Source organism: Elgaria multicarinata, chromosome 5, assembly GCF_023053635.1.
Source record: "Elgaria multicarinata webbii isolate HBS135686 ecotype San Diego chromosome 5, rElgMul1.1.pri, whole genome shotgun sequence".
Classification (NCBI taxonomy): domain Eukaryota; kingdom Metazoa; phylum Chordata; class Lepidosauria; order Squamata; family Anguidae; genus Elgaria; species Elgaria multicarinata.
The window spans coordinates 138,371,320-138,645,719 of NC_086175.1; the positions used below are offsets into that span (position 1 = coordinate 138,371,320).

General features: G+C 49.0%; 2 protein-coding genes across 3 annotated transcripts; one reads left to right on the forward strand and one right to left on the reverse strand.

Moving 5' to 3' along the window:
- Positions 1–15,964: 15,964 nt before the first annotated feature.
- CLPB (ClpB family mitochondrial disaggregase) lies at positions 15,965–131,042 on the reverse strand. The gene is made up of 16 exons (XM_063127364.1): positions 130,332–131,042; positions 125,013–125,064; positions 113,238–113,324; positions 101,772–101,875; positions 92,523–92,651; positions 72,724–72,821; positions 56,959–57,073; positions 39,877–39,954; positions 34,697–34,752; positions 32,657–32,701; positions 29,858–30,019; positions 25,135–25,291; positions 22,196–22,269; positions 20,845–20,964; positions 18,656–18,760; positions 15,965–16,720 (listed from the first exon to the last, which is right to left on the reverse strand). The coding sequence occupies exons 1-16, from the start codon at positions 130,990–130,992 to the stop codon at positions 16,472–16,474; spliced, it is 2,292 nt and encodes a 763-aa protein (XP_062983434.1). The 5' UTR covers positions 130,993–131,042; the 3' UTR covers positions 15,965–16,471.
- Positions 131,043–158,128: 27,086 nt separating this feature from the next.
- On the forward strand, positions 158,129–214,255 carry STARD10 (StAR related lipid transfer domain containing 10). 2 transcript variants are annotated; one of them, XM_063127371.1, is made up of 7 exons: positions 158,141–158,221; positions 158,383–158,673; positions 200,539–200,686; positions 202,356–202,459; positions 205,747–205,864; positions 208,974–209,026; positions 213,906–214,255. In XM_063127371.1, the coding sequence occupies exons 2-7, from the start codon at positions 158,512–158,514 to the stop codon at positions 214,131–214,133; spliced, it is 813 nt and encodes a 270-aa protein (XP_062983441.1). In that variant the 5' UTR covers positions 158,141–158,221; positions 158,383–158,511; the 3' UTR covers positions 214,134–214,255. The 2 variants fall into 2 exon arrangements, with proteins under 2 accessions (XP_062983442.1, XP_062983441.1); XM_063127372.1 differs by having other exon boundaries at positions 158,129–158,673; positions 200,544–200,686.
- The last annotated feature ends 60,145 nt before the right edge of the window (positions 214,256–274,400 follow it).

Genomic DNA, 274,400 nt, shown 5'->3' on the forward strand with positions numbered 1-274,400 from the left:
ACTGCCCTTTAAGGGTCACAAATTAGCTGTTTTAAGAAAAAATATAGTAAAAGGAAAATGTAATAGTTCAGAAACTCTTCTTGAACAGCTGAATTGAAGTTGGCAAGTGTGTGTGTGTGTGTGTGTGTGTGTGTGTGTGTGTGTGAGCGCAAGTAGCTCGCCTTGCCTAGGGCGCAAAACAGTCTGGCACCGGCCCTGCTCATCCCCCTCCCCCCCCCCCCCCAGCAACCCTCACTATGGTGGATGCTAACTATGGTACAGGGCTTTCGTGAGGATGATTGGGATCAGGGGTCTGGAAACAAAGCCCTACGAGGAGAGACTGAAAGAACTGGGCATGTTTAGCCTGCAGAAGAGAAGATTGAGGGGAGACATGAGAGCACTCTTCAAATACTTAAAAGGTTGTCACACAGAGGAGGGCCAGGATCTCTTCTTGATCTTCCCAGAGTGCAGGACACGGAATAATGGGCTCGTTAAAGGGGGCCAGATTCCAGCTGGACATCAGGAAAAACTTCCTGACTGTTAGAGCAGTACGACAATGGAATCAGTTAGCCAGGGAGGTTGTGGGCTCTCCCACACTAGAGGCCTTCAAGAGGCAGCTGGACAACCATCTGTCAGGGAGGCTTTAGGGTGGATTCCTGCATTGAGCAGGGGGTTGGACTCGATGGCCTCGTAGGCCCCTTCCAACTCTGCTGTTCTGTGATTCTATGTGAAGTTCCTTGAATACTTGAAATGCTCGTCCGTTGCAATTAACAGGGCTCCTGCGCAGCCTGGCGCTGATGGAGTCCAGCTTGCTGGGCACAGATCCTCCCTGTTCAGAGGCAGGTGCAGAGGAGGAGCTGCGTCTCCCCTGTGCTTCACTGAAGCATGGGGCTCTGGGCGGCCGCTTGGGCAACTCTGCCCTACTCACAGGGAGCCTTGGTCTGCCCCGAGGTGGCCAAGCTGGCGGTCCTGGCTCCGTGGCCCCTGGACACGCTTTCCCCGGCTCTGCGGAGCTTCCGCAGGGGACCTTGCCAGCGGCTGGGGATCAAGGCCCTTTGTCTCCTGTCCGGAGAGCACCCTTTCCTTCGCAAAGGGACCTGTGACAAAGATGTGTGCCGCCTCCCTATCAGAAGCCCCCCCGCCCCCCTTCCCCACAGCTGCTGCTGCTGTTGCGGCTGGCCGGGCCGAGCGAGCTGGGGAGCTGGACAGGTTGCTAAACAAGCTAATTCGATCAAGGAGCTGGTGAAAGAGAGCCCCAACTGTCAGGCTGCGGGAGTTGTGAAAAAGTTAATTCAATTAAGTTTCCCCTCTAAACTAATTAGGCAGCAGGCTGCCACGCGAAAGGAGGGGCGCTGCTGCTTGCCCAAAGCCAGGGGCAGAATTGGGCGCATGCAGCAGGGCGGCGGTGGGGGGTGGGGAGGACTTGACAAAGGGAAAGAGTGAGAGGAAGGAAGGCTGGAGGGGGGGTGGGGGTGGAGGAAGATGGAAGGGGGGATGGCAGGGCTTGCCAGCGAGGGAGGGGGGCAGAGCTCTCTGGTAAGAGCATCTGTTTTGCATTCAGAAGGTCCCAGGTTGGATCGTTCCCATCTCTGCTGTAAAGGGTCTTAGCAAGTAGCAGGTGATGGAGGAAGGGCCCCGATCCCACCTCCGGCCCTTTCTCTCTCTCTCTCTGTTGGAGAAGCCACTGGGTAGCTGGAGCAGACAGTTCTGCCTTAGATGGAACAACAGTTTGATATCCAGTATCAAACAGATGTGGGTGTGTGGGTGTTGAGAGAGGGGGGGGGAATTTGCAGAAGCATTTCTATCCCCCTCCACAGTTTACATGATGAACCCAAACAGCACCAAACACACAAAAATCAAAACTACACACTTAAAATCAAAAGGAACCTTCAATCACATGTTAAAAACCATCAAGAACATACCACAAGATGTGGTGAAGGCCACCCACCTGGATGGCTTTAAAAGGAGGTTGGATGGATTCCTGGAGGAGGAGAAGGCGATCCGTGGCTACTAGCCCTGATGGCTGTGTGCTATCTCCAGTATTGGAGGCAGTAAGCCTGTGTGCACCAGTTGCTGGGGAACATGGGTGGGAGGGTGCTGTTGCACCGTGTCCTGCTTCTTCATCCCTGGCCGATGGCTGGTTGGCCACTGTGGGAACAGAGTGCTGGACTAGATGCACCCTTGGTCTGATCCAGCCTCAGGGCTTTTTTAATGTTCTTATGCGACCATGTACAGTCCAAGGCACTGGGGGCCATGTACATCACGGATGCCAAATCTCAGACCTGGGGGCCAAAACCAGTTCGCTTGGAGTGGGGGGAATCCAGCTTTTCAAGCTTCCGCAGGTGGAGACCTTTTTCCTGCTGAGGTCCATGTTACCTCAGTCAAAACCTGTCCAGGAATTCCCTCACCACCACATTCGAGCAGTGGGTGGGGCCAGAGCCAAATGTGGGTGGAGCTACAGAAGTGTCTCTTAATTTTGTCCAGTGTGCATCCAGGCATTCTCCTTCCCCAGTGTGTGGGAGCCGCCCTTTGTAGTTGGAAGGAATTGATCATGGAGTAAATAATACGTGGCTTCAGAAGAGCCTGGAGGTCCATCCGTGGCCCACGGAGCAGCCGTGCCCCAGCTCTAAATCTGCTGTAGGCTATGGGATGCCTGCCGGGGTGGTTGAGCCTCTTTCATCCCAAGGGCCAAATTCCATTCCGGAGAAGTTCTCGATGGTCACATTACAATGGGGGGCGGAGCCAGAGGAAAAGAGGGAGGTGCCTAAAAGACCAAACACACCAGCCTATTGTAGCTTAAAGCTCTTCACTCTTCCGTAAACTGCCCAGAGAGCTTTGGCTATGGGGCGGTATAGAAATGTAAATAATAATAATAATAATAATAATAATAATAATAATAATAATAATTCCTAAATCTGAAAAAGACAGCATGACTTGGCAAAGCCCGTCATGTCCATCTAGAAATTATTATTATTATTATTATTTATTTATATAGCACCATCAATGTACAATGTGTACAATGTACAATGTACAAAAACCAGCATGAGAGAGAAATAGATATAATAATAATAATAATAATAATAATAATAATAATAATTTATTTATTTATTTATTATTATTTATTACATTTCTATACTGCCCAATAGCCGGAGCTCTCTGAGCAGTTCACAAAAATTAAAAACATTCAAAGTATAAAACAACAGTATAAAACCATAATATAAAATACAATATAAAAACTCAACCAGATAAAAACAGCAGCAATGCAAAATTACAAATTTAAAACACCAAGTTAAAATGTATTTATAGACTGTTAAAATGCTGGGAGAATAAAAAGGTCTTCACCTGGTGTCTAAAAGCATATAATGTAGGTGCCAAGCGAACCTCAGGGAGCTCATTCCACAGCCGGGGTGCCACAGCAGAGAAGGCCCTGCTCCTGGTAGCCACCTGCCTCACTTCCTTTGGCAGGGGCTTGTGAAGAAGGACCCCTGAGGATGACCTTAGGGTCCGGGCAGGTACATATGGAAGGAGGTGTTCCTTCAGATAGCCTGGCCCCAAGCCGTTTAGGGCTTTAAATGTTAATACCAGCACTTTGAATCAGGCCCGGACCTGGACTGGCAGCCAATGAAGCTGGAAAAGGACTGGCGTGATGTGGTCTCGTCGGCCAGTCCCTGTTAGTAACCGTGCTGCCCAGTTTTGTACCAGCTGAAGCTTCTGGACTGTTTTCAAAGGCAGCCCCACGTATAACGCATTGCAGTAATCCAAACGAGAGGTTATGAGAGCATGGATCACTGTAGCTAGGCTATCTCCATCCAGATAAGGGCACAGCTGGTATATCAGCCTGAGCTGATAAAAGGTGCTCTTTGCCACTGAGTACACCTGTGCCTCAAGTGACAGTTCTGGATCCAAGAGCACCCCCCATAATAATATGGATGGACAAATCTGTCAGTTTTCCTTTGTCCCACATTCATTTTTAAAAAAAACAACTCAAGTTAATTCTCTCCCATTTATGTAGAGATTAGCAAATTTTTGTAACTTATAAACCCCCCCGAACCAAATGAAATTCTCATGCATCACTTCATACCATGTTAGAAATAATCACAAACGCAGTAAGACTGTATATCAGAAAAGAGCCGCCAGGCTTAGAGGCAGAGTATCTCTGAAGAGCAGGTGCCGCGGGTGCCCGACGCAGTGAGAGTCCTGCTCCCTGCATGGCTCCCTCAGACTCTGGGTAAGAGCTAAAACCATCCTGAGAGCCTTTGCTACTCCACCTCCTTGCCTTTAAAGGTGCCCAGCCCAGATGCCCCCAGATAACTGGTTGGGGGATGCCTGGGGATCCCAGCCCAGGACCCATGGAATACCACATTTGCCCATTTCCTGTCCCAGGGAAGTATCAGGAAAGCTAACGGGCAGCCCACGCCCCACGCCCCACGCCCCAGGGGCATGCGCTGCTAGCCCAGGCCAGCGATTGTGTGGCCCCTTGCCATGCTGGGCAGGCAGAAAGACACTTGCACAATGGCTGGGGCTGGACCAACGCAAGCAGCAGAGGAAGAGGCTGGAGCAACGGAGGATGGGAAGAGGGTGGGTTGGAGAGTCCTGCTGGGGCTGGGCTTTGATGTGCAGCGAGGAAAAAGATGCTGAGGTGCTTGTGAGGGCCTGAGTAGCTGAAGCACTGCTAGGTTCCTTGGCCTGTGATTCGTAACAAAATGCGGCCACCAGACTGAGAACAGGGACCAGAAGGTCCGAAATAGAACACCCGATTCTGGCCCACGTGCCCCGGCTGCCTGTCCATTTCTGAGCCCAATTCAAGGTACTGATTCTGACCTCTAAAGCCTTACATGGCTCAGGACTGCACGACCTGATGGAGCGCCTCTCCTGGCATGGACCGAACCCTGCACTACGATCGACCATCATCTGGGGCCCTTCTCTGAGTTCCTCCTCTGAGGGAGGTTTGAAGGATGGCAACAAGGAAGAGGGCCTTCTCAGTGGCAAACCCCCCCCCCCCCCATTATGGAACAATCTCCCCAGTGAGGCCACCTGGCACCAAAACTGCCACCTTTTCAGTGCAGATTAAGACTTTTCCCTGGCATTTGGCAGCATATGATAGGTTTTTTTTTAAATGGGTCCTGGGATTTCTTATTGTTGATTGTTAAAACAGTTTGGCTATTGTGTGGTACAGAGATGTAATAAATGGAATGAAATGGGATTCCCTCCACAATGCCATGTATGTGTTCCATTTGCCCTTCCTCTAAAGACCTTGGAGCAACAGACATGGGTCTACCATTTTTTTCTTCAACAACCCTGGGATATAGGCTAGTTTGAAAGAGAGTGCTTGGCCCAAGGTCACCCGGTAAGCATTGTGGCAATAATAATAATAATAATAATAATAATAATAATAATAATAATAATAATAATAATAATTTTATTTGTTAAATATACACAATTAAAAACACCATAAAGAACATAAAAATAATTCAAACATTTAAAACCAGTGCATCATTAAAAGCCATGCAGGGAATCGAACTCAGGACTCCCCAGTCTGACAGGTGATCTACGCCAGGGATGGGGAACGTGTTGGACCCTTACGAGTGGCTATGCCGGACATCTGGAGGGCCTCACGTTCCACACCACGGATCTACACCAGAAGTGGAAAAAGATGGATCTCCAGATGTTTTGGAATTCGGAAGCCCCGGGCAGGAATGCTTGGAGTTTGAAAGCCCAAACCGTCTGGAGGCAACTTCCTTCCCACGCCTGATCTAGGCAATACGGAAGCCCAAGATTCATGAATACGCTTTGCTCCTTTTTAAAATGTGATTGCTGATTCTGCCCAGCCCGGCAAATTGTGCTCTAGACCACAGTTGCCCAGGGCAGCCATAGCTCAGCAATACTACAAACGAGAAGGATCTTGGAATTGTTGTAGATCACAAGCTGAATAGGAGCCAACAGTGCGATACGGCTGCAAGAAAGGCAAATGCTATTTTGGGCTGCATTAATAGAAGTATTGCTTCCAAATCACGTGAGGTCCTGGTTCCTCTCTATTCGGCCCTGGTTAGGCCTCATCTAGAGTATCACGTCCAGTTCTGGGCTCCACAATTCAAGAAGGACGCAGACAAGCTGGAGCGTGTTCAGAGGAGGGCAACCAGGAAGATCAGGGGTCTGGAAACAAAGCCCTATGAAGAGAGACTGAAAGAATTGGGCCTGTTTAGCCTGGAGAATAGGAGATTGAGGGGAGACATGAGAGCACTCTTCAAATACTGAAAAGGTGGTCAACCAAGGAGGGCCAGGATCTCTTCTCGATCCTCCCACAGTGCAGGACACGGAATAATGGGCTCAAGTGACAGGAAGCCAGATTCCAGCTGGACATCAGGAAAAACTTCCTGACTGTTCGAGCAGTACGACAATGGGACCAGTGACCTAGGGAGGTTGTGGGCTCTCCCACACTAGAGGCCTTCAAGACGCAGCTGGACAAGCATCTGTCAGGGATGCTTTAGGGTGGATTCCTGCATCGATCAGGGGTTGGACTTGATGGCCTTGTAGGCCCCTTCCAACTCTGCTAAGCCAGGCCGGCTTTCGTGTTTCAGGATAATCTTGCCCCGTGGCTACTTGTCACCTTTTTCGCTCTCTTGGCCTGTTTTGTATTTTCTTCCCTCCCTCCCTCCCTCCCTCCCTCCTGCCCCCACCCCCTGGGCCCTACCTGCCGCTTTCCCTTTTTTCTCATTTCTTCTCTTGATTTGCTCTTCCTCCCTTTTCCTCCTCCTCCAATTCCCTCATTGGCTCTTGCTGGTTGTTTATGTTTTCCAATTTATATTCTTCTCCACCTTTCCCTTTTCCTTCTCCCATTTCCTGGCATTTTCCCACGTTCTATTTTTTATTCCCCACTTTGTCTTCTGCCTTTTCTTTTCTCCAATAACCCATCCGTGAGCGTGACTCATGATTTCAAACATTGCACCTGCTATAATACTGCTTTTGAAAATTGCATCAGTGCAGTGCACTCACAGACACAGACACACACGCACACGCAAAGCAGCACACACAGAATTCTAGCATGATTTTTAGGCAGATGCACGCCTGGTTTCTAATTAAGCTTTCTTCAGCTCTGGCTCCAGCTGCCGGCCCTTTTTCTGCTCGCTTCCAAAAGCGCTCCAGCGCGTGCTGCTTCCTCCCCAGGTCGGCATTTATGCAGCTTAATCAAGTTACCTCTTTGCTCTCTCTGATAAACTAAATACAAGTTCCTTAATCTCAAGCGCTGAGCCTTCCTTTCCGGGCCCCAGACAGGGAGACTGTCCAGCTCGCTGGGTTCCACTGCAGGTCCCTCACTTTATTATTATTATTATTATTATTTATTTATATAGCACCATCAATGTACATGGTACTTTGAGGATGTCAGCAGCACCCGGCTGCATCCGACCCACGGCCCCATATCCTGTTTCCAGCAGTGGTCAGCCAGTCTCTGACTGGTCAGCAGATGCATAAGAAAATGTGCTTATTCGCAAAAATAATGCACCAACAGTTCATTAAATGGAGGAAATGTGTGCATTTGTAAAAATGTGGATTTGAAAAGGGGTGCATGGAAGTGTGTGGACATTTTTGCAATCCGGTGCAGAAACGTAAGAACCTGAGTGAAATCGAGCTTGATAGATTCGCCCCCTCCTCCCTGAGACAGGCTTTTTGCAAGATTTGGGCCACCTGAATCATCATCCTACAAGTCCAAATGTGGACAGCGGCTGCTGCCGTTCTGGGCACTGTTACACCAACTTTAAAATCACTCGACTGGCTGCCAATTAGTTTCTGGGTGAAGTATAAAGTATAAAGTGTTGGTTATTACATTTAAAGTAGGGATGTGCTCCGCTTCTAATCGGACCGGCGAATTAGAAGTGGAGCGAGGTGCTTCGCCTCCCCTTAAAGCGGAGGCGAAGAGGATTGGGGGGCCGGCGGAGCATTGCAAAGAGGATCGAGGTGAAGGCGGATCCTTCGCCTCGATCCGGAGTTCCGCCAGAAAGGTAAGTGGGGTTTACCGGGCCCTGCCGCTGTTGCTGTTGCCCATGCAGCGACAGCGGCAGGGCCCGGTAAACCCCCCTCTCTCCTCTCCCTTACCTGCGTCCGTCCACGGTCCCTCGGCTTCTTCAATTGAGCCCGCGGCTCAACCAGGAAGTCTAGGCCGCCCACGGGCTCAATTGAAGAAGCCGAGGGACCGCGGACAGACGCAGGTAAGGCCCCCCTCCCCCTTGGTCCCTTACCGGGCTCTGCAGGTAAGGGAGAGGAGGGAGGGGGCCTTACCTGGCGCCACTCCCCTCCACTGTAGAGCTCCGATTCGGAGCCGGAGCTCCGCAGCGAAGAGGAGCGGACTATGGGCAGAGTGGCGCGGAGCAGAGCAGGCCTGATCTGAAATTTTCAGATCGGCTTGCGGGGCGGATTGGGGGGTCCGTGCACACCCCTAATTTAAAGCCCTACATGGTTTGGGTCCAGGTTACCTGTGGGATCACCTTCTCCCGTACAATCCGCCCCGCACACTCAGGTCCTCTGGGGAGAACTTACTTCAGCTAGCCACAACTAGGCTTACAACTGTTACCCAGAGGACCTTCTCTTCTGCTGCCCCCAGACTGTGGAACGGCCTGCTGGAGGAGATTCGTCAGCTTAATGCTCTCTCTGAGTTTAAGACAGCCGTAAAGACTAGTCTCTTCTGGCAGGCCTACCCAGATGAATTTTAAACCTAAGAATTTTAAGATGCTGTGATTGTTATTTTAATATTATATTGGTATTACATGCTCTTTTAACTAATTTCATGTATTATATTGTGTTTGGAGTTGTTCCCCACCTGGAGAGGCGGGTCATCGTCGTCATCATCTTCATCATCATCATCATCATCCACCAGGGCCACAAGTGATGGGAAGAGGAAGGACAGCCGCAGGAACACTTCCTGGCACAAGAAATTCCCACCATCCCTCACACCTATACCTATATATTTTTAAAAAAAGTAAAAGCACTTAGTTACTCTCTAAGCAGCATACAAACATCTAAAGGCCAACAGCAATAGAATCAACTAAATACAGACTAAAATCAAATACCGCACCATAAACAAAGTGCAGCAACTCAACGTGCAGCAACTCAGCTCAACAAACGCTTTGACAAAGCAGAAAAGGCGTCGTCACCTGACGGCAAAAACTGTGCTGGGAGGAGGCAGGCTATTTTCCTGGGTGGGGGAGCTGGGTGAGGAGGGAAGGGCTGGGTGGCAACACAGAGGAAGTTCTGCTCTGAGTCTTCTTCTCAGGCCTAACCATGGGGGAGGAGAGGGATGCAGCTTCTCCAAATAACCTAAACCATCCTGCTTTGACAAGACGACTCGAGCTGATGCAACACGATCCATCCCCAAGTGATGGGAAATCTGTGTCTGGATTGTACAGATCAGCCGCCCCAACCTGTTGCGCTCCAGGTATGGTACTACAACCCCTATTATCCCCACATGTCCTGCTTGTGACCTTCGCAGAGGTGTCTGGTTGGCCACTGTGGGACGGAGAACGTTGGACGAGGTGGCCGGGCCCAGCAAGGTCACGCTGATGGCCTTGTAGTTTTCTCTTCCAGTTCTGTCCCAGGCCGTAACCATCCCCACCGGGCACAACCCAGGGCTGTGCCGATCCCTTTCTCAGCCCCCCCCCCCCCGCTCCCACTGTTCTGTGGCATTGTTTGTTTTACACGCAGATGAAGCCGCCCGACGTGGGACCAGCCCACCCCTCTTCTCAGCAGCCCCTTCTGCTAGTGGGAGCCTGCTTGGTCCTAATTGAATTACCGTCCCGGCACGGGGCTGAAGGCTGCCGGTAATTGAATTTCTGCCGTCACAGGCTGCTGTTCCTCTCCTCCAGCCTCTGCCTGGTTTTTATTGTTTCTTGGTTCGACTACGAAGGCACATTTATTTGATCTGTCACAGGGAGCCCTTTCACCCTCGCCGGTTTGCTTAAAGGCACGCCGTTGCCTGCTTTTCTACCCCCCCTAAACACAATTAAAAACAAATCAAACAAATCGGGGTGTGCGTTTGGCGCCTCGGCCATCGTCCCTTGTGGAAACACACACGCATGGCGCCTTCTTCGCCAAGGCCGCTTATAAATCAGGGACTTCCCAGATCGTGGTTCCCCAAAACAGAGGCAACGTTCGTAAAACAGTCAGCCTCTTCCCAACTCTGGGGCTTGGGGTAGGGCAGGGTTGCTTTCTGCAGCAGAGGTAGCTCCCCCACAGGGCAAGGGAGGCAGGGGGTTCTCCAGGGGTAGATTTGGGGCACTCTGAGGCGGGTCACCTAGATCACAGAGTCATAGAATAGTAGAGTTGGAAGGGGCCTAAAAGGCCATCGAGTCCAACCCCCTGCTCAATCCAGGAACCCACCCTGCATTGAGCAGGGGGTTGGATTCGACGGGCAGAGGGATCTCTGGCCAGGGTATGCCCCACATTAATTTGCATGCCATGGGGAGTGTGCAAAGTGAACCGACATGCCAGATGTTCAAGCATTAGGATTTCCAAAAGATGGAAACATGGTGTGGCCCTTTCATCCTGTCCTCTAGGAGAGGCCCTTGTGCTGAGGTCTGGGTGCTCTCTCTCTCTCTCTCTCTGTCACACACAGAGATCTCTAAATAAATTCTGAGAATGTGATGCATTAAACATCTCCAATTATATGATGGACTTCACCTCACTTCACCTCAAGCCCTCCAGATGTGCTGGATTGCACGTGAGCTGGGAATTATGGGAGTTTTGCAATTGAACACATCTGGAGAGCAGTGGGTTGCGGAAGGCTGCAATGCGTTGGTCTATCAAAGCATTGCGCCTTGGATCCTAAAGCGAATTAACTTGAGGACGCTCGCGGAAGGAAAATTTCTTGCCTCCTCTTCCTCCCATGTGCCCCCCAAAGCCTCTCCATAGGGCTGGGGTCTCTCATGAGCAACGTGGGATAGGTCCAGCGAGACTGCTTGGAAAGGGAGAAGTCGCCCCCAAATCAAGCCTGGATCCCAACGGTATGAACTTAAGGCAGGTTCACAGCAGGAGAGTTTCCCATCTCCTCCTCTCTGCAGGAGCCTCCTCACCCCACGTTGTGGAGAGGGCCCTCCAAGCTTAAAGAGGCCTTTTTTTTAGGGGTGCAGCTGGCTGCAGGAAGGAGAGGGAAATGGGAAAACATGTTTCTCTGAACTTCACGATGTTAACTTATTTAGCCAAGCTATTACATTAAAAAAAAAACTCAGTAAAAATTAACTGCAATTAACCAAAGCTGCAGAAACACAGAGAAAATGGTCATCTGGGCAGCCCAGCTGCCCTTTGGAATTTGCCTGCCTTGGCCTGGTGTCGAAAAGCCAGCAAGGAAGGAGCAAGGGTAGAGTGGCCCTTTTTATGAGGAACCTTCCTCACTAGGACAAGGCAGTATGGCAAAAATGCCACAAGACCCCAGTGGTTACGAATGTTGGACCAGGACAACAGGTCCGTATCCCTGGTTCAAACCCCGACTCAGCCATGAAGCCCAATTGGATGACCTGAGACTACTCAAGGGCTGCGTTCAGACAACACCATAGTCAAGGGTGGTTTAAGTAGTCAACCATTGGTTAAATAGTCAATGGTTGGTTATTGTGTTGTCTGTTGGGCAAAAACCACCCCACGGTTGACTCTTTCCCCAAAATAACCAACTGCGGTAACCAAGGCTCTGCAGAGTTGACTACCTGCACAACCGTCGGTTAGCGTGTTGTCTGTTGGGCTCAGTGGACTAGTTTGCAGGGTTGAGTTGACTATCTCGGCTGGCTACAGTTCCCAGGCAAGAGTGGCCCAAACTGCACCGGCTGCTCTGCTACAGCTGGCGCAACTTGCAAAGGCTGCTGGGATAGCACCGGGAGGATTGAAGGTGGGCGGGGAAAGGGGCGGGGGTTATGTCAATCAAATGCCGGGTTGACTATTAGTCCACTCACGCCAGCCCCAACCACTCCACAATTGTGTAGGAACATGTTGTGTGGGGAGTATCCCCTCTAGAATCAACCCTGGAGTTGACTATTAACCCACCATTGACTATTGTGTTGTCCGAACGCAGCCATGTTCTCACAGACAAATCTACTTTACAGGCTTGTTATGAGATAAAATGGGAGAGAACCACGTATGCCATTCCAAGCTCCTTGTAACACGAACACCCACGCCCACACAACACAAACCCAGCCGCTTTGCTTTACAGCATGAGTCAAAGCAACAGAGGACCAGTAGTCCTCACCTGGATGTAAGCCTACCTCTTCTACGTGTTCAGAGGAGGGCAACCAGGATGATCAGGGGTCTGGAAAGAAAGCCCTATGAAGAGAGACTGAAAGAACTGGGCCTGTTTAGCCTGGAGAAGAGGAGATGGAGGGGAGACATGAGAGCACTCTTCAAATACTTAAAAGGTTGTCACACAGAGGAGGGCCAGGATCTCTTCTCGATCCTCCCAGAGTGCAGGACACGGAATAACGGGCTCAAGTTAAAGGAAGCCAGATTCCGGCTGGACATCAGGAAAAACTTCCTGACTGTTAGAGCAGTACGACAATGGAACCAGTTACCTAGGGAGGTTGTGGGCTCTCCCACACTAGGAGAGCCCACAAGCATTGAGCAGGGGGTTGGACTCGATGGCCTTGTAGGCCCCTTCCAACTCTGCTATTCTATGATTCTATAAGAGGCAGCTGGACAACCATCTGTCAGGGATGCTTTAGGGTGGATTCCTGCATTGAGCAGGGGGTTGGACTCGATGGCCTTGTAGGCCCCTTCCAACTCTACTATTCTTTGATTTGCAAATTCTACATGAAGGAATGGCCAATTCTGCATGTTTTGGACATATTTAGCAAATTTGCTTCTCTGTTAACTACAAGGGAGAGACAAGTGGGTCTGTGGAGGACCTACTGTCCACCCACACATCTCAGGCCCCAGTGGTTGCCACAAGCAGGCAAGAGGTGTGCCATGAACATGACTTCCAGAGCAAAGGACTGGGGAGGACCCACCCCTGCTTGTTGCTGGGGGAGGCAATCGACTTCCCTCCGCCAACCTAACCTGTGGGGAAATTCCTTCCCAGTCATAGAATCATAGAATAGCAGAGTTGGAAGGGGCCTACAAGGCCATCGAGTCCAACCCCTGCTCAATGCAGGAATCCACCCTACAGCATCCCTGACAGATGGTTGTCCAGCTGCCTCTTGAAGGCCTCTAGCGTGGGAGAGCCCACCACCACCCTAGGAAACTGGTTCCATTTTCGTACTGCTCTAACAGTCACAAATATGAGAAGCAAATGTCCATTGCCTTATCACACAGATAAATCAACCTGATGTTGTCCACCATGTTATCACACAGAAAACCTCACAGGGCACATCTACATGAAACCCAACGTCCCGTTCCTTGACAGTGCCAGTTTCTGATTCCTCAACAGGAGTGGTGGTGAAACATCACAGGGAAGAGGGAGGGATTCTTCCCATTCCCTATGGCCGTTCTAAGGCACCTTTCTCAAGTGTCTGTGCAAAAGAAGTTGCTTTCAGAACCCGTGCTGGGAGCGCCAACTGTGATGTGGAATCTTGCCAGGAACTCTAGGTGCAGGAAGGCAAATGACAACCTCAAGTCGTTGCCTCCCCCAACCTGGTGCCCCCCATAGGCGTTGGACTGCAACTCCCAGAATTCCCAGGCTGAGAATTCTGGGAGTTGCAGTCCAATGCCTCTGGAGGGCACCAGGTTGGGGGAGGCTTGCCTATTGTCTCCCCACTTGCTTTTGCTGCAAATGAAATCATTGACAACGGCTGACAAATCTGTTCTCCTTCCGCTGAGCGTAATGAGGTTGATTCTCAGCCCTGCGAGCTACTGTTGCTCCCTGAAATAAATAAGAAATGCAGAGCACTTTGGGATGCCAAAAAAGTGCTAAAACTGATAAATAATCATAATAATAAAGGTATTCCTATTCCGCTTCTTCCTTGTTCTCAATCCTCCGGCTCTAATTCGATTAGCGGCCAAAACCTCGAGGCAAACTCAATCAATGGGCTGAGGCTGTGCATGCTTATCAGAGTTATATATATGCTCACTGGCGATCAATCGATCAATCCACACTCAAAAGCCTGTTTGCACCCGTAGTTTCTTGTGCGAAAGCTGGCAGCCTTCCCCAGGCTGTTCCCAGCAAGGCCTTCCAGTTCTGAGTATCTTTGCCTGTAGGATAGGAAGAAGTAGCCATCACACCATCGTGCCGCCCCCAGGTTGTTTGAGCCAAGTTACTGCAAAGTCACTTTCCTGGCTACTGTCTCCTGCCTCCTCTCCATCTTTACACAACATTCAGGGCTATTTTTGCAACATTAAAATCTGCTTAAGTGCAGCCCACAAACCTACATGACGAAGGACGTCTTTGGGAAATGCAGGAAATTACCTCTGCAGGGCTGGCCTGAGGCTAGGGATGCGCAAATGAGCACGGTTTTGAGCGTCATCGCATGGGGGGAAATCACGTTTGCTTACCGTCGCTTCTCCGCCCATGCTTTTGTCTCTCATTGCTTCCTCTTTTGGAAGAGGAAGTAAACAACGTGCGCATGGCCCATTCAATGGGCCGTTTTGATCTCGCTGCTTCTCCTGCACATAGCCAGAGATAGCAGCAACTTCCATCTTTAAAAATAAGTCGGACTTACTGGGGGAAGGGGGTTTGTTTGTGGCTCAGAGAAGGCTAGAAGGGGGCGGGAGGCAGACGACGTCATGAGAGGGACCCGCGAAAATCTGTGAGTGCCCAGTAAAAAGCCTGCAATAAAACACTCGTCTGTCAGGGATGCTTTCGGGTGGATCCTTGCATTGAGCTGGGGGTTGGACTCGATGGCCTTGGAGGCCCCTTCCAACTCTGCGATACTATGATTCTGTGATGGAGCTCTCTGAAGTTCTCCGGATTCCATCAAGTCCGTATCACAGAATAGCAGAGTTGGAAGGGACCCACAAGGCCATCCAGTCCAACCCCCTGCTCAATGCAGGAATCCACCCTAAAGCATCCCCGACAGAGGGTTGTCCAGCTGCCTCTTGAAGGCCTCTAGTGTGGGAGAGCCCACAACCTCACCAGGCAACTGATTCCATTGTCGTACTGCTCTAACAGTCAGGAAGTTTTTCCTGATGTCCAGCTGGAATCAGATCGGAAGTTCCCTGTCCATGGCTAATTTTGTGCCCATTTCCCCGAATGTACACATCCGTCGTGTGCATCTTTGAAATGTACGCAGTCTCCTCCCATTGATTAAAGAGCATTTGTGTATATTTTACAAGAGCGTGCCTTTTTTCATGGGCATCGTTCAAACGTAGGCGTGGTGTCGGACGCGTTTTGTGTGGTTACACTGCAAGCTCAGAAATATATGGACTTCGACGTCAGGCGGCCTCTGAGTTCGTGTTTGGCCCGGGAAGGTGCAAACTGGGTAAATCCTGATCAAAACCAAACCGAAACGAATTTCTCCGACACCCCTACTGTAGGCAAGGGGGCAAAATGGTGCCCGCCTTCTCTGCAATCCCACACGCAGAAGCCAACTGGCCTTGGAGCTGAACCTTAATTCAGTGCTGGTGATGAGACTGCGACCCCCACCAGAGAAGGGCAGGAGAGCTGGTGCAGGTGTGCTGGCCCGGCCGAACGGCACCCACAGCTCTTGCCTTCCAGCCCATACATTCCCCTGGCACCCACTGCCTCAGGCAGCCTCTTCTCTCTGCCTAATGGTATGCTGAGGCTTAGGGCAGGCCCTCTCAAAGGACAATGAAGGAGAAACCACCGCTGTAACGAACAGCATGGCTGCAGCCATGCTCCAACAGAGAGGCTAAGGGGCACGGCCGAATGGGTAGGCCGTTCTCCCGCGCAAGCCCCAACGAAACGAATTGTGCTCTTGCACATCTCCCGTTCCTTTCAATGGGGCTTGTGCAGAGATCACTTGTTGGACTGACTCGCGAATGTCCAAAATGCACAGAAAGGGAGGGAGAGAGAGAGAGAGAGAGAGAGAGAGAGAGAGAGAGAGAGAGAGAGAGAGAGAGATCGTTTGATGTACACTTTACATTTATTGCAATAAATTAAGAGATCTGGGTGGTGCCAATGTGGCTGGGACGAAACCCTATACCTTTTATCAACCAATTCATAACCAAAAGGGCTGCTTGAGCCACGGACCCACGTCCAACACGTTCTGCAGTGTCGTGTTTGCGACTGGGGGGCAGGAGGACAAAGGCAGGCACAGCAGTTCGGAAGAAACGAGCAAGCTCATCCTTTCCTTCCCCTGAGGGAACAACAAAAGCTCCCCAGTCCTCCTCCCTAGCGGCAGGCTCAACCCTCCTGCTGGTTTCCTGCAGGGCCATCCCGGCCCAACGATGCTTCACCTGTGCTGTGAGCCACAGGGAACTCTGGGCCTCCTCGGGAGAGGCCCGGGCCTCCCGCATCACTAGCGACACGCGACTTGTCCAAGTCTCATGATTGTTTTTATTACTGACCACATTCTGCAACTCTGCAGTGGGCGCCCCACGGGTGGCGGGCAGCCCACGGCAACTATGATGCCTACAAGGGAAAGGACATCTGATCGGGCGTCAGGGGGGCCTGAATGTCCAGCTTGCGGCTTTTGCTGTCCTCCACGATCTCCAGCCTCAGCGTCGGACCTTTCTTCTGGCCCTCCTGGGCCACGGAGCTGCCTTTGGCTTTCAGGAGCTGCTTGTCGGAGTCGTCCACCGTGATCCGCAAGGTGCACCCGCGTGGCAGGAGGTCTTGCTCGTAGGCAGCAGCCAGCTGGTTGACAACCCGGCGCTCAACCTGCGGGTCGGGCAGAAGAAAAACCCCACAGAAATCACGCCTTTATCTATTTATTGCATTGCTATACCACCCAACGGCTGAAGTTCTCTGGGCAGGTCACAAAAATGAAAACCTTCTCATCCCTGCTGCGTGAGTTGTGGAAGGCTGAGACACAGAAAGGCGTAACTTCTGCACATTCAAGAGAGACAATCGTTCCAGCTGTAAACAGAGAACTCATCAGATAGTGAGTTAAATGTTAATAGCTGCAGGCCTTCCTTTGGTACAATCAGAAAAGAAGGTTTAGGGCAGGACCCAAAAGCGGCCTTCCACACATGGCCACCCCCAGCACATGTAGGGCCGGCTGTGCGTGCATGGGAACTGGCTGCGCGTGGAAGGGCCCTGTTGGATCTCGGCCTTGGGAGCGTTGTGATGATGGGGGGGGAAACAGCAAATTATAAATTGTAACGGGAAGGAAGAATGAACTCCATCCAGACTTTCCAAACAAACTGAACACCATTTGTTCATTACTGGACTAGAATCATAGACTAGTAGAGTTGGAAGGGGCTTCTAAGGCCATCTAGTCCAACCCCCTGCTCAATGCAGGAATCCACCCTAAAGCATCCCTGACAGGTGGTTGTCCAGCTGCCTCTTGAAGGCCTCGAGTGTGGGAGAGCCCACAACCTCCCTAGGTAACTGATTCCATTGTCGTACTGCTCTAACAGTCAGGAAGTTTTTCCTGATGTCCAACTGGAATTTGGCTTCCTTTAACTTGAGCCCGTTATTCCGTGTCCTGCACTCTGGGAGGATCGAGAAGAGATCCTGGCCCTCCTCTGTGTGACAACCTTTTAAGTATTTGAAGACTGCTATTATGTCTCCCCTCCATCTTCTCTTCTCCAGGCTAAACATGCCCAGTTCTTTCAATCTCTCTTCATAGGGCTTTGTTTCCAGACCCCTGATCTTCCTGGTTGCCCTCCTCTGAACCCGCTCCAGCTTGTCTGCATCCTTCTTGAAGTGTGTAAGATTAACCCTTTCACAGAATCCTAGAATAGCAGAGTTGGAAGGGGACTCTAAGGCCATCGAGTCCAACCCCCTGCTCAATGCAGGAATCCACCTTAAAGCATCTCTGACAGATGGTTGTCCAGCTGCCTCTTGAATGCCTCTAGTGTGGGAGAGCCCACAACCTCCCTAGGTAACTGGTTCCATTGTCGTACTGCTCTAACAGTCAGGAAGTTTTTCCTGATGTCCAGCTGGAATCTGGCTTCCTTTAACTTGAGCCCGTTATTCCGTGTCCTGCACTCTAGGAGGATCGAGAAGAGATCCTGGCCCTCCTCTGTGTGACAACGTTTTAAGTATTTGAAGAGTGCTATTATGTCTCTCCTCCATCTTCTCTTCTCCAGGCTAAACATGCCCAGTTCTTTCAGTCTCTCTTCATGGGGTTTCGTAGGTTCTGGCTGGGTGATTTAGTAACTATAGAAGCTGGGAGGCTCGTGCAGCAGTTTAAGTGGACTTTAACGGGAGATCTTATTTTTTGCTTCTTCGTTTAATGCCACCGACCCTGTGTCCTTGGGATAGGGTTGGGCTATGAACTGAAGGGTGGCAGGGATTACCTTCCTTTGCAGTTTTTTAAAAAACTGTGTATATTTAGTGCAGAAGATGCCTCTCTCTGTCTCCCTCTCTCTCCATGGCACACACACACACACACACGTGAAGGGATGTTACCTGTGCGTAATCCATTTTCTCTTTCGCTGTTGCCTGTGTACAGAACCTCCACGCCACCTGGCCACCGTGCAGTGTGGACTCGTGAAGGCTGGTCTGTGTGTTTTGGATGGGTGGATGAGGTCTTGCGGCAGAAGGCCAGACTGCCACATCACTACTAACTCAATCCACGCATGGAGGGAAGCCAGAGCCAGCACACTGTGCCTCCCCCTGGCACACCGCCCTCTCCTTGCCCCTTACCTCGTGCTTAATGGACCGGGCACCATAGTGCAGGTTGTAGCCGTCTGCCAGCACGTCCATCACCTCCCTGTCCCACAATAGAGTGATGTTGTGCCTCACCTTGGCCTGCAGGGGGAGAAAGAAACAGCGAGTTCTTGAATCCACCAACCTTCTGCTCTCTGAAGCAGCAAGTTTTCACTTGTGTGTGTGTGTGTGTGTGTGTGTGTGTGAGACTGTGTGTAGGGGGGAGGCAAGGGACTTTCGGAGCTGGACACACTCACATACACACACACACCCTCTGCAGAAAGCTCCTCTGACGTCCTCTTCCCTCCATCACGATCCTGGTGGAATGAGGGCCCCCTCTTAACAGTACTACCCCACTCCAAAAGCACATGGCAAGAGACATGGGTTTTTTGTTTTATTTTGTTTTGGAGGAGAAGGTACAGTCCTGTAACTTCCTTCCCCAGGTAAACAGCCTCTTCATTACACCAGTCTTAAAATCTCTTCACTGGCTGCCAATTAGTTTCCAGGCGAAGTATAAAGTGTTGGTTATCACCTTGAAAGCCCTACATGGTTTGGGTCCAGGCTACCTGCGGGATCGCCTCCTCCCATACAATCCGCCCCACACACTCAGGTCCTCTGGAAAGAATCTACTCCAGCCAACAACAAAAAAGAGGCTGACAACTGTTACCCAGAGGACCTTTTCTTCTGCCGCTCCCAGACTGTGGAATGGCTTGCCGGGAGAGATTCCTCAACTTAACAGTCTTCCAGAATTTAAGAAAGCCATAAAGTCTGATCTCTTCCGGCAGGCCTACCCAGCTGAATTTTAAGATGCCCTTTTTAATTGTGTGCTGCTTTTAATGATGTATTAGTTTTAAACGTTTGAATTAGTTGTATGTATTTTATGGTGTTTTTGTGTTGTATCCTGCCTCGATCCAGAGGGAGAGGTGGGTAACAAATATATTATTATTATTATTATTATTATTATTATTATTATTATTATTATTATTATTATTATTATTCAAAGCTGCCCAAACTCTGTATGTTAAAAGAGGGGAGACGGTTCACGAGAAGCTGCTTCATACAAATATCTGAAGCTGCCTTACGTCGGTCCCCTGGTCCCCTAGCTCAGCACTGTGGATCACCGGCCTCCCCTGTCCAGGGGTGTTGGACTGCAACTCCCATCACCTGGGGCTGATGAGCATTGTAGTTCAACACATCTGGAGGGCACCAGCTTGGGGAAGGCTAGCTTGCGTGGACTGCCAGTGGCTCTCCAGGTTCCCGGAAAGTCGCTTCCCTCAGTCCTACCTGGTGATGCTGGTGGGTATCGAACCTGGGACCGTCTGCATGCCAAGCGGGGGCTCTGCCCACTGGGCGACAGCACCGCCCGTTCTGAGGGATGCATGGAGAAGCGATGGGCAAGAGCGAGGAAAAACACACCAAGAGGCCCTGGGAGAGGGGAGGGCAGCTGGGCAGGGCACAGAACGCGCCCCCCCCCTCCTCCGGGTGCTGGCATCGCCTGCCGAAAGCTGACGGAATATTTTCAAACGTGCCCTTGTGACCATGAGGTCTAGAAGGCTGTTTTGGCTTTTATCCTAAATTGAAAGCTAAGAGTCTCAGGACGACACCAAATTCAGGGCAAAGATGCGTGAAAGACTAATCAGCCGTGACCTTCATTAACACGGTAGAGTTGCATTCTATCTCTATACTTTTCTCTAATATTCTAATTTCCCTGATTCATAGAATCATAGATCATAGAATCATAGAATAGCAGAGTTGGAAGGGGCCTACAAGGCCATCGAGTCCAACCCCCTGCTCAAGGCAGGAATCCACCCTAAAGCATCCCCGACAGATGGCTGTCCAGCTGCCTCTTGAAGGCCTCTAGTGTGGGAGAGCCCACCACCTCCCTAGGTCACTGATTCCTCTAACAGTCAGGAAGTTTTTCCTGATGTCCACCTGGAATTGGGCTTCCTTTAACTTGAGCCCATTATTCCGTGTCCTGCACTGTGGGAGGATCGAGAAGAGATCCTGGCCCTCCTCTGTGTGACAACCTTTTAAGTATTTGAAGAGTGCTCTCAGGTCTCCCCTCAACTTTGTTAATTTTCAAGAGTAGATTTTTAAATGTATTTTAACAATAAGGAGTATTTTAAAATAATATTGAGGAAGCAAAGAATTACATGGGGGGAGGGGGTTGGGGGCTTGGCTCTTACCCTCTTGGCCCAGAAGCTCAGCTCCTTGTTGACAAGCTGGATGAGCTCCGAGTGACAGAAGGGGAGGAAATAGACGATTTCGTTGATCCTTCCTAGGAACTCGTCTCTTCGAAAGTGAGCCTGCGGAAGAGAAAGGGCAGAGGAGCGGAGTTGGCAGGGACTACACAAAACCAACCGTTTAAAAAAATATATCACAGTTGACGGAGGGTAAAATTGGCCTGGGGCCCGTGCAAGTGGACAGAGACGAGCAGAAAGAACAGGAGGAGTTTTATCGTCTGGTTGTTCTTTAGATTCATGGGTAGTTCTCCCTTCCTGTAGCTCAGAGTGACTTTTTTGTGGGGGGGCCCTGTGTCATCCAAGTCATAGAATCATAGAAGAGTAGAGCTGGAAGGGGCCTACAAGGCCATCGAGTCCAACCCCCTGCTCAATGCAGGAATCCACCCTAAAGCATCCCTGACAGATGCTTGTCCAGCTGCCTCTTGAAGGCCTCTAGTGTGGGAGAGGCCACAACCTCCCTAGGTAACTGATTCCATTGTCGTACTGCTCTAACAGTCAGGAAGTTAGAGCCAGCCAGAATCTGGCTTCCTGTACCCCTTATCCCGTGTCCTGCACTCTGGGAGGATCGAGAAGAGAGCCTGGCCCTCCTCTGTGTGACCAGCTTTCAAGTATCTGAAGAGTGCTCTCAAGTCTCCCCTCAATCTCCTCTTCTCCAGGCTAAACCTGCCCAGTTCTTTGAGTCTCTCCTCATAGGGCTTTGATCAGGGACCCACCTGCTTAGCTTCGACAGCTTTTCCCAGCTGGCCCAGTCTGAGTGCTCCACAGGCATCTCTGACCCGAGAGGAGAGCCAGCGATGCCAGCAGTGGGGCCCTTGTCGTTTTGGGGACGCTGCGGAGGTGTCCTGTAGGCTCGCTTGGGACAAAGGCCCTTGCTATACTGGGTTCCCCCCCCCCGGGTTCCCTTGTGTCATCCCTGTTCCCTTGTGTCAGCTACACTGGATTCAGAGGATACTTTTTTTAAAAAAAATGGCGGGGTGCGATGGGAACGACATCCCTCTTCCCTTCCGGGATGTCGCGCTTCTGTATACACACCCAGGGATGATCCCGGAAGCAGGTAAGTCCGGGATTGTCCCCCCTTCCTCCCTCCCCGAAGGCCCTTAGGTGTAGAAAGGGCCGAAGTCTGAGAAGCCCTGGTAGCCAGTTCAGGCTGGAGCCCCACTCCTGATCCGTCCATGCCAGCGCCCTGCACCACGCAGGGTGACTAAAACAAACGCCGACGCTTTAGGGAGCTCCCATTTCAGGAAGCCAAGGAAGTCAAAAGGAGGGGGTCAACGATAAACAGAGCCATCTGCACCTTCAAGATGGGGCGGATAACGTTCTCCTTGAACTGCTTGGAGATGGTGATCTTGTCTGTCATCTGGACGTCATCTGGAAGACAAGGCAGAGGCCGGTTCAGTGCGCAGCGGGTCACGGGAAGCAAAGCCCAAACAAGACCCTTTGCAGGGACAACAGGCTCTGGCGCTGCCCTGGAGCAAAGTAAGAGGGAAGGCCCCCTCCCCCCCCCCCGGTCCAGGCTCCCTCTCTCTCTTCCTCGCTGCTGCTTCTTTCCTCCTGCCCCACTTTTTCTTTTTTCAGTCACGGGGCAGAGCGCCGCTCCTTCTCGCACCGCTACATAAAACAATTTCAGGTTAACAGGGCTGGGATGGGGCCTTCTTCGTCCAAGAGCCCAGACAGCAGCTGCCAGTCAAGACGGGACCAGATGGACCCACATTCCGACTTGGCAGAAGGCAGGTTCATATTTCCATACAACCACAGTGGAGTCAGTTGGGCTTTGTTTCCAGACCCCTGATCATCCTGGTTGCCCTCCTCTGAACATGCTCCAGCTTGTCTGCGTCCTTTTTGAATTGTGGAGCCCAGAACTTGACGCAATACTCTAGATGAGGCCTAACCAGGGCCGAATAGAGGGGAACCAGGACCTCACGTGATTTGGAAGCTATACTTCTATTAATGCATCTCACAATAGCATTTGATATTTTTGCAGCCACATCACACTGTTGGCTCATAAAATCATAGAATAGCAGAGTTGGAAGGGGCCTACAAGGCCATCGAGTCCAACCCCCTGCTCAATGCAGGAATCCACCCTAAAGCATCTCTGACAGATGGTTGTCCAGCTGCTGCTTGAAGGCCTCTAGGGTGGGAGAGCCCACAACCTCCCTAGGGAACTGGTTCCATTGTCGTACTGCTCTAACAGTCAGGAGGTTTTTCCTGATGTCCAGCTGGAATCTGGCTTCCTTCAACTTGAGCCCATTATTCCGCGTCCTGCACTCTGCGAGGATAGAGAAGAGATCCTGGCCCTCCTCTGGGTGACAACCTTTTAAGTATTTGAAGAGTGCTCTCATATTCAGCTTGTGATGCCTCCGAGAAGCCAGCAAGCAGGGCAGGAAGACATGAGCCCCCTCCCCTGCTTGGATGCCCCTGGGACTCGAAAGACAGGCTGTCTCCGAAGGAAGGGGGGGGGAATCCTCAGTCCCTGGGCAGCAGCTTTCCCCAGGTCTCAAAGACTCTTGCAATGAGGAGGCAGTTCTTGTCCTTAAAGGAATGAGTAGCGCGCTGGGTCCTTCTCACCGCCCTTGATAAGAGAAGGCTGTCAGTGGCTACTAGCTCTAATGGCTCTCTATTGTCTCAAGTTGCACAATCTACACCAGCCTTCCCCAAGCTGGTGTTGGACGACAACTCTGGGCATGCCCCAGCCATCACGCTGGGAGCTGTAGTCCAACACCACTGGAGAGCACCAGATGGGCAGAAGGCTTACCTAGGCCATCACCAATATCCAGGATTTCTAATGGTTCCCCCCCCCCCCCCCATGGGGGAAGGTCTCAGCCCATGCAGGAAAACACCTGGGTGGAGAATGGAGGCAGGGGAGCAGCCACACAGGGCTCTGTGATCTCTCTCCACAGACCACTGAGAGGTCCTGCCTCGGGCCTTGAGTTGCCCACACCTTCCACTCCCCTGGGTTGTGGACTACATGGCTTGGGACCGCGATACCTGACGGAACGCCGCTCCTGACATGAACTCTCCTGACCCGTACACTGCGCTCAACATCTAAGGTCCTCCTCCGAGTGCCTACTCCGAGGGAAGCTCGGAGGATGGCAACAAGGGAGGGGGCCTTTTCAGTGGTGCCCCCCCCCGACTGTGGAATGATCTCCCCGATGAGGCTTGCCTGGAGCCAACACTGTTATCTTTCAGGCGCCAGGTCAAGACTTTTCTCTTCTCCCAGGCATTTAACAGCATTTAACAACGCTAAGTTTGTTTTTTAACGGACCCCAGAACTTTTGTTTTTTAAATGGATACTGGTGTTCTTATACTGTTGTTTTTATGTTTTTAAATTTTGTATACTTTTAGTGTTTACTGTTTTAAACTTTTGTAAACCGCCCAGAGAGCTTCAGCTATGGGGCGGTATATAAATGTAACAAATAAATAAATAAATACATTTCTACACAGCTTGCGGGCTAAGGCTGCTTCGGCTTTTTCTCTAGCCACATGCTGATCCTGCCTCTCGTGAAGCAGGTTCTGAATCGTCCCCCCATCCCCCAGCTCACGGGAAGACACCCCGAGGCCTGCCGAGATGAGGCGCGCCTCCCATTTGCCCAGAAAGTGGGGGGGTGGCAGCACGGGACAGCCTAACGCTTGCTCCCAGCTGCGGAGGGTAGACGGGAGAGAAAGGCCATCGCCTCCCAGCCCTGCGTTGAAGCTTTTATAGCTGGCAACGCTGGAAAGAGAAAACTGGACTAGAGGGATCATAGAATCATAGAATAGCAGAGTTGGAAGGGGCCTACAAGGCCATCAAGTCCAACCCCCTGCTCAATGCAGGAATCCACCCTAAAGCATCCCTGACAGAGGGTTGTCCAGCTGCCTCTTGAATGCCTCTAAGGTGAGAGAGCCCACCACCTCCCTAGGTCACTGGTTCCATTGTCATACTGCTCTAACAGTCAGGAAGTTTTTCCTGATGTCCAGCCGGAATCTGGCTTCCTTTAACTTGAGCCCGTTATTCCGTGTCCAGATATTGGGTCTGTTCTGGAAAGCATCTTCTGAAGTGCCCCATGAAGCCGGGATTTGGAAGGCACAGAAGAACACGCCGGGGGGGCGGGGGGGGGGGAGTGGGGACAGCGGATGCCTGGAGCAGCCCTGCCGAGCCTGGCACCTCCCAGAGGGCTGGGGATGATGGGAGTTGAAGTCCAACACATCTGGAAGGCGCCACGGTGGGGGATGGCAGGAGCAGAGGGAAAGCAGTACCCAGTTTCTCGGCAATCCTCTTCCGGCTGAGCTCCGTGGTCTCCTGCCTCAGCTGCAAGGCGTGCTGGGCGATCTCGTCGCTGGCCACGTTGGACGTCATGATGAAGATGGCATCCTTGCAGTCGATGGTCTTCCCCTTCCCGTCCGTCAGCCGGCCCTTCAAAAGACAACACCAGTTTTAAAATCTCTTCACTGGCTGCCAATTAGTTCATTATTTATTTATTAATTACGTTTCTTTATTAATTACATTTCTATACCGCTGAATAGCTGGAGCTCTCTGGGTGGTTCACTTCTGGGCGAAGTATAAAGTGTTGGTGATCACCTTGGAAGCCCTACATGGCTTGGGACCAGGATGCCTGCGGGATCGCCTTCTCCCGAACAATCCGCCCCGCACACTCGGCTCCTCTGGGGAGAATTTACTCCAGCCAACAAAAACAAGGCAAACAGGTATTACCCAGAGGTCCTTCTCTTCTGCTGCTGCCAGACTGTGGAATAGCCTGTCAGAGGAGATTCGCCAACTTAACAGTCTATTAGCATTTAAGAAAGCTATCAAGACTGATTTCTTCCGGCAGGCCTATCCAGTGTAATTTTAGGATGTTTTAACAACGTATATTATGTTTTTAATCAGTGTTTTATGTATTTTATACTTACTGCTGTTCCCTGCCTCGATCAAAATGGTGAGGCGGTTAAGAAATACTTTTTTAAAATTATTATTATTATTATTATTATTATTATTATTATTATTATTATTATTATTATTATTATACAGCAACCAGGTGTCGTGTAGGATGAGGCCTGCCAAAACCAGAGCCAAGCCTGTGAGAACCACCTGTGCAACCCTCTCCCTCTGGAAGGAAGATCACGGGGGGCTGGTCACGGCCTAGCGCTCTCCTTGCCCCATGGCTTCTATGGGCAGGTGGTCCAGTGGCCGGACTCCACTTAAGGCATATTTATAGGTTCCTGAGGACGAGAGATGTCATCTTTAAATAAAAGCTGAGTTTATTGAGATTCTGTATATGGCAGAGGATTTGTGCCCGGACAGATTCTGCATCGCCAGGTGAAACCACAAGGACAAAGGCCCACGCTGGGCTGTACTGCTCCACCAGCCTTGGGGAGAGCCAGAGAAGGATAGTAAGAAAACTGGGGAGGATTCACGGGAGACCCAGAGGGTTGAGAAGGGGGAGAGGGCTAAGCTAGAAGGCAAGTCTTATGAACGATGCAGAAAAGGGCTGCAATACTACAAAGGAGAAGGATCTTGGAATTGTTGTAGATTGCAAGCTGAATATGAGCCAACAGTGCGATATGGCTGCAAGAAAGGCAAATGCTATTTTGGGCTGCATTAATAGAAGTATGGCTTCCACATCACGTGAAGTACTGGTTCCTCTCTATTCGGCCCTGGTTAGGCCTCATCTAGAGTATTGCGTCCAGTTCTGGGCTCCACAATTCAAGGAGGACGCAGACAAGCTGGAGTGTGTTCAGAGGAGGGCAACCAGGATGATCAGGGGTCTGGAAGCAAAGCCCTATGAAGAGAGACTGAAAGAACTGGGCAGGTTTAGCCTAGGGAAGAGAAGACTGAGGGGAGACATGAGAGCACTCTTCAAATACTTAAAAGGTTGTCACACAGAGGAGGGCCAGGATCTCTTCTCAATCCTCCCAGAGTGCAGGACACGGAATAACGGGCTCAAGTTAAAGGAAGCCAGATTCCGGCTGGACACCAGGAAAAACTTCCTGACTGTTAGAGCAGTATGACAATGGAACCAGTGACCTAGGGAGGTGGTGGGCTCTCATCCACACAGGGAAAAGAAAAGCCACTTTAGTAGACAGGCAGTGAAACTGCCCTGAGCTATAAAGAGCCATCATTGGTACAGGGGGATTGTTCTAGCTGCTCACTCAGACCCGAGATCATAACAGCTTCTCATTCAGCACATTGAACGGTGGCGGGGGGGGGGGGCACTCAGGAGCTGCACAGGAGAGCCATCGTCCCCACTCTGAACACTCGACACCTCCATCTTCCCCCACCCCCAGAACACTAAAATAAGAACCCTTCACAGATACTGATTTTGGGGTGGGGGCGTGGAAGAGACAAAACAAAAGGAAAAGCCCCCCCCTCCCCCAACCGATTGCCAGGAGCGGCCGTGCCCAGCAGAACGACACACATCCATGTCGGCTGCTTGGGATTAACATTTCGGTTATTGCTCTGTCAGGCAGGCAGTTCAGGAATTGATTTCGCATTTAGTGGCTGCCACCGTGATCTATGCAAGAAAAATGCCAGTGTTATTAATCCTTGGGAGGAAAAAGCCCTGAGACGTCCTCCCCTCCCAGGAGCAACCCAGCCAGAGAGAAGGAAGGAACACCTCCTACAGGAGTGGCTGAAGCAGACGGGGACGGCGGGCTCCCTCCGTGGGCCTGGAACGGAGGAGGAACGCAAGAGGGCCGTGAGATCCACGCAGGCTCAGCCTGCCCCAGGAGAAGGGCCACTGCTCCCTTGCCTGCTCCAGCCAGACGGTTTCTCCTTCTGCTTCCCTGAATAGCTCAGGGGGATGCAGGCATCAGACACCCAAAGGCAGAGCCCGGCACGTCGTGTCCTCCACATCAAGGAGCAAAGATCATAGAATCATAGAATAGCAGAGCTGGAAGGGGCCTAAAGGCCATCCAGTCCAACCCCCTGCTCAATGCAGGAACCCACCCTAAAGCATCCCTGACAGATGGTTGTCCAGATGCCTCTTGAAGGCCTCTAGGGTGGGAGAGCCCACAACCTCCCTAGGTAACTGATTCCATTGTCGTACTGCTCTAACAGTCAGGAAGTTTTTCCTGATGTCCAGCCGGAATCTGGCTTCCTTTAACTTGAGCCCGTTATTCCGTGTCCTGCACTCTGGGAGGATCGAGAAGAGATCCTGGCCCTCCTCTGTGTGACAACCTTTTAAGTATTTGAAGAGTGCCCTAATGTCTCCCCTCCATCTTCTCTTCTCCAGGCTAAACATGCCCAGTTCTTTCAGTCTCTCCTCATAGGGCTTTGTTTCCAGACCCCTGATCATCCTTTGTTTCCAGACCCCTGATCCTACACACAAAGGGTCTCCGTGTGATCGAGAACCCTGGAATTCCCCATCACATGGAGAGCCTCTAGATCCACAGCTGCATGAATGGAGGCAGGCTCCCCTTTCAAATGTCGCAATGCAGGCCCAGATGTTGGGGACCATGCCCAGGCTGCATGATGCAGGCCCAGCCCTGGAAGTCTGATCCCACAACCTCTCTGCCACCTGTTATATGTATACATGGAACGGGTCAATTGAATAGCCCTACCTTGAATCAGCAATCTGAGAGAGGGAGAGCGCGAGGATGTTTGTCTGAGTCATACTGGAATTGTCTGCTGAATTATTATTTATTTATACTGCCCAAGAGCCAAGGCTCACTGGGCAGTTTACAATTAAAACCATGATATGCAAACATCAAGATTTTAAAATTTAAAATATCATATATAACCAGCTAAGTTAAAATCCAGGGAAATCCTGTGTGAAAAGGTTTGTTTTCAGGAGGCGCTTAAAAGATGTTACATTTTCCGCCTCCTGAACCACAGGAGGGAGGGTATTCCAGAGGGTAGGGGCCACCAAAGAGAAGGCCCTGCCACTGGGATTCTTCATGGCGGCATTCCGTTCGTCTCGGAATGGCCAGAGGGGCCTCCTCTGAGGATCATACTTGTCATCCGGGTGCATATAAGGGAAGGCAGTCTGCTAGGTATGCTGGTCCCAAGTTGTTTAGGGCTTTGTAGGATAACAGCATAACCTTGTATGTGGCTGGCAGCTAACAGGCAGCCAGTGCAGTGCTTTTAATACAGGTTTTACGTGGACAGAGCTAGGCGTCCCTGTGAGCACCTGGAGCTGCTGCGTTCTGCACAAGCTGCAGCTTCCGAACCACACACAAGGGTAGCCCCATGCATTACAGTAGTCTAATCGTGAGGTTACCATTGCATGAATGACAGTGGCTAGAATCATAGAATCATAGAATAGCAGAGTTGGAAGGGGCCTACAAGCCCATCGAGTCCAACCCCCTGCTCAGTGCAGGAATCCACCCTAAAGCATCCTTGACAGACGGTTGTCCAGCTGCCTCTTGAAGGCCTCTAGGGTGGGAGAGCCCACAACCTCCCTAGGTCACTGGTTCCATTGTCGTACTGCTCTAACAGTCAGGAAGTTTTTCCTGATGTCCAGCTGGAATCTGGCTTCCTTTAACTTGAGCCCATTATTCCGTATCCTGCACTCTGGGAGGATGGAGAAGAGATCCTGGCCCTCCTCTGTGTGACAGCCTTTTAAGTATTTGAAGAGTGCTCTCATGTCTCCCCTCCATCTTCTCTAGGCTAGGCTATCCCTGTCCAGGAATGGGTGTAACTGGCGTACCAACTGAAGTTGTTAATGGGCGCTCTGGGCCACCGAGGCCACCTGGGTCTCCAGTGACAAAGATGGGTCCAGGAGCACCCACAAACTACGATTCAGGATTGACAATGCAGAGTGGATGTAAGAGCGAATCTCTGAAATCTCCAGCTGCATTCGAGAGGCAGCTGGACAGGCATCTGTCAGGGATGCTTGAAGGTGGATTCCTGCATGGAGCAGGGGGTTGGACTGGATGGCCTTAGAGGCACCTTCCGACTCTGCTGTTCTATGATTCTATGAAACAACCACAGGGAGCCGGGCGGTTATTGTGGTGGTGGTGTTGTTTTTAAAAAAGATCTTACTTCATCAAACAGCTGCAACATGATGGTGAGGACATCCGGGTGGGCCTTGTCCACCTCGTCGAAGAGGACCACTGCGTTGGGACACTGTTTGAGCCTCTTTGTGAGCTGCCCGCCTTCCTCGTGGCCGACGTAGCCTGGAGGGGAGCCGATAAACTTGGCAACCTGGAAAAGAAGAAGAAATGAGTTTAGATTGGGCCCTAGGGCTTTTAATGGCTTGAGGGTGAGGGTTTTATTGGAATTGTCTTAATGTGGGTTGAGGGTTTTAATGGAATTGTTTTATACGTTATTGTAAAGCGCCTCGACGCCAGAAATGGTGAGGCGGCGCTATAAAAATGCTTTAAATAAAAATAGAAATAAAAATAAAATAAAGACAGCAAAGGTCACATCAAGATGAGCACCTCCTGGCTTGGGGGAAGGTGACTGTGGCTTAAAGCAAGACTCTGCCTGCACACGGAACTGGATTCTGCATCAGATTTGCTATATAAATAAATAATAATAATAATAATAACTCACTGCTGTCGAAGAAATGTGTGAATGGGCTGTTTTATCTGTGTCCACCCTGTTTTGATGTAAGCCCTTTCTATTAGAAATTAAGTTCTATAGCAATTTGACCCAAACTGTAGCTGAAAATGTATTGAGCAACACTTGCTCAACCAACAAGAAGTGTTGACACATTAGTCAGAGTGTGAGCCTCCCAGCGAGGACAGGAAGAGTAGTAACCACAAAGGGACAGATGTCCCAGGATTGCAATACCCATCTACGTATTGTTTTCCTAGTCTTAGAATTATCTGCACTCTGCACATGCATAAATGCCTTGTCTATCATTGGTTACTGCATTGCAAAACTGTATTATGATTGGTTCATTATATGAGGAAGTTCTGTTGTTGCTTCTGGGGATGTTATCCTATAAGTATCTTAGCGTTGCCTACAACTAGTGGGCAGTCCTTCAGATCCTCTAGGGCAGCCTTCCTCAACCTAGGGCGCTCCAGATGTGTTGGACTGCATCTCCCAGAATGCCCCCAGGTTGAGGAAGGCTGCTCTAGGGTTTGCCACCTTGCAGCACTGCAGACTGCTCGTAATAAAACTTTTCCAAGATGAGAGAAATGGTGTCTTGAGAGTCTTTGACCGCCACTCAGCGAACCAAGGGAACCTGCTCTTTCGGGTTTCTCCACACTGGACATCCAGTAGCAAGGATAACATTAAATGCCCAGAACTGTTCTGCATTTTGAACTGAGGAAATCTAATTACTGAGCTCCCAATAAATTATGCAAATAGGCACATTTGCACATGGATGTTTATGCTGCAGAATATGATCTCCTCAATCTACATTTTGAAAACCACATGGAGTTATTGTGTTTGTTTGTTTCTGGAAAGTCTGGAGGAATGGAAGGGGGCGGCGTACGAATACTAGGGACAGGTGAGTTATAGGATCATAGAATAGTAGAGCAGGAAGGGGCTATAAGGCCATCGAGTGCATCCCCCCACAGCCCCAAAAGGTTGCCCCACCCTGGATGAGACACTTCTTGCTCTTCCTTTCTTTAAAAAGCCACATAGGCACCTACTTTCTGACAACAATGCTATTTTGGGCTGTATTAATAGAAGTATAGCTTCCAAATCACGTGAGATACTGGTTCTTTTCTATTTGGCCCTGGTTAGGCCTCATCTAGAGTATTGCATCCAGTTTGTTTGTTTGTTTGTTTGTTTGTTTATTTATTTATTAATTACACTTATACACTTATGTTATTTTTAACACTTAATTTTAACTCAAATTTAAATTATACTGTTTTAACTCTGTATTTTAACCTTATATCAATTGTGCTGCTGGTTTTATCCTGATTGTGCTTTTTATATTGTATTTTGTATTTGTATTTTTAACTTGTTGGTTGTTTTATGATGGTTTTAATTTTTGTGAACTGCCCAGAGAGCTTCGGCTATTGGGCGGTATAAAAATGTAATAAGTAATAAATAAATAAATAAATACCGCCCCCATAGCCAGTGCTCTCTGGGCGGTTTACAGAAATTCTAAAAAATTAAGATAAAAACGAGTATACAAAATTTAAAATCCAGTTCTGGGCTCCACAATTCAAGAAGGACGCAGACAAGCTGGAGCGTGTTCAGAGGAGGGCAACCAGGATGATCAGGGGTCTAGAAACAAAGCCCTATGAAGAGAGACTGAAAGAACTGGGCCTGTTTAGCCTGGGGAAGAGAAGATTGAGGGGAGACATGAGAACACTCTTCAAATACTTAAAAGGTCGTCACACAGAGGAGGGCCAGGATCTCTTCTCGATCCTTCCAGAGTGCAGGACACAGAATAACGGGCTCAAGTTACAGGAAGCTAGATTCCAGCTGGACATCAGGAAAAACTTCCTGACTGTTAGAGCAGTGCCACAATGGAATCAGTGACTAGGGAGGTTGTGGGCTCTCCCACACTAGAGGCCTTCAAGAGGCAGCTGGACCACCCTCTGTCAGGGATGCTTTAGGGTGGATCCCTGCATTGAGCAGGGGGTTGGACTGGACGGCCTTGTAGGCCCCTTCCAACTCTGCTATTCTATGATTCTATGATGGGGCAGAGGCACTGTTTCAGGCGGCATGTTGTACACATGTTCATTATTATTTTCACAGGTGAGGGAAGAGGAACACAGCCAAATAACTGGAGAGTGCCTGACAGCGAGGAGCCTGCCACAGCAAAGGGGAGACTGCCTGCCGACACAAGGGGCCGTTCTGCGATCTGCAGGTGGGGGAGGTGGTGGCAGCAGGGGGAGGGGGCGCTGGGTTGTAGAATGCACCTCTCTTACTAACCTCATGCCTTTCCTGAAACTCTGACATGTCCAGCCTGATGAAACCCTGTAGAAACCAAAGAAACCAAAAAGAATCATTTCATGGTTTTGGAAAAGTTCAGAACTGGCAGAGAAACAAGATCTTTGTGACAATGACTTCCTTAATCCGCTAATTGCTGCTACAGCTGCACCTCCCCCTGCCTCAGCACCACGGTCTTTTTTGCCAATAATTTTCTTCACATTCTTTGACAACGTCGGTGCATTAATTGATTAAATAACCACCAAACTGATTAGGCACTAATAAACCGCTTGTTTTGCGCAGGCCAATGAATTAGTGCAGCCTGTTTGTCCTTGGCGGTTGGGATCCTTGATGTGGAGCCCGTCACCACAGTGGGGAGGACAAAAGTAAAAAATTAAATGGGACCGGGGGTGGGGTGGGGGTTGCTTAAAGAAGAGTCTTGTAGGGCACCGAAACCTGCGACGTTTTAAAACCAGTTGATCCCAGAGAAGCCAACATTGGCAGGGCTTCTGGAATGACACAGGCACAGGAAGTGGCCACCACGGTGTGGATTTTGCAAGGCTGAATCCTCCAAGCAAGAGCCAGCAGGCACCTCCGTCCTGTTCACAGGCCTCTCCAGAAAAACCAACGTGCGTAATCAGTTTTAACCTCGGTTTTCAAGGTGCTGCTTCTCCATCAGAGACTTTGGACCTTGAAACCTGCACCACCACCACCCGCCCCATTTGCCACAACTGAGGTAGTTGCCCTAATACCGTCAGGAAAGCCACTTTCAAGGGGAACAGCAGCTTCAGGCCAGAAGAACATCAGAAGAGGATCAGACCCAGGGTCCATCAAGTCCAGCACTCTGTTCCCACAGCAGCCAACCAGCTGTCGATCAGGGACAACAAAGCAGGACACAGTGCAGCAGCACCCTCCCACCCATGTTCCCCAGCAACTAGTGCCTTGGATGCTGGAGGTTACACAGTGCAGCAGCACCCTCCCACCCATGTTCCCCAGCAACTAGTGCCTTGGATGCTGGAGGTTACACAGTGCAGCAGCACCCTCCCACCCATGTTCCCCAGCAACTAGTGCCTTGGATGCTGGAGGTTACACAGTGCAGCAGCACCCTCCCACCCATGTTCCCCAGCAACTAGTGCCTTGGATGCTGGAGGTTACACAGTGCAGCAGCACCCTCCCACCCATGTTCCCCAGCAACTAGTGCCTTGGATGCTGGAGGTTACACAGTGCAGCAGCACCCTCCCACCCATGTTCCCCAGCAACTAGTGCCTTGGATGCTGGAGGTTGCACTCAGCCATCAGGGCTAGTAGCCACGGATAGTCTTCTCCTCCAGGAATTTATCCAACCCCATTAAAGCCATCCGAATGGGTGGCCCCGAATTCATCTCACAGGGAACGCCGGGGCAGCAATAAAGGAGCACACAACCAGTTTCCCCAGACAGAACCAAGCTGGCATCACGAGAACCTCACTGGTCACAAATCAGCTTTGCTACCTGCCGCCCCCTGGGTTTCCCCAACCATGCTTGTCCCCATCCCCTGCCCCACCCAAGTTGCCCTGTGTGCTTGGCTCCTTCCAATTTCCCTCTGCTTCCCCCACCTCCCACCACCACCGCCCCAGCCAGCCTTGGCTTCTCCATCCATCAGTTTGGTCCCCAGCTTTCTAGGATTCACACACTGCCTGGGTGTCACACCACGAACCTATCAGCTCCTTCCAAAACATCCGAGTTTGCGGGAAAGGGAGATATTCCAAAAATTCCAAAAGCCAACAGCATCAAACACCCCAGCAGACTTCTTAAATATGGTGTCCTCCAGATACGTTGGGCTCTCAACAGCTCCAGTCATAATGGCCAATGGCCACAGATGACGGGAGTTGTAGCCCCAAACGTCTGGAGGGCAACCGGTTGGGACAGGCTGAATCTAGGGGAATTCCGGAGATCAATATTTTAAACGGGGACCAGCTCTCTGCCTCTTGGGAGCCTTGCTCTTCACATGTGGGAACCTGGGAAAACAAGAAAGCCCCAAAGGGAACAAAGGGAAGTGGACGTACCTTCTTGACATCTTTGTGCAGGTACTTGGCGGTCTGCTTGGCCAGCTCAGTTTTACCTGTTCAAATAGGAAGTAGAGAGCCAGGGAGGTGTGTCAGGGAGGAAGGACTTTGATAGAGCACAACTGCCTGAAGAGGTCACAGGCAGCGGCCATTGCAATGCTGTTGCTTCTCCTGCTGCCCACCAGGTAATGAGAGAAGAAGGCCTGGGCCATGTGGGAGGTGGACACACTGGGGCTTCCCTCCAACACCCGCATTAACCCAGTTTCTAGCAGCGTGGAGGATCTGAGAGCAATTGCTGCACAACTTCCTAACGTGTCTTTGATGGTTCAAATTTGAGCTCCAGAGATATTTCCCCACTAGAGGCAGCTGCCTTTTGTTTCGTTAGCAGAGCATCCGATCAGGTTGCTGTGAGGGAAGGAGGCAGTGTGTGTGAACGCGCGCGAGGGAGTGAGGCAGCGTCAGTCCACAAAACGTGTTTCTTTAAAAACAGCAACTGTAAAGGAAGGTGATTCCTGTCGCCCTCTCTCCAAAGGAAAGATTTATACAACTTTTGAAAGATTTACTCCGCGGAGGTGCTTTGCAGGATCAGACCAGTGGGAACTTGCTTCGGCCTTCAGTCAAGCCAGGTTTTCCCCCACAGTAATGTCCTTGACAAGGAGTAGATTTGCTGGGAAGCATGATAGTCTTTGTTTATTGTATTTATATATGCAACATCTATCATAAAAGTCTAGGCATGAAGGCAATCAATAATTCAAAACACATATTACGGAATAAATCTACATCAACATGATATCAACAAGCCAGGCAGCCACACAATAGCTGGAGAATTCCTGTCCAATAGCACCCTTCCTCAACCTGGTGCCCTCCTGATGCGCTGGATTACAACCCCTTTCATCCCCAGCGAACATGGCCAACAACCAGTTTGGGAAAGGCTATCCTAAAGGTGCCTTGAAGGTGAACAGGCACTCCAGTTCCTGCCAGGCCTGCAGGGGACATCAGAGGTACCCCTCCTCCCCGGTTCACCTGTTTCTTAAGTTGATAGAATCATAGAATAGCAGAGTTCGAAGGGGCCTATAAGGCCATCAAGTCCAACCCCATGCTCAATGCACGAATCCACCCTAAAGCATCCCTGACAGGTGGTTGTCCAGCTGCCTCTTGAAGGCCTCTAGGGTGGGAGAGCCCACAACCTCCCTAGGTAACTGATTCCATTGTCGTACTGCTCTAACAGTCAGGAAGTTTTTCCTGATGTCCACCTGGAATTGGGCTTCCTGTAACTTGAGCCCGTTATTCCGAGTCCAGCACTCTGGGAGGACCGAGAAGAGATCCTGGCCCTCTTCTGTGTGGCAACCTTTCAAGTCCTTGAAGAGGGCTATCATGTCTCCCCTCAATCTCTTCTCAAGATTAAACATGCCCAGTTCTTTCAGTCTCTCTTCAAAAGGCTTTGTTTCCAGACCCCTGATCATCTTGGTTGCCCTCCTCTGAACACGCTCCAGCTTGTCTGCGTCCTTCTTGAAGTGTGGTGCCCAGAACTGGATGCAATACTCTAGATGAGGCCTAACCTGGGCCGAGTAGAGAGGAACCAGTACCTCACATGATTTGGAAGCTATACTTCTATTAATGCAGCCCCAAATAGCATTGGCCTTTCTTGCAGCCCTATCGCACTGTTGGCTCATATTCAGCTTGTGATCTACAACAATTCCAAGATCCTTCTCGTTTGTAGTATTGCTGAGCCAAGTATCCCCCATCTTGTAAGTGTGCCTTTTGTTTCTTTCTCCTAGGTGTAGAACTTGGCATTTATCCCTATTAAGTTCCATTCTGTTGTTTTCAGCCCAGCGCTCCAGCCTATCAAGATCACTTTGAAGTTTGCTTCTGTCTTCCAGGGTATGAGCTATCCCACCCAATTCTGTGTTGTCTGCAAGTTCTCCTTCCAGGTTCCGACACCGTCGCTTCATCCTTTTCAGTCCCTCCACTTCCTTTCTGATGCCTAAAACACCTGTCCACACCAGTCATCTCTCACCTAAATTTCTGTGACTTCTCCTTGCGGTCCTCTGATGTAGCTCAATTCCCAATCTCAGGATGATGCAATTTGGACACCATATGTGCCAGTGCTAATCACAGCTTAGAACCTGAAGCACAGTTTGAGCTTCCAAATATACGGTAGGAGAACCCATATTTTCAAGCTCATTCTCTGCTTGTGTTTTCTCTTCTCTGAGCTGTGTAAGTCCACTCCTGACTTTGTGATGCAGCAGCCTCTGGTGGCAGAGAGATGGCTGGAACTACAGTTCATCCATTCAAACCATCGTTGGCAGAAGTCATGGTATGCAAACCCACTTCAAACCATGGTTTCTGATCCTCGTTTGCTGGCTGTTTGCAAACTATGGTTTATTAGGTCAGACATCCCATCAAGTCATAGTTAACCTTCCTTAACTATAGTTTGGTGCATTGTCTGAATTAAGCATTTAACGCTGAACTATAATTTAGTGCTACATGCACAAGCAGAAAGGAGCCCTTGTGAAGTAGCTACACACACTCCTCCCTTGCAACTGGAAACCAGAATTCGGTTTGGCTTTAGCAGACGCGTGGTTTTTTTGTTATGTGAAAACCAGGAATTGTGGTTTAAAATAAAATCTAGAAACAAGAAAGCAAAACAAATCACAGTTCGTTGTTGGCTTGCTTACCAACTGACCAGTGTCTCTTTTAATCCACAATTCCTGGTTTGCATGTAATGACAAGCCAGGGATCTGCTAAAGTGAAACTGAATTCTGGTGTATTCCTCCCCTGGGTCACATGGGAGAAAGAGGGGGTAGGGCCAAGCCTGGGGCTTTCTTCAGGCTCCTTTCCGCTCAGGCCTGTAGTGCTAAACCGTGGTTCAGCATTATGGGCACAGGCAACCATTCCCTTAAGTCTAAATCGGGCCTGACAGCTGGTGTTGTTGATGATGACGATTTGTTGCATTTGTATACTGCCCCATAGCCAAAGCTCTCTGGGCAGTTTACGTAAGTTTACAACTCTTAAAAACAATATACAAAAATTAGAAACCCTAAAAACACAGAATACACACGTACATTTAATAAGAATAAGAATGCTGCTGCATAAAACAAAATTCTCCTAGACATTTTGAAGTGTGTACCTAAATGTACAGTATAGTGACATTTTGGGTATGGAGGTCAGAGTACACAGCCTGTCACTCTTTCTTCTTGGACAAGGAAGAAAAGGGGGAGTAGAATAACAGAACAGCAGAGTTGGAAGGGGCCTACAAGGCCATGGAGTCCAACCCCCTGCTCAGTGCAGGAATCCACCCTAAAGCATCCCTGACAGGTGGTTGTCCAGCTGCCTCTTGAAGGCCTCTAGTGTGTGAGAGCCCACAACTTCTCTAGGTAACTGGCTCCATTGTCGTACTGCTCTAACAGTCAGGACGTTTTCCCTGATGTCCAGCTGGAGTATGATTCTAATAAAATAATAAATAAATAAATAAATAAATAAGAACATAAGAAGAGTCCTGATGCTGGATCAGACCAAGAGTCCATCTAGCCCAGCACTCTGTTCACACAGTGGCCAACCAGCGGTCAACCAGGAGCCCATAAAGCTGGACCTGGTGCAACAGCACCCTCCCGCCCATGTTCCCCAGCAACTGCTGTATTTAGGCTTACTGCCTCTGATACTAGAGATAGCACATAGCCATCAGGACTAGTGGCCACTGATAGCCTTCTCCTCCTGGAATTAATCCAACCCCCCTTTCAAAGCTATCCAAATTGGTGGCCAAAACTACATCTTGTGGTAGTGAATTCCATAGTTTAACTCTGCGCTGTGTGTAGAAGTGCTTCCTTTTATCTGTCCTGAATCTCCCAACAATCAGCTTCATGGGATGGCTCCGTTGGGTTCTAGTGTTATGGGGGAGGAAGAAAAATGTCTCCCTAGCCACAGTCTCCACACCAATGCATTGTTTCATACACCTCTATCATGTCTCCCCTTAGCCTCCTCAGCTTTCCTGATCTGACCCTTTGCTGCCTTTACATACGCCTGCCTTGCACATAAGTGCAAGTGGAAGAACATCTTGTAAAGGACAGAGATAATAAAGGAGCCTTGGAATGTGTGCTGTCTCTAGTACTCGTGGCAACAAGCCTGTGTGAACCAGTTGCTGGGGAACATGGGCGGGAGGGTGCTGTTGCACCATGTCCTGCTTAATAATAATAATAACAATAATAATAATTTATTTCTTACCCGCCTCTCTGATTGGATCGAGGCAGGGAAAAACAGCTTGTTCATCCCTGGCCAATGGCTGGTTGGCCACTGGGTGAACAGAGTGCTGGACTAGATGGGCCCTTGGTCTGATCCAGCATCAGGGCTCTTCTGATGTTCTTAATACGATGGGGCCTAGGCTTTCCATGTTCTTGCTATCCAATTTTCCCTTGACCAAAAAAGCTCTTCCTGAACTCATGCAAGTTTTTCAACTGCTCGTCCCTTTTCCAGCTTTCCTCCTCAACAAGGTCTACAAACTTGCTTCTGTTTTTGTAAAGAAATGCAAACAGGTTTCAGGATGTGAATTTGGCAGCTGGTGCTAGATCCTGCACTTGCACAGTGTATTCAGGGATACCGTGACAACACGCAGGCCTCACTGCAGCATCCTCTGCTGGACCTGCCAGCGAAAGAGAACAGCAGGCAAAAGACAACACGATCCCTACTGCAATTCTGAAAACTTCAGAGATGATTTGACAAACGCTTTTAAGAGCTTTTCTAAAAAAATATATTTGGTGGGTAGGAATGACAATTTGTATGTTTTATGCATATTCTGTAGCTGTGACGATGTTCTAACTTTGTATTCTTCCGGAATAGTGAACTTGGAATGGTCCGGGTCTACAGCAACTATTAAGGAACTGCATCTTATTCACTAATGAAACTAGCAGATCATGACCAAAACTGGGGACCGTTAGTGCCTGGGTAACAGCAGTTAGGGGACTGAAAAACATCTCTCTGACTTGGGATACGGAGCTCCTGAAGTCCAGCCTTGAGGTCTCCGGCCCATAAGTAGTGCAATGTTATTCTCTTCCGACCACAAGAGAATAACATATTCTACGAGAATATCGATATTCTACGATATTCTACGAGAATAACATATTCTACGAGAATATCGTAGGCAGGATCTCCACTATCCTCACTACAAAGAAAGACGCCAACTTTACCTATCCCTGATGATCCCAAGAAGAGGAAAACCAGAGGATGCTCTTCGTCATACCAGCCATTTTCCTTTCTCCGGATGGCTGCAATCGAAACGCAACAAAAACAAAGGAAGGGGTTATATATCTGGGCACATAAAAAAGGGAAAGGCATATAAATCAATGACACAACAGCAAGTATAATTATCACTAAGTATACACTATGTTTTACTGCTCTCTGCCCACTCAAAGTCCTCGCTACCATTAGAGCTACCTAATTTGATTAGCCAGCAAGGCCCCCAGAGATATCTAATCAGGTTAGCATGGATTTGGAAAGCTGCCCAGAGCAGATTTCGGATAAAGTTTTCCAGGATGTGCACTCAGGGTTGCCAGGGAAACCAAAGGGAGGATGGACACTGAATGAACCAGAAAGAGACCCGTTGGGTGGACTGCGAGGGGAGGTAAGGCAGCAGCAGCGGCGGTGGTGGTGGTGGTAGGGGGCAGGGGAGGGAGACTGAAGAGGCTGAGCAGCTCTTGAGCTTGTAAGCACCCACCTCTGTGTACAAAGAACGGGCAAGCGGAAGTTTGCTACCTCTTTTACGCTAACGGGAAGGAAGGTTTGAATTCAAGGTCACAGACACACGAGCCGTCAGAAATACTGGTGGTAGGATGAGGGAAGGAGGCAAAGGAGACGCTGGGGAAACTTGGGGTGGGTTTCAGAAGATCCAATATAAAAAAAACATCTACTCTATATAGTGGCAGCATGTAAACCCTGGGGCACTCTCATCTCCCACCTCCCCGACCAGCCAAACAAGGGCAATCCCTTTTCCTGGGGTTAGCTGGTATCCCAATCCTGGAAAGGCAGCCTAAATTTAATGCACATTCACCCTATCCTCCTCTTCCTCTGCCCCATCAAAGCTCTCTACTTCCCCGGAACTTGGAATTTCCAAGAGACCAACAAGCCCCCCAATCACCCTCCTTTCATGCTCTTTCATTCTCCTGGATCAAAAATGAATACTCTCAGCCAAATTCCATGTCTGCGCCATTTTGGGAATGCCTCGTGCAGCACCTCCACCCCACCCCCACACCCTTTTATGGGGTGTACTTACCACAAGGTGGCTTTTCCGGGCCATTCTGGCATGGTGGAGCAACCTCCTGAAGAGGCTGACCCACATCCTGACTTCCTCATATCCTGGAAAATGTTCAAGAAGCAGTTTTCAGTCAGGACCGGGGGGGGGGCGATCTGTCTCCTTGGTTTGTGTTGAAGCATTCAGGGGGCCTCTTCGACATGCCAAAATCACCCAGAAAAGTCAGCACACTGTATAAAAAATGGTGCCACCTTTGGGGAACTTCTGATATTTCCTCGCTTGGCACAGGGTATCGCTGTTGATCCGTTCGGACCACACTGAGTGGAGAAACCCCCCACGCAAACGTGGCGCTGAGTCGCCCCAAGCAATGCCAACTCTCCATGTGGCCATGCCGTGCTGCTCTCTACCCACTATTATTTCATAGATTTATATACCGCTTTCCAGCGGGCTATCAAAGCGTTTTACAGAAATGATAAACACATAAACTGTAACAATACAAGCACAGTAAAATAATCGCTCGTCAACTACATCCATATTGCTTGGGGACAAAAAGTGGCCTAGATGGAACAACTATTAGGTGGATTCACAGTTGGACACAGAATCGGACTCAAAGAGTACTTATCAATGGAACCTTCTCAAACTGGGGAGAGGCAATGAGTGGGTACCGCAGGGCTCAGTCCTGGGCCCAGTGCTCTTCAACATTTTTATGAATGATTTGGACGAGGAGGTGCAGGGAACGCTGATCAAATTTGCAGATGACACCAAATTGGGTGGGATAGCTAATACCCTGGAAGACAGAAACAAACTTCAAAGTGATCTTGATAGGCTGGAGTGCTGGGCTGAAAACAACAGGATGAAATTTAATAGGGATAAATGCCAAGTTCTACATTTAGGAAATAGAAACCAAATGCACAGTTACAAGATGGGGGACACTTGGCTCAGCAATACTACAAGCAAGAAGGATCTTGGAATTGTTGTAGATCACATGCTGAATAGGAGCCAACAGTGCGATATGGCTGCAAGAAAGGAAAATGCTATTTTGGGCTGCATTAATAGAAGTATAGCTTCCAAATCACGTGAGGTCCTGGTTCCTCTCTATTCAGCCCTGGTTAGGCCTCATCTAGAGTATTGCATTCAGTTCTGAGCTCCACAATTCAAGAAGGACGCAGACAAGCTGGAGCGTGTTCAGAGGAGGGCAACCAGGATGATCAGGGATCTGGAAACAAAGCCCTACGAAGAGAGCCTCCCCAACAGATACTCTCAAAATCTCAACGCCAATTCCATCTCACACCCGGAATTAAAGATGCAGCTGGACAGCTACCTATCAGGGATGCTTTAGGGTGGATTCCTGCATTGAGCTGGGGGTTGGACTCGATGGCCTTAGAGGCCCCTTCCAGCTCAACAATTCCATGATTCTATTAATTATTACAATGTTTGCTACCCGACCATTGATCGCTCTGGGAGACTTTGGAGGTCCATCGTACATTTTGCCAAAAGTTAGCATGTTATTAGAGTAACTTGTTTTACATGATCATGGCTGGGAGGGTAAAATTCCTATAACTACCTCTTTGCTGAGAAAGTGGCATCCTTCTATGAGATTCTGGGATAGGATTAAACCACAAGAAAGACAAGAAATTCTGTTAATGGTATGAAATGTTTTAGGGAGGAAAAATGGGTATAATTTCCCCTTTACACTGAAATGAGAAGCACTGCAATATATTTAAGCAGACATTTTGGGAGATATAGTATGAGCACAATGACATATTCCTGTTGTTGATTATTTGTATATTTATGGCAAATCCTTCATTATGCTTATTTCATTGGAAAATTATAATTATTAATGGGGGGGAAGTTAACATGTTATTAAACACAACTCCTCAACTACAGTCAAATCGAGTTTTAAGGGTGCTTAATTTGAGGCAGGGCTCAGCACCAGAAGATCCAGAATCCAGGACAATATGTCTAAGTACACTAGTTGCTGGGGAACATGGGTGGGAGGGTGCTGTTGGACTGTGTCCTGCTTGTTGACAGTTGGCTGGCCACTGTGTGAACAGACTGCTGGATTAGATGGACCCTTGGTCTGATCCAGCATCAGGGGTCTTCTGATGTTCTTACATTCTTATATGCAGAACTCAGGACAGAAATAGAAGACTGTAGCTCTGAGTATACGCACGGTGCTATTCCTTCACCATAGAATCATAGAATAGTAGAGTTGGAAGGAGCCTACAAGAGAAGAGGATTGAGAAGAGATCCTGGCCCTCCTCTGTGTGACAACCTTTCAAGTATTTGAAGAGTGCTATCACATCTCCCCTCAATCTTCTCTTCTCCAGGCTAAACATAGAATCATAGAATCATAGAATAGCAGCGTTGGAAGGGGCCTACAAGGCCATCGAGTCCAACCCCCTGCTCAATGCAGGAATCTACCCTAAAGCATCCCTGACAGATGGTTGTCCAGCTGCCTCTTGAAGGCCTCTAGTGTGGGAGAGCCCACAACCTCACCAGGCAACTGATTCCATTGTTGTACTGCTCTAACAGTCAGGAAGTTTTTCCTGATGTCCAGCTGGAACATGGAGGAATGCAGGCCACTGATCACATCAGGAATGTAGGATGTGTACTGGAGAGATGTTCAATAAGGGGCAGGTATAGAAGCAGAGCTCCTGCTTTGCACACAGACGTTCCCATGTTCAATCCGCAGCATCTCTGGAGAATGGACAACAGGTATCCAGACTGGAGGGAAAACCAGGTCTCAGACTCTGAAGAACTGGCCAAGATGGGCCAATGGACCCTCTCTCAAAATACTAGAACCTAATGGGGTCATCCCATGAAGCTGATTGGTGGAAGATTCAGGACAAATAAAAGGAAGGACTTCTTCATTCTTCTTCTTCTTCTTATTATTATTATTTATTTATATAGCACCATCAATGCACATGGTGCTGTACAGAGTAAAACAGTAAATAGCAAGGCCCTGCCGCATAGGCTTACATTCTAATAAAATCATAGTAAAGCAATAAGGAGGGGAAGAGAATGGAAACAGGCACAGGGTAGGGTAAAACTAACAGTATAACAGTATAACTAACAGTCTAAAGTCTGAGCAACATCAAGTTTTAAAAGCTTTAGGAAAATGAAAAGTTTTTAGCTGAGCTTTAAAAGCTGTGATTGAAGTTGTAGATCTCAAATGTTCTGGGAGAGCATTCCAGGCGTAAGGGGCAGCAGAAGAAAATGGACGAAGCCGAGCAAGGGAAGTAGAGACCCTTGGGCAGGCGAGAAACATGGCATCAGAGGAGCGAAGAGCACGAGCGGGGCAATAGTGTGAGATTGCCCCGCTTCACACAGCGTGTAGTTAAATTATGGAACTCACTACCACAAGATGTGGTGAAGGCCACCAGTTTGGATGGCTTTAAAAGGGGGTTGGATCAATTCCTAGAGGAGGAGGCTATGAATGGCTACTAGCCCTGATGGTTGGGTGCTGTCTCTGTTATCTGAGGCAGTAAGCCTGGGTGCAGCAGTTGCTGGACTGGCCAATTAAAATATTAAAAGTGTTTTGAAATCAAGGATGGAGACAAACTTTAACTTTGCTGTTTTAAATCTGTATTTGAAATCTGTATAAATCTCTGCATTGCTGCTCAGTTTTACCCTGGTTATGCTTTTTATACTGTTGTTTGTTTTATACTTTGATTCGTATTTGATGGGTTTAACTTTTGTGAACCGCCTAGAGAGCTTCGGCCATGGGGCGGTAGAGAAATGCAATCAATCAATCAATCAATCAATCAATCAATGCCTCATGTAACAAAGGCCTTCCTGGTGGTCAAGGCCTCTTCCTTCCACTGCACTTCTCAAAGTGGCATCCTAGCGGTATTGATCGCAAGAGTGTTTTGTGATATTTTGTGCAAAAAGAGGGGGGGGGGGACGTCACAAAGAACCAAGAACAGCATTGTGTTGTAAATGACGGCCCCCCGCTACTTGCAGCTCACCTGTGCAGCCTGCTTTTTAAAATTCCACACAGACCCGTCTCGGCAGTTGCCAGAGGTCCACAAAACCGGGAACGCAACATATTATGTCTGACAGAAGCGCTGCTCAGAGTAGGCGAAATGCCAAGCTTTGAAGGAATGACGAACAAAGACATTTATTGTGATAGCAGAGAAGGGTAATGGATGTGGCGGCGAAGGCAGGCAGAACAGGAGACGGGGAACAAAAGAGAAGCGCCAGGCTCCTGAAATGGTGCCGCTGCAGCCCTGGCAGAGAAGGGCAAGGTGGGCAGAAGGTTCAGGAGCTCCGGAGAAGAGCCTGGGAGCTTTGCAGAGGGGGGTCTCCTCACCCTTCCGTCGACAGAAGGATGAACATCTCTAACCATTTTCTGGCTCTACATCCCATTCTTTGAACTAGTCCAACGCGTTTCGGCCTTGTACCATATATTTACGCCTTCTTCAGGGGTGAATATTTCGGGGGGTGGGGGTGGAAATGCCTGCAGAGATCTCTGGGAAGTTTGTTTCCAAGATGACTCCCATGACCAGCAGGCCAGTCCGGTGGTTCAGCTGAGAGGCCGGCCAGTATTGGCGCCCCTCTTTGAAGTGTTTCCGTTCCAGCTGGTTGTGTAACCAGAGGGCAGCGGCTGTATTGATCTGGGAAGAGTGGGGCTTAAACACTCAAAATAAATAAATAAATAAAAGCAGCGGCTTGATGTACGCCCCACAATAACACCACAAAATTGCAGTATTTGGAATATGAAGAACCTTCATTTTCATAATGGCATGCAAATATTTGCCTTTTACGGCTGTAAAGAGGTGAGTGAAAATGTCTGGGGAGCACGTGGCAAAATCTTAGCCCGTGGAGGTGGTTGCTGGGCAGGGCTTTCAGCAGGTGGGGGAAGGCTGGGAGCTCCATGCCACCATGTCTGCTTTTCTCTCTCAGCTTCCGTCGTGCCAATAAGCAGCCCGGGCACTTCCCTTTGCGTCTATAATTCGTTCAGGACACAAAATGTGGCAAAATCAGGTCCCCTTGACGTGGGTTTTGGGTCCCCCCCTCTTGGTACAGAGCACATACACTCTTGTTTTTCGCACAGCTGACCCAGCAGTTAATTTCTCCGACTGTCCTACTCAAAAGTCCCAGGGAGGTAAACATGCAAGAACCCGGGTCTCCCACAAGGCCTAAAAGGTCAACCACTGTGGGCAGCTTTACAAGAAGAAGAATGTCCCAAGCACTGGTGGGATTCGCATCTGTGTGGCTAAGATGAAGAGCGTAATCAACTCTCCCTTCGGGGCACATGCCGGCCACCTGCATACCAGGAGGAACACCTGTCTGCTCTGCTCTGGTCTCTCCTCTCGACTGGAGCAGGCCGTTCAAAGGGGCAAACCAACCACTGGGTTCCAAGGGGTTTTTGCTTTGGTTATTGCTGGTGGTAAGTGGGGCAGCTGCCCAGGTTACCACCTGGACTCCCTTTCCCCGTGTGCCGTTCTCCCTTGCTACGGAAAGCCACAGGGAAGTCCATATGGAGAAGCAACTTATCCTGGAGCTTCAGAGGATTTCATGGAATGACAAAGTTGGAAAGGGCTAAAAGGCCACTGAATCCAAGACCCCGCAGTGACTTTCTCCTGGGATGAAGAGTGATCCCGTAGAGGGAGGGAGAGACAGACAGACAGACCCACACAAACACACACAGAGGGATTCTGTCTTTGAGCAAAGGACACAAAGAGGCTCACAATTAGTCAAGTTTCGGCTGGAAAAGTGAGATCTGGGCCACCCTTTGTTACGGCGGTCTCAGCCTCAGTTCCCCGTCTGTAAAATTATCAAAATACCTTACAGGATTGCTGCAAGCCAACCTAGTAAAAACTGTTGAGATCCATTTTGCAAGTGAGAAGTGCTTGAAAGGTATGCTGTTTGGCTCCAACACCCGCAAAATGAGGAGCCGTGGGTTAAAGAATGCAGAGGAGGGCAGACAGGATGATCAGGGGTCTGGAAACAAAGCCCTGTGAAGGGAGACTGAAAGAACTGGGCATGTTTAGCCTGGAGAAGAGAAGATGGAGGGGAGACATGAGAGCACTTTTCAAATACTTAAAAGGTTGTCACACAGAGGAGGGCCAGGATCTCTTCTCAATCCTGTTGGTTGTTTTATTATGGTTTTAACTTTTGTGAACCGCCCAGAGAGCCTCGGCTATTGGGCGGTATAGAAATGTAATAAATAAATAAATAAATAAATAATAAATCCTCCCAGAGCGCAGGACACGGAATAACAGACTCAAGTTAAAGGAAGCCAGATTCCAGCTGGACATCAGGAAAAACTTCCGGACTGTTAGAGTAGTACGACAATGGAACCAGTTACCTTGGGAGGTGGTGGGCTCTCCCACACTAGAGGCCTTCAAGAGGCAGCTGGACAACCACCTGTCAGGGATGCTTTCGGGTGGATTCCTGTATTGAGCAGGGGGTTGGACTCCATGGCCTTGTAGGCCCCTTCCAACTCTGCTATTCTATGATTCTATGATTCTATGAAATGCCTTCTTTGACCAGATTTGGACGACACGCCGTGGCTCATGGTGGGTTATTTAACCCACCATGAGCTGCAGTGCCCATGGGCCCAACATTAAGTTTGTTTTTAATGGACCCCAGAATTGTTTTCTTAAATGGATACAGTTGTTTTTATACTGTTGTTTTTGTTTTTGATGGTTTTTAAATTTTGTATACTTTTTAATGTTTACCATTTTTAACTGTTGTAAACCGCCCAGAGAGCTTCGGCTGTGGGGCGGTATATAAATGTAATAAATAAATAAAATAAAATAAAACAAAATAAATAAATGGGCATGGATTACATAGCCACCCTCCACTCAGGAGTTGTTGTGTTGTGTGAACCCAGCAAGCATCGGTTATGCAAAGGTTGGATATGCAACCTGGCAGCTGCATACCCTGTGCACAGCCTCATCATGGTTTAAATAGCTCACGGTGGGCTGTTCACTGGTAGGTGAAACTGTTGGTTAGTGCCCCAGCAAACCCCAGCAGCCGTGGCAGTGAAGATCTCAGTGGTTTAACATCCATTTGTATTGCCAAATCATTGATTTTTCATCTCTGGTCATGGAAGGAATCCAATCCTCGTTTTAGATAGATTATATCCTTCTGCACGGCTGCTCTCTTCTCTGCTCTCTTCTCGCTCTAGCAGAAAGATTGTGGGGGATTCAGGCCCAGCAGCAATGGCTAAAATCCTGCGGAAACTCAAAACGGGTTTCTGGGACCAAGCCAGACAGACGCTGCCACGCTGGGCCTGTGCTTCAGAGCTGTTTCTAGCCTTGGCTTTATTTTGCTATCTGTAACAGCAGAGCCTCTGTGCTTGGGTCTCCAGGAGGCCTTTCAGCTTGCTATTGAACTGATAAATTCACTGTATTACTTTACACAAATCAATACCCCAGCAGTTATCAGGGGTTGACGTGACCAAAATTGGTTTCAGCCAATTTGTGAGTGTAATAAATGTCCATTTATCAAATCAATTCATTCCGTGGGGCTCCTTGGCCGGGCCGGGCTCATGATACCAAACGGGTGATGCCCTTCGGGCGTGAACCAAAGGCTGACTTTGTCCTTGTGAGCGAGCCATCGCACTGGCATCCCAGAGGCCTGCCGGGTTTCTCCCACTGCTGTGGTGGCCCAGGTCACCACAGGCAGGCATGGCGCAGACGCTTAATGGGTCAAGCCAGAGACCCGGTGAGCACTCTGCTGCCCAACCCCCACCTCCTACACCCCAGAAACCTGTGTTCCGAACATTAAACCAAGCGCCATTATGCACACTGTTTGTCACTAGCAAAACGCCCACCAAAGAATGGGAAAGCAGGAAGGCAGAGCTATGGCCAAGGTCTCTGTGCGTCCGTATCCAGTCCTGACACTGTGGTTGGAGGCTTGCTCAGCGTGCAAATAGGGGGATACTTGGCTCAGCAATACTACAAACGAGAAGGATCTTGGAACGGTTGTAGATCGCAAGCTGGATATGAGCCAACAGTGTGATATTGCTGCAAGAGAGGCAAATGCTATTTTGGGCTGCATTAATAGAAGTATAGCTTCCAAATCGCATGAGGTACTGGTTCCCCTCTATTCGGCCCTGGTTAGCCCTCTTCTAGAGCATTGCGTCCAGTTCTGGGCTCCACAATTCACGAAGGACGCAGACAAGCTGGAGCACGTTCAGAGGAGGGCAACCAGGATGATCATAGGGCTTTGTCTGGAAACAAAGCCCTATGAAGAGAGGCTGAAAGAACTGGGCATGTTTAGCCTGGAGAAGAGAAGATTGAGGGGAGACATGAGAGCACTCTTCAAATACTTAAAAGGTTGTCACACAGAGGAGGGCCAGGATCTCTTCTCGATCCTCCCAGAGTGCAGGACACAGAATAACGGGCTCAAGTAAAAGGAAGCCGGATTCCAGCTGGACATCAGGAAAAACTTCCTGACTGTTAGAGCAGTACGACAATGGAACCAGTGACCTAGGGAGGTGGTGGGCTCTCCCACACTAGAGGCCTTCAAGAGGCAGCTGGACAACCCTCTGTCAGGGATGCTTTAGGGTAGATTCCTGCATTGGGCAGGGGCTTGGACTCGATGGCCTTGTAGGCCCCTTCCAACTCTGCTATTCTATGATTCTATGATTCTATGATCTGCTGTGGGGATTAACGCAGTGGCTACCGATGCCAAAAAGGGACTGATGGATCCCTAGAGCAGGGGAAGGCCACAATCATCATCTCCGACACAGATCCGGGATGACCCCACTCTCGAGTGAAAGACTGCAGGTTCCCCAAACACAATCACTTAACTTCCTGTTCCTCTCGTAATGGGAACTGTGGTCCAATCCATCTGCAATCCATCCAGCTTGGGGGAGGCTGCTCTGGCTATTCAGGTCCAGGCTTGGACATTGATGGGACTGGTTCAAATTAAGTGGCCATTTAAGTGAAAGAAGCTAGCACTGGTGGGGCTAGCCAGCTGTTTGGAAGACTTTCCAGAAAGGAAGCTGGACATTGCCGTAAGCACAGACTAGGCAGAAGGAGGCTTGTGTGTCCCAAGCTCCTGAGACTTCCTCTGAGTCTACCTGGGAAATAACACGACCAGCGTGACTGGCGGCAGCTTCACTCTGCTCTTGCCCTTTCCAAGTTGACTCTATTACGGCTGCCCCAAACTACCACACTGAGAAAGAGAAGTAGACTTTTCCACTCCAGATTAGACAGTGAGTAAAGAAGTATTTACCACCACCACCCCATTCCATGTGCACAAACGACCACCTTGGATTACTTCGAATCGTGGATCAGGGGATGCTGGGAGTTGTAGCGCAACACATCTGGAGGGCACTAGCTGGCAACCCAACTAAGGGTGGCTCGTTGGATTCCCCACCCCAATTTTGCCACTGGCATAGGATGGGGGCATACTGTGCGCACCACTTAGGCCTGGAACACAGGGGCACCGCGCCAGTCAGGAAGCATGCCATGTGTGCGCTCTGCTTGGCAGCCTGGCTGGAAAAACAGAAACCCATAGACTATCCAGGATGGGCTGAGGCAGACCCTCTGTTGGGGATGCTTGAAGGTGGATTCCTGCATTGAGCAAGGGGTGGGACTCCATGGCCTTGTAGGCCCCTTCCAACTCTGCTATTCTATGATTCTACTCAGCTGGACCACCATCTGTCGGGGATGCTTGAAGGTGGATTCCTGCATTGAGCAGGGGGTGGGACTCCATGGCCTTGTAGGCCCCTTCCAACTCTGCTATTCTATGATTCTACTCAGCTGGACAACCATCTGCCAGGGATGCTTTAGGGTGGATTCCTGCATTGAGCAGGGGGTGGGACTCGATGGCCTTGTAGGCCCCTTCCAGCTCTGCTCTTCTATGATTCTATGATTCTAACCGTAACGGGAGGTGTCACGAACACTGCTCCCCCCCCACAGTGTAACAAGATGGGAACAGAACAGCAGGGAGCAGCAAAAGCCCTGGCAGTGAGTCCCTTGCTTCCAGCATGATATCCCAAGGCAACAGCCGGGGAAGGAGCGCCTGGTCCCAGATAATTCAATAAAGGGAGCGTCCACGGAGGCAGCTGCTCCGACGGGCCCAACCACCACCACCACCACCTGTGTCAGAGAGAGGCCTGGCCATTAATCACAGCCCCCAAATTATCCCCCGCTGCTGCCCTCAGGCACAGCCTCCTCCCAACCAGGGCGTGTGCGTGAGGCGTTTGCAGCGGGGAGGCTCGTCCTCCCTGCCCAAGGCCCACGCTTGGGAGCTTCTCTCGGTGATCCTGGTTCACAGCAGAGCTAGGTTCCCCCTTTTCCCTAGCTTTCGCTTTTGCAGCATGCTTCCAGTCCTCTTGCTTGGAAGACGCTTAAAAGGACAAACGCAGTGCCAGAGCGAGGCCTGGAATTTGCTTCTTGTGCTCCCTATTCGCTGGTTTCATTTGTAGCTTTCCTGGCCAACAGCGGCCTGCCAGCGCCATTCTGCTTTGCCCTCTTCTATCTGCAGCCTGGGCAGAGTCCCTCAGCGCATGTGAGAGTCACAACTAGCCTTGATTACCAGAGATCATAGAATCATAGAATAGCAGAGTTGGAAGGGGCCTACAAGGCCATCGAGTCCAACCCCCTGCTCAATGCAGGAATCCACCCTAAAGCATCCCTGACAGATGGTTGTCCAGCTGCCTCTTGAAGGTCTCTAGGGTGGGAGAGCCCACCACCTCCCTAGGTCACTGGTTCCATTGTCGTGCTGCTCTAACAGTCAGGACATTTTTCCTGATGTCCAGCTGGAATCTGGCTTCCTTTAACTTGAGCCCGCTATTCCGTGTCCTGCACTCTGGGAGGATCGAGAAGAGATCCTGGCCCTCCTCTGGGTGACAACCTTTCAAGTATTTGAAGAGTGCTCTCATGTCTCCCCTCCATCTTCACTTCTCCAGGCTAAACAGGCCCAGTTCTTTCAGTCTCTCTTCATAGGGCTTTGTTTCCGGACCCCTGATCATCCTGGCTGCCCTCCTCTGAACACACGTTTGCACTCTGCCATCTCCTGCCGCCGCATGCTAATTTGACACCCAGAAATGACAGCATGATCTGTATCGTTTCTCCCTCCGGGCAGGTGGCCTTTGATTGGATCTCCGTACAGCGCCTAGGACGGCTCAGGCCCTGAACGCGTGAGAAATAGGATTATTATGAATTATGCAAATTTGTCAGATTTGCACATCAATGCTCATTTTTCCTAATTCTGTGCTCCTTCTAACCGTGGGGAAGTGCACATGTCTGCGAAGGATAGAGAAATCCCAGCCCCTGACCAAGCAAAGTCCCACTCAGTCCCTTTTGAGATTTCTGGCAGGTCATAAGCACGGCCCATTTGTTTCCAAGCTTTATTTTAGGAGAGGGAGAAACCTGCTCTAAATGAAAGCCAAGGTGGGGCCGAGATATAGAATCATAGAATAGCAGAGCTGGAAGGGGCCTCCAAGGCCATCGAGTCCAACCCCCTGCTCAGTGCAGGAATCCACCCTAAAGCATCCCTGACAGATGCTGGACAGGAGCCAGTATTTCTTCCAACGCCAGCAAAACATGATCCAAGCCCTTGCCACACGAGCGGCGGAGAGCCAGCAGGCCTCTTACACCTCAGCCCACTCTGTGGCGCACTTTGGTGCTCACAGAAGATGCTTCAATCTGGTCCTGTGGGTGGGCGGGTTTTTTTTTCCATTCTTCAAGCAGTCCCCCCTCCCAGCAGGAATGCTGGTCTGCATTTCCACCTAAGTTCCCTCCGCTGCTCAGAAGGGCAGAGTGGCGAACTGCTTGTGTGAACAGTCAAACGGGCATGGGAATTGGGGCTGAGGAATCGCCTGAACCGGCTCAGAAGAACGAGGGTCCTGCTTAGGCGCGTTCAGAGCTGATTTCTCTCTGTCTTCTGGGGACACCTCAGCCTGGCCCTTGGGCAGCCGTAACTCCCCACCCCACATCCCCTTCTATTGCTCTCAATGGCCTTGTAAATGCAACAGGGGGAAATTCCAGACAAAGAGCTTTAATATTCTTTATTTACTACACAATGCTCTCTGAAAAAGAGCGAAGAGATGCATTCTGAGAAGGTGTCCAATTGTTTTTGCCTCTTACTGCAGCCCTCGGCTTCAAAGATCTCTCCGTCTCAGAGTCTGACGACTCCTACAACAGGCTCCGGAACATACTTACTATACACTCGGAGTGGAGTGTCTCCCTATGGGTCCCAAACGGGGTGCAACCAGGCCCCAGGACAGGCCTGCACAGGCAACACTCACAGAGTCCACTTTGACGGCCGGGGGATAGCGGTGGTGGCAGGGGCTTGGCCTCAACGGCCCCTTCCAACTTTATTCATGACCCTGTCCTATACTCCAAGGCAGTGGTTCCCAAAGTGGGCGGTACTGCCCCCTTAGGGGCGGTGGGACTGCATAGGGGGGCGTTAAGAGGCAAGGGGGTGGCAGGTGGGCGCTCGAGGTGGTCTTTTCCGAGACGCGCCTCTCCAGAAGGTCTTAAAACCCAGGGACATTTTTATGGGAGAAGGTAGTTTGGTCCGAAGCCATGTATTAATACGTTTAAGAAGAGTCCTTTTAACAGTGAATTGAAATGTTTCAAAAGCACCAAAACGCTAATGAAGAGACATACCCTGCCTGGTGTGTCCCACCACGCCAGCTGCAAAACAGGTGTTTGCTGTCTTTTCCCTCCCTCCCTCGGCAAGCCTGTGGTGGGTGCTTTGGATTTTGAATCAATATTCAATTAATTGTTACTGTTTTGAATTTTATCGTTATTATCTTCCTCAGTGGGTTGTCAAAAACCGCTTTTCTGAATAATGATTTTTATAGTGTAGACTAGGGGGCACTGGGCATGTGTTTGTGGAACCAAGGGGGCGGTGACCTGAAAAAGTTTGGGAACCACTGCTCTAAGGAGCAATCCCAATGTAATGTCTTTCCTTCATGGAAGACGAAGGAGGAGAAACGTTGCACTGGAATGCAAAACCCACACCCAGGTGTATTGTTAAAGAAGTTTTGTGAGCAGAAGACACCAATCTCTTGCTTGTGAATGCTGCCTACAAAATCCTGGATTCTCACAGGACACATTCCTTTCCTGGATGCATTCCTTCCATAGTGGAAAAACATTATGCTGGAATCAGTTCTCAAAATGACCCAGCCACCTTCCACATGGTGGGAAACCAACAGAACCTTGCACACAGAAAACTAGCATGTCAAGGAGAAGCCTTCTCCTTGGCATCTGCACAATGTAGATATCATTGAAACACAGGACCTGTTCAGACAACACGTTAAGCCATGGTTAGGCCGCTAACTCTTTTTGCAGCAAATGGTTAGTGAGCACGTTTAAGTTGTGATTATGTAGCTGCCATGGTTAGGCATGGTTCACACAACACACTAAGTCATGCTTCACATGAAATTATACGCTGTAACATTTAGCTTACAATGCTTAACCACTGTGGTTTAGTGTGTAGTCTGAACAGGGTCACAGTGTATATACCTTTTCTCTCTCTCGCACTCTCTTCACGTCTCCCCAATCTCATCTTTATTTATTTATTTAATTTCATTTCTATACTCCCCAATAGCTGAAGCTCTCTGGGTGGTTCACAAAAATTAAAACCATGAAGAGCATAATAAAACAACCAACAATTTAAAAACTCAAATACAAAATACAATATAAAATCTGAAGGGTGGGATGCACTTTACATCAAAAGCAATCCCAAAGACAGATCTAGGGTTGCAGTATGTACACGCGTCTGACTATATAAACAATACAGGGCAGAAATCAACCCTGGGATGCTATGGTAAGAAAGGCGTGCGCCAACTCAAGTAGTATCACAAGGCACAGCCTTTTCCAAGGCAGCCTCTACATAACAGCAACACTGCTTTCTTCAGCATTGCTAAGACTTCTTTTGGGAAATGATCAGAGTCTGAGAAGGTTGTTGACAAACTATCATAGAATCATAGAATCGTAGAGTTGGAAGCCCAAAATAGCATTTGCTTTTTTTGCAGCCACATCACGCTGTTGGCTCATATTCAGCTTGTGATCTACAACAATTCCAAGATCCAAGATTCAACAAGAAACAATTTGGAGAAGAACTATAGGAAGTGGTCAGGCAGGGGACCCGTGTGAAGGAAGTGTGAAAAGGTTGCATAATGCTGAACACTGTACACCAAGAGTGGGCAATTTTGGTGGGGGGAGGCTCCAAGGACCAGGAGTCAGGAGATCCGGGTTCTAGTCCCCACTCAGCCATGGAAACCCACTGGGTGGCTTTGGGCAGTCACAGACTCTCAGCCTAACCTACCTCACAGGGTTATTGTTGTGAGGATAAAAATAGAGAGGAGGAGGAGGATTAGGTATGCCGCCTTCTGTTCCTTGGAGGAAAAAAGCGGGATAGAAATGCAATAAATAAATAAATCAACCCCTGCTGCTGGACAAACTGGTAAATTTTGAGGCAGCAGCATTAAAAGCAATTGATGGTTTGCCAACCAAATTTTGGTGGCAAAGCACAACGGTGTTCTAAAAAGGCGAATTTTAGCTTTAAACGAAGGCTCTAAAGCTGAATTTAGCCCTTTAGGCCACCACTGTGGTTTTGCGGCGGTGGTCGGGTGGTTGCCAGTGAGTTTCTAGGCCTAATTCGAAGTGCTCGCTTTGACCTATAAAGCCCTAAATCAGCCTTCCTCAACCTGGGGCGCTCCAGATGTGTTGGACTGCATCTCCCAGAATGCCCCAGCCAGCTGGCTGGGACATTCTGGGAGTTGTAGTCCAACACATCTGGAGCGCCCCAGGTTGAGGAAGGCTGCCCTAGATGGTTTGGAACCAGGCTCCTTGAAGGATCACTAGCAGCCACTTGAACCTTTGTTGTTTATTCGTTCAGTTGCTTCTGACTCTTCGTGACTTCATGGACCAGCCCACGCCAGAGCTTTCTGTCGGCCGTCGCCACCCCTAGCTCCTGCAAGGTCGAGTCTGTCCCCTCCAGAATATCACCCCTCCATCTTGCCCTTGGTCAGCCCCTCTTCCTTTTGCCTTCCGCTTTCCCTAGCATCAGCCTCTTCTCCAGGGTGTCCTGTCTTCTCATTATGTGGCCAAAGTACTTCAGTTTTGCCTTTAATACCATTCCCTCAAGTGAGCAGTCTGGCTTTATTTCCTGGAGTATGGACTGGTTGGATCTTCTTGCAGTCCACGGCACTCTCAGAATTTTCCTCCAACACCACAGTTCAAAAGCATCTCTCTTCCTTCGCTCAGCCTTCCTTATGGTCCAGCTCTCGCAGCCATAGGTTACTACGGGGAATACCATTGCTTTAACTATGCGGACCTTTGTTGTCAGTGTGCTGTCTCTGCTCTTAACTATTTTATCAAGATTTGTCATTGCTCTCCTCCCAAGAAGTCAACGTCTTCTGATTTCCTGGCTGCAGTCAGCGTCTGCAGTAATCTTTGCGCCCAGAAATACAAAGTCTGTCGCTGCCTCCACGTTTTCTCCCTCTATTTGCCAGTTATCAATCAAGCTGGTTGCCATAATCTTGGTTTTTTGGAGGTTTAACTGCAACCTGGCTTTTGCACTTCCTTCTTTCACCTTTGTCATAAGGCTCCTCAGCTCCTGCCCAGGGATTAAGATCTCCTTCAGAGGCTTGGACTCGTTGGGCCTTTTCAGTGGTGGCTCTGGAACTCTCTGCCCACTTACGCACGCATGGCATCAATTCTGAATATCTTTAAGGGAGCGGTAAAAACTCACTTTTTGGTCTTGCCTTTTCCTGACTTAAACTGATGTGAGCCAAAATCGTGTTTAGCTTCGCAGGAGGATTTAATTTTAATTGGCCAGTGTTTTTACTTTTTAATTAACTTGATGCTATTGTGCAATTGCTTGACTGATATGGATTCGTGAACTTTGAAATGATATATTTTAAATGTTTTACTAGGTGACCCAACTTGTGAAGGCTTGGCCCTTAAATGTGGAATAAAAACGATGTTATAATAGATGGACATGTCTGTCTGTCTGTCTCTCTTACACACACACACACACACACACCCCTTAGCTTCTCAGAAGGGTTTGTACAGCAGCAGGCTAACATTCTTACCAGCCCCAACAGTTGCTATAGCGTTCTCCTGGCCAATGATATGTTCTCGGAGTCTCTGTTCCAGCGGAAACCTTCGCCGTTCCTCTATTTCTCTCTTGTGCTGCTCTTCTTGGAACTGTGGAAAGGAAAAGAAATGCTGATCAATAGCAACATCCATCCTCTCAAAAAGCTATCCAAACGTCCACAACACAATTGCATCCATGAAGCAAGGCCCCTTCATCACCTGCTCTGAGGTTAGCCGGATTTTTATGTGTTTATTACGGTTATTTATATCCTGCGCCTTTCAGGACGTTAACCCTTCTGGTGACATATATTAACATAGAATCATAGAATAGCAGAGTTGGAAGGGGCCTACAAGGCCATCCAGTCCAACCCCCTGCTCAATGCAGGAATCCACCCTAAAGCATCCCTGGCAGATGGTTGTCCAGCTGCCTCTTGAAGGCCTCTAGTGTGGGAGAGCTCACAACCTCCCTAGGTAACTGATTCCATTGTCGTCCTGCTCTAACAGTCAGGAAGTTTTTCCTGACGTCCAGCTGGAATCTGGCTTCCTGTCACTTGAGCCCGTTATTCCGTGTCCTGCACTCTGGGAGGATCGAGAAGAGATCCTGGCCCTCCTCTGTGTGACAACTTTTGAAGTATGTGAAGAGTGCTATCATGTCTCCCCTCAATCTTCTCTTCTCCAGGCTAAACATGCCCAGTTTAGCCTGGAGCATGTTTAGCATATTATTTTTGCTAAACATGCTCCAGGCTTTTACTTTAACATATTATTTTAAAACATTTATATCCCACTGTTCTGTTCACAATTGCTTCTGATCCAAAGGAAAACAGAACCGCTAGCATTTTATGCTATATGGCAGAGATTCATTCAACGTACGTCACAAACAGACTTACAACAACACATGCCAGCTTCCGCTCTGAGCACTTGGATATTATAACAACAAATGGATATCACACAGCACACTTATTAATTAGTTTATTTGTTTATTCGATCATTCTTTTTCCTTTTCTTCCTTTTCTTCTTTCTTTCGTCTTGTTTCCCACATCCCCTAAAATTGTATTAACCACGTTTCCTGTAACAGCTGTTTAAACCCCAATTGTTAGGGGACTGTTCTATTTTCTGTTACATCTAAAATAAAATATTTTTAAAAAAAACTGTCGAGGCCTTGGAGTTTTTTCTCCTCTGGGATGTTCACTTGTCCCATTCCATCTTGGTTTCTGTTGCAGAATAAAAACTCTTCTGTTCTGGAGAGTCTGTGGGGGTTACTTTTACAACATTCCTGTTGGTTCATTTTTGGGGTCTGTCAATGCTATTCAGATTTAAACATTAACATTTTTAATTCAATGTTTCTTGTGTGTGTTTGTTACTCTTCTTTGTTAGCTGCTTGGACTGTTCAACCATGAGTTATTTTTTTCTGATATTGCCACTGACCATGTATCTTGGTACCATGCAGGTAAGTTTAAATTATCCACTCCACCCCACCCCCCTGCTGTGTAATTGTCTGGCGAGCGGCAATTAGCAAAAATGATAACAAACCTTTACATTTCAAACTTACATTAGATCCTTTGTACATTGATAGTAAAAGTAATTCTGGATCGTCTACCGTCATTTCTCTAGTAATAACCATTGACAGAAAAGGAAGACCCTGTCCTGGGTGCCCACCTGTACCCTTTCAGGCTGTGGGTTCTGCTGTGAATCAAAGCATGGACAGGTGAGCTTAGGTCAGGTTTCCCAGGGAAGCAAGATGGAAAGAGCCCCATGGAAAGCTAGGAGTAATGGCGTTGCTTCAACAAAGAGCGGAGCAAGACTGAGGTGTAAATAAGTGTGGCTGCATTTTGGCTGGTTGGCCTCACCTCCATACAGACTCCGGTTTCGTCTCTTAAAAGAGGCCTCGCCTGTTTTAGCAATCTCAGGCTGCAACAATGAGAGAGTGGCTGTGGCATGCTGGTTCCCTTATGGCCTGAGTCCTCATGAGTTTGGGGATGGTAACGTGACCTCCTCTGGATGCAAGGGACCGGCCCCTGAGGATTTTCTGGAGAAATGGATCCTGGGGAGGTAGAAACTTCACGACCGTCTTTCCGTAGCTGAGTCCCTTCCCGGAGCTGTTAATTCTGGAGACTTTTCTTCTGCGGACCAGGGGTTGGAATCCACTGAGGACAAGGATGCAGGGTCCATGACACCGTCTGCCCAATGTTCGGAAGGTAAGTGGCGGGAGAATCAGACCGACGCCAAGAAATGTCGGCCAGATCTGGCCCAGAAAATGGGAAATCAACTATATCAGATTGAAAAGAGGAAAGATTGGAATTTGATATCGGTGTCTAAACTGGAACCTGGCCTAGGCTAGGGGGTGGCCAATATCTCAGACCCTCTAAGCCACAATGGTGAAAAGTTCAAAGGACACAAGACGTGCGTGACCTTTGTGCACACGTTCTCTTCCCAAGGGATGCAGCGCGTAGGTGGAGCAGAAAGGCCGGGGAAGGTGCAGATTAATCCTCCCCCTGCTCCTGTCCTGGTCCACTGCTCTGTGATAAGGGAGAAGGCATTGGAGGGGGCAGGCAAATCGCCACCCCTTCCTAGGTGAGGCCTGCAGAGCCTGGGTAGAGAACAGAGTGGGGGGGGGTGGCATCCCCCAGCAGAAGCCTAATGCATGGCAAGGCGGTCGCGGGCAACCCAAAGGGGCTGATACTGACGGCACGCTTGCCTTTCCCTGGGCCTTAGGAGCCTCCTCACTTTTCTCCGTGGCTGGGGGCGGGGGATTGTATGTATTCCTTTTGGGATACGTCTGCTTCCTCTCCTCTTTGGTGGCCGGTGACTTTCTCCTCCTCACCTCGCTGTCCATCCTTCTTGGGGAGCTGATTTGATCTCTTTGCCTTCTGTGCTTCTTCCCTCTCTTGCACGCTGACCGTGCCTCTTCCCTGCCTTCTTCTCTCGCCTGGATGCCAGATGCTTCCCTGCGACCTAAGTCCCTACAGAGGACAGGGATTGCCTCCTCTGTCAGCATCTCCGGGGGGGGGGGGGGCAGATGCTGAGAGCTGCAAAAGGCTTGAGGTCCATTGAACCTTCAAAGAGCCACGTGTGGTGCTTGGGCCAGAGGCATCAGAGGCTTGATCTGGATGGCTGTGAAGTACAAAACGGTATTTGCAGTCCAGCCCAAATCAGGTGCCGTTCAAGGCATCATCAGTTTCTCCGACGGAATGCATGGGAAAAGGGGTGGGACAGGGCGTTTCTCCTCAATTTCTCTGTCACGTTCCAAGCTAGCATAATTTTAGCTTAATTTGTAAAGCAATCATCCTGAACATTGCAGCAGCCCCTATCAGAGTATCTGAAAACGCAAAGGAACAAAACAATTTCATGACCAGATAATACAATCTGCTGGAAACATTATACTGCTCCGCTTAAATGGCTGGGAAATTTCGGCATTTCAGTGCCGGAACAAGCGGGGAGGCCGTGGGATCGCTTCCCTTTGAGGTTTGCAAGAAAAAGCTTTGATAAGCAAGTAACTGGAGAATAATGTAACTCGCTTCAGGCAGGAGGTGAGACAGGTAAATCCATCCAACGATTCTAAGCTTCCCTAAGCCAGTTCTTGGTTACTTTCCTCTTGGAAACCAGTTCAGCGCATTGCTATCAAGCTGTTCTGACACATGACATTTGAACTAAGTGGAAAAGCTACTTTTCCTACAATGCCCACCTGAGTGAAGGGTGGCTCCCATATTCTATTACATGTTAATGACATTCATTTTCTCTAAACATGAACTTGCCCGGTTTTTAAAATCAGCGTCAGAAGTCCTGCTCTTTGTTGCATCCTTCTGTGATATCAGGCAGTGGGTACAAGTGACAGAGCCTTCTCAGTGAGGGCACCATGCCTGTAGAACTCCCTCCAAGGGAAAACTGAAGACCTCCTTCTTAGTAGAGATTCTCCAGGCTCTGGCTCTGCCCATCTGTAGGCAGATTACTGAAAGAAGAAAATGAAGATTCCACAAGCGGGGGAAGACCAATTCTTTGACCACAGTTAAACTACTACTAAAGCAACATTTATTTTGGATGAAAAGTGTGCTAGATACAGTACAAAACTTAGGAATTGTTTATTCTGCTTATTTTATTTGTTACATTTTCATACCACCCAATTCACAAAGTTCTCTGGGCAGTTCATAACAATTAGGACCATAAAATATGAAACAAAATACAGATGATAATATGCAATTTAAAAGCTTAAAAGTTTAAGACTACAGGATAAAAATAATCAAACAGAAGCTAGCAGCAAAATATTTAAAATACAGTACCAGACAAAAAACAAACTGAAAAACTAAAATGCCTGGGAGAATAAAAAGGTGCACGCTTGGCTTAATTTGGGCTAGGGCTCTTCACAACTTAGATCCACAAGTTGTTTTCAGTGCAAGGGGCTCAGACCTAGAACATGTGAAGTAAAGAAAAGTGTGCCTTTGAACAAGGGCAAAGTGCATTTCCTATTGAATAATTACAGCTAGCTTCCCCACTCTGGGGTGATCAAGAAACAGTCTTTCCATCGTGTTTTAAAACTTATTGCTGGCTGAAGAGGTAGCATTCCTTGGAATAGAAGAGGCTGAGGAGAACCAACCCTAGAGGGCTGTGGCTTTCAGAAGCACCTGGCTGGCCACCAACGGAAACAGAACGCCGGTCTAAGCGGATCTCTCCTTGGTCTGATACTACAAACGAGAAGGATCTTGGAATTGTTGTAGATCACAAGCTGCATATGAGCCAACAGTGTGATGTGGCTGCAAGAAAGGCAAATGCTATTTTGGGCTGCATTAATAGAAGTAGAGCTTCCAAATCACGTGAGGTACTGGTTCCTCTCTATTCGGCCCTGGTTAGGCCTCACCTAGAGTATTGCATCCAGTTCTGGGCTCCACAATTCAAGAAGGACGCAGACAAGCTGGAGCGTGTTCAGAAGAGGGCAACCAGGATGATCAGGGGTCTGGAGACAAAGCCCTATGAAGAGAGACTGAAGGAACTGGGCATGTTTAGCCTGGAGAAGAGAAGATGGAGGGGAGACATGATAGCACTTTTCAAATACTAAAAGGTTGTCACACAGAGGAGGGCCAGGATCTCTTCTCGATCCTCCCAGAGTGCAGGACACAGAATAACGGGCTCAAGTTAAAGGAAGCCAGATTCCGGCTGGACATCAGGAAAAACTTCCTGACTGTTAGAGCAGTACGACAATGGAACCAGTGACCTAGGGAGGTTGTGGGCTCTCCCACACTAGAGGCCTTCAAGAGGCAGCTGGACAGCCATCTGTCAGGGATGCTTCAGGGTGGATTCCTGCATTGAGCAGGGGGTTGGACTCGATGGCCTTGTAGGCCCCTTCCAACTCTGCTATTCTGTGATTCTATGATCCAGCATGGCAATTCTTCTTTCTCAGTGATGTTACCGACACCGGCCCTTGCCGTGAAAATGGCAGAAACGTGCCACGCTGCTCCAGCTTCAAAACTAGCAGCAAAATCCATCGGCTGTTTTACTAGTCTTTTCCTGTTACGGTAGTGACCTTGACAGAAGTTAAAAATAAATAAATAGCAACCTATCCCATTTCGGCTGCTGTTATCCGTCTGCTGTGTCACTGAGGCACCGCATCAGCCCTGATGTTTCAATATGGAGCAATAACTTCCTCGCTGATCCCCACGGAACCGCACTTGCGGGATTGACTCCAGAGCGCCAATGGTGTATCCCCTCCTCCCTCAGGCTCCGTATATATCACCGGGCTCAAACTACTCCAGCCCCATCAATACATCTATGTCTTTCTAAATATATAGACCAATTCTTTTTCCCCTCGCCCTTCTTTTTTTACATTTTGAAAAGAAAATAATACATAAAAGCAGCTCAGCCATGATATATATTATCAGATAATACTGACGGAGAGAGTATGAGCAGGCTACAGAAAAGCTCAAGAGCGGATCTGTTTCAGAGGGGAAATGAGCCTCTTGAAGTTCCAGAAATAGACAAATACTTAATTTTTAGGAATCAGTCTCTCCCTTTCGCTCTCTCAAAACACTAAAACTCAGAATTAGCCACTGAAACGAGCAGGCTTCTTTCAAAATGTGCAATCAAGCTACAGTACGCGTCACTATGTGATGTTGCAATACCAATCAGGGCACCCAACGTAAGCTGGAATCCTTACCTGGAAGTAAGCCCAAGTGAGACTTACTTCTGAGTACACCTGTACAGAACCAGGCTATTTATTCACATGTTTTATTTATTTATTTACAATATTTATATACTGCTCCCCATGCAAAATTTCGGAGCTGGTGTACAAGATTAAATAAAATAAAAACAGAATAAAACACTTTAAAATAGATTTTTAAAAGAAGAAGCAAAGTGAACCGTGGCTGGTCATTAAGGAAAGCCTTCCTGGAACGACGACTTTTTTAGGAGGCGCCGAAACGAATACAAAGTTGGCGCCTGCCTGACCTCCAAACGCAGGGCATTCCATAGGAGCGGGGCCACCACACTGAAGGCTCTTCCCATGGTGGACTCCAATTGGATGATGGGTCTAGGTGGAACCACCAGGAGCAGTTCCATAGGAGCAGGGCCACCACGCTGAAGGCTCTTCCCATGGTGGACTCCAATTGGATGATGGGTCTAGGTGGAACCACCAGGAGCAGTTCCATAGGAGCGGGGCCACCACGCTGAAGGCTCTTCCCATGGTGGACTCCAATCGGATGATGGGTCTAGGTGGAACCACCAGGAGCAGTTCCATAGGAGCGGGGCCACCACACTGAAGGCTCTTCCCATGGTGGACTCCAATTGGATGATGGGTCTAGGTGGAACCACCAGGAGCAGTTCCATAGGAGCGGGGCCACCACGCTGAAGGCTCTTCCCATGGTGGACTCCAATTGGATGATGGGTCTAGGTGGAACCACCAGGAGCAGTTCCATAGGAGCGGGGCCACCACGCTGAAGGCTCTTCCCATGGTGGACTCCAATCGGATGATGGGTCTAGGTGGAACCACCAGGAGCAGTTCCATAGGAGCAGGGCCACCACGCTGAAGGCTCTTCCCATGGTGGACTCCAATCGGATGATGGGTCTAGGTGGAACCACCAGGAGCAGTTCCATAGGAGCGGGGCCACCACACTGAAGGCTCTTCCCATGGTGGACTCCAATTGGATGATGGGTCTAGGTGGAACCACCAGGAGCAGTTCCATAGGAGTGGGGCCACCACACTGAAGGCTCTTCCCATGGTGGACTCCAATTGGATGATGGGTCTAGGTGGAACCACCAGGAGCAGTTCCATAGGAGTGGGGCCACCACACTGAAGGCTCTTCCCACGGTGGACTCCAATTGGATGATGGGTCTAGGTGGAACCACCAGGAGCAGTTCCATAGGAGCGGGGCCACCACGCTGAAGGCTCTTCCCATGGTGGACTCCAATTGGATGATGGGTCTAGGTGGAACCACCAGGAGCAGTTCCATAGGAGTGGGGCCACCACACTGAAGGCTCTTCCCACGGTGGACTCCAATTGGATGATGGGTCTAGGTGGAACCACCAGGAGCAGTTCCATAGGAGCGGGGCCACCACGCTGAAGGCTCTTCCCATGGTGGACTCCAATTGGATGATGGGTCTAGGTGGAACCACCAGGAGCAGTTCCATAGGAGCGGGGCCACCACGCTGAAGGCTCTTCCCATGGTGGACTCCAATTGGATGATGGGTCTAGGTGGAACCACCAGGAGCAGTTCCATAGGAGCGGGGCCACCACGCTGAAGGCTCTTCCCATGGTGGACTCCAATCGGATGATGGGTCTAGGTGGAACCACCAGGAGCAGTTCCATAGGAGCGGGGCCACCACACTGAAGGCTCTTCCCATGGTGGACTCCAATTGGATGATGGGTCTAGGTGGAACCACCAGGAGCAGTTCCATAGGAGCGGGTCCACCACACTGAAGGCTCTTCCCATGGTGGACTCCAATTGGATGATGGGTCTAGGTGGAACCACCAGGAGCAGTTCCATAGGAGCGGGGCCACCACGCTGAAGGCTCTTCCCATGGTGGACTCCAATCGGATGATGGGTCTAGGTGGAACCACCAGGAGCAGTTCCATAGGAGCGGGGCCACCACGCTGAAGGCTCTTCCCATGGTGGACTCCAATTGGATGATGGGTCTAGGTGGAACCACCAGGAGCAGTTCCATAGGAGCGGGGCCACCACGCTGAAGGCTCTTCCCATGGTGGACTCCAATTGGATGATGGGTCTAGGTGGAACCACCAGGAGCAGTTCCATAGGAGCGGGGCCACCACGCTGAAGGCTCTTCCCATGGTGGACTCCAATCGGATGATGGGTCTAGGTGGAACCACCAGGAGCAGTTCCATAGGAGCGGGGCCACCACACTGAAGGCTCTTCCCATGGTGGACTCCAATTGGATGATGGGTCTAGGTGGAACCACCAGGAGCAGTTCCATAGGAGCGGGTCCACCACACTGAAGGCTCTTCCCATGGTGGACTCCAATTGGATGATGGGTCTAGGTGGAACCACCAGGAGCAGTTCCATAGGAGCGGGGCCACCACGCTGAAGGCTCTTCCCATGGTGGACTCCAATCGGATGATGGGTCTAGGTGGAACCACCAGGAGCAGTTCCATAGGAGCGGGGCCACCACGCTGAAGGCTCTTCCCATGGTGGACTCCAATTGGATGATGGGTCTAGGTGGAACCACCAGGAGCAGGCCCTCGGATGACCTCAGTAACCGGGCAGGTCTCTTTTCTGTTCAAGGTGCAGAAAGCACCGCATGGTAAACAATTAAAAATATATATCTAAAAACAATTACTAAAACCACATTAAAAGAAACAAAACCCTAAATCAAAGGACCTTAAACCTCCCTCCCTCTCAGCTCCACTGCAGAACAACCCAAAGTTTACAAAAGAGCAGCCAAACGTGTGTCCCTTCCGAAGACTATAAGGGCTGACAAAACAAGAACGTCTCGCCAAACGGCCGACATGAATTCAGCAACGCAGCTTGACAGGCTGCCCAGGGGGGAGAGTTCCCTAATTTGGGTGCTGCAAACAAAGCCGCTACATTTGGGCAACTCACGAAGAGAACCTCCTGTGGGCAGCAGACCCCCAGAGAAAACCTCAACGCACGGAAGCGACTGATGTGGTCCATGACCATGCAAAGGTTTAAGGCCGTCTCTGGCACCTTGGAGCCCAGAAACAGGCTGGCAGCTCGGAGCCAAAATAGGTGTTCTACACTACTGAAGCTGCTAAGCGGTCTATAAAGGCAGCTCCATGTGGAAAGCATAACAGTACGAAAGACAAGGGATAAGGAATGAATGAAAGCTAGTGGGCCCCGTTCCCTGTTCTCCAGAAAAAGAGGTGAAGTCAACAAGTCTGATTAGAAAACGCCCTCCTCACCACTCCTGCCACCTGAACCTCCGAGGAGCAGGGCTGGATCTCGGAGTACACCCAGAGTGTGGACCTGATGCTTCAGGGAGAGTATTGGTTTATTTTTTATTTAAGCATTTCCAGACAGCCCAATTGCTGAAGTTGTCAAGGACAGGCGTTCTCCCCTCCCCTGGGTCAACTACTCCATTCTGTTTGGGTTCAGTTTCGGATTGCTTTGCCCTCCTCCAACCCAAGGAAGTTTCCCAGCAGGCATTCACGGATGCCACCGCTTGCATTCAGGCTGAGCTGGGTGTTTTCAGCCAGTCGATGGCACCTAATCCCAAAGGGGCCCAACTCTCTCTCCCAGCAGTTTCATAGAAACACGAAACAGTGCGGCAACGAGAGGGATCTTCGAGCAGCTCTGCAGGGCACATCCCACGGGACTGAGCAGACGTCGCCCATAACAATTCTCACAGCACCCCCTGATCAGTAAAAGAATCTGTAAAGCAATAACCACAAACTTTGCACGAACACTGTCCACTTTATCATAGAATCATAGATCATAGAATAGTAGAGTTGGAAGGAGCCTATAAGACCATCGAGTCCAACCCCCTGCTCAATGCAGGAATCCACCCTAAAGCATCCCTGACAGATGCTTGTCCAGCTGCCTCTTGAAGGCCTCTAGTGTGGGAGAGCCCACAACCTCCCTAGGTAACTGATTCCATTGTCGTACTGCTCCAACAGTCAGGAAGTTTTTCCTGATGTCCAGCCGGAATCTGGCTTCCTGTAACTTGAGCCCATTATTACGTGTCCTGCACTCTGGGATGATTGAGAAGAGATCAGACCTCATGCATCTGAGGAAGTGGGCATGAAAGCTCAGGCCGGAATAAATGCGCTGGAATTTACGGTGCCGCAAGACTCTTTGTCATTTTTGCTGCAACCTCCTAAGCACAGCTATATCCCTCTAGAAAACACTGCACAGCAGATCCCAGCATCCCAAAACAACTTGATGATCGGTTGCACCAAAAACTCCCGATAGGTCCACCACAATCAGCAGCATCACACATACATGTTATTTACCAGGTGAAAACAGTCAGCCAGTGCCACAAAACAGCGCCACAGTCCTGAAGGGCACTTGAAAATCAGCAGCATCCAGAAACACCTCAAAATGACCTGGCACTCAACGAACTTACTCATAAACAGTAATTTAGAAATTGATGGGATCCTTGGAGGTAAGGGAGGACGAGCCCTTTCCTTAAGTACAACGGTCGCCATTTCTGCTTTACAGAAGGCATTAATGACCCAGAGAGGGGCCATAGCTCAACGGTGCAGGCCGCACCTGGCATGCACAAGGTCTCAGGTTTAATCCCTAGCACCTCCAGGTAGGGCTGGAAAATTCCAGGTCTCAAATCCTGGAGAGCTACTGCCCATCAGGGTAGCTAGTACCGAACTAGAGGGACCGGGGGACTGACTCAGCATGGTTCCGTGATCCAAGTCTACTGGAGTGCCAGGGGGGCCTCACCTTGAGACGGCCACAGCAAGCTCCTCCTTAGCCCAGGTAATTGTGTTCCCTGTGTTTTATTACTCATCACTGAGCCTGGCAACCCTCCCAGGCTCAGCGCCATTTACGGGAAGATTTGCACAGAGAAGGGGAAGCACGTTCATCGCCTTTCTGCAAAGAAGCTGGGGTTGCAGAGGCCACACTCTCCTTCAACTGCCTTGAGGGGAAAGGAATTTTTTAAAAGGAAAAAGTCCCTTAAACTGTGCAGCTAGCATTAAAGGAGAGAGACTGCTCCTTAGACAAACACCAGGTGTTCATGTAAGATCATCGTAAGCAAAGGGACGAATGGATCACTCCCACAATGTCCTAATGCAAATAGATCTTGATCTATCCAGGCTTTTCATGAAAAGCATCAAGTAAGGGAACCTTTCATGTATTCTCCTGGGGACCTTGCTCCACCGCTCTTGACGTGGTCCTCGGTCCATCTCCCTGTGATTTAAACCCGCTGCTCCTTTTCCAGTCGTTTGCGAACAGGGCGAAGCACTGGCTCTAGCTGCCTTGGCGTGGATGCCCCTTAGACCCATAGACCCATAAACCCCTTAGACCCACAGCCCTCTCTTCAAGCAAAACTACTCTGGTACAGAACAGATAAAAGGGACCCTCGGGATGAGGTTCACGTCAAGACAGTCTTCAAATTCACAATGCACCAGGTGCATTAAGCCGGCTGGGGGATTCTGGGAGTTGTAGTCCAACATATCTGGAGAGCACGAGATGGAGAAGTTTGTGCCACAATAAACCTGTTAGTCTTTAAGATGTGCATAGAGGACTCTAGGTTATTTTTTTTTTCTGCAATAGATTAGTATGCTATTCCTCTGGAAGTGAAAATTCATGAGCACATCTAGAATTCCAACGAGCTTGCAGTCTGTGAACAGAGGCGGCAACTAGCGGCCAGTTGTCTGGGTGAAAATATGGGCACTCGGTCATCTCATACTTGAGCCGCTAAGGAGGGGGCACAGGTCAGTGTTAAGAGGCCTTGCTAGGCATGCAGAAGGCCCCGAGTTCAAATCCTTGGAGCCTCCAGGTAGGCCTAGGAAGGAATCCTACCTGAAACCCTGGAGAGCCAGGGCTGCCAGTCAGTGTTGGCCATACTGGGCTAGAAGGTCCAAGGACCTGCCTCAGGACAAGGCAGCTCCCCGTGTTCCTAAGCTACTGTTACCATGCAAGTCCTCAGAGCTATCACAGGCCAAAGGGTAATATGGTACTGAGAAGGCCTGTCGCTGGCCACGAGCTACAGAAAGGTCCTGTGGTCTCCTGGCTACAATCTGAAAGTGCCTCTTTCAGGCTTAAGGAAGCAGGCCAGTCCCATTCTCACAGCGAGGACAAGGTCTCTAGAAACAGGATCATCCAGAATACTTAAAAGGTTGTCACACAGAGGAGGGCCAGGATCTCTTCTCGATCCTCCCAGAGTGCAGGACACGGAATAAGGGGCTCAAGTGACAGGAAGCCAGATTCCAGCTGGACATCAGGAAAAACTTCCTGTAAGAGCAGTATGACAATGGAGCCAGTGACCTAGGGAGGTGGTGGGCTCTCCCACAGTAGAGGCCTTCAAGAGGCAGCTGGACAAGCATCTGTCAGGGATGCTTTAGGGTGGATTCCTGAATTGAGCAGGGGGTTGGACTCGATGGCCTTCCAACTCTGCTATTCTATGCTTCTATGAATGTTATGTGGGGAACTTACTTTTGGGCATCGTGAGCTCAAGTAAATGAGCCTTACCGCATCCATACTGCGAAACAGCAAGGGGAAGGCTAAATGCAAGCTTGCTCCATTCCCCTCTTGGCCAGGAAGGATTCCATTTCCTAAAGGAGGAAAGGGATGCAGCTCTTTTCTGAGCGGAGCTCTTTTCTGAGCGGAGTGTTCCCTTTGCCTCCTCCTAGGGCAGCCTTCCTCAACCTGGGGCGCTCCAGATGTGTTGGACTACAACTCCCAGAATGCCCCAGCCAGCTCTGCTGGCTGGGGCATTCTGGGAGATGCAGTCCAACACATCTGGAGCGCCCCAGGTTGAGGAAGGCTATCCTAGGGTAACTGCAAAAAGCCTCAAGGCAAAGACAGAGATGGGAATGAGCTCAGGTTTTTATCGAAGATCTTCCAGCAGCTTCTGAACTATGATCTTCAGCTGTTCGGGCACAAACTCAGGATGGACTAGAAGCCCACCCCCAAGTCCTTGATGGCCATTCATCTCCAGGGGAAACTGCCTACTAGCACACTCCTTATACTAGTGGGAGGCCACTAGTGGGCTGTGGACGATGTCCAGCACCAAGACAGCAACTCAGTGGCCCGGCCCACGCCCTCCTAGCCCAGGCAACAGGCAGGCCAGAGGCTTCCTCCTGGCTACAAGGAGAGACGAGGTGGGGGAAGGCGATACGCCTCACGGCTCCTCCGTGCCCAGGAGCGAGTCGTTTCGATCGTGAACGTGGCTGTTCATGTGAGCGAGCCCCACCCGGCGCAAGCGAACAGGAGACCCTTCCTAAAACAAATTGAATTCATATATAGGAACCTTCCCGGTTGCACTGTCACCAGCATATGTAAATAAAACCGATGGGATGGTGTCTGTCCCGTTAATAGCGCCACCAATTCATTCTCCAGCAGTGATTAAAATGGGCAATAAATCCTCAAAGACTCTCGCGGCAATCTGGGGAGCGGGGCTGGCAAGCCGTCCACCGCCACCGCCCTTGTCCCCCTCAGCAGCGAATTCATCACCGAGCGGCCCTGAAGAGCGGTAAGTTTTATGCACACGCAGGGCGCCGTTTCCTTCAGCAACACCCCTCCGTGCACAAATCCGTGCTTCTCTCCTCTCCCCATCATCCAAAGGGTCTGCGCAGGGAAGCCGCGGTGGCTTTGCTAACCATTTGTAAGAGAAAGGGTAGCTCTGCTTGGTGAGGGAAGACCCCAGAGACCCGTTAAACTCACCCAGACATTCGCTCTCCCTTCTCCTCATAGAGATTTAAGAGTGCAACTCCTGACACTCCCTTTATAAAAATTTGAAACGGCTCATTCCGAACAGTATCTATCGCTTGGTGGCCGTGGGCTGCCCCACGTTCAGCGGATCTCCCACAGGTGAGCCCCTCTTCTCCATAAAGGGGAGAGTCCTGAACCTTGCCACCTCACGACAGGAGCGCCCACAGACCGGGAGGCCACGCAGGTGGTGATGCGTCAGAGGATGTCCACGCATGGATGCTTTCCAGATGGCTTCGAAAGGTGGCAGAGTTTTGCAGGAAAAGATACACCCAGCAGGAAAGCCTCTGCTGGAGCAGAACAGGAGAAGGGGGACTGAGGAGAAGCCGTTGCTTAGGAGTCCAACTTCCAGAGGGCTGCAGAAGAGCAGGGCCTTCTACAATCTGCACCCTCCCTTTCTGAGATCCCCAAGATCTACAGAGTCTGCCACAGATGCCAGGGGTGGGCAACACGCAGCCTGCCACACACACACACCCCGCGGTGCTCCATATATGATAGAATAGCAGAGTTGGAAGGGGCCTACAAGGCCATCCAGTCCAACCCCCTGCTCAATGCAGGAATCCACCTTTGAGCATCCCTGACAGACGGCTGTCCAGGTGTCTCTTGAAGGCCTCTAGTGAGGGAGAACCGACCACCTCCCGAGGTCATGGGTTCCATATAGCCCCCCCAACCCTGCAGTTGCCCACCCATGCTTTATGCTACGATACGAAGGCCCTCCTCATTCTGCTCTTCACCCACAGAGCTCACCATTACACCCACTGGCCAATAATAAGAGTGCTGGTATAAAGTCCCACCCCTGCTCACAGCAGACTGGGCTGCTCAGGAGCTGCCACCCAGCACGCCTCTTCCTGCATTGAGTGGGGGGTTGGACTCTATGGCCTTAGAGGCCCCTTCCAACTCTACTATTCTATGATTCATGGTCTCACTCAGCCTTCCTCAACCTGGGGCGCTCCAGATGTGTTGGACTGCATCTCCCAGAATGCCCCAGCCAGCAGCTGGCTGGGGCATTCTGGGAGTTGTAGTCCAACACATCTGGAGTGCCCCAGGTTGAGGAAGGCTGGTCTCACTATTGGTAGCCTACTGCCACAGTAGTGGGTAACCCTTTCGTGTCCACAGCAGGAGGGTGGACCCAACCATTTTGACCCACGGATGCATCCAAAGTGCATGAATGGGGCCCAGTATGTTATTTGAAGAGCCCTTCTAACGCCCTTAAATCTGGCTGGTTTCAAAAAACGCAGCTGCGTTTCTATTTCAGCAGAAATCGAGCTGGACAACAGACAGCCTTGTCCGCTGCCCCGCCTCTCCACGCCGCAACACCCAAAGGGCAGCGGAAAGCCATTCGGGCTCACAGTTAGGGGCGACCGGAAAGGGTTTTGGGTGGAGTTTATTTATGTAGGGTGACCGTATGAAAAGGAGGACAAGGCTCCTGTATTTTTAACAGTTGAATAGAAAAGTGAATTTCAGCAGGTGTCCTTTGTATGCCTGCAGCACCTGGTGAAATCCCCTCTTCATCACCACAGTTAAAGCTGCAGGAGCCCTGCCCTCTTTTGTATCTGGTCACTCTAGGCAGGGCTCCTGCAGCTTTAACTGTAGTGATAAAGAGGGAATTTCACCAAGTGCTGAATACATACAAATGACACCTGCTGAAATTCCCTTTTCTATGCAACTGTTAAAGATACAGGAGCCCGGTCCTCCTTTTCATAGGGTCACCCTAATTTATGCAGCAAATAATGCTGAAAACCCTTTTCCAAAGCTGATTGGATGAACTGCAGCACACTTGGAGGCTTTGCAAGATCCTCTCTGAGGACAAGAGCTTAGGCTGCTCTTCTCCCATCACCAGAGTCCAGTTCTAGGGCTAGAGAGAGAGAGAGAGAGAGAAAGAGAGAGAGACTCAGAAAAGCTGGATCTTTGAACCCTTACCTTTGTCGCAGACGTTTTCAGGAGTTTCATGACTTCTCCCTCCCGGGCGTAATCCATGGGCGTGTGCCCCATTTCATTTCTCTGCAGGGGGTTGGCACCTGAAAAGGAAGGAACGGAACTCAACGCATGGGACAGAATCAGATGCCGGGCAGGGTACAGCCCCTAAGCCATCCGGGGTCCTCTTTAACCTTTGCTCCGCACGGGGCTTGGATCGGAAAGGGACAATGGGCCACCGGCGGATGTCAAAGGACGCGACGAAAGGGAGAGGTCACCAGCAACAATAGGCTCTGGCCAGGAAAAGCTGCTGGAAGGACAGGAACCATGTGGACGTGGGGGGGTGGTAGCAAGAGATGCCGCGCGGCATCGGAAAAGCCACCCCTCCACGGGCTGACAGCTCTCCTGCCGCCTGAGGGTGGCTTCCGTGGGGCACTGAATACACAACACAATGTCAAATGAAAACAGGGGAAAGGGTCTGCGTGCGCGTGCGGGTGGGAAAGGGATCTTGCCCCACAGCAACTCCCTTAGAATCATAGAATCATAGAATAGCAGAGTTGGAAGAGGCCTACAAGGCCATCGAGTCCAACCCCCTGCTCAATGCAGGAATCCACCCTGAACCATCCCTGACAGGTGGATGTCCAGCTGCCTCTTGAATGACTCTAGTGTGGGAGAGCCCACAACCTCCCTAGGTAACTGGTTCCATGGTCATACTGCTCTAACAGTCAGCAATCTTTTCCTGATGTCCAGCTGGAATCTGGCTTCCTTTAACTTGAGCCCGTTATTCTGTGTCCTGCACTCTGGGAAGATTGAGAAGAGATCCTGGCCCTCCTCTGTGGGACAACCTTTCAAGTATTTGAAGAGTGCTTTATTTATTTATTTATTTATTTATTACATTTTTATACCGCCCAATAGCCGAAGCTCTCTGGGCGGTTCACAAAAATTAAAACCATGATAAAACAACCAACAGGTTAAAAGCACAAATACAAAATACAGTATAAAAAGCACAACCAGGATAAAACCACGCAGCAAAATTGATATAAGAATAAAATACAGAGTTAAAACAGTAAAATTTAAATTTAAGTTAAAATTAAGTGTTAAAATACTGAGTGAATAAAAAGGTCTTCAGCTGGCGATGAAAGGAGTACAGTGTAGGTGCCAGGCGGACCTCTCTGGGGAGCTCATTCCACAACCGGGGTGCCACAGTGGAGAAAGCCCTCCTCCTAGTAGCCACCTGCCTCACTTCCTTTGGCAGGGGCTCACGGAGAAGGGCCCCTGTAGATGATCTTAAGGTCCGGGTGGGTACATATGGGAGGAGGCGTTCCTTCGAATAACCTGGCCCCAAACCATTTAGGGCTTTAAATGTCAATACCAGCACTTTGAATCGGGCCCGGACCTGGACTGGCAGCCAATGAAGTTGTAAAAGGACTGGCGTAATGTGATCTCGCCAGCCAGTCCCTGTTAGTAAACGGGCTGCCCTGTTTTGTACCAGCTGAAGCTTCCGGACCGTTTTCAAAGGCAGCCCCACGTATAACGCATTGCAGTAATCCAAACGAGAAGTTATCAGAGCATGGATCACTGTAGCTACGCTATCTCTATCCAGATAAGGGTGCAGTTGGTATATCAGCCTAAGCTGATAAAAGGTGCTCTTTGCCACTGAGTTCACCTGTGCCTCAAGTGACAGTTCTGGATCCAAGAGCACCCCCAAACTACGGACCCGATCCTTTAGGGAGAGTGCTCTCATGTCTCCCCTCAATCTTCTCTTCTCCAGGCTAAACATGCCCAGTTCTTCCAGTCTCTACTGCTTCCTCTGAAATCTCTTCCTCGTTCCCTCCGTCTGGCAAACGCTAGCCGCCTTAACTCGGGGCCTCCACACCCTCACGGTCTTTCTCATCCCCGTGCTTTCTCTTGTGGCTCCTCATATGCGCATCACCTTTTCTTTAAAACAAACCTCTTTCGTCCCAAGGGCTTAATTTCATTTCAGAGAAGCTTTCAGGGGTCGTGTAGTAGGAAGCTTGTCTACTCAGAAGTAATCAAGAAAATAATCCCTCAGCAGCACTTTTAAAAAGCATCCCAAACACCAAGCCTCCACATGTCAACTCAGAAGTAAACACGAACATCATGTCTACTCACAAGTAAGCAGGGCGATCTTCTGCCTGACTGCTCAGAAGTAAGTAGGCAAGCCGCGCCGGACAAGGCTCAAGAAGGAAGCATAACTGAACCACTTGGCAACTTCCTTCTCTGGCCCCAATCCCCTCTTCCTAGTGGGGTAAAGTTCTTACTTGCCATCAGCAGCTGATCGGAGAGAAGTGCTTTCCCCTGCTAAGCATTGAGAAATGCAGCCCTTCTCAGTGCTAAGCAGGGGAAAGCATTTATCTCTGCTCAGCTGCTGATCAGAGAGAAGAGCTTTCCGTTCTGTGGCAGAGGGGTCAGAGGCCGGGGTAGAAGCTGTCGGGCCACATAGGGACCCCCGTAAGTCTGAGGCTTGCAGGCTAGAACCTCCCCAACCCTGCTTCAAATATTCAGTGGGTCTCCTCTTTGTTTTACTTTTAAGAAATTATTAAAAGCTCATATATGCTCTGTTGTATTTCCTTCGGATGTACTATTCGGCTTTCTCCCCCTTTCCTATTCTAAGGTTAACAACTATACTGGTGAACCCTTCCTTTCTTGTGCCATCTCCCAGCTTGTCCAAAGTTTCCCATTTCTGCCCATGCCCCCTTGTTTTTTGTTTCTTTTTTTTTGGGGGGGGGGAGTTGTGAGCCTGTGGGCAGGGACTTGAGTTTGCATATTTCCACTCAATACCTTGGCTACATTAGGTACCTTATAAATGATGACGACGATGGTGTAGAAGGAGACATAGCTTGGAAAACAGCAACAGGTGTGCCACAGAATATCTGCAATTGGCTGTAACGTACATTCACATTTCACATCAGCAGTAAAGGAGGCGGTAAAGGACCCCCGTTTATGCTGCCTCCACACACAGCTGTGTCAGTGAGGGCCAAACTACTCTTGCCTCTCCTTGATACACCCAGGAGTGCAAGAAGGAGAAGTAGCCGCTTGCCTTCCTTTCACTGAGCACTGGGTGATAATAGAAAGGCTCCCTTACTCCCTATTTCTACTCAGGAGGGCTGGATTTGTCACACACTGCTCAAGAAACATCCATGAGAGACCACGCAGTCCATGCATACCACTCAACATAGAACCATAGAATAGTAGAGTTGGAAGGGGCCTACAAGACCATCGAGTCCAACTCCCTGCTCAATGCAGGAATCCACCCTAAATCACCCCTGACAGATGGTTGTCCAGCTGCCTCTTGAAGGCCTCTAGGGTGGGAGAGCCCACCACAATCCTAGGTCACTGGTTCTATTGTTGTACTGCTCTAACACTCAGGAAGTTTTTCCTGATGTCCAGCTGGAATCTGGCTTCCTGTAACTTGAGCTCGTTATTCCGTGTCCTGCATTCTGGGAGGATCGAGAAGAGATCCTGGCCCTCCTCTGTGTGACAACCTTTCCTGTGGCTTATTTAAAACAGCACGTTACCGGTTCATGCTTGCAAGGTGGCAGCAGCCGGGGGATGGGACGGGACACATAACTCTCTCTTAGAGACAGCCTCTACTATGATACCAGGGGAGGGAGAAGAGTTAACTGGGTCGCATGCAGAAAGCCCCAGGTTCAATCTCTGGCATTTCCAGTCAGTTAACCAAACGGAAGGCTGGCAAAAGGTGCGAGTCAGAAGAAAGTACAGTGGGCCCAATGGAGCAAGGCCTGACTCCTGTGTAACCCATCTCTAGGTGTTCACAATCCCACAGGTTTTAGGGATTAGCAACAGGAGGCACGGGGAATAGATTTACTTCCATCGAAGGTTTATGGCGATGGCCGTGCAAATTTTAAACCCCCGAACATCCAGCACACCACTCTCCTTGTCGCCTGAGTGTGAAGCCCACTGGATTGTCAACGCTGGTGCGTCCGCTATCATGAGCCCAAGAGAGCCAGGAAAGAGCAAGTGAGCGAGAGACAGACAGAAATTAGCTCTTTCCAGGATCCAGCATAAAGAGATCTATATTTGCTTACAGAATGAAAAATGTGCTCCATAAACATCCGACACAGAGTAATGTCTGTTGTGAGGCCCTTGTCGCATCCAATATAGAATATGATCGGAACAGGTGAGATTATATACTGCCTGCCCTGGCCACTCAATATCTTTTAAAGAGACAGTGACCCACACGTAACACAATTCTCTCCCCGGCTCTTTTGTTATGCATCCGTTTGCGCTGTTTCAAAGGAGGAGGAGGAAGAGGAAGAGGAGGAGGAGGAGAAAGTTTTCTCTGCCCCTGCAGGAGGGCATCCTCGGGGCCAACTCTGCCTTCATCTTGGAAGACCTAAATTTCCTGCCGCGGATCTATTAATAACGGCTAACCAATATTGGTCTAATCCCCCTGTTAATGGCTTTGACGACTTGACTAATTGCTGCAATAATTGATACAACCTGACTCGTGCAACCGGTCGATCTTCACCTCCGGTACCGACGACAATAAAATATTATACTTTAATAAATAACTTGGTGTCAGGGCTGCTCGCGAGCCCATTGCAGGGGTGGCCGTTTCCCTGTCCTAAGAGCCCTGGCCTGACCTCGGCGCAGGGGGCAGCTGGCCCCAAGGAGCCCAGCCCTCCGGAAGGCAGCCACGGGCTTTGGGCTAGCGATTGCGAGCCTGCTGGGAGGGTCCCAACCTTTAGGAGTCGTGATGGGAGGCAATTTGTCACCTCCCACTAGCTGTCTCTAGCACAGAATCAACACCTGGGCAACGCCCGGGGCTGCGCGAGGCGTCCCCCCCCCCCGCACAGCTCCCAACTTTGCTCATATTAGCAGGCCCCGACTTATAATACTTGATAAATAGCAGACTGGCTCACTCCTAGCACTGCGGCAGCAACGCCGAGCCGGAGCAGCTGCATAAGGTCACTCATTGGGGAAATATGTTTCTGTCGGAGGTATTGAAAAAAGTTTAGCAGAGTGACAGGTCTCAATTTTTCAAATTTTATTAACTCTATCCTCTTAATCATTTGTCTTGAATTCCTTCAGATTCCAGATAACTGTCAATACGGAGGCAGAGGGAAGGGATTATGGATGGATGTGACTTTGCCGGATGGCTTTGGTTTGGTTAATAACTCTGGGGCAAGGAGGGCGGGGGGCGGGGGGAGATCGGGACCACGTGCAAAAGAGAGAGGGACTGGTCCGGGATGACTCTGCTGGGACGCTACTTTGTGTGTGTGTGTGTGTGTGTGTGTGTGTGTGTGTGTGTGTGTGTGTAACCCCTATACAAAATTGGGGCTGGCGGTGGCTGCGTGCCAGTCTGTGTTATGAAGTAAGCTACAAGCCTACAATCAAGGTCCATTCAGTCCAGCATCTTAACCCTCAGCAAAGGGCTGGCTGGATGCCTCCAGGAAGAGCCTTCAGCGTGGTGGCCCCGCTCCTGTGGAACGCCCTGCCTCTGGAGGTCAGGCAGGCGCCAACTTTGTATTCCTTTCGGCGCCTCCTGGAAACGTCATTATTCCAGGAAGCCTTTCCTTAATGACCAGCCACGGTTCACTGCACATTTTGCTTCTTTTAAAAATCTATTTTAAAGTTTTGTTTTTGTTTTTTTATCTTGTACACCGCTCCGAAATTTTGCGGTAGGGAGTGGTATATAAATATTGTAAATAAATAAATAAATAAATAAATAAGAACAGCCACGGGCCATGATGGCAGCAGGCCCCAGGCCTCCAAGCCATCAATTCCCCAGCCCGGTTCCATCCAGATGTCTTGCACTATAGCTCCCAGTGTCCCCCAGCTAGCAGAGTGGACACTGGGAATTGTAGTCTGACACATTTGGAGGGCACCAATCTGGAGAAGGCTGCCATACATTCATTATTTGACAGGAGTCTGATTTTCAGCTTTGCTGACCGCTGCTTTTTAATGTGCTGTTCTCATTTTTATCTGCTCCAGTTTTTAAATGTTAGGAACATCAGAAGTGCCCTGATGCTGGATCAGACCAAGGGTCCATCTACTCCAGCACTCTGTTCACACAGTGGCCAAGCAGCCGTCGGCCAGGGATGAACAAGCAGGACATGGTGCAACAGCACCCTCCTGCCCATGTTCCCCAGCAACTGGGGCACATAGGCTTACTGCCTCAAATATTGGAGATAGCACACAGCCATCAGGGCTAGTAGCCATGGATAGCCTTTGCCTCCAGGAATTTATCCAACCCCCTTTTGAAGCCATCCAGATTGGTGGCCCTCACTACATCTTGTGGTAGTGAGTTCCATAATTTAACTATGTGCTGTGTTAAATTTTATTTGTCCTGGATCTCCCACCAATCAGCTTCATGGGATGACCCTGTTGGGTTCTACTATCATGGGAGAGGGAGAAAAATGTCTCCCTGTCCACATGCTCCACACACTATGTATAATTTTTTTTTTTAAATTTTTTATTAAACAACATATAACAACAACAAAACATCAAATAAAAAACACTTGTTACATATACATAAAATTACCTTAATATCAAATATTCAAATTTTGCCTATTAAACATATTTATGCTAAACATAACAGTGCTCCCCCCCCCTCGGGATCTCATTCCTGTTTCCAAAAACTCATAGTTTCTTCTGTTGGTGGTTTCCCACTGCCTTTAGAAAATACAAACTCCAGGAACTTTTTCCATATACCCTCAAAATCATTTGTTTTTGCTATACCTTTTTTCATTTTAATATTACATGTCAATTTATCATTTATAGCAATGTCCCACACTTCTTTATACCATTCTTCAATACAATAGTCTCCTTGCATCTTCCAGTTCCTGGCTACAATCAGTCTCACAGCCGTCAACAGATTCGTTATTAGCTCTTTCGTTTCTTTATTACATTTAAGTTCTTCTTGCGGTGAAAGTAGTGCAATCCTTGGTGTGACTTCTACTTTAAATCCCACTATCTGCTCAATCTCATAAAAAACCATCTTCCACAACTTTTGCACGTGTTTACAGTCCCACCACATATGTAAATACGTTCCTTTTTCACCACATCCCCTCCAACAATCTGCTGAAAGCTGATTATTAATCTTATTTAATCTGACCGGAGTTAAATACCACCTCCATACCAGTTTGTAGTAATTCTCCTTTATTCTTACTGACATATTTCTCAACACTCTCTGTCTCCATAATCCCTCCCATCTCTGCTGTCCTATCTGTATCTTCAAATCAGTCTCCCAAACCACTTTCCCACTGCTATCCCACACTCCTTTCTCAATTAATATATTGTATAGTTGACTCATTAACCCTTTTATCCCTATATTTTGTCCCTTATCAATTCCTTTTTTTTCAATTAATTCCTCAAATTTCGTCTTCTCTCCACACTCTCTATTTTCTTTTACCCAATTTTTAGTCCATTGTTCCAATTGCCCATAGTTTAACCATGATAATTTCAAATCTTTTAAAACATCTTCCAACCTCTCTCTTGTATTCATCCCCTTTAACCATTCACTTAATCTCATTTTATTTTTCTCCTTTAAAACTTTACCTAATCTATTCTTTAAATTTTCAGGAAATTTCTTTAGCATTATCACTGGTGTTAAAGGGGAATTAATTGAAAGCAATTCCTTTTTATATTTATTCCAAAGTTCCCAATGGAACTTCAAAAAGTAATTATCTATTTCATTAAGCCAATTACCCTTCCCTTTTTCCTTAAAAAATACATTCTGCAAATTTAGCTCAATATTATCTAATGTATTTTCTTCCATCCATTCTAAGTCCCCTACCCCTAAAATTGCTTCAGCAATGTGCCTTAACCTGTTTGCTATATAATAGTACTCAAGGTTCGGGAGACCCAATCCACCCTTCTTTTGATTTATATACCATTTACTTTTGTTAATTCTTGCTTTCTTCTCCGCATTGCAATAATTATTTATAAGATTCTGCCAACTTTTTAACTCTAAATCTGAAATTCTTATTGGTAACATCCTGAAAATAAAATTGATCTTTGGCAAAATTTTCATCTTTATTAGAGCTATTCTTCCAAACCAAGAAAGATTCAGTTTCTTATACTTCTTTAGCTTTTCTATTACCTCTTTTTTCAATCCATTTAAATTTTCACTTTCCAAATCTTCTAAATTTTTAGTAATCTTAATACCCAAATATTTAATTTTTTCTTTACTATTCAAAACTGAAGCCTTCCCTTCCCATTCCTTCTCTTCCTTTTTAGTGTAATTAAATAACATCAACTCGGATTTTGCCCAATTTATTCTTAACCCCGTAACTTCTTCAAATTCTTTTAACTGCTGTCTAATTCTTTCCATTTTGCTTATCGGATCTCTGATAGTCATCAATGTATCATCTGCAAACATATTCAACTTAATTTTCTTTCTTCTATGTATAATTTTGAACACCTCTTTCATATCTCCCCTTAGCCTCCTTTTTTCCAAGCTAAACAATCCCAGTTGTTGTAACCTTCCCTCGTAGGGGAGATGTTCCAGCCCCTTAATCATTTTAGTCGCCTTTTTCTGCACTTTTCCCAGCTCTATAATATCCTTTTTTAGGTGTGGTGACCAGAACTGCACACAATATCCTAAGTGTGGTCGCACCATCGATTTGTATAAGGGCAGTACAATACTGGCCGTTTTATTCTCAATTCCTTTTCTTATCATGCCTAACATGGAGTTTGCCTTCTTTACAGTGGCTGCACACTGGGTGGACACTTTCTTCGAGCTATTCCACCGCAACCCCAAGATGGAGGTACTGTTAGCGGGTGGTTCATCTGTCCGGCGAGGTGATGTTTGCCCTGTCCTGGACGGGGTTGCACTCTCCCTAAAGGATCGGGTCCGTAGTTTGGGGGTGCTCTTCGATCCAGAACTGTCACTTGAGGCACAGGTGAACTCAGTGGCAAAGAGCACCTTTAATCAGCTTAGGCTGATATACCAACTGCACCCTTATCTGGATAGAGATAGCGTAGCTACAGTGATCCATGCTCTGATAACTTCTCGTTTGGATTACTGCAATGCGTTATACGTGGGGCTGCCTTTGAAAACGGTCCGGAAGCTTCAGCTGGTACAAAACAGGGCAGCCCGTTTACTAACAGGGACTGGCCGGCGAGATCACATCACGCCAGTCCTTTTACAACTTCATTGGCTGCCAGTCCAGGTCCGGGCCCGATTCAAAGTGCTGGTATTGACATTTAAAGCCCTAAACGGTTTGGGGCCAGGTTTTTTTAAGGAACGCCTCCTCCCATATGTACCTGCCCGGACCTTAAGATCATCTACAGGGGTCCTTCTCCATGAGCCCCAAAGGAAGTGAGGCAGGTGGCTACCAGGAGGAGGGCCTTCTCTGCTGTGGCACCCCGGCTGTGGAATGAGCTCCCCAGAGAGGTCCGCCTGGCGCCTACACTCTTTTCGTCGCCAGCTGAAGACCTTTTTATTCTCTCAGTATTTTAACACTTAATTTTAACTTAAATAATTTTACTGTTCTAACTCTGTATTTTAACCTTATATCAATTTTTGCTGCGTGGTTTTATCCTGGTTGCGCTTTTTAGACTGCATTTCGTATTTGTGTTTTTAACCTGTTGGTTGTTTTATTATGGTTTTAATTTTTGTGAACCGCCCAGAGAGCTTTGGCTATTGGGCGGTATAGAAATGTAATAAATAAATAAATAAATAAAATCTGTTTCTTGTTTGGTCACTGCCAGCTCAGATCCCATTAGATTATACTTGAAGTGTTGCTGCTTTTACTTGTGACTTTTGTTGTCATCTATACTTCCATTTTTTACTTGCAAGATAGTGCTGTTAGTCACCTTGGGCACCGAGTGCGGGAAGTAAGGGTGTCCCTTGAAATGGCAACAGCAGGCAGCAGGAGCTCACAAGCGGCCTGCCAGCCCCCCACTCCTCCTGCCCCTCACCGCTACCCTGGGCCGCTTTTCCTCAGTGGGTAGAAATGGCTGGCGGCATCCCAGGAGACATGGTTCCTAATTACATTCCTGACTACCTCACTGGGTTGTTCTAACAAGGAAAGAGAATACAGGAAGAGTTTAAAAGAGCATGGCTCCTTAATTTAGGAAAAGGAGGTCTTAAAGACCATGCAGCAAAGAGATAAAATGTAAGAGTAAGTGACTGTGCTTGGGAGCCAAAAGGCCCCAGGTTCAAATCCTGCGTCGCCATGAACTTACCGGCCTTAGGCATATCACACTTTCACCCTCTTGGCCCCCTTCCCTATCTGCAATATGCTAATAATAATAATAATAATTTTAAAATATCTTTCTTGCCTGCCTCTCCATTTTGATCGAGGTGGGGAACAACACGATAAAATACATAATACTCAATTAAAACATAATATACATTGTTAAAAACATCCTAAAAACATTTTAAAAACATCTTAAAATTCCACTGGGTAGTGAAAGATATAGCTTGATAATGCTGACCTTATATTCTAAGATTGTCATAAAGGCTACGGAAATAATATGTGTACCTAAAAACGATTATGATGGTATTTCAAAGGACAGGTCAGACTGGCGAGAAACCATAGAGCAGGGGTGGGCAACGTGGGGCCCTCCAGGTGTTTTGGCCTACAACTCCCATCAGCCCCCAGCCAGCATGGCCAGCATGGCATGGCCCCCAGCCAACACCTGGAGGGCCACACGTTGCCCACCCCTGGCCTGTGCATGTGTGTGAAGGATATAGCTTGGCTCACTCGCTCAGGTCACCCGGCATTACTGCTCTAGTCGACGCGAACTAGTGTGGCAAGCGACCCACTCCACACAGCAACACCTTGCTTGCCTCGGCTGGAGGTAACAGGTACCTCTAGCAGTACACCTGGCTTGTGGTGCAACGGAGCCTGGACGGTGTAAGTGGGCCCGTGGAGTTCTGACAGGTGAACAATCCCCCTCCCTTACAGGTGGGGCTTGGAGCAGGTGCTCTTCCGCTCGCTCCGTTCCAGCTCCGTGATTCCAGAAGCTACTGTGCATGGAAAAAAAACCTCTTATATAAACAGAACAGCAAAAGCAGCAATCACGTTCATCAGTTACAAGGAATAAACTGACTGCGATTTTCTTTCCTCCTGGAAGCCATTGCGGCTCTTCGCAAGTGTGCATAAATACACACACACACACACGTGTGTGTGTGTGTGTGTGTGTGTGTGAAATGTCAGCTGCCGTCTCAAGCCCCAAACCAGTCCGGCGCTTGCCAGCAGGAAGCCACCCTTGCCGCTGTACGAGGAATGACGCTGTGTCATCAGCCATCATCTCTGACAAGGCCCGACATCCTTATTGCTCTACATGGCTAGTTAAAGTAATAGAAAGAGACTCCTGTCCTCCTGAGCCTCACTGTGATTGAATTAACATGATCACCCTTTTTTCCAGTAAAATAAACGTGCTTCCAATATGGGGCGGCAAAAATGCTTCACAGGTAGCTTTTTAAGACACAGGGAGAGTGCTGGGTCCACAAGAAATCAGGGTGGCCTAGTGGCTAGAGTGTTGGACTGGGAGTCCGGAGATCCGGGTTCTAGTCCCCACTCGGCCATGGAAGCCCACTGAGTGACACTGGGCCAGTCACAGACGCTCAGCCCAGCCGACCTCACAGGGTTGTTGTTGTGAGGATAGAATGGAGAGGAAGAGGATTTATGTACACCACCTTGGGGTTCTTTGGAGGAAAAAAGGTGGGATGTAAATGTAATAAAATAAAGACAAATCCAGCTCTCCCTGCCAACAACAGCTCATGCTTTTTAATCATTTCCACCCATGCTAACATGTCACCTATTTCAATTGGGGATGATGGGTGTCAAGTCCCGCCAAGTAAATGTTCACAGCTGTCCTCAGAGGGGCTGGATACCTAGGGCACTAGATGACCCCAAACTGGCTCAAAATAGCTTGCGGCCTTCTCTTCCTGCATTGAGCAGGGGGTTGGACTCGATGGCCTTGTAGGCCCCTTCCGGCTCTGCTATTCTGTGATCCTATGATTCTTCCGTCTACACCTATTTTGCTAGGGCTTTTGACCTCGTCTGAAGCCAGGTGCAAAAGTCACAGACTTTGGAGAAGTTTTCTGTAATAGCAGTAATTATTAGTTATATACCGCTTTAGAATGCACAAAGCACTTGACAAAGGTTATCTCATTGTGATCATTACAACAACCCTGCAAAGTAGATCAGTGTTAACATCCACGAGCCTTCGGGTGAGTAGAGAACACCCTCTGGACGGTTGTGTCGCTGCAATACACACATACGGCAGGAGCACTCAGAGAAGGGTTTGCTAAAACTGCCCACAACTGCAGAACCCTTTTCACCAAATCCTCACGAAGGCCTGAACAACATTTTCTGCTCAATCTCGTCATTTCCGTTTGGTATTTAATGGCCACTGCTCAAGTAGATCAAGTCCAGGACCAGAGCCTCTGGAGGGTGCTGGCGCTGCCCTCATGCCCGTCCTCATGGGCACCGCTTGGCTGCTGTGGCAAAAAGGACACGGGACTACAGAAGCCTGTGGCCTGATCCAACTCAGCTCTTCTCACATTCAAATATGAATCCCCCCCCCAGTGTTTTGCAATTTTATTAATGCAAACACCCTGGTTTAAGGATTTTTCAGGTGATGAGACACCTGCCCTTTAATTAATTGAAATTAATTCATTGGTTACATTGAAATAAGTACTGATGTGATTAAATCCTCAATAAAAGTTCTTTTCTGAGATACTAAAGAAGTATGAAACTGCTTACAGTTTAATAAATGCTAATGTTTGTTAGAAGAAAAAAACCAGCTTAAACATTTTTTTTCAATTACAGTAACACACCGGAAACAAAATAGCCTGAAAAATAAGCAAGCCTGCCCTGAACTCACAGACCCACCAGTTACAATTACCTCTCCCCACGTAAAATTGGCAGACATTCAACCGATGCTATAGCAAGCTCTATTAATCTGCTCTATGACGACCGTGGTTTTAATTTTGACAGGTATTTCACTAAAAAGGGGCTGGGCTTATCTCTTGCCCTAAACCGGAAAATGCTCAGGTCTCAGTTGTATCGGGCTTTGTGTCTCAAAAACTCTGGCCCATGGAAAGCTAGCGTGTCAGGGAAAAGGATCCAGGTTATCTGGCCCGGGTCCAGGTTATCTGAAATACCATATTAATAGAATCAGAGAATAGCAGAGTTGGAAGGGGCCTACAAGGCCATCGAGTCCAACCCCCTGCTCAATGCAGGGATCCACCCTAAAGCATCCCTGACAGGTGGTTGTCCAGCTGCCTCTTGAAGGCCTCTAGGGTGGGAGAGCCCACAACCTCCCTAAGTCACTGGTTCCATTGTCATACTGCTCTAACAGTCAGGAAGTTTTTCCTGATGTCCAGCTGGAATCTGGCTTCCTTTAACTTGAGCCTGTTATTCTCCCTTATGAGCCTGCCCGTGCTTTGAGATCCTCTGGGGAAGCCCTTCTCTCAGTCCCATCATCTTCACAGGTGTGCCTGGTGCGAACATGGGAGAGGGCCTTCTCGGTGGCTGCTCCAGTGCTCTGGAACTCTCTTCCCGGGGAAGCTAGGCTGGCTCCCTCCTTGATGAGCTTTCAGAAGCAGGCAAAAACTTTGTTCCGGCAGGCCTTTGGAGAATAATCTGGCCCTCCGTCTATGTTAAGGACTTGTAAAATTGCTGTGTATTTTAAACCTTTAAGGTTTTAGTATTCTATTTTATTTTTTGTACGTTTCTTTTCCTCGGCTTTAAAATGTATATGTTTTAAATTGCGCAAGGGTTTAAAATTGTGAGGCCCAGTATTGGGCAAAAGCGGGATACAAATAAAGATGATGATGATGATGATGATGATGATAATAATAATAATAATAATAATAATAATAATAATAATAATAGCTTTCTCCCTATGCCTCGAAGAATTTTGATGTGCAGGGAGAATCCCACCCCCACAGCACCGGTACAGTTCCTGGAGGAATTCCTGCAGGACACGGAATAACGGGCTCAAGTGACAGGAAGCCAGATTCTGGCTGGACATCAGGAAAAACTTCCTGACTGTTAGAGCAGTACGACAATGGAACCAGATACCTAGGGAGGTGGTGGGCTCTCCCACACTCGAGGCCTTCAAGAGGCAGCTGGACAAGCATCTGTCAGGGATGCTTTAGGGTGGATTCCTGCATTGAGCAGGGGGTTGGACTCGATGGCCTTGTAGGCCCCTTCCAACTCTGCTATTCTGTGATTCTATGATTCCCACCGCCTTTATGTTTGAATCAATTCCTTTTTGCGCCCTGCGTGTGAGGCAAGGGAAGGCGAGGGAAAGCGCGGCCTACTTTTGCTGCCCTTCAGACAGACATCTTCTCCGCCCCCCCCCCCCCTTGACGTAGCGCTATTAAACGTCTTACAAATGGTCGTGTCAGTGTGAAAACCTCTGTGCCCAGGAAGGCTTCCGAGGGCTCCATTTGCTCCCCACCCTGTGGGGAAACTCTTCTTAAAAGCTTCGACACAAGACATAAACCTGCTGCCGGCCGGTCGCTTATTGCGCTCCCCGTGTCGGGACGCCGGAGCCCTCGGTGCTGTGACATGATTGGCTTTTACATCCTGGTCTCGCAGGAGTTTAATTACTGGTCTGGGGCTCCTGGCGTTGGAGCTGGCCGCCTTCAGATACGGGGGGTCGATACTGCCGGCCCGCAACATATTGAGCCCTGGCGCTGGCAGACTCTATTGCACTATTTAATCATCTTTTGCAAAATTTACAGTGCAACAGAAGGAATCAATACGGAATTTATCACATTCTCTTGTAAATATGAGCAGAACGAGGAGGAGAGATCCAGGCACAGAGCAGGAAGTGTCTGATGGCCCTGGTTGGGGGGATCTTAGGATCATAGAATCATAGAACAGCAGAGTTGGAAGGGGCCTACAAGGCCATCGAGTCCAACCCCCTGCTCAATGCAGGAATCCACCTTACAGCATCCCTGACAGATGGGTGTCCAGCTGCCTCTTGAAGGCCTCGAGTGTGGGAGAGCCCACAACCTCCCTAGGTAACTGGTTCCATTGTCGTACTGCTCTAACAGTCAGGAAGTTTTTCCTGATGTCCAGCCGGAATCTGGCTTCCTGTAACTTGAGCCCGCTATTCCGTGTCCTGCACTCTGGGAGGATCGAGAAGAGATCCTGGCCCTCCTCTGTGTGACAACCTTTTAAGGATTTGAAGAGTGCTCTCATGTCTCCCCTCAGTCTTCTCTTCTCGAGGCTAAACGTGCCCAGTTCTTTCAGTCTCTCTTCATAGGGCTTTGTTTCCAGACCCCTGATCATCCTGGTTGCCCTCCTCTGAACACGCTCCAGCTTGTCTGCGTCCTTCTTGAAGTGTGGAGCCCAGAACTGGACACAATACTCTAGATGAGGCCTAACCAGGGCTGAATAGAGAGGAACCAGGACCTCACGCAATTTGGAAGCTATACTTCTATTAATGCAGCCCAAAATAGCATTTGCCTTTCTTGCAGCCATATTGCACTGTTGGCTCTTAGTAGATGCTGCCCCATTTTAGGGAAAGAGTGACATTTGGGAGGGGGGGGCGACTCCTAGCCAGAATATGGTGTTCTGTTTGGATTAGGAGACCTGGAAATTAGTCCCTATAACGTTCCTTTAAGACCTGTGAATGGTGGATGCAACACAAGACCGAAGCAACATGTGTGTGTGTGTATGTTTATGGTGACATGTTAACACAGTTAAAACTTAATGCACCATTAACTATGGCACCACCTGACGGGTGGGTTCTGTTTGGTTCCTACTACAGCGGGAGTGTCACCCCACGCACCCCATTCCCCCGGAGTTTAGAACGGCTTTACGCTTCCTGTGTGGGCACAGATAGGCTACTCAAAACGAAATCCCCGCTTCAGTGTGGCAAATGCCACAGCGCAGGCATCCCTAACCATTTTGGGGGGGTTGGAATTGCGAAAGAGTGCGTCGTCGGTGCTCTGACAAAATGGCTGCTGCAGGAGGGGCTTTTTTTGGCCCTCCCTAAAACGGCTGCCAGGGTGGGCACGGCTGGTCACAAAACACTCATCTCCCAGAACGCAAACTGGCGAGACTGAAAGAAAAATAACTTACCCAAGAACCTAAGGGCAGAGCTCCAAAACACACAAAAGACGGCGCTGGAGGGCAGCAGTTGGCTTTGCAGCAAGACACCCTCCCAGTTAAAAAAAGGATTTTTAATATTAAAAAAACTTAAGAAATAAAATAAGGAGCAGGAGGGGGCAGGGAACCTAGTGGTCACCAAGACAGGTGTCCGTGGGTACAATGGTGCCCATGGGCACCACGGCGGAGACCCCAGCCACAGTGTTGCGGGTGGGAGACTGAGATGGCGGCATTTGCATGGAAAGAGCAGCACGAAACTGATATGAGTATGGTAAATGGCTTGGGACCGCAATACCTGACGGAACGCCTCTCCCGACATGAACCTACCCGTACACTACGATCAACATCTAAGGTCCTCCTCCGAGTGCCTACTCCGAGGGAAGCTCAGAGGACGGCAACAAGGGAGAGGGCCTTTTCGGTGGTGGCCCCCCGACTGTGGAATGATCTCCCTGCTGAGGCTCGCCTGGCGCCAACATTGTTATCTTTTCGGCGCCAGGTCAAGACTTTTCTCTTCTCCCAGGCATTTAACAGCATTTAACAACGCTGTTCGTTTTTAACGGACCCCAGAATTGTTGTTTTAAATGGATACTGTTGTTGTTTTTATACTGTTGTTTTTATGTTTTTGATGGTTTTTAATTTTTGTATACTTTTTAACGTTTACCGTTTTTAACTGTTGTAAACCGCCCAGAGAGCTTCGGCTGTGGGGCGGTATATAAATGTAATAAACAAAATAAATAGATATAAATAAATAAAGAACATGAAGGCACTTTAGCCCAATGGAAAGTGCTACAGAAACGGCCAACAGCAGCAAGAGAAACCCACAAGACCAAGACTGCCGCATCGAAGATCCCTGTGCCCCGTTCATTCAATGGTGACTTTGCAACATAAAGAGCAGAGTGACTCAGCCCCATGGAGCTGGGGCATCCTTCCCTCCCTCTCCCAGCCCCTTCCAACAGCAAGGATGGTTTGCTCTTCGGCTGTGAAATGCCCCGGAGCAAGAAGGCGGACAAAAGTATTGGCGCCCCAACCATGGAAATGCCGTAATAATAAGCGCCTGGCTTCAAAAGGCAGCTTGTATTCCTAACCCTCAACAACCTGAATGTGCCGGTAGCTCTAGGCCCCATTTTCCAATCAAAGGAAGACAAAACCCACGGATCGATCGGGCACGGAACCGGCGGCCGAGCGCCGCCTGGAGAGGGCCGTGCGCGGAGGAGGGCCGGCTCGCTCCCGCCGCTGACTGATGTCAGCTCAGGTCAGGCGACTGCGCACGGCCCGCAGGAGGACAAGAGAGAGGGGACCCGCGTCTCTCGGTCGGCTGGGCACGCACAGACTGACCACAAGGAAGGGTCAAGTGATTCAGCAAAGGGCCAGAGCAGTGGGGTTAAGGGTGAAGCGGAGGCTGCCGCTAGCCAGGCAGGGAGCTGAAAGGGAAGACCCACTGGAGGGCGGTGGGGGGCTGGGAGCTGTTTAAGCACAGCGAAGGGGAGGGGAGGGTGGAGCCTGGGTGGTTCATGGCTTCGGCCCCCAGGGCAGAGCAGCCAGCGGAGGAGGAAGTGTTGGCCGGACTAGAGGGCACTCGGTGAAAAGGCAGGTGTGGAGGGGCGCAAAAGGAGAGGGCAAAGGGCGCCTGTTCAGTGCAGGAGCACAGGAAGCATCCAGGCCTTGAATGTCAAAGGCACGGCACATGGCCGCATTATCTCCACAAAGGCGCCCGAGGGCAGCAGGCTTTTAAAAGGCCATCAAGCCGATGGAGGAGCCTCTGAGGCCGCGCATTCTGGCTCAGAACGAAATCACAAGAATGCGTGGATGGCCGCCGGGATCATCGTACCGCTTGGCATGGGGTGTGTGCGTTGTGCGTGCACGTGTGTGTGTGTGTGTGTGTGTGTGTGGCCGTGGGGGATCCAAATTTAGGACAAAGGAAAGGCACAGGTTGGAGTCCGCCTGGGAAACTGGGACAAGGAGAATGCAGAGTCCGGCACATTAAACTGAACAAACCACTAAGAGGAGGCCCGTCATCATCCTAAAACCAGTCCGGCAAATTTCTGTTTGAATAGCGGCTTCTCCAAACATACATTAAAAGGGGACTCAAACTACTTCCCTGCCCCCCCCCCCGCCCCCCAAAGTGTACATAAGTACGTACGAAGGGTCCATCTCATTCGGCACTCTGTTCGCACAACAGCCAACCAGCTGCCCGCAAGAAACCCCAAGCAGGACATGAGTGCAACGCAGCACCCTGCCACCCATGTTCCCCAGCAACTGGTGTACATAGACTTACTGCCTGAGAGACTGGAGGTAGCATTTGGCCATCAGTATTAGTAGCCATCGATAGCCCTTCTCCTCCAGGAATTCGTCCAATCCTCTTATGGAGGAGAATTTCACAATTTAACTCTGTGCTGTGTGAAGAGGCCCTTTCATTTATTCAATTATTTATTTCATTTATGTATTTATTACATTTCTAATCCACCCAATAACCAACGTTCTCTGGGTGGATCCTTCTTTTTTCTCTCTCCTGAAACTCCCACCGATCCGCTTCATGGGATGACCCTGAGCCTGAGTACTCTGTGATCCACTTCCTCCACATCACGCACGATTTCGTACATCTCTATCATGTTGTTGCACCGTTTGCAAAACTTGGCCCCTTGTGCAAAAGCTCCAAGCTGCCCCCCTAACAAGCACCCGATACTTTGGCTGGGGCTCTAGGCACTGAAAGGTGGCCCCTCTCCCCGTCTGGAAGTCCAGGCTGCATTGAGCAGGGGGTTGGACTCGATGGCCTTGTGGGCCCCTTCCAACTCTGCTATTCTATGATTCTATGATTCTTCAAATACTTAAAAGGTTGTCCCACAGAGGAGGGCCAGGATCTCTTCTCGATCCTCCCAGAGTGCAGGACACAGAATCATGGGCTCAAGTGACAGGAAGAGCCAGATTCCGGCTGGACAACAGAAAAAACTTCCTGACTGTTAGAGCAGTACGACAATGGAACCAGTGACCTAGGGAGGTGGTGGGCTCTCTCACACTAGAGGCCTTCAAGAGGCAGCTGGACAACCATCTGTCAGGGATGCTTTAGGGTGGATTCCTGCATTGAGCAGGGGGTTGGACTGGATGGCCTTGTAGGCCCCTTCCAACTCTGCTATTCTATGATTCTATGCCTGCTCTTTGACACATTTAGCCCCACAGAAGAAGGAAAACCCGAAAAACTTGACATGAAGCCCTTAGCAGGAGCAAGGAATGGCATTCCACACACAATTAGCCAGAGGAGAGCGCTGCGGCAAGTGGGCGCCTCCGAAGCCCACTCAGCACGGCACTGTTCACGCCACACCATAGTGAAACAAAACAAGCAGAAACGAGGAGGAAGAGGTGGAGAGACGGAGCATGACAAGGGCCCAGGGACTCTGGCCAACGGAGCAGCACCACGCAGGAGCCGTGGACAGCCCCTGCCAGAGGCCCTGAGACCGCAAAGAGTTTTGCGAAAGCAATCCACGTTCTTCCCCAGTGTCCTTTTTGTCCCCAAACCACGCTGACTAGAAACTTGGTGGTGGTGGCGCGTGTGGTTGGTTGTTTTTATAGAAAGAAATGGAAGCATCGCCGGAAGAATCTGCAGATGTTATTAGATTATGCCGTGAATAAGGGATTTAAAGCTCCACAACGCGACTGCAGAGTGAGAGGTATGCCCCCCCCTTCCGCAACGCCCCAACACCGCAGCTCCCAACAGCGATAGCTCTTCCCTCTTACCTCCATCCAGCAGCAACTTGACAGTGGGGTAATCGTCAGCGAGCACGGCGTAGTGCAGAGCTGTGCAGCCCTTGAAACTGGCCCGGTTGTTCAAACGGTTGTTGAAGTCATCCTCCCGGGTGACCAGAACTGCAGGGGGAAGGAAAACGCGGATTGCTGTGATGGTTGCAGAATGAGGCAAAAGGAGCTGAGACGCCCAGTTCCCAGTTTCTCAAAAGGGGCGCGCGCACGCATGTGTGTGCCCGAGGTGGCGGTGGGACGAGGGTGGCGCGTCACCCGTTTTGCCAGAACAGCCCATGCTCAAGACTGCTTCTTGCGATTTCCGAAAGGGAGGAATTGTTCCAAATACTTGGAATAAGCTGTGTCGACACGTTGCAGGATCTGCCTGGACATTTTCAAGACGATATGGAAAATATTGTTTGAGGTGCTCTAGCACGTAGGGGCAGTCCTACTGGACGAGACCAAAGGTCCTTCTGGGTCAGAATCCTGCTTCCTTCCTACAGTATAGGGATAAATGCCAAGTTCTACATCTAGGAACTAGAAACCAAATGCACAGGTGGGGGAACGTAATGCACGTAATGTGGAAGGTGGGAGATACTTGGCTCAGCAATACTACAAACGAGAAGGATCTTGGAATTGTTGTAGATCACAAGCTGAATAGGAGCCAACAGTGCGATAGGGCTGCAAGAAAGGCAAATGCTATTTTGGGCTGCATTAATAGAAGTACGGCTTCCAAATCGCGTGAGGTCCTGGTTCCTCTCTATTCGGCCCTGGTCAGGCCTCATCTAGAGTATTGCGTCCAGTTCTGGGCTCCACAATTCAAGAAGGACGCAGACAAGCTGGAGCGTGTTCAGAGGAGGGCAACCAGGATGATCAGGGGTCTGGAAACAAAGCCCTATGAAGAGAGACTGAAAGAACTGGGCATGTTTAGCCGGGAGAAGAGAAGTTTGAGGGGAGACATGAAAGCACTCTTCAAATCCTTAAAAGGTTGTCACACAGAGGAGGGCCAGGATCTCTTCTCGATCCTCCCAGAGTGCAGGACACGGAATAACGGGCTCAAGTTAAAGGAAGCCCGATTCCAGCTGGACATCAGGAAAAACCTCCTGACTGTTAGAGCAGTACGACAATGGAACCAGTTACCTAGGGAGGTTGTGCGCTCTCCCACACTAGAGGCATTCAAGAGGCAACTGGACAACCCTCCGTCAGGGATGCTTTAAGGTGAATTCCTGCATTGAGCAGGAGGTTGGACTGGATGGCCTTGTAGGCCCCTTCCAACTCTGCTATTCTATGGTTCTATGATTCTACCCAGACAGATGCTTCTATGAAGTCCACAAGGAGGACACCAAGGCAGGGGCCCTTCCCCTGTGTTGCTCCCCTACAGCTGGCATTTAGCAGTACACTGCCATTGAACATGGAGGCTCCGTGTAGCTACAATGGTAATGCTCAATGACAGACCTCTCCTCTTCCTCCATGGATCTGCCTAATCTGCACGTTAAATCATCTGCGCTAGAGGCCGCCACCACGTAATGTGGAAGTGAAGTCCATGTGAGCAAGCACTCCCCGTGTGTCTCTAGGCACAGCCATGCCCAGGCCACCTGGTGGGACCAGACCATCTCCAGGGCCACAGTGCTTTGGCTGGGCAGAGAGCATGGCTTGCTCACACTGCTGTTTCACACACCTCTCACGTAACCAGATCACGCTTGGGGACTAGATGTCAGGAATGGACGTGCCACAACCAATCAAGCCGCAGCCAGTGCAGGAGCCGAGCACAGAACAGGTCCAGATGTGGCTCTTTGAATATCAGCTGCTGGCATCTTATTGGACTCCAGATACTCAGTCAACGCTCTCCTAGTCCTCATGGTTGCAAAGACAAATCTGAAAACGTGACTGCAGGGCAAACAAAAGAGAAGCCAAGTGCGGTTGTTTTCAATTCCTAGGCAAAATGCTTCTCATTCTTTTTAAGGGGCAGAACCCATGACTTTGAGTTCTTGGGGCTAGGCATATAGGGGCTGGGGCCATTAGGGTGAGGAGACTCAAACCAGAGGTCCCTTCTGCCTGATGTCCAAGGCCTCCTTTCCAGACTTGTTGCCTTTCATATGTAAAATATGCAAGGCGCCACTAGGTCAAGGCCCTTCCCCTCGTGATGCTCTTCAAGCAAGAACAACGTCCAAGGGGCGGCCATCATTTCTGCCCCTGCCCATTTCTGCCACTGGTGTCAGACCAGAGGAGCTGTCCTGGCCGACCAAGGAATTCCAAGAGCTGCTGTTCTAGGAGAAGGGAAGGGATCCTTATCCAGGTGTCCTCGGGACCTTCTACAGAAGAGTTCTTGGAGCAGCACTAGAGGGCTCCAAGAGGCAGCTGGACAACCATCTGTCAGGGATGCTGTAGGGTGGATTCCAGCATTGAGCAGGGGGTTGGACTCGATGGCCTTGTAGGCCCCTTCCAACTCTGCTATTCTATGATTCTATTTGCAGCATCGACGTCCCTAAAGCTGCGCCCTCCCTCCTCTGCCGTCCTTGGGAACGGGCAGCGGTTAGCGAGAGCAGGGGACAGAAACCGAGCTCAGCACCTCAGCCGCCAACGGCGGCTACAGCACCTTCAGAGGGCTGCTGCCGGATCCCCAAAAAAGGGAAGTTACAATCTTGTGAGCCAAATCTAAAACACTGTCATTAATAGCCAGCTCCTCTCCAGGACGGGGCACCGCTGCTAGTAGACCTCCACGCCTGCAGAAGCACCAATCAGTGTGACAGGCTCCACCCTGCCTTTCTGTTCCAGGTGGAGGTGGGTCATTTTTTTGGCACAACAATGCTTGGGGGAGCCTGCTTAGCAAAAGGGCTGGGTGGGTGGGTGGGTGGGGTATGTATGTTTGTTTGTTTGTTTGTTTATTTATTTATTTATTTATTTATTTCCCTCCTTTGCCTATCCAGGGAGGGGCAGGATAATCAAGTGGTTGGTGTCAGGGAAGATGAATCTGAGATACTAGGGAGCAGTGCAGTAAAAAGATTAAAGTGTTATTATTGCTGGGTAGCTTTCCCCCGTGGTCCACCGTGACAGCTTGGCCGTCATCTGTAAAAAATGTCTCCGCGAGAGATAATCATCGAAAACTCAATAAAGCGTCAAGGGGAGCCTCGTCCGCCATCCATCACGGGGAGCCTGGAAATGTTCAGCTCTCAGACTCCCCTCCCCGCCATCCATATAAATGTCTGTAATATATTTCGCGCGGCAGGCGTGGCGGTGGCGGCGGGGGCGGGCAGGCGGCCCCCCCCCCATTGGGATGTTTTTATGGAAAAAATATATATATTTATACACAAAATATGCAAATCGTTAAAAAAAAAAAACCCCTGCAAAACAAAGGCAGTTTTTCTCTCTTGTACTTGTGATCTGTTTTTTTTAAAAATGCAACTGAATTTATTCTTTTTAATAAAACATGTCAACCAAAAAAAAATAAAAAAATAAAAATTAATGCAACTTCTGAGTGGCTTTATTTTCCTCCACTCCAGCCGTTCCAATCCTCCCTTCCCCGCCTCAACCCAAAAGTAATGTCTACTGGTTGCAAGGGCGGAGAATGCAAACAAAAAAAATGTTTAACTTCATTGGTTGTCATATTTTTTGACTTAAAGAAAGTCTGGCAAGATGCATTGCGCATTGGTATCCCGTTTTTAAAAAACGTCATTTTGTGCATTTTGTATTTGGGACTACCGTGAGGCCCTGCTGCCCCTGCAGCATGTACATACGTGTGCATGCCGACAGGCCTGGTGGCGCGGGCTCCTTGCCTTTCACCCTGATCCCAACCCTTGACTTTTAACCTTCGTTGGTGTTTCCAAAATACATGGCAACTAAAGTGAGTTTCCCAAAGAACTGACATTGCTGGAGCAAAAGTGTAAAAAAAAAGAGTATCTTAAACCAAAAACAAACCTGAAAGCAAAATAAGTTTAAGGAAACTGGTAACTTCCTGACTGTTAGAGCAGTACGACAATGGAACCGGTTACCTAGGGAGGTGGTGGGCTCTCCCACACTAGAGGCATTTAACCATCTGCCAGGGATGCTTTAGGGTGGATTCCTGCATTGAGCAGAGGGTTGGACTCGATGGCCTTGTAGGCCCCTTCCAACTCTTACTATTCTATGATTCTATGATTCTTTTTCCTAAAGCTTTTAAAACTTGATTTTGTTCTGACTTTATACTGTTAGTTTTACCCTACCCAGTGCCTGTTTACCCTACCCTGTGCCTGTTTGCATTCTCTTCCCCTCCTTATTGTTTCATTACGATTTTATTAGAATGTAAGCCTATGCGGTTTTACTCTGTACAGCACCATGTACATTGATGGTGCTATATAAATAAATAAATAAATAAATAAATAAATAATAATAATAATGGTAAAAGCAATACATCAAATTTTGGTATATTTTGCTAATAATAATTATTTACCTATAAATCTTTAAGAATGTAACAAAAAAGACGGGGGACTAGGCATTCCCCGTCTTTTTTGTTACATTCTTGAAGATTTGTAGTTGAATTATTTATAGGGTAAATAATTATTATTAAAGTATACTCTTGGGCTGAAAAATATATAAATAAATAAATGGAGTGAGAGCACCAACAGGCATTTGGCAATCATTATTTCTTTTTCCTGCTTTTCAGGTCCTATACGAACTCCCTATATTTAGGGCATAAAAAGTTGTTTTAAACATTCGTATAATAATTTTCGAAAATCCACATATCATTTTCTCCCCACCTTTTATGGTTGAAACGCGTTTGGGATTTATGTTTGATGTTTGCTGTATGTGGACCATTCTGCTTAAATTTTAAGTGTACGTATTGGTTTTAAGATTAAAAATATTTTCTACTAACAATATGATTTTATTTTAATAAGCATAGTTATACCAGAATTTGATAAATTGCTGGAGCAAAGCCAAGTACTTTGCAAAACTTCAGCTCCTTGGCTGCTGTGGGGAAACAGGGCTGTATACAATACCTTAATTCCCTTGGAAACCAGTTAAAATACATTTTGGTAAATGCAGAGTGATATACAGACCGAGCCTTCCAGGTATCTTGTATGGTCACAATGTGCAAAATGCATCCAGACGCAGATTGAAAAAGGCCAGCGTGACAGACCCTATGCGGCAGGGTCTCGCTATTTACTGTTTTACTCTGTACAGCACCATGTACATTGATGGTGCTATATAAATAAATAATAATAATAATAAATTAATGGCTCTAGTCTAGAATCATAGAATAGTAAAGTCGGAAGGGGCCTATAAGGCCATCAAGTCCAAGCCTTCCCCAACTTGGCTGCCTGGAGACTGCTCAGAGCTGTAGTCCAGCACATCTGGAGGGCCCCAGGCTGGGGAAGGCCGCTTGGCTTAAACCCTGAAGCAAAACTACACTGGACAGCCAAGAGAGTTGGGGGATGGAATCGTAGGAAAGGAAAAACCTCCAGTGCCTACGGATTGTGCTTTGCAGCTGGTACAAAACAGGGCAGCACATTTACTAACAGGGACTGGCCAACGAGACCACATCACGCCAATCCTTTTCCAGCTTCATTGGCTGCCAGTCCAGGTCTGGGCCCAATTCAAAGTGCTGGTATTGACATTTAAAGCCCTAAATGGCTTGGGGCCAGGCTATCTAAAGGAACACCTCCTCCCATATATATCTGCCTGGACTCTAAGGTCATCCTCAGGGGTCCTTCTCTGCGAGCTCCTGCCAAAGGAAGTGAGGCAGGCGGCTACCAGGAGCAGGGCCTTCTCTGCTGTGGCACCCCGGCTGTGGAATGAGCTCCCTAAAGAGGTTCGCCTGGCACCTACACTATACTCTTTTAGATTCCAGGTAAAGACTTTTTCATTTTCTCAGCATTTTAAGAGTCTATCAACTTAATTTTAACTTTGCTGTTTTAAATTTGTATTTTAAATCTGTATAAATTTATGCATTGCTGCTCGATTTTATCAGGATTGTTTTTACATTAAGAACATCAGAAGAGCCGTGATGCTGTATCAGGCCAAGGGCCCATCTAGTCCAGCACTCTGTTCACACAGTGGCCAACCAGCCATCGGCCAGGGACCAACAAGGCAGGACATGGTGCAACAGCACCCTCCCACCCATGTTCCCCAGCAACTGGTGCACACAGGCTTAATGCCTATTGTATTTTATATTACGCTTTTATACTGTTTGTTTTATATTTTGAATGGTTTCCATGGTTTTAATTTTTGTAAACTGCCCAGAGAGCTTTGGCTAATGGGCGGTATAAAAATGCAATAAATAAATACATCCCCTGGGCTTCCATCTTACCTGCTTCACAGCGGGCAGCTCTGGTGTAGCAGAGACAAAGATCCCAGGGTTGGAGCTCATCAATGTTTGATCACAGGGAGGCATGGCATGATTTGCTGCCCCATTCTGGCTTGCCTGGGTCCCTCTTGAGCTTAGCTGCAACCCTCACAGGAGCTGGGAATAACAGGCATTTTCCAAGCAACAATGGCCCTGTTCAGAAGATACCTTAAACTAGGGCTGTGCTCCACTCCTTTCCAGATCCCTGGATCCGGAATGGATCGGGCAGATCCAGACCCCCTAAATTCGGATCCGAATAGGTTCGGGGGAGATCCGGATCGATTCGGATCAATCCAAACCAATCCAGAGCTCCAGACACCATTTTGGGTAAAACCATGTGTGTGTTTTCCATTAACTTGCATTGGAAAAGAAAAAATGCCTAATTTTTTTTTTACTTTTCAAGATACACACATGTAACTGGGCACCATGATTGCTTCTAAATAGATCCTTAGTCATGCCAATTTTGAAGCAAATCGGATCATCCCCTGATTTTTAGGTAATTTTTAAAGTTCCCCCCATTTACAAAATTGCATTTATCTCCATCATTTTTCAAGATACACACATGTAACTGGGCACCATGATAGCTTCTACATAGGACCTTATGCATGCCAACTTTGAAGCAAATTGGATCATCCTCTGAATTTTAGGGAATTTTTAAAGATTTAACCCTCAACCATTCCCCCAATTTTAGGGAATTTTTTAAAGATTTCAGCATTCCCCCTCATTTACAAAACTGCATTCATCTCCGTCATTTTTACAGTTAAAGACATGTAGCTGGGCACCCTGATAGCATCCACATAGGACCTTATGCATGCCGACTTTGAAGCAAATTGGATTATGCCCTAATTTTTAGCGATTTTTTAAAGTTAAACCTCAACCACAATATCCCCCAGAAATAAAATGTGTATTGGAAGGAGCTAATTGAAAGTGCATCTCAGGACAACATTAGCACTTCAAAGGGAACAAAGTGTTCCCTTTGAAAAAAAAGTCAGCACGTATAAGGTCCTATGTGGAAGCTATCATGGTGCCCAGTTACATGTGCGTAACTTGAAAAATAACGGAGATGAATGCATTTCTGTAAATGGGGGGGAGGGACTTTAAAAATTCCCCCAAAATCAGGGGATGATCCCATTTCCTTCAAAGTGGCCATGACAAAGGGTATATTTAGAAGCTATCATGGTGCCTATTTGCATGTTTCTATCTTGAAAACTAAAAAAGTTATAGCCATTTTTCTTTTCAAATGCAAGTCTACGGGGAAAAATCCGGACCTCAGGTCCGAACTGATCCGGAAGGTCTGGATCGCGATCCAGAGCAGATCATGGGGTCCCTGCACAGCCCTACCTTAAACCACAGTGGTTTAAGACACTTTAAACCACAGTGTTAACGAATAAACAAACAAAAAGCCTTAACCTCCATGGTTTAAGGTGCCTTCTGAACAGGGCCCATATATTGTGGTGAGTTAGCCCTGCTATCATTCAAAATCATTCCGAGGGCTCCTGGTTTTGAATGGGCCCATTTGCTTTACCAAAGACCTGTTCCTGGAGGAGATGAAAACTGTTACAACTGAGTTGTCGATAGGAGGATTAGAAAATTCAGCCACCTGCATTTTTCGGGCTTTCCTTGGGGGCGTGGCAAGGGCACATCTGCATGGTGAGCGCCTGCGCTTTCACCATTTACGACTGGATGTCAGGGCAGCACGCCGACCTCAGGTCCAAGAGCCAAGCAGGACACAAGAGTGCCCTTCCAGCATCCTGCCTTTCTCAGCCGGAAAGCGTCACTCTGGACCGGCACTCTGGATTGGCTCTCTGCGCGTCTTCTGGCAGCCTGGACAAAGCTGGCCAGACTCCCAGGGCGAAGAGCACACTGGGCAGCCGGCCTGACTGCGAGCAGATGTGCTTCGAAGGAAGCCAGCTGTGAAGAATCATAGAATCGTAGAATAGCAGAGTTGGAAAGAGGAGGGCTTTCTCCGCTGTGGCACCCCGGTTGTGGAACGAGCTCCCCAGAGAGGTCCGCCTGGCGCCTACACTGTACTCCTTTCGTCGCCAGCTGAAGACCTTTTTATTCTCTCAGGATTTTAACACTTAATTTTAACTTAAATTTAAATTTTACTCTTCTAACTCTGTATTTTAATCTTATATCAATTTTGCTGTGTGGTTTTATCCTGGTTGTGCTTTTTATACTGTATTTTGTATTTGTGCTTTTAACGTGTTGGTTGTTTTATTACGGTTTTAATTTTTGTGAACCACCCAGAGAGCTTCAGCTATTGGGCGGTATAAAAATGTAATAAATAAATAAATAAATTGGAAGGGGGCTCTAAGCCCATCGAGTCCAACTCCCTGCTCAATGCAGGAATCCACCTTAAAAGCATCCCTGACAGGTGGTTGTCCAGCTGCCTCTTGAAGGCCTCTAGTGTGGGAGAGCCCACAACCTCCCTAGGTAACTGATTCCATTGTCGTACTGCTCTGACAGTCAGGAAGTTTTTCCTGATGTCCAGCCGGAATCTGGCTCTTCCTGTCACTTGAGCCCGTGATTCCATGTCCTGCACTCTGGGAGGATCGAGAAGAGTTTGAGAGGTCTCTCTTTCGCCCAATTAGGTTAAACACAACTGCTGCAACACGGTTTAAAAAACAACAATCTCTACCTGAAAAATGGTACGGGGCTCCACTTTTAAATGATGGATCCCAAGCGCAGCTTTGAGCCTGCAAAATTGGGGGGGGGGGGGAAGAAAGCATCCCATTAAGGGAGCTGCACAGGCCTCAGACAAGGGTGAGGTTTACAAGGCATAATTTTAACGGCAGCCTAGTGATGACGACACAGTACATTTTTAGTATCGAGTGGGGGTGTTAGAGGAGGTGAGGGGAGAACAAAAAGTGAACGCTGTTCCAGGAAGCCACAGCAGGAGAAAAATGACAGCAACAGTGCTTCATTACCTTCTAGGGAATGCAGCCCCTTCTCTTTGGCCGTTTCGTAGACGCTGCTGAACTCATCGCCCAGGTTTGGGTCGGCTCCAGCCGTCAGCAAGAGCTTTACCACACTGTTGGGAAAGAACAATGGGAAGGAACAGTGGTGTCAGTGACAGGAAGTCCTTAAGGAGAGTTTTAGACAAGGGGGAAGTATGTTAGAACTTCAGCTATTGGGCGGTAATAATAATAATATATTTATTTCTTACCCGCCTTTCCCTTTGGATCGAGGCGGGGAACAACATTAGAACAGGAATCAATACATCTTAAAAATTCTTGATTTTACATTGATCTGGGTAGGCCTGCCGGAAAAGGCTAGTCTTTAAGGCTGCCTTAAAATCACAAAGGGATTTAATATTACGAATCTCCTCCGGAAAGGCCGTTCCACAATCTGGGGGCGACAGAAGAAAAGGTCCTCTGGGAAACTGATGTCAGCCTAGTTTTAGCTGACTGAGCTAAGTTCACCCCAGAGGACCTGAGTGTGCGGGGCGGACTGTATGGGAGAAAGTGATCCCGCAGGTAACCTGGACCCAAACCATTTAGGGCTTTAAAGGTAATGACCAACACTTTGTACTTTGCCCGGAAACTAATTGGCAGCCAGTGAGTGATTTTAATGTTGGGGTAATGTAGTCACCCCTAGATGTACCGGTGACCCACCTGGCTGCCATATTTTGAACTAGTTGAAATTTCCGGACTAGGCACAAAGGTAGCCATGTAGAGCACATTGCAGAAGTCAAGCCTTGAGGTTACCAGCGCGTGCACAACCGTCTTTAGGTCTTCTGACTCTTAAGAAGGGGCGCAGCTGGCGTATCAGCCAAAGCTGATAGTAGGCACTCCTGGCCGTCGCATTTATCTGGGCTGTCCTTTGGAGCGACGGTATAGAAATGCAATAAATAAATAAATAGAAATCAAGGAGGGGGGGCGGCAGCTTTCTTTATGTTTGGACATGGAAAAGCGGAGGCAGAAAACAGAAACGCCTGAATATAACTCACAGGTCCAAGAAATTTCCACCAGCACCCACCCTTTTAGCCAACAGCCCTACGATATTAGCGAAACGATGGTGGAATACTCTTCAGTGAGTGAGGTCTTGCAAGAGGAAAAACTACGCGAAGGATAGCAGGGGGTTGGACTCGATGGCCTTGTAGGCCCCTTCCAACTCTGCTATTCTATGATTCTATGATCCTTGGGGCGAGGACTGGGGAGGGGAGGTTAACTTTCACATTACCAAAGCTGGAAGTGAAGGAGCTGGGAACCCTGGAGGACAGAACATACGGGAGGTCCCCTAAAGATGGCATAACAATGCATTGCCCACCTGCCCCCTTGTCTGAACCTGGCACCCAACGGACCTGGGATTAATCCTTGCCACCATCAACCAACAGCCTTGCAGACCAGGAGGGACTCACCTGTGGCCAGATGCTCCTGCTTCCCCTCCAAATATGATAAGCGAACCAAACCTTGCCAAGAGCTGCCAACATCAACAATGGGTTGTATCCAATGTTAGTCTAACTTGTCCCATTCATTTCAATGGGTCTAAGGTTTCGGCGGTGGCCAGGCGTGCATTTGCACAGTTAAAGCTAGTGCGCCAACTGCGCCTGTTCCTTGAGATGTCAGACTTGGCCACGGTGGCACATGCCTTAGTTACATCCCGACTGGATTACTGTAATGCGCTTTACATGGGGCTGCCTTTGAAGACTGTTCGGAAACTTCAGCTGGTTCAAGAGCTGCAGCCAGATTGCTGACTGGGGCTGGTTACAGGGAGCAGAAAACTCCCCTGTTAAAACAGCTTCACTGGCTTCCAGTCTGTTTCCGGGCACAATTCAAAGTGTTGGCTATCACCTATAACAGGCTTCTCCAACCTGGTGTACTCCAGATGTTTTGAACTACAGGTCCCAGAATTCCTAACCATTGGCTATGTTGGCCGCGGCTGATGGGAGTTAAAGTCTAAAACATCTGGAGGTCACCAGGTTTGGGAAGGCTGACCTATAAAACCCTCTACGGCTCGGGTCCAGGTTATCTGAAAGACCGTATTCTCCCATGTGAGCCTGCCCGTGCTCTGAGATCTTCTAGGAAGGCCTTTCTCTCAGTCCCACCAACATCCCAGGCGTGGATGGGAGACGGACTTCTCGGTGGCTGCTCCAAGGCTCTGGAACTCCCTTCCCAGGGAAGCTAGGCTGGCTCCCTCTGTGCTACAGTTTCGGAGGCAGGCAAAAACTTTTTTGTTTCAGCAGGTTTTGGGGACTATACTGGACCTGTGTTAATGTGTTGGATCCCCCCCTTCCTTTTAACCTGTTGCAGTTTTTAAAAAGTTTTTTACATGTTTTTAATTTTACTGTAGATTTAATTCTATTTTAACTGTTGTAATTTATATTTATATGTTTTAATTGTACATGTTTTAATCTTGTAAACTGCCTTGAGTCCCAGCACTGGGGAAAAGGCGAGATAGAAATAAATATAAATATCATCATCATCATCATCATCAAAGTAGGGCTAACATTGGATCCAACCCATAAGTTCTAAAGCAGGTGCTTCCAACTATTTTGATGACTGCCAATTGCACTGGACTGATGTGTGTGTTACCTGTGGGAACCAATGGGAATCTGTCCCCAATAAAGCTCCCCTCAGATAAAAGTCTGGGCAGATTCATTTTATGGAAACAGATGGAATTTGCTACCACCAAACGTGGCAGCGGCCTAGCAGCTGAGAGGGCTTCCAAAAGAAAAGGAAGCGGCACGTTCCTGGATGAGGGTGATATAGATGGCTATTTGCCACGGCTGCTAAATGGAAGCCGTCTGAGAGGTCCTCCTCTCCAGCCTGGGGGACAACAGGGAAAGGAGGTCACCCTCACTGCCTGCTTAGAAGCATCCTGGGGGGAACCTTCCTAGTTGATGCTGCAGAGCAAGTACCATTGGGGCAGGGCCTTTTTTGTGGTGGCAAAATCCTCGTCTTTCACAGAAGTCCATCAGAGGATGAAGACCATCTTTTCAGAAAGTGGGGGCAGGGAGAGAGAGAGAAAAGGATTCCTATTTCAACATAAAGATTTTAGGGGGAGTTGCTTTTAATCATAGAATCATAGAATAGCAGAGTTGGAAGGGGCCTACAAGGCCATTGAGTCCAACCCCCTGCTCAATGCAGGAATCCACCCTAAAGCATCCCTGACAGAGTGCTGTCCAGCTGCCTCTTAGAATCATAGAATAGTAGAGTTGGAAGGGGCCTACAAGGCCATTGAGTCCAACCCCCTGCTCAATGCAGAAATCCACCCTAAAGCATCCCTGACAGAGGGCTATCCAGCTGCCTCTTAGAATCATAGAATAGTAGAGTTGGAAGGGGCCTACAAGGCCATCGAGTCCAACCCCCTGCTCAATGCAGGAATCCACCCTAAAGCATCCCTGACAGAGGGCTATCCAGCTGCCTCTTAGAATCATAGAATAGTAGAGTTGGAAGGGGCCTACAAGGCCATTGAGTCCAACCCCCTGCTCAATGCAGAAATCCACCCTAAAGCATCCCTGACAGATGGTTGTCCAGCTGCCTCTTGAAGGCCTCTCGTGTGGGAGAGCCCATAACCTCCCTTGGTAACTGGTTCCATTGACTGATAATACTTTTATTATACTGGTTTTATATTTTTACACATTTATTTTACTGGTTTAAATTGCCTCAACATTTTAAAGGAATGGTTTCTGATAAATATAGTCAATAAATGATTTTTAAAAACGTAAGAACATCAGAAGTGCCCTGAGGCTGGATCAGACCGAGGGTCCATCCAGTCCAGCACTCTGTTCCCACAGTGGCCAACCAGCCATTGGCCAGGGATGAACAAGCAGGACACCGTGCAACAGCACCCTCCCGCCCATGTTCCCCAACAACTGGTGCACACAAGCTTATTGCCTCAAATACTGGAGATAGCACACCAAAAATGGTATCTTAGTCTGCTCTAGTAAGCCCATTCATACGATTTGCCTGAACCCAGGTCAATCTGATGAGAGACTCTGTGGTAATTTATGCCTCCCCCTGTAGCACGCTACTTGGCTCGCTTGAGTCACGGGCAGCTCTTCGTTCCGCAAGTCCCTGGGCACAGCCATTTCTCTGCTTGTGGAGTGCCAAGATCTAGACTCGGCACCCTACCATTCAACTCAAGCCCAGTTCCTTACAGACTGCGGTAAAGAGGCCGCCGGAGGAAGGGGTTGATCAACAGTCAAAGGGACTATAAATGACCCTTCATCCACGCCCTCCATATGCAATTGCCTTTCAGTCTAACGTCCCCGCAAAATGGCAGGCCGTCCCCTCCAGGCAGCTCACGTTACCATCCTTCCCTTTTACGGAGCCGGTTTGACATTTGAGCGATCACAGATATTGATTGCCCCTGTCCAATTTGCAGGTAACAAAACATACTCCAACTTTCAAGCAAATTAGCCTTTGCAAAGGTGAATGAGGAGCAAAACAGCCATTAAAAAGTCATTTTTATTTATTTATTGTATTTATATTCTGCCACAGGGCCCAATGGGTACCCAGGGTGTAACAATAACAAAGCAATTAAAACAATGTTAACATACAACCGGAAAGCTTAAAGAGAGAGAGAGAGAGAAATTGGTTTAGTTATTTTAAACAAAGGACCAAAGAACTCCCCCATGAATCCTGCTTCCAAATTACTGGTGGCAAGGGTTAAGAAGCAGTGTAAGTGGTGTCAGTTTCGCCATCTGTAAAATGGGCATATACTGAGGAGAACTAAAAGGCTCAACTACAGAAATGAGAGGAACACGCCCTAGTTTTGGCCACAGATATCACAGCTCCCTTTGGTGTGCACACATACATGGCGTTAGGGAAAGATTATGTCCCCTTCTCTCACGTTCTTGTGTCATGCATGACGTGCCCCCCGAGTCGTGGTTTCCTGTCTGGAACTGGGGCCTGGGGCGGCGGTGTGTGCCTGCGCATGTGTGCTCGCATGGACGGACTGCCCAGGCCTCCCTCTAAATAGGTTATTAAGCAGGCAGCCTTGCAAGCTGTAATAAGTTGAGATCGAGCTGGTGCGCAATTGGCTGGCCCAAGCAGGGCTTTAATTTGCTGATCAGGTCTTAATTGTATTAGCAGCAAGACTCCTCATCTGCACACACATAAATCTGCACTGACCCCAGAGGGCACCCTTTAACTAAAGTTCACCAGGCAGTTAAATCAATGGCGTTAAGTGCTTTCTGCTGTTAGTGGCCAGGTGGGTGACGGGCGGGGGAGGGTGGGGTGGGTGCTCACATGGGAGCTTGGGGGGGGTGCTAGCTGGACTTGACTGGGCACATGGTGGGGGGGGAAACAGCTCCACAGCCTTGATGACACACCGGCAGCTGGAGGTGGTGAACACAGGTGGCTACGGAGCAGGGTAGACCCCAACTGAAAGGCAGAAGTAAACAAGGGAGATGAAGCGCTTCAGCGGCAGACCTGCCTGAACCCCTGCCCAGCAAAAAGAGCCTCCAAGGGGTTCTATCTTAACTTCAGATGGTGCTCAGAGTAACAGGGGTGTGTGTGTGTGAAGAGGAAAGTGGAGTGTGTGAGAAGAGGAAAGTCACACTTGGCCCACTAAAGCCCAGTGGCCACACAATGTCCCCTTTTCCAGCTTGAGCTCTGAAGCGTCCGCCTGGTGCAGAGTCATAGAATCATAGAATAGCAGAGTTGGAAGGGGCCTACAAGGCCATCGAGTCCAACCCCTTGCTCAATGTAGGGATCCACCGCAAAGCATCCCTGACAGATGGTTGTCCAGCTGCCTCTTGAAGGCCTCTAGTGTGGGAGAGGCCACAACCTCCCTAGGTCACTGGTTCCATTGTTGTACTGCTCTAACAGTCAGGATTTTTTCCCTGATGTCCAGCTGGAATCTGGACATCCTTTAACTTGAGCCCGTTATTCCGTGTCCTGCACTCTGGGAGGATCGAGAAGAGATCCTGGCCCTCCTCTGGGTGACAACCTTTTAAATATTTGAAGAGTGCTATCATGTCTCCCCTCAATCTTCTCTTTTCCAGGCTAAACATGCCCAATTCCTTCAGTCTCTCTTCATAGGGCTTTGTTTCCAGACCCCTGATCATCCTGGTTGCCCCCCTCTGAACACGCCCCAGCTTGTCTGCGTCCTTCTTGAACTGTGGAGCCGAACTGGATGCAATACTCTAGATGAGGCCTAACCAGGGCTGAATAGAGAGGAACCAGGACCTCACGCGATTTGGAAGCTCTACTTCTATTAATGCAGCCCAAAATAGCATTTGCCTTTCTTGCAGCCATATCGCACTGTTGGCTCATATTCAGCTTGCGATCTACAACAATTCCAAGATCCTTCTCATTTGTAGTATTGCTGAGCCAAGTATCCCCCATCTTTGAACTGTGCATTTGCTTTCCATTTCCTAGGTGTAGAACTTGGCATTTATCCCTATTAAATTTCATTCTGTTGTTTTCAGCCCAGCACTCCAGCCTATCAAGATCACTTTGAAGTCTGTTTCTGTCTTCCAGGGTATTAGCTATCCCACCCAATTTGGTGTCATCTGCAAATTTGATCAGCGTTCCCTGCACCTCTTCGTCCAAATCATTAATAAAAACGTGGAAGAGCACTGGGCCCAGGACTGAGCCCTGCGGCACCCCACTCGTTGCCTCTCCCCAGATTGAGAAGGTTCCATTGATAAGTACTCTTTGAGTCCTGATGGCCCAGAGCATTCAATGTCAGGTGTGGTGAAATGCTAAGACTGAATGGCCATCTAACCCCTTTCATTGACTGCAGGATCTGTGCTTCCTAACTGCTGCGCTGGCCCCGCTCTACCTGCAGCCTGTCTCGAGCAGAGCCGGAGGAACGGAGATGCAGTGGGCCGGAGGGGCAGGGAAGAGGATGAGGCTTGATTCTGGGGTAGGATGGAGAGCCAAGAGGCCCAGCCTCGGGAGGGAGATGAACGTGTGTGTGTGGACGCACGAGTTGCCTTTCGAGGAACAGGGATCGTCACAGAAGAAATGTGTTGAGCAAAAAGAGTCCCACATAAGAGGGGGTGGTTTTGTTGTCAGCTGGCATAATTTGGGGGTTAAGAGCACAAGTTGTGAGCTTGACTTCCACAGTTCCGATCTCCGCTCAGTCATAAAGCTGGGTGGCCCTGGGAAGCAGCATTCTCCGTCTCAGCCCCCGTCATCTGTAAGGGGGAGAGGAGGCTGGTTCCCTGGCAGTTTTGCTGAAAACATCCTGAGATATGGGATGTGAAGTGCATCAATGAATGATTAGGAGGAAGAGGAATTTCCAAAAAAGCTTCTTGCTCCCAGCTGACAGCCAGTAACAAAAAACAACTTGCCTCTTACAGCGAAAAACTGCTGTGCAAGAACCCTGCTGCTAACCTGAGAACTTGTACAAAACAGGGCAGCCCGTTTACTAACAGGGACTGGCTGGCGAGACCACATTACGCCAGTCCTTTTCCAGCTTCATTGGCTGCCAGTCCAGGTCCGGGCCCGATTCAAAGTGCTGGTATTGACGTTTAAAGCCCTAAACGGCTTGGGGCCAGGCTATCTGAAGGAACGCCTCCTCCCATATGTACCTGCCCAGACCCTAAGGTCATCCTCAGGGGTCCTTCTCCGTGAGCCCCTGCCAAAGGAAGTGAGGCAGGGGGCTACCAGGAGCAGGGCCTTCTCTGCTGTGGCACCCCGGCTGTGGAATGAGCTCCCTAAGGAGGTTCGCTTGGCACCTACATTATATGCTTTTAGACACCAGGTGAAGACCTTTTTATTTTCCCAGCATTTTAACAGTCTATAAATAAATTTTAACTCGGTGTTTTAAATTTGTAATTTTGCATTGCTGCTGTTTTTATCTGGTTGAGCTTTTATATTGTATTTTATAGTATGGTTTTATACTGTTGTTTTATACTTTGAATGTTTTTAATTTTTGTGAACCGCCCAGAGAGCTCCAGCTATTGGGCGGTATAGAAATGCAATAAATAAATAAATAAATAAATTGTGGGAATCCCATCTTAGTGGAATCTTCCCAGAGCAAACTGAAGGTGCATTTGACAGGAACAACCCAGGGAATCCAGCCAGGCTCTTCATAAAATTAGAGATGGGCAGGTGGGTGAAAGCAAACTCGTCACAATCCCAGCAATATCAACAGCCCAGGAAGAAGGGCTGAGCCTAGAATTTTCCTCTGACTTTCAGAGCGAAACGATTCCATTGACTTCATCAGCTTCCCAGTATATTCTCAGAGCGTGGCCCCATTGAGTGCCATTTATTTAAGGACTCTTCCTGAAGAAGAAGAAGAAGAAGAAGAAGAAGAAGAAGAAGAAGAAGAAGAAGAAGAAGAAGACAAGCTGAAGAAGACAAGCAGAAGAAGAAGAAGAAGACAAGCTGAAGAAGACAAGATGAAGAAGCAGAAGACGACAAGCAGCAGAAGATAAGCTGAAGAAGAAGAAAAGATGAAGAAGACAAGATGAAGAAGACGAAAAAGCAGAAGACGACAAGAAGAAGAAGAAGAAGTAGTAGTAGTAGTAGTAGTAATAGTAGTAAGATGGAAACGTGATTCAAGAGCCACTCCCATAAACATTTTTGTGCCATCACTTAACCAAGAACCACGCTGGTTCGATCAGGCAGGTTTAGCCCAGAGGCTGCATTTCAGCCACTTCTACAGATAAAGGGCCTAAATTGGGTAAAGATGGGATCAAGAACCATCTGGGGCAATTATTGTACCATGAACAGCTTTTCTCCTCGCCTCCTCCGAGTCTTTGCACCTCCAAAAACCTTGTTCCGGTCCACCGGTCACTCGGAATGGTCAACAACCGTCACACTCCACCGCTGGCCATTGTCTGTCAGCAAAGGTCGGGGGGCGCTAAGCCCAGCCCTCCGCAGCGGCGCAAACAAGGGAGCCCGTTGCTGCTCGGACATCAAAGTTAAACAAACAGACCCCAGGCCCCCCGCCTCTCGGCCCATTTTAAGGAGCTCCCCGAGGGGGTCACGACTTTCAGCTTGTCATAGCACACATCAAAGTTTGCACCACACACGAACTCGGCACACGGATTCGTATCGCATCGCCCGAGAGCGGATATGCAGCCTTTGTATGCCAGCTTAATCCTGTGTTTTCCCAAATAATTAAGCCTTTTTTGCTTATGAACTTGTGACTAAGTAAAGCGCCCCTGAGAGGTTGTAACATCAAAGCCCGTTCCCAACTGGCTGTCCCACGTTTCCTAAAATTGGATTCCTCTCTCCTTCTTTTGCCTCATCTTTAAATAAAAACTAATTGAATTTAGTTGTAGACTGAATGCATTGAAGAGTTGCCTTTAAAGGTTACAAGGAGACACAGCGATTGTCCTGGGAACCTCAGGGATGTCAGGGCAGAGCGATCGCAGCACATGCGCTCCAGAGAAGCAGGGCGCAAAACACAAAGGCGGCCCTGCTCCGTGGGACAAACCTCACAGCGACGCCACAGAAGCCAGAAGGCCGGCCAGCGAAGCCCGATCCCCATGGACCCGGTTTCTATCCCATCCTATTCCTTAAGCCCCAGAGCAGGCAACGACCATGTCAGATCCAAAGAGGGGAGACGTGGTGAGCAGCCTCTTGGCTGGGGTGGATAATGGAGGACACGTTGCATCGACTACTGGGTGCCCAGGCTGCCCAGGAGAAGGCCTTGCATGTTTGGGAAGGGCTGGTGCTCATTATTATTATTAGATTTATTTATTTAGCACCATCAGTGTACATGGTGCTGTACAGAGTAAAACAATAAACTAGCAAAACCCTGCCGCCTAGGCTTACATTCTAATAGCATCATAATAAAACAATGAGAAGGGGAAGAGAATGCACCAAACAGGCACAGGGGAGAGTAAAACTAACAGTATAAAAGTCAGATCAAAATCAAGTTTTAAAAGCTTTAGGAAAAAGAAAAGTTTTTAGCTGAGCTTTAAAAGCTGCGGTTGAACTTGTAGTTCTCAAATGTTCTGGAAGAGCGTTCCAGGCGTAAGGGGCAGCAGAAGAGAATGGACGAAGCCGAGCAAGGGACGGAGAGACCCTTGGGCAGGTGAGAAACATGGCATCAGAGGAGCGAAGAGCACGAGCGGGGCAATAGTATGAGATGAGAGAGGAGAGATAGGAAGGAGCTAGACTGTGAAAAGCTTTGTAGGTCAACAGGAGAGGTGAATTGGAAGCCAATGAAGAGATTTCAGAAGTGGAGTAACATGGTCAGAGCGGTGAGCCAAGAAGATGATCTTAGCAACAGAGTGGTGAACAGAAACCAACGAACTGATGTGAGAAGAAGGAAGGCCAGTGAGAAGAAGGTTGCAGTGGTCCAACCGAGAAATAACCAAGGCACGAACAAGAGTCTTGGCAGAAGAGACAGACAAAAATGGTCGAATCGTGGCAATATTATACAGGAAAAAACGACAGGATTTAGCTACTGCCTCAATATGAGGAATAAAGGAGAGCGAGGAGTCAAATATAAAGCCAAGACTACGAGCTTCCTTGACTGGAGTAAGTCAAGAGCACAGGCTCTACATGCAGAAGGTGCCCGGTACGATCCCAACAGGGCCTGGAAAGACCCCCGCCCAGACTCTGGGGAGTCACCCAGCGTCGATGCAGACAACACTGAGCCAGACTGACCAATGGAAAGTAGCTTCCTAGTCTCCCATGCCTCCTGGGACTCCTCTGAAGTTCTAGTCGCTTGGAGTGCTCTTCTCCCCCTTCTCACTAGATGCCCTCCGAGGTGCCCTGCCAACTCTGTGCTTCTCTGGCATCTTCTCAAGAACTGCCTCAGCATCAGTAGTGCGCCCAGTTGAGCGCGTCTGGTCTTACTCAGGGAGCTCTAATTAACTGCCGAGGGGGTGGAAATGGGTCAGTCGGAAGCACCACGCCTGGCCTTTGGCTCGCCACACACCGGCCACGTCAACCGTTATTTATTTATTTATAAATAAAATAAATAAATAAACCCACAACGTTCCCTGCCAGTCCACCGCTGTTCCGAACCCACGGCCCCTGACCTCTGATCTGAGCTGGCACCTCCAGGGTCCGCTCCTCAGGGCATCAGCTCAGAGGGCTTCATCCACCGCTCGGCCTCCCCGAACAGGGCAGGCAGCCTGGGGAGACCTTCCACAAGGTGGCACAAGAGAGGGCCGCACTCGCTGCTCGCCTTGGCAAGGGGCATGCATGGCCCACTCTGTTTATGAGTCTGTGTATGAATGAAAGGGGGGGGGAAGAGTGTGAGTAAATGGTGTGTGTGTGTGTGTGTGTGTGAGAGAGAGAGAGAGAGAGAGAGAAAGAAAGGCTGAATGAACGGGGGAAAGCATATTGGAGCTCCACACACTCTGGGCTTCGCCCCCAATTCAGCTGTCAGCCCAAAAAGGTTTCCCCACTCCGTTTTATCAGTTGTACAGCTTCTTTTGCTTTGCTTCGTTTTAATATTTTAAATTGTAAACTGCCTTGAGAGCACGGGCAAAAAGGTGGCAAAGATAAACGTAAAATCGCACTGACCTGGAGTTTCGGTTTATAGCCGCTACCATCAGAGCTGTCCAGCCAAGTTTGTGCCGGGCGTTCACGCTGGCTCCTTCCTGCAACAACCTGGAGGAAAAGACACACACACACACACAACATGCCCATTAGCCCAATGAATCTAGTGCTGGTTCCCATGTACCCTTAGCCACGGCCCGGCGCTACGTGGATGAGCCTGAGCAAAGCACCGGGCTTGTGCACGCCCTCTCCCCTCACAGCCAGGAGAACTTTGGCAGAGTCTAGTTTGACTTTTAAAGAATCCTGGGGTGGTTTTACGTCTGAACCAGGGATCGTGCTTTAAAAGGTACTCTAGTTAGTTCAATAAGGCTATTTCTGAACCCAGGGGGCAGGACCCAATGGTGGCCTTGCGTGGGCAGTCCAGGTCAGCCGCCCCAAAGAGAGGAAACACTTCTTTCTGGAAGGGGCAGGCCATGTCCCCCCCCAGAAATGTTTCTGCTCATTTTAGCAGTAGCCCCCAGAAGCACTACATCGCAGTGGTAGGGGCTGCGTGTGCCGCCGCTAGCAGACCTAGGCCACCCATGCAAGGGCACCATGGGATACTGCCCGTGGATTGCAATTGGCTTGTTTTGCCACTACTGTTTAACCTTGATTATGTGATGGAGGCCCCCCACGCACACACACTCTCACATTCATACATGCCCACAGACACAGTGAAACCAAAGCTTATCTATGTGTAAGAGAATGTTCACGTATCTGTGCCCCAATTCCTTCCACAGTCGAATTTTTAAGACTATCAGCTTCTTGGGTCAGGAACCCGTCTTTAACTCTGCAAAGCGCCACGGACAATATATATATATTCTCTGGTTTATTTATATAAACCAGAGAATTTATATAAGACAGTGGATAATTTATATAACACAGAAGAGGGCCAGGATCTCTTCTCAATCTTCCCAGAGTGCAGGACACAGAATAACGGGCTCAAGTTAAAGGAAACCAGATTCCAGCTGGACATCAGGAAAAATTTCCTGACTGTTAGAGCAGTACAACAATGGAATCAGTTGTCTGGTAAGGTTGTGGGCTCTCCCACACTAGAGGCCTTCAAGAGGCTGCTGGGGAACCATCGGTCAGGGATGCTTTAGGGTGGATTCCTGCATTGAGCAGGGGGTTGGACTCGATGGCCTTGTAGGCCCCTTCCAACTCTGCTATTCTATGATTCTATGATTCTATAACTCAATCACCTAAATACAGTTTCTGGTTCCCAGAGCCAGGTTTCAACCATATTAAGATCACCGTTAGACAAATATTGCTGGGTTGGGTTGGGAGGAGAGGATGGACTGGACCATTCAGGGTTGTTGCTTGCGGGGCAAGGAGGAGTCTCCTCCACAAGGAAGAGAACTCCAGTTGAGTCCCATTACAGCTTCCGTGGTATCGCCAGATGCTGCCCATTCAGAAAGACGAAGAGCTTTCCACGCAGGCCTTATTTATTCATTTATTTATTTATTGCATTTCTATACCTCCCAATAGCCGGAGCTCTCTGGCGGTTTACAAATTTAAGTCAATTCAAGTATAAAACAACAGTATAATATAAAATACAATATAAAAGCTCAACCAGATAAAAACAGCAGCAATGCATAATTACAAATTTAAAACACCAAGTTAAAATTTATTTATAGACTGTTAAAATGCAGGGAGAATAAAAAGGTCTTCACCTGGCATCTAAAAACATATAATGTAGGTGCCAAGCGAACCTCCTTAGGGAGCTCATTCCACAGCTGGGGTGCCACAGCGGAGAAGGCCCTCCTCCTGGTAGCCACCTGCCTCACTTCCTTTGGCAGGGGCTCGTGGAGAAGGACCATTGAAGGTTATCTTAGGATCTGGGCAGGTACATAAGGGAGGAGGCGTTCCTTCAGATAGCCTGGCCCCAAGCCGTTTAGGGCTTTAAATGTTAATACCAGCACTTTGAATCGGGCCCGGACCTGGACTGGCAGCCAATGAAGTTGTAAAAGGACTGGCGTGATGTGATCTCGCCGGCCAGTCCCTGTTGGTAAATGGGCTGCCCTGTTTTGTACCAGTTGAAGTTTCCGGACCGTTTTCAAAGGCAGCCCCATGTATAACGCATTGCAGTAATCCAAACGAGAGGTTATCAGAGCATGGATCACTGCAGCTAGGCTATCTCCGTCCAGGTAAGGGCGCAGTTCACCCCACTAAAAGGTTTTTCTTGGCCACCAAAAACGTAAGGAATGTGTTCTGACAGGTTAACTCCACTGAAGCTGCATCGGCCCGCTGGAAGGCCAGACTGGATGTCAACTGGGCAGATGGAGCTGTGTTTACAGTAGAAACAAGAGAGCGCCTTGCCGCCAGAGCAGTCCAGTGCTCCATCTGGAAGCTCTGAAAAAGTCCCCCCGCCCGGCTGGCTGTAGCAGGGGCAGGCAACCTGATGCCCTCCAGATGCTTAAGCTAAAGCTCCCACAATCCCTGACCGTTGGCCATGGTGGCCGGGGCTTATGTAAACCACCCAGAGAGCTTTGGCTATGGGGCAGTATACAAATGTAGTAAATAATAATAATAATAATGGGAGCTGTAGTTCAAAGCTTCTGGGGTGCACCAGGTTGCCCACCCCGGTCCATAATCGTCTTGGTGTGCATCGCATTAAGCATGATCAAAGCGATCCTACCCAAGTGTATTCGACCTCCTGAGCTCAATGAGGCTTTACTGCCAAGTGCGTGTGCCTAGGATCGTGCCGTAAAGGTTAATTCAGGCTGCACTGCTCTACCCCTCTGGCCTTACTGGCCACAGCAACGACTGTAGCTCGGGGGCGGAGTGTGTGCTATGCATGCAGAAGGCCCCAGGTTCAATCCCCGGCTGCTCCTGGTGAGCAAAACACCCCTGGCTGCTCCCCTGAAGAGCCACTGCTGTCAAGTGTGATCACAGAATCATAGAATAGCGGAGTTGGAAGGGGCCTACAAGGCCATCAAGTCCAACCCCCTGCTCCATGCAGGAATCCACCCTAAAGCATCCCTGACAGAGGGTTGTCCAGCTGCCTCTTGAAGGCCTCTAGTGTGGGAGAGCCCACAACCTTCCTAGGTAACTGATTCCATTGTCGCACTGCTCTAACAGTCAGGAAGTTTTTCCTGATGTCCAGCTGGAATCTGGCTTCCTTTAACTTGAGCCCGTTATTCCGTGTCCTGCACTCTGGGAGGATCGAGAAGAGATCCTGGCCCTCCTCTGTGTGACAACCTTGTAAGTCTTTGAAGAGTGCCATCAAGTCTCCCCTCAATCTTCTCTTCTCCAGGCTAAACATGCCCAGTTCTTTCAGTCTCTCCTCATAGGGCTTTGTTTCCAGACCCCTGATCATCCTGGTTGCCCTACTCTGAACACGTTCCACTTGTCTGCGTCCTTCTTGAGTTGTGGAGCCCAGAACTGGATGCAATACTCTAGATGAGACCTAACCAGGGCCGAATAGAGAGGAACCAGTACCTCACGCGATTTGGAAGCTATGCTTCTATGAATGCAGCCCAAAATAGCATTGGCCTTTCTTGCAGCCATATCGCACTGTTGGCTCATATTCAGCTTGTGAATATGAGCTGAATTCATGAGCTGAATTCTGGGCTGGATGGACCAAGAGCTTCCCATCGCTACCATGCCATTGGCGGCCATACTTCCCATAGATAGTCAGCCTTCCCCTACCTGGGGACCTCCAGATGTGTTGCGACTGCAGCTCCTATACTTTTCAGCCAAGACGGCCATGGCGGCTGGGAGTGATGGGGGTTGCAGTCCAACACATCTGGAGGACATCAGGTAGGAAAAGGCTGTTTCACATCATATTGATTCTATGGACATCATGACATTCTATGGACATCAGGACATCATGACATAGAGGCCTTCAAGAGGCAGCTGGACAGCCATCTGTCAGGGACGCTTTAGGGTGGATTCCTGCATTGAGCAAGGAGTTGGACTCAATGGACTTGTAGGCGCTTTCCAACTCTGCTATTCTATGATTCTATGAGACTCAAGGAGAGTCACATACCTAGGTTTCTGACTTCGAAGGTGAACAGGACGTTTCGAACAACACACGGACCAAGCTTCTGATTTCTATCTGCTGTGGGAGTCCTTTTAATGCTTTCAACATGCCCACACGCCTGAAAAGCCCAACCACAGAACGATCGAGCAGGCAAGCCCTCATCTTTTTATTTATTTATTTATATATTACATTGTTATACCGCCCAATAGCCGAAGCTCTCTGAGCGGTTCACAAAAATTAAACTCATGAAGGGCATAAAAACAACCAACAATGTAAAAACACAAATGCAAAATACAATATTTTGTAGGCCGTCCAACCCAAACTAAAGCTTGAAGCCAGAAATCCGAGTGTCTCTATCTTTTACAAGTGGACGCAGCTTCCCTTCCGCAAGCAGAGACCCGCTACTGGGTGTCCTGCCCCCAGCCGAGTTCAAGCACAATTCAAGCCACAGATTTCCCAATGTGCCAGCACTCTGCTCCATGCATAGTCTGGCCTCTGTTACGAGGCAAAACTTTATGTCCTGGGTTTTTACCTCTGGGTATAAATCCTTTTCAAACAAAGAAGACGCCCTGAGCTACACGCATGCCGCACTTCAGCTTTCTTGGTGGTGTGGAAGAACCTTAACTATTTGGGGGACACCGGTCCTATCCCTCTTTTGAGAGAAAGATGTATAAAGTACATCTTTTTTGAAGGCATGTCTGGTGATCAGTGCACCTTAGGCTCTAGAGCAGCCTTCCTCAACCTGGGGCGCTCCAGATGTGTTGGACTACAACTCCCAGAACGCCCCAGCCAGCTCTGCTGGCTGGGGCATTCTGGGAGATGCAGTCCAACACATCTGGAGCGCCCCAGGTTGAGGAAGGCTGCTCTAGAAGTACCAAAGGCCAGCTTTCTGCCTGAGTCAATGCTTTTTAAACACTTAGGAAGGAAAGGAACCTCTCGTGCAAGCACTGAGTCATTACTGACTCTTGGAGGGACACCAGCTTTCGCTGACATTTTCTTGGCAGGCCTTGTAGCGGGGTGGTTTGCCGTTGCCTTCCCCGGCCGGTATTACCTTTCCCCCAGCTAACTGGGTACTCATTTTACCGACCTCGGGAGGATGGAAGGCTGAGTCGACCCGAGCCGGCTGCCTGAAACCAGCTTCCACTGGGATCGAACTCAGGCCGTGGGGAGAGTTTCAGCTGCAGAAACTGCTGCTTTACTGCTCTGCGCCACACGAGGCTCTTTTTAAACACTTAAGATGTCTTAATCTTTGTGTATATGATTTTTATGCACACACACACAAACACACCTACCACCCACCCACCCACATACACAGGGCAGGACCACAGGGATAACATTTTCAGTAGGCATTTCACTCATACACCGATACGGCAGTGATCCTTGCACATCTATAAAACTTTAATAACAGTTAATGCAAGAAGAAGCATTTGCGTTTAATCTTACTTTACATGTTTACAACACTTTCAAGGCTTACGCACAGATTCAGAGGCAAAAGCCCTCCGCATTTTTGTTTTAAAAAACGGTTATTTTATTAGCTAGAAACAAAACAGATATGAGCAAAATGAAATCTAATAATTACATCACAGAGGCATAAATCACATATGGATAAAACTGTGCGAAAACAAACAACTTTCTTATTCTTATAAACAGGATGTTTCAATATATCAATGAGAGGGTATATCCCTTGAAGTAGTTTGATAGTATCTGCTATTTCAAATTATTCATGAAGCTCTCCCTTCAGTCATTCTTTATCAAATCCCCCACCTTTTTTTTTAGCTTGCACCATCCAGCTATGTGAAATCCCATTTGGGGGTTGCGTGTGGCGGCAGGGGTTACTGCTATTGAGTATAGCCCCCTCCTGCTACACGCAGATACAGGCAATCCACAGCCACAGCTCATTCCTTACCTTTTCAGTGATCCCAGCTCCAAGAATCATAGAATCATAGAATAGCAGAGGTGGAAGGGGCCTACAAGGCCATCGAGTCCAACCCCTTGCTCAATGCAGGAATCCACCCTAAAGCATCCCTGACAGGTGGTTGTCCAGCTGCCTCTTGAATGACTGTAGTGTGGGAGAGCCCACCACCTCCCTAGGGAACTGGTTCCATTGTCGTACTGCTCTAACAGTAAGGAAGTTTTTCTGGATGTCCAGCTGGAATCTGGCTTCCTTTAACTTGAGAAGAGAAATGTCCGGAGGCCTCACTCCCAACGACGCCTTGTGCTTTCTAGGCTTGTAGCACCCTTCACCCTTGCTTGACATCCCTCCGCCCCTCCCAGGGGGAAAGAAAAAGGTTCCAGATCGTACCCCAGCCCAGTCCCACCATCTTGGCCCTACACTACCCCACCCCATGAGAGATGAAAAGAATGTTTAGCCTGGAGAAGAGAAGATTGAGGGGAGAGATGATAGCACTCTTCAAATACTTGAAAGGTTGTCACAAAGGTTGTCCTCCGTCACACAGAGGAGGGGCAGGATCTGTTCTCAATCCTCCGAGAGTACAGGACACGGAATAATGGGCGCAAGTTAAAGGAAGTCAGATTCCAGCTGGACATCAGGAAAAACTTCCTGACTGTTAGAGCAGTACGACAATGGAATCATTTGCCTGGTGAGGTTGTGGGCTCTCCCACACTCGAGGCCTTCAAGAAGCAGCTGGACAACCCTCTGTCAGGGGTGCTTTAGGGTGGATTCCTGCATTGAGCAGGGGGTTGGACTCAATTGCCTTGTAGGCCCCTTCCAACTCTGCCATTCTATGATTCTAGGTGCTGCGTGCATACAAAGGACACCTGCTGAAATCCACTTATTTATACAACTGTTAAAGACACAGAAGCCCTCCTTTCCATAGGGTCACTCTAGAGTCGCCACGGACGCAGCCACAAACCTTTCCCAATCACCAAAAACAAGAGAAACCACGACATGAGAAGGTGGGGTCCTTGCGCATGGAAACGGAATGTAAATTGCTTAAGGCTCTCTAGAATGATGAACTGAGAAAGCCAGAACGCAGGACAACCGCAGCGCCATCGAGGAGCACAACGTGCATCGACATTTCAATTAGGGGCATTTTTTAAAATCAGCACATTGGTGCTGGAGCAACTTAGCAGCTTTGTGAAAAGGCTGAACTTTATGTTCAGGGCACTTGTGATCATCATTAATATATTCCCAGCCTGATTTAATCACAACAAATCAATAAAGCGACGACCACTGCTCAGCTCCTAGACAACCAAATGTATTTACCAGCAGGGGTATTTTATTCCTAATTAAATAAAATTCTCTGATCAATCTTTAAGGATGTTTATCCACATTTTAACCAAATAAGGCCCAAGGAGCTCAGTTAAATGGCATCCAAAGACTTGTACGACCACAGACACGCACACCCAAACACACATGCAGAGCAGCAACGAACGCTAGATTCTGGAATTTCCAAGGAAAAAATCAAGGGCACAATTCTATGCATGTTTAAGATGGGGAAAAGCCCTATAACCCCCAGCATGCCTCAGTGGCTGGGGCATGTTGGGAGTTGCAGGGCCTTTTTTCTATCTAAACATGCATAGGATTGCACCTTAAATATATTTAATGATTATGTCAGTGTTTAGAATCATAGAAACATAGAATAGTAGAGTTGGAAGGGGCCTACAAGGCCATCGAGTCCAACCCCCTGCTCAATGCAGGAATCCACCCTAAAGCTTCCCTGACAGATGGTTGTCCAGCTGCCTCTTGAAGGCCTCTAGTGTGGGAGAGCCCACAACCACCCTAGGTAACTGCTTCCATTGTCGTACTGCTCTAACAGTCAGGAAGTTTTTCCTGATGTCCAGCTGGAATCTGGCTTCCTTTCACTTGAGCCCGTTATTCCGTGTCCTGCACTCTGGGAGGATCGAGAAGAGGTCCTGGCCCTCCTCTGTGTGACAACCTTTTAAGTCTTTGAAGAGTGCTATCCTGTCTCCCCTCAATCTTCTCTTCTCCAGGCTAAACAGGCCCAGTTCTTTCAGTCTCTCTTCATAGGACTTTGTTTCCAGACCCCTGATCATCCTGGTTGCCCTCCTCTGAACACGCTCCAGCTTGAACCAACATGGTTCAATGTAAGCAAGTGTAAAGTGATGCCTGTCGATGCAAAAACTAGAAAACTCAAACTTCTAAGACACAGTGACGAGGACTGAATTGGTGGCACTGTATCAGGGGGTGAGGAAAACATCTTGCAGGTGTGTCAGGTAATTCAGTGAAAACATCAATTCAGGGCATGTTAGCGGGGAGGCAGCAAACTCGTTGCTAGGATTATTAGGGAAAGAATTGAAAATAAAATGGGCAGCAGCAAGATACCTTTATAGAAAGCGACGGTGTGCCCATGTTTCGAATACCGTGTACAGTATTTAAAGAGGGGAGCCATGATAGCACTCTTCAAATACTTGAAAGGTTGTCACACAGAGGAGGGCCAGGATCTCTTCTCGATCCTCCCAGAGTGCAGGACACGGAATAACGGGCTCAAGTTAAAGGAAGCCGGATTCCAGCTGGACATCAGGAAAAACTTCCTGACTGTTAGAGCAGTACGACAATGGAATCAGTTACCTAGGGAGGTTGTGGGCTCTCCCACCCTAGAGGCCTTCAAGAGGCAGCTGGACAACCCTCTGTCAGGGATGCTGTAGGGTGGATTCCTGCATTGAGCAGGGCTTGGACTCGATGGCCTTGTAGGCCCCTTCCAACTCTGCTATTCTATGATTCTATAAATGATGATGATGCCAGACCAACCCAGGCAATCCCATCCAACGGAAGGGCAAATGCCTCCACCGTAACGAACGACACAGGCAGGTACGTCTCCCTCACTGGGCCTGGCTAAATGAGGGGTGGGGGGGCTCATCTCCCTTCCCCGCTGGGGAATAGGGTCTGCGGGGCACAGGGCTCCCATTGGCTCAAGGGAGGGAGCCAATCTGTTTTGATAAGAATATTGTGTTTTTTATGCTTTTTATTTATTTATTACATTTTTATACCACCCAAATAGCCAAAGCTCTCTGGGCGGTTCACAAAAATTAAAATCATCAAGAGCATAAAAAAAACAACCAGCAAAGTTTATGTTTTTATACTTTGTATATTTGTTTTTAGCGTTTACTGTTTTTAACTTTTGTAAAACGCCCAGAGAGCTTCAGCTATGGGGCAGTATATGTGTGCAATAAATAAATAAATAAATAAATAAGCCACAGGAGAAGGCAACCGGACGAAGCCTCCCGGGGATTCTAGCCGGCCTACGGCAGAGAGAGAGAGAGAGGGAGAGAGAGCGGCATTCCCCCCTCTAGCAGGCCCCTCCTCATTCACGCTACTCCACAGACACACCGTCCCCCAACACCCCAGAGGGAACGTTCTGGCCATTTGGAAGGTGTGCAAAACACTGCACTGGCCGGTGGGCGAAGGAGGCCGCGACTCAGCCCGGGCTGGGTTTGTGCCTCCTGGTGACAATCACACACACCCCCACCAGCCCACCTATTCAGAGTGAAGGCGGACGACCCAGAGAGCCGCTGGGGTCCTCGGGCATCTCCTGTTGCAGCGCAGGCACTTTGCGTCCTCCCCCCCGACCCCGGACATATGGGCCTTCTATTCAAGCCTCCGATCCCATGAGTTCTGGGTGAGCGACTCCGGGTTGCTTCTGCTTAAAAGCTGGAGCCCAAAGGGCATGTTTGAGTTTGTGCTCAGCGCCTGCGAGTCGGGCCCGCTTCGCCCCCTTGACAGGTGGAGGAAGAGGAAGCTGGAAACTTGAACTTTTGGCCACAACAAAAGCTTCTGTTGCCGGCAGCCAGCTAAACATCGCTCCCCCCCCCCGATACGCGAGTGTTTAACTGCTGGGGGGGTGGGGGGGGGTGGAGGGTCTGATGCGTTAGGAAAACTTTCCCCCTTCTTCTTGGGAGGTGCCCTCGGCTTTGTTAAGGACGTCGGCAACAGTTACAGAAGGAGAGCCGCGCTCCTGCGCTCCAATCTCAAGAGAAACGGCACCACGCCAGTCTGTCAAACTGCACTAAAAGCGTCAGCTGGGAAAGTTAAAAGCCAGAGCGTTTGGGGGGTGGGGGTGGAGGAGGAGGCCAAGGGGCCTGGGCTGACTCAGAGAGAACGCCGCTTCCTGCAATTACTGCCAAGGGCCAGCGCTGCTGCCCATCAGCCGCCGTGATGTAGGCCAGGCCTAGGGAAGCTTCTTCCACCACGGCCAGGAGGCTGAGAACAGGCTCGAGAATGAGAGAGGGAGCGGGGAGGCCTAGAGCACGTGCGGAGGGAGCCTGGCTGCTGGGCACTGGAAGACGCCGGGCAAAACACGGCACACAAGAGGCCGCACCCCACAGCGCACGGAGACCAAGTGTCATAGAATCATAGAATAGCAGAGTTGGAAGGGGCCTACAAGGCCATCCAGTCCAACCCCCTGCTCAGTGCAGGGAATCCACCTAGACATCCATAACGTCTAGCCCTGCTCCCCCTGGGTTGGAAGAAGGTGTTTCAGGTGATCAATCAGACTCAGACTCTGAAATAGAGGAGTCGGCGCCAGAAACAGGCCAGCTTGTACCAGCGGGGGAGGAAGCTCTCACGGGCTCTTCACCAGCTGGGAGTGAACCCTCTCCAGAGCTTATCTCCTCAAGGGCAAATAATACACAGTCAGTGAGAAGCCAACATTCCTCTTGATGTCAGAGGAAAGGGTAGCCAGAAGGAGGAAGGGGGTGGTATCCACCGGGGCTGAGGAAAGGGCCCCCACAGAAATCTGAGCCAGCCACAAGTGCATAACTCGAGCAAGTGAGCCAAGCTGTATGCTTCAGGGGAAGGCAAACCCTACCACAGTCTGACTAGCCAATCTGTCCTAGGAACAATCCCACACAGCGTGTTCAGAGGAGGGCATCCAGGATGATCAGGGGTCTGGAAACAAAGCCCTATGAAGAGAGACTGAAGGAACTGGGCAAGTTTAGCCTGGAGAAGGGAAGACAGAAGGGAGACATGAGAGCACTCTTCAAATACTTAAAAGGTTGTCACACAGAGGAGGGCCAGGATCCCTTCTCGATCCTCCCAGAGTGCAGGACACAGAATAATGGGCTCAAGTTACAGGAAGCCAGATTCCGGCTGGACATCAGGATAAACTTCCTGACTGTTAGAGCAGTACGACAATGGAACCAGTTACCTAGGGAGGTTGTGGGCTCTCCCACACTAGAGGCCTTCAAGAGGCAGCTGGACAACCCTGTCAGGGATGCTTTAGGGTGGATTCCTGCATCGAGCAGGGGGTTGGACTTGATGGCCTTGTAGGCACCTTCCAGCTCTGCTATTCTATGATTATATGATTGGCCAGACCCCTCATTGAGAATTTCCGTGCAGCACACACACACACACACACACACACACTCCGCCCTGCCTCTTGAGATGGGTGTGCAAAGCCAGCAGCAATCCTACAGGCCTGCTTCACGCCACCGGCAGGGCTGTTTCAGAGCGCTCATGACACAGAGCCTGGGGGCCAAATCCTGCCTTCTGCACTTCCCCCACAGGGCTCCTCCCGCTTACCCACCAAACACAGATTGTCAGGTGGTTTCCGACTTTTGGGGGGCCCTTTCCCTGCATTCCAAAAGGCTGAAACGCTTCTCCTAAGGCCTAATTACTGGCAGTGAGAACTTTAAGTTGAATATTTTGGGGGTTTTTTTGTTGTCTCTGCCCCATTCTTTCTCCATGCCTGCCCCACCCACGCCCACTGGAATGCAGCCCCCAAGAGCTTCCCCCAAATGGACTTTTGGCCCTGGGTCTGAAGGAGCCTGTGCACCCGAGCGAAAGGGTGTCTCACCTGTCCACTTCGGAAATATTGTTGATTCTGGCAGCTTCCAGCAGAGTATCCTCTGGAAAAGACAAAGAAGGACCACTTTGAGCAAGGAGGTAAGCAAAGGGGACGTGTTGCAAAGCAGGGAACATGGAGAAAGGGGCATCCTCCCATTTTAATAATAATAATGATGATGATGATGATGATGATGATGATGAAGAAGAAGAAGAAGAAGAAGAAGAAGAAGAACACTCCTACTGGCTGCCAGGGCTGGCTCTGGAGGTGCCAATTCAAGGTGCCCGGTAGTTGCCTCCCCACAGAAGCTGATCCTGGGCACATCCCAACAACCCAACCCAGAACCAGACTCAGGCCCTTCCAGGGCCAGCTCCTCGGAGGATCCACCAGGCAGTTCCACCCACTGCAGTGATTTGTGCTGGAATATTATAGCCTCTGCCAGGCCACTGAAATCGAGCAAGCCAAGCCTCAGCATGGCTCCCTGAGCGGTCAGGCCCCCCAACAAGGATCATAGAATCATAGGATAGCAGAGCTGGAAGGGGGCCATCGAGTCCAACCCCCTGCTCAATGCAGGAATCCACCCTAAAGCATCCCTGACAGAGGGTTGTCCAGCTGCCTCTTGAAGGCCTCCAGTGTGGGAGAGCCCACAACCTCCCTAGGTCACTGATTCCATTGTCGTACTGCTCTAACAGTCAGGAAGTTTTTCCTGATGTCCAGCCGGAATCTGGCTTCCTTTAACTTGAGCCCGTTATTCCGTGTCCTGCACTCTGGGAGGATTGAGAAGAGATCCTGGCCCTCCTCTGTGTGACAACGTTTCCAGTATTTGAAGAGTGCTATCATGTCTCCCCTCAATCTTCTCTTCTCCAGGCTAAACATGCTCAGTTCTTTCAGTCTCTCTTCACAGGGCTTTGTTTCCAGACCCCTGATCATCCTGGTTGGGTTACTTGTCACAACTAAACAATACCCATTTCTCTATTAACTTGTTGAATCCGTAGGGATTCTTTACTCTGAAACGTGGATTATAAATGAAATAAGTACGCAGGGCCCTGAAAAATGATGTCTTGGACAGCATTTCTGCTGTGCAAACAAGCTGGCTTCTTCCTCCTCCTTTCCCTCTCCAGTTTATATTCAAAGCTAGTCCATCATTTGCCTTTCAGAGGGAAACGATCAAGGTCTTCCCTACTGATTGGTTTTCACCTCCTACAGGGGCACATTTGGGGATTGTCTGCCGACACTGAGAACCAGAGGTGGATGAAGTGGGTGGGATACCACGAAAACCAGCATCAACATAGCTTTTAAACTTGCCACAAGACTAACGGGCCTTGAACTTATTTATATTTGCAGTCCTTTTGGCTCTTGCGCTACATCGTAACAGCGAACACACTTTATCGTCTGGAGGAAAAACTTCCTGACTGTAAGAGCAGTACGACGATGGAACCAGTTCCCTAGGGAGGTTGTGGGCTCTCCCACACTAGAGGCCTTCAAGAGGCAGCTGGGCAGCCGTCTGTCAGGGATGCTTTAGGGTGGATTCCTGCACTGAGCAGGGGGTTGGACTCGATGGCCTTGTAGGCCCCTTCCAACTCTGCTATTCTATGATTCTATGAAAAGAAAACATGAAAGCTGGCAGAACTAACAGAACGGGCAGCAAACGGAGACAGCCTTAACTGCTGACACCGCGCGGTCAAGAGAATCTGCCCTCCTATCTTCACGATCCTCAAAAAGCCACCTTAATCAATTTGTTGGTTAAATGCCAAATTAATTGACTAAGAAAGTCTGTCATCAGTTGATAGCTCCGTAAAGACCTTGCCTGGGGAAGGAAGGTCACGCAGCATCGTGAGCACAGCCTGGCGGGAGACGGGCGGCCTTGGGAGCCACGTACCCACGCCGGGAGAAGAACAGGGCACGAGGCTAACAAGGCCTCTGCTTCTCACCCCAACCTGGCTCAGGGATCCCAACGCATGTGCCACAAAAAGGGAGGTGAAAATGTGCTGTTGGGTGATGCGTCCACCACCCTATGCCTGCCGGGGCCCCGATCCTTCCCTCCTTCACAAATAGATGAGCGTCTTCCCAGGTGCATTTCAACCTTTTAGGATGGGGAGGGAAATAGCACCAAAGCAGGACCAACACAAAGCATTCAGGGCAGGGCAGGGGCCCACCAGTCGAACTCTGGAGGTCTGCATTTGGTCCTCAGGGGGTTGGACTCGATGGCCTTATAGGTCCCTTCCAACTCTACTATTCTGATTCTCTGTACCCTTGTCCCACTGAATCAGACCACCAGCTCATTTTATCCAATTCAAAGAATCAAAAAATAGCAGAGTTGGAAGGGACCTACAAGGCCATCGAGTCCAACCCCCTGCTCAGTGCAGGAATCCACCCTAAAGCATCCCTGACAGGTGGTTGTCCAGCTGCCTCTTGAAGGCCTCTAGGGTGGGAGAAGAGCCCACAACCTCCTTGGGTAACTGCTTCCATTGTCGTACTGCTCTAACAGTCAGGAAGTTTTTCCTGATGTCCAGCCAGGATCTGGCTTCCTGTAACTTGAGCCTGTTACTCTGTGTCCTGCACTCTGGGAGGATCGAGAAGAGATCCTGGCCCTCCTCTGTGTGACAACTTTTTAAGTATTTGAAGAGTGCTCTCATGCCTCCCCTCAATCTTCTCTTCTCCACGCTAAACATGCCCAGTTCTTTCAGTCTCATTCCATGGGGCTTTGTTTCCAGACCTCTGATCACCCTGCCAATTATGACTGGCAGCATAGTGAGATGATGCATACCTATGGGAGAGGGAAAGATGCCAGAGAGGCTCCTTGGCTGTGGAGGTGCCGTGGACCGTGGCCCAGAGTGCAGTGCAGCTCTAGGGGGAGGTCAGGAGCTTCGCCAGCCTGGCTGCCGGTAAGCTCACGAAACAGGCAGCTCTTGATGTGCAGGAGACCTTCCCACCAGGGAGATGCACTCTCAGTACAGCAAGTCCACTCAGCCATCCCATAAGAGGCACAGATGAGGATAATTCTTGAATTCAGAGTCACCCTGGGACACTGACTAGAGGGGCGGGGAGAGGAGGAAAGCCATCAGCAGAGGGAAGAGGAAAATGCCGCTGACTAGGAAATTCACAAGCACTAGGTGCGGTTGCAGAGATGGCTTCTGAAAAGGGGTCTGGCCCCACTCATGGAGGAGAGAATCTCTTGACGGCTGTCAGCCCCAACACCTGAAACAGCAAATGCCACATTCATGGGCCGACCAGCAACAAGGGATGGTCCTGCCTCACCTGAGATCTCTCCAGGGGCATCCAGTTGGCCATCATCAGCCTTCACCTTCCCCAACCTGGCGCCCTTCAGGTGTGTTGAACGACAACTCCCACCAACCCCCAACTAACATAGTCAGACTGATGGGAGCTGTAGTCCAACACGCCCGGAAGGCGGCAGACAGCTGGCTTTCAAAGATTTTAGCCTGGCTGGGCACCTGTCAAGACTTTCAGAAGGAGCGACCAGGCAAGAGTCCCAGGTGCTTCGAGATCTTCTGCTGCCACCTGGAAGACTGACTTGTTGCTCTCTCAGCTCTGGGGTTGCCAGCTTTTTTTTAAAAAAAGGGAAAACCTTAGCCTTGCTCAGGTGCTTCTACCAGCCGTTCCTCACACAGCTATTATTCATTATTATTATTATATTTATTTGTATCCCACCTTTTGCCCAATGCTGGGCCTCAAGGAGGCCTTACAAAGTTTAAAACACACATTGGGGGAAGAAGAAAAAACATAGTTTAAAATACACAACAAAATTATAAGACATTAATATAGATGGAGGGCCAGATTATTCTCCAAAGGCCTGCTGGAACAAAAAAGTTTTAGCCTGCCTCTGAAAGCCCATCAAGGAGGGAGCCAGCCTAGCTTCCCCGGGAAGAGAGTTCCAGAGCACCGGAGCAGCCACCGAGAAGGCCCTCTCCCATGTTCCCACCAGGCACGCCTGTGAGGATGGTGGGACTGAGAGAAGGGCTTCCCCAGAGGATCTCAAAGCATGGGCAGGCTCATAAGGTAGGGTGACCATATGAAAAGGACAGGGCTCCTATATCTTTAATGGTTGTATTGAAAAGGAAATTTCAGCAAGTGTCATTTGTATATATGGAGAACCTGGGGAAATTTCCTCTTCATCACAACAGTTAACGCTGCAGGTGCCCTGTCCTCTTTTAAATCTGGTCACTCTAGTACAGCTCTTGCACTTTAACTGTTGTGATGAAGCCGGAATTTCATCAGGTTCTCCATATAAAAGCCTCACATGGTGCAAAGCGGTAAAGCAGCAGTTTCTGCAGCTGAAACTCTCCCCACGGCCTGAGTTCGATCCCAGCGGAAGCTGGTTCTCAGGCAGCTGGCTTGGGTCGACTCAGCCTTCAATCCTCCCGAGGTTGGTAAAATGAGTACCCAGTTAGCTGGGGGAAAGGTAATAACGGGCGGGGAAGGCAACGGCAAACCACCCCACTATATAAGGCCTGCCAAGAAAACGTCAGCGAAAGCTGGCGTCCCTCCAAGAGTCAGTAATGACTCAGTGCTTGCACGAGAGGTTCCTTTCCTTTCCTTTCTCCATATATACAAATGACACCTGCTGAAATTCCCTTTTCTATGCGACTGTTAAAGATACAGGAGCCCTGTCCTCCTTTTCATATGGTCACCCTACATAAGGGAGAATACGGTCTTTCAAACAACCTGGACCCAAGCCATATAGGGCTTTATAGGTCATGACCAGCACTTTGAATTGTGCCCGGAAACAGACTGGAAGCCAGTGGAGCTGTTTTAACAGGGGAGTCGTCTGCTCCCTGCAACCGGTCAACACTCTGGCTGCATCTCTTTGAACCAGCTGGAGTTTCCGAACACTCTTCAAAGGCAGCCCCACGTAGAGCGTGTTACAGTAATCCAATCGGGACGTAAGTAAGGCATGTGTCACCGTGGCCAGGTCTGACATCTCTAGGAACAGGCGCAGCTGGCGCACGAGCTTTAACTGTGCAAATGCACTCCTGGCCACCGCCGAAACCTGGGTATCCAGGCTCAGGGCTGAATCCAGAAGTACACCCAAGCTGCGGACCTGTGTCTTCAGGGGGAGTGTCACCCCATCCGGCACAAGCTGAATGCCTGTTCCCTGATCTGCCGTTCGACTGACCAGGAGCACCTCTGTCTTGCCTGGATTAAGCTTCACATTTGTTCGCCTCCATCCAATCCATTACTGGTTTAGCAGCAGGCGAATCTCTTCCTGGCGCTGGGCGATGTCAAGGAGACCCCAGCCACTGCTGCCCATCGCCGCTGGCACAGACAGGGCTAGCAGCTTGGAGGAATCTGAAGCCTGCCCCCGTCGGTCACCTTTGGAGACGTGGCCCTTGCTGTAGCAGAGCGCCAGCCCCGCGGCTGCCACGGCCGTGGCGGTGAAGGCGGGGATCCTGACCCGTCGGCTGCGGTGGCTCTCTCGGTTCCGGCGGTGGCCCGCGTGCTCCGGGTTGGGCCACAGGCGCAGCCGGCTGGGCTCCTTGGCCAGGGCCTGGGGCTCCTCCTTGTCCGGGCAGGGCAGCCGGGGCAGCCAGCCCCCCTCGGGGCAGGAGGGCAGCGCTGCCCCCTTCATGCCCCCCAGGGCCATGCCAGCCTCGCAGGCTGCCCCCTGGCTCCCCCTGCCGGCCGCGCCCAGCTCCTGCAGGTTCGGCCCCCTGCTGGCCACGGCCTCGGACGGCGACCATATCTCGTGCTCGCAGCGCCCCTTAGCGGCCAGGTGCCGGCTCTGCAGCGCGGCCGCTCTCTCCTCCGCGTCCCACTCTCGCCGCAGCCGCGGCACGTCTGGCTCCCGGCGACCCCTAGCGGTCTCGCCGGGGTAGTGCAGCTCCTCGTGCCCGGCCGCGAAGGCCTCAGCGGCTCCTGCCCGGTTCAGCTCCCGCGCCGAGGCTCCGCGTGTCGCCAACGGGCGCCTCGTCCCGGCCCCGAGCAGGCGCGTGAGACCCGGCGGTAGAGGCCTGCTCATCAGGCAGGCCAGCATCGCGGTGCCCCCCCCTACACGGGCCGGCTACTGCCAGTCAGCCCGTCCAGTCACCCTGGAAACCAAGATGGCGGAACCCAGGTCGCCGCTATGAGCAGGACGCACGCCACGCACGGAGGGGGGTGGCTGGGAGAAGGGGCTCACGGGAGCTGTAGTCTTTGGCTCTCCGTGTCCCGCTTTGCTCTGCGGCGTCCGGTGACGTGGGACTACAGTTCCCATAGACGCGCTGGGGCCTTGCGTCAACAAAGAGCCGCTACATAGGCGCAAGCGCGTGGTAGGAAAGGTAGCGGAGGAGGGTGGAGCGAAATCGAAGGGCAGCGATAGCGATCAAGCGGGGTTGCGAGTTCGAGGCCCGGCAGAGGAGGAAACGTGTGAATGCAAATAGAGGAGATTGGGAAAGCGGAGTCTGCGAGATGCGAGACTCAGAAAAGGATCCTGGGGTTGTTGTTAGAAGCCTTATGTCTGACCCAGGGTGCAGCTGCTGTGAGAAAGGCGAACTCCGTGTTAGTCGGGAAGGAATTGAGAATAAAACTGCCAGCATCATACTGCCTTTATTATTTATTTATTTATTTATTTAGAATATTTATACACCACTCCCCATTGAAAAATTTCAGAGCAGTGTACAAGGTAAAATGAAAATAAAAACAGAATAAAAACAGTTAAAACAAAATTTAAAAGAAGTAATAACAGTAATCCAAGGCTGCATGTTAGAGAAAGGCTTCTTGGAATAAAGATGTTTTCAGGAGGCGCCGAAAGGAGTACAAGGTTGGCGCCTGCCTGACCTCCAGAGGCAGGGAGTTCCACAGGAGGGGGGCCACCACGCTGAAGGCTCTTTCCCTGGTGGATTCCAATCGGAGGATGGATCTAGGTGGAACCACCAGGAGCAGGCCCTCGGATGACCTCAGTGACCGGGCAGGTTGGTAAGGGAAAAGGCAGAGCTCTCTCAGGTATCCTGGTCCCAAGTTCTTCAGGGCTTTGTACACCAGTACAAGAACCTTCAACCTGGCCCGGTAGCGAATAGGCCGCCAGTGCAGCTCCCTCAGCAGAGGAGTTCCATGCTGGAAAGGGGCAGCTCCAGACAACAGCCGAGCTGCAGCATTCTGCACTAGCTCCAGCTTCCGGAGCAGCTTCAAGGGCAGCCCCACATAGAGCGCGTTGCAGTAATCCAATCTTGAGGTTACCAATGCCTGTACCACCATGGCCAAGCTGTCCCTGTCCAGGAGAGGCCGGAGTTGGCGAACCAACCGAAGATGGTAAAATCTATATGCAAATCTATGGTGTGACCATGCTTAGAAATACTGTGTACAGTTCTGGTCACCCAAAAAAGTATATTATAGAGCTGGGAAAAGGGCAACTGCATCTCTCCTAGGAGGGAAAGTTAATAAGAAGAGCCCTGATGTTGGGATTTATTTAAAAATAATAATATTTATATCCCGCCCTATATTACTAAGATCTCAGGGCAGCGTACAGATAAAAACACAGTATAAAACAATAAATATACACAGTTAAAAACAAATTAAACCATGATCCAAGTTAAAACAATATATAATAGGGTGACCCTATGAAAAGGAAGACTGGGCTCCTGTATCTTTAACAGTTGTATTGAAAAGGAAATTTCTGCAGGTCTCCTTTGTATATATGGAGAACCTGGTGAAATTCCCTCTTCATCACACCAGTTAAAGCTGCAGGAGCCCTGCCCTCTTTTAAATCTGGTCACTCTAGTATAGCTCCTGCAGCTTTAACTGGGGTGATGAAGAGGAAATTTCACCAGGTTCTCCAGATATACAAATGACACCTGCTGAAATTCCCTTTTCTATGCAACAGTTAAAGATACAGGAGCCCGGTCCTCCTTTTCATAGGGTCACCCAAATATATAAATTAAAAGCAATAGGTCAGGCCAAAGGTCCCATCTAGTCCAGCATTCTGTTCACACAGTAGCCAAACAGCTGCACCAATGGAAAGGTGAGTGAGGGGAGACTGCCAGAAGTCTACAGAATTACCTATGATTTCTCTTTCTCTCTCTCTCTCGAAATACTAGAACCCAGAGGGGTCATTATCCCATGGAGCTGATTGGTGGGAGATTCGGGACTGATAAAAGGAAGTGGCTTCTTCGCACAGCGCATAGTTAAACTATGGAACTCACTGCCACAAGATGTAGCGATGGCTACTAATTTGGATGGCTTTAAAGGGGGGGGTTGGATAAATTCCTGCAGGAGAAGGCTATCCGTGGCTACTCTTCCTGGTGTTTGTGTGCTACTGGTGTACACCAGTTGCTGGGGAACATGGGTGGGAGGGTACTGTTGTACTTGTGTCCTGCTTGTGGGTTTCCTGTATGCCGCTGGTTGACCACTGTGTGAACTAGAAGGACTCTTAGGCCATAGCTAGACCTAAGGTTTATCCCTGGATCGTCCAGGGGTCAAACCAGTTCATATAGGTAACACACACGGGATCCAGTGCTCATGCAGGGGCGAACCCTGGATGATCCCAGGATAAACCTTAGGTCTAGCTGTGGCCTTAGTCTGATCCAGCAGGGCTCTTCTTCTGTTCTCATGAAAGAACAACATTTAAAATATAGATTCACTTCATTTCAATGTGTGTTTTAGTTTCTCTTCTCAACCAGTTCTTGTCTTGGGGCAAGGATGATATAATCTACACAGGATGAGGTTGAGTGGAAGCCTGCACAGCTCTTCAAGCCAAATGCAGCTCACTCTCTCTGTGTTTGGTTGGCTGCCATTGGAAACCAGCACAGGGCTTGTTTTGCAAGATAATAATAGTAATAGTAATATTTCATAGAATCATAGAATAGCAGAGTTGGAAGGGGCCTACAAGGCCATCGAGTCCAACCCCCTGCTCAATGCAGGAATCCACCCTAAAGCATCCCTGACAGATGGTTGTCCAGCTGCCTCTTGAAGGCCTCTAGGGTGGGAGAGCCCACAACTTCCCTAGGTCACTGGTTCCATTGTCGTACTGCTCTAACAGTCAGGAAGTTTTTCCTGATGTCCAGCCGGAATCTGGCTTCCTTTAACTTGAGCCCGTTATTCCGTGTCCTGCACTCTGGGAGGATCAAGAAGAGATCCTGGCCCTCCTCTGTGGGACAACCTTTCAAGTCTTTGAAGAATGCTATGATGTCTCCCCTCAATCTTCGCTTCTCCAGGCTCAACATGCCCAGTTCTTTCAGTCTCTCTCCATAGGGCTTTGTTTCCAGACCCCTGATCATCCTGGTTGCCCTCCTCTGAACATTTATTTATTTCTTACCCGCCTCTCTGATTGGATCGAGGTGGGGAACAACAGCAAGCATAAAATACTGATTAAAAACATAGTATACACTGTTAAAATTGTGCTAAAACATCCTAAAAGCATATTAAAAGCATCCTAAAATTCCACTAGATAGGCCTGCCGGAAGAGATCAGTCTTGATAGCTTCCTTGAATGCTAAGAGGAGCACAGCTGGTGGATCAGATTAAAAGGTCCATCTGGGCCAGCATCCTGCTTCTCGTGGTGGCCCAGCAGATACCTCCAGGAAACCCACAAGGAACAGGGTGGGGTGGGCGAATGGTCCCTACCCCGTTTTGCCTGTTCTGCAGCAGGTTGGCTGCCTCTCACCTGGGAGCTCTTCAGCTATCCTAACACAGCTATTCGCCAATCCTACAGCAGCTGGGAGTTGTAGTCCAACACATCTGGAAAGCATGAGGTTGGGAAAGGCAGTTCTATACTGTCAACTGAGGACAACACCTTGTATTTGACACAGGGGGACTCCAGTCCACAGTTGAGCATTTTAACACAATAAACCCATCCGTCCCTATCGTGCCCCAAGACTCTCTCTGTTTTTTCTCATGTCACCTCAGGAATACAACAACCCTGTAAAGAAGGCCGGTATTATTTTGCAGAGGGGAGGGCGCCGAGATTGAGAGAGAGAGAGAGAGAGAGAGAGGACACTGAGACAGGAGCACAGGACGCTGCCTTCTACTGAGTCAGAGCCTTGGTCCGTCTAGCCCAGGAGTGTTGACACAGTCTGGCCGCAGCAGCAGCTCTCCTGGGTTTTAGGCACGAGTTTTTCCAGCCCTGCCTGGAGATGCTGCCAAGGGTCAAACCTGAGACCTTCTGCGTGCAAAGCATTTGCTTTACCGCTGAGCTACCGACAGCCCCTCCTAGCAGTTCGCAGCGGAAAGTTGACAGTCTAACCGGGCTTCTCAACATGCAGTTCTTTGCAGAAACTACATTGCATGAGGTCCTCTGCAGGTGATCAGGGGCACATGTCTGGTGACCAGGACTGAACCCCGATAGGACAGGATAAACGCCGGCTTGCTGAGCCTCCACTAGGCCACTGCTTCCTGGTTGCGTCCTTTGCTGTGGCATCTATCCCCACTAGAATCCTGTTTGCTTAACTGCCCTCAGGGGGGAGGTCCTTCCTCCCTTTGCTCCGGGCATCCTCGTGGGGGCAAATTAAAGCAGGCAGAGATGGCTGCACATACTAATGAGCTCGTTATAAGCAGGCCGGTGGCAGCAGCAGCGGCAGCAAACTGGGAAGGCAGAGCAGCTGATGAAGCCGTGCCGGTGTCCGAGGAGCGGACTGGGCTGCCAGGGCAACGGGGCTGCGTTGGCTGGGGGCGTTCAGAGTACGGCTGCCCCCTGCTTAAAATTCAGGGGAACCCTCTCTGCAGGGCTGAGTCATCTCTGGCAAGAACAAGACACATTTTTCTGGAGAGGAGAGGAGACCATCGGGGGGGGGGGGGCAGGAGGGCGCTCTGCCTGCCTGCTGCTGCTAATTACTCAAAATTAACACTGACTCCAGCTTAATTAATGCTGCAATCCTTCTGTCTGACTAGACCTGTGTAGGATTGCACTGCAATCCGGATAATGAATGCAGATTAACGAATACAGTTTCAAAGCACAATCGCTAAACCAGAGAAGAATCCTCACATTAGCCGTGACTGTGCAGAGAAATGCCCTGCCTTTTGCAGAGCTGGCCTTAAGATATTTGGGTGCCTGACTTGACTGGAGGCAGCAAACTCAAATGCCACCACTCCCCACACATACACACACACTTGTGCTTATTCACACAGGCCACCAGGAAGTTCTGCAAAGTCCCAAGCGGCTCCCATTGATTTCAATGGATAATGTGCAGGAGACCTTCCTGGTGGGTCATGCCCTGCAGGTCAGATCAGTCTCCCACTCTGCTGATGCAAGTCGCGGGGCTTGGATTTGTGCCTAGAATAGATGCTGGCGGTCCCATGCCTTCTGTGATCACTGCACACCTAAGTGCGTGTGGAAAGGTTCCTCCTTGCTCAGTGGGAATGGCCCACTTGCTCATTGTTGTCAGTCCCACCTTGGAAGTTTAGCATTCTAGGGAGAGGGCGCTCCTAGGCACGATAACAGATACTGCCCGCCCACGGGTGCAAAACCTGGGCCTGGGCCCTGAAACTGGCCCTCCTGTAGCCCCCAATCGAGCTCTAAGGGATCCCCAGGGCCTCATACCCCCTTTCCCCTGGTTTCTCATGATTTGGGAGGGTTCCCTAGCTTTTGTGTAATTTCGAAATCGTCGAGATGGCTCTCTGAAGGCGTCATTACTGGCAGTGAGAGCTTTGAGCAAAGATATCCTGCTACTGTTGGTTCCACCCAGCACTGAAATGCACCGCCCCCCCGCCCCGCCCCCCCCCCCCGTATGTTCTGTCCTCCGGGGTTCCCAGCTCCTTCACTTCCAGCTTTGGTAATGTGAAAGTTAACCTCCCCTCCCCAGTCCTCGCCCCAAGGGTCATAGAATCATAGAATAGCAGAGTTGGAAGGGGCCTACAAGGCCATCGAGTCCAACCCCCTGCTCAATGCAGGAATCCACCCTAAAGCATCCCTGACAGAGGGTTGTCCAGCTGCCTCTTGAATGCCTCTAGTGTGGGAGAGCCCACCACCTCCCTAGGTAGCTGATTCCATTGTCGCACTGCTCTAACAGCCAGGAAGTTTTTCCTGATGTCCAGCTGGAATCTGGCTTCCTGTAACTTGAGCCCATTATTCCGTGTCCTGCACTCTGGGAGGATTGAGAAGAGATCCTGGCCCTCCTCTGTGTGACAACCTTGGAGCAAGCGATTTAGCAAGCGAGCACAACTTCCCGTCAAGCATTTCCACTGTACGTTTTGTGATTCCTTTCCGGCGTCCAGGCAGGGCTGGCTCCATCCTCTTTTCTGCAGTCTTGGGGGTGGTTGCTGTGGTGTAACTCATCCCTGACGGTGATTCGACAACATGCCCAAACATACCGGGAGCACGCTCCTGCCGCCCAGGCTTCAGCCGCCTCGCTTTGTGCATGGTTCTTGGGACGGGAGAGAGATTCTTTTGGAAGCCTGACAGTTTGGGAATGCGGTTCTTACTGACGGCAAAGTCCTCGCTGCTAGGAGATGCCAATGTCTTGTACATGATGTACAATAAACAACCTTGAAGTGTTCGACTGTGTGTGCAGAACAGACGCCTCATCTCGACGTCACTGTCTGGAGCTTTCAGCACAACCTTTTTCGTTCCCATACTACACCCCCCCCCACTAAGCCAAAGCACATGGTACCTGAAATAAATGCATCTTCTTTCCCTGCTTAACCCCTCCCCTCACAGCCTCCCATTTCTTTTCCTTCCTCTGTCTCCACTGCGTTGAATGTTAGATTGTGAGCTCCTTGGGGCAGGGAGCTGCCCTCTTGTACTTTGTACAAGGGCCTTCTCATTTGCCCACCCGTGAAGCCCTATGAAGAGAGACTGAAAGAACTGGGCATGTTTAGCCTGGAGAAGAGGAGATTGAGGGGAGACATGAGAGCACTCTTCAAATGCTTAAAAGGTTGTCACACAGAGGAGGGCCAGGATCTCTTCTCGATCCTCCCAGAGTGCAGGACACGGAATAACGGGCTCAGGTTAAAGGAAGCCAGATTCCAGCTGGACATCAGGAAAAACTTCCTGTTAGAGCAGCACGACAATGGAACCAGTTACCTAGGGAGGTGGTGGGCTCTCCCACACTAGAGGCCTTCAAGAGGCAGCTGGACAGCCATCTGTCAGGGATGCTTTGAGGTGGACTCGATGGCTGTCACACAGAGGAGGGCCAGGATCTCTTCTCGATCCTCCCAAAGTGCAGGACACGGAAGAACGGGCTCAAGTTACAGGAAGCCAGATTCCAGCTGGACATCAGGAAAAACTTCCTGACTGTTAGAGCAGCACGACAATGGAACCAGTTATCTAGGGAGGTTGTGGGCTCTCCCACCATAGAGGCCTTCAAGAGGAAGCTGGACAACCATCTGTCAGGGATGCTGTAGGGTGGATTCCTGCATTGAGCAGGGGGTTGGACTAGATGGCCTTAGAGACCCTTCCAACTCTACTATTCTATGATTCTATGAGAACAAGCAGGTGGGTGATCACACTTGAGATGGCCTTCTCTGCAATGGCCCCACACCTTTGGAACAAGCTGTCATTGGAGGTCCGCCATGTTCCATCATTGTAGGTTTTTAAGAAGGCCTTGAAAATATATTATTTTACTGGGTCCTTCTCATTTATTTATTTATTTGATTTGATTTGATTTGATTGCATTTTTATAGCCAAAGCTCCCTGGGCGGTTCACAAAAATTTAAACCATTCAAAATATAAAACTAACAGTATAAAGACATGATATAAAAGGCAATATAAAAGCACAGCCAGGATAAAATCAGGAGCAGTGCAGAAATACAAATTTAAAATACACATTTAAAACAGCAAAGATAAAATTAAATTTATAGACTGTTAAAATACTGAGAGAATAAAAACATCTTCACCTTCCTATTCTCATGACAGAAGTACTGTTGCTGCTGCTATGGCCATTGCTGTTCTTGCTGTTTTTATTGTAGGCTTTTATAGTTGTTTTTATTTGCTATTTTATTGTGTCTATGTTGTGTTGTGGTTGTTTTTTTACTGCTTTTAATATTTTAACTGCTTTTATGTATTTTATTGCTGTAAGCCGCCTTCGGAGGGCTTCTGCCTTGAAAGGCGGCCAAGAAATGTTTAAAATAAATAAAAATAAATAAATAAAGCGCCAGATACTGATGGAACTGTATTATTATTATTAATAGAGCAGAGAATGGCAAGTATACAGACATGGCCCGTAGAAGACTTCCCTAACCTGGGACCCTCTGGATGAATTGCGCAACAGCTCTCCTCACCATACTGTCTGTGGATGATGGGTGTTCTACATCTGGGGGTCTCCAGATTCAGGAAGGCTGCGCTATAGTGAAGGTCATCTGTTTTAGTCTGGCGGGGTGCTTTTGCCTTTAAGAGCAGCACAATGGGCAGAAATTCAACAGATCAAATCGCTGATGGAAAGGGAAGAGTTATTTGCTGCATTTGGGGTGGGGGTGGGGATCATGCAACAGTTATCAGAAGAGAAGCCTCGCTTGGGGGTTGGAGAGAGGTGACAACCCTGTCTGTGACTGAGAATCAGCTCCCTTTCCCTCCTGCAAGAAGAGTTCTGTGTAATGAAGAAGTTCATGTTTTTTACACTAGCAAAAAAACCTGTTGAATCATAGAATCATAGAATAGCAGAGTTGGAAGGGACCTACAAGGCCATTGAGTCCAACCCCCTGCTCACTGCAGGAATCCACCCTAAAGCATCCCTGAGAGATGGCTGTCCAGCTGCCTCTTGAAGGCCTCTAGTGTGGGAGAGCCCACAACCTCCCTAGGTAACTGATTCCATTGTTGTACTGCTCTAACAGTCAGGAAGTTTTTCCTGATGTCCAGCTGGAATCTGGCTTCCTTTAACTTGAGCCCGTTATTTCGTGTCCTGCACTCTGGGAGGATCGAGAAGAGATCCTGGCCCTCCTCTGTGTGACAACCTTTTAAGTCTTTGAAGAGTGCTATCATGTCTCCCCTCAATCTTCTCTTCTCTGGGCTAAACCTGCCCAGTTCTTTCAGTCTCTCTTCCTAGGGCTTTGTTTCCAGACCCCTGATCATCCTGGTTGCTCTCCTCTGAACATGCTCCAGCTTGTCTGCGTCCTTCTTGAATTGTGGAGCCCAGAACTGGATGCAATACTCTAGATGAGGCCTAACCAGGGCCGAATAGAGAGGAACCAGTACCTCATGCAATTTGGAAGCTATACTTCTATTAATGCAGCCCAAAATAGCATTTGCAGACGTTCAGACGACCCGCTATGCCATAGTTAGGCCGCTAACCCTTCTGCAGCCAATGGTGAGTGATCCTGTTTAAACCGTGGTTATGTAGCCACCCTGGTTAGGAATGGTTCACATGACACAGTACCGTATTTCTTCGATTGTAAGACGCACACTAATTTCAGTACCACCAACAGGAAAAAAAAAACCTAAGGCACACCCGCGATTCTAAGACGCACCCCATTTTTAGAGATGTTTATAAGGGGAAAAAAGTGTGTCTTAGAATCTAAGAAATAGGGTAAGTCATGGTTCACATGACATGCTGAGCTATAATGTTTAGTTCAAAATACTTAACCGTTGTGGCTTAGTATATTGTCTAAACAGGGTGTTAGAGAGCTGACTTGAAACCAGAGCAAAACCCAGCCTCTGCTGACATATGCTGGAAATTATGGGAGTTGAAGTCCACCACATCTAGAGGTTGGGTAAGGTTGGTTCGAAGGCACATGATGCAGCCACCTTGCTGAAGCGAAGCCGGCCTCTGGGTCCCATCAGTGTCTGGATGGGAGACTTGCTTAGGATCCCTGTGAGTGCTGCCTTGAATAGAGAAGGGCATTTGAGAACCATGTGGCATAGTGGTTAGACTGCTGGATTAGACTCGTGGATACCTGGGTGGGTTCCAATCCCCATTCTGCCATGAAGCTCACTGACTCTCAGTCTGACCTACCTCACAGGGTTGTTGTTAAGATAATGCGCAGAGGGGGAGGACGATGTGAACCACCTTGGATTCCTTCCAAGTTTTTTAAAAAAGTAGGATGTTACTGTAATAGTAACGGTCATGGTCATATAACTCAGCAGCTTTCAGATTCTACAAATATTACAGAGGAGATAGTACTGTCTTGTGGCAAAGAAACCAGCTATGGGAAGCTCTCCTCCTGGAGCCTCCTGTTGCTGGGGGAATGCAAAATGCCGCTCCCTGCCTACACAGACACGCGGGGACACGTGGCTCGCACCTTCGCTGGGCTGCCTGCAAGGGGGAGAAAGAGAGAGAGAAGAGAGCGATGCCACTAGAGCCCCTTCGGCTCCAGGCCTGACTCATTGCTGCAGCCTCTGTGTTTGTTTCCAGGCCCATCTGCCTGTGTTCGCAGGAACATGTGGAGACCCAGACGCTGTTTCTCCTCGTTTCTCTTCCCACACATCCTGATGCACCGCTGATGAAACAAACAATGACAAAGAGCTGTGGACTGTCTGCTCCAAGAGGCTGGCTGGCAGCCCTGCCGGATCGTGGCCCCAGGACCCAGATGTCAGGTTGCTGCCACCCCCTCTCCCTCCCCATCCCCTACCCCAGGAGCCGTCCCTCCCGAATGGCGATGTAGCTGCTTTGATTGTGTGGATGTAAAGGCAGCGAGGAGCAAATCTAAGCGGTTCTGTTTGTCAAGCCTAGGGTGACCATCTAGAAAGGAGGACAGGGGCCCTGTATCTTTGCCAGTTGTATAGAAAAGGGAATTTCAGAAGGTGTCATTTGTATGCATGCAGCAGCTGGTGAAATTCCCTCTTCATCACAACAGTTAAAGCTGCAGGAGCCCTGCCCACTTCTGTATCAGGTTGCTCTAGAATAGCAAGGCCATCGAGTCCAACCCCCCACCCTACAGCAGCCCTGACAGATGGTTGTCTAGCTGCCTCTTGAAGGCCTAGAGTGTGGGAGAGCCCACAACCTCCCTAGGTAACTGGTTCCATTGTCATACTGCTCTAACAGTCAGGAAGTTTTTCCTGAGGTCCAGCTGGAATTTGGCTTCCTTTAACTTGAGCCCGTTATTCCATGTCCTGTACTCTGGGAGGATCAAGAAGAGATCCTGTCCCTCCTCTGTGTGACAACCTTTTAAGTATTTGAAGAGTGCTCTAGGGTAACCATATGAAAAGGAGGACAGGGCTCCTGTATCTTTAACGGTTGTATTGAAACGGAATTTCAGCAGGTGTCATTTGTATATATGGAGAACCTGGGGAAATTTCCTCTTCATCACCACAGTTAAAGCTGCAGGTGCCCTGCCCTCTTTTAAATCTGGTCACTCTACTATAGCTCCTGCACCTTTAACTGCTGTAAAGAAGAGAGAATTTCACCAGGTTCATATATACAAATGACACGTGCTGAAATTCCCTTTTCTATGCAACTGTTAAAGATACAGGAGCCCTGTCCTCCTTTTCATATGGTCACCCTAACATACACACACCCTACTCTGGGATGCAATACTTGATTTGTCTTCTGTGTTGCAGAAACTAACTGCAGCCCTTCCGGTGTTCTAAGAACTCTTGGAGTTTATATTTATTTATTTATTATTGCATTTATATCCCGCCTTTTTTCCTCCAAGGAACCCAAGGCAGCATACATAATCCTCCTCTCCATTTTATCCTCACAACAACAACCCTGTGAGGTAGGTTGGGCTAAGAGTCTGTGACTGTCCCAAAGTCACCCAGTGGGTTTCCATGGCCAAGTGGGGAGTAGAACCTGGATCTCCTGACTCCTGGTCAATGTACTCTAGCCGCTACACCACACTGTCTCTGACAGTTCCCCTATCAGATTGTGGCAACAATTAAGGATGAGGACTTCTGCCAGTTTCGCTTCCTCCTGAATTCACATTTTTAAAATTTGAATTCTTTCCATGACCAGATCTACACCAGGCAGGATATAGCACTATGAAAGCGGTCTATGGTCTGTGTCAATGGGCCCCAACAGTTGTCAGTGCACTTCAATACCGCCATAAAGCTGTAGTGTGGCTCCTGCCTTTTATATACCGCTTTCATACCGCCTTCATAGTGCAATATCCTGCTTGGTGTAGACCTGGCCCATCTCGAATATGAAGGAATTCACAAACCTTGGAAAATTCTTATCAGAAAACAAATTGAAATTATTATTTTTTATCTATCTGCACTGGCCAAATCCAATAGATACATGGGAAGGACCACGTCGTAACTCCCTGGCTTAAAGATGAAGAGCCTGTCAGGCAGGGGGTTGGACTCAATGGCCTTGTAGGCGCCTTCCAACTCTGCTATTGTATGATTCTATGATTCTATGAAAAAGAGCTGGCAACCCTGACTCAGCTGAACACACAGCGATTCAAATCCAGACTTTTAACAGCACTCAAAACCACTGGATGGATGAATCTCTCACTTTTGGTTCCTCCTGCATTCAAAATGTTTAAATCTTAAGTCTGTTCTGAATACGAAGGAATTTGCTCGTTTAGGTGCATTTTTATCCAAACCCCCCCAAATCCAAATGACATTTTCTCCCATCCCTAGCACTTTGCACATGGTCAGAGGTACGCAATCTTGAAATAACAGCAGAGCACATTCTAGAGCTGAGCGCTGGCATCAGAGTTCTGGAGTTGGGCCTTAACTCCAAGAGAGCCCATCTGAATAGCTCTTCATGTCCAAAACAAGCCCAGCTGCCTTTTTACACACACACACACACACACACACACACACACACACACACACACACACACACCAGCTGTTTTCATAGAATCATAGAATAGCAGAGTTGGAAGGGGCCTACAAGGCCATCGAGTCCAACCCCCTGCTCAATGCAGGAATCCACCCTAAACCATCCCTGACAGAGGGTTGTCCAGCTGCCTCTTGAAGGCTTCTAGTGTGGGAGAGCCCACAACCTCACCAGGCAACTGATTCCATTGTCGTACTGCTCTAACAGTCAGGAAGTTTTGTAGGGCTTTGGAGAAAAGAGGGGCTGCTCTCCCCAGTGAACCAAAGACGTCTAGGGCTGTGTGGGACGGAGTGACTCACATATCCATCAGGTGCTGCTGCTGTTCCATACACACTGGCAGGTCAACAGGTATCCCAACGACACACTGGAACGGCTTCTCTGGGCACACTTTATACCACCTTTCCCCTACCTGGACTGCAACTCTCATCATTCTCACCCATGCTCTCTGGAAATGATGGGAGTTGCAGTCCAACATATCGGGAGGGGACAAGGTGGTTCGAGGCTGCTGAGTCAGGACCCTCAGTTCCTCTGGCCCAGTACTGATTGCCTTGATCTGCGATGGCTCTGCAGCATCTCTGGCCAAGAGGCAGGGACGGCCCTTGCGTGAGGCAGGGTGAATGCCTCATTCAGGCAGCGGATTGGGAGGGGCAGTGGGTCGGCCACCCACCCCTGCCACTGGGAGAGACCCTGCAGGCCTTTGCTTTGCTGCGCTGCCCCTCTGTTGTGGCAAATACCATAGTCGGAGAACTGCAAGCAAGCAGGAGATGCAGCTTTTTCTCCACCTGCCTAATTTGGCCACAGTGAAACCCTGTGGGCCTGCAGTAGGGCTTCTCCTAGCCCAGGCGTGGGCAGCCGGTTGGCTGCAGGAGGCCCTCCACATCCTAAGTGGCCTGCAGGCCTGTGGGAGGCCCCACCTGAGCTGTCCCCACCTGGGCAGGGAGAGGAGAGCGGGGAGCAGTGGAGCAGTGTGCAAGGGTGAGGTGGGGTGGGGATCCCGGGGAAAGGAGACGTTTAACCCTTCCCTCCCCTGGCTTAGGAAAAAGCAGTTGGTGGGGTGGATGTGTCTTCATCCAGATCATGGAGTGGGGAAGAGTGGCCAGGGCCGGTGCCAGACTATTTTGTGCCCTAGGCAAGGTGATCTACTTTCACCCCTCCCCCACAAAATATCAACTTTGATTTTTAAGAACAGATGTTTCCTGGAAAAAATAAGAAGCACAAAACTTGAAACTGCTAAATTAATTTTAAAGTGCAAGAAATACGTCATGCCAATGATAGCAACCAAATTGGAAAGGAATGTCTATGGCTCTAAAATGCATTATTTATTAGAAATATCACCTCCAAATCACCCCCCACAACTCACACACGCACACTCAGCATCACTCACTCCAAACACACGCATGAACACATGCATTCACTCAAAGACCCCATGCACCCCATGCACCCATACATTCTCTCTCTCTTTCTCTTCTCTTCCAGAAATCCAAATGTGGAGCTGCCCCACCCCCACCCCAGCGTCCCTGGCTTCACTTCAGCTGGGCAGGCGCGGGGCACCATCTCGCCCACCCAGGCCCAGCTGAATCCTCGGGCCGGGCCGGCTCACAGCCAACGCGTGTGAGTGCTGCGCTGTGCCTGGCGGCCCTCTTAGCTTGGCGCTCTAGGCGGCCGCCTGAGTGGCCTCTATGGTAGCACTGGCCCTGGAGTGGGGCTAACCCTGTGTGTGTGTATGTGAGGACGAGTGAGTGAGAGAGTGAATAAATAGGGGGCAGAGTGTGGGTGTTTGTCCATGGAGGGGCAGGGGAAACCCCACTCATCATCAGCCCTGGGTGTAGATCCTGACCAAGTACCCCAAGGAACTCACTGCCACAAGATGTAGTGATGGTCACCAATCTGGATGGCTTCAAAAAGGGGTTGGATAAATTCTTGGAGGCAAAGGCTATCATTGGCTACTAGCCCTTATGGTTGTGTGCTATCTCCAGTATTTGAGGCAATAAGCCTGTGTGCACCAGTTGCTGGGGAACCTGGGTGGGAGGGTGCTGTTGCACCATGGTTCCTGGCCGACGGCTGCCTGGCCCCTGTGTGAACAGAGTGCTGGACTAGATGGACCCTTGGTCCAATCCAGCCTCAGGGCACTGCTTCTGTTCTTATGCTGCCCTCGGTGGGGGCAGAGGGACGGGCTTCAGGACAGTCAATTATGTACAAAACAATTATTATTATTATTATTATTATTATTATTATTATTATTATTATTATTTATTTATTTATATAGCACCATCAATGTACATGGTGCAGTACAGATAACACAGTAAATAGCAAGACCCTGCCGCATAGGCTTACAATCTAATAAAGTTGTAGTAAACAATAAGGAGGGAAAGAGAATGCAAACAGAAGTGTAAACAGGCACCGGATAGGGTGAAGCTAACAATATAGAGTCAGAACAAACTCAATATTTGAAGGCTATAGGGAAAAGAAAAGTTTTTAGCTGAGTTTTAAAAGCAGTGATTGAGTTTGTAGTTCTCAAGTGTTCTGGAAGTGCGTTCCAGGCATAAGGGGCAGCAGAAGAAAAAGGACGAAGCCGAGTAAGGGAAGTGGAGGTCCTTGGGCAGGCGAGAAGCATGGCATCAGAGGAGCGGAGAGCACGAGCGGGGCGGTAGTGTGAGATGAGAGAGGAGAGATAGGCAGGAGCTAGACCGTGAAGAGCTTTGAAGGTCAGCAGGAGAAGTTTATATTGGATTCTGGAGTGAATTGGAAGCCAATGAAGAGATTTCAGAAGTGGAGTGACATGGTCAGAGCGGCGGGCCAAGAAGATGATCTTAGCGGCAGAGTGGTGGACAGAGACCAGCGGACTGATGTGAGACGAAGGAAGGCCAGAGAGAAGAAGGTTGCAGTAGTCCAACCGAGAGATAACCAGTGCGTGAACGAGAGTCTTGGCAGAAGAGACAGACAAAAATGGTTGAATCCTGGCAATATTATACAGGAAGAAACGACAGGATTTAGCTACTGCCTCGATGTGAGGAGTAAAGGAGAGCGAGGAGTCAACTATAAAGCCAAGGCTACGAGCTTCCTTGACCGGAGTAAGCGTGACATCGTTGACAGTAAGAGAGAATGAGAGGTGAGGAGAAGGTTTAGGAGGAAAAACAAGCAATTCAGTCTTTGTCATGTTAAGTTTCAAACGACGATGAAGCAGCCAGGCTGAGATATCTGAAAGACATGCCGAGATACGATCGTGAACATCAGGAGAAAGTTCCGGAGATGAGAGATATAATTGTGTATTGTCGGCATACAGGTGATATTGGAGGCCGTGAGATTGAATAAGCTTACCCAAGGGCAGCATGTATAGAGAGAACAACAACGGGCCAAGCACCAAGCCTAACAGCAAACAAAAATGCTTAACTATTAAAATGGTTTCAGCCAGTTAAGATGCCTGGGCAAATAAGGAGGTTTTTTTTTCCCTAGTGCTGAAAAAATTGCAATGCAGGTGGCAAGCAAGCCTCTTCCTGGAGCCTACTCCAGAGCAGCCCATGCTGCCACTGTGGCTGGTGCTGGGGAGCAAACCCTCTCTTGCGTTGCTCCACGCCATGCGCTTCTGATACATGCAGCAACACTGGACTCTCGTGTACAATTCTGGCCGCTCCATCACAGTAAAGAGACCACAGGGCCAGGAAAGGGGCACGAAAGAGCCACCTAAAAGCGTCCAGAGGGGCAGAGCTCCTTTTCCGCGTGAAATGTTTGGGGCTTTTTCATCTAGGAAAAAAAAAAATGAGAAAGGAAACGAAGGGACCTACAAAGCTCACGGCAGAGTTTGTAGCATTATGCCTGGTGGTGTGCGGAGAAAGTAGATGGAGAAATCGTGATCTCTGTCTCTCGTCATACAGGGAAACTGGTGAGCAACAGCAGGCCATGGATTTCAGCCTAAGAGAAAGAAGAGGTTTTTCGCACAACGACCATGTAATTAATGTGTGGAATTTGCTGCCATACGAGCCACCAGTCGGGAACGGATTCATGGAGCATAAACCCAGGGCCGCTAGTCACAAGGGCAGCACGAAAGCTCCCCACCCAGTATCAGCAAGCCAGTGAAAGCTGTTTGCCGGGGAGGGCTCTCGCGGTCCTCCTGTCCGGCTCCTGGGCTTCTCAGAGGCCTCTGGTTGGCCACCGTGAGAAACTGGACTGGAAGACCTCCGGATGATCTGATCACCTTCCGTAGAGGCACAGGGAGTCAGATCTTCAAAATAAATCGGTTTGTATTTATTTATTTATTTATTTATTACATTTTTATACCGCCCAATAGCCGAAGCTCTCTGGGCGGTTCACAAATGTAGGAATGCATACAAATGTATGTAGGAATGCATACAAATCTGGTAATTCATAGCAAAGCCTGCTCATATCCGCAGAGAGGTAAAACAAATATTCACCCAGAAAAATCTCCATGGGAGATTTATTTATTGGGTGGGGATGTCTTCTCATATGCTACTAATGTAAGGTAAGGGACAGCTGCTCTTATTCTGCACAGCTATTAGGAGCGCAGGAGCCCTGCTGCTGTCCTCCTTGGCGCCTGCTTGTTCTACTCTGACGTACCAATGCTTCCTTGCAGCTCAAAACTGGAATCTGGCGAGTGGGAGGGAGGGCGGCGATCATTTTGCTAAGAGAGAATCAGTACCAGAACTTGTTTTACACGCCATGGCTCGCTCCTGGAACAAGAATATGTGTAGTGCTTCTGTTCATGTGCAGAGTGGCTATCTCTCTGCAGTGAGTAACCAACGCTAGCCCCTTCTCTTACTTACCCCCGCCCCATCCTAGGGGTGCCAGGCTCCGGGCTGCCTTTGGCCCTGGGGTTCCTCCGTCCTTAGAATTCAAGCAATACTGGATGAGGATGATTGCCTGGATGGCCGCTGGGCGGCCTGTTGGGAGTACCGGTTCACAGCCAGTCATTAAGCCTGTTTGGTACGGCTGGAGGCAGCCGTGGGATGGAGCTGCCCAGAAAATTAGCCATGCTGACTGCCTTCATTATTACCTCTCCCACCTTGCTTGCTCAGCCCAGAACAGCAATTAGATGCAGATCGCGCAGCCGCTGCGCAGGAAAGGAACCCGGCCTCTGGGCTTCGGAAAAGAACGAATTGTGCCCATCAACCTCCTATTAGCTGTAGTGGCTGCTAGGGAGCCAGTAGACATGCATCTTGCTGCTTTTCATTAAAGGGGTGTGAAGCTTTGCAGGGAGCAGCCTCTTCTCTATTTTGACGTAATGGGTCACTTTCCAGTTAATGGTGTGCCAGCGTTTGCCGTGTGTGTGTGTGTGTGTGTGTGTGTGTGTGTGTGTGTGTGTGAATGTGAATGAGTGAGTGTGAGCATATGCATATGTACACACACACACACTCAGGACAGCAGTGCTTTCTAAACACCAAGCTGTGCTTTAATATGCCAGATGTATGGCTGAATTAAGCGCATTAATGCTCTTTTGGGAATCTCTGCAGCTACCCGAATTGTACTGAAGTGCCTCTGCTATTATGCAACGCTGCAACTACTGGACAATATTATGGTGGATGTTTTTTTCATTAATCAGCAGCATTTGGATTTTGCTCTCGGAGTGTGTGCTGAAGGCTGGGGAATGTGCCCAACATTTCTGTAGGGCACCACGTTGCGGACGGCTGCTCAAGACTGAAACTACCTCAGAGTTCGGACTGGTGGCATGTATATACAGAGCACACATGGTGTGAAGGCATGGGATGCTGCAACATTGATGAAGCTAAGTGGGTCTAGGCCTGGTCAGTGTCTAGAGGGGTGACTACCTGGGAACCCCATGTATATTTGATTCCTGCAATTTATTTATTTATTTATTAAATTTATATACCGCCCCATAGCCTAAGCTCTCTGGGCGGTTTACAAAAGTTAAAAAACAGTGGACATTAAAAAGTATACAAAATTTAAAACCATCAAAAAATATAAAAACAACAGTATACAGTATCTATTTTAAACAGCAACAGTTCTGGGGTCCATTAAAACCCCCCCACAAACTTAGCATATGTTGTTAAATGCTGTTAAATGCCTGGGAGAAGAGAAAGGTCTTGACCTGGCACTGAAAAGATAACAATGTTATCCTCATCGGGGAGATCATTCCATAATTGGGGGGGCCACCACTGAAAAGGCCCTCTCCCTTGTTGCAATAAGCAGGGGGTTGGACTTGATGACCTTGTGGGCCCCTTCCAACTCTACTATTCAATGAGTCTATGTTTGCTATAAAAAAAAAATGGTGTTACAACAGTCAGCCTTCCTTGGTCATGCATCAAAGATGTTCTGCAGAAGTCAAGGCCTGTATATTCATCACAGACCTTATTGTGTTTGACATGGTTCTGGCATGCAGGCTGTTTCCTACATGAAATTTCTGTGGAGGAAAGTTCATGGAAATCTTCACCTCGTATAATGGAAATTTCCTGTCGTACCATGTGGTCGTACCAGAGATTCTGGTAAGAATTCTACTCCTGATGCATGGAAAAGGCAGAGATGGCTTTCATCAAAGCACTGCAAATGATTATGGAACAATTACACCGTAAACAGATGCTGCGCTATCAGCCAATAATCTCCGTAACGTGTTAACAGTCGATCCCCAAACTGTAAAGGTGTGTCCTCCTTTCTTCTCTCACCTTCTCAAAGTAACTCCTCTTCTGCAACGGACCGTCCTTAGCTGCTCCTGTCCATCCTGTGCAACTCCTAATCAATGTTCCAGCCGTGATAAGGGGGCAGAACACTGCACAGCCGTTCAGGTGACAACTCAATGGCGTGAAATGAGCATGACATGAAAATCCCTTTGGGGCAGCATTGTAGCCTTTAAGGGCCACCAAGAACCAGCCCTGAGGGCTAACGGCGCCTGGCCGGCTGCTTCCTGTAGGCAAGCATTTCTGCTGTGCAAGGTTATGAGTGGGGGGGGGGGAAGGAGAGGGCTGCGGCCCAAGGCCCACGGCTCAGAGAATCAAGGGCAGCGTGTGCCAAAGACTGTCCTGTCACAAGGACACAGAGGGCCTTGTCTTGTTCCGCACTGCTCTCTCTGCCCTGAGCAGCAAGTCAATATTTCTCTCTCTCTCCTTTTAATATCAGAAGAGATTCAGCACAGACCAGAGCAAAGCACAGCCCCGGAGCACCTGGTCTGCCTGCGGACGTGGAGCAGCTACTGCCTGGGAAGCCAACAGGGCCGGATCAAGGCCATGAGGGACCCTGGGGCTCCCTGTCTGGAGTGGGGCCCCTACTCTGCCCCCAAGGCTAAACTCACTCAAAGAATTTGATTGTGCGTGTGCCCACCCCCACCCCACTCACCCCACGCCACACCCACACCCACACAGAGTCAACAAGGGACCATAATAATTCAAAGACAATTTTCAATACAGATTTTAGTGGAAACCATCCTCCATGCTTTCCTGGAAGCAAAAGACTAATATCTCTTCTAGGGTACAGAACTCAGATACAAGGTTGCTTTTTGCAGCATGCAGCACACAGCCACAGAAAACAAATACACATCAAAGTGAATGCTCTCTCTCTCTCTCTCTCTCTCTCTCTCTCTCTCTCACACACACACACACACACACACACACACTTACTTTATCAAGAAAGAGACAAAGTTAGACTACCTTAACTGCCTCAGTCAGACATAACAACCCAACACTCTTCAAATACTTGAAAGGTTGTCACACAGAGGAGGGCCAGGATCTCTTCTCGATCCTCCCAGAGTGCAGGACACGGAATAACGGGCTCAAGTTAAAGGAAGCCAGATTCCGGCTGGACATCAGGAAAAACTTCCTGACTGTTAGAGCAGTGCGACAATGGAATCAGTTCCCTAGGGAGGTTGTGGGCTCTCCCACACTAGAGGCCTTCAAGAGGCAGCTGGACAACCATCTGTCAGGGATGCTTTAGGGTAGATTCCTGCATGGAGCAGGGGGTTGGACTCAATGGCCTTGTAGGCCCCTTCCAACTCTGCTATTCTATGATTCTAGGACACTTACTCACAGCCAGTGCTGGTCCAGGACATAGAATCATAGAATGGTGGATTTGGAAGGGGCCTCTAAGGCCATCCAGTCCAACCCCCTGCTCAATGCAGGAATCCACCTTAAAAGCATCCCTGACAGTTGGTTGTCCAGCTGCCTCTTGAAGGCCTCTGGTGTGGGAGAGCCCACAACCTCCCTAGGTAACTGGTTCCATTGTCGTACTGCTCTAATGATCAGGAAGTTTTTCCTGATGTCTAGCCAGAGCGCTGACCCAGGACATAGAATCATAGAACAGTAGAGTTGGAAGGTTTCTGTCTGGGTCCTGCCTGAGGAGGATCAGCAAATGCCTTCCATTTCTTATTGGATGATCTGGGCCAATCACTACCCCTCATTCTAACCTACCTCAAAGGATTGTTGTGAGGATAAACATAGAGAGATTGTTAGTTGCTGGAGGAAAGGCAAAACATAAATACAATAAAATAAAGTAAGGTAAATAATTCTATACTAGGAAGACATAATTGTCTTTCACTGTGGTCATAATAGCGTGTCAAATGGCCCTCTGTGTATTGTATTACACAGGATCTCGTCTCGATCCTCCCAGAGTGCAGGACATGGAATAACGGGCTCAAGTTACAGGAAGCCAGATTCCGGCTGGACATCAGGAAAAACTTCCTGACTGTTAGAGCAGTGCAACGGTGGAATCAGCTACCTAGGGAGGTTGTGGGCTCTCCCACACTAGAGGCATTCAAGAGGCAGCTGGACAACCATCTGTCAGGGATGCTTTAGGGTGGATTCCTGCATTGAGCAGGGGGTTGGACTCAGTGGCCTTGTAGGCCCCTTCCAACTCTGCTATTCTATGATTCTATGATACTACTACTACTTGAAAGCTGAGCATCTGGGCTAGCTAGTGGGGCCCCTGAGATCTGAGGCAGGGGCTACAATCCCCTTAGCTCTGTGGTTAATCATGCTATGGGATCAACAAGCAGAATGTCACCTTGAGAAAGGTGGGAATATTAATAACGAAGTCCACAGTGATTACTAGCCTGACTTTCCACACAAACCTGACATCTGTGACACGTTGAAGGCCTGGGGGAGGGGGGAAGTGGGTGAAGGGAGTGCTATTGATCTATGTAAAATTATTTCCAGCTCCCTTTAAAAGTGGAACCCTCTAACCACCTTTCTTGCCTTTTTTTTTAAACCTGGCTGCATTTCTTACCCAGAGAACGGTTCTTTACCAGCCTGACTGAGCACACTGCACATACATGTTGCATTGTAATACACGTAGAAATGTGTTGGATCAGTTCTGAGTGCCTGAATCGGTGCAGAACTCCCAAGTTTTTCATCCAAGGATTGTCATTTCATGCTTCTCATTTCGCCAGTAGAGTTAATATTCTTCTGATGTCTGAGCTCCAAGCTTTCAGAATTTCAGGAGATGTGCCTGGGTTTGGTCCATGCTCCAGTTGTACATGAGATATAAAAATAATGTGCTCCTCTATATCCCCTTGTAATAGGTCCACATGCTAAGCAAGATCACAGAATCCAACATAAGAGAGACTGAAAGAACTGGGCATGTTTAGCCTGGAGAAGAGAAGATTGAGGGGAGACGTGATAGCACTCTTCAAATACTTAAAACGTTGTCACACAGAGGAGGGCCAGGATCTCTTCTCGATCCTCCCAGAGTGCAGGACACGGAATAACGGGCTCAAGTTAAAGGAAGCCAGATTCCAGCTGGACCTCAGGAAAAACTTCCTGACTGTTAGAGCAGTACGACAATGGAATCAGTTGCCTGGTGAAGTTGTGGGCTCTCCCACCCTAGAGGCCTTCAAGAGGCAGCTGGACAACCATCGGTCAGGGATGCTTTAGGGTGGATTCCTGCATTGGGCAGGGGGTTGGACTCAATGGCCTTGTAGGCCCCTTCCAACTCTGCTATTCTATGATTCTATAAATACGTAACATTTCTCCAGTCGCTTTGAATTAGCTGTTCCCGAACTCATTCCCTTTTGTCCTTCTCCTGCGTGTGGATTTAAGGCTCCGGGAGCCAAGCTGGTATTAGGGATCGTCTGCATCATCTCGATAAGGCAGAAAAGGCTCTTCTTTCTTGTGCAACTTTGGAGAACAAGAACCTGCCTTTAAAAGACTATCCCTGGCTTTAGCTGTCCACCTGGGCTATCTCTTCCCTTTCCCTGCTAAAGCAAATGGGCCTGTTTGTTCTCTTTGGGCAAATATTCCACCAGCTGTGTCTTTATTTATTCTAGACAGGTAGCTGGGCTACTCAGAGAAAACAACTCAGATCCTGGTGGCACCATAAAGTGTAATGGATTTAGTGTGGCTTTCATAGAGCAGGACGTCTGGTGAAATAAATGGAGGCCCATAAAGGTCGCAGGCACAATACATCTGCTAGCCTTTAAGATGCCCTCAGCTGGCCCTAGTTTGAATGGTGTCCCAGGAGAGGACTGTCTTTAACAGCTTTCCCTCCATTTAATCAGCTTTTTCTAAAAATAATATCTATCTATCTATCTATCTATTGACATTCAAAGACGGTTTGGGGTCAGGTTATTTGAAGGAACGCCTCCTCCCATATGTACCTGCCCAGACCTTAAGATCATCTACAGGGGCCCGTCTCCATGAGCCCCTGCCAAAGGAAGTGAGGCAGGTGGCTACCAGGAGCAGGGCCTTCTCCGCTGTGGCACCCCGGCTGTGGAATGAGCTCCCAGCCTGGTGCCTACACTGTACTCCTTTCATTGCCAGCTGAAGACCTTTTTATTCTTTCAGTATTTTAACACTTAATTTTAACTTAAATTTAAATTTTACTGTTCTAACTCTGTATTTTAATCTTATATCAATTTTTGCTGCGTGGTTTTATCCTGGTTGTGCTTTTTATACTGTATTTTGTATATGTGTTTTTAACCTGTTGGTAGTTTTATTATGGTTTTAATTTTTGTGAACCGCCCAGAGAGCTTCGGCTATTGGGCGGTATAAAAATGTAATAAATAAATAAATAAATAAATCTTATTTTTAAGTGCATTTGTAGCCCATTTTATGAAGTTAATGCCCAGTTTGCATGTATGATTTATCCCAGTCGTAGAACATCAGAAGAGCCTTGATGCTGGATCAGACCAAGGGTCCATCTAGTCCAGCACTCTGTTCCCACAGGGGCCAAGCAGCCATCAGCCAGCGATGAACAAGCAGGACATGGTGCAACAGCACCCTCCCGCCCATGTTCCCCAGCAACTGGTGCACACAGGCTTACTGCCTCGAATACTGGAGACAGATGTGGCATGTGTGACTCTGATCATATCATATGCACATGATGAACAGATACTGGTGTTGATCATTTCTGCACAAATTAAAAAACACCACCACCGCCACCACCAATTATTAACGCAGCGCTGGCCACGCAGGTCAGTGTTGTCAGCTTCACAAGTGAAAATGCACTGTTTCTAAAACGTGTTTCAGCTGGTGTTTGTTGTGTTACGGAATGCTTGCTGTTTTTCCTCCTGCACCGGTTTTTATTATATGGATTTTATTGTCGTACGCTGCCTTATCCTCTGTTCCTCCCCAGTAGCATTTTGACCATCTTCCGACCTGGGGGGTCCCATCTTCTGATGGTATATCGACATATCTCTGGTTGTACTGATCCATTTAGTTTTCATGGCAAGAGTACTGGGGTGGGTTGCCATTGCCTTCCCCAGGGACCGTATTGAGTCTGACCTCTCTGCCATGACCTTCCCGTCTTGGGTGTCCCTTCACGGTTTAGCTCAGGGCATCCTTGATGTGCTCAAGCTCCAGCACCACGACAAGGTAATGATCTCCTTTGCTGAGCGAAGGAAGAGAGATGCTTTTGAACTGTGGTGTTGGAGGAAAATTCTGAGAGGGCCTTGGACTGCAAGAAGATCAAACCAGTCCGTACTCCAGGAAATAAAGCCAGACTGCTCGCTTGAGGGAATGGTATTAAAGGCAAAACTGAAGTACTTTGGCCACATAATGAGAAGACAGGACACCCTGGAGAAGAGGCTGATGCTAGGGAAAGCGGAAGGCAAAAGGAAGAGGGGCCGACCAAGGGCAAGATGGATGGATGATATTCTGGAGGTGACGGACTTGACCTTGGGGGAGCTAGGGGTGGCGACGGCCGACAGAAAGCTCTGGCGTGGGCTGGTCCATGAAGTCACGAAGCATCGGAAGCGACTGAACGAATAAACAACAACACACTGCCTTGGGAGGTGGCCGAGAAATATTTTCCATGAATAAATGAAGTGAATAATTGAGTAGACAGACTGTGATGACAGGTGTAACGTGAGCCCAGCATCCCTAAAGTCACCTGGCTCACCTGGCCTACATCTAGCTCTGGAGTGCCACAAGGACTCTTTTGTGTTTCACCGGCTGCTGCTCTGGGCAGGAACAGAAAGCCCTTGTGGGCAGCTTGCTATGGTTGCAACTCACTTGGTGAACCAGGACTGCCTCCCCCTCCCCTCCTCTGCCTCTCTTTGTGGCAGCTTGGGATGGATTCAATTCTTGACAAGCCTTTTGCAGGATGGAGAGTTTTAAGCAGATGATGATGATGAAGGCTTTCTACTGAGGCTGGAAGTCTGGTGGATAATTCAGGGCTAGCTGCATCTGGAAGGCCTTGTTCCTGGGATAGCCAAGGACAGGGGTACAGTTAAGTAATTTTAGACTCTTACACACACACGCCTTTTAGCCAGATTACAGCTGGACATCAGGAAAAACTTCCTGACTGTTAGAGCAGTACGACAATGGAACCAGTTACCTAGGGAGGTTGTGGGCTCTCCCACACTAGAGGCCTTCAAGAGGCAGCTGGAGAACCATCTGTCGGGGATGCTTTGGGGTGGATTCCTGCAATGAGCAGGGGGTTGGACTCGATGGCCTTGTAGGCCCCTTCCAACTCTGCTATACTATGATTCTATGGTTATATGTGTTGCTTCTCTCAGCTTCAAAATGTGGAAATCCAGCACTGTTCCATTTGGGAGTCTGCTTGGACGTCTGGCCCAAAGTCCAGTATCGGACTGCCTTTATACAAATCTATGGTGCGACCACACTTAGAATACTGTGTACACGTCTGGTCACCACACCTAAAAAAAGGATATTATACAACTGGAAAAAGTGCAGAAAAGGGCAACTAAAATGATTAAGGGGCTGGAGCAGGGACTGTTTAACCTGGAAAAAAGGAGGTTGAGGGGAGACAGGATAGAGGGGTACAAAATGATGGTGTGGAGAATGTGGAAAGGGAGACATCTTTCTCCCTGCCTCAAAAGACTAGATCCCAGTGGGGTCATCCCATGAAGCAGATTGGTGGGAGATCCAGGACGAATAAAATGAAGCACTTCTTCCCACAGTCCACAGTTAAACTATGGAACTCACTGCCACAAGATGTGGTGATGGCCACCCATTTGGATGGCTTTAAAAGGGGGTTGGATCAATTCCTGGAGGCGAAGGCTATCCGTGGCTACTAGCCCTGATGGTTGTGTGCTGTCTTCAGTATGAGAGGCAGTCAGCCTGTGTGCACCAGTTACTGGGGAACATGGGCGGGAGGGTGCTGTTGCACCGTGTCCTGCTTTGTGGGTCCCAACAACAGCAACACCACCCGCTTTTCCTATATTAGGAATGGTCGAAAGGAACCCCAAAGAGTGAGTAAAACACCCCCACCCCCACCAAGTCCTCCAAAGGGGCGTCACGATGGCTGGGGGCCCGTCTCCCCGCCCTCCTGCCGCTGTCGGGGGCTGGCAGTCGCTGCGCAGGCCAAGCCCCGGAAGGAGCAAGCACAGCGCGGCGCAGACGGGTCTGCCAGCCTGGCTCCGGCGAAGCGAAGGTAGGTAGGACCCGGCAGGAGCCTCCGGCGCCCTGGGAGGCGAGGCTGCTGCGCTGCCCTGCCCGCCTCTTGCCGGCTGGTTGGCTGCCGGCTGGAAGGAGCCCTGCGAAGCAGAGGAAGGCCCAGCTGCGCCCCAGCCAATGGGCTGCCAGGAGGGGGGCGGCGGCGGCGAAGGGGGCGTGGCGAGAGGCGAGAGCGCAGCCTTGGCAATGTGAGCCTCCTCAGCCTCCTCCAGGGAAGGGAGAGCTCAGCTGGCCCCGCGACCTGCTCTTCGCCCTCCCCCTCCTCTGCACTTGCCCTGCCTCCAGCGGCTGCTCCAGCTAGCCTCCCCCGGGGAGGACCACCGAGGCAGCGCCTCCCTGTCCCCCTTCGTTGGGGCAGGGGGGGAAAAAAGAGAACTTCCCCGCGAGTTGGGCTGCCCCGGTGCTGCCTGAGAGGCCGGGGAGGCTCCAGCACTTGAGGAGGTGGGGCGGGGGAGGGAGAAGGAGTCGAAGCCAATTGCCAGCGGAGGAGGCGGAGGCAGTGGGCGCCCTCCGCCCCCCGCCTGCGCCTCGCTGCTCCGTCACGCGTCCACCTGTCCCCTCCTGCAGGGCTGGAGCGAATTCTGTGACTCACCTGCACAGCGACGGCAGGGCGCAGGGCGCTGGCAGCCGCCCAACGACACGCAGCCCTCGCTCTGCCCGCTCCCCCCCCCCCTTCATCAGAAGAGAGACGAGCCCATTCACCCCCGGCCACCTCTGCCACAGCTTGCTGTTCAGTGGGGAAACTCTCCGTCGATGCCTCTGATCTGCATGCTCCGCCTTGGCGAAAGGAAACATCTGTCCAGTTGCTTCCTGAGAGAAGCCTTGGCCAGGTCTGAGCGTCGTCGCTAACTTCTCCTTCTCCCTCTTCCTCTTCCTCTTTTTGTGTGTGTGTGTGTGTGATCTCCACCTGCCCCCCTCCCATCCCTGGCAAGCCCCCACCCCCACCCCATCCTCGCCCTTTCATCATCTCCACAAATCCGTTTTCCCCAAGGGAGCCAGCCTGCCCCCTTTGCGCCTGGCAGCGGCACTGGGCTCCTGGAGCTTTCGGGTCTTGTGGCGTCTTCGAGACCAACTAGACTCTGCGGCTGGGGGCTGTTGGGCTGCTTCCACCTCCGACGCAATGTCTGCCCGGGAGAGTGTGCAGATCCCGGACGATCGAGATTTTGACCACTTCCGAACGGAGTGCAACTCGGAGGATGGCTGGAGCCTCACCTACAACAGATCTGGGATCGTTGTGTGGGTCCAGATGCTTGAGGCGGAGAAGTCGCTGCACAAAATCAAGGTAAGGCGGGGGACCTTCTCTCTGCCGCCAGCACGGTTTAGCATCCTTGCATGCCAGGGACCAGAGTTTTTGGGGTGGGTGGGTGGTGACGTCGTTTACTGAGCAACTTCACATTCTCTCTCTCTCTCTCTCTCTCTCTCTCTCTCTCAATCTCTTCATTCGCCACTTCTAGTTTTTATGGCCTCTTTTTTTTTTGTACATATGGGGAGCCCCAGGCAACCTTCAGATGTGGCATTTGAGGTACCCACAAGAAACATACCTTGCGCAAACCTCATCCGTGTGAACAGGAAGTGTGCAAGTTCACGTCTGAGCTCTTGTGAGGCGACATGGGGGGGGGGGCGACATGGAAGATTCCCCCAGTGGTTTGCACCGACTGTGCCGGAATAGAGGTTTAGCTGGTCGGCTGGTGTGCTGTGACACATGCTGGCGCTAAAGTTTCTGTTGCACTTTCTTTGCTGAAAGGGGGTGGCCGTCTCCTTAACCTGGCGTCTCGTCTGCCTTTGCCAGGTCAAAACCCTTGGCCGTGCATTTCATTAGATATCCAGCTACACGTTAATTAGCAAGGCCACCACAAAATTAACTACTTTGCACAGCACGGCAGGTGTTCGTGGTTGAGTTGCTCCCTAAGGGTATGAGGTACGAAGTGCTAGGAAATAATATCTTGAGCTGGAACAGATCAGTATTGAATATGCAGGTTTTCGGGCTTCACAGTACTCTTTGTCAGACAGAAACTGATGCAGACTTTTATAAAAGCTGAACATTTGCATGCTTCTACACCAACTGAAAAGATACCAATTTTTCCTCGCGGGTATTGATTTGTAATTCTTTTGAAAAGTTTGATTACCTTGGTGACTTATATATCTGAACTTCTAAGCTACCTGATACCTGGCTCTGGAGACTCCAGGGAGGTTGCAGTGCAAACACACACGATTGCTAATGAGTGACTAAGTGATTTCACTCTAGATCAGGAAGTTCCTGGTTCAAATTTTGGGTGGCCTCCGCCACCAGCGCAAGGTGGCCTTTAGGTATCCCTCTCCTGCAGCTTCAGCACTCCCCACTCCAAACTGGAGATCATATTTATTTATTTATTTATTTAATTACATTTATATACCGCCCCACAGCCGAAGCTCTCTGGGCGGTTTACAACATTTAAAATCATCATGTTAGCCTGGCTTACAGAGTTGTCCTCAGGATTACTGGAGACAAAAGCACTATATAAACGTAAAGTATTATTAATGGCCCCTGGGGAACTACAGTTCTTTCCTTCCTTATCTGCATAATAACCCTGTGAGGGAGGTTGTGCAGGGGAAGAGGGCTATGGACAAAGCAACCCAGAGAGCAGGGAGTTCCAGGGGGACTTGAATTGTTATTGCTCAGTTCCATGGCAGTTATCCTACAGAGTTCTACAGGGCTCTGCTTTATCCCCAGTGCTTTTCAACATCTACTCTGGGAGAGTTTACCTGGGGGATGTGGGCTGAGTTGCCACCAATATGTGGATGGCACCCGGTTCTCCTTTTCATCAAAAGCAGGTGAGGCAGTTGATGTTGTGAACCCGTGCTTGGCCAGGGTAAAGGACCAGATAGGGAGGTGGTGGGCTCCCCCACCCTAGGAGCCAGCTGGACAGCCCTCTGTCAGGGAAGCTTTAAGGTGGATTCCTGCATGGATCAGGGGGTTGGACTCGAGGCCCCTTAGAGGCCCCTTCCAACTCTGCTATTCTATGAGGGCCAATCAACTGCGGCCCAGTTTGCACCTTGTGTCAAATCAGTACGATGTAGAATAAGCAGGATATAACTCTATGAATGCGGTATATGGAATGTGAATGGTGCCCCGTTATCAGTGCATAAGGTAGGAGCGTAGATCTAACCTGAGACTCACTCCAGACAAGACAGAGATACTGTTTGTGGGTGGTTCACCTGTCTGGTTTAGTGGAGGTGAGTTCGCACTCCATCTAAAAGATGAGATCATAGAATAGCAGAGTTGGAAGGGGCCTACAAGGCCATCGAGTCCAACCCCCTGCTCAGTGCTCAGTTGGGTGTGTGTGCGTGTGTGTGTGCTGTTGGATCCATTGTTGCCATTAGCTGCATGGCTGGCCTCAGCCGCTCGGAGCGCCTTTTATCAGCTTAGGCCGATATACCAACTATGACCCTGCCTGGACTCTGGGAACCTCCCGCTCTGCATGGGGCTGCCTTTGAAAAATGGTCTGGAAACTTCAGCTGCTCCCAAACAGGGTAATTCGATTGTTAACGGGGACTGGCAGATATGATGTGCCTTATGCCAGTACTTTGTTTCTGGTCCCATTCCAACATACTAGCTTTTAAATCCCTAAAAGGCTTGGGAGCAGGTTACCTGAAGGAGCGTCTCGACCTCCCGGTTTTACCTATCCAGGCCTTGAGGTCATCATCCGACGCCTCTCTGCAGGTGCCCTTGCCCCACAAGGTGAGGGCAGGTGGCTACAAAAGACAAGGTCTTTTCAGTGCTGGCCCCCAGCTGTGGAATTTCCTCCCCGAAGAGTCCTCGCCTGGCACTTACAGTCTGGTCTTTTGGGCAAGTGAAGACTCCACCCACGGAATATGTCAGGAACTGTTTTAGTGTTTTTAATCTTTGCACTGGTTTTGCTTTTGCTTTTATTATGCACTTCATTTTTTAATTCCCTGCTACTGCTTTTATCTGCTGTGGTTGTTGTTTTGTTTTATGCTCATCTTGTGTGTTATACTTTTAATTTACCTGTGCATCACCCAGAGAAATGTGGTTATAAGATCACCATTCACCATCTCCTGATTCAACCCACATTTGGACGATCTTTTACTACTTGCGGGTGGGCTGTTCTCTCAGTAGGCGTCGACTCGTTCACAAGACCAATTGCCATGCCAAAAACAAAGTGGAGTGGCCACGTCACGTAACTGCCAGGATAAAATGGTGATGTGAACTGAACTAACTCAAAGTAAAATAAATGCTATTTTGGGCTGCATTAATAGAAGTAGAGCTTCCAAATCACGTGAGGTCCTGGTTCCTCTCTATTTGGCCCTGGTTAGGCCTCATCGAGGGTATTGTGTCCAGTTCTGGGCTCCACAATTCAAGAAGGACGCAGACAAGCTAGAGCGTGTTCAGAGGAGGGCAACCAGGATGATTAGAGGTCTAGAAACAAAGCCCTATGAAGAGAGACTGAAAGAACTGGGCATGTTTAGCCTGGAGAAGAGAAGATGGAGGGGAGACATGATAGCACTCTTCAAATACTTAAAAGTTTGTCACACAGAGGAAGGCCAGGATCTCTTCTCGATCCTCCCAGAGTGCAGGACACAGAATAACGGGCTCAAGTTAAAGGAAGCCAGATTCCAGCTGGACATCAGGAAAAATTTCCAGACTGTTAGAGCAGTACGACAATGGAACCCGTGACCTAGGGAGGTTGTGGGCTCTCCCACACTAGAGGCCTTCAAGAGGCAGCTGGACAACCCTCTGTCAGGGATGCTTTAGGGTGGATTCCTGCATTGAGAAGGGGGTTGGACTCAATGTCCTTAGAGGCCCCTTCTAACTCTGCTATTCTATGATTCTATGATCCTAAGTATTTAGGAACATCGGAAGCTGCCTTAAACCACGTGAGACCATTGGTCCCATCTAGCCCAGTATTGTGGACACTGACTGGCAGCAACGTCTTTCCAGGGCAGGATTCTGTCCTTGCCCTACCTGGAGAAGCTGGGGATTGAACCGAGGACCTTCTGCATCCCAAACAGGGGCTCTGTCACACTGCGCTATGGCCGCTATTATGCATGCGAAGCTGTGAAGATGGGATTGTTCTATGCTTGCCCACTTTCCCTTTCTCATTTGTCTCCTCCTGCCTCGTGTACCTCGAGCTTTTTAGCTGAGATCCTCTTTACTTAATCACATGAAGGGAGAGTGCAGGACGATCAATCTTCCCAGGCAAAACCAATGTCTCCATTCCCATTAACGCTGCAGGGCACTTCAGTGCCAAAGGTCAGTTTTTGCCTCGGAGAATCCATCTCTAAGCAGCTAGGATCAATGGCCCTTGACTGTTGTTCCAAAACTTGCATCCATACGGAACTGAGGGGCTAAAAGCATTCCACGATTAACCCAGCCTTCCCCAGCCTGGTGCTTTCCAGATGTGTGGGACCACAACTCCCATCGCCCAAACACATTTGGAAGGCCACAGGTTGGGGGGGGCTGAGTTATGTGGCGTTGGAGAATGGAGTCATTCATTGAGGATTTAAAAGGTGGCGTTGGAAAATGTTTTGAATTGGAGCTTCTCCCAACTGCGTAGATCCTGGCAGGTTTACCAGCTCACCAGGAAAGAAAATGAGCTAATGTGCTCTCGTGCCTTTAATGGCAGCTGGATCTGCAGAAATCTCCAGTTGAAAATGTTCGCAGTGTTGATATAAACATTTAAGCTCTATTTGGGTGATGAGTCCGCATTCAGTGAGCATGTGGGTGCTGTGCTGTTGTTAAAAGCACAAGAGCATGGGCATGTTGATAAGATGGCAACCAAAGTCCCCTGTTCGAGACAGCTCTGTCCATGTCCCTTGATCCAGAGGAAGACTTTATATATTTATTTAGTAGATTTATACCCTACTTTTCGACTAGAGTCCTCAAAGCGGCTTACAATATTGATAAAGTGCATCGTGTACAGCAGGAACCCCATGTTTTAAAAGCAAAGCGGAGCAACACAACCCGCTCCGCTTCAGCAGGTGCCAGCTCCAGCGGTTCCTTCCCCAGGCCAGTTTGTGTCCGGGGGTCCTCCGGTCCCGCTGGAGCAGGTCTTGATGTTCCCTTTGCCTGCTCCTGTCGGCCTCGCTCCTTTGAGACGGATTTTGCTCCTTAAACAAACAAACAAAGATCAAATGGTTTCCCTGTTTTAATTAAGAGCAGGGTGCAAAACCTGAAGCCCATGGGCGAAGTCTGGCCCACCTGGGGTCTCCGCCTGGCCCTTTGGGGTCCCCCTGGCTGACACTTGTCCAGTGGCTTTCCGGCTGTTCTGTGCCCCCTGCCCATTCTAAGAAACTCGGAAATCTTCTCTTCAGGCTAAATCCCTGGCAGGGAAGGGCTGGAAGCTAGAACCTGCTGGTCCCTTTGGTGTTTGGGTCCTGCTGCTTCTGCCTCTGGCCCTGCGCCATTTTGTCTGCAGTCTTGCCTGTCACTGGAATGTGCCCCCCTCCCCCAGCTTCTCCAAAATTGAATTTGGCCCTTGGACTGAAAGAGGCCCGTCAGCCCCGGTCCAGAGTCTCTCCTGGCCTCCAAAATCGCCTCCCCGTTTGAGATATTGTAACATGTTTATTCCAGCCAATGAATTCATCTGATCGAGACAGTGAAAGGAGGGCATGTTTGCAGTAGTAGATTCTAGGGTAGCCAGGCAGCTTTTGTGATGCCCGCTGGGAGCATCTCTGTCTCTTTAACGTTCTCTTTTGAGAAAGGTTCTCCAAAGACGAAGGAAATGAGCACTCCTGTCTGGCAGAGGACTCTCTGTTTACTTGCAGTGGGCTTGCTCTGGCTGCTGGAGGGCCTTCTCCTCCTGACCCAGCTGCAAGAGCTATTGACTGTACGGCAACGGAGGCCTTTTAGAGACCCAGCTGGGAGTTTGGAGTTTAATTGCATATGAAGAAGACCTGCATCACAGAGGACGGCAGCATGGAGAGAGGTTAAGGGCACGACCCACCGAGGACGTGTTCCGGCATGCGGACGTGGAGGATGAAAGCGAACCACTCAAGAAAGAGCACAACCGCGGAGACAAGGGCTACCCAGGGGGGGCGACCCCACGCCCAGGCCTTGACACACCACTCAGTCAGCCCCGTTCATTTCCGTGGGGCCTAGAATCATAGAATAGCAGAGTTGGAAGGGGCCTACAAGGCCATCGAGTCCAACCCCCTGCTCAATGCAGGAATCCACCCTAAAGCATCCCTGACAGATGGTTGTCCAGCTGCCTCTTGAAGGCCTCTAGTGTGGGAGAGCCCACAACCTCCCTAGGTCACGGGTTCCATTGTCTTACTGCTCTAACAGTCAGGAAGTTTTTCCTGATGTCCAGCTGGAATCTGGCTTCCTTTAACTTGAGCCCATTATTCTTTGACCTGCACTCTGGGAGGATCGAGAAGAGATCCTGGCCCTCCTCTGGGTGACAACCTTTTAAGTATTTGAAGAGTGCCATCATGTCTCTCCTCAGCCTTCTCTTCTCCAGGCTAAACGTGCCCAGTTCTTTCAGTCTCTCTTCATAGGGCTTTGTTTCCAGACCCCTGATCATCCTGGTTGCCCTCCTCTGAACACGCTCCATCTTGTCTGCGTCCTTCTTGAATTGTGGAGCCCAGAACTGGACGCAATACTCTAGATGAGGCCTAACCAGGGCCGAATAGAGAGGAACCAGTACCTCACGTGATTTGGAAGCTATACTTCTATCAATGCAGCCCAAAATAGCATTTGCCTTTCTTGCAGCCATATCGCACTGTTGGCTCATATTCAGCTTGTGATCTACAACAATTCCAAGATCTTTCTCGTTTGTAGTATCGCTGAGCCAAGTATCCCCCATCTTGTAACTGTGCATTTGGTTTCTATTCCCTAAATGTAGAACTTGGCATTTATCCCTATTAAATTTCATTCTGTTGTTTTCAGCCCAGCACTCCAGCCTATCAAGATCACTTTGAAGTTTGTTTCTGTCTTCCAGGGTATTAGCTATCCCACCCAATTTTGTGTTACCTGCAAATTTGATCAGCGTTCCCTGCACCTCCTCGTCCAAATCATTAATAAAAATGTTGAAGAGCACTGGGCCCAGGACTGAGCCCTGCGGCACCCCACTCGTTGCCTCTCCCCAGTTTGAGAAAGTACCGTTGATAAGCACTCTTTGAGTCCGATTCTGTAGCCAGCTGTGGATCCACCTAATAGTTGTTCCATCTAGCCCACTTTTAGCTAGTTTGTTAATCAGAATGTCATGTGGTACTTTGTCAAAAGCTTTGCTGAAGTCAAGATATATGACGTCCACCGCATTCCCACGGTCTACAAGGGAGGTTACCTTATCAAAAAATGAAATCAAATTTGCCTGACAGGATTTGTTCTTGACAAATCCATGTTGGCTTCTAGTAATCACTGCATTGATTTCAAGGTGTTTACAGATTGACTTCTTTATAATCTGCGCCATTGTTTTCCCAGGGATGGATGTCAGACTGACTTGTCTGTAGTTCCCAGGTTCCTCCTTTTTGCCCTTTTTGAAGATAGGGACAACGTTAGCCCTCCTCCAGTCGTCCGGCACCTCCCCCGTCTTCCATGATTTTGCAAAGATAATAGCAAAATCCACCTGTGCAGGAGAACTTGCCAGTGGATGATGCCCTTAAGTTTATGTATGATTTTAGTTGCATCTGCAATGTTTCCTTCCTTCTGAGTAGATTTTAGCAAAAGTTTGTTGAGAAATTCCTAATGGTAGAAAACGTTTCCAGTATCCCAGGAGGAAAATGTGGTGAAAACAACCACCAAAGACCTTGGGACAATCCTGGAGTTCAGAGTTAACTACTTCAGTTCTCCTAAATGAGAACAGTATATTGTATATTGATTTTTAATGTTCAGTTTTTTAAATCTTTGAATACTTGAAAGGTTGTCACACAAAGGAGGGCCAGGATCTCTTCTCGATCCTCCCAGAGTGCAGGACATGGAATAACGGGCTCAAGTTAAAGGAAGCCAGATTCCGGCTGGACTTCAGGAAAAACTTCCTGACTGTTAGAGCAGTACGACAATGGAACTAGCTACCTAGGGAGGTGGTGGGCTCTCCCACCCTAAAGGCCTTTAAGAGGCAGCTGGACAACCATCTGTCAGGGATGCTTTAGGGTGGATTCCTGCATTGAGCAGGGGGTTGGACTCGATGGCCTTGTAGGCCCCTTCCTACTCTGCTATTCTATGATTCTGTGGTATATAAATGCAATAGTTAGGAGTCATTTTAAAAGGCTGCTCTTCTTCTCTTGCAAAATATGTGGGTTTGTTTGCAGTGGGCATTTACTATTTGTTTATAAAGTTGCCAACTGACTTGTAAAGAACTGGGCCTCGCACGGTTTTGTGCCTTTAGCGGATATTGGCAGGTTATGCAGGGGAAACCTTTCCCACTGCAGGGGTAGGCATGATCACCTGCTCATCTCGGCACATCAAGCTGTTGTTAAATGCATAGCTGCATGAACTGGTTGAAAAGTTGGCAACCTGACCTAGTGTTCCGCTGGTCAAGTGTTTGCTCCTCGTCCGATGTGAAATTTCTGTTTCCCCTGGGCTGCTTGAAAGAGCACATATAAATTATACAAGTGGTGGGCTGCAATAAAATTTTGCAGCGCAACGCTCCTGCTCTGTTTTCTGGCTGGTCATTCTTTAGAGGCAGGGCATTTCACTCACCCCACATTCCATTATTTGTTCCCGACTATCAGTCTGGCTACTGAGCATGCTCACTTCTTATTGGGTTAGGGTTGTTTTTCATATATATATATATATATATATATATATATATTACCCCTAAATACCCCCCCCCCCCCCAGTATTCTTGTTTAAATGTTTTGTTTGTATTTCTGAAAACTTTGTGATCCCTGGGACAGGCTGATATTGCCCTCCTGTTTCTCAGCGCACTGTTTCGAAGAAGTAACATGACTAGAAGGGTAGCGCATCATTAGAAGAAGGAACACTATGGACATCATGCCACCGCCTTGCGCTCAATCAGAGCATCCAGCCTCCTCAGGCGCAACTCTCCAAAGCCATCTCTCTCCGCCCTGCTAGCTGAACTCTTTTACCCAGGGACTGAGCCTGTGACCAGGAAGCCTGTGCGCCAGCGCTCCCCGAAATGCCTGCCTTCTCCCGGGTGGAGAGAGTTGGCTAGAACGGGCCCTTCCGAATGCATTCTCCGCCGCCCGCTGTGCCAGGCATGATGGGGCAGCGCAATTTCTCAGTCTGGGCACAATGCAGAGGAATGGAGCTAATTTAGTCCCCACTGAAGTGCCTGTGCGTAGCACAGAGGGAGAGGATTCATTGTACGGCTGGCTAAATCACTTATAATTGAAAAGGTAGCGAGAACTGCAAAGCAGCCGCCTTTTATTTCACTAGCAGCCCTGTTTATACTGAATTGTTGCTAGCTTCAAGATGGTGATTCTGGAGAGAGGTGCCGATGGGCTCTTAGCTGTGTGCATTTGGAGTCCAAGTCCCCTGCAGTTACTTAAGGAGTTGAGCGATGGACTGGCAGTAAATGTTGACTGAGGTGCAGGCGCCCATCGCTACAGTCCCGTAGCCATGCCCCCAAGGAGGGTCCGCAATTCAGGCAGCTGCATTGATCCGTATTGACAAACCGGTTCTAGCCGTTTTTGACTCCCCCAGGAAATGGTCTTTCGTGAAGCTAATGGGTCTTAATGGCGCATTCCAGACCACGCCAGCTCAAAATACTTCACATTACAACATTATATTGCTGCTGGGAAAATCCATTTCTCCCCAGCTATTGTGAGGCTTGCAGCAATGCTCAGAGGGAACAGAGATGTCTGAAGTGGAGGGGACACAGGTGATGCATCTAGCGTCCCTGCTGATAAAAAAGTGCCGGTGCTGCATCCCTGCTGATAAAAAAAGTGCCGGTGCTGCATCCCTGCTGATAAAAAAAAGTACCAGTGCTGCATCCCTACCAGTAAAAAATTGCCAGTGCTGCATCCCTACTAGTAAAAAAGTGCTGGTGCTGCATCCCTGCTGATAAAAAAGTGCCAGTGCTGCATCCCTACTAATAAAAAAGTGCCAGTGCTGCATTCCTACTAATAAAAAAGTGCCAGTGCTGCATCCCTACTAATAAAAAAGTGCCAGTGCTGCATCCCTGCTGATAAAAAAGTGTCAGTGCTGCATCCCTACTAATAAAAAAGTGCCAGTGCTGCATCCCTACTAGTAAAAAAGTGCTGGTGCTGCATCCCTGCTGATAAAAAAGTGCCAGTGCTGCATCCCTACTAATAAAAAAGTGCCAGTGCTGCATCCCTGCTGATAAAAAAGTGCCGGTGCTGCATCCCTGCTGATAAAAAAGTGCCGGTGCTGCATCCCTGCTGATAAAAAAGTGCCGGTGCTGCATCCCTGCTGATAAAAAAGTGCCAGTGCTGCATCCCTGCTGATAAAAAAGTGCCGGTGCTGCATCCCTGCTGATAAAAAAGTGCCGGTGCTGCATCCCTGCTGATAAAAAAGTGCCGGTGCTGCATCCCTGCTGATAAAAAAGTGCCAGTGCTGCATCCCTGCTGATAAAAAAGTGCCGGTGCTGCATCCCTGCTGATAAAAAAGTGCCGGTGCTGCATCCCTGCTGATAAAAAAGTGCCGGTGCTGCATCCCTGCTGATAAAAAAGTGCCGGTGCTGCATCCCTGCTGATAAAAAAGTGCCAGTGCTGCATCCCTGCTGATAAAAAAGTGCCGGTGCTGCATCCCTGCTGATAAAAAAGTGCCGGTGCTGCATCCCTGCTGATAAAAAAGTGCCGGTGCTGCATCCCTGCTGATAAAAAAAAGTACCGGTGCTGCATCCCTACCAGTAAAAAATTGCCAGTGCTGCATCCCTACTAGTAAAAAAGTGCTGGTGCTGCATCCCTGCTGATAAAAAAGTGCCAGTGCTGCATCCCTACTAATAAAAAAGTGCCAGTGCTGCATTCCTACTAATAAAAAAGTGCCAGTGCTGCATCCCTACTAATAAAAAAGTGCCAGTGCTGCATCCCTGCTGATAAAAAAGTGTCAGTGCTGCATCCCTACTAATAAAAAAGTGCCAGTGCTGCATCCCTACTAGTAAAAAAGTGCTGGTGCTGCATCCCTGCTGATAAAAAAGTGCCAGTGCTGCATCCCTGCTGATAAAAAAGTGCCAGTGCTGCATTCCTACTAATAAAAAAGTGCCAGTGCTGCATCCCTGCTGATAAAAAAGTGCCAGTGCTGCATCCCTGCTGATAAAAAAGTGTCAGTGCTGCATCCCTACTAATAAAAAAGTGCCAGTGCTGCATCCCTACTAGTAAAAAAGTGCTGGTGCTGCATCCCTGCTGATAAAAAAGTGCCAGTGCTGCATCCCTACTAATAAAAAAGTGCCAGTGCTGCATCCCTACTAATAAAAAAGTGCCAGTGCTGCATCCCTACTAATAAAAAAGTGCCGGTGCTGCATCCCTGCTGATAAAAAAGTGCCGGTGCTGCATCCCTGCTGATAAAAAAGTGCCGGTGCTGCATCCCTGCTGATAAAAAAGTGCCGGTGCTGCATCCCTGCTGATAAAAAAGTGCCGGTGCTGCATCCCTGCTGATAAAAAAGTGCCAGTGCTGCATCCCTGCTGATAAAAAAGTGCCGGTGCTGCATCCCTGCTGATAAAAAAGTGCCGGTGCTGCATCCCTGCTGATAAAAAAGTGCCGGTGCTGCATCCCTGCTGATAAAAAAAAGTACCGGTGCTGCATCCCTACCAGTAAAAAATTGCCAGTGCTGCATCCCTACTAGTAAAAAAGTGCTGGTGCTGCATCCCTGCTGATAAAAAAGTGCCAGTGCTGCATCCCTACTAATAAAAAAGTGCCAGTGCTGCATTCCTACTAATAAAAAAGTGCCAGTGCTGCATCCCTACTAATAAAAAAGTGCCAGTGCTGCATCCCTGCTGATAAAAAAGTGTCAGTGCTGCATCCCTACTAATAAAAAAGTGCCAGTGCTGCATCCCTACTAGTAAAAAAGTGCTGGTGCTGCATCCCTGCTGATAAAAAAGTGCCAGTGCTGCATCCCTACTAATAAAAAAGTGCCAGTGCTGCATTCCTACTAATAAAAAAGTGCCAGTGCTGCATCCCTGCTGATAAAAAAGTGCCAGTGCTGCATCCCTGCTGATAAAAAAGTGTCAGTGCTGCATCCCTACTAATAAAAAAGTGCCAGTGCTGCATCCCTACTAGTAAAAAAGTGCTGGTGCTGCATCCCTGCTGATAAAAAAGTGCCAGTGCTGCATCCCTACTAATAAAAAAGTGCCAGTGCTGCATCCCTACTAATAAAAAAGTGCCAGTGCTGCATCCCTACTAATAAAAAAGTGCCGGTGCTGCATCCCTGCTGATAAAAAAGTGCCGGTGCTGCATCCCTGCTGATAAAAAAGTGCCGGTGCTGCATCCCTGCTGATAAAAAAGTGCCGGTGCTGCATCCCTGCTGATAAAAAAGTGCCGGTGCTGCATCCCTGCTGATAAAAAAGTGCCGGTGCTGCATCCCTGCTGATAAAAAAGTGCCGGTGCTGCATCCCTGCTGATAAAAAAAGTGCCGGTGCTGCATCCCTGCTGATAAAAAAAGTGCTGGTGCTGCATTGCTACCAGTAAAAAAGTGCCGGTGCTGCATCGCTGCTGATTAAAAAGTGCCGGTGCTTATTATTTATTTATTTATTTATTTATTTATTGCATTTCTCTACCACCCACTAGCAGAACTCTGGTCCTGACAAGGGGAAGAGGGCATGGGGAACTCTAGAGGGCCAATTTGGGACTCCAGGAGAGGCATAGTTGGCCCCCGGTCTGAGGTTCCCCACCCCGAATTCAAAGCAACTTTATTTATATGTCCTTTCTATCCCTCTTTTCTTCAAGGTCGCATACACAGAACCCCCCCACCTCCTAATTTTATCCTCACAACAATCCTGCAAGGTAGGTTAGGTCAAGGGAGTGTGGCTGGCTCAAAGTTAGTCCATGACCTTCTTAACTTTATGGGGATTTGAACTCAGATCTCCCCACTTTTCATCCAGCCTTCTTGCCACGGACTCGCAATCCTGGATTTGTGTTCATAACAACATCAGAAGAGCCCTGCTGGATCAGACCAAGGGTCTGTCTAGTCCAGCACTCTGTTCACACAGGACCTGTTCAGAAGACACCTTAAAGAAGTCTTTGCCAGCTTCTGAAAGCACATCAAGGAGGGAGCCAGCCTAGCTCCCCCGGGAAGAGAGTTCCAGAGCACCGGAGAAGCCACCGAGAAGGCCCTCTCCCATGTTCCCACCAGGCGCGCCTGTGAAGATGGTGGGACTGAAAGAAGGGCTTCCCCAGAAGATCTCAGAGCACAGGCAGGCTCATAAGGGAGAATACAGTCTTTCACATAACCTGGACCCGACCCTAACCATGTGCTAAACTGACACGTATGGACAAATGTTATACTGGAAAGGTCCCGCTGTCTGTCCTCAAGCAGAGATGGATGGGAACTTTGCACCAATCTCTGAAGTTTGCCAACATTTCAGGACCTGAATCCCACTTGGATTCCAGAAGTTGCTTTTTAGAATCTGACATTGAGGGAAACCTCAGCCTTGTTCACTCCGTTCCAGCCAGCCAAATTAAATACTTCTATAGCTGCAAATCAGGCAGCATCCATAGTTAAGAATAGCGGCGACATCTCAGTTAGAAGAATTTTGATGTGCATTTTTACAAACAAAAGTGAGTTAGATCTTGTTCTTGCTCTCAACTGAAACAAAAAGTGTTGGCGTTTATTACCCAGTGTTTAGTGGGTTGCTGAGCCCAGAGCAGACTTCCCCAATCTTCCAGATGTGTAGAAATGCACCTCCCATCATCCACAGCCATACATTTTCATCGGGCCTGCAGGAGAACTTCCTGGTGGTTGTTTTTGGTTTGTGTGTTTCTCGAAGCATCACTTTTGCCTTCTCTCAAATGGTTGCTTTGTTGTGCTTCAAGGGTACAACATGCGATTTGGCATTTGTTACTCAGACCGCAGGGGTGCCAAGTGAGGGCCAGGTTGCCTCCGCACCTCATCACTTTGTCTCTGTGAAATAGGTATTGGAGTAAAAACTGTGGGCTCTGGAGCTCGGACCCCACCTCTGACTTGTCCCTGGGTTCTTGGACAAGATACTTTCTTTGAGTCATAGAATCAGAGAATAGCAGAGTTGGAAGGGGCCTACAAGGCCATCTAGTCCAACCCCCTGCTCAATGCAGGAATCCACCCTAAAGCATCCCTGACAGATGGTTGTCCAGCTGCCTCTTGAAGGCCTCTAGGGTGGGAGAGCCCACAACCTCCCTAGGTAACTGCTTCCATTGTCGTACTGCTCTAACAGTTAGGAAGTTTTTCCTGATAATCCAGCTGGAATATGGCTTCCTTTAACTTGAGCCCGTTATTCCGTGTCCTGCACTCTGGGAGGATCGAGAAGAGATCCTGGCCCTCCTCTGTGTGACAACCTTTCAAGTATTTGAAGAGTGCTCTCATGTCTCCCCTCCATCTTCTCTTCTCCAGGCTAAACATGCCCAGTTCTTTCAGTCTCTCTTCATAGGGCTTTGTTTCCAGACCCCTGATCATCCTGGTTGCCCTCCTCTGAACACGCTATTGTTATTATTTATTTTATTATTTATTTATTATTATTTATTTATAACATTTTTATACCGCCCAATAGCCGAAGCTCTCTGGGCGCTCCAGCTTATCTGCATCCTTCTTGAATTGTGGAGCCCAGAACTGGATGCAATACTCTAGATGAGGCCTAACCAGGGCTGAATAGAGAGGAACCAGTACCTCACGCGATTTGGAAGCTATACTTCTATTAATGCAGCCCAAAATAGCATTTGCCTTTCTTGCAGCCATATCGCACTGTTGGCTCCTATTCAGCTTGTGATCTACAACAATTCCAAGATCCTTCTCGTTTGTAGTATTGCTGAGCCAAGTATCCCCCATCTTGTAACTGTGCATTTGGTTTCTATTTCCTAAATGTAGAACTTGGCATTAATCCCTATTAAATTTCATTCTGTTGTTTTCTGTTGAGTCGCTCCAGTTTGTCTTCTGGGTGCCAAGCCCTCCCACTGCAGCCATTTTGTGAAAGTGCCCTTGACACTGCTCCAAAATTCCAAATGTGCCCAACGACTCAAAAAGGTTGGGGACCCCTGGCCGGAATCTACTGCTTGAGCTTGCTCTTTCGCTTTGAGTCATGGCGCCGGGCACCTCCAGATCAAAACAGCTTGGCCAGCACGGAGGCTGCCTTCATCGACCGAAGCCAAGGGCCCTGGAAGGAACGCAGAGGTGCAAAAGGCATGTGCGAACGAGCACAAGTGTTCTTTGTTTGATATCCCAGGACCTGGTTGTGCCTTCTGGCTGCCCAGGATCTAATTCCGGGTGCCTAGCTACCGCGTCACTCTGCCTCGCTTTGTGGTGCTGGATTCAGGCTCCTGAAGCAGATACAACATTCTTCCTCTTTAAACTTAACAAAAAAACCTTCCCCCCCAAAAAAAACTATTTTACTTCAGTGTGAATTCTGTGCCAGAGCAAAGTGTCGCCCCGCCAGTACAGACAGAGAGACGCTTTTCATTTACTCAACAATGCGCTAAAACTCTGCTCCCCGTGGGGAGTGGGAAGCTTTGTATCTGTGAAGCGTAAACGCCACGGTGAAAAAAGCTGTCAATTCTGCACAATGCAAGCGTTTGCTTCTAAAAAAAGAGGCCGCCTGTTTCTCACCAGCCCTTAAGTTAGGGCTGCAGAGAAACCGCTTTTAAAAGAAACCGATTTTAAAAGAAACCGCAGCCACTTTCCTGGGTCTTCCTTCCCATTGCCAACGTTCTAGAGGCCTTCAAGAGGCAGCTGGACAACCATCTGTCAGGGATGCTTTAGGGTGGATTCCTGCATTGAGCAGGGGGTTGGACTCGATGGCCTTGTAGGGCCCTTCCAACTCTGCTATTCTATGATTCTGTGATTCTTCTCTGGCACGGGAACTGTGCCTTTTACAGCACTGCGTGAGGCGGGGTTTCAACAAGTGAAGAGTCACACCACCAAACACCAGCATGGGCCTGCAGGTCTGGATAAGCTGCATCTGTTGAATTTCTGCTTTGTTGTGATGCTGTAAAAGTGGTGACCTCCCTGCCTGAAAAGAAGATTCAGCCTTAGGCTTCCAGTGTAGGGAAAAGCTCGTGAAGAACCCGTTTGCCCTGGGTGCCCCGTCAGCAGCAGAGGCCCAGGCAACCACTCCATTTGGTCTACATCTCCAGGCCCTTGATCATTTTGGTTCCTCCTGGTCACCAGTTGAAGAAGCACTTCTCTCCCCCTGCCCCGAATCGCACTTCCACACCAACAACCCCACCCTACACCCAAGTTCTTCTGATCCGCAGAATCAGTCCTGTTGGAGGACGGGATCTCTGCTCTGCAACCCGTCGGACCAGTTCTCCTCCCTGCGCTGGTGGATACTTCCTCTTAACCAAAGGTTAAGATTTAGATTTACCGATTCCATGAAGGACAAGAAGTCCTTCCTCTACCTGCGGATCCTGCATGATGGGTGATGTCCACTGGTGACCACCTGCGACTGGACAGCCCTGCCAGTTGCGTTGCACGAGGGGCACCCAGCGCTTGTGCAACGGAGATTTAGTGCTTTCAGGGGCAACTTGAAATGAGTGGAAACGTTCATTTCTTGAACGGGTCAGTGGAACTCACACAAAAGAATCCGTGGGGCTGGCTGCTTGTGGAATGACAGCGGCAGCGGCAGGCCCTTCTCGCAAGCGGGTAGCATTGGTCACGGTCCCCATGTGTCCCAGCGCTCCCACCCTTACCTACAGATCGCAGTTGGCAAAGACAAACTGCTCAATGCAGTAGCTCAGCCTCGGATATGTCATGATTCCCATCTTCCCTCGCTGTTGGCTATGCTGGCTAGGACTGCGGAGAGTGTTTGTCTAACAACATCTGGAGGGCCCACATGTTCCCTGCCGCTGCTGCAGTCCATCCCTCTCGGACAGAGGCGTTTTAAGATCATAGAATCACAGAATAGCAGAGTTGGAAGGGGCCTACAAGGCCATCGTGTCTAACCCCCTGCTCAATGCAGGAATCCACCCTAAAGCATCCCTGACAGGTGGATGTCCAGCTGCCTCTTGAAGGCCTCTAGTGTGGAAGAGCCCACAATTTCCCTAGGTAACTGGTTCCATTGTCATACCGCTCTAACAGTCAGGAAGTTTTTCCTGATGTCCAGCTGGAATCTGGCTTCCTTTAACTTGAGTCTGTTATTCCGTGTCCTGCACTCTGGGAGGATCGAGAAGAGATCCTGGCCCTCCTCTGTGTGACACTTTTCAGGTATTTGAAGAGTGCTCTCATGTCTCCCCTCCATCTTCTCTTCTCCAGGCTAAATATGCCCAGTTCTTTCAGTCTCTCTTCATAGGGCTTTGTTTCCAGACCCCTGATCATCCTGGTTGCCCTCCTCTGAACACGCTCCAGCTTGTCTGCGTCCTTCTTGAATTGTGGAGCCCAGAACTGGACGCAATACTCTAGATGAGGCCTAACCAGGGCCGAATTGAGAGGAACCAGGACCTCATGTGATTTGGAAGCTATTATTTATTTATTTATTTATTATATTTCTATACCGCCCAATAACCGCAGCTCTCTGGACGGTTCACAAAAATTAAAAACATTCAAAGTATAAAACAACAGTATAAAACCATACTATAAAATACAATATAAAAGCTCAACCAGATAAAAACAGCAGCAATACAAAATTACAAATTTAAAACACCAAGTTAAAATTTATTTATAGACTATTAAAATGCTGGGAGAATAAAGAGGTCTTCACCTGGCGTCTAAAAGCATATAATGTAGGTGCCAAGCGAACCTCCTTAGGGAGCTCATTCCACAGCCGTGGTGCCACAGCAGAGAAGGCCCTATACTTCTATTAATAGAAGCTATACTTCTATTAATGCAGCCCAAAATAGCATTTGCCTTTCTTGTAGCCATATCCCACTGATCAGCCTGGATGTTCACTACCCTGCACGTTAATTAACATAAGCTTTGCTAAACTTGAGTTGCTAGACTGCTGAGGTCTAAGTCCTTGCCAGGAGACCCCAGAGCAAATGCCCAGCTCAAAATGTGCAGAGTAGAGTAGCGAGGACTTAAGTCTCCTGGTCGGCTTTAAACCATGGCGAGGTGGAGCATTGTCATGTGTGTTCAGCATTTACGTCGCATGGGGTTTGAGGGAGTGCAGGGATTTAAGATTCCCAGCCTGGTTTTCTCAGCGTTTTCGTGCTCAAGGCACGGGACTCTGACTCCGGAGACTGGGGAAGGGTTTGTGTGTGGAGGAGGCTTAGAAGATAATCCCGTAGGTGGGAAGGGAGGTTAGTGAGAAAAGCTGCTGATTAACGCAAATGACGGCGAGCGCTTTCAGCAGTGACAGGTTTTTGGAAGCTGGGATGATTCATTGTAAGCAGGGACAAGACAAGACGAGAGAGAGAGAGAAGAGTTTGCGATTGGGGGGGGGCTTGTCTCAGCCTCTGCTATCTCCACCCCCGCCCCACCGATTTCTCCCTCTGTATAGTCTTGATAGGATATGTCATGGAGCCCAGTCGCCTGAAACCTGTCACGGTTCTGGCAAGGCACCAGCCCTGGAAACGGACGATAGCCAGCGTCATCACCTGCCTCAGTATCAAGTGACACGTTTCAGAGACTTGAGAGTCGGCGTGTTAGTTAATGTTTAAACAGCTGCGCTGATCTGCTTTCAAACATCAGTAGTTGAGTTCTGACATGTAGGTAGACTTGGGGGAGGTTTACAGCCTGGCATCCACTATCCAGGTGTGATTCATGTCCCTCCTTTATACCAAGTTCCTTAGCCTGCATCCTAAAGCCACTTACTGGGAGTGAGCCCCATTGAACACAGTGGGACTTACTTCCAAGTAAACATTCACAGGATTGCACAGAAAGTGAGGACTTGAATGTACTGAGTTGGCACGTCTCCTTTGCAAATTAATGAAGTTAATCCTGGCCATAGCTGTGCTGCTACGTTGCTCAGCTCTAAGGCCATTTGAGCAAATCTTGCAAAGGCCTAATTTATGCGCCAGCAACCTAAGCAGAGATGCCCAGGTTAGGCTTTACAGAACGGGAAAAATATGTATTTCTGTTCAGCTTAAAATGAAGGACTCTGAAGCATTTTAATGGTTTTTATCCCTCCTCTTTGCATTATCTGTTGTTCTGTTCATTATTTATTTTTAAAGTATTTCTCTTGCCTTTCCAACGATAAACATAAACACGTCCAGGGCAGTTGAGAATACCTTTTAAAAGCACACAATAATAACATTAAAATATGTTATATTTTTATACTTTATAAAATTTTATATTTTAATAACGGTATAAAAAGGGGGGGGGAACAGCAGGGAAATGCCTAACATGATCAGACAACAACTACAACTATTATGGGAATCAACAAATTTCTGCTAACAAAAGCTAAGATGATGTTTAGATGTTTAATGCATACGTTGAGAAATATAATCTGTAAATCTATTGTGACTAGAATCATAGAATCATAGAATAGCAGAGTTGGAAGGGGCCTACAAGGCCATCGAGTCCAACCCCCTGCTCCATGCAGGAATCCACCCTAAAGCATCCCTGACAGATGCTTGTCCAGCTGCCTCTTGAAGGCCTCTAGTGTGGGAGAGCCCACCACCTCCCTAGGTAACTGGTTCCATTGTCGTACTACTCTAACTGTCAGGAAGTTTTTCCTGATGTCCAGCTGGAATCTGACTTCCTGTAACTTCAACCCGTTATTCCGTGTCCTGCACTCTGGGATCATTTCAGTGGGTCTACTCATAGTTGTCTTGATTTTGCTTCCATCATGAGTCACAGAGAAAGGAAGGGCCGAAACTGTGCTTTTGAAAAATATACATATGTTGAAATAGTGGCACCTATGTGTCATCTTCTTAAAGTTTCTCCTAATGTTCAGCCAAAATCTACTCCCCTGCTGTTGATTGATTGTACTTTTAAACCGCCCAGTAATCGTGGTTCTCTGGGCAGTGTGCAATACATTATTTAAAACATAAAATGCAAACATCAAAACAAGGAATAAACATAGCACAGAATAAAACCACATGAAAAACAGCAGCAAAGAATAAAACTATTCCAGCAAAAGATAAAACCATTAAAGCCAGCAGCAGAATAAAATACTAAAAGCACTTTAAAAAACCCCAGTTCTTAAAATGCTTGAGAGAATAAGAAGTCTTCACCTGGTGCTGAAAAGACCAGATGAGCTTCTCTCGGGAGACCTTCCCACAACCAAGGTGCCAGCATTAATTTTCACCCATTAGTTCTAGGCCTGCCCAGCGGCAGCACAAGATGAAAAGGAAGTTGTTCTTCACACAGTGCAGAGTTAAACTATGGAACTCACTACCACAAGATGTAGTGATGGCCACTAGTTTGGATGGCTTTAAAATGGCGTTGGATAAATTCCTGGAGGCAAAAGCTATCAATGGCTACTAGCCCTGATGGTTGTGTGTTATCTCCGGTATTTGAGGCAATAAGCCTGTGTGATGGGGAACATGGGTAGGAGTGTGCTGTTACACACATGCCCTGCTTTGTTGGTCCCTGGCTGACGGCTAGTTGGCCACTGTGTGAACAGAGTGCTGGACTAGATGGACCCGCGGTCTGATCCAGCCTTAGGGCTCTTCTGATGTTCTGATGTTCTTAAGATGTCTTGCCACCTGAGGTAGGAGGTGGTGTATTGCCGCTACCCCCCCCCCCCCCAAATGAAGACAATGCCTACCCGGAGGGCAGCGCTTAGCCGCCCACAGGCCACCTTGCCCACAGAGCCTTGCTTTGAGGAGCGACCTCTCAGAGTGAGGCATTTGGACACGGTCAGTTCCTCAGTTAGCCAACCTGCCTATTCTCTTGCTCTGGGGGAGTCATGGGACCCTCAGAAGCTGCTTGAGACTGAGTCAGGCCCTTGCTCTGTCTCGCCCGGTGTTTTTGACGCTGACTGGCAGCAACGGTTGCCCGAAGCTCCAGTAAAGATTCCTTCCTAGCCCTACCTGGAGAGGCTGCCAGGGAATCATAGAATCATAGAATAGCAGAGTTGGAAGGGGCCTACAAGGCCATTGAGTCCAACCCCCTGCTCAATGCAGGAATCCACCCTAAAGCATCCCTGACAGAGGGTTGTCCAGCTGCCTCTTGAAGGCCTCTAGGGTGGGAGAGCCCACCACCTCCCTAGGTCACTGATTCCATTGTTGTACTGCTCTAACAGTCAGGAAGTACTGCTCTAACAGTCAGGCTACCATGGTCTCTCACTCCCTTCTCTTGCAGTTGACACACTCATAGAATCATAGACAATAGAGTTGGAAGGGGCCTCTAAGGCCATCCAGTCCAACCCCCTGCTCCATGCAGGAATCCACCCTAAAGCATCCCTGACAGGTGGTTGTCCAGCTGCCTCTTGAAGTCCTCTAGCGTGGGAGAGCCCACCACCTCCCTAGGTAACTGGTTCCATTGTTGTACTGCTCTAACAGTCAGGAAGTTTTTCCTGATGTCCAGCTGGAATCTGGCTTCCTTTAACTTGAGCCCGTTATTCTGTGTCCTGCACTCTGGGAGGATCGAGAAGAGATCCTGGCCCTCCTCTGTGTGAAAACCTTTAAAGTTTTTGAAGAGTGCTAGCATGTCTCCCCTCAATCTTCTCTTCTCCAGGCTAAACAGGCCCCGTTCTTTCTGTCTCTCCTCCTAGGGCAGGAATGACTCTGGCACCTTCTGCCTACCAAGTGGGCCTCTTACACTGAGCCTTGACCCATCCTCAACTCTCGGGTGCTCCAGAGGACCCTGTTCTCCTTAGTTTTCCCACTTTCTCCTCCAACATGTGGGATCGCCCCCAACCCTAGCCCCACACTCCCTGCTTCTTCCTCCCATTCATTTATTTACATGTCTATATTGCCCAACAGCTGAAGCTCTTTACATTGGGTCATATCCGCTCTTCTCCGCCCCCCCCCCACCCGGTTGCACCCTTTCCTCCACCCTGACCAGGTAGTGGCATTGTTTCTCCCCTCCCTCCCTTTCTTTTTTCAATGGGGGTGGGGTTGGGGAAGCCAGGAGCATTTGCTAATTAAGAATTTTTCACTTGATTGGTTTTGCCCCTCTTGTTACACTTCCAACTTCCAGACAAAGGGGTTGGGGGCGGGGAGCAGCCCGTGGGTTGCCTCGTCTTCCCGGATGCCTTCTGGATGTCCACTGATAAGACCCAACTCCTCCCCCTTCGGATGATTTTGTGCCACGTTTCTCACCTAGCCTGTTTTTCAGGTTCTGCAAATGGTTGAAACGCTGATGGCATCACAGTGGCCAGGAGGGGGGAGAGAAAAATCAGCCAGAAGAAACCATCTCCCAACTGAAGAATCTGTGTGGGAGAACTGAAGATTGGCCTAAATACAATCCCCCCCATCCCCCCCCCAAACACCCCACCAAGGAAGGGCAGCCAGTACAATAAACAAAGAAAGACACTACCACAAGATGTAGTGATGGCTACCGACTTGGGTGGCCATAGAATCATAGAATAGCAGAGTTGGAAGGGGCCTCTAAGGCCATTGAGTCCAACCCCCTGCTCAATGCAGGAATCCACCCTAAAGCATCCCTGACAGATGCTTGTCCAGCTGCCTCTTGAAGGCCTCTAGTGTGGGAGAGCCCACAACCTCCCTAGGTAACTGATTCCATTGTCGCACTGCTGTAACAGTCAGGAGGTTTTTCCTGATGTCCAGCTGGAATCTGGCTTCCTGTAACTTGAGCCCATTATTCCGTGTCCTGCACTCTGGGAGGATCGAGAAGAGATCCTGGCCCTCCTCTGGGTGACAACCTTTCAAGTATTTGAAGAGTTCTATCATGTCTCCACTTGAATAACGGGCTCAAGTTACAGGAAGTCAGATTCTGGCTGGACATCAGGAAAAACTTCCTGACTGTTAGAGCAGTACGACAATGGAACCAGTTCCCTAAGGAGGTGGTGGTCTTTCCCACACTAGAGGCATTCAAGAGGCAGCTGGACAACCATCTGTCAGGTATGCTTTAGGGTGGATTCCTGCATTGAGCAGGGGGTTGGACTCAATGGCCTTTGAGGCTCCTTCCAACTCTATTATTCTATGATTCTAAAAGGGAATTCGACAAATTCAGGCTAGCAATGGCTACTAGTCCTGATAGTTTGCCAGGTGCCAAGCCTCCAGTGAAGACAACCTCCTAGTTAACAACTTTTATTATGCAAGCCAGATCAGCAGCGCTTCAGTTTACAGACGTAATCTGCATACAGCAACACCGAGCGAACTTCTCTCGTCAGCATCACACAATGCTAATTGGATTACAAGAAACTACCTTTGACGAAGGCACTATGATAGAAAGTTTCAATGAAAACTGGCACCAGCTGACAGTACAAAAGCTGTGTAGCCTTCCCAGAACCACCCTCAGGGAGTGGCTTCCTCATGGGACCTCTTCAGAGCAGTCAACCTTTTAGAACACCTCATGTCCAAAAGTCGCTCCAGAGAAGGCCCTGCCATTGGGCTTCTGATTAGTCTGACGTCTGATTCTTGGGTCCGTCACTCCTAGCTTCTCCTCCACCATAAGGTTTTGCATTCCCACAGATGGAGAAGGCCTTTGGCTGGCTTTGATCCAACTGATTAGCTGGCTGGTATTTGGAAAGACTCCTGTTCCTCTGCCCTGCCTCCTGCTACCTTGGGAACTCCACTACTTCTTCGCCCTCTTCCTCCCCTGACTCTATCAGACCTTCATGGAGGGCGTCTGCAGGGATGTTGGGCACAATCCTTACATGGCTATGTATTACTTCAAAGACCTGCAAGGATCCCTATGGGCCCATTGGGGAATTGGAGAAACTGCTGTGGGGGCCACCACAAAATGGCTCCCTTGGAAGATGTGGCTAGTCACTTAAGAGCTGCCGTGAGGGCCTGGCTAGTCCAAGAGCTAAGGAGGTTTGTGGGGGTGGAGGAAGAACAAGCAAGGCTCAAGGCTGGGAGGGAGGGGGAAACGGCAAGAGAAAAGGTAGAGGCCTGGCAGGGAGAGAAAGAAGAAGGTTGGGGAGGGGGAACAGACAGAAATAGCGAGGACAGAAATAGCGAGGAGAGGTTCAACGGCATCGTTGTTGTTGGTCCGCATGGTTGCCAAGCTGGGGACCCCTTTGTATACCATTGGCTGGGGAATGCTGGCCATTCAAAAACAAACGGAATGTCACCATGAAAGAACCGCGATGGCAGGGCCTTCTCTGGAGCGGCACCCGCCCTCTGGAAAACCCCTCCCCCGTGCAGTTCGGGAGGTTGGAAAACGTGACATCTTTTAAACGCCTCCTAAAAATCACATCTTTTCACACGGACTTTCCCTGGGCTGTAAGAAAATTAATTGTGCCACTCCCATTTTACAGCTCCCTTGAATTGCTTTTACTGTAGTTGTTTCAATTTTGTGCTTTTAATGTTGTGTTTTTAATGTTGCGTTTAAATGTATTTTGATATTTATTGTAAACCACTGAGGGCTGTCGTTATGTTCAGCCGTATACAAATATCATAGAATAGTAGGGTTGGAAAGGGCCTATAAGCCCATCAAGTCCAACCCCTGCTCAATGCAGGAATCCACCCTAAAGCATCCCTGACAGATGGTTGTCCAGCTGCCTCTTGAAGGCCTCTAGTGTGGGAGATTCCACTGTCGCATTGCTCTAACAGTCAGGAAGTTTTTCCTGATGTCCAGCCAGAATCTGGCTCTTCCTGTCACTTGAGCCCATGATTCCGTGTCCTGCACTCTGGGAGGATCGAGAAGAGATCCTGGCCCTCCTCTGTGTGACAACCTTTTAAGTATTTGAAGAGTGCTATCATGTCTCTCCTCAGCCTTCTCTTCTCCAGGCTAAACATGCCCAGTTCTTTCAGTCTCTTCTCATAGGGCTTTGTTTCCAGACCCCTGATCATCTTGGTTGCCCTCCTCTGAACACGCTCCAGCTTGTCTGCGTCCTTCTTGAATTGTGGAGCCCAGAACTGGACGCAATACTCTAGATAAGGCCTAAACAGGGCCGAATAGATACCTAAATAAACGCCCTTCGTGTGGCCTTCACCACTGGCTGGTCATGGGGGAACAGAACAGAGAGTCCTGCCGGGCTTATCCAGCGTGGTTCTTCCTATGTTCCTGTACACAGTGCATATAATCGCTCTATATGGGGCCATGGGGCAATTTCTTCTATGCAAGCCTTTGAAATGAGCAGGCTGCTCCCCAGGGGATTGTGCCCCATGCCTCCATGAGCGGGAGTGGGTGGCCTTCCACGTTTTTCTTGAGAAGCCACGTGTTCTGGTCCTGGATAGTCCCTTGAAGACGTGGAGGGCACCTGTTGCCTGTGAGCTCCGTCGGACAATTTTTCCTGCCTTGTTCCGAGCGGTGCGGTGCGTGACACGTAGCAGCAGGCATGTTACCAGCAAGCTCTTCGGCATTTTGCACAGCTATACTTTGCGGTCTGGCTGTCTCCCCTGTCCACGCGGGTGTTGGCGGAGATCCTCAGACAAACCCCACGTCTGTAATTAAGCGGGAGACGGTTCGCGATGCCAGGAACCCCTCCCAGTGCCAGCTCTGGTGGCTGATGGCTGCCGTTCTGCCCAAGGGAGACGGAAGGAGGGCAGCAAAGGCGGCTCCTTCCAGCCAAAGCCGGGATGAGAAACCGGCTCTCGGTTTGACTGCATGGCTCTCGGGTTCACTGTCTGTCTGGAGCCCCAGAGCGAAGGGTCACAGCTCAGCATATGTGCGTTGCCTTTGGGACATGTTCAGAGGAGGGCAACCAGGATGATCAGGGGTCTGGAAACAAAGCCCTATGAAGAGAGACTGAAAGAACTGGGCAGGTTTAGCCTGGAGAAGAGAAGATGGAGGGGAGACATGAGAGCACTCTTCAAATACTTAAAAGGTCGTCACACAGACAAGGGCCAGGATCTCTTCTCGCTCCTCCCAGAGTGCAGGACACGGAATAACAGGCTCAAGTTAAAGGAAGCCAGATTCCAGCTGGACATCAGGAAGAACTTCCTGACTGTTAGAGCAGTACGACAATGGAACCAGTTACCTAGGGAGGTGGTGGGCTCTCCCACACTAGAGGCCTTCAAGAGGCAGCTGGACAAGCATCTGTCAGGGATGCTTTAGGGTGGATTCCTGCATTGAGCAGGGGATTGGACTCAATGGCCTTGTAGGCCCCTTCCAACTCTGCTATTCTATGATTATTTCCCCATTTGGCACGACTGCTTCTGCTTCTGCTAGTCCTGGGGGAGGAGTTCTGCAAAGGGCTGGAACCCCCCCACCCTCCAACACCTGTGCAGTCTTATCACTCTCATACAAGATCACACCCAGTATTTTGTTTTACACTTTTTCAAGCTGATATTTGCAATTTTAAGGGCTAGAATTCTGTGGCTTTTGTTTTTAAAGAAACCTGGGGTGGAGATTTTTGGGATGCTAAATGCTGCAGTCTGTCTGTCTGCACCAGTCGCTTGAGAGGCACCCGGGCCCTGATTCTACATTGTTACATTTATCAGTATGTGCTTTTTCCCCAGTCAGTTGCATCCTGGTCTGAACTTTCAGAAAGAAAAGTGGTGTGTGTTTTTAAAGACCTTTAAAAAAACGTATTTAGAAAAAAACCAGTCAAGTGGCTTTTTAATATCACGCCAGACGCTGCTGAGCAAATGTTCAGGTCAAAAACCAGCTTCTGCAGCCTCCCACCCCTCCTTGTGAGGTGAGATGCAATTACCTGTGCTGGAATCAGATCAAGCTGCCAACGCTTCCTCTCGCGCGCATAAAAATAGCTGCAGAGTGTGGCACGACCGTGGCGTTTTCCCTGCCTTGGTTTTCTGGTGCTTCCGAAATGCTTTCTGCTCTTCTCTCCTGCTCCTTCTGGGCCTGCTCAGCCAAATAGTCATTCGGGGTCCCCACCCTTTTTGGGTCGGTGAGCACATTTGGAATTCCGAGGGACTGTTGTGGGCACTCTCACAAAATGGCTGCCTTGGGGCAGGGCTTGCCCATTCAGAAATAGCTGCCATGGTGGGCATGGCCAGTGACAGGACACTCACTTCCCAGAATGCAAAGTGGTGAGGCACAAAGTAAAGTAGGACCTAGGTACAAGGCAGAGGTGGGGAGCTGAGCTCCAAAACGCAAAACCACTCTTGAATACAAATAAAGATGGCATTGCAGGGGAGGAACATAAGAACAGCCCTGAGGCTGGATCAGACCAAGGGTCCATCTAATCCAGCACTCTGTTCACACAGTGACCAACCAGCCATCGGCCAGGGACCAACAAGCAGGACCTGGTGCAACAGCACCCTCCCACCCATGTTCCCCAGCAACTGGTGCACACAGGCTTACTGTCTCAAATACTGGAGGTAGCACACAACTGTCAGGGCTAGTAGCCATGGATAGCCTTTGCCTGAAGGAATTTATCCAACCCCCTTTTAAAGCCATCCAAATGGGTGGCCATCACTACATCCTATGGTAGTGAGTTCCATAGTTTAACTCTGCACTGTGTGAACAAACACTTCCTTTTATTTGTTCTGCATCTCCCACCCATGAGCTTCATGGGATGACCCCATTGGGTTCTAGTATTTTGAGAGGGAGAAAAATGTCTCCCTGCCCACATTCTCCACACCATGCCTAATTTTGTATGCCTCTCTCATGTCTCCCCGTAGCCTCCTCTTCTCCAAGCTAAACAATCCCAGTTGATGTAACCTTCCCTCATAGGGGAGATGCTTCTGCCCCTTGATCATTTCAGTTGCCCTTTTCTGCACTTTTCCCAGCTCCATAATATCCTTTTTTAGGACTTTTCTTTGCAGCATGGCAGCCTCCCACATTATTATTATTATTATTATTATTATTATTATTATTATTGTTATTAAATAACATATGAAATAAAATAAAAACCAGGAGGAACAGGGCACCTAGAGGGCACCAAATAACCACAGAATCATAGAATCATAGAATAGTAGAGTTGGAAGGGGTCTCTAAGGCCATCAAGTCCAACCCCCTGCTCAATGCAGGAATCCACCCTACAGCATCCCTGACAGATGGTTGTCTAACCTACTTAAGCCTGCAGAAGCCCTCCTTCACCCCATCTTTCACTATGCGGACCCGGCCTTCTCGGCATGCTCAGGGACGCTTTCTCTCTCTCCCCTCCGTGACCATTTTTAACTTAACCATCAACCTGACAAAGAGTCCCCGAGAACTTGAAAGCTTGTTCACATTTTAGTTGGTCCCAATAAAGATACCGCCCAACTTTGGATTTGGGGTCAAGAGGACTGTGCCTCTGAGCATCTTCAGAGTGCCCTTTCCTGAACACGGAACCCTCGTGAGCCGTTCCCGGCAGACGTCTGCTGTGATTGCTATTAGATCGCAGCAGCCTGAGTGCACTGAAAGAGGCAGGACTCCTCCAGTCCGAGAGATTCTCTTACCCTCTTTGGGATTCTCAAGACACTTGTGGGCTCTCGTTTCCATCTGAAAGCCACATAATTGCAGTAAAGTGCATTTATGACATGATGTCACATCAGATGCTAAAAAAGGCCCTTTTCTCTGCAGTGCGGCCGTTAAGTATTTCAGGAGCTCTGTGCTTCTGCTTTGCTGACTTGGCCACCACAGCTATTCTCTCTCTCTGTGTCTCTCTCTCTCTCTGCCTTGTGCAGCAACAAATTCAGAGAGACGTTGCAGATATAACATATCAGGCAGAAACACTGATCCAAAGTAGTTACATGGATCATAGCTGAATATCTTCTGCTTTCCCTACAACCTTCGTTCCCATCACATTTCTCCACCTTCTTCTGCTCCCATCTGGCTTTTCTGTCACCACCTCCCTGGAAATGGTTCAGGCTAAGGCTTTGGTGATTCTCCAGTGCAGAGGAAGAGAACTGAAACAGCAGACCAGGGAAAGGGCAGACGGTGGGCAGACAAGGAGATTCAAAGTGATTTAGTCATTGAGTGTTCGGAAGTGCCGGGGTGGGTGGATGGGGGGGGGAAGAGTTTGGGTTGGAGCTGGACTTTGAGAGGACCTGAAGATGCCCGGGGGGGCTGAGCGGAGAGGGAGAGTGGAGGACAGCCTGGTTTTGGCAGGGCTCCCAAATTAGAACTGGTTTATCTGCAGAGTCGATGAGTTATATTCATAGCGTTTACATTTTAACAGACTCGAGGTGAAGCCAGCGGCTAAAGCCAAGCCAAGCATCTCTGTCCGCCACGTCCCAACTTTATAAGAAAGCAGCTTTTTATTATCATCTCTAGTTCCTACTTCCCACCGCCCTGATCTTTATCGCAACCTTTTCGTGGGCCGAGCACTTACGCCACGTGCACTGCCACAACAGCCCTGTGAGGGAGGCTGGGGCTTCGCATGGAGGTATGGAGGCACGTAAGTCCTGCTCAGTTCTCCCCCAGCTGGTGTTGGTGTATGGTTAGAGTGCCGTCTGGGCAGCAGGATCCGCCCTCCTGCCTTGGAGTGGATTAAGTCGTGCTTGAGAGCTCCACACATGGGTGAGTTTAACGGTTTTGTTGCAGTTCACTGGCTTTTAGGGTTAAATATCCCCATTCTCACTGGCTTGAATAGATAGTTTGCAAAACAACAGCAGCAACAGGACAACCACAGGAAAATGCTTTCATGCACTGGTTTTTATGCCATGGTGCCCATTCTTCTTGAGCACCACATGCTGTGCATTGTGGGACAGGGCCGTAGGTCACTGTTACGGTGCCTTCTCTTTCTAGCTAGAAGGCACCGTAACACCATAAAGCACATTGACAATGTGCTTTACAAGTATGAAGAGACTGAAACAACTGGGCCTGTTTAGTCTGGAGAAGAGAAGATGGAGGGGAGACATGAGAGCACGCTTCAGGTATTTGTAAGGTTGCCACACAGAGGAGGGCCAGGATCTCTTCTCGATCCTCCCAGAGTGCAGGACACGGAATCATGGGCTCAAGTTACAGGAAGCCAGATTCCGGCTGGACATCAGGAAAAACTTCCTGACTGTTAGAGCAGCATGACAATGGAACCAGTCACCTAGGGAGGTTGTGGGCTCTCCCACACTGGAGGCCTTCAAGAGGCAGCTGGACAACCATCTGTCAGGGATGCTTTAGGGTGGATTCCTGCATTGAGCAGGGGGTTGGACTCGATGGCCTTGTAGGCCCCTTCCAACTCCGCTATTCTATGATTCAATGGCTACTAGCCCTGATGGTTGTGTACTATCTCCAGTGTCCAAGGCAGTAAGCCTGAGTGCACCAGTTGCTGGGGAACATGGGTGGTAGGGTGCTGTTGTGCCTGTGTCCTAACAACAACTCCATTGAGTCCCGAAGTTGACATCTCTGGAGTTCACCTTTGTGGTACGGTACGGTACGGTGTTTCTAAAAATACCTAGAAGCCAACGAGATCTGTGCTTTTGAGGAGCTCACCGTCTGTCTGGCTCAGTCAAAGGAGTGGAGAAAATGTGTTTAATCAAAGCGCCGAGGGAATGTCGATGAGCAGAGGCATTAGTGACGTAGGTTTTGGCCTGGCTGCCGGAGCCAGGCTCACACCTGCCCCTTGGGAGGGTGGCTCTGCGCGTAATCTCTCTGCGAATCGCCGGTTTTACATGAAAACAAGTGCGGGTTATCCCCAGATGAGTTTCAAGAGCCGGCAAGAAAATATAGGCCGCTTTTATTAGGCATAATGGCAGATAATCTCTCGGCGTTCTGTGTGCGCCGTGCGCCAATCAACTCTAGGGCAGAAGGGAAAACCACGCTGCCTTTTCGAAGATGAAAGCGAATGCTCCGTGGACGAGATCAAATAGCAAAATGGAAATCAGTGGGAATAATTCTGGCCCGCTTGGTGGCCTAATTGGAAGCGAGCGGCTGGGGCCGGCTTCAAAGTCGAGCCGGGGAATCCACCGCCTTGCCGGCCTCGGTGGCCTCCAGAGACCTGCACCGCCGGTGGAAGGCAAAGAAAAGGGCTGGTTCTTGGAAATGCACTCAGGGAGAGGGCACAGCGCCAGGGAATGGCGTGCGCCTCGGAAGCGTCTCCAGGTAATGGGGTTGATTTATGGATCTGTAGCAGGCACAGCCGGAAAGCAAGAGCAGATGTGTGAATGCCCAGGCCGGCCTTGGGGTGAACCCAGATGCGAGAACGATTCTTGCGACTATGATGGGATGTTTTGCAGAGCTGCTTTTCTGGGCCAAGTTTCCACGTCAGTCTGGAAGCTCGGTCCTAGAGTTGGACTGCACAAGCCACCCAATCTGTAACGGTCTTCTTGGGTTGCGCAACTCGGGACGGGGGCAGCAGAATGACAACAGATGTCTACCCCAGTGAGACTAGTCCTCAGTGTGCACAGTGGGGGGTGGGGGAAGGGAGGGGCATGTGGATGTGAGTCAGGCTTGCTCTGGCCGCACCCAGAATGGTCCATATTTGCTGCAGAAGTTGCAACTGTAGTCAAAGGTTCCAACTCACTCTTGTAAAGCTCTGCGGGCTCATTGGATTGCTGTCCGTGTAAATCTCTCTCTTTCTCTCTCTCTCTCTCTCTCTCTCTCTCTCTCTCTCTCTCTCTCTCTCCCACACACTCAAACACACCCACACCCAGCCTGCTCCTCTCTGCCCTGTGGAAGACATTCATTCCAGCTTAGTAGATCAGTGCTGTTGAAACGGCATGTGGTAGCCAGGCCAGAGCTGGCACATTTCAGGGTTGGGGGGCAGACGGACAGATTTTGCCGAGGACGGTAGACCTTCTCAGTCGCTGCCATGCGTTGCAATGGGTCCCGGGCAGGAGAATGCTTCCGTGGACTGGGCTCCATGTCCGTCAGCCGGGAGGACGTGGCAGCTGGACCGTCAGCCTCCTGGGGGCACCCCTAGCTCTCTGCTCCTTGCCAGGGGGCATCTTCTCCGCCCTGGCCGCTGCGCCCTGGCCATTCCAGCTGCTGAGTCTCTGCTCAGGGCGGCCTCCTCCCTGCTCGGTTCCTCCTCCAGAAAGTCTGGCTTTTCTCTCTGCATCTCATTCCATCGCAGGCAGCTGCTGCTTGCTGAAGGCTCTTGCTGCCGCCGCTGCTCTTCCTTGGGCTCCCCCCCTTCTCGCTGTGAAGTGTGTCAGACTCCCGCTATTGCCTTTGAAGAGAGGCTCAGCATTCTTCTGGAGTGGGAGAAGAGCCAGCTCTAGACATCTGGCTCCCGCCAGCCCCTACGAGGGGTGGTCCAGGAGGGGGCCTCCACAATCCCTGGCCATGTCGGAAGCATCTCGACTAGATCTAAAACGAGGTCTCCAACGTGGGTCCCACGGGCACCAGTGAGCCCACGGACGCCTCCCTTGGCACTTGCTAGGGTCACTGCCCTGCCTGGATTTTATTTTCTTCTTTTTTAAAATTCATTTTCTAAACCGGGAGGCTGGCCGGCTTCAAAGGGCCGCCCTCCAGTGCCGTCTTGATCTGGGTTCAAAAGAGTGGCTTTGTCTTTTGGAGCTCAGACCCCGCCTCTGCCTTAGGCTCTCACTGTGTTGGCCAAGTTACTTGTCTCTGAGGCGCCTCAGTTTCCCCTTCTGTGAAATGGAGCTGGTGTGGGTGGGGTGGGGTGGGGTGGGGTGGGGTGGGGTGGGGAGCTCAGCAGCCCCCTTAGAAATCGGGTCGGGGAGCAGCACTGTCTGTAGGCGGGAGCTTTTGCGGTGAATCCTCCACCACAAACACCATAAAATACATATAACCTATTAAAACATTTAAAACTAATACATTATTAAAAGCAGCACATTATTAAAAAGGCGTCTTAAAATTCAGCTGGGTAGGCCTGCTGGAAGAGATCCGTCTTTATGGCTTTCTTAAATTCTGGAAGTTGAGGAATCTCCCCCGGCAAGCCATTTCACAAACTGGGAACGGCAGAAGAAAAGGTCCTCTGGGGAATAGTTGTCAGCCTTGTTTTTGTTGGCTGGAGTAAATTCTTCCCAGAGGACCTGAGTGTGTGGGGCGGATTGTACGGGAGAAGCGATCCCGCAGGTAGCCTGGACCCAAACCATGTGGGGCTTTAAAGGTGATAACCAGTGTGATGTGGCTGCAAAAAAAGCACATGCTATTTGGGGCTGCATTCCTAGAAGTATAGCTTCCAAATCACGTGAGGTACTGGTTCCTCCCTATTCGGCCCTGGTTAGGCCTCATCTAGAGTATTGCATCCAGTTCTGCGCTCCACAATTCAAGAAGGACGCAGACAAGCTGGAGCGTGTTCAGAGGAGGGTAACCAGGGTCATCAGGGGTCTGGAAACAAAGCCCTATGAAGAGAGACTGAAAGAACTGGGCATGTTTAGCCTGGAGAAGAGAAGATTGAGGGGAGACATGAGAGCACTCTTCAAATACTTAAAAGGTCGTCACACAGAGGAGGGCCAGGATCTCTTCTCGATCCTCCCAGAGTGCAGGACACGGAATAACGGGCTCAAGTTAAAGGAAGCCAGATTCCAGCTGGACATCAGGAAAAACTTCCTGACTGTTAGAGCAGTACGACAATGGAACCAGTTACCTAGGGAGGTTGTGGGCTCTCCCACACTAGAGGCCTTCAAGAGGCAGCTGGACAACCCTCTGTCAGGGATGCTTTAGGGTGGATTTCTTCACTGAGCAGCGGTTGGACTCAATGGCCTTATAGGCCCCTTCCAACTCTACTATTCTACTATTCTATGAACCAACACTTTAAGAAGTCTCCAGTGACCTCATTCAAAGGAAACCAAACTCCAGAGTAAGCTCAGGAACCCCTGAAAACTAAGTGCTTAGAAAATTGTAATAATAATAATAATAATAATAATAATAATAATAATAATAATAATAATAATAATAATGCAAAGCAGACTCTCAGATACTTGAACGACCTTTCTTTACATGTACCATCAGCCATCACCCCTCCCTGGTCCAGTCCAATATTTCCTCCTTATTTTTTGGATCATGCAGTCTTCCTTTCTGTCAGGAGACGATTAAAGCCGTTGCCCAAATATTGGCAGGATTGGAGAGGGATGAGAAGATCAGCTGATGGGGAGAACGGAAGAAATATATCCAGGGCAGCTCAGAAGAAATGGAGGGCTGAATTTGGTGGGGATTTGGAAGGAAGAGGAGCAATCTGGAAGGGCGGGGAATGTCTTTACGTGGAACACACATCAAAGAAGCAGGGAATTGGGTGGAGAGGTATGTAAACCTGAAAAGGGTTGTGCAGGGCAGAGAAAGGAGTGTTACAGGGGCCAAAGACCAAACACAAGATAGCAGATTATAGGCTAACAAAATTATATACCAGGTCATTCGTAGGTATACCAGACTTCTCCAACTTGGGGTCCTCCAAATGTGTTGGACTACAGCGCCCGTCAGCCACAGCCAACACCTCTGCTGCTTATAATAAAAATAATAATTCAGGTGTGTGCTGTTCTTACAGCTACTGTACGGGTGATGGAGAGCTGATGGTCTGATGTCACCAGCTAATGAATCCACACTGCTGCCATCTAATGGAGGTATACAGGACAGCGACTCTGGAAGCTCTGTGGCTCCGTTCAGACGACAACCTAAGCATGCTGCTTAACCACAAAATGGTTAACAGAATGCAAAATGGTTAAGCAGCATGGTTTCGCGAGGGCCAGAAGAGATCCTGGCCCTCCTCTGTGTGACAACCTTTTAAGTATTTGAAGAGTGCTATCATGTCTCCCCTCCATCTTCTCTTCTCCAGGCTAAACATGCCCAGTTCTTTCAGTCTCTCTTCATAGGGCTTTGTTTCCAGACCCCTGATCATCCTGGTTGCCCTCCTCTGAACACACTCCAGCTTGTCTGCGTCCTTCTTGAATTGTGGAGCCCAGAACTGGACGCAATACTCTAGATGAGGCCTAACCAGGGCCTAATAGAGAGGAACCAGTACCTCACGTGATTTGGAAGCTATACTTCTATTAATGCTGCCCAAAATAGCATTGACCTTTCTTGCAGCCATATCGCACTGTTGGCTCATATTCAGCTTGCGATCTACAACAATCCCAAGATACTTCTCATTTGTGGTATTGCTGAGCCAAGTATCCCCCATCTTGTAACTGTGCATTTGGTTTCTATTTCCTAGATGTATTTTGCATCTAGGAAATAGTTTGTATCTGTATTTTGACATCCTGTGACGCTCGATTTCAGCTTTCAACATTTACTCCATAATAATCGGCAGTATTTGGTCACTGATATGCAACGGTATTTTGTCTCTTAGAGCATTCAAGAGATGACATGCAATGGTGTTTAGTGTTTGACAGTTTACAAACATTCATAGCTGATACTTCAGAAAACAATCAGGAAATGCTACCAAGCCCTTAAAGCATGCAAAGTTTGAGATAAAATATCTCTAATTGCATTTGTAGTAGTGAAATTAGAATTTGTGCTCAATTTTGAATGTTCCCATAGGGGAATAGCGATCCTGGGGTGAAGAAGTACAACCATCCCTTGTCAAACACAGCAAACGGGAGTAGAGCGAAAGCATCCCGTATGGCGCTGTTTGCTCCCACGGCAATATTGGTGCTATTTTGGGATGGAACATCTGCTAGGGCTCCACCTGCTTTTGTAGGTGGCTTTCTGAATTGGGGCTATAAATGGAAACCTCAAGTTATCCACATTTGCATGTGCTCTGAGCTGGGGTGTTTTGAGGACATGCACCAGAGTATGAATTCAGCAGCGTCTCCATGATTTACGGAATAGCTCTGTAGCTGCTGTCCATCACTGGTGAAGGTCCGGTGAGAGACGGCACATCCCACGTACAGTACTGGGCTGTTTTAGTTCATGGGCCGGCAGTTCTTGGTGGAAGCCTGGAAATATGTCTGGATTTGGGGTAACTTGACGTGCCACCACGTGTGAACGCCAAATCTGATCATAGTTTAAAAAAATTAAGTGATTGTTCCACCATGTTCTTCCTGGGTGTTCCTTCTTCAAACACTTTTAACAATCAGCAGAGTGGGAGGGGGTCTTGGTGGGATGTGCGCTGGAAAGTTCTTCACACAGCACGTAGTTAAATTATGGAACTCACTACCACAAGATGTAGTGATAGCCACCAATCTGGATGGCTTCAAAAGGGGGTTGGATCAATTCCTGGAGGCAAAGGCTATCAATGGCTACTAGCCTTGATGGTTGTGTGCTATCTCCAGTATTCAAGGCAGTAAGCCTGTGTGCACCAGTTGCTGGGGAACATGGGTGGGAGGGTGCTGTTGCACCATGTCCTGCTTTGTTGGTCCCTGGTCGACAGCTGGTGGCCCCTGTGGGAACAGAGTGCTGGACTAGATGGACCCTTGGTCTGATCCAGCCTCAGGGCTCTTCTGATGTTTTTAAAGTTTGCAGGTTGCAAATGGCATTTCTATAAGTATGTGTAGGTGTTACTATGATCATCTGAGAGACAGAGAATCTGGACTGGAATCTTCTCTTTTCCCGTCAGTGGTTATGAGACCATGGGGTTGGGACTCATTTGAGACAAACCTGGATTCATATTCTATTAAGAAAGCAGCATATGAGCTTGGGGAACTGCTTGCAATGTAGTCAGATGCTTGGTCCATTTTTAAAAATTATTATTATTATTATTATTATTATTATTTATTAAAACATTTATATCCCGCCCTATATCACAGGGATCTCAGGGCGGTGTACAGATAAAATCATACATATAAAATAGAACAATAAATATACAATTCTAAAACAAATCAAACCATTAATATATTAAAACTAATATGAAATTTTAAAACAGTAAAATCCAATTAAAACAAGACAGTGTGCAGGCTGGTGGATTTAGCCATCAAAGGCTTTGCCAAAGGCTTTGTTAACCTGGTGCCGAAATTATTATTATTATTAATAATTAATTAATTTTTATTTATTTATTAAATTTATATACCGCCTCATAGCTGAAGCTCTCTGGACGGTTTACAATAATAATAATTTCTAAAAGAGAGAGAGAGAGAGAGAGAGATTGAGAAGAGAAGATTGAGGGGAGACATGATAGCACTCTTCAAATATGTGAAAGGTTGTCACTCAGAGGAGGGCCAGGATCTCTTCTCGATCCTCCCAGAGTGCAGGAGACGGAATAATGGGCTCAAGTTAAAGGAAGCCAGATTCCAGCTGGACATCAGGAAAAACTGTTAGAGCAGTACGACAATGGAATCAGTTCCCTAGGGAGGTGGTGGGCTCTCCCACACTAGAGGCCTTCAAGAGGCAGCTGGACAAGCATCTGTCGGGGATGCTTTAGGGTGGATTCCTGCACTGAGCAGGGGGTTGGACTCGATGGCCTTTGAGGCCCCTTCCAGCTCTACTATTCCATGGTTCTACCACTGAGCCTGGGCCCCTCCCGTTAAAGGGCAAGAAGGCTCCCTCCCTCTTTGACAAGTCCGAGGAGGAGCGTGCCCCGGGGTGGCTTTGCCTCTGGTCTCTTGAGCAGGAGAGGAGGTCAGTGCACAGAAGTGCGGTGCCACAGCGGCAGGCGGGAGCGTAGGCCAGGATCAGGGCTGCCCTGCCCTCTGTGCGATTGGTGACATGCCTGCTTCTCACCATCTCTCTGGGCTGACCCCCGCCTTGCTGCCGCCTCCCCCGCCTCCCTCCAAAGGCTTTTTCAACTAGTCAGTTGTTCTTTCAGTCATGTAAAAGAAGCGGGTCTGGTTTCATCTGGCCGATGTAGGCAGGGACAGAGTGGAAAAAGCTACTCGGTGCCTTTGAAATGGGTACAATTGCAGGGCGATGCAATCCGGCCGCTGACAATAGGCCCGGGCTGCTTTTGAAAGCCTAGGTTGGGAGACGCAGCCCGCCTGATGTTCCGGGCGGGAGGCTCATGGCTGCGGCGGGTATCGGTGTACGCCTCGGGTTACGGGGCGCTGACCTCTCCCTTTGGCGGCTGATTGGGCCGAGGCGCGTCCCCCTTTGTTCGACAGCCTCTCGGCCGGTGGGGCGGTGGTGATAAACGACACCGCGGGGCCTGATGAAATATTCAGAGACCCGGCTTGTAAGCTGACATAGATGATAGCCTTGATTAATAATGAGAGAGCTTGGAAATGAATCCTCAGGCCCACTTTGCCCGGAGTGCCGGGCTGGGCCGGGCCGGCACGTGACAACCCGTCCGCTCATTGCACGAGAAGGAGCCAGTGCGCGCCCGTGTGGGTGGCGGAGGTAGGGGGTAATGCGCGTCACGAGAAATGCACCGGCTTAAAAGGAGCTTCAGCTTTTGGTGCAAAAGCTCAAATTTGGGGGCTGCAAAAGGTTTCCAAAGGCTCAATCCCCGGCCTCTTTTTAATCTCCTTTGTGGCAAATTGGTTGACGGTGTTTCGGCACTACATTTACCGTCGCGCCTCAAGTTCTTCATCAGAGTTTCGTGTTCCCCAAGAGAAAGCGCTCTGTTTGAAGGTATGGCTTCTCTTTGTCTGTTGAGCGCACGCAACCGATGTGGCGCCGTTTGGGAAAGAGGCAGTAGTGCTGCGTGGTAGCGCATGATGTACCCATGCATCCATTCGTGCCCTTCGCAGACAGCAAATCACAGAACAGAGGGGCACAGCAAAAATGGTGTGGCAATGTCAAACAGTTAAGGACTGGACTGAAAGAAACTTCCACGCAATTATGAGCGAACATTTCAGGGGGTGGGGTAAGGGAAGGAAGGAGCCCCCTTCTAAAATGGTAAACATTAGGCCTGTGCAAGCTTCGGGCCTTGGATTCGGAAATCCGAATCACGGAGGCCATTTTATGGCGGATCCCTCATAAAATGGCCTCTGCGATTCGGATTTCCGAATCCGAGGCTCGAGGCTTGCACAGGCCTAGTAAACATGGCTTCAGAATGAGGCAAGTGGGTCCAGCATAGCCCTGGGCACCATCCCGCAATTGAAATGGCAGTTCTGGGTCCTGCGCCTCAAACAGGACATTTTTAGGAGAAGTGCAGAAAAGGGTAACCATGAAGGCCCTATGAGGAGAGGCTACAGCGTCTGGGACTGTGGAGCTGAGAGAAAAGGCAAGGGAAATGTGATGGAGGTGGACAAAATTAAACAAGGTGGGGAGAAAGTGGATAGGGAGACATTTTTCTCCCTCTCCCATAATATTAGACCCCTGTGGGGTCATCCCACGAAGCTGATTGGTAGCAGATTCAGGACACGTGAAAGGAAGGACGTCTTCACATGGCGCAGAGTTAAACTACGGAACTCACTACCACAAGATGTGGTGATGGCCACCAATTTGGATGGCTTTGGAAAGGGGTTGGATAAATTCCTGGAGGTGAAGGCTATCCGTGGCTACTAGCCCTGATGGTTGTGTGCTGCCTCCAGGATCAGAGGCAGCGATCCTATGTACACCAGTTGCTGGGGGACAAGGGCGGTGGTGTGTGTGTGTGTGTGCTGTTGGGTTCCTATTCTGCTTGTGGGTTTCCCAATGGGGCACCTTCTTGAGCAGTACGTGAACCGAATGCTCAGGGCTCTTCTTACGTTCTTATGAAATGGACGAAAGCTCTTATGCCGCCTCCTTTCCGCTCGGTGCAGAAGAAAGCTGACCTGGATCGCATCGTTCGCCACGTCCAAGGAGCGCCCAGCTGCTGCACTAATCAAATCTAACCTCAAATTAGGATTTAATCTAATTGGTTCTAATCTTGCAGCCCCTACTCTTTGAGTGTAATCTATTTGCAGGCCCGGCATTTTGTCTCCATAGTTTCGGCAAGGTTCTGCCAGCAAAAGATAATCATATACCCAAAAAAGACAACAGAGCAAGTCTGATGATATTGTAAGAGAACCAATTAATGCTCAAGAGTCAAGATGTTAGAAGCAAGATTTCATCTTCACAATAAGGAGAAGGGGCCCTGGCACTGCCAAGTCCGTGCCACCGTACCATGGCTGCTTCGAGGTGTTCAGGGACAGGCTAGAATTCAGCGGCCCAGCAAACGCTTTGCATGCAGAAAGCCTCCAAAGCAGCCTTCCTCAACCTAGGGCGCTCCAGATGTGTTGGACTGCATCTCCCAGAATGCCCCAGCCAGGTGGCTGGGGCATTCTGGGAGATGCAGTCCAACACATCTGGAGCGCCCCAGGTTGAGGAAGGCTGCTCCAGAGGAAAGGACGTCAGGGTGCACAAAAGACATTCCTGTCTATGCACTTTCTTCAGTTTTTGCATACTTCACCCGTAATTGCATATGCATCTAATTTATTCTCCCAGTCCTCAATTTCCCTTTCTCTCCCATAATTAACACAAAGAATTCTGGCTCTTGTTATCATATCAACATAGCAATTCTCAACAGCTCTTAGTTACAGATTTACAGATTTTGTACCGCCTTATTTTCAAGCTGAAAAAATGAGGTGGCCTGTAGCTACAGACCGAGGGTCCATCTAGGCCAGCAATTTGTTCTTACAGTGGTCAACCAGCTGTCGACCAGGGACCAACAAAGCAGGACCTGGTGCAACAGCACCCTCCCACCCATGTTCCCCAGCAACTGGTGCACACAGGCTTCCTGACTCGGGTACTGGAGATAGCACACAACCATCAGGGCTGGTAGCCATGGATAGACTTCTCCTCCAGGAATTTATCCAACCCCCTTTTAAAGCCATCCAAATCGGTGGCCATCACTACATCTTGTGGTAGTGAGTTCCATAGTTTAACTATGTGGTGTGTGAAGAAGGATTTCCTGTTTGTCCTGAACCTGTGTGTTTGGGGTTTTTGAGTCTCTGCTTGTCTGTTTTAAAATACCGTATTTCTTCGATTGTAAGACGTCATCGATTGTAAGACGCACACTAATTTCAGTACCACCAACAGGGAAAAAAACACCCTAAGACATGCCCGCCATTCTAAGATGCACCCCGTTTTTAAAGATGTTTATATGGGGGGGGAAAGTGTGTCTTAGAATTGAAGAAATACAGTAGTCAAAATGGCCTTTCTTTCTAGTAAGTAGCCAGTTTCTGCATTATATTGTACATTTTGTTTTATTTTCTTGTTTTATCCTGTCTCTTGACCATGTAAGCAGATTCTCAAAGTAGCAAATAATCATGAAGATGTCATTCGAATCAACAGCATATATATAAAAAATCATATACAAAATCTGTAAATAAGAGCTGTCGAGAATTGCTATGTTGATATGATAACAGGAGCCAGAATTCTTTGTGCTTAATTATGGGAGGGAAAGGGAAATTGAGGACTGGGAGAATAAATGAGATGCATATGCAATTATGGGGGAAGTATGCAAAAACTGAAGAAGGAAGACAAAAATGTCATCTGTTACTATGAAAACTGGCATTGGTTTATTAAATTATTGGAGCAACAAGGCACATATTTCAACTGTTGTTAATAATATATTTAATCTTTAGATTATCACTGACATTTATTATAGTCAAGGAAACGCTTACATAAGTATGCCTGTAATTATCAATAAGCATTATGATTAAAGCTGTAACCCTCTACTCACTTACCTATGGGTAAGGCCCATTGAATTCAATGGTATTTACTTGTAAGTAGAAAGGTATAGGATCTGTGTATTTATTTATTTATTTATTTATTACATTTTTTATACCGCCCCAATAGCCGAAGCTCTCTGGGCGGTTCACAAAAAATAAAACCATAACAAAACAATCAACAGGTTAAAAGCACAAATACAAAATACAGTATAAAAAGCACAACCAGGATAAAAACCAGGCAGCAAAATTGATATAAGATTAAAATACAGAGTTAAAACAGTAAAATTTAAATTTAAGTTAAAATTAAGTGTTAAAATATTGAGAGAATAAAAAGGTCTTCAGCTGGTGACGAAAGGAGTACAGTGTAGGTGCCAGGCGGACCTCTCTGGGGAGCTCGTTCCACAGCCGGGGTGCCACAGCGGAGAAGGCCCTCCTTCTAGTGTATGTATATTTTCAAGTATCAGGAAGCATTTCTCAATTTTAATATTAAAAAACACATAACGTCAAATATAATTTTTTAAAGCAGTCAATATTTTACATGTCGCCTCCTATTTTGTTCAGCTGTGTCTTTGCACCTATATTGAGATGTTTGTAATATGCCAATTTATTTGAAATTAAGCAATTAATTAGTTAAAGGGTAGATAATTAATCAATTACGAATTGTATAATTCGTTGGTAGCTCTACGCATCAGGAAGTAGTGACTTTCTTTTAAAACATGATTTTCATGACTGCCACTGATAATTCTGAAAGCAGGAAAAGGTGTGTCTTTCACTAAAGGGATAACGGGACATTTAGGTCCCAGGTCCTTTGCACATGTATCTAGGGCTGGGAGGGTTTTTTTGAGTAAACATGCATCCGTTCGTGCTGTGTGAGTGGGTTTCTGATGTCCTGTTTCTCTCCAGTGCAGGATGGACTGCAAGGACGTCTCGGCAGAGACCCTCTACGACGTGTTACACGATATCGAATACAGGAAAAAATGGGACACAAATGTCATCGAGACCTTTGACATTGGCAAACTGACGGTCAACGCCGACGTGGGCTACTACTCCTGTGAGACGCTGGGGGACGGGTTGACGGAGAATAACATCCAGATCAGTCTTTCCCAAACTGGATCCTTCCAGATGTTTTGGACTACAGCTCCCAGGATTAATGGCCATTGGCCCTGTTGGCTGGGGATGATGGGAGTTGGAGTCCACAACATCTAGATGACATCAGGTAGGGGAAGGCTGCTATATTTATTTGCTTTATTCCTTTAAGCCCTGCCTTTTAATAAAAAAATCATTTAAGGCAGCTTATGATTTAAAAGCAATAAAAACACAGCATTACAGCAATTAGTGCCATAAAAGCATTACAACACTGAAAGGCCAAGAATAAGAGAGCAATAAAACGATGAAAGCAAGCAGAAGGTAGAAACAAAGGAATGATTTGTTTAATTAAAAGGTTGACATAGATAAAACGATGAACCTTCAAAGCGTCAGCTGTCAGTGCATTGTCCTAGGCGGACTTTCCAGAGCTGGAGTGCCATTTTTGGAAAGGCCTGATCCGTGGTTACCCTCTTCCTTCCCGCTGTGCCCCATGACATTCTGATTAACAAACTAGCTAAAAGTGGGCTAGATGGAACAACTATTAGGTGGATCCACAGCTGGCTACAGAATCGGACTCAAAGAGTACTTATCAATGGAACCTTCTCAAACTGGGGAGAGGCAACGAGTGGGGTGCCGCAGGGCTCAGTCCTGGGCCCAGTGCTCTTCAACATTTTTATGAATGATTTGGACGAGGAGGTGCAGGGAACGCTGATCAAATTTGCAGATGACACCAAATTGGGTGGGATAGCTCATACCCTGGAAGACAGAAACAAACTTCAAAGTGATCTTGATAGGCTGGAGTGCTGGGCTGAAAACAACAGGATGAAATTTAATAGGGATAAATGCCAAGTTCTACATTTAGGAAATAGAAACGAAATGCACAGTTACAAGATGGGGGATACTTGGCTCAGCAATACTACAAACAAGAAGGATCTTGGAATTGTTGTAGATCACAAGCTGAATAGGAGCCAACAGTGCGATATGGCTGCAAGAAAGGCAAATGCTATTTTGGGCTGCATTCATAGAAGTATAGCTTCCAAATCGCTTGAGGTACTGGTTCCTCTCTATTCAACCCTGGTTAGGCCTCATCTAGAGTATTGCGTCCAGTTCTGGGCTCCACAATTCAAGAAGGACGCAGACAAGCTGGAGCATGTTCAGAGGAGGGCAACCAGGATGATCAGGGGTCTGGAAACAAAGCCCTAGGAAGAGAGACTGAAAGAACTGGGCACGTTTAGCCTGGAGAAGAGAAGGCTGAGGGGAGACATGAGAGCACTCTTCAAATACTTAAAAGGTTGTCCCACAGAGGAGGGCCAGGATCTCTTCTCGATCCTCCCAGAGTGCAGGACACGGAATAATGGGCTCAAGTTAAAGGGAGCCAGATTCCAGCTGGACATCAGGAAAAACTTCCTGACTGTTAGAGCAGTACGACAATGGAATCAGTTACCTAGGGAGGTTGTGGGCTCTCCCACCCTAGAGGCCTTCAAGAGGCAGCTGGACAACCCTCTGTCAGGGATGCTTTAGGGTGGATTCCTGCATTGAGCAGAGGGTTGGACTCAATGGCCTTGTAGGCCCCTTCCAACTCTGCTATTCTATGATTCTATGATTCTAACCCTTCTTTTCTCTGCTCCCGGCAGGGAAGTGCCCCAAACCCCTCAAGAACCGGGACGTCATCACGCTGCGTTCGTGGCTTCCCATGGGCAGTGACTACATCATCATGAACTACTCCGTCAAGCATCCGGTGAGCGCCAGTCCTTTCTGGGGAGGGTGTGTGAGACAAAGCATGTGCCATGCTCTGTGTGCATGCGCTGGCGCCATCCTGTGTATCAGCTAAATTCTGCGGCTGAGCTCAAGGAAGGTTTAGGAAAACCTATACGGGGGTGGGTGGGTGATTGCCTTTTGAAATTATTTAATATAATGTGTTTACATTATTTTCCCCTACTGCTTCTTTTCACTTTCATCATACTAGAGCCCAAAAGAGTCATTTCCCATGAAGCTGATTGGTGGGAGAATCAGGACAGATAAAAGGAAGTCCTTCTTCACACACCTCAGAGTTAAACTATGGAATTCACCTCCACAAGATGTAGTGATGGCCATCAATTTGGATGGCTTTAAAAGGGGGGGGGGGGTGGATAAATTCCTGGAGGAGAAAGCTATCGATGGCTATCAGCCCTGATGATTATGTTACCTCCAGTATCCGAGGCAGTAAGCCTGTGTGCACCAGTTGCTGGGGAACATGGGCGGGAGGGTGCTGTTGCACTTGTGTCCTGCCTGTGGGTTCCTGGTTAACTGCTGGTTGGCCACTGTGTGAACGGAATGCTGGACTAGATGGACCCTTGTTCTGATCCAGCAGGGCTCTTATGGTCCATCTTTTTTCTTGCCATTGGAAAACTGTTACTGAGAAAAAGGCAGAGTAGCTGCACCCTGCATTCTCGCTGGTGTTGCTAGGAGCCCTCTGTCTAGAAGTCCTCCGAGTTAGGTTTCCTCCAGTGATAACAGGCTGTTTTTAATTTCTGAACAGAGGAGTGCAAGATCTCACGACACTTAGTGGTGTAGTGGTAAATCTGGAAGTGCAGGCACTCTCATGACTGTCCCTGTAGTCCCTGTAGCCACACCCTCAAGGAGAGCCCAAAGCTCAGGGGGTTGGACTGGATGGCCTTAGAGACCCCTTCCAACTCTGCTGTTCTATGATTCTAAGTTGCAGGCAGCTGTGTTGATCCACATCAACAAGTCAGATCTCGCTGTTTTCATCTCCACCTTCAGCAGTCTTTTGCAAAGCAATTGGGTCTTAATGGCCCATTTGGGACCAAAATACTTTGCATTATAAGAGGGAAGGACATATCGTTGCTGGGGAAATCTATTTCCTCCCAGCTCCTGTGAAGATTGTGGCTAAGCTCAGAGAGGACAGGAAAGTCAGGGTTGGTGGTGGCAGAGGATGTCAGGATCCCTGCTCATCCAAAAGTCCTGGTCCTGTTGTGCTGCCGATGACACCTTGAAAGGCATTTCCCCTGATCCAGACACGGCGCTCCCTAATCCCAAAGCGTTGGGGGGCCTTCTGTAATCTGGTGTCCTCCTTTTGAGAAGTGTCGAATGACAACTCCCACTGCAGGCCAACCCGCATGGCCTTTGCCCATTTGGGCTGGGAATTGTAGTCCAACCCACCTGAGGGTACTAGGTTAGGGTCCTCTGCTGGAGGGGAAAGAGGTGCTAAAAGAGCTCCTAAATTAGGACCATCTAGAAAGTTCTTTGTGATGCATTGACCGGGAAACACTGCTGTGAATTGGGAGAAGGATGAAGGTTGGCTCTCCGGCATGGCTCTTTATTTGGCCACAAGAAGCTGTCAAGAAGTCAAACTCCATATGAGCCAACAGTGCGATGTGGCTGCAAGAAAGGCCAATGCTATTTGGGGCTGCATTCATAGAGGTATAGCTTCCAAATCACGTGAGGTACTGGTTCCTCTCTATTCGGCCCTGGTTAGGCCTCATCTAGGGTACTGCGTCCAGTTCTGGGCTCCACAATTCAAGAAGGACGCAGACAAGCTGGAGCGTGTTCAGAGGAGGGCAACCAGGATGATCAGGGGTCCGGAAACAAAGCCCTATGAAGAGAGACTGAAAGAACTGGGCATGTTTAGCCTGGAGAAGAGAAGATTGAGGGGTGACATGATAGCATGTCTCTTCAAATACTTGAAAGGTTGTCCCACAGAGGAGGGCCAGGATCTCTTCTCGATCCTCCCAGAGTGCAGGACACGGAATAACGGGCTCAAGTTAAAGGAAGCCAGATTCCAGCTGGGCAGCAGGAAAAACTTCCTGACTATTAGAGCAGTACAACAATGGAATCAGTTACCTAGGGAGATTGTGGGCTCTCCCACACTAGAGGCCTTCAAGAGGCAGCTGGACAACCACCTGTCAGGGATGCTTTAGGGTGGATTCCTGCATTGAGCAGGGGGTTGGACTCGATGGCCTTGTGGGCCCCTTCCAACTCTGCTATTCTATGATTCTATGATTCTATGTTAGGCATGATAAGAAAAGGAATTGAGAATAAAATGGCCACAATCAGACTGCCTTTAAAACTTGATGTTGTGCAGACTTCTACTGTTACTTTCTACTGTTAGTTTTTCCCTACCCTGTGCCTGCTTACCCTACCCTGTACCTGTTTGCATTCTCTTCCCCTCCTTATTGTTTTACTATGATTTTATTAGGTTGTAAGCCTATGCGGCAGGGTCTTGCTATTTACTGTTTTACTCTGTACAGCACCATGTACATTGATGGTGCTATATAAATAAATATAATAATAATAATAATAATAATAATAATAATAATAATAATAATAATAATAATACAAATTTATGGTGCAACCACAGAATATTGTATGCCGTTCTGGTTACCACACATTAAAAAAAAGGATACTCCAGAACTGGAAAAAGCGCAGAAAACGGTAACTCAAATGATTACAGGGCTGGGGCATCTCCCCTATGAGGGACGGTTACATCAACTGGGATCGTGTAGCTTGGAGAAGAGGAGGCTGAGGGGGGACAGGATAGAGGTGTACAAAATCATGCCTGGTGTGGAGAATGTGGAGAGGCAGACTTTTTTCTCCCTCTCCCATGATAGTAGAACCCAACAGGGTCATCCCATGAAGCTGATTGGTGGGAGATCCAGGACAAATGAAATTTAACACAGCACATAGTTAAATTATGGAACTCACTACCACAAGATGTAGTGATGGCCACCAATCTGGATGGCTTCAAAAGGGGGTTGGATAAATTCCTGGAGGCGAAGGCTAACAATGGCTACTAGCCCTGATGGTTGTGTGCTGTCTCCAGTATTCGAGGCAGTAAGCCTGTGTGCCCCAGTTGCTGGGGAACATGGGTGGGAGGGTGCGGTTGCACCATGTCCTGCTTGTTCATCCCTGGCCGACGGCTGCTTGGCCACTGTGTGAACAGAGTGCTGGAGTAGATGGACCCTTGGTCTGATCCAGCATCAGGGCACTTCTGATGTTCTTATGTACAACTCCCTTGTCTCGTTTCAGAAATACCCTCCAAGGAAAGACATGGTGAGAGCGGTCTCCATCCAAACCGGCTACCTGGTCCAGGGGAAAGGAGCTAAGAACTGCACCCTCACCTACCTAGCTCAGGTGGACCCCAAAGGTAAGCTTTTGCCTACCGAAGGCAGTTCGGCAAAGAACCCCCCCTTTTTTTTTGTATCCCCGTTCATAAAGATGTGCCTCCATTTATAATCCCCAGGAAGCTGGTCTGGATGTAAGTGTGGGCAGTTTCAATTAGAGACAAGCAAGTTTCTAGACAGTGTTAAGGTGTGGCAGTCTTCCACCTTACTGCCACACCCCACCCTCTCAAGAACGTTCCTAATCCTTCCATCATCTGTGGCACATCTCACTTCCTCTGCCTTTACAGACCATCAAATCATAGAATCATAGAATAGCAGAGCTGGAAGGGGCCTACAAGGCCATCGAGTCCAACCCCCTGCTCAATGCAGGAATCCGCCCTAAAGCATCCCTGACAGATGGCTGTCCAGCTGCCTCTTGAAGGCCTCTAGTGTGGGAGAGCCCACCACCTCCCTAGGTTACTGGTTCCATTGTTGTCCTGCTCTAACAGTCAGGAAGTTTTTCCTGATGTCCAGCTGGAATCTGGCTTCCTTTAACTTGAGCCCGTTATTCCGTGTCCTGCACTCTGGGAGGATCGAGAAGAGATCCCGGCCCTCCTCTGTGTGACAACCTTTGAAGTATTTGAAGAGTGCTATCATGTCTCCCCTCAATCTCCTCTTCTCCAGGCTCAACATGCCCAGTTCTTTCAGTCTCTCTTCATAGGGCTTTTGAGTCCCAACTTAGGATGTATCAAATGGTCACTGATTTTTTATTTTAAAGCAAACACCGGCTACTGGCAAATGAACTCTTCCATGCCCAGCAGAAAAAAATGAAAGAAAGAGAGAGAGATTGTTAGTCAAACCTTCTCCTTCTTTAATCCCTGGCAATGAAATTTGAACAAAAAACATGGAATTCTGGGCATGCAACAGACACATACACGAAAGTACAAAATTAGGCAAAAGAACACTTTACGCAAATACCGTTGCATAATTTATTCCAAGGGCAGAATTTAGGGTTTGCAGCATTTGGATTATTTTTAGTGAAGCTGGAGGAGGCCGTGGGGTGTGGGGCTGGCGAATGCAGGAGTCACCTTCTCTGCAGCATCTGGCATTCCAGAAAAGCCTCTTTCTAGCTTAGGCCCCTCGTCCACCGTCCACCGTTTCCGAAGGCATCTTTCTGCTGTAGACCTATAAACGGAATACGGCGCTTGGTCGAGCTGCCAAGGGCACAGTGTGAGCACCAGAGGCCCCCCCCCCGTGCTGCAATCCAGCATTTGCTAAACCCTGGTGATCTATTTGGGGAATTTGCGAGCACTAAAGCTGACCAGAGTTAGGACTTAGCCTTTTTTTTTAGTCCTGAAAGCACAAGCTCCCGCTGTGAAGAGAATTTCTGGCAGCGACAGAAGAGGTGTGCCTTTCGGGAACGGGGAGCGTTTACATGAGTCTTCCTGAGGACTCACTCCCCTGCCGGAGTACTGTGAGGTCTGTTATTTAGTGGATTCTCAACCAGGGGAGAATCATCCGATAAAGAAGTGGTGTGTCTACCTGTGGCCAACAAGTTCCATCATGATGCTTTAAGACCTCTGGATCAAAATAGGAAGAATATGAAAGTCCGGAGGCAATAGTTGGACGGGTTGTTTTTTCTAACGATGTGCGTATACCTTAGAATACATAAGAAGAGCTCTGTTAGATCAAAGCCAGGTTCATCTAGCCCAGCGTTCAGTCTCTGGCAGTGGGAAGCTAAATGCCTCTGGTACTCCTAGGCAGGGCATGTTGCGTTGCCAGTATGTGCTGAAACACCGGAAGGCTGCGGTGGAGGAAGGCAGAAGAAGAATGCCCTCAGCTAGTTGGCTAATCAATGGCGTGACTCCAGAGCGTGCAAACGAACCCTTCTGTGAGTTGGGATGGGATTTTGGGCATGAGGAGAGACTGAAAGAACTGGGCGTGTTTAGTCTGGAGAAGAGAAGATGGAGGGGAGACATGATAGCACTCTTCAAATACTTAAAAGGTTGTCACACAGAGGAGGGCCAGGATCTCTTCTCGATCCTCCCACAGTGCAGGACACGGAATAACGGGCTCAAGTTACAGGAAGCCAGATTCCGGCTGGACATCAGGAAAAACTTCCTGACAGTTAGAGCAGTATGACAATGGAATCAGTTGCCTGGTGAGGTTGTGGGCTCTCCCACACTGGAGGCCTTCAAGAGGCAGCTGGACCACCATCTGTCAGGGATACTTTGAGGTGGATTCCTGCATTGAGCAGATGGTTGGACTCGATGGCCTTAGAGGCCCCTTCCAACTCTACTGTTCTATGATTCTATGTCATCCTTGTGTTGCAAATTATCTGTGTAGATCCGCCCAGGCACAAGGCCTCTCGCCGCCTGAGGTGCAAGAGAAGAGGTTTCAACCACTGCATTGCCCCCCCCACCATTGCCAAATCTTGTGCCTTGCCCTCACTGCCCCATTGCACCCACCCCCACCCCATGCTCCCCTTACCTTTACCACCACGGTAGCAATATGGAGAGCCCCGTGGCTGGAAGAAGCCGGTGAGAGCCCCGCAGCCACTGAAGAACATCAGAAGAGCCACGTTGGATCTGGTCCACCATTCGGTTCACACAGCCACCGGAGTCAACAGGAAACTCACCAGCAGGACATGAGTGCAGCAGCACCCTCCCGCCCATGTTCCCCAGCAGCTGGCATACATAGGCCTACTGCCTCTCCTACTGGCAGCGGCACATAACCATCAGGGCCAGTAGCCATTGAGAGCCTTCTCCTCCAGGCCGCGTTGCGATGGGGGAAAGCGAGGGCAGGGCACCACCAGCCGCTCTCTTGCTGCAAATGCCGCGTCAGGAGAGTGGCTGGGGGGGGCCCCTCTCCAGAGCCCCCCAGGAGGCGAGGGGGCCGTGGTGGCAGGGCCTCTGCTGCTGGGGGTGGAGGAGCAGCGGGGTTTGCCGCTGTGCCGCCTGAGGCGGGCGCCTCGCCCTGCTGCGTGGCTGGGCTGGGCCTGGTGTGGGTGCAAAAGCCCTAGGAGCTGAGTTCCCCATCACACCTCCATTTTGCGCATCGTTTGGGGCCATGTGGAGCCGTGTGACGTTTGCACTGTTTTCTTCTCCTCCTCCTCCTCCTCCTCCTCCTCCTCCTCCTCCTCCTCCTCCTCAGGTTCTTTGCCAAAGTGGGTGGTGAACAAGTCCTCACAGTTCCTGGCCCCAAAGGTGAGTCCTCGTTCCGGGCCCTTTTCATTCTTCGTCCTCCAGCCGCTCACCTGCAGACGTGTTTCACCTCTAGCAGGGCTGGGCAGCTCCGTTCAGCCCGAGATCCCAGTTCAGACGAGCTCTTGGGGGGTGGGGGGCCACGTTCCATGTGGGCGGGGCCAAAGGCAGAAGAGGCGGGGCCAGAACTACAAGAACCTATTTTAGCTTCAGGCTCTTCCTGTCTGTAACTTAAGTTCCTCCCGGAGAGGCATTTCAAACTTTTAGAATGGGGAACAAAGAACAAAGCCTCCAGGGAATCACCAAACCATTGATGGCCGAGGAAAGCCCCACCCCCAGAGGAAGGGGGCGTGGCCATCTGTGGAGCCCGAGAGGCCTGGATTTGTCCCCCGAGCCTGACGTCCCCCACCCATGACAGCCAGAGGTTCACCATGGAAATGAGAAGAGGATGAATGGTTGCAAAGACCCTTCCCCAACTTCATGCCCTCCAGATGTTTTGGACTACAACTCTCATCATTCCCTGCCACGCCTGCTGGGAATGGTGGGAGTTGCAGTCCAACACATCTAGAGGACACCAGGAGGTTGAGGAAGGCGGCTGCATGGAAGAAAAGATGTGATTTGGGAGGGGGAAGTTACATGGGCTGCACCGGTCCTAAAGGATCCCGCAACACCTCTCTTTCCCTCTCCTCAAACGCATCTCAGATGTGAGAAGAAGAAGAGTCCCGTGATCTCCCCACAGGGGTCTCCTGTTTTTTCCAACTGTGCCCCCTTGTGGCGAGGCTCATCCCTAGCACGTACCAGCCCTCGGGGCTCAGGGCAGGCGTGACTCCCTTGGTCCCTCTGCCCTTTGCACGTGGGCCGTTCCTTCTAAAACCGCCTAGGAGTGAGAAGCATTTGCTGTCTCATCCCCACCCGGAGAAGCCGTGACGAAGAGGGCGTGCGCGGGGAGTTTTGCACCTCCGGGTTTCCAGTCTGCTGGATGCCTGGGGTGGGTGGGGGGCGTTTTGCTGCATGTCCTCCTTCAATGTCAACATCGGCAGAGATTACCTGAGCGCATCAGTGCCTCCAGTGACGTGCTCAGGTCGTCTCTGTGGCTGTGTGACGTTCCTTTTCCGTGAGCCCATCACTCACTCAATTAATTAGCTGAGGGATCACGTTAAACCTTCGGCCCACGACGGCACCGGAGAGCAGCCCACGTCAGCAGATGTAATGATACTTCGATTTAATTTAAAAAAAACCAGAACTCACAGGGAGGGAGGGAGGGAGGGAGGGAGGGCGGGCGGGAGGGAGGGGTGGGTTGCTTTCATTGTTGGTATTAATTGTATCAGCTTTCCAGACACGGAAGGAGTTCTAGGCTTCTGGTGTTACTTCCCCACAGAGAAGGTCTGTTTCAGAAACGGGTTTTGTGTTTCTTTGGTAAGAAAAGCAGGCGCCAGGCGGTCCGGGGGTTTGCTATGAAGACCAGTGTTGGCGATTAGATTCAAAAGGTCGTGGAGCGAAGCTGAAGAGCCGGCGGGGTGGCTTCAGCCCTTCGCTTTGCCCCTGGCAGGCGATGGCAGAAGGAGCCGGAGGGGCTGAAGCCCAACTCTGCCCCAGGGCTAGGGTGGCCATATTCTGAATCCACAAAACTGGGACAATTTTGGGGGGTGGGGGCTAGGATTTTTTTTTAAAAAAAACTGAGCAATATTTATTTATTTATTTATTTTATTGCATTTATATACCGCCCCACAGCCGAAGCTCCCTGGGCGGTTTACAACAATTAAAAATGGTAAACATTAAAAGTATACAAAATTTTAAAACCATCAAAAACATAAAAAACAGTATAAAAACACCAGTATCCATTTAAAAACAACCATTCTGGGGACCGTTAAAAACAAACTTAACATTGTTAAATGCTGTTAAAATGCCTGGGAGAAGAGAAAAGTCTTGACCTGGCACCGAAAAGATAACAATGTTGGCGCCAGGCGAGCCTCATTGGGAAGATCATTCCACAGTCGGGGGGCCACCACCGAAAAGGCCCTCTCCCTTGTTGCCACCCTCTGAGCTTCCCTCGGAGTAGGCACTCGGAGGAGGACCTTAGATGTTGAGCGCAGTGTACAGGTAGGTTCATGTCGGGAGAGGTGTTCCATCAGGTATTGTGGTCCCAAGCCATGCAGGGCTTTACAGGTTTACAGGGCTTTACCAGCACCTTGAATTGGGCGCAGAAACGTATAGGCAGCCAATGCAAGCAGGCCAGAATCGGTGTTATATGCTCAGACCTCCCTGTTCCAGCTATCAATCTGGCCGCCGCATTTTGCACAAGCTGCAGCTTCCGGACCATCTTCAAAGGCTGCCCCATGTAGAGGGCATTGCAGTAATCTAATTTGGAAGTTACCGAAGTATGGACAACTGAAGCTAGGTTATCCCTGTCCAGATGGTCTAGGGAAAGCCCAATTTTTGCAAAGCCCAATTTTTTAAATTAAATCATCGACAACTGTAAAACCAGACATCTTAAATTCACTGCAACTTACGGTGAGAGATGACCCTGTGGAGGAGCGGTGATGCTCTGGAAAAGGCGTCAGATCGATGCATCTTTTTCTCTGCTGCTGTGACTTCACTGAGCAGGCTCAAGGCACCATTTTGGAGGTCAGAATTTCTCCGGCCAGCTGGACCAGGAATCCGGGATTCTTGCCCAGCCGGTCGGGACATTTCAGAATCTCCTGGAAATCGGGACATTCCTGGTTTTCCGGGACATATGGCAACCCTACCCAGGGTTGGTCTAGCAGCGGAGAGGAGTCTTTTCAAATTGGGGGGAAAACCCGGGGAAAGGCGGGCGTGGGCTTGAAAAATGGTTCACAGTCATTAATAGCCCACGCAGAAGCAGCAGGTATGTATATGCTACAGAAACTTTGAAGTCATGGGAGAGAAAAAGAGATGAGGCTTCCCCGTTATTATTTTTACTGGAAAAACCTAGAAATTTGAGGGAAACTTGAAATATATGCGATGCTTATTTTCTTATAAAAGTTAAACTGATTTTACTGCTTTAATGACACAAAATGCAGAGTTGCAACTTTGAGAGCATATAAAAATCATACTGTTTGGTGTATTTATAGGGTGACCCTATGAAAAGGAGGACCGGGCTCCTGTATCTTTAACAGTTGCACAGAAAAGGGAATTTCAGCAGGTGTCATTGGTATATGTGGGGAACCTGGTGAAATTCCCTCTTCATCACAACAGTTAAAGCTGCAGGAGCTATACTAGAGCGACCAGATTTAGAAGAGGGCAGGGCTCCTGCAGCTTTAACTGGTGTGATGAAGAGGGAATTTCACCAGGCTCCCCATATATACAAATGACACCTGCTGAAATTCCCTTTTCAATACAACCGTTAAAGATACAGGAGCCCTGTCCTCCTTTTCATAGGGTCGCCCTAATATTTATGAACTTTACGGAGCTATACTCAGAAGTAAGACCCTGTTTAGTGTAGCTTACTTCCAAGTAAGTATCCTTAGGATTGAAGCACCTGAGTTTTGTACGTACAAATTACAAATACTCCCAATATGAGAGAGAGAGAGAAAGAAAGAAAGAAAGAAAGAAAGAAAGAAAGAACATGAAGCCTAATTGCACGTATCTTAGTTTCTGCCATCTGAGAGGTAAGGGGGAAATATAAAAGTTGAAAATAGGAACTTGGTATTGAAGAAAATAAAATGCATTATTTGGACAGAAAACAGCCTCATCCAATATTAAGGACTAGCCGCATCTTTGGATAGCAAGTTGAACTCCGTAACAGCCTTCCTCAACCTGGTACTCTCCAGATATTTTTGGATATGATGGAAGTTGTAGTCCAATGCATCCGGACTACATCTGGTTTGGAAAGGCTGCACTATAATGACACTGAAAACATTTGAACGTTGTATTTGTCTTAGGGTGACCCTATGAAAAGGAGGACCGGGCTCCTGTATCTTTAACAGTTGCACAGAAAAGGGAATTTCAGCAGGTGTCATTGGTATATGTGGGGAACCTGGTGAAATTCCCTCTTCATCACAACAGTTAAAGCTGCAGGAGCTATACTAGAGCGACCAGATTTAAAAGAGGGCAGGGCACCTGCAGCTTTCACTGCTGTGATGAGGAGGGAATTTCACCAGGTTCTCCATATATACAAATGACACCTGCTGAAATTTTCTTTTCAATACAACTGTTAAAGATACAGGAGCCCTGTCCTCCTTTTCATAGGGTCACCCTAATTTGTCTACAGTCTACACAGGATTTGCCATTCTGTAATCTACTGGATTATCATAGTTAGTGTGACCCTATGAAAAGGAGGACAGGGCTCCTGTATCTTTAACAGTTGCATAGAAAAGGGAATTTCAGCAGGTGTCATTTGTATATATGGGGAACCTGGTGAAATTCCGTCTTCTTCACAACAGTTAAAGGTGCAGGAGCTATACCAGAGTGATCAGATACAAAAGAGGGCAGGGCACCTGCAGCTTTAACTGTTGTGATGAAGAGGAAATTTCACCAGGTTCTCCATATATGCAAATGACCCCTGCAGAAATTCCCTTTTCTATGCAACCGTTAAAGATACAGGAGCCCTGTCCTCCTTTCCATAGGGTCACCCTAATCATAGTACATATTGTGAGTAAGTAAACCCATGTTATAAAAACCATTTTATTCATCCCCCCCCAAAAATGATGTCATAGGACACACACACACACCAGTATTCCTCCAAATTCCCTTTCCCCCCCCCCCCCACTGGAATATTTTTCTACTCTTGGAAAATTCTCATGAAACCCAGGATGAAACAGAGTTCTCTCTCCTACCCAACCTGGCCCGGTCCTTACCTTTGATTTTTTCTTCCTCCTTCTCCTCCTCCTCCCTGCCCCCCCCCCCTCGCCCTGCCCCGCAGGCCATGAAGAAGATGTACAAGGCTTGCGTAAAATACCCGGACTGGAAGCTGAAGCACAACGCCCAGCTCAAGCCCTGGCTGTACCCGGAGCAGAACAGCCTGCCCCCCGTGGCTCTCTCGGACCTGGCCATCCAGCACGCCGACTCCCTGGAGAACATTGACGAAAGCACCCTCTCCGAGACCAAAGACGACCGGGGCGAGGCCAGCGACGAGGACAGTGTCAACTGATGTGGGCCCTGGCGCCCGCACCCCTCGACCGTGTCTCCAGTACATCTCCCCACCTGGGCTTTTTGTCTGTGTAACCAATGCTGTTTGTGTTTAAAAAAGAAAAGAAAAAAGATGCACCCCCCACCCCTCTTGTCTCTCTCACGCACAGAGTCGTGCTACGAAGCGAGGGAGTGCCCACTTGCAGGGTTACTTCGCGGGAGCTCTTCTCTAAAGGGTGGGAACGGGCCGTGGGCGGAATCTTGCAAATTCGGGGTCCTGCGGTCAAGTTCTCCTCTTCAACTGCTGGGCCTGGGATCTAGAGCTGACTGTTGCTGGCCTCTCTCTGTCTCCCACTCACTCACATGCACACACACACACGCTCGCCCTCTCTTGCTCTCTCCCCCCAAAGCCCTGCTTTAGGGATGCTTTAGGGTGGATTCCTGCAGTGAGCAGGGGGTTGGATTCGATGGCCTTGTAGGCCCCTTCCAACTCTGCTGTTCTATGATTCTATGCTCTGCGACGGGCCTCTTTCTTTAGCAGTGGGGACAATGGGGTCAGGGAACAGAAAAAAAGCCCACGGGCCACGGCCTGCCCTCTTTCTCCACTGACCCCGTGGGGACAGCCTTGGCCCTTTTGGGCAGCCCACCTCGAACTACTCCAGTGCTCTGGCGTCCACAGGGCTGGTGGTGGTCAAGGCGGGATTCCCCTTCACCCCCGCCAGCAAAACATAACATTGCAAACCACTGCCTGTTGTGCTTGGGGATGGGAGCGCAGACCTTGCTAGCACCAGACAGGATTGGGGCCAATATCAAAAGCTCCCTTTGCGGGGAAACATTCACATGTGGGGGAGGGCCCATAGCTCAGTGTGACGGAGCGCAGGCTTCGCATGCAGAAGGTCGCTGGTTCAATCCCTGGCTTCTCCAGGTAGCGCATAGAAAAGAATCAACACCTGAAACCCCGGAGAGCCCTGGCTGCCAGTCAGTGTTGGCGATACTGGGCTTAGATGGACCTGACACTGTCTAAGGCAGCTTGTTTCTTATGTAAACTGTCCATAGAGCCATGGCTGTGGGGCGGAATAGAGATGTAATACATGAAACTGGGCATGTTTAGCCTGGAGAAGAGAAGATTGAGGGGAGACATGAGAGCACTCTTCAAATACTTACAAGGTTGACACCCAGAGGAGGGCCAGGATCTCTTCTCGATCCTCCCAGAGTGCAGGACACGGAATAACAGGCTCAAGTGACAGGAAGCCAGATTCCAGCTGGACATCAGGAAAAACTTCCTGACTGTTAGAGCAGTACGACAATGGAACCAGTTACCTAGGGAGGTGGTGGGCTCTCCCACACTCGAGGCCTTCAAGAGGCAGCTGGACAACCGTCCGTCAGGGATGCTTTAGGGTGGATTCCTGCATTGAGCAGGGGTTGGACTCGATGGCCTTGTAGGCCCCTTCCAACTCTGCTATTCTATGATTCTATGAAACGGCCCTTGGTGACACACCACCCAGTCTGCAGTCACACCTGATGTTTCTGTTGCTGGGCTGTACCACTACAGATTGCAGGGGTATGTAGGGTGTGGTGTTGTCAAATGTTTGATTGCTTCCCTCATTTTAAAACACACACACAGCATACACCATGCTAGTTTCATATGCAGAGAGGGGCATGAGTTTTTCAAACATCCAGTCCAGCCCTTGTAGTCCAAAATGGTACAGCCCAGCACCAGCACCGTCACACGGATCTGAAGTAAGTGTAGTCTGGCTCTAGTCCCCTCCCCCCCCCCCCGTTTGTCTGCTGCCTTCCGAGTAGGCTTGCTACAGGAGGACTTTGAAAGGAAAGGCAGCTCCCAAATTCTGGTGCCTCGAGGCCCAGTTCCCCTGTTGTTTTCTGCAACGATGAAGCCACAACCAAAATATTTTTACCCTGTACATTTCAGCTGGGGAATGATCCTTATTGCACCATGTAGTACTATGGAGCGGGCGGGCAGGGGGGATTTAGTGAGTGAGCAAAGAGCCCTCTGTGCATGTTCAAAGACCTGCAGGCAAGAAGAACCTCATTCCCTGCCCAATGCATTACAGAGGAGATTCATTTCCTAAACTGGTTTCTCAAACCAATTCAGAGTAGGGTGACCATATAAAAAGGAGGACAGGGCTCCTGTATCTTTAACAGTTGCATTGAAAAGGGAATTTCAGCAGGTGTCATTTGTATAAATGGAGAACCTGATGAAATTCCCTCTTCATCACGACAGTTAAAGCTGCAGGTGCCCTGCCCTCTTTTAAAATGGTCACTCTAGTATAGCTCCTGCAGCTTTAATTGCGGTGATGAAGAGGGAATTTCACCAGTTTCTTCATATATACAAATGACATCTGCTGAAATTCCCGTTTCTATGCAACTGTTAAAGATACAGGAGCCCTGTCCTCCTTTTCATAAGGCCACCCTAATTCAGAGGGGTGTGTTGGCCTTGCTCTGCTCCCCAGTGTCCAGTGATTGTGAACCACTGCAAGCCGAATTCAAGCAATTTCCTTACACACACACACACACACACACACACACACACACACCCACCCACACCCACACACACCAAAATTGCTTTCAAATGGGAAGAGCTGCAGACAAGACGTTCTCTTGCCTTCTGGTTCTGAGCCAGCAGAACGCACGGCCTGTCTGCCCTTGTGCCAGCCTCTCCCCACCCCCAGCCTCCAATAACCGAACAAACTTTCAGCCCCAACCTGATTAAGGTCCGGTCTGGGAAAAGGAGGCCATTGGGTAACGCATGATTGGGGCACACACAGTTTGGAGCAAATATGCCCTGGTACAGAAAGTGGCCTCCTCCTGAATGTAATCCAGGTGGGACTTTGCAGGTGGGCAGAGCTAGGCTGGGGAGGAGAGGGATGTCTCCCCCTAAGACCCTCGTCCCCAGAGAGATGGCTGAAAGAGTGCTACGGTTGAGCCCAGAAGTCTGTACGTGCCTCCCCCGCGTGGTCCAGTGGGTGATGTTTCTCTCTTTCCTGCCTTATTCTGTAATCGTTATTAGAGCCGCCTTTTCCTGGAGGGAAAAGTCTTGCTCACTGGGGGAACCGCTGCCCTTTGGGAGTCTTTCAGCAGAGGTGTGGGGCCAGGGGGCTCCGAGCTGCGTCTCCCAGGACCCCGTCTTCTTTTCTCACCAACCCCAACAAGTCCGGAAGGCTGGCCGTGTGAAGGACACATACGCTGCGGGCTGGTATTTGGGCTGCCCTCAGATCTGGGGTTTGATGACTGTTTCATTCTGGGGGGGGGGGGGTGTTGTTTGCGTCCCTAAAGCCCCTTTTGCATTTCAAGGGGGTTAAAAAAAGGGAGATTTCATACCTTGTTATGGGAGCTGTTGATTTCGAAATAAAAGGAGTTCAACTACAGCGCGTGTCTGGATATCTTGTTTGCCTCTTAAATGACAATTGGAGACTCTGAGCATGGCTGGGGGTAATGGGCACTGTAGTAGAACACATCTGGGGGGCACCAAGTTGGGGGGAGGCTGCTCTAGACCACTGTTTCTCAAACTTCTGCTAGCTGAGGTCTCCTTCCCCTGGAAGCATGCTTGACTCTTACACTACACATAGATTATGTTTAGGCTATGAAAGAGTACTAATTTCCAAACCTCAGCAAAGGACTCTGAGTGAGTCACTGTTCTGTGCTGTGTCTCCTGATTTGTGCAGAGGCAAGCACCAAGCAGTATTCATGCAGAGATCAACAAACACCCTCCTCTAGAAAGCAGCTTACTCTACATCCTCTTTGCATTAGTAGGGATTAACAGTCCAATCACTCGTTAGGAGACTTGACCACTCCCACTTGTAGCAGTTTAGAGAAGGAGGACAGTTCAGAGCAACATATCATTCAGGGATGCAGCGGGCACCTCCTCTGGGTGAATTTCCTGCTATGGCTGGGTAACTCTCTACGCTAGGCAAATAGAGGGATTAAGCCAATAGGCAAGTCCATTAAGCCAGCAAATGGTCAAGCACAGTATTACCATGAAAGCAGGTGGTTTCCAGACCAGAGGTCAAAACACAGATAAGCAGTCAGATACAATAACAATCCAAGAAGTGGACTCAAGCAGGAGTCCAATGTCAGCAGCACAAAGATTCAGTCACAAGGAAAGGTCTGGGACACAAGGTCGTAGAGCTAGTAGAACAATGTTGTTCCAGCCACGGCTAGGCTGAAATGGAAGGCTGAAGTTGCCAGAGCTTCCTGAGCCCCACACAGGGCTCAGCTGTGGTTCCTTATAAGTCTTCCTCATGAGGAGGGCCTTGCTCACAAGAAATCCTTCCCTCTTAAGGAGTCTGTGCTTGAAATAGCGATCCTTATAACTGAACCACACAGCCTCTCTGCTGATAGTCAACACTGGATATTCAGCTGGGATTTAATTTAAGAGCTTGTGTAAGCCATAGGTTTTAAATCCATTTCAATTAATCAGCACAAATGCTTGAAAACCACTGTTCCTAAAGATCTTAAAAGATCTCCAATGCTTGGCCCAGATCTATTGTTAGATAAATATACAAAATTGTAAAGGCTACGCAGAACTCTGTGATGTCCATTGGCTATCAAGAGAGGTTTGACAGCTTTGTAACCCTCCATGAACAGGGAAGAACCCCCCTACACAATGATTAAGAAAGAGTGATAGTTGAGGATGGTTTCCAGTGCTGTAACTGTTGTAAACCGCCCAGAGAGCTTCGGCTGTGGGGTGGTATATAAATGTAATAAATAATAAATAAAAATAAAATAAAATTGGGAGGCTGAGGCCAGGAACCATGGCATCTTCTGCAATAGGAGTGAAAACATTTTTGGACAGAGTAGCCAGGCTTCAATGTTCTTGTGTTTGTTGTTTATTCATTCATTCGCTTCTGACTCTTCGTGACTTCATGGACCAGCCCACGCCAGAGCTTTCTGTCTGCCGTTGTAGTATTAATTAAAATGAAAAGTTCGCTGTCAAACAAATAACAGAGTGCAAACTCCCCACCAGACTTTTGGGCACATGCAACACCTAGAAATAGCAGAATATGTGAAACGGTGCCAGGTGCCGCCACATTTTATGGTAAAGGTGACCACCTCCACCCTGACAATTTCCAAGTATGGGAAGATAAAATCTGACCACATGGGGGCGACTTTGCAAGACCTTTGAAAGGATTTTAGTGAAAAGTCACACTCTGAAGTTAAAATGACACGAATACATCCTAGATATAGCAAATTCATTCTCTGAGTGCCGTGCCCAAAATGTCACCATCCCAGCAGAAGAGGGAGGCATCACCAGGCTCGGGGGGAGGGGGGAACTCAAGGTTTGCAAGAGTACCAAAAATGTTTAGGAAAAGAGTGAAGGAGGGGAGTGACCCTAAATCCCTGCAGTGTAGGCCATGGGCAAACAATCACCTGGGAGATTGCCCCTACCTCTTAGGTCCTCCTCAGCCTGAGTCAGGGAACTTCAGACCTTTCAGGGCACATTTAGGGTGCAGGAATAAGGGCCCGAGACAGCACCCTGTATCTCCAGCCCCCCGCCCTGCCCCAAGCCTGTAACATTATTGAGTAGCCCAAGCAAAAGGCTCTGAATTTAGTACTGAGATTTACCTAGAAGAAAACACACACAGAGCTCTTGAGGAAGAGACTAAGTTTATTTACAGGGAAAGGTGAAAGGGTAAAAAGGTACACAAATATTATAGAAAACCGGAGAAACCTCTGGAACAAAGTGTATCCCATACATTACCTAAGTAAGGGCCTTCCAATAGAATCATAGAATAGCAGAGTTGGAAGGGGCCTACAAGGCCATCGAGTCCAACCCCCTGCTCGATGCAGGAATCCACCCTAAAGTATCCCTGACAGAGGGTTGTCCAGCTGCCTCTTGAAGGCCTCTAGTGTGGGAGAGCCCACCACCTCCCTAGGAAACTGGTTCCATTGTCGTACTGCTCTAACAGTCAGGAAGTTTTTCCTGATGTCCAGCCGGAATCTGGCTTCCTTTAACTTGAGCCCGTTATTCCGTGTTCTGCACTCTGGGAGGATCGAGAAGAGATCCTGGCCCTCCTCTGTGTGACAACCTTTTAAGTATGTGAAGAGTGCTATCATGTCTCCCCTCCATCTTCTCTTCTCCAGGCTAAACCTGCCCAGTTCTTTCAGTCTCTCTTCATAGGGCTTTGTTTCCAGACCCCTGATCATCCTGGTTGCCCTCCTCTGAACACGCTCCAGCTTGTCTGCGTCCTTCTTGAATTGTGGAGCCCAGAACTGGCAGGGCCCAATCCAGGATCCAAAGAATCACAAGCCCTGAAGCGAAGGGAGCGTAAAGGCGAGAATGAAGACAAGGGACAGCTATGTCCCCCTTTGCTTTATTACCTCCCCCACTAGGGTGACCCTATGGAAAGGAGGACAGGGCTCCTGCACCTTTAAGAGTTGTATCAAAAAGAGAATTTCAGCCGGTGTCATTTGTATGCATGCAGCACCTGGTGAAAGTCCCTCTTCATCACAACAGTTAAAGCTGCAGGAGCCCTGCCCTGTTTTGTATCTGTTCGAGAGAGCAGGGCTCCTGCAGCTTTAATTATTATGATGAAGAGGGACTTTCATCAAGTGCTGCATGCATACAAATGATACCAGCTGAAATTCTCTTTTTGATACAACTCTTAAAGATGCAGGAGCCCTGTCCTCCTTTTCATATGGTCATTCTATCCCCCACAACCCTTGACAAATGTGAGGTAGCTGGCACGTACAAAATTTGAACAAAATGGCAGAGCGACGTACCCCCACGTGTACCAGCCTAGCTGGTGGAAGATCCCCTTCTTGACTTTGGGACCAGAAGTTGGAAATGCTGGTGTTGCAGATCTGTGTGTGGCGTCGCATGAATTTATTTATTATTACATTAATATCGCTCCTTTTTTCCTCTTGCAAAGAACCTCCTCTTCATTCTGTCCTCATAAGAACCCTGTGAGGTGGGCTAGGCTGAGAGTCTGTGACTGGCTCAAAGCCACCCAGTGGGCTTCCATGGCTGAGGGGGGATCTGAACGTGCCTCTCCCCAGGCCTAGTCCTTCACTCTAACCACTACACCACGCTGCTGCCTGGAGAAAAATGCGGAAAGGAAAGTGCTGGGCTGCCTCTCTCGCTCTTTGCAAAGCCGCAGCACTGTGAGATGTTCTTTCTCTGGTCCTGCCTCTTTGTCTTCTAAGTATATATTCCCATCTTCTTCCTCCCACGTCGGCACAGCAGCGCATGAATGTGCTCGGCAAAAAAGAAAGAAACCCAGTATCCCCGTGTGTTTCTCCCCCAGCTCTTCAACTGCGCACTGCTTAGAAAGGGGACAATGGTCCGGGGGCAAGTTGTCAGGAAGGAGAATGGATCCGTGGCTGCGGTTGCCAGAGGAAAGGGGGGCCAAGCGATGAAAGGGGGGGCAAGGGCGGGGGGAGGGGAGAATGCTTTTGCTTGGTGCTGACTCACAGACGGGCCTCTGAGTCATAGTTTTGCTGTGTTCCTTAGGATGATCACCATGGTGCTGGCGTGCCAGTTTCAGTTATTCTGTTGGTTCGCTTGTTTGTACAATTTGTAGGCTGCACTACAGCTGAGCCTCTCGGTCTGGCTTACAGGGAACCAAACCAAACGATAACAAAAGCCCCCCCCCCAAAGCCACCCCCCCCCACTAATACAGTATTACTGTAAAATCAGAACAGTGCTGTGAATCAGAGCACAGAGGGAAAGAGGCTTGGCAGCGGTAAATGTATGAAAACAAACGGCAGGGAAATAAAAACCCACAGAGCTCAAACAAACTGGATAAAACCACAAAGTAGTTTAAACAGCCTGGGAAAATAAAGATGCTGTTCAGACAACACACTAAGCATTTTGAGCTAAGCGCTCTGGGTTAGAGTGTTGTGTGAAGTACTTCATAGAATCATAGAATAGCAGAGTTGGAAGGGGCCTACAAGGCCATTGAGTCCAACCCCCTGCTCAATGCAGGAATCCTCCCTACAGCACACTTGACAGATGGTTGTCCAGCTGCCTCTTGAAGGCCTCTAGGGTGGGAGAGCCCACAACCTCACCAGGCAACTGATTCCATTGTCATACTGCTCTAACAGTCAGGAAGTTGCCTCCTTGCCCCTTCTTGCCAAGAGCAGGCACCCCTCCTGCCCCATGGCACTTCTGCCCCTCCTTTTTCTCATGAGCACCGTGTTTTTTTAAATCTCTGCTGCTGCTGCCCCTTTCCTTCAACCAATTATGGCCCTGCCCCACATTCAAGTTCTGCTTCCCAACCCACCACCTTATAAGACTCAATCCTCCCAGAGTGCAGGATGTGGAATAATGGGCTCAAGTTAAAGGAAGTGGGATTCCGGCTGGACATCAGGAAAAACCTCTTGACTGTTAGAGCAGTACGACAATGGAACCAATGACGTAAATTTTGAGTAAATCTCAATTTTACTCAATTGAGTAAATCTCAATTTTGAGTAAATTTTGAGTAAATGACGTAAATCTATGACCCCCCTGGAAAAAGTGAAGCAGAAGTTGAGGGGGCAGGATTGCAGTTTGAGATTGATAAACAAATGGTCAAAGAACACCTAATTTCCTTGAATGAGTTCAAATCTCCAGGGCCCGATGAACTGCATCCAAGAGTAATGAAGGAGCTAGCAGAAGAACTCTCAGAACCTTTGTCTATTATCTTTGCAAAATCATGGAAGACGGGTGAGGTGCCGGACGACTGGAGGAGGGCTAACGTTGTCCCTATCTTCAAAAAGGGCAAAAAGGAGGAACCTGGGAACTACAGACCAGTCAGTCTGACATCCATCCCTGGGAAAATTCTGGAGCAGATTATAAAGAAGTCAATCTGTAAACACCTTGAAATCAATGCAGTGATTACTAGAAGCCAACATGGATTTGTCAGGAACAAATCCTGTCAGACTAATTTGATCTCATTTTTTGATAGGATAACCTCCCTTGTGGACTGTGGGAATGCTGTGGACGTCATATATCTTGACTTCAGCAAAGCTTTTGACAAAGTACCACATGACATTCTGATTAACAAACTAGCTAAAAGTGGGCTAGATGGAACAACTATTAGGTGGATCCACAGTTGGCTACAGAATCGGACTCAAAGAGTATTTATCAATGGAACCTTCTCAAACTGGGGAGAGGCAACGAGTGGGGTGCCGCAGGGCTCAGTCCTGGGCCCAGTGCTCTTCAACATTTTTATTAATGATTTGGACGAGGAGGTGCAGGGAACGCTGATCAAATTTGCAGATGACACCAAATTGGGTGGGATAGCTAACGCCCTGGAAGACAGAAACAAACTTCAAAGTGATCTTGATAGGCTGGAGTGCTGGGCTGAAAACAACAGAATGAAATTTAATAGGGATAAATGCCAAGTTCTACATTTAGGGAATAGAAACCAAATGCACAGTTACAAGATGGGGGACACTTGGCTCAGCAATACTACAAACGAGAAAGATCTTGGAATTGTTGTAGATCACAAGCTGAATATGAGCCAACAGTGCGATATGGCTGCAAGAAAGGCAAATGCTATTTTGGGCTGCATTAATAGAAGTATAGCTTCCAAATCACGTGAGGTACTGGTTCCTCTCTATTCGGCCCTGGTTAGGCCTCATCTAGAGTATTGCGTCCAGTTCTGGGCTCCACAATTCAAGAAGGACGCAGACAAGCTGGAGCGTGTTCAGAAGAGGGCAACCAGGATGATCAGAGGTCTAGAAACAAAGCCCTATGAAGAGAGACTGAAAGAACTGGGCATGTTTAGCCTGGAGAAGAGAAGATTGAGGGGAGACATGATAGCACTCTTCAAATACTTAAAAGGTTGTCACACAGAGGAGGGCCAGGATCTCTTCTCGATCCTCCCAGAGTGCAGGACACAGAATAACGGACTCAAGTTAAAGGAAGCCAGATTCCGGCTGGACATCAGGAAAAACTTCCTGACCGTTAGAGCAGTACGACAATGGAACCAAATGACCTCGGGATGACCTGGGCTCTCCCACACTAGAGGCCTTCAAGAGGCAGCTGGACAACCACCTGTCAGGGATGCTTTAGGGTGGATTCCTGCACTGAGCAGGGGGTTGGACTGGATGGCCTTAGAGGCCCCTTCCAACTCTGGTATTCTATGATTCTATGACCGCTAGGGCCCTTTTGTCTTCAGCCATCTTCCGCGTGGAATCCCTCCATCTTTCCACCTTCCACCTGGGAGTGCCCCTCTTATTCCTGTGTCTGTCCCCAGCCCTTCCCGTCAGTGAGGGCATGCAGTCAGCCCCCGGGGGAGGTTTTCTCCTCTTAGTGAAAACCACTCGCTACACTGGCCAGCATTCCACTGTGGATGCTTCCCTACCCACTCCCTGAGCTACGATATGGACCCAGGGAGCAGCATTAATTGGGGAATTGAACTCCGGTGGTTCGTTTTATCAGCACTGCTGTGCTCACGGGACGCTCCAGTTAGCCACAGTGAAGTCTCGATGCAGACACGGGGATTGGACGCGAGAGGGCGCCAGAGAGCCTTAAGAAGCGCATTTAATTGCTAGGTCCCCGGGGCAGGGCTTGTGCGCAGCCCTCCTCCAGACTTGCGTTTGGGTGAGAGGCGGCGGCGTTGAGAGGAGGGCAGGGGAGTTGCTCTGTCTGTGTCTCAAGGTCCTGGATTGATTCCACAGAGAACTGAGTGTCCATTAGTAGCAAGATAAGGTGTTTTTTCCTCAGCTTGTCATGCAGGGCAAGGGGCAATTTTCAAGGGTGTGTGTGTGTATGTGTAGCTGGAAAGGGGAGGGTTAACTTTCCTCTTCCCACATGCTACTGCTACCACCACCCCCTCCTCCCCCCAAAAAACACAACTTCCCCTGTGTGGTAATTAAATTGAGGGGGGCAAAACCTTTCAGCAGGTGTCATTTGTATATATGGAGAACCTGGTGAAATTTCCTCTTCATCACACCAGTTAAAGCTGCAGGAGCTATACTAGAGTGACCAGATACAAAAGAGGGCAGGGCTCCTGCAGCTTTAACTGTTGTGATGAAGAGGAAATTTCACCAGGTTCCCCATATCTACAAATGACACCTGCTGAAATTTCCTTTTCAATACAACTGTTAAAGATACAAGAGCCCTGTCTTCCTTTTCAGAGGGTCACTCTAGACAACTGTTGGGGCTCAGCACAAGCTCCATGTAGAGTTTTCAAAAACGCTTTCAAAGTGTTTTATCCTACTTGGTGTAGAACTGGCCTCCAACCCATGGATTTCGCAGGGGACTGTCTTTTCCTGACTCACATGGATTCCGTGGACTTGCACGCAGCTTGCTTTAAAAAAACAACAACACGTCCAGGAATTCCATGCAAATTTAGTTATAGAAAAATACATATTAAAAAAAAAAAAAACACCAGGCAAAAATGAACATTTCCCCATGTGTATGGCCTGGAGGCTGGCAAACCATGGCTGCCCGCAAAGGCTTCTGGGTGAATGGCTGCTTCTGCCTTTAAGCTAGCAAACTGTTATTTTCCATCTGTACCAGTCAGCGACATTCCTTTCAGTTATGGGAAAGGTGGGTCAAAAGACAGGTGAACTCATGAAAGCATCAAGTGTCTTATCTGGAGGCTCTAAGGAGCTGACATCCCAAGGTGGTTCAGTGGAAAAGCTGGCCAGAACCCTCTTAGAAACCCAATTAGTGGGTCTTGCCCATGCCAAAGAAATGCCAAGTAATGTTTTGTTGATCACAACTAGGTACACTTATGCTATAGATTCCTATGATGAGAAGAACTGCTTTGCTATTAGTAGCCTATGCAATCCATCACTTATAGAATTATAGAATAGCAGAGTTGGAAGGGGCCTACAAGGCCATTGAGTCCAACCCCCTGCTCAGTGCAGGAATCTACCCTAAAACATCCCTGACAGAGGGTTGTCCAGCTGCCTCTTGAAGGCCTCGAGTGTGGGAGAGCCCACAACCTCACCAAGCAACTGATTCCATTGTCATACTGCTCTAACAGTCAGGAAGTTTTTCCTGATGTCCAGCTGGAATCTGGCTTCCTTTCGCTTGAGCCCGTTATTCCGTGTCCTGCACTCTGGGAGGATCGAGAAGAGATCCTGGCCCTCCTCTGTGTGACAACCTTTTAAGTATTTGAAGAGTGCTATCATGTCTCCCCTCCATCTCCTCTTCTCCAGGCTAAACATGCCCAGTTCTTTCAATCTCTCTTCATAGGGCTTTGTTTCCAGACCCCTGATCATCCTGGTCGCCCTCCTCTGAACCCCCTCCACCTTGTCTGCATCCTTCTTGAATTGTGGAGCCCAGAACTGGACACAATACTCTAGATGAGGCCTAACCAGGGCTGAATAGAGAGGAACCAGGACCTCACGTGATTTGGAAGCTATACTTCTATTAATGCAGCCCAAAACAGCATTTGCCTTTCTTGCAGCCGTATCGCACTGTTGGCTCATATGCAGCTTGTGATCTACAACAATCCCAAGATACTTCTCATTTGCTTAACTTGCTTAACTTGGCAGCAATGCCAAGTTCAGTTATGCTCTAATTGTTCTTGTGCCCAGGGTAGGGGGTCCAGATTTTGCCGAACAGTCTTTTGTGCAGGAAGCTTTTGCAGTCTCGTCCACTTTTATTGGGATATGTGTAATATGCTAATAAATTAGTCTCCTTGTAAGCAAACCTGTGAGTCTGACTACTTTGTCTCCTTGGCAACCCTGAAACAACCTGAAGCTCACAGCTGGAGCTAGACGGACTGGAACATCATGTCAGTGACCCTTGTGTTCCCGATGGGAAAGGTACCCTCTGCTCTCGTCTTCTGTACAGAATCCCAGCCAGAAGTGGATCAAAAAGCAAGGAGCTCTCCGCCGCTGCGCCAGTGGTGCGTGCATACTGCTCCCCGATGCGATAATTCCCCCCAATGCAGTGTTCTGATTGTGCACCCCAATTCTCCAAGCTGCAAGAAGGCTCAGGGGTGCAGCACTCACCTGGGTTGGGCTTCCTTTCCAATTTTACAGTCCTTAGAAGCTTATTGGCATTGTGTGACATGGGTGTTTATTTTCAAATGTGCAAGTTCGTCTCGGGTCGAGGAGTGGCTTTAAACACCCCAGAAGGCTTGCCAAATCTGCTGCTCTCCTGTCAGATCTCTAGGGAGACAGGCAGAACTCTCTGACCCTCTCCTGTGTCCCTATGCTGATTGGGGATAATGGGAGTTGTAGTCTTAACACATCTGGAAGGCTGTCCTTTCATAACCAGATTTGTAATCTGCCTTTCCACTGGGATTACCTACGGTGTTTAGATGCCGGAAGGGTGGGGAGGTACCCCATTCAGATATTTCCTGGCTACTGAGAAGACTTCTAGCCTTCTATTGGGCTCCCTTGGCAATGAATCACTTCAAATTCACTTCCCCGTGGACGTGCCTGGGCCAGACCTCTTGGGCAGATTTGCACGATCAAACAGTCACACGCCACAGTGGGCTGCGGTGTGTGCTTGTGGCCATTTGGGTTATTCTAGCCGCAACTGTGGCTTGTCGTGTTCTCTGAACCTGGGTGGGTGGGTGGGTTGTACAAGGGATAAACAACCCTCGCATGGCCCGTGGCTTATTTTCGGGTTATGTAAGGGTTGTTTAACTCTTGCACAACTCACCCCCGGTGGGTTCAGGAAACATGACAAGCTGCAATTGCAGCTTGAATATTCAAATTCTCTCCAGCGCACGCTGCAACCTATCATGGGTTAAATAAGGTCCGGTGGGCTGCAGCGATTGATTCTAAGATCTGATTTGCACAAACAGTAGAAGGGGTCCCCAGGTGGTCATAGTCCAACCCCGATCCTGTAACAGTCTTGAGCTCACAAACTAAGAGGTCAGGAGCAGGCCATGCAATGGGAAGGAGGGCGTGCAAGTGGTTACATGCGCCACGCAAAACCTAACGACAACTCGTTTAGAAGTTGCTGTTGGCTGCAAGCCAAAAAGCAGTACTTTCTTACTTATTTTTCTTTAAAATGTTTCTAAACTGTTCTTCATCCAAACAGGTCCTAGGGCAGCGTACAAGGCATGAAAATTCATAATCACAAGTGTGGTACTATAAAAGCAACTCAAATAACACCATACCTACGATAAAACCAAGAGGTCACAAACCATCAAACTATACAACAAGCAGAGTCAACGCAGACAATCGAAATGCCCGAGCAACTAAAAACGTCTTGACCTGGGCGCCGTGAAGATTGTAATGCCCTTCAGAAGATATGTATTCCCATCTTTTTAAAGATAATTTCAGGGCAGCTCACAACAAGATCGAAACAAATAAAGAGATGCAACCCTATGCATGTTTAGACAGGAAAAAGTCCCACAACTCCCTGCATTCCCTAGCCGGCCACACATATTAAAAATGCAACACATACCAAAATCGAGCTACCATCACAGAACCAGCAGTTAAACAGAGAGAATATATATATATGCATGCAAGCAATCTGGTGCCCTCTAAATCTGGTGGACCACAACCCCCAACATCCCCAGCCAGCACAGGCAAGCTGGCTTGGGGATGTTGGGAGTTGTAGTCCCACAACACATCTGGAGGGCACCAGGCCAGAGAAGCCTGGTTAAAACTTAAATCAGCAATGCAAGTGCTAATCACCGTTACACGCCTGGGCAAATCAAACCAGATGCCTGGAAGCTGCTGTAGGAAGCCTCCTTTATTACCATGTTGTTGCTTACAAGGTCTGCAGTCAGGGAAGGCTTCCAGGATCCACTGGATCTCTGCCAAAGGCAAGTTGGAAAACAGCAACAAGCCGAAGCAGGACGACACCAGCTGGAGGCAAAGGCGGAAAGGACCCCAGTTCAGGGGTGCCAGAAACTCCGGCCAAATCCGGCCCACCTGGGGCTCCCCAGAAGACCACAGCCCGTTTCTCTGACCGCTGACCGTTTGATGGCTTCTGGGATTTTGCATGGCTTCCCTGCCCCCCCCCTTTTCTGAAATATTGAAATGCCTCTCCTAAGGCTGGCAGTGAGTTAAAACATCCTGGTATCTTGGGCTCCACCCCCAAATTCTCTTCAGCCACTGGAATGCGGCTCCCAAGAGCGTCTCTGAAATGGAATTTGGCCCTCAGAAGCCAAATCTGCTAGTCCATTGGGATGCTTTGTTGTGATGGATGCAGTTGCTGGGAGTGGGATGGGCGAAGTTCTTCATAGAGCGCACAGGTCAACTGTGGAACTCACTACCACAAGATGTACTGATGGACACTAACTTGGACGGCTTTAAAAGGGGGTTGAATAAATTTCTGGAGGAGAAGGCTATCAAAGGCTACTAGCCCTGACAGCAAGGTGCTGCCTCCAGTACCCAGTTCAATATTGTTCCCCGCGTCAATTCAGAGGGAGAATCCTAGAAGAGCAGAGTCGGAAGGGGCCTACAAGGCCATCGAGTCCAACCCCCTGCTCAATGCAGGAATCCAGCCTAAAGCATCCCTGACAGATGGTTGTCCAGAGGCAGGTAAGAAATAATAATAATAATAATAATAATAATAATAATAATAATAATAATAATAATTACCCGAGGCTGTAAGCCTGTGTGCACCAGATGTTGGGGAACATGGGTGGGAGGGTGCTGTTGCACCATGTCCTGCTTAGGGGTCCCTGCTGATGGCTGGTTGGCCACTATGTGAACAGAGGGCTGGACCGGATGGATCCTCAGGGCTCTTCTTAGGCTCTCGTTAGTTTGAACTAAATGGTGCCTTAAGCTCAATAGAAATTGGACTAGACTTCTGACCCAGCCAAGCTTCTCCAGCGTGGATTCTTAATCACCTAGCCCCCCCACCCCCTGCCTTCTAGCAACACTCCCCGGACTGTCCTAGAAGGGTCCCGTCTTCTACGTCACGGACTTTTACTTGCCATCTTTGCAGATGCATCACATCCACAGCTCAACAGCACCAACTGATAAACCAATGAAGCCAAAATCTTTCCTTCGTCAGCCCCAGCTGCTAACAAAAGTATTCCTTTTCGCCCCTAAATATGTGTGTGGATGACCTTACATGTACGACCAAATTACTACGTGTCCCTAAGAGCCTGAGTGATGTAGCGGTTGGAGCGGGACAATGCCCAGGGAAACTAGATGGACTCTTGGCCTGATGCAGCCCGGCTGTCCTTGCGCTCTTGCACCATTTGCTGGGGAACATGGGCAGGAGGGTGCTGTGGCACTCATCTTGAAGAATCCCCACTTGGGCATCTGGCTGGACGGGGGAGGCGCCTGATGCTGGACGGGGGAGGCCTTGGGTCTGACCCAGCGCCGGGCAGGCCAGGGCCCACCTGCCCCCTCCCTCCCTCTCTCCGGAGCTGCAGGCGGGCTTCGTAGAGGAGAGCCGCACGCAGGAAAATCAGTGCGCCGCCGAGCCCTTAAGTGGATCGTGTTCGCCATCTACTGGAATGCTGCAACACCCCCCCCCCCCCCAACTACTGCGTGAGCACCCGTGACTTTCCGGCGTCCCTTGTATAAACAAACAAACAAGGCAAGAACTTCGAAGTGCCCCCCTCCCTTTCCCAGGGCCAGGCGCGGGAGGAGGAGTGCCCGAGCCTAGTCCCTCTTCGGGCGGCTGGAACAGAGAGATGGGGGGGGGGGGGCGGTGGCCGGCCGGCCTGCCCGCCCTGCGGCCCCTTCGCCCGCGGGGGGGTGGGGGGCCTGGGCCTTGGGGCGGGGTGACCGCGCGGAGGCCAAAGCGGCGCCGGCTGGGCCCGGCCCTGGGGCGCACGAGGCGCCTTTTCGGCCGGGTCCCCCCCCCCCCGCCGCTCCTCGCCCGCGGGGACGTCTCCTCCCAGCCTTCCCCGGCGCGGAGGCAGGAGGAGGGGGAGGGAGGGAGGAAGGAGCCCCGGCGGCGGAGGAAGAGGAGGCTCCGCGCCGCCGTCGCCGCTGCCCCTTCGGCTGCCGGGGAAGAGGCGAGCCCGGCGGAAGAGGCTCCGCGCTCCGGCGCAGCCCCGGCGGGTGGGCGAAGAGCCCTTGGCGGGGCAGGACGCGGCTCGGCCGCTCGCCAGTAAGTCCCGCGGCGGCGGCGGCGGCGGGTCGCTTTCCTTTCTCTCCCTCCCTGTGGGCTTGGCAGCGCAGGCAGGAGCGCCCCGGGGCAGCGCGCCAGCGCGCGCCCTTCTCTCCCCTGCCCGAGGGAGCTGCACCGGTGGGCTCTCCGCCTGCGACGGCGCGCAGGAGGCGCCAGCGGCAGGCAGCGCCAGGCGCGGGGGCGAGGGGCGTGGTGGTGGCGGTGGCGGTGGTCTGGCGGCACCTTCAGGCGTCCTCGACGGGGTTGCCGGCCGGCCCGTCCCGCCCGGCTCCAGGAGGCTTGCAGCGCAGCCTTCCAGCCCGGTAAGGTCCGCTGTGGCGGGAGGGTCGGGGAGGGGCGCCGCCGGGGCCGTTGCTGCCCTCGCTTGGCTGCGGCGCACGTGCGTGCGCGGGCGGGCGGAGACGGCCGCGGGGCAAACGCTGGAGCCCGCAGGCGGGGAAAGGCGCGGAGGCTCCGCCGCGGTGGCGGTTCTGCGCAAGGGGCGCGGGCGGCCGGGCGAGGCGGTGCGGGAGCGGAGCGGAGCGGAGCGAGCCGGACCGGCGCTGGAGCGCGGGGCGCTCGGGGAGCCGTCCGAGGAGCGCGACGAGGCACCTGGGGCACCTGCTGCTGATACGGTGTTGTCTTTGCGCACCGCTTGCTGGGGATCCCAGCCGGGAGGGTGCTGTTGCGCTGGTGCCCTGCTTCCGTGGGCCCAGGGCCGGGGCCAGACTATTTTGCGCCCTAGGCAAGGCGAGCTACTTGCACCGCCACCCGCACCCAAATTGCCCGAAGTCTGAACGTGTGCGCGGAGTGGAGAGCTGGGAGGGGCTCACTTCGATTTGGGACTGAGCCGTCTGGAAATCACCAGGACTTACGGCGTTGGATCCACTCCACACGTCTACTCAGGGGAATAAGGCTTCCGAGTAAGGAGGCAAAGGCGGATCAGGCCGCACTGGTGCCTCCCGGTGCAACGCTTTCTCGGATGCCTGTTGATCCATGTGCGCTGGATCGGGAAGCAGGAGAGTTTGCCTTGCGAGGAGTCCACAAGTCACTAGCTTTCCTGGGGAAAGGGAGTCCCGCACTGCCTGGACATCGTGGCCTGTTTGAGGAGAGAGGGGAGGTGACCCGGTGCCCTTTCCTCTGGAGTAAGGCAGAGGCTGGCTTGGGCCAGGGTCGAGCTTGCCACGTGCTTTTTCTCCTTCGCAGCTCTAGGAGGGCGGCTTCTGGGCAGCTAGAGCGGCTCTGGGAGGGCGGCTTCCAGGCGGAAGTTTGAACGTGGAGCCGTCCCCCCACCCCAGTGTCCCTGGCTTCGCTTTGGCTGGGCGGGCGTGGGGCGCCACCTCGCCCGCCCAGGCCCAGCTGAATCCTTGGGCTGGGCCGGCCCGGCTCACAGCCAACAACATGAGTGCTGCACAGCACCCAGCGCCCCTCTTAGCTTGGCGCTCTAGGGTAGCACCGGCCCTGCGTGGGCCTCGCCTTGGGCATCTGGTTGGCCCCTGTGAGAACAGAATGCTGGACCAAACGTGCCTTTGCTCTGCTCAGCATGGATCTTCGTATGTTAATATTTTTTCTGTACCCAGAGCAACTAGCACCCTCCTTCCTTCCTTTTTTTTTATTTGTAATTTTTTATTTTTTAATACATCCAAACAATACACAATACAGTATAAAACAATACCCCATAATACACATAATAAAAAGTAAACAATTTAATAAACATATATTCTAACTTAATTCCCTTTAGCATAATCATAATTAACATAAGTGTGCTCCCTCCAAACATGGGATCTTATTCATGTTTCCAAAATCTCATTACTTCCTCTGGAGGTGTTTTCCCTCTCCCTTTTAATAGTACAAATTCTAAAAACTGTTTCCATATTCCTTCAAAATCATTCGTTTTTACCATTCCTCTTCTAACTTTTATGTTACATGTTAATTTATCGTTAATAGCAATATCCCATATTTCTTTGTACCAATCTTCTATATGATAATCTCCTTGAACCTTCCAGTTCCTAGATATCATTAATCTTGCTGCTGTCAACAAATTCATTATCAATTCTTTTGTCTCTTGATTACATTTCAATTCTCCATAGACTGATAACAGTGCCACTATAGGTGTCTCTTCAATCTCCATTCCTAAAATTTCTTTTATCTCTTTAAACACCATTTTTGTACAAATTCACATAGCACCTTCCTTCCTTCCTTCCTTCCTTCCTTCCTTTTTTAAGAAGAGAGACTCCCATGATGCTGATTTCTGCTGGACAGCTAAGGCTGCAAACTTTAAGCATAAGCACCCTTAACCACGGCTTCCATCCCGTTGAGCTCGGTGTAAACGTGCTGTGGTTTGCGCTGTGCGTTAAAGGTTTAATCACAGAGCGAACTCTTCCCCTTGTTCAGTCCTTTGCCCTGATAGTCGGCAAAGACTATAGACTTGGTTGCCCGCCAGTTCCAGAGGCTGCTGAAGTGGGAACAGGATGGGAACGTGGCGCATGCTTTTGCACGTCCATGCGTGAACTGGACCTTGGAGGCTCGTGTGTTGGCATCTCCTTGGCACCGGCTGTGGCTGAGGGAAACGAGGCTGCCAAATCTGCAGGCAGGGCAGGAGCCAAAACTTGTGCCTTGCGTTGTCGCAGCGGATCCCAGGATGCACGTCTTGGCTCGCGTGTTCCAGCGGTCCTGGGCATTGGTGCAGAACGAAAGATGGGCGCTTTCTGCTCTGTGTGCTGGGACATTTCTTATTGCATGTGGCCACTGGACGTGGGCAACCATTGCTGGCGGCAAGAGCGGGAGAGATAGATGTAGCCCATCCGGCATCACGCAGTTGAGAAGCTCAGGCCCTGTTGAGGCAGATGCCGGCACCCATGCCCCACCACACATAAGAATGGAAGAAGAGCCCTGCTGGATCAGACCGAGGGTCCAGATGGACCCTTGCTCTGATCCAGCCTCTGGGCACTTCTTACGTTCTTGTGATGTGTTTGGGTGTCAGTCCAGCCGGCCCTCCCCCTTATCTCTCTGTCATGTCCCAGCTACTGGGTAGACATGTCTCACCAAGGTTCACACAGTGGCCAGCAAGCAGTCAGCCAAGGACCAACAAAGCAGGACACAGTGCAACAGCACCCTCCCACCCATGTTCCCCAGCAACTGGTGCACCCAGGCTTACTGCCTCGAATACTGGAGGTAATACCCAACCGTCAGGGCTAGGAGCCATTGATAGCCTTCGCCTCCAGGAATTGATCCAACCCCCTTTTAAAGCCATCCAAATTGGTGGCCATCATTATCATAGAATCATAGAATAGCAGAGTTGGAAGGGGTCTACAAGGCCATTGAGTCCAACCCCCTGCTCAGTGCAGGAATCCACCCTTAAGCATCCCTGACAGAGGGTTGTCCAGCTGCCCCTTGAAGGCCTCTAGTGTGGGAGAGCCCACCACCTCCCTACCATATCTTGTGGTAGTGAATTCCATAATTTAACTATGCGCTGTGTGAAGAAGTACTTCCTTTTATTTGTCCTGGATCTCCACCAACTTCATGGGATGACCCCATTGGGTTCTAGTATTTTGAGAGAGGGAGAAAAATGTCTCCCTGTCCACATTCTCCATACCATGCCTCATTTTGTACACCTCTATCATGTCTCCCCTTAGCCTTCTTTTTTTCAAGCTAAACAATCCCAGGGTCTCTTCTCGATCCTCTTAGAGTGCAGGACACGGAATAACGGGCTCAAGTTAAAGGAAGCCAGATTCCAGCTGGACATCAGGAAAAACTTCCTGATTGTTAGAGCAGTACGACAATGGAACCAGTTCCCTAGGGAGGTGGTGGGCTCTCCCACCCTAGAGGCCTTCAAGAGGCAGCTGGACAAGCATCTGTCAGGGATGCTTTAGGGTGGATTCCTGCATCGAGCAGGGGGTTGGACTCGATTTTTTTATTTTATTTATTTATTTAAGGATTTTTATGCCGCCATTCAGCCAAAAAAGGCTCTCACGGTGGCTTACAAAAGTATTTCTTGACAGTCCCTGCCCACAGGCTTACAATCTAAAAGACAAGACACAAAAGGAAAGGGGATTGGGAGGGAGGAGGAGGAGGGGGAAAAGGAAAGCAAATTCAGGCACTACAATCTTAGTTGCAAAGTTCAGCAGTGATAGTTGGTAGCAGGAGGGAGGGGGCTCTCAGCTGGAGCTGGACCCAGGCACGGTGGAGAGGTGCCTGGCTGCTGCTTCCTCCCTCACTGGTGGCCTCTCCAGAGACAGTTGGTAGCAGGAGGGAGGGGGCCTTGTAGGCCCCTTCCAACTCTGCTATGCTGTGATTCTATTCTATGATTCTATGATGTAACCTTCCCTCATTGGGGAGATGCTTCAGCCCCTTGATTATTTTAGTTGCCCTTTCCTGCACTTTTTCTAGTTCTATAATATCCTTTTTTAAGTGTGGTGACCAGAACTGTACACAGAATTCTAACCGTGGTCGCACCATAGATTTGAATAAGGGCAGTATTGATACTGGCCCTTTTATTCTCAATTCCTTTTCTTATAATTCCTAACATGGAGTTTGCCTTCTTTACAGCGGCCGCACACTGGGTGGACATTTCCATGGAGCTGTCCACCACAATCCCAAGACCTCTTTCTTGTTTGGTCACTGTCAGCTCAGATCTATCCCATTAGGTTATACTTGAAGTTGGGTTTTTTGCCCCAACGTGCATCACCTTACACTTGCTTACATTGAATCGCACCCACCCTCCCAGCTTTGGGAGATCCCTTTGGAGCTCCTCACAATCCCTTTGTGTTTTAACAACCAACTTAAATAATTTGGTGTCATCAGCAAACTTGGCTACTTTTCCTGCTCACTCCTAATTCCAGGTCATTTATGAACAAGTTGAAAAGAATTGGTTTTGGGCTCCCTTCTTTACTCCCTTTGGACATTCTAGCGTGCTCTTTTATGAGCCTGGATGAATCGGCGTCTGTTCCTCTTGCCAGAATGGGCGGATCTTCAGGGCCAGCACCCGTTCTGGTCATGCTCTGCTGTGTTCCCTACGTTTGGCTCTCGGGGAAGACTCTGATGTCTTCGTGGATAGCTTATTCCAACCAGTTTGGCCTTCCTGGTCACGTGGTGCTGTGGGGAGTGGCTTGGTGAACCTGCTAGTGTATACGGTAGAGAGAAATTCCCTCTGTTGACCTCTCCTTTGGATTGTGACAGCCTTGGGATTAGGTGTGTGCATGAGTGTGCGTGCGTGTGTGTGCGCATGTTGTGTGCACAGGTCCATGGTAGAGTGCCGGCTCTGCATGTAGAATGACCCTGGTCTGATCCTTGGAATGTACAGTTCAAAGGTGTTGGAAAGGCTTTAGGACCCATTGCCAGTCACAATAGAACCACCTTCCCCAACCTGGTGCTCTCCAGATGTGTTGATCTACAGCTCTACAAATCGCCTAGCCAGGGAGTTGCAGGGGGGCCTTCCTCGGTGACCCTACCTTTCTGCCTTTCTGCCCTGCCCCATTCACGGCCTTTTATGGGTGTGTGTGTGTTTGTGTGAGCGCATGTCCAGATGTTGTCATCTCTGCCCATTTGTCATCCGCTCATGTTTCCCCACTGCTTCTTCCACCTTTCTTCTTTCCGGCATAAAATCTGCTAAGGAGGAAAAGACAGAATACGAGCGCAGCACCTTTGGGTTGGTAATGCAAAGGGCCCTATGGAAGCACCCGAGGTCTTAAGATGGAACTTGGGAGATAGTAGTGCCTTAGGCTCTCCTGAGCGCTACCCAGAGTTCAGGTTGCACCTAGGACTGTATCTAGGACTGCTGGGGTGAAGAAAATGGGGCAGAAAAAGTTGCCTCACCCTGTGTCACACGCTTGGTCCATCTAGCTCAATGCTGCTGACACTGACTGGCAGCAATGGCTCTCCCAGGGTTTCAGGCAGGATTCTTTCCCAAATCGGACTCTGGGTCTATCTAGCCCAGTGCTGCTGACACTGACTGGCAGCAATGGCTCTCCCAGGGTTTCAGGCAGGATTCTTTCTCAAATCAGACTCTGGGTCTATCTAGCTCAGTGCCGCTGACACTGACTGGCAGCAGTGGCTCTCCTAGGGGTTCAGGCAGGATTCTTTCTCGAATCAGACTCTGGGTCCATCTAGCCCAGTACTGCTGACACTGACTGGCAGTAATGGCTCTCCCAGGGTTTCAGGCAGGATTCTTTACCGAATCGGACTCTGGGTCTATCTAGCCCAGTACTGCTGACACTGACTGGCAGCAATGGCTCTCCCAGGGTTTCAGGCAGGATTCTTTCCCGAATCGGACTCTGGGTCTATCTAGCTCAGTGCTGCTGACACTGACTGGCAGCAATGGCTCTCCCAGGGGTTCAGGCAGGATTCTTTCCCGAATTGGACTCTGGGTCTATCTAGCCCAGTGCTGCTGACACTGACTGGCAGCAGTGGCTCTCCCAGGGTTTCAGGCAGGATTCTTTACCGAATCGGACTCTGGGTCTGTCTAGCCCAGTACTGCTGACACTGACTGCCAGCAATGGCTCTCCCAGGGTTTCAGGCAGGATTCTTTCCCGAATCGGACTCTGGGTCTATCTAGCCCAGTGCTGCTGACACTGACAGGCAGCAATGGCTCTCCTAGGGTTTCAGGCAGGATTCTTTCCCGAATCGGACTCTGGGTCCTTCTAGCCCAGTATTGCTGACACTGACAGGCAGCAACACGTCTCCAGGGTTTCCCCAGCCCTACTAGGAGATGCCAGGGGATGCACACCCTGCATGCACAGCAGTGGCTCTTCTGCCTCTGAGCCACGGTCCCTCATTCTGAACCACAGCCACTGGTTGATCCCCCATTTTTGAAAATATAACATTCAGCTGTTCCTTGGATCTGTCTACATCCTTAGGAAATTGCTGTGAACCGCCCAGAGAGCTTTGGCTATTGGGCGGTATAAAAACATAGTAAATGAAGAAATACCGTTTCTTAGTAGGTGGGAAATAACTTCATCCTCCACCCGGAAGCCGGGTCCTTCCTTCCTTCCTTGCGTTAACTTTTTTGCACTGACAAAATTTATTTATTCAAGGCATTGATATCCAGCCCTTCAAACAAATATATCCCAGGGCAGTTCACAATAAGAACTTACAATCAAATGCAATGACATAATTAAAAGACTACAGAAAACCCCAATTAGGACAGTGCCTTGACCACTGTCTTCCTTAGGTGAGTCTAATGCTGTGGTTCTCTGAGGTCAGCATATCAGGCACAAGCAGATTAATAACAGAGATCTTTAAATACTCTCGTTGGTTCAGAGAGACACGTTGATGCACATTTACCCTGATTGGTCCATTGAACAGCTGCTTTAAAGAACTATGATTCACTTGGCTGTGTTCCTTGTTACATATCGTGTTAAATCATATTCACGAATTGTGGGGAGGAAGTTGGCGTTTAAAAATAAGGAATGAGAACACACTTCTGGCATTGCAGCTGGACCGCCATCTGCCAGGGATGCTTTAAGGTGGAATCCTGCACTGAGCAGGGGGTTCGACTTGATGGCCTTAGAGGCCCTTTTCCAGCTCTACTGTTTTATTTATTTATTTATTACACTTATATACTGTCCCCATAGCCAGGGCTCTCTGGGCGGTTTACATAAATTCTAAAATTGAGATAAAAACAAGTATACAAAATTTAAAATTTTAAAACACAGAACATATACACATAAGGCATTAAAAACCGTTAAAAAACTAAACATGTGGGTGATTAAGATGTGCCGCCATATGCCTGGGCAAAGAGGAAAGTCTTAACCTGGCGCAGGAAAGATAGCGTTGGTGCCAGGCGAGCCTCATCAGGGAGCGTTCCATAGTCTGGGGGCCACCACCGAAAAGGCCCCGTCCCTCGTTGCCACACTCCAAGCCTCTCTCGGAGTAGGCACCTGGAGAAGGACGTTAGATGTTGAACGTAGTGACCGGGTATATTCACGTCGGGAGAGGCGTTCCGTCAGGTATTGTGGTCCCAAGCTGTGTAAGGCTTTATAGGCCAAAACCAGCACCTTGAATTGGGCTCGAAAACATACAGGCAGCCAGTGCAAGCGGACCAGAGCAGGTGTTATATGGTTGAACCTTCTGGTTCCCGAAATCAATCTGGCCGCTGTGTTTTGCACGAGCTGCAGCTTCCGAACCGTCTTCAAAGGCAGCCCTACGTAGAGGGCATCTATGATTCCATGATTCTCCCTCTTTCAGAAACCAGCTCTGAGAAACTAGCCGAAAGCTGCAAATGCTGCCTGTTCCTTTGACTGTCCCATTTCCCAGTGAGCTCTTGGACAAAGGTGCCCGGTGGGGTGGCTGCAAAGCACTCTGCCCAGAGGGGCCACCCTGCCGTCCCAAGTGTCTCCTCCCAGGGAGGAAGGTCCAGAGGCAAAGGAAGAAACAAGGGCAGCATTATCTGGGTCTGATGGCCGGAGCTCGGTCAAAGGAATCTGGACGGCTGCCTCTCGCGATGCTCAGGGCAGGATTGGCTCACAGCCAGGGAATTCTCAAAAGCCACAGCGATGTCAAGGCCTGGTGTATTTATAGCAAGCGAGGACAAAGGCCGGACCTCTAAGCGCAGCAGAATGAGGGGGGAAGACCCTTACGGGGGCAGAGCCTTTCCCTCTGTTTTGTAATTCAGTGGAGAATATCTTTTTGTGGCCTTCCAGTGCTAGGACGGGTCTTCAGTCGGAGTGTCAGCTCTTGGGGTGGTTTTGGATTTCCCTTTTTGTGATAGAGGTGTACAAAATTATGCACGATATGGAAAATGTGGACAGGGAAGCATTTTTCTCCCTCTCTCAAAATACTAGAACCCAATGGGGTCATCCCCTGAAGCTGATGGGTGGGAGATCCAGGACAAATAAGAGGAAATGCTTCTTCACACAGTGCATAGTTTAATTATGGAACTCACCACCACAGGATGTGGTGATGGCCACCAATCTGGATGGCTTTAAAAGGGGGTTGGATAGATTCCTGGAGGTGAAGGCTATCCATGGCTACTAGCCCTGATGGTTGTGTGCTGTCTCCAGTATTCGGGGCAGTAAGCCTGTGTGCACCAGTTGTTGGGGAACATGGGCGGGAAGGTGCTGTTGCACCATGTCCTGCTTGATCATCCCAGGCCGAGGGCTGGTTGGGGGGAATGTGCATTTTTGACCAGTGGGTTTTTTAAACTTTAATTTTGCATATGTTTATATGACTAAATTTGCATAAAATTCCAGAAGGAAAGAAAGAACCCCTCTGGAATCTGTGTGACTCCAGAAAAACCAATTTGCTGCAGAATCCACGGGTTGTGTTAATAGAAATCAGAACTTCATTTGGTGCCATAGCAGATTTCTTCAGCATTCTTAGCCAGGGTGCAAGTGGTCCTCATGAATACTGGCTATGAAATGTTTGCCCAAGTGAAACAATCTTCTTTCTAAACAGGCAGTAAGCCTATATACATCAGTTGCTGGGGAACATGGGCGGGAGGGTGCTGTTGCACCATGTCCTGCTTGTTGGTCCCTAGTTGGCAACTGGTTGAACACTGTGTGAACAGAGTGCTGGGCTAGATGGACCCTTGGTCTGTTCCAGCATCCGGGCACGTCTTACGTTCTTGTGATGTGTTTGGGTGTCAGTCCAGCCGGCCCTCCCCCTTATTTCTCTGTCGTGATCCCAGCTACTGGGTGGACATGTCTCACCAAGGCTTGTGTAGAAGGGTTGCATTCTTTAGCATTTCCTCCACAAAGCACACCGCCCTGCAAAGAAAATGAAAATAGCCTGTCCAGAGGGGAGGCAGGGCTGAACTTGCTTCTCTCTAGCACGGCCCCTTCTGAACGCGTAAATCCGGAGCTTCAGATCTGAGAGATGCAGGTCTTTCTGTGGGCCATCAAATCTGCCAGTGGAAATTTACTGCTGGGAATTCTCTGGCAGGCCCGGGGCCAAGCAATAAATGGGCTAGCCAAAAAAGCACAGAGAGAGAGAGAGGAAGAAACAGAATTCTTTAGTTGATGCTGTGCCGTTTTGGGGAGGTTGGGAAGAAGGGAAGCAAGGACGGGTTAAGGTGACTGGAATTGGGTTTGAGAATTTTTGGAGGTGGGTGAGAGAGCCCAGGACTCACGGAAGCCATGACCGAATATAAATACGTTTGCCCAACAGAGGAGGGACATTGAGGGGAGATGTAGAATTCATGAATCGGACCCCCCCGCCTCCCCCCAGGAGCGAGTCAGGGGCAGTTTATAAATATAAATGGGGGTGATGTATTGCTAACTGGATTAATATATATATATATATATATATATATATATATATATATATTTCTAGAGTGCATCAGAACAGGGCTAAAAAGAGCAGGTGGGGATAGGGTTGTTGGGAGGAAGGCCGGTCGGCCGGTTGCTAGGGAGCCATTGGATGGTCCTGGAAGCAGACCCCTTTCCGTGGCCTCAGGCAGGGTGGGATGTGGGTGGCATAGCTGGAGGAGGGCAAAAGCTAAGGGCAAATATGCCAGGCAGGACTCTGGGGGGTTGGGGGCAAAGGAGATGGAGGAATAAGCCTTTAGCACTTCCCAAGATCTAAGCAGGAGCTGCAGGCCTGCTTTCCAGACGGCGCTTCATGCTCCCCTTTCTAGGAATGGCAGCTGAGAGGCAGGAGACAGGGACAGCAGCAGCTTCAGGTAACACTGCAATGCCAGGGCAAGGTGGAGAGGAGGACCCTTCCCCTCCAGGTCTCCCGTCAGTGTCACAGGGCGCCCAAATTTGGGTGGAGAGTGTGTGCGTGTGTGTGTGTTTAAGGCAGAATACCAAGTTCCCTTAGGGCAGCAGGCACTGCCCTATGTACTTCCAGGTCTACCTTTAATAGAAGCATAGGATAGTAGAGTTGGAAGGGGCCTCTAAGGCCATCCAGTCCAGTTTTATGTCTCTGATGGAAAATGTTGGATTTACTGCAGCCCTGGGGTTATTTTTTTCTCACACCTTATGAGAAGTAAAGCAGGCCTGAAAGCTGAACGCAGCTGCCAGGTGAATTCTGACTGTCTCAGAGCCCAGTCCTGGAGTATGCCAGGAAATAAACCGTTCTTCTCTGCATGCGTGGAGAGTGCATTTTCCTCAGAAATGAGTAACCTTAACTTGCCCCTGTGGAGCAGGATTTCCACTGGCAGGTTTGAGCTTCTCGTGTTAAATACATTACTATTAACTTCAGACTGGATGCCGTGACGAGCGATTTCCTGCCCTCGCTGGCAGGAGCACGGCCTTTTCCTAGCTGTGCTCATGTTTTGCCCAGTTATGCGTGGGGCCGGATCTCTTTGACGGGGCTGGCCTGGGGAAAGCCAAGAGGCCTCCTGTGGGGGAGCCATTGTGGTTGTTGTGACTCATGGGCCCGGTCCTCTGGTCACTGACTCGGCACTTAACACAGAATACTCATCATAGCCGTCGGCCTGTTGCATGGTGCCGGATTTAAAAGATCACCTCCTGCCTCGTGACCCAAACACTAGCTGGGCAATCGCTGACTGAGGTCTGCGTTGCCAGAGCCTTTGCGTTAGAAACCTGGGAAGCCGCTTGGGATGATTTTATCCATCTAGCCCGCCAGTGTTATCTGCTCTTGGTAGGATCGATGGGTTTGGTTAAATCTCTTCCTTCTGCGTTTTGCTGATCTTTCATTCTCTTGCGTTCTGCTCATTGACGGAATCGGAGTTTTAAAATTAGGGATGTACTAAAGTTTCGTTCCAGTTTGCAAATGCTCACTTGCGCTAATGCGTGCTTACAAAAATGCACATTTGCGCAACTCCCCCCACCCCAAGTGAAAAACTGGCCCACAAGTCTGCAGAATTTGCGCAGCTGGGAAAAAAGCTAGTCTGATGCGCAAACTGCAGGTCAGATTCATAGAAATCCAAACTCATTTGAATCTGTGGCAGATTTCTCTCCAGGGTTGTCTCAGGGAGAGGAGGGTTTTTTCCCCCGTCGCCTGCTGAGCTCCATTTCACTGGGGATGCTGGGGGTTGGACTCAGGACTAGGGCTGTGCATGGACCCCCCCAAAACACTTCATGGCCTGATCCACAACTTTTGGATTGGACCGATCCGCTTCGGGTCGATTCGACCCTTCCCCACTCCGCTCTGCGGAGCGAGATCCGGAGGGGTGGATCGAGATTTTGCCCCCCTTCCCTACTTACTTGTCTCCACGGTGGACGGTGGAGGCAGGTAAGGGGGGCAAAATGGGGGCCAAATAAGCCCCCCTGCCCCCTTACCTGGTTCTGCCACTGTTGCCGCACAGACTGCGGTGGTGACAGAGCCAGGTAAGCCCCCTCCCCCCCCCACTTACCTGCCTCCGGCACTGGCTTCAGCTGAGGCCTCAGTTGAAGCTTGCACTGGGCCGCGACGGACACAGGTAAGCCCCCTTGCCCCCTTACCTGGCTCTGCCGCCGTTGCCGCACAGACTGCAGTGCCACTGCCGCCACCAGGTGAGCCCCCTCCCCCCTTACCTGTGTTCGGAGCTCCGGATGGAGGCGAATCGCTTCGCCTCGATCCGCAGCTCCCCCGACCCAATTCGGATCCGCCTTTGGCGGAGGCGGATCAGGTCGCTCCACTCCAGATTTGCGATCCGAATTGGAGCGGAGCTCAGCCCTACTCAGGACCTTCTGCACGTGAAGCAGGGGCTGCCCTGCCTCCTGTCGCAGCTCCCCTCTCTGGGCAGTTCAGATTAGGTCTCGTCCCAAAGAGCCCTGTTGCCCCTCTCCTTGAGCAGGCTCCCGGTTGCGCTGGGCATCGATTTCACGCTCTTCTTCCTCTCCCTTTTTGGCTTGGAGTGCGCCTCCTGCCTTCTGTCTGTGGACCACAAGATACAGAAGGCAGATTCACAGGAAGCCTGAAAAGAGCAGCTTTCCTCTAGCTCTCAAATCCAGGGTTAATGCCACACTCCCCTTTGTTCTGCCTGCTACTTCTGGGGCCTCGGAGGGGGCATTGGGTACCCTGTAATCCATCAGGGGACGCGCCCCGCCCTTGCAGGGAGAGGCTGCTGGAATCCCAGCAATTTTGCTGGGGAATGGGGAATTGTTTTCCAGCAGAACTGGGCTCCTGACAGCCCCCCGGAACAATTCTTGGGGGGGGGTCTGATGGGAGACCCCTTTGGCAAAGGGTGTGCAGGAGGGGTACTGCCCTCACGTGCTCCTTTTCTCTGCAGAATAATGGCAATTTCTGCTCAGAAACAGCTGGGCTGCCCCCGCTCCCAGTTCTTTGCAATCGACAAGCCTGCCACGCATAATCCTCATGACAATGACAGCCGGCACATTGCTGGTTGCCTGTCATGCAATAGAATCATGGAATTATAGAATCATAGAATAGTAGAGTTGGAAGGGTCCTACAAGGCCATCCACTCCAACCCCCTGTTCAATGTAGGGATCCACCTCAAAGCATCCCTGACAGATGGTTGTCCAGCTGCCTCTTGAAGGCCTCCATTGTGGGAGAGCCCATCACCTCCCTTGGTCATGGGTTTCATTGTCGTACTGCTCTAACAGCCAGGAAGTTTTTCCTGATGTCCAGCTGGAATCTGGCTTCCTTTAACTTGAGCCTGTTATTCCGTGTCCTGCACTCTGGGAGGATCGAGAAGAGATCCTGGCCCTCCTCTGTGTGGCAACCTTTCAAATATTGAAAGAGTGCTCTCATGTCTCCCCTCAGTAGATAGCAGCAGTACTTTTACAGAGGGTTTGTTGAACTTTCTGACTTCTTCACATCAGTTCCCCCTTGCCTGTTCTTGGCTTGACCTACCTTAGAGGGTTGGTGTTGTTCTCTCCGTTCTGCAGAAGTGGGCGGAGGGCAGTGTTGAGGCTGAGAAGTGTCATCGTCTCCAGTCACCTCCAAGGCTGTGGTGGAATTTGGACCTGGGGTTTCCTGATTCACACCCTGTTACCCAGCACCTGGACTTGCGCACCTGGGATGTTGCTGGTCGCCCTTTGGGGGTGTTTGTTGGGGATTCAGGATTGCAGGTGCAGCTTCCCAGAGTTTTACGTAGTTGGAGGAAAGTCCCAAGACTCCTGTCCAGATGGAAGATCGCCTGGCAGAGCGACCTGCGCTTATCTTTACCAGGAGTGAAACGGAGAAGCCTTTGGAGAGATAAAAAGATACATTTTGTTTAGCCACAACTAAGGCCATTTCTTTGCCAGCCCAGTTGAGCAGAGAGACGTTGCTGTGTTTGGCCACTAAGGAAAGGCAGGAGAGAGTGACAGAGAAAGTGGTTATCTCTTATTGCAACAACTTTAGTTCAGTGTAGGAGGAGAATGTAGCAGCAGTAATTGTTGTTTGTATAGAACAGCCTTCGCAGCCAGGGACCCTCCCAGTGGGCTGGATTAAAACTCTTTGTGAACTGCGCAGAGGGCTTATTACAGAAATGTAATACATGAGATGAACCCCCCGTCATCCACAGCCATTGGCTATGCTGGCTGGGGGAGTGATGGGACTTGTAGTCCAACACATCTGGAGGGTGCCAGAATGGGGAAAGCTGGTACAGACCGTTTCCTGATTCTTCAAACAGCGTCACAGACATTATTTTTATTTACCTTACAGCAAACCAGGCTAGTTTTCTGCCCATCATAAGGAAGAGGGAAGCCGAGACTGAGAAATAATGGATTGCTTAAAGCCACGTAACGCTAACCCATGGAGTATTTCACCCATGGTTTGTCGCCTTGCTCTGGCAGACAGTTGGTTTGTTTTCTCAGTCCCTGGGTTGTTTCCCTCCTCCTTCGCCCGGTCCCTCCCTGGATCTCAAATGCCTTTGTGGCGCTCTACTACTGGCACGCAGAGTGGCTGGTTTCTTTTCCTGCCGCCTCTCTAGGCTGGCGAAACAAGCCATGAACAACCCATGGTTCTGGGTTCACTCATAATGGCAAACCATGCCTTAAACTGCCCAGTGAACTGCAGGCCATATTATACAAGCCATGTGGAAAGTGAAGCAAAGCAATGAGATCAGAGGTGTTAGTTTAATGTGCAGCTTCTCAAAAGCTTCATGTCATATTTTTTTTCACGCATTTCCTGCCTGAGCTAGACCATGTCTTAATAGACTTCCTGAAACAGGAAGCTCAGGCCATGTGCCATGACCTTATCAGATCCGTTGCCCTGCAGTCAACATGCAGCTTATTCGGCTGCCAGTGGCTGAAAACTTTGCCCCTCGTTCTCGGGAATGAAACAAAGGGAAAGGCGGGCTGAGTCGTTTACTAGACAGTTATTCTCTGGATTATTCAGTATTACTGGCCTGATTGTTGAGAATTTCATCTTTCATCCCTCTCTCCCCCCTCCTGCCCCCTCCCCCAGCTAGCCCTGCAGCTTCCATGATGACGGAATAATATTGGAAAGCCGGCAGGCGGGGTTTGAATGGCTCCAGTGTTCACAGGCTGGAATGCTGATGCCCTCCAGCCAAACCCTTTGTCATCAGACATCAAGTTTCCCCTTGTGCGCGCCCAGCAAATGACTCTTGCATCACCCGGAGGGTCATTTCCAAAAGGTTAAGGCTCAAAACCTCCCCACCCCCACCCCCATGTCCCTGATCCCAAAGGAGTGGGAACTCTTCATGCATAGGAAAACATATGCTTTTGGGTGGATTCCTGCATTGAGCAGGGGGTTGGACTAGATGGCCTTGTAGGCCCCTTCCAACTCTGCTATTCTATGATTCTATGATATGCACCCATGTTCCTAGACACTCCGGATTTCAGGCGCTGAATAAAGCAGATAGTCGGTTGATGTAGGATATTGTGCAGATTTGCTAATGGCAGGTAAAGTGAACTTTTGGTCAGATTTTAGGTTTGTTGGGTGCATGATTGCGTCATGATGCTGTGCGTGCGTGTTTATTTACCATTGTACCTAGTTCGGAAACTTCAACTAATTCAAAATATGGCAGCCAGTTTGGTCACCGGTACATCTAGGGGTGAGCATATTACCCCAACATTAAAATCACTCCACTGGCTACCAATTAGTTTCCGGGCAAAGTACAAAGTGTTGGTCATTACCTTTAAAGCCCTAAATGGTTTGGGTCCAGGTTACCTGTGGGATCGCCTTCTCCCATACAGTCCGCCCCGCACACTCAGGTCCACTGGGGTGAACTTAGCTCAGTCAGCTAAAACTAGGCTGACATCAGTTTCCCAGAGGACCTTTTCTTCTGTCGCCCCCAGATTGTGGAACGGCCTGCTGGAGGAGATTCGTAATATTATTATTATTATTTATTTATTTATTTATATAGCACCATCAATGTACATGGTGCTGTACAGAGTAAAACAGTAAATAGCAAGGCCCTGCCGCATAGGCTTACATTCTAATAAAATCATAATAAAACAATAAGGAGGGGAAGAGAATGCAAACAGGCACTGGGTAGGGTAAACAGGCACTGGGTAGGGTAAAACTAACAGTATAAAGTCTGCACAACATCAAGTTTTAAAAGCTTTAGGAAAAAGAAAAAGAAAGAAAGAAATATTAAATCCCTTTGTGATTTTAAGGCAGCTTTGAAGACTAGCCTTTTCCGGCAGGCCTACCCAGATCAATGTAAAATCAAGAATTGTGCTGTGTGAAGAAGGACTTTCTTTTATCTGTCTCAGCAAGGATGAGGAGTAAGTGCAAGAGTAGTTGGATTTGATTCTGTTATTGGTATTTTAGTGTGGCTTTAAGTTGTTTGTAAATGGATTGTAAACCACCTTTAGTTTTTGGAAAGCTACGATTAGTAGAAAATAACCATTTTAAAGAAACAATTAGAGCTTTTCTACATGAGGCTGTTAATCGGGCTATCCATTTTTGGTTTTGTTGCAGAATTGAGATACGAGCTCAGACTGGATTTTTATTTTATTTTTGAAGGGGAAAGATCACGACAGCCTCAGACCTGGGCTCAGCATGTGCTCAGACACAAGTGGCTCCTTTGGTCTAAGGTGTGTGGGAAGGCAGGGGCCTGTGGTGGTTCAATGGTGACCGCTCCCAACAGCTTCATGTAGGGAAGCTGGGAGGATGGCAGCAAGGGAGAGGGCCTTTTCAGTGGTGGCTCCCTAATTGCGGAACGATCTCCCTGACGAGGCTTGCCTGGCGCCAACCTTTTTTGTCTTTTCGGTGCCAGGTCAAGACTTTTTTCCCAGGCATTTAACAACATATGCTAAGTTTTTTCTTAACTGGCCCCAGAATAGTTGTTTTAAATGGATATTGTCTCTTTTTATGCTTTTTATGGTTTTAAATTTTGTATATTTGTTTTTGATGTTCACTGTTTTTAATCTTTGTAAACCGCCCAAAGAGCTACAGCTATGGGGCGGTATATAAATGTAATTAATACTACTACTAAATAACATTGGGGACAAGGCCCAATTCTCTGGAACCCACCCTGCAAGTAGAAGTCGAATATTGCCAGGATTCGATCATTCTTGTCTGTCTCTTCTGCCAAGACGCTTGTTCATGCACTGGTTATTTCACGGTTGGACTACTGCAACCTTCTTCTCTCTGGCCTTCCTTCTTCTCACATCAGTCCGTTGGTTTCTGTTCACCACTCTGCCACGAAGATCATCTTCTTGGCTCGCCGCTCTGACCATGTTACTCCGCTTCTGAAATCTCTTCATTGGCTTCCAATTCACTTCAGAATCCAATATAAACTTCTCCTGTTAACCTTCAAAGCTTTTCACGGTCTAGCTCCTTCCTATCTCTCCTCTCTCATCTCACACTATTGCCCCGCTCGTGCTCTTCGCTCCTCTAATGCCATGTTTCTCGCCTGCCCAAGGGCCTCTACTTCCCTTGCTCGGCTTCGTCCATTTTCTTCTGCTGCCCCTTATGCCTGGAACGCTCTTCCAGAACATTTGAGAACTACAAGTTCAATCACAGCTTTTAAAGCTCAACTAAAAACTTTTCTTTTTCCTAAAGCTTTTAAAACTTGATGTTGTGCGGACTTTATACTGTTAGTTTTACCCTACCCAGTGCCTGCTTACCCTACCCTGTGCCTGTTTGCATTCTCTTCCCCTCCTTATTGTTTTACTATGATTTTATTAGATTGTAAGCCTATGCGGCAGGGCCTTGCTATTTACTGTTTTACTCTGTACAGCACCATGTACATTGATGGTGCTATATAAATAATAATAATAATAATAATAATAATAATAATAATAATAAAGTCATAGAATCATAGAATAGCAGAGTTGGAAGGGGCCTATAAGGCCATCAAGTCCAACCCCCCGGTCAGTGCAGGAATCCACTCTGAAGCACAGCCTGCAACTCCCAACTCACGAAGGCAATCCAGGAGGATACCGTGGTCAACGGATCAAGAAGAAGTAACAGGGTCACACACACCCTGTCTCTCTCCCGAAAAAGGCCATCCATCAGGGTGACCAAGCCCAAATCCGTCCCAAAACCGGGCCTGAATCCAGACATGCCTGCATTCTGTACGCCCTCCTTGATTCTGTTTGGGGAAGGCAGAGGTTGCCAAAGCTTTTTGTTGTTCATTCGTTTGGTCGCTTCCGACTCTTCGTGACTTCATGGACCAGCCCACGCCAGAGCTTTCTGTCGGCCGTTGCCACCCCCAGCTCCCCCAAGGTCAAGTCTGTCACCTCCAGAATATCCTCCCTCCATCTTGCCCTTGGTCGGCCCCTCTTCCTTTTGCCTTCCTCTTCCCCTAGCATCAGCCTCTTCTCCAGGGTGTCCTGTCTTCTCATTATGTGGCCAAAGTACTTCAGTTTTGCCTTTAATACCATTCCCTCAAGTGAGCAGTCTGGCTTTATTTCCTGGAGTACGGACTGGTTTGATCTTCTTGCAGTCCACGGCACTCTCAGCATTTTCCTCCAACACCACAGTTCAAAAGCATCCATCTTCCTTCGCTCAGCCTTCCTTATGGTCCAGCTCTCGCAGCCATAGGTTACTACGGGGAATACCATTGCTTTAACTATGCGGACCTTTGTTGTCAGTGTGGTGTCTCTGCTCTTAACTATTTTATCAAGATTTGTCATTGCTCTCCTCCCAAGCTTAGCTTCCGAAGCTTAGTGGTAAGCTAAAAGCACTCTGCATATGCTTGGAGGCATACTGTTCTTTAATCCTGGGGAAAGGAGCAGCTGAAGATTCCAGATGGTGGGGTACAAACACTCTGTGTATGCTGAGAGGATGGAAAAGACAGAGATGGCATCACATAGGTGTACTGACAGGGAATTTGGGGCATGAGCAGTAGCAAGGCAGAAAGGGCTGGAGTCACTTAAGGGCATCGGAGACCTTTGCATCACTGAGGGTGGCGGAACAGGAGGAATGAAGGTCCTGCATGAATGGGCGCCTACTGGGACAAGGCTATGGAAGGCTTTCAAGGCAATGAGGCCTGAAGATGGACCAGGCCAAAGTTTGATCTACAGCATTCTCTTCCACAAGAGGACAACCAGATGCCCCAACAGGAAACCCACAAGCAGAACACAAATGCAACAGCACCCTCCCACCCATGTTCCCCAGCTTACTGCCTGTGATACTGGAGATAGCACACAACCATCAGGGCTAGTAGCCATGGATAGCCTTCTCCTCCAGGAGTATATTTAACCCCCTTTTAAAGCCATCGAAATTGGTGGCCATCACTACATCTTGTGGTAGTGAGTTCCAAATGTTAACTCTGTGCTATCTGTCTCGGCAAGGATGAGGAGTAAGTGCAAGAGTAGTTGGATTTGATTCTGTTATTGGTATTTTAGTGTGGTTTTAAGTTGTTTGTAAATGGATTGTAAACCACCTTTAGTTTTTGGAAAGCTAGGATTAGTAGAAAATAACCATTTTAAAGAAACAATTAGAGCTTTTCTACATGAGGCTGTTAATCGGGCTATCCATTTTTGGTTTTGTTGCAGAATTGAGATACGAGCTCTAAACAAAGCTTTTTCTTTCCTGATTTTCAGCTACATAACCTTTAGGTGGCGCTGTGTTGCAGCGCAATAGTGCAAATACACAAGTAGGAAACCACTTTTTCTTTTGCTTTCAGAAATAATACCCCATTTCCCCTGCTCTAAAAAAAGTGCTCTGAAAAAAAAACAGAAGTGAAACGAGGATCATGACATCATGTAAGGAATCATGTGCTCAAAATAAATGCCTCCTGTAGAAAAGTTCTAAATAAATATAAGAGGGAATTGCAGAACTCAAAGCTTGTGGTCACCACTGTTTTGGGCACAGTTAGGTGTGGCTTTTGGAGATTCCGTTGCTGGCAGGAACCTTCTCTGCTGTAAGTCAATGGTGGCAAAATAAAGAACGTGACAGGGTGCTACTTAATATTTACTTTTGCTGCAGTTCAGCTTCAGTTAAGCAGTGCTGTTGGTACGAGTGCAAGAAAAGTAGTTGCTTGTGGAGGAAGTTGTGACTGATGTGACCTCTCTTGTGGACCATGGACAGGTCGCAGGGGCTAGCTTTCCCTGGCTTCTGAGCATCCCCTTATGCATGAAAAATTTCAGGGAGTTGATGCTATAACGCAGACGATTTCGCCTTTTATTATTATAGATGCTACTTTTTAAATAAGCCTATTTAAAGATTTGTGAACCATCTGGAACCTGGTGCAGAATTTATCTTCCTCAGGGCCTCCATGACCATTTTAAAAACAACACCAACTTTGTTTTATTCAGTTCATTTAAAATAAATAAATAGATTGTAAGTATTATGGCTACAAAATTAAGCTAAGAGATGAATAGGCCACGTGTAAGCCTCTGAGTCAATCTCGGAGGTGGCCCTGAGGCTGACCACAATTCCCAACCATCAGAGGTGAGTTGCCCTACGTAGATCCTTGCCCTTCTACATCAGAGGAAGCTACTTTTTTTAAAAAAAAAAAGGAAGAAGAAGAAGGAGCAGGGAGTCTTAAGATGCTGAATTTGCACCCTCTGTGTTTTGCGGGAGATGCAGGCGGAACGGCCTGCATAACCCAACTCTTGCCTAAAGTGTGAAGCTTCGAGGAGAGACGGGCAAAGCTAGAACGCCAAGGGTGCAGAATCAGCCAACAGCAGCAGTTCATTTCTGTAGGGGTTGTGTGCCGGAGACCGTCCCACTCAACGGTGCTCCAAATCATTGCCAGGGGTCAAAGGGAGCACACTTGGGTTACTGTTTTACGGCAGTTCCTTGCAAGCGATGACTTGGACTGCGCCCTTGTCTTGGTTCTCACACCCTGCATAAGACTTCCTGATCTGACTGGTTACTTTCGTCAATCATTAAAAGGTTCTTCTATCTTTCAGGGACCTTAAGAGACAAATGCCAATGTTTTCCAGCTATAAACAGAGCTAATTGCAAAACGTTTTCTGCACGATTTTTAATGTCTCTGTCTCTCCCTCTCTCTGCAAGTTCCTCATCTGTGGTTTCAGCAGTTGGAAAGGTCTTGTAAGCAGAAACTCCCCAGCTACTAACAGAAGTACAGAAGTATTGAGAAAAGGGCACATGGATTGAGCAGCTCACACAAGTCACTGCCGACGGTGGAGGCAAAACAGAGGTTGGTGCTGGACTTAAAATTTTTTGTAAATTTTAATATCTGCTTTAATAATATCTTTTGAGCGTGCTCCTCTGGGTTTTGAAGGAAGTGGGCGTGGGCTGTTTCGAACCTTTTCTTCAGTGTGGGATTTTCCCACTGGCTGTTACAGCTAGGATGATCTCTGAATTGGAAAATGTGTAAAAGAGACCAGGCAACGGGCAAGAACGCCTTGAAAGCTGGGAGCTGTGTTGCTTTTGGCAAATTTGGAAGGAATATCCTGCAATTCCGATTCTAGAGCCTCAGTTTTGGCCAGGGTTATGTGGAATTCCCCCTGTTGATAATATGGCTTACGGTAGCTGTCTTTGGATGATTCACTGGAGCAGGAACCTCTGAATTGGCGTCAGCGTCGTGTTTCAGATGAAATTTGTTGCAGCTCCTAATTTTGGCATGCCAGGTCTGGAAGAGTTCCCCATTCCCTGTGATCTTGGGCGCTTTTTTCTCCCCTTCTGAGCACTGTTGCAAATAGGGAGAGGATGTCTGTTAGCAGGGCACTGGCATCTTGAGAAATTGACCTTTCGGGTGACAGTGAATTTTCTTCCCCAGACCCCCCTGGGTTGGCTAGCGTTTGCATTCGTTTCCTCCCAGGTGAAATGGTTTTATTTCAGTCTTGTGGGTGTATTTTCACTTTCTGCTATAGCATGTGCTCCTGATTACTGGACTGTGCCATCTGGCATCTTTTAGCACCCTGCTCTGTTCGAGATGGCGTGGGATGATCCATGCAAAGCTGCTCAACACGGTTGCCAATATTTTTCTTTTCTTTTCCTGAGAGAACTCCCGTGTCTTTAAACACTTGCACAACAGGCAAACTTTCAGCCAATAAAACTCTTCATAGGTCAATAGGAAGCTGGCTTATTCTGAGTCAGACCGTGGTCCGTGTAGCCCAATAATGTCAACACTGACTGGCAGCAATGGGCTCGCCAGGGTTTCAGGCAGGGGCTTATTATTATTATTATTATTATTTAGAATATTTATTATTATTATTTAGAATATTTATATACCGCTCCACATTGAAAAATTTCAGAGCGGTGTACAAGGTAAAACGAAAATAAAAAAAGAATAAAACAGTTAAAACAAAATTTAAAAGAAGCAATAACAGTAATCCAAGGCTGCATGTTAAAGAAAGGCTTCTTGGAATAAAGATGTTTTCAGGAGGCGCCGAAAGGAGTACAAGGTTGACACCTGCCTGACGTCCAGAGGCAGGGAGTTCCATAGGAGGGGGGCCACCACGCTTAAGGCTCTTCCCCTGGTGGACTCCAATCGGAGGATGGATCTATGTGGAACCACCAGGAGCAGGCCCTCGGATGACCTTAGTGACCAGGCAGGCTGGTAAGGGAGAAGGCGCTCTCTCAGGTATCCTGGTCCCAAGTTCTTTAGGGCTTTGTACACCAGTACAAGAACCTTCAACCTGGCCCGGTAGCGAACAGGCAGCCAGTGCAGCTCCCTCAGCAGAGGAGTTCCATGCTGGAAAGGGGCAGCTCCAGACAACAGCCGAGCTGCAGCATTCTGCACTAGCTCCAGCTTCCGGAGCAGCTTCAAGGGCAGCCCCACATAGAGCGCGTTGCAGTAATCCAATCTTGAGGTTACCAATGCCTGTACCACCGTGCCCAAGATATCCCTGTCCAAGAGAGGCCGGAGTTGGTGAACCAACCGAAGATGGTTTTTCCAAGCTTTAACTGGAGCTGCGAGGTATTGAACCTGGGACCTTCTGCACGCAGAGCACGGCCTCTAGCACTGAGCCACGGCCCCTTATTTGCAATTTGCCCATTACTGGAAAAGCTTCAGTGGGAAGAGTCTGCTTGTCATGCATTTAAATGTTTTTAAAAATGGCACGGGCCTCTGGTTCCGTCTTGAGCTTGCTGTTCAGCTGCAGAGAGAAAAAAACACACAGAGGATATGGCTCAGAAAACTCTGGTTTTATGCATGTGTGTGTTTGTGTGTGCTTTATGGAGAACGCAGTATGACGTAGCCAGACGATACAAGGCGCAGGGGTGGTCTGGATCATCCTTTTTTAATTTCATTGCTTGATACACTCTTGCTGCGATGGCTGGAACACTTCCCCCTTTCTGGAACTGAGCTTTGTCATTGGTGGATCAGAGGGAACCATGGCTTCTCTCCCCACCCCCCACCACAATTTTTAAATGGATAAATGGATTATTTTCAGATGTAGAGAGAGAGAGAGAGAGAGGATGGAGGTTGGCTGCTCTGTAGTGCCTTGGTCAGGTCTGGCTGGTTCCCTTTTCGTCGCAGCCTCTTTGTGTGGTTTACGTCCGAAGTGCCAGAAAGAATCTCTCACTTCCGCAAAGGTCAAGACAGGCCCCTGCAGGCCCCTGAAATTCAAAGCTTGTTTTCACCATGTTTCCACCCTGCCTGAACTAGCCAGCTGGTTCAGGGGTGCTTTTCGTGGACTGAACAACGTTTACAAATGCTGACGTGGTGTTGTGTATCTTTGGAAGGGTGTGCCTTTGTATTGCGTCCAGTTCTGGGCACCACATTTCAAGAAGGATGCAGACAAGCTGGAGCGTGTTCAGAGGAGGGCAACCAGGATGATCAGGGGTCTGGAAACAAAGCCCTATGGAGAGAGACTGAAAGAACTGGGCCTGTTTAGCCTGGAGAAGAGAAGATGGAGGGGAGACATGATAGCACTCTTCAAAGAATTAAAAGGTTGTCACACAGAGGAGGGCTAGGATCTCTTCTCGATCCTCTCAGAGTGCAGGACACGGAATAATGGGCTCAAGTTAAAGGAAGCCAGATTCCAGCTGGACATCAGGAAAAACTTCCTGACTGTTAGAGCAGTACGACAATGGAATCAGTTGCCTAGGGAGGTTGTGGGCTCTCCCACACTAGAGGCCTTCAAGAGGCAGCTGGACAAGCATCTGTCAGGGATGCTTAGAGTGGATTCCTGCATTGAGCTGGGGGTTGGACTCGATGGCCTTGTAGGCCCCTTCCAACTCTGCTATTCTATGATTCTATGAGGGATCTTGCATTAAACACAATGTGAGATCTTCCCTCCTCTGTCGCGGGCTAACAGGTAGGTCTAGCTAAGGCCTTAGATTTGTCAGAAACCACCTGTCATGTATGCTTTAGGGTGGATTCCTGCATTGAGCAGAGGGTTGGACTGGATGGCCTTAGAGGCCCCTTCCAACTCCGCTATTCTATGATTCTTTGATTGTAAAGCTGAGGGCAGGTACTGCCTCTTTATTCACCTTTGTACGTCTCTCTGGGAACCTTTTTGGGCTGAAGAGCAGGGTAGAAATACTACAGACCGATGAAGGGATAAATGTCCTGGGCAGCGATGACGCGTGCTGAGCCTCGGGAATAGAGCAGGAATGGATGCAGACTGGATGAAATAAAACAAACAGAAATAAAACAAACATAGAAACAGGGAACTTGCTCAGTGGAGAACCAGTTAGGCCTCAAATCCACAGTGGTCTATATCCTTTTTTTTTTTTTAACGGCTTCTTCATATTTTTCCTTCCCTTTTAAATCAGCCCATGGTTTAAGAAAGAGAGAGAGAAAAAGAGAGAGTTATTTAAACAAATCGTCACGTGCAAATAACCCGTGGTTATTTTTAGAGTTGCTTCTGCTCTTAAATAACAGCATGACTGGTAGACCATAATTCCACCCATCACTTTTAGGAGGAATCTACCCGCTGTTGAATTTCTGCATGTTTGGCAACAAGACACAGCACGAATCTTCTGCCAGGAGAATAAAGCAGCAATCTGAACCATTTCTCCTTTCTTGTGGCCTGGTTCACACGTCGGCCCTTCAGAAACATTGGACGGAGAGCGGGGCAGGTGACTTGCCAGGCAAACCCAGCCCGTCTTATCTGAGGAGCATACACCTATAAAGTTTTATAAAGTTTTATGTGCACGCATTTCATCTTTTTTATGCAGTGGGAAAGCCGTCTGAATTGGACAGATACACAACCTGCCGCCTACATAATTTGTACATGGGATGTGTGTGGGTGGCTAGGGTGACCCTATGAAAAGGAGGACAGAGCTCCTGTAATTTTAAAGTTGTATAGGAAAGGGAATTTCAGAAGGTGTCATTTGTATACATGTAGCACCTGGTGAAATTTTGTCTTCATCACAACAGTTAAAGTTGCAGGAGTCCTGCCCTCCCGACCAAATACAAAAGAGAGGAGGGCGCCTGCAGCTTTAACTATTGTGATGAAGAGGGAATTTCACCAGGTGCGACAGAAAACAACAGAATGCAATTTAATAGGGATAAATGCCAAGTTCTACATCTAGGAAAAAGAAACGAAATGCACAGTTACAAGATGGGGGATACTTGGCTCAGCAATACTATAAACGAGAAGGATTTTGGAATTGTTGTAGATCACAAGCTGAATATGAGCCAACAGTGCGATATGGCTGCAAGAAAGGCAAATGCTATTTTGGACTGCATTCATAGAAGTATAGCTTCCAAGTCACATGAGGTACTGGTTCCTTAGGCCTCATCTTGAGTATTACGTCCAGTTCTGGGCTCCACACTTCAAGAAGGATGCAGACAAGCTGGAGCGTGTTCAGAGGAGGGCAACCAGGATGATCAGTGGTCTGGAAACAAAGCCCTATGAAGAGAGACTGAAAGAACTGGGCATGTTTAGCCTGGAGAAGAGAAGATTGAGGGGAGACATGATAGCACTCTTCAAATACTTCAAAGGTTGTCACACAGAGGAGGCTCAGGATCTCTTCTCGATCCTCCCAGGGTGCACGACACGGAATAATGGGCTCAAGTTACAGGAAGCCAGATTCCAGCTGGACAGCAGGAAAAACTTCCTGACTGTTAGAGTAGTACGACAATGGAATCAGTTACCTAGGGAGGTTGTGGGCTCTCCCACACTAGAGGCATTCAAGAGGCAGCTGGATAACCCTCTGTCAGGGATGCTTTAGGGTGGATTCCTGCATTGAGCAGGGGGTTGGACTCGATGGCCTTGTAGGGCCCTTCCAGCTCTGCTATTCTATGATTCTGTGATTCTATGCATACAAATGACACCTGCTTAAAATCCGTTTTCTCTACAACTGCTAAAGATACAGGAGCCCTGTTCTCCTTTTCATAGGGTCACCCTAGTGTGTGGGTGTTTGTATGTACATTCATTGGCTGGCTACCCCACTGTGTAGGGTGACCCTATGAAAAGGAGGACCGGGCTCCTGTGTCTTTAACAGTTGCATAGAAAAGGGAATTTCAGCAGGTGTCATTTGTATATCTGGAGAACCTGGTGAAATTTCCTCTTCATCACAACAGTTAAAGCTGCAGGAGCTATACTAGAGTGACCAGATTTAAAAGAGGGCAGGGCACCTGCAGCTTTTAACTGTTGTGATGAAGAGGAAATTTCCCCATGTTCCCCTTATGTACAAATGACACCTGCTGAAATTTCCTTTTCAGTACAACTCTTAAAGATACAGGAGCCCTGTCCTCCTTTTCATAGGGTTGCCCTACCACTGTGCATATAATGTTTCCAGAGATGCAAGCACAAGCCCCAGGTATAGGTGATGCTTAACAAGCCCTAGGTATAGGTGATGGTGTCCGACGTGTTTACTCCCCAAGAAGACGTGTTTACTCCCCAACGTGTTTACTCCACAAGGGACCCTGGCCCACTCACACCATGGTGGAGTTATAACATGTTCGGTGGGGGGAGTGTCCCCTAGGAACTCAACCATTACGTGCAGTTTTCACACTGCATTGACTAACGTGTTGTCTGAACTGAGCCGTTCTGTGTGTGTGTCTGAATACAGGCAAAGTGAGAGGACCCATTGTGTATGCAATTACTTACTGTATTTTTAATCCCGTTTTCAGGCCATTGTCTCTCAAAGCGTCTCACATCAATTTTTAAAAAAGGAGGGAGAGAGGGAGAGAGAGAGAGGCCTTAGTGTTCACAAACTAAGACAAAGGCACCCAGGGGAAAGGGAAAGGAGGGGAAAGGAAGAGGATTAGTTTTTCCAGGCCAGGCCGAGGTGGTGAGCTCTAGGCAGGCATTTAAGGGCCCCTTCGTCCAGCCGACCTCCCCTGGCTTGAATGATGCTCTTGCTCCTTTGGCCAGTGCGTGGGACCAGTGCATGCGTCCCCCTTATTTCTGCAGTCCCAACGGGGAAAGTTGGGAGCCCAGGGTTCTCTCTGGCAGGGAGGGGGATGCGAGCCCCCCAAAGGTGCATTCCTTCTTTGGCAGATGGGTGGGCCAGGCTGTCTTCCCCCCTTGGCTTGATATCTCTCCTGGGAAGCAGAGGCTGCAGTCTCCCAATTGCCCTGCCCCCCCCCCCCGGTTACAGGTCCAGGAGGATGTGTTCTGCTTGGGGGCCCTGCAAGCGTTGGTTAAAGCTTGTGTTCGAAATTCAGAACTTCCACCATTCTGCAGTATGCGTGCAAGTTGATGTGTCCGATTCATGATGGCCAAATGCCACATTGTGTGTGTGTGTGTTTCCTGTGGACGCTGGCATGTATCCGGGCCTATAGCAGTCTGTCCCAAACATTTGGTCCCTGGGCACAGGTTTCCCCCCACCCTGCTTGATTAAACTTGGACTCCTACTTTACTTGATGCTGTGTGCATGTATTATTCATGTGCGTTCTCGGTCAGCTCCCAGAACGATGGTCATGAATCCTCTCATTAAGATGGTCCTCCTACCCCCCACCTCACTCCCCTCCTAACCCAGAGCTTTCTGAGAAACTGTGATGCATTTGGGATCATAGAATCATAGAATAGCAGAGTTGGAAGGGGCCTACAAGGCTATCTAGTCCAACCCCCTGCTCCATGCAGGAGTACACCCTAAAGCATCCCTGACAGATGGTTGTCCAGATGCCTCTTGAAGGCCTCTAGGGTGGGAGAGCCCACAACCTCCCTAGGTCACTAATTCCATTGTCGTACTGCTCTAACAGTCCCCTCACACCTGTCCGCTGTAGAGCCAGCTGTGCCAGCTGATCTGGAGGGGGCTCCTTATGCCCTCCCTTGGGATAATGTCACTGCCCATTGTCTTTAGGGGCTGGACCAGTGCTGTCTGATGTGGCTTCCCTGCGCCTCTGTTCCTCTTGTGCTGCAGTTTGCAAACTTCAGGCTGTTGGGATTTGCTGTGGTGTTTTTTTTTAAACAAGAGTCCCAAGGTTCACCCACAAAAGCCAGGTCCAAAATAGAGCCTCAGGACCAAACTACACAGTACAAGAAACACACTTTTTAAAAAGCACACTTAAGCCGGTCACTGGCAAAAACAGCCTTGTCCTTGCAGTTGGGAGAGGTCCCCCAACTGGGCATGTTTAGCCTGGAGAAGAGGAGATTGAGGGGAGACATGATAGCACTCTTCAAATGCACAGTTACAAGATGGGGGATACTTGGCTCAGCAATACTACAAATGAGAAGGATCTTGGGATTGTTGTAGATCGCAAGCTGAATCTGAGCCAACAGTGCGATATGGCTGCAAGAAAGGCAAATGCTATTTTGGGCTGCATTAATGGAAGTGTAGCTTCCAAATCACGTGAGGTACTGGTTCCTCTCTATTCGACCCTGGTTAGGCCTCATCTAGAGTATTGCGTCCAGTTCTGGGCTCCACAATTCAAGAAGGACGCGGACAAGCTGGAGCGTGTTCAGAGCAGGGCAACCAGGATGATCAGGGGTCTGGAAACAAAGCCCTATGAAGAGAGACTGAAAGAACTGGGCATGTTTAGCCTGGGGAAGAGAAGACTGAGGGGAGACAGGATAGCACTCTTCAAATGCACAGTTACAAGATGGGGGATACTTGGCTCAGCAATACTACAAATGAGAAGGATCTTGGGATTGTTGTAGATCGCAAGCTGAATCTGAGCCAACAGTGCGATATGGCTGCAAGAAAGGCAAATGCTATTTTGGGCTGCATTAATGGAAGTGTAGCTTCCAAATCACGTGAGGTACTGGTTCCTCTCTATTCGACCCTGGTTAGGCCTCATCTAGAGTATTGCGTCCAGTTCTGGGCTCCACAATTCAAGAAGGACGCGGACAAGCTGGAGCGTGTTCAGAGCAGGGCAACCAGGATGATCAGGGGTCTGGAAACAAAGCCCTATGAAGAGAGACTGAAAGAACTGGGCATGTTTAGCCTGGGGAAGAGAAGACTGAGGGGAGACAGGATAGCACTCTTCAAAGACTTGAAAGGTTGTCACACAGAGGAGGGCCAGGATCTCTTCTCAATCCTCCCAGAGTGCAGGACATGGAATAATGGGCTCAAGTTGAAGGAAGTCAGATTCCGGCTGGACATCAGGAAAAACGTCCTGACTGTTGGAGCAGTACAACAATGGAGCCAATGACCTAGGGAGGTGGTGGGCTCTCCCACACTAGAAGCTTTCAGTAGGCAGCTGGACAGCCATCTGTCAGGGTTGCTTGAAGGTGGATTCCTGCATTGAGATGGGGGTTGGACTCAATGGCCTTGTAGGCCCCTTCCAACTATACTATTCTATGATTCTGTGATTTTCTTCCCTAAATTAATTCTTTCTTTCTTTCTTTCTTTCTTTCTTTCTTTCTTTCTTTCTTTCTTTCACAAAGGTGCTCTTTGCAGTAATCAGCACCTTTGGGATAAAATAGCAGTGTGTGGTAGCAAACTGGGACCTTCTCTCTGTTTCTGCTTTGAACTACCTTTTTCTCCTTCTTAGAAATTCTTGCAGCATCTCTTGTTAAGTCTCTTACAAAAGCCCTTAATGCCGGTTGCCTAATCCCCGGGCAGGAATGCATTTTGCAAGGGTTTGGTGTAGATTTGTGGCTGGCCGGAGACACCGTTTTAATCTAGGCAGAGGAACAGAAGGAAGCCGCCCCTCCCTCTGTATCATGGCCTGCTGTAAAGTAGGTGGTTTTAGGTAAGTTAGGGATGAAGGAGAGCAGGTGTCCTCTGGGAACAGCTGTTTGGAGACAGGAGTTTCAGCAAGTCCCATATTGCTTCTCTCTGTGCCTGCCAGAATTTCTTCTTCTACAAAGTCATTATAGCTGCAGGAACTTGGCTCTTCTTCTTTGCAGCCACGGAGGTGGTGGCTGGAACCCTGAAAAGGAGCTCCCAGTGCAACTTTCTGGTATACTACAACCATTAGATCCTTACCAGCGCTTTCTGCCTTTGTTTTCTTTGCGGGATTCTTTATACAGCAGACACATGGTTTGTATCTAGGGAGCGCCTCCCTCCCTGGCATGTGCAAAGGTGTGTGTGTGTGGGGGTTTTGTGGCTTAATTCATGCTGTACTGTACTGTGTCCTCACAGCCCTCAGGAAAGCTACAGTTTACTTCTGAGTAGATGTAAGATTGTGCTGTAATTCTGCAATCCTAGGCACACTTACTTGGGAGTAAGCCCCATTGGACTCAATAGGACTTCCTTCTGAGTAGATTTAAGCTTGGGCTGTAAGGCCGTAGCTAGAAATAAGGTTTATCCCAAAATTGTCCTGGGGTCAAACCTGTTCATTTAAGTGCCACGCAGGGCATCCAGCGCTCAGGCAGGGATGAACCCAGGGTGATCCTGGGATAAACCTTAGGTCTAGCTACGGCCTAAATCTGCAAGCCTCGGCACACTTACTTGGAAGTAAGCCCCATTGGACTTAATGGGGTGCACTGAATCAACAGTGAATTCTGAGCCTGGTGGAGTGGGGGGGATCAGATATGTCGCCCTGTGTTGTAGGGAGGCATTTTGCCCTCTCCAATCAGACTGCCTTTGAGAAATGTGTGCAAGCATTTACATAGCAGACACGTGGTTTGAATCGAGGAAAGGCCTTCCTCAGCAGGTTCATAGCGCTACCCCGGCATTACACACTGCCAATATGGCACCATTAACTTTTATTACTAGATTATGTCCAATCTTTTTGAAAGCGGACTAAAGAGGGAAATGTGCGGGAGATGTCCTGGAGCTTGATAGTATCGTATAAAGGCCCCGCAAACTTCTGTCGGTGGCCAGTCATGAGCATGCAATAAACTGCTCATGTATGAACACCCTAAGACATATTATTGCACTCTTCCAAATTCATATATAGTCATTCAACATAGATGAGATTTCTAGAATAATATTCAGTCATCTCACTTATGTCTGATTTACTTTTAAACGTTTTAATGGCACTTTTGCCCCCAAATCATTAAAGATACAAAAAGTAGTACTCACATTTAGAGATGCTCTCAACAGCTATATTGGTTGCACAGGATGGGGCCCTGGCCGCCCTTTTCACACCTTCTAGATGCCCCCCTCCAGCAGTGTAGCACCTGGTGTTATGCAAAGCATTTAAAAACAAGCTAACTGTATATGTGGCTACCATTAGATTTCTGTATATTATACAGAACTGTGAAATGTTCACCTGACAATTTCCTGCAGTGATGCCCACTGAAAGGATGAGTCTGGTTTAAAACATCTATTGGCATTTGTTGATTTTATACTGAATCCATCTCACCCTCTCTGCTCTCTAATGTGGTGTACCACTGAGTACCTATCTAGTTCGCTGTGGCTACAGTCCTGAGCACGTTTACCTAGGAGTAAGTCCCATTGCACTGAATGGGGCTTGCGTCTAAGGAGGCATGCGTAAGTTTGTGCTGTATATAGGGTGTGTGTGTGTATTGTGAGCTACGATTGCATAAAAATCATGGAGTGCCTGGGCTTATGTTTCTTCTCTGTGGAAAAGCTAAACTCTCTCACAGAGGATTAGAATGATAGTTTCATAGAATAGTAGAGTTGGAAGGGGTCTATAAGGCCATCGAGTCCAACCCCCTGCTCAGTGCAGGAATCCACCCTAAAGCATCCCTGACAGGTAGTTGTCCAGCTGCCTCTTGAAGGCCTCTCGTGTGGGAAGCCCAACACCTCCCTAGGGAACTGGTTCCATTGTCGCACTGCTCTAACAGTCAGGAAGTTTTTCCTGATGTCCAGCTGGAATCTGGCTTCCTTTAACTTCAGCCCGTTATTCTGTGTCCTGCACTCTGGGAGGATCGAGAAGAGATCCTGGCCCTCCACTGTGTGACAACCTTTCAAGTATTTAAAGAGTGCTATCATGTCTCCCCTCCATCTTCTCTTCTCCTTTCTAAGTTTTTATCATCAGCAGCCATCAAGCAGGCTTTACTGAAGGAGATGAGAGGTGATGCAGGGCCATTCTACCAGCCCTGCTAAAAAAAAAAAAAAAATCTCCCTCTTTTTATCTCCGTTCATTTTTCCTTGTGTGTCATGTCTTTTTAGATTGTAAGCCTGTGGGGGCACGGGACTGTCTTGTTGAACTGACCATATCTAAGCCGCTCTGGGATGTTTTTCCCGGCTCAGGAGTGGCATAAACATTGTTCAAATAAAGAAAAACAAATAAATATAAAATGGCCAGGAGCTTGCTTTAAAAATACAGATGCTTTCACGATGTTATTGTGACTCTTGCTGCAATTTTAGGCTTTTTGAAATTGTGGAAGTCACAAGTCTAGCAAAAGTTGCAAGTGTTGCAGAAAAAATGAATTTATGGATGTGATTCATTCTCAGTGTTGCCCTGGAGTGTCCTGGATTGCTTCGGGGGCGTAGATCTTGTGTGTGGGAGTGAATGATAGGGTGACCAAGGAGGAGACAGCAAGTAGAGACTCCGGATAATTTGAACTTGGTGTGGCGCAAGAATGATCTTCACCCTCTCGCAATGGCAGCATGTTGAACCCTTGTGACTGTGAGCCGGCCAGGAAGGCATTGTCCTGAACAGTGGTTTGACGTGGTATCTGAACTGACAAATGTGTGGTTTGCAATCAGATAGCAAAGTGGAAGCGAAAGACATGAGTAAGTTTTGCTGCGTGCACTAGAGCCCACCATCTCGATAAATTGCAAAATCAGGTGTTTTGATGTATTCCCCAATTTTTCTGACTCTTGCAGAAGAAATCACTGCCGGGGGTGCACATGCATGCGACCACATCCACATTTTTTCACATGCCGCTCCCCACCACGCGCAGAGTCATGTGCGACCTGTTTGAGGATCAGGAACTGGACTGGTAGAGATGGAACGAAATAGCTGCTGTCCTTGTGAAATGCAAATGCAGAAAATATTCTGTTTATTTATTTATTTCATTTCTTTATTCTAGTAAGATCTGGTTAGACATGCATGAAATGGAATTTATTGTTTTTATTATTACTTTAAATTTTATCCCATCCCACCTTTAACAAACTTAGCCTTCCCCTGAGGGTGGTGCATTCCCCCCCCCCCCATTTATCCTCAAAAGAACCCTGTGAAGTAGACTACACTGAGAGAGAGAAGCAAGCCCCAGTTCAACCAGTAAGTGTCACGCTGGGTGGGGATTTGACCGGGGTTTTCCTGGTCATCATTCAATGCTCCAACCACTACATCACACAGGCTCTTAGTAACACGTAGTAATTTGGTAGTACATGTAAGGTCATCCACACACATATTTAGGGACGAAAAGGAATACTTTTGTTAGCAGCTGGGGCTGATGAAGCAAAGATTCTGGTTTCATTGGTTTATCAGTTGGAGCCGTTGAGCCGTGGATGTGATGCATCTGCAAACAGGGTGAGTACAAGTCCATGACGTAGAAGACTAGTATAGTCTGGGGAGTGTTGCTAGAAGGCAGGGAGGGGCCCTATGTCATTAGAGGCCACGCTGGAGAAGCTTGGCTGGGTCAGAAATCTAATCCAGTTTCTATTGGGCTTTAAAGCACCATTTAGTTCAAACTAACATAGAATCATAGAATAGCAGAGTTGGAAGGGGCCTACAAGGCCATCGAGTCCAACCCCCTGCTCAATGCAGGAATCCACCATAAAGCATCCCTGACAGGTGGTTATCCAGCTGCCTCTTGAAGGCCTCTAGTGTGGGAGAGACCACCACCTCCCTAGGGAACCAATTCCACTGTCGCACTGCTCTAACAGTCAGGAAGTTTTTCCTGACGTCCAGCTGGAATCTGGCTTCCTGTAACTTGAGCCCGTTATTCCGTGTCCTGCACTCTGGGAGGATCGAGAAGAGATCCTGGCCCTCCTCTGGGTGACATCCTTTTAAGTATTTGAAGAGTGCTCTCATGTCTCCCCTCAATCTTCTCTTCTCCAGGCTAAACATGCCCAGTTCTTTCAGTCTCTCTTCATGGGGCTTTGTTGCCAGACCCCTGATCATCCTGGTTGCCCTCCTCTGAACAGGCTCCAGCTTGTCTGCGTCCTTTTTGAATTGTGGAGCCCAGAACTGGACACAATACTCTAGATGATGGCCGAGGCAGCGAACGTCGGAGTAGCAGTGTGGCTTGACCAGCTTGGAAAATAGCTCAGAGCGATCTGTAAATCATACATCTGAGGAAGGAGAGCTACTTAGGCAGAGAAGGCTGTGGGCAGGAGAATTCTGCGGACACAGATTAGCCATTACAATTTTTAGACTAGCGTTGGGACCTAGTTGTGTTTTGTTTTGAACTACGATTGCTTATTGAGCACCTTTAGACCACATGTTCTCTCTCTTTCTGCTTAGCTGGAGTTTATTTTCATGGGCCCAGGGGCTGGAGGAAACAGTACATGAACAGTGCCTCTGAGCACATGAAGAGTGCCTTTCCTCTTGCCACTGAGCTCTTACATGAAGCTTGGTTTGAGTTGCAATGGATTTGAAGCACAGCTCCTCTCTCTTTTAAATAATATGCGAATTGCGAATGATGGGAGGAAAAATGCCCTCACCTTTGGGATTCCCCACACTTGATGCAATGGAACCAGCTTGGTTCCTTCTCAGGAAGCTTAAAACTTGGGGGAAGTGAAGTCTAGCGATTGGCCATTAGCTGTGGGGCAGGGAGGTCTGTGTCTGGTGGTGATGGAGACGTGTCTGTGGGGCAGGGAGGTCCATGTCTGGTGGTGATGGAGACGTGTGCCAGGTTAAGGCATGGCTGGCTTTGCAAAGTACATGCTGAGACAGGGCTGGAAGCAAAGCCCATTAGGCCTGATTGCAGAAAGCACACTTTGCACATGCTCAAGGAAACCTTTCTCATGTATGTCTTCTTGCACTGATCCCTGGCCTTGATGGCAGGTTCTTCCAGGGCGAAGTCCTGCCTCCAGAGAGAGGAAGGAGGAGGTAACTGACAGAGGCAAAGCGGTTCCTCCTGTTCGACTCCAACGTGCTGCTTCTCCTGGGAATCTCTCAGAGGAAGCATTTGCTGGGAAAATATGGTGTGTGGGTCCCCCTCTTTTCAGTTTAAACAAGGCAACTTGGGGAGGGTGATGGAACCGGCCCAGAGAGGTTTCCAGTGCTGAGAAATAATCTGTGGCTGCAACACAGCAGGACTTCCATCCAAGAATGTTTCAACTTTCAGGAAGCCTAAATTAGCTGGGGTTTTGCTATTTTTACTCTGCTTCCAGCAGATGTCCAGAGGAAAAACTTGGCTTCTGATGTGTTCAGGCCAGGTTGCTCTTCGTTGCAATTCTGACACACTGAGGTTCTAGCCAAATTAATTGGTAATGCCTCCCAAGCCCCCCCCCCCCCCCGCTCTCTCCCCATCTCTCCATCCTGCATAAGCCATATTCTGGGAGCCTGCATCAACAGGAACACATCCCTGCCTCAGAGTTACAAAGCGCTCTCCCCAATGTTCAATGAGATACTTCTGGGAAGGCCCCCAAACAGGGCATGAAGGCAATAGACCATCCCATGTTGTGTACCCACCCCCGACCCCCAGCAGGTAGTATTCAAATTTAATGGCGTTCAATGTTAAAAACCAAACAAAAAATGGCTTCAGAGTTTTTCTATTTCTATCCTTGTTACTACAAACGAGAAGGATCTTGGAATTGTTGTAGATCACAAGATGAATATGAGCCAACAGTGCGATATGGCTGCAAGAAAGGCCAATGCTATTTCGGGCTGCATTAATAGAAGTATAGCTTCCAAATCGCGTGAGGTACTGGTTCCTCTCTATTTGGCCCTGGTTAGGCCTCATCTAGAGTATTGCGTCCAGTTCTGGGCTCCACAATTCAAGAAGGATGCAGACAAGCTGAAGCGTGTTCAGAGGAGGGCAACCAGGATGATCAGGGTTCTGGAAACAAAGCCCTATGAAGAGAGACTGAACGAACTGGGCAGGTTTAGCCTGGAGAAGAGAAGATGGAGGGGAGACATGAGAGCACTCTTCAAATACTTAAAAGGTATTTGGACCTCCTCTGTGTGACAACCTTTGAAGTCTTTGAAGAGTGCTATCATGTCTCCCCTCAATCTTATCTTCTCCAGGCTAAACATGCCCAGTTCTATGATCTGGTAATGTAAGAGAACAAAGAGTTTCTTTGGATTTTGGTCTAATGTGCTAAAAAACAAAATCAAATTCTTTAGGAGGTACCTTAAATTCCATGCTCCGAAGCTGATCAGGCCAAATTTGCTGGTGTTTCTCACAAGTGTTTAATGGTCACCTCTGCTTCCCATACTAGGATGACATGGATCTGTGTAGAGCATTATTTCCACCCCCATGATAAATGAGTAGATTGCTGAACCCCCTGACTGTCTTCCGAAACTTCAGTGGGCAGTTACCCAAACTTATCTCTACAGCAATAAGGGCTAGAAACTTGCTTTTAAAGCCAATCTGTGCTGAGATTCTCAATAGGTTGAATTTTGACACACCACATTGTGGTGATGTGCTACCTCCAGTATCAAGGGTAGAATGTTGTGTTGCTGGGAGGGAGGAGGCTGTTGCACTTATGTCCCGCTTGTGGGTTTCATAGAATCATAGAATAGCAGAGTTGGAAGGGGCCTACAAGGCCATCGAGTCCAACCCCCTGCTCCATGCAGGAATCCACCCTACAGCATCCCTGACCGATGGTTGTCCAGATGGTTTCCTGTGGGCAGCTGGTTGGCCCATTGTGTGGACAAAATGTTGGCGTCGATGACCCTTGGTCTGATCCAGGGGGGCTTTTCTTGTGTTCTTCTTGTGCATCTGGCTGGTATGACCATGTGGAGTACCCAGAGGCTGGATCATGCCCCTTGGCCCAGCTGCATCGCCAGGCAGTGCTTTTGTTTCTAAAAGGAGTCCGTTCCCCTCTGTAAAAGAATTGAGTCATAGAAGCTTCCTGGTGTGCGAGGGCAGCTTCACGTCCAAAGTTCAAGCCAAAGAGGCGGAAATATCTCTTTCTTCTTCAGAAAGCACCGTTGACTACGCGTGGACCCGCGTGCTCACTCTCAGTTCCTGCAAACGTCACACACAAACAGGTGTTTTGCATTATGGGGAGTTGGGGATAAAGTGTGTGTGTGTGTGCGTTGAGTTGAGAGAGTGCTTGTGAGTCAGTGAAACGTGATTGTGACGGACAGCATGTTTTTACGTTCCCTATTTATAGCTACCGGAAACTCTTTCACTGTGACTTCAAGATGCCCTGCACGGCAGAGGAGGAGAGAGGGGTCATTGTGCAACATTTTGCAATGGCAGAGCTCTGGGAGGAGGCTGGAGTTGGCAGGAAGGGAAGGGAAGGGAAGAACAGGCCGTCCCTGTGCGGGGGGGCGGGGGGGGGCTCCTTCTTTGCCGAGGGCGCTGCCCCTTACCTGCCACCATAGACCTTGGCCTTTTAGGGGCAATTTCCAGCAAGGTGATGATTGGAGCACTTGCTTTGAAGCAAGGAATTCGAGAGGGGAAGGGAGAGAAGCTCATAGAATCATAGAACACAGAGTTGGAAGGGGCCTCTAAGGCCATCCAGTCCAACCCCCTGCTCCATGCAAGAATCCACCTTAAAGCATCCCTGACAAGTGGCGGTCCAGCTGCCTCTTTGGCTCCGTCTACACCAAGCAGGATATTCCACTATGAAAGCGGTATATATTTATTTATTGCACTTATATACCGCTCCCATAGCCAGGGCTCTCTGGGCGGTATACAGAAATTCTAAAATTAAGATTAAAACAAGTATACAAAATTAAAAACCCTAAAACACAGAACATACACACATAAAGCATTAAAACCGTTAAAAAACTAAACATGTGGGTGATTAAGATGTGCCGCCATATGCCTGGGCAAAGAGGAAAGTCTTAACCTGGCGCCGGAAAGATAGCAGCGTTGGCGCCAGGCGAGCCTCGTCAGGGAGATCGTTCCACAGTCTGGGAGCCACCACCGAAAAGGCCCTGTCCCTCGTTGCCACACTCCGAGCCTCGGAGTAGACACCCGGAGGAGGACCTTAGATGTTGAACGTAGTGACCGGGTATATTCACGTTGGGAGAGGCGTTCCGTCAGGTATTGTGGTCCCAATAGCCGAAGCTCTCTGGGCGGTTCACAAAAATTAAAACCATAATAAAACAACCAACAGGTTAAAAGCACAAATACAAAATACAGTATAAAAAGCACAACCAGGATAAAAACCACGCAGCAAAATTGATATAAGATTAAAATACAGAGTTAGGACAGTAAAATTTAAATTTAAGTTAAAATTAAGTGTTAAAATACTGAGAGAATAAAAAGGTCTTCAGCTGGCGACGAAAGGAGTACAGTGTAGGCGCCAGGCGGACCTCTCTGGGGAGCTCATTCCACAGCCGGGGTGCCACAGCGGAGAAAGCCCTCCTCCTAGTAGCCACCTGCCTCACTTCCTCATGGAGAAAGACCCCTGTACATGATCTTAAGGTCCGGGCAGGTACATATGGGAGGAGGCGTTCCTTCAAATAACCTGGCCCCAAACCGTTTAGGGCTTTGAATGTCAATACCAGCACTTTGAATGGGGCCTGGACCTGGACTGGCAGCCAATGAAGTTGTAAAAGGACTGGTGTGATGTGGTCTCATCAGCCAGTCCCTGTTAGTAACCGTGCTGCCCTGTTTTGTACCAGCTGAAGCTTCCAGACCGTTTTCAAAGGCAGCCCCACGTATAACGCATTACAGTAATCCAAACGAGAGGTTATCAGAGCATGGAGAACCAGATCGCTAGATCTGTGGTGAGTCCGATTGATGTCTGGCATGGACATTTATTTATTTATCACTTATTTATTATTTATTTATGACGCTCTCTGGGCGGTTCACAAAAACTTGCAATAGAAGTTGACTTTTCCAACCCTATGAATCTTCGGGGATCATCAGATGGGGGAAAATCATGTTTCCCTACCGTCACGCACCGTTGCTCTGCTCCCCACTTTACTTCCGCATTGGGGGTGAGCTCAAATTACACGGGGGAGTGTACAGAGACCACGTGGCCCCTAAGAACAGTAGGACCAGCAGCCTTAATAGCGGAACTTTCCCGAACATGGCAGGTAACCCCGACAAATTCTGACTTATTTCAAAAACGTCAGGTTTTCTGTGGCTTATTTTAAGACATGAAAACGGAAATGGAGTCTCATGTGGCAGAATCACTGTGTTGTCGAAATGACCAGCGAAGATCCGTAAGTGGCCAGTTGCAAGCGTGGGATAAAACGCCCCTCTGATGACGCTTTTTGGGTCAGCTTTTGATGTGTCCAGGATAATTGTGGTTCCTCCCTGCCCTGGTGAGTGAATGAGAAGATAATGAGATAACACCTAGGACAGCGTTCTCCAACCTGGTGCCCTCCAGATGCATTGGACAACAACTCCCATCATTCCCAGGCAGCATGGCCAACGACAGACTGACTTTTACAGTTCACCATATGCTTGGGATGATTTGCTCAAATTCAAAAGGTGTGGAAATACAGGAAGTTGAGTCATTCGTTCTGTAGAAGAAGGTTCTTATCTGTGCTGAGCATCCAAAGATGGAATTCCAAAGCAAAGCTGTGCTCATGGAGGGCTGATGATTCCCCTCTCTTTTGGCCTCAACCTTTTTGCAATGGTTCCGTTCTAACATTTCAAACCATTGGCTTGTGCTGCAAGGGATTAAATATCAAAAATAAATAGAAATAAAGGGAGAACAAGAGAGTGAATCAAGCAGAAACGGGATATGTTCTCTCCTTGCCTTTGAAGGTCTCCCTGGGAGAATTTCCTTATAAGAATGTTTGCATTTCTAATGAAAAGCTAGAGGTTACATTTCAGTGGCTGAAGAAGAGCCTTTGTTAAACAAATGCTTGATGTGTTTTGCAAGCTTATCTCATGGATGTTTACTCAGATGTAAGTACCAGTTAGGCCGCGTTTTATAACTGGATTATTTATTTATTGCATTTCTATCCTGCCCCATAGCCAAAGCTCTCCGGGTGGTTTACAAAAGATTATAACATTAAACATTACAAATTGATATACAAAACTTAAAACCATAAAAACAGACAGCGTACAAATACAACGTCCATTTAAAAACCTTTCAACCTCTCCCACACTATAGGCCTTCAAGAGGCAGCTGGACAACCATTTGTCAGGGATGCTTTAGGGTGGATTCCTGCATTGAGCAGGGGGTTGGACTTGATAGCCTTGTAGGCCCCTTCCAACTCTGCTATTGTATGATTCTATGATTCTATGATATGCTGTTAACTGCCTGGGAGAAGAGAAAAGTCTTGACCTGGTGCTGAAAAGAAAGCTGTGTTGGCCTCATCAGGGAGATCTTTCCATAATTGGGGGGCCACCATTGAAAAGGCCCTCTCCCTTGTTGCCATCCTCCGAGCTTCCCTCAGAGTAGGCACTGGGAGGAGAACCTTAGATGTTGAGCACAGTGTACGGGTAGGTTCATGTCAGAAGAGGCGTTCCGTCAGGTACTGTGGTCCCAAACCATGTAAGGCTTCATAGGTTAAAACCAGCACCTTGAATCGGGCTCAGAAACATACAGGCAGTCAATGCAAGCAGGCAAAAGTCCCGATTTTTCCCATCTAGCCTCTTTCTGAACATTTGGCCAGACCGTGTGTGTCTAATCAGACTATAATCAGAAGCCATTTGTGACAAATATTTTCCTCAGAACACTTTGGCCATTGCATGACTTCTGCACCAACCTGCATAATAGGGCTACCTTGCAAATATTTACACAAGATAAAGAATTATTGGCCTTCTGTGTCTTTCAAAAATTGCTGCACTCTCTGAAGCTATAACTTTCACAGAGAAGGAAGAAACAAAAATTAAGGAATATTCTTATATTAAGTTTGGAACATCGTTTGATTCCAACTGAAGCATTCTGACATGCTGTGCTGTAAAGCATTTGTACTGACTTTTCAAGGATAAGAACATAAGAAAAGTCCTGATGCTGGATCAGACCGAGGGTCCACCTAGTCCCGCACTCTGTTCACACAGGGGCCGACCAGCTGTTGGCCAGGGACCAACAAAGCAGGACATGGTGCAAAAGCACCCTCCCACCCATGATCCCCAGCGACTGGTGCACACAGGCTTACTGCCTCAGATACATAGAATCAGAATAGCAGAGTTGGAAGGTGCCTCTAAGGCCATCAAATTAATGCAGGAATCCACCCTAAAGCATCCCTGACAGATGGTTGTCCAGTTGCCTCTTGAAGGCCTCTAGTGTGGGAGAGCCCACCACCTCCCTTGGTAACTGATTCCATTGTCGTACTGCTCTAACAGTCAGGAAGTTTTTCCTGATGTCCAGCTGGAATCGGGCTTCCTTTAACTTGAGCCCATTATTCTGTGTCCTGCACTCTGGGAGGATCGAGAAGAGATCCTGGCCCTCCTCTGTGTGACAACCTTTTAAGGATTTGAAGAGTGCTGTCATGTCTCCCCTCCATCTTCTCTTCTCCAGGCTAAACCTGCCCAGTTCTTTCAGTCTCTCCACATAGGGCTTTGTTTCCAGACCCCTGATCATCCTGGTTGCCCTCCTCTGAACACGCTCCAGCTTGTCTGCATCCTTCTTGAATTGTGGAGCCCAGAACTGGACGCAATACTCTAGATGAGGCCTAACCAGGGCCGAATAGAGAGGAACCAGGACTTCACGTAATTTGGAAGCTATACTTCTATTAATGCAGCCCAAAATAGCATTTGCCTTTCTTGCAGCCATATTGCACTGTTGGCTCATATCCAGCTTGTGATTTACAACAATTCCATGATCCTTCTCGTTTGTAGTATTGCTGAGCCATACTGGAGGTAGCACATGACCATCAGGGCTAGTAGCCATCAATTGCTTTCTCTCCAGGATATCTAACTCCCTTTTAAAGGCATCCAAATTGGTTGCCATTGCCACATCTTGTGGTAGTGAGTTCCATAGTTAAACTATGTGCTGTGTGAAGAAGGCCTTCCTTTTATCTGTCCCGGATCTCCCACCACTCAGTTTCATGGGATGACCTCTTTGGGTTCTAGTATTATGGGAGAGGGAGAAAAATGTCCACATTCTCCATACCATGCATAATTTTGTACATCTCTCTCATGTCTTTCCTCGCCTCCTCTTCTCCAAGTTAAACGATCCCAGTTGATATAACCTTCTCTCATAGGGGAGATGCTCCAGCCCCGTAATCATATCAGTTGCCCTTTTCTGCACTTTTTCAAGCCCTATAATATATTTTAGGTTGGTGACCAGAACTGTACACAGTATTCTAAGTGTGGCTGCACCATAGATTTGTATAAAAGCAGTCTGATACTGGCAGTTTTATTCTCAATTCCTTTCCACAGCATTCTGGACCGGCTGAAGTTTCTGAACAGTTTTCAAAACGAGCCCCATGTAGAACATGTTACAGTAGTCCAAGAGGGACGTAACTAAAGGCATCCGTGACGGTGGCCAGATCAGCCGTCTCTAGGGCACAGCTGGTGAACTAACCTCTCTTGTGCAAAGGCACACCTGGCCAAACGAATTCTGATTTAAAATAAGACGTTTAAAAATCAATCAATCAATGCTAGTGTGCCTTTTCCAAATCCCCTGGGCACAGAGTTTGAAGCAAAGCTGACCCTGAGAATTAGATTCTCTTCTAACCTTCCTTAACTTGATGCCCTCCAGATGGTTTGGACTACAACTCCGATCATTCCAACCAGCGTGGCCAATGGGTATCGGAGGATATGGGTGTTGTAGTCCAACATATCTGGGGGGCACCAGATTGGGGAAGGCGACTCTTCAAATACTTAAAAGGTTGTCACACAGAGGAGGGCCAGGATCTCTTCTTGATCCTCCCAGAGTGCAGGACACGGAATAACGGGCGCAAGTTACAGGAAGCCAGATCCCGGCTGGACATCAGGAAAAACTTCCTGACTGTTAAGAGTAGTACGACAATGGAATCAGTTACCTAGG

Coding starts and splice junctions, on each gene's coding strand:
- CLPB (XM_063127364.1), bottom strand. CDS start 130,992: ATGCTGGCCTGCCTGATGAGCAGGCCTCTACCGCCGGGTCTCACGCGC. Junction 101,876..113,237: donor GCTATAAACCGAAACTCCAG/GTCAGTGCGATT, acceptor CTTTCCCAACAG/TGTGGTAAAGCTCTTGCTGA. Junction 57,074..72,723: donor TGAAAACGTCTGCGACAAAG/GTAAGGGTTCAA, acceptor TCCTTTCCACAG/TTCCAAGAAGAGCAGCACAA.
- STARD10 (XM_063127371.1), top strand. CDS start 158,512: ATGTCTGCCCGGGAGAGTGTGCAGATCCCGGACGATCGAGATTTTGAC. Junction 158,674..200,538: donor AGTCGCTGCACAAAATCAAG/GTAAGGCGGGGG, acceptor GTTTCTCTCCAG/TGCAGGATGGACTGCAAGGA. Junction 200,687..202,355: donor CGACGTGGGCTACTACTCCT/GTGAGACGCTGG, acceptor TGCTCCCGGCAG/GGAAGTGCCCCAAACCCCTC.